Source organism: Lygodium microphyllum, unplaced genomic scaffold (assembly GCF_053477565.2).
Source record: "Lygodium microphyllum isolate KBCC unplaced genomic scaffold, Lygodium_microphyllum_v1.1.10 scaffold_31, whole genome shotgun sequence".
NCBI lineage: Eukaryota > Viridiplantae > Streptophyta > Polypodiopsida > Schizaeales > Lygodiaceae > Lygodium > Lygodium microphyllum.
In genome coordinates this window covers 8,629,191-8,917,548 of record NW_028229514.1, presented here as the reverse complement: position 1 = coordinate 8,917,548, position 288,358 = coordinate 8,629,191, and the positions used below count along the sequence as shown (strand labels likewise).

The 288,358-nt window shown below is 41.4% G+C and overlaps 2 protein-coding genes across 2 annotated transcripts; one reads left to right on the top strand and one right to left on the bottom strand.

The window, feature by feature from the left end:
• Positions 1-102,300: 102,300 nt before the first annotated feature.
• LOC148009297 (uncharacterized) lies at positions 102,301-264,913 on the bottom strand. The gene is made up of 7 exons (XM_087673530.1): positions 264,851-264,913; positions 264,613-264,759; positions 264,392-264,528; positions 167,134-167,355; positions 160,055-160,061; positions 102,634-102,750; positions 102,301-102,555 (listed from the first exon to the last, which is right to left on the bottom strand). Exons 1-7 carry the CDS (start codon positions 264,911-264,913, stop codon positions 102,301-102,303), a joined length of 948 nt encoding a protein of 315 aa, XP_087529656.1.
• Positions 264,914-268,093: 3,180 nt separating this feature from the next.
• On the top strand, positions 268,094-268,689 carry LOC148009296 (uncharacterized). The gene is made up of 2 exons (XM_087673529.1): positions 268,094-268,319; positions 268,415-268,689. The coding sequence occupies exons 1-2, from the start codon at positions 268,094-268,096 to the stop codon at positions 268,687-268,689; spliced, it is 501 nt and encodes a 166-aa protein (XP_087529655.1).
• Positions 268,690-288,358: the final 19,669 nt, after the last annotated feature.

The following is a 288,358-nucleotide window of genomic DNA, read 5'->3' as shown; positions in this document are numbered from 1 at the left end:
ATCATTGGGATTAATTTTTGCCAAGATCGCGTCCCTAGAGAAGCCTTGGCTGGAGGCTCGCATTTGGGGGCATGAGCAGACCTAGCTTGAGGCTCACGTTTGGGGGCATAAGTCTACTCATGACCCTAAATGCGAGCCTCCAGCTAGGGCTTCTCTAAGGGCCCGATCCTGCAGACTCATGCCCCCAGGCGCGAGCCTCCGACCAGGGCTTCTCTAGGAGCCTGATCCCAACAAAAATTAATCCCAATGGTCCCGATGCCCTAGAGGCCCTATTGGTAAATTTGTGAGCAAATCCGATGTATATATCTTTAGCACACTCCTTGCATAGTGAGTCTGACACAGTGAGTCTGACACTGAGCTCGTGTGATGTAGGACATTGTCTATATAGATGAATTTTCATCTAGACAAGATAGCCGATCTAGTAGCCAAGGAAGGGTGCAGGACTCGGTATTGAAGGAGTATATCGGACAGCTTGTGAGTGAAAGTATTGTATTTCATAAGACATGCTCTACGGCTTTTACTGAGAACTTCCTGAAGTTGAGGGCACTAGCGAAGGCCCCAATGTCATTAGGTAGGAACTACTAGGACAAAATGTATTGCTACCTATGATAAAGAATAGCTCTAACCATGGGGAGTGTAGCTCGAAGAAGCCTAGTAGAGAGTAGATGTACTTATCGCCAAATGATATCTCATCACCAATATATTTCACTTTGTAATCTTATCTTGAAGTAATGAAAACCGATATTTGTTGAATTTTCGTGCAATGTAGTTTGTCATACATGTCATTTATTATTGTTTTTTACTTGAATGTTACATTTTTTATCAAATTTATACGTAACAGGATTTGTATCCTAAATTAATACGTAGTGCTTTATTGAGTTTTTGTGCACTATGTATTCGTTTGAATGCATATAACAATAACTCAAAGACATAAATAAAACACATAACAAGGGAATAAACAAAAATAAGATACGCCAAAAAAATTGTATTCATATTCATAATATTTTACATAGGATCCATACAACTAGGGTTTTACAAAATCTATTTGGAACCTACATTCCGTAAATGTTTTAGTAGTACACCCCTAATGTTGTTGATCCCCATGAGGACTATCCTTCCATCGTCGGAAGAACCTCACTATCCACAAATCCCTATCGGTGACAGTGACTCTCCTTGCATGCACTGCTGCATAGACCGAGTCTCCGAACAAGTTGATGAGGTAAGGTTTGATAGCTTCCTATTGTGCAAGGAGGGCATGGGAAATCTAGCGATCAGGTTCTTGCAAGCTGATTCATCCAGGAAGTGCCTCTTGTTGTTCTTAATCATTATGCCATTCATAATCTCCTGCACTAGCTTCTGAAATGGAGCCTTTGGTATCACGAGGTGCATGGTCTTCTGGTAATGGAAAATCTCACAAAGAGCCAATGTGCCTAGCCTCCATCGACGTTTGCGATGCTAGCGTGGTGGTGGTGGTGGTGGTGGTGGTGGTGGAGCTAAGGGATGTGACCTGTGCATGAGATTTCTAGGGGGTGTCTCTGAGCCACTTTCTTGGTGCATGCCATGTCTTCTAGGAAAGAAAACTCAGCTTTGGAAAAATATGACCAGTGATCTGATTGATGTGAAATTTTACACGTGGACTCCTCTATGACACATCAACTACCCAAAAAAAAAAAGGCTTAATCAAAAGTCTTTAGGGCACTTGTCCGGAGACTTGGTGTCTGGGGCCTAAATCCCTAGATTCACGGCCCTAGATGTGAGCCTCTGGATAGTGTCTCCAAAGGCTTCTAATGGACCAATATTTTAATATCCATGAGTTTTTATGATGCCTGGCATGTGGGTCAAGTTTCACTAGATTTTGATTCATAAAATTGATGGTTTAATCACTTTTTGAAAATACATAAACTCGATTATACTTCACTACTGATAACAAAAAAACTCACCATCGGCTATGCGCAACTGCATATTAAATGTGTTGTCAACCAAAGTACGTGAAATATTGGAAACTTTGCAATCTTTTTTCATCCCCCATTGCTCCAATCCGGAACAGCAAGATGCAACTTTTTCCATGCTTCATACCTCTCTGGTTGTTTTCCAAGTATGTTGCCTTCCTCATCTCGAGGTGGAGATATAAACTTCCTAGCCTTGGGTCCACCAAAGCATGGTTTACAAGGGATATTTTCACTCTTTCCCGATTTTTTATCATCCTTTTTTATTTCTACTTGGTCCCTGTGCAATCCAACTTCAGAGAGGACTTGTTCTACCTTCTTGCATGTAGCATCAACTTCTGACATAGGCTACATCTTGTATGCAAAGCATATACATTCATATACTAGCTTCTCAATTATTCTAACCAAACAATGCAATGTGCGAAAGTGAACCCTTGTTAGTGGTATTTCCAAAATAGGGCACCAGTTTGGATCCATTGGAACTAGCATTCCATTTCTCATGATTTTTTGATCACGTGTTGGAGCATCTTGTTTTCTTGCCTTCGCAAGCCATTCTTTCTTTCCATCTTTCCCTTTCTTCCTAGTTTGCATGCAGTATATGCATAGAAATTTTGCATTCGTTGCATTTGATAAACCAAACTTACGCTTCAATGTTTTTAAATCATCTACAAGATTCCATTCAACTTGATAGTCCCCAAACTCCTTGATGTGTAAAATTTCTCCATTATTTTGCTGTTGAATAACACTAGGTACATTAGTGAGGTTTAAAAAAACTTTAAGTACTTCATGGTCCTCCTTTGGTATTTCAAATGCTGCAAGTCATCATATTTCATTCTCTGATTGTACATTGACATATAAACGATGGTTTTCATCAATGTTGGGATCCAATGCTCAATTCATAAGTGTTATACTCACACATTCAAGTTTTTGCTCCTTAATAATCCCACTCTCATCAAGTTTGAGGACTTGCCTCTACATTCTTCCATATACATATTGTAGAACTTAACCATAGCAATCTAAACCCTACATATATCTAATACGATGCATTCAATATAAATTCAACTTCTTTGGAACCATACTTCAATATGTGTGTATTTTCCAAATGCGTTGGCTTACCAATTAGTCCTAAAACTTTCTCATTTAGTTATTTTCGAGCCTTTTCACGTGAAATGGTTTTGGTAGAGGCATTACTCACTTAGTTTTCAAGACTTGATTAAAACCTGTATCCAATTGTTGATAGAGCATACTATATGACTTAGAACTCACTCCCACCTTGTCACATAATCCTTGAGCATCTGCAGAGCAGTAAACAAGTTGCTTACATCCCTAAGGTGTTCACTTGCGACACGACTACAATGTCCCTGAATTTATGATTTTCCAATGCATTTTTGACCATATCGTTGCTTAGGACTTTGGCAATCGTATCATTCTGTGCATGAGGGAACATATTTCTCATTGTAGTAGATTGAGCATATATCCATCTATGATATTGTCCACTTACTTTGGTTAATTGGTGAATTGGTTTAACTAATTAGATGCACCGACGTGCTTCTTTGGTTTTTAAAGTGGGCCCAATCTCCAAAGTTTTTGTGAGCTTGCTCTTTATGTTTCGATTATCCTTCTCCAAGTCCATAACTTTAGACTGTAACTTCATATTCTGCACGTGTGTAGCATGCATAGCATCTTCAATGACAGACATTGCTTGTTGTAGGCTCTGGTTCTCCCAATCTTTCTCAGCCAATAATCTATCATTTTCCATCAAAGAGTACATATTCCCTTCTAATCTTGTGTGCATATTTGTCAAGGCTTGATGAACCCCTACTAATCCTCGTGTGACAAGTCTGCATGTGTATCCATACAATCCTTCATTGCCTTCACAAACAAACTTTACAAATGATGTAAGCCCTTCAAATTGTGGTGCCCTTTGAGTGATTGGATCGGGTGGATAAATGCACCCATCAACCCAAAGATCCACTTTTTTTTCCCTGCATTTCTTTCTTGTTGCATCCTCTATCTTATTGCATCATCCCTTTCCACAGTTATTTTGAATATTGGTGCATATTCATCCTCCAATTGAAAGTGAATATCTCTCTTTCTCTTGGTACATCCTGCATCTATATCTTGTAAAGAAAAATATATGCCAATTTTAACTTGGATAAACATTCAAATCACACAATTATACCCCTTTGATTCACTATATATGTGTTGTTTTTTACCTAGTTGGATCTTATCTCTTTCTCTTGATTTCAGCCACCATGATAGACCCTAATCAACCCTAATCTACCTATAATATTAGGTTTTAATCTACCTCTAATTAGCATCCAATCTTATCTTCTATTCTATCCAAAATATTATCTCTCTCCCTCCCTTCCTCAAGACGAATTGATCAAAGATATTTAAACACATTTATACAGAAGCTTGGCTAGTGGAGAACAATAACATATTCTTATCTTCTACCCTAATTTACTCTCTTCTCACACAGTCCTCTCTCTTCCCCCCCCGCTCTCTCTCTCTCTCTCTCTCAATTGAAACTTAAGGATTAAACAACAACTATGAAGAATAATAACATCACAGAGATTAAAAAATAAAGATACCTCCATTATCACTAGATTTCTTGTAGTATAGAATCTTGAAGAGGAAGATATCTTATAGCATAGTACTGAAGAGGGAGATTGCTTGTAGTAGGGTAGAGAGTATTGTAGATAGAGATTATTTGATTTTAGCAAATGCTATCAAAACCACTCTTGAGATTGCTTGTAACAGGGTAGAGAGTGTTGTAGATAATACTGAGTATTGCTTCAGAAGGATTCATATGCAAGAAAACATATTCTGCAGGGAAGGAGAAGAGTACACAAAATTTCAAACAAAATTAGAGCTTTGAGAGGGAATGAAAAAATGCCCAAAAATAGGCATATACTTGTCCAAAAAAGATAACATTTTACAAGGAAAATCTCAAGTCAAAAATGTCTCTGGGTAAAAAATAATCTTAAAATATGATGTGTACGTCATTTTATATCGTTTTATAGCTTCTGCCCTTTTAAAAAGCAAGAATGAGAATGGTTCTAGCATATTTTCATGTTGAAAAGTCATGAGGGCATTAAGGAGTCATATATTAATGATTGGCTTTGTTTTTTGAGAAAATAGAATTGTATTTTTTTAGTTATGAGGATTTTGAGAAAAAGTAACATTGTCCTACAGTTTGGAAATAAAATAATAGGTGAAATATATTGAAAAGACAAATACGAGATTTGCTTCATTGTAGAAGATCTCTTATTATAACATTATTCTGAAATCTCTTTTTAGAGAGAGAGAGGTGAGAGAAACCCCTTAAGGGGCATAAAAGAGATTCCATATTTCTCCTAATGCTTAACACATTCTCCTAAATTTTCAACTAATCTCTCTTTAGCTTAATCTTCATTTTATGATTTCACCTACCCATCTCTTCATCCTCTTTTACTAGTTCCTATTCCATCTTCTACCACTTCCATTCCCCATCTCCCTTAGTTGGTTAGTAGATATGCAAGGTTTGATCAGAAGATTCTTAGAAAATAGGGGTGGAGCTCAACTAATTCTCTTATTGGACATCATATTAATTGGCCATTGATTCCAGGGGAGTGGCAGTCAAGCATATCAAAATTATCTACATTTTTCTCAATAACATTCTTAGTCTACAAATCCTTCAGTGAGATTGACGACTCACTTTGCTTGGTAACTAGTCTATATGCACAGGCATTCACATAATAACTAACATTCTTAGTCTACAAATCCTTCAGTGAGATTGATGACTCACTTTGCTTGGTAATTAGCATATATGCACAGGCATTCACATAATGATTCAAAGACCATTCCAAAGTTGTGCATGAATGTAAATGTGAACATTGATTCCCAACAACTAGATGTATTGTATTTTCATACTCTTTGTTTACCTAGCAGATACCTTGTCTTGCTAGAGAGGATGTACTGCCTTTAGTTTTTTCAAAATCCTCCAAAAACTTTTGTGGATGAATCCTTATCCATGGACAATTTTCGCAATCACCAAGCCTTTAAGAGGGATCATCTTCATTAATACCTCTAGATGTATCTTTCATGATTCATAATGATATCTCTCTCTTTTGGAGGTGCCATTTAGATGGTTGTTTTGTGTTTAGTGTTTTTTGTGTGTTAATTTATATGTGATGGGTTCGTGATGGTTGGATATTTGATTTGTTCGAGAACTATATTTTTGGAGATTTACAGTGATGGAGATGGTGGATGGATAGCTCTGGATGCAAAGATTCAAAACCTCTTATATCCTTTACAAATTTGTCATGATTTTCTATTGTTCATAAGATGTGTTAATGGATAAAGGGTTTTCCTTTTGTTGTATTCTTTATTAGATGTAGGTTATAAGTTGGGGTCCTAGTTGGATGGTGTTCTTGAAGATGCTAAATAAGATCAAGTTAAGCTATTTGATGAACTTGTCCTCTCTTTTTCCTAGGTCGCAATCGAGGACACTCCCTTATTAAGTGTAGGGATATGTTGAATGCTAAAATGATCTATGTTTTTTTATTGATATTTGTTATTTTTGAGGGTTGAATGGTTGATTTTAAATAATGATTGATTGGTTTGGAAGTGGTTTGAGAGTGTTTTGGATAGGGTGGAATGGTTTTGATAAGCTCATGATTTTTTCAATAGAGATATGAGGTTCTGAGATGTTCTGTTGATGTCCTGATAGTGTCTAATTGGTTCTGATAGCTTCTGTTTAGCTTTTATTTTATTCTATTTTTCTTCTGTATGAAGGATGGAGTAATGAATGGTGAAGTTTGAGGTTGTTTGAAAGCTCATTGAATGGTTTTTGATTATTTTTCTTGGTTTTAGTTGAGCTAGATGATTTTTGTTGACCTTCTGTAACCCTCTGTTGTGAGCTTTTGTAGAGCCTTTTTTCCTGTTTTGTTCTGTTCTATATGCCTCTATATGTGTTCTGGTGGATGAGAATGTAGTATGTGAAAGTTTTCTAGCCTTGGAAAGAGGTGAATATAAGTTCAAAAGATCTTATGGAAGTGGAAGAAGTAGCTACTGAAGACTCAAGAGAAGACTGGAGTGAAGTGATAGTAATGAGCTATGAAGAGTCATTGTAGTGGCTCTGGTGACCTTTCATATCAAACACACCTCTTAGGAGGCATATTCACGACCAAAGAAGGGTTATTGTGAGTGATTATTGAGTATTGTAGTGAGGAGATGATACACTATTGAGAGAGAGTTAAAGATAGCCAAATCTATGAAAGGCAATGTATCTACGTATGAGAGATTGTGAGAGAAAGCTATGGAATCTTTGAAGATGAATAATATGTAATATCTTTCCATTCAAAGTGGAGTATTATTTTGTGTTTTTGTGGTCTTTCAAATAATTCTATGAAGAATATGAAGAGCATAATGGATTTTGTTAAAGTTAAAGCCATGGGAGAATTGTTTCTATGAAGCTGCATGAAGATTTCTTATTTTTGGAGTTGTTTTCTTTGTTGAGATTATATCAAATATGAAAAAGATGGTTGTTGATAGTAGGAGTTAGATTTTATTATAGTAGAAACTTATTTTTCTTGGTGTCTCTTGGGACTCCAAATGGACACCTAGAAGACTATGCCAGTCAACCTCGACACCATCTCACCTTTACTGAAGAGTGATACTTAGATTAGAAAATCTTATGAGCCGCTAACAAAGTATATCCCCTGCCCTGAGGATGAGTGTGATTGGATGCACATGGTAGCCATGATTGATTTGCCATTCTTGGACAATGAGAAATATGAACAAGCTGCTAACGCAATCGGTGAGCCCAAGGACAAACCCTTAGTGCCACTATGTATGATGGCTAGAAGCCCTAATGAACAGCCCACCCCCATCGTGTTCCATATCCCAAACAACAAGCAAGAGCTCCACGATACCTTAGAGCACTTGACAAAAAAGCTAGTTGGCTACCCAGTTGCTAATCTCAAACCCCTCAATCATCTCTTGGATGAACCCAAGTGGAGGTGGACCAAGGTGCACGATCTGAACTTGATGTACAATTGGGCCGTAGTCACCAATGAGAAAGAAATGGAGCATTGAGGTTTAAGAGGTAACAAGAAATTGGATGAGGATAGTTTAGATTATGAGTATGAAGACTACTACTCTACGAACAAGGATGGTGAAGAGGAGATCGACACAATAGAATATGAAACCAATGGTTGAGTAATTAAGTAGATTGGAGTAGACTCAAAGTCGTAGAGCATCAATGAATCTATAATCGAAAGAGGATTTTTCAGAACCAAATGTGAACACACTTGGCTAGACCATGTGGGAGTGATAGATTATGAGCAAGTAGGGTTGATTTAGCCACATGGCATGCCCCTACTGAGAACAGAGTCACTGTCAGAGCTACGACCACTAGGAGACAATTCCTCTTCTAGCGAAGACGAAGGGTTCAATTCTGAGTTGGAAGTAAGCTCAGATAGCAACCTGGAGAGATACCTCAACCTCCTAGTACAAAATGTACCAAGGGAGACCTACCAGTTCACCTGAAGCATCGACGATTGAAGGAAGAAAGGAAGGGATAGAATAGGGATTCAGAAGCTAAAGAATAGAAAAAATTGGAAGACCTATTGAAACATTTCACAAAACTCAAGAAAGACGATAGGATAGTGATCTTGCTAGGAGCTAGATGACAAGGGCAAGCGAGAGAGCCTATAGAAGGACCTACAAAAAAAAAGAGGTTAATTTGGCTAAGGAAGGAGAGATGCCTTAACCGATCTTTATAGCCGACAACTTGAGCTAGAAAGAAGAAGCAAGACTCATTACTGTCCTACGAGAGTACATAGGCATCTTCGCTTGGTCTCTCGATGAGCTGAAGGGAGTGGATCCGAATATAGTGACTCATGACATCCCCATGACACCTCACACAATGTTGGTCAAGCAGCAACCATATCCAATGAATCCCAAGCATGCTCATGCGGTCAAGGAGGAGATAGACAAACTCTTAAGAGTAGGATTCATCTACGAAATTGAGCACATGCATTGGTTTTCGTCCATCGTAATTGTCCTAAAAAAGAATAGAGAAATTAGAGTGTGTGTTAATTATAAGAATGTTGTTATAAACAACTACTGATCCGAGCATTCCATGCTCTAGGTCCCTATTTCAGCCCATATAAGGCATTTTTCATCTTACATACATGTGTAGGAAAGTCTAGGTAAACAAAGCCTTCAGGCTACTCCATATATACTTCCTCAACCAAATCACCATTCAAGAAAGAATTCTTGACATCTAATTGCCATAATTTCCATCTTTTGCATGCTGCGAAAGCAATGATAGTTCTAATTGTTACCATTTTATCCACTGGACTGAAAGTCTCCTCATGGTCAAGGCCATACTGTTGCGCATACCCTTTCGCAACCAATCTGGCCTTATAGCGTTCTAACAAACCATCTGACTTGCACTTAACCTTGTACACCCCTTTGCAGCCAATGGGGACTTTGCCTTTAGGTAACTCAACCAATTCCCATGTCTCATTTTTAGCCAAGGCTACATACTCCTCATCCATGGCAGCACACCAGTTATCATCTATAACTGCATCATCAAACTTTGTAGGTTCTTTGTAACCTGTCACACTAGCCATATATGAATAATTGTGAGCTCAATAACCAATGTATGTAAACCTTTCAATTGGTTTTATAACTCTCTTAGATCTTCGTAACTGTGGCTCACTCTAAGCTTGCCTCTCATGAGGTAGTACATAATGACTCGGCCTTGCTCTAGGTGTCATAATAGACTGAATGCCCAATTCACTATCCAAATTGTCACTGTTAGATGACTCATAACCTGCTATAAGTGGAATTTTCACATCCTCATGCATCTTTTCTTTTTCCTTATCCAATCTTCCCCTCACTCACATATCCATGTCAGTGGATGTAGGAGTATGACTCCGCAAGTATCCTGACCAAGGACTTACTCTAGGTGACCCATCACATGTAGGACCACTCATAGATGTACTCACTATAGGTGTATTTTCAGCATTACTAGAGCTGGCTGATCCATAAGTAGCCACTGCAATAGGATCACCATACCATGATGCCAGCTCATCAAAAACAACATATCAATGTCTCATGTGTAGATGGTGCATAACACTTGTAAGCTTTTCGGTCTTGTGCATAACCAAGGAACACACTCTTTACAGCTTTAAGATCCAATTTCTTCCTCTTTTCATCAAGGATATGCACATATGCAATGCTGCCAAATACCTTCAAGTGTGAAATGTCAAGCTTATGAAGATACAACCTCTCATATGGAGTTACATTATGAATCCCTATTGTAGGGGTTCTATTCAGCACATAGATAGTAGTCACTACTGCTTTAGCCCAATAACCATTTGGTAAACTCTTCTCATTCAGCATAGCTCTTGCCGATTTCATCAGTACCCTATTTTTCCTTTCTGCTATACCATTTTGCTACGGTGTATAGGTGCAAGTGAACTATATTTTGATCCCATATTTAGCAAGGTACCTGTGAAAGTAATTAGAGACATATACTCTACCTCCATTTGATCTAAGATGTGAAATTTTATAGCTCAACTCATTTTCAACATGCTTTTTAAAGTCCTTGAATGCATCAAACACATCATTCTTATGTTTCAGTATGTAAAGCTAAGTGTACCTGCTAAAATCATCAATAAAAGATACATAGTAATGAGCACTACCAAACAAAGCATTATGAGATGGGACCCCATACATCTGAATGTACCAACTGCAAGAGTCATGAGCTACTCTCTACATGTCTCATAAATGGAAATCTTGCCTGTTTTCCAAATTTACATGCATCACATACATGTCCAAAGTCATGATACTTGAACTTAGGCAGTCCAAGCACAATCTCCTTTTGATGCATGGATTTCAGCTTTTGTACATTCACATGGCCAATCCGCTTATGCTATATCTCAACATCCCATATAGCACCACCATCATGTGCAAACATGGTTGCTTTCAATTCTGGAATTGACACATCAAGAGTAAGCATTCTGCCATCTCTTCGGCCTCTAGTAATCAATTTGCAACCATTACCATATTCGTCAACAAAGCATCCATCTCTATTCAATCTCACCTACAGATTCTGTTCTACCATCTATCCACAAAACTGACAAAATATTCTTGGTTATTGTAGGTACATGTAGAACATCATGCAACCTATTTTTATTTCCATCAAGCACATCAACAAATGTACAACTCCTTTATGATGAATAGTATGATGGGTGTCATCCCCAGTACAAACATGTCCATGCAAACTTGCAACCATCTCATCAAACCATTCTCCATGGGGTGTCATATGATTTGAAGCCCTTCAAGCAATGTACCATCTCTCATCTCTGTTCTGCCTAGATGCATTCTTACACACATGTTGCATGGCAAACAACATGTCACCCTAATCATCAGGAACTTTCCTAGAGGAAGCATAATTTCCATGATGTCTACCCTTGGCTTTCATATCAACCTACTTCTTATGACAATCTTTGGCTATATGCCCATATCTACCGCAATAATTACATTCCTTGTCCCTGTTGGATTGATCATTTGACTGCTAGGATCCTTCTCTGCCTCTAGGGAATCTCCCCTTGCCTTGAAAACCACTAGATCCACGTTGGCCCTGTGTATTCATGCCATGCCAAGCATTTTGTTGTTGTTGTCCATAAGTGTTTTAACTCCTCGGCCTCAAAAAGAGCCACGACCTCTGCCGCCTCTACCATGCTAGCTAGAGTAAAGAACAATGTCTCTACTTTGAGACATACTAGAACCTGTATTCAGCCCAAACTCATCCCAATCAGGGGATTCAGCTCTCACAAAAATATATGTATCAAATGCTTTATACTCTTTGCCAAGTCCATTCAATATCGTTGCAATCATATCATCCTCAGACACTGAAGATCAAATGGTGGCAAGTTGTTCTACTATGTTATTAATCTTTGTAGTGTAGGCATGAATGCTTCTGCCATTCCTAGACATGTTATTGAATTGTTACTTCAACTGAATCTTTCTTGCATGTGTTACATTTCCATAATTCTTCATGAGTATGTCCCATGCATCCTTTGGGAAACTGCATCCAATAATCTGTATAACCATAGCATCTAATATACATAAGGAAAACCAATGTAACACCTTGCATGCTCTCAGCCCATAGCTTATGAGCCCTTTTCTGATCATTTGTCGAATTCCTTTCAGGCATTTCAGATTCAGCCTCATCACCTATACATAAGTCCCAATAACCTCTGCCAACCAAAAAAATCTTCATACGGAACTTCCATAAAGCAAAAATTTTTTTGTCCACCTTTTCACCCACAATTTGAGTGATATTGTAACTGCCTTGAGCATTTGCCACAGTTACAGCTTAGGTATTCAGTGATGTATACAAACTGTAAGTATTTGACTCCTTTTCCTATAGTTCAGGACCGGTTTTTTGCTATTCAGGATAATTTTCTGCAGTTCAGGACAGTTTCATGCAATTCATGGCAGTTTTCTACAATTCATGGCAATTTTCTTGCAATTCAGGGAAAATTTCTACAATTCAATATAATTTTCTATAATAATTCAAGATAGTTTCCTGTAATTCAAGACAATTTCTTGCAATAATTTTCTAGACCAAAGAAACAGGGTATTTCAACCCTTTACACTCTCAGAAACATCCACAAGCATGTGGGGTAACCTATAGGTGTTTTAGTCAATACATAGACTCTCCAAGCATTGTATCTTTGTCTTATGTATTCTTACTGTAGTGAAGAGAATATGCAGTCTAAAACCTACAACTTAACATTCAGGCACCTTCCTGACATTTAGGAAATCAACTCCTTTAAAATCCTAAGTGATAAATGATGCTATTTTCTTTAGGAGTGTAGAGAGGCAATGTCATACACTACATTTATTGTAAATGACTAGCCAAGTAGACATCAAGGCATTTGTTTCATCTCCAGATTTCAATCCTCAGTTGCATCCAATGCTCTCTTTGGTCTTCCAAGCATTCAACATACATATGTCAGGTCATACAAACTGTAAGTATTTGACTCCTTTTCCTACAGTTCAGGACCAGTTTTCTGCTATTCAGGACAATTTTCTACAATTCACGACAGTTTCATGCAATTCACGGCATTTTTCTACAATTCATGGCAGTTTTCTTGCAATTAAGGGCAATTTTTTGCAATTCAAGATAACTTTCTGTAATAATTCAAGATAGTTTCCTGCAATTCAAGACAATTTCTTGCAATAGTTTTCTAGACCAAAGAAACAGGGTATTTCAACCCTTTACACTCTCAGAAACATCCACAAGCATGTGGGGTAACCTATAGGTGTTTTAGTCAATACATAGACTCTCCAAGCATTGTATCTTTGTCTTATGTATTCTTACTGTAGTGAAGAGAATATGCAATCTAAAACCTACAACCTAACATTCAGGTACCTTCCTGACATTTAGGAAATCAACTCCTTTAAAATCCTAAGTGATAAATGATGCTATTTTCTTTAGGAGTGTAGAGAGGCAATGTCATACACTACATTTATTGTAAATGACCAGCCAAGTAGACATCAAGGCATTTGTTTCATCTCCAGATTTCAATCCTCAGTTGCATCCAATGCTCTCTTTGGTCTTCCAAGCATTCAACATACATATGTTAGGTCATACAAATGACAGGAGCTCCAAATGACATGTAATGCTTCAGTAAGAGACATGCTTGTTGTCTACATTCAGTGAAAGTTCCAACCATTAAAAATTCCAAATTTGAATATTTTTAAGCATAAAATCCCAGCTCCAATGCATGACATCAAGTCCATATGACTTCCCAGCATATACATGTGCTTCAATGATACTCCTTAACAAGTTTGAGAGCTCAAAGCTCATGTCACAGGTGCATACATGCTATAGGTTGTCTATATATAGTAGATCACTATTATTTTAGATCTATAATTAGTTCTTCAAGCTCCCATATGAGCTCTCAGTCAAGCAATGATGCTATCACTTGTTGTTCATTGCAGCAAATAGCCAGTCTGCACAAGTCTATGCTGAATATCTCAAAATCTGTGAGGAATTTTTAAAAAAATTCTTCTGCAAAGTTGTAGACCACGTCAAAATGGTCAAGAATGTGGGCTATTTCTCCAAAAACTATTTCTGTAGCAAGATATAGCTTCTGCAAAAAAAGGGGTTATAGGCACAGTCTCCTTTGTTGATGTTTTCTTCAGATTTGATGTCTTGATGTCAAATGGCCACTGTTAAGCCTTTAGGCTTCAAGCGTTCAGGATCTCATACCATGTTCGAAGAGAGGGAGAGAGACAAAGTGGAGCAGAAGATAATCCTCAACTCATTGTTGTTGTTCTTCCATTATCCTTCTATCATACTTACTATACACACTAACAGAGACTTACACACATAGGTATGACTAACCAAGACTAACTATGGTTAAATCAATGACTACACCGACTTATTGAATGTCACACACATGTACAATTGTATCCAGCTAAGGTCACACACATAAAGATGGACTAACTGAAAAGTAATGAGAGCTTGATATTCTAATAGTAATGAAACACTAAAAAAAGAAAAAGTGTGCAGAATATCGTGCCAAATAGGCCTGTCAAATGAGAACACAGTTTTGACAGGGATAGGATGTGTTCACATGGAAAAAACCATAAAAACACACTCGAAACAAAAAATAAAAAATAAAATGAAAATATCCAGCAATCGAAACTTGACGAGGTAAACATGAAAAATATCCACAAAAATATGTCAGACATGATAGGTGAGGTCAAACGCAATTCCAGGGATGGTAGAGCACATTCGCTGAATGGTGAGAAGGATTGAGCAAGAGAACACAAAGGTGAGAGCTATGGCAGATAGAGCAAGAGCAACAAAGAGAGAGACACCAAATGTGGGAGCTCTAACAATCATAATGTGTGACGGGCCTTTCGTTTATTCAAATCTCACTGCTTCCTGAAAGAATAAATAATGAAGTGACTGTGATGGGTGCCCGTCGCCTACAATATGCATATGCAAGTACTGTCGGTATAGTAATACACTGGCGGCTAGACAGAGGTGCCTTTACCCCCAACAACCTCCCACTTAAAGGCAAATATACCTTAGTGAGGAGTGAGAAGAAAAAAGAAAAAAGATAGGACAACATATACATAGATACAAGAGGATGAAGAAAGACATCATCTCATCCAACGTCCATCAACTTCCTAAGGAAGGTAAAGCGCTCTGTAGAGAGGCTTTTCGTGAGCAAGTCTGCAAGATTCTGGTCATTTGAGATCTTGATAAGGTCAACATACTTGTCCTCAATGACCCCACTAATGAAGTGATACCTCAGCTCAATGTGTTTTGTCTTTGCATGGAAGACCGGATTCTTAGCTAAACTGGATAGTACTCATAGAATCTGAATGTAGTGTAGGGATAGCATCTACAATACCAAGGTCAGCAACCAAATGACCCAACCAAATGGCCTCATTTTGCAAGCCTCAATGGGCTGCAACATACTCAGCCTCCATAGTAGAAAGGGTCGTGCATTTTTGCACCCTGGACATCCATGAAACAGCACCTCCACCAAAAGTGAACGCGTAGACAAAGGTGGACTTCCTACTATCTGCATGTCCTGTATAGTCAAAGTCAGTGTATCCCATGACTCCCATATCTTGGCTACCAAAACATATGCACATATTAGTAGTGCCCTTCAAGTAACTCATGATACCCTTCACGGCATCCCAATGCCTCTTGCTTGGTGTAGCTATATAATGTGCCACAACACCAATTGCAAAAGCAATATCTAGATGGGTGGCTATTATAGCATACATAAGACTACCCCACTGCAAATGCATAGGGAATCTTGGCCATCTTGGCCCCCTACTCATCTATGTGTGGACAATTGGCCTATGATACCTTCACATGAGAAGGCAATGGACAGTTAATAGGCTTTATGTCCTACATATGGAAGCGCTCAAGGATATTATGAATGTACTCTCTCTGTGATAGATAGAGTAGTCCTTGATGCCTATCATGCATAATGCGCATACCAATAATATGAGAGGCCTATCCTAGATTTTTCATCTCAAAGCTCTTCTTAAGCTGAGCCTTGAGAGCATCTAGCTCATCATGAGCTTTCCATGTCAAAAGCATGTCATCCACATAGAGTACCAAAATCAATAAAGATCCATCACAAGCTTTCTTTGTGTATAATCACAGATCCATAGCATTGCGGTTGTAGCCATGTGACTACATAAATGCATCAAACTTATGATACCATTCCCTAGGTGCCTACTTCAAGCCATAAAGACTTTTCATCAATCTGCACACTAGGCATCAGGGGAGTTTTGAGGTCTCAAAAATGCCCTTTAAGAAATCCTAGAGAGAGAAAATATTTTAGGAAATAAAATCATTTTTTTATTTTTTAAAAAAATTGTATTTTGGTAAGTAAATATATCAAAATTTGTTAATAAGTCATTGTCGCGATATTCTCGTGGTTACATCAAACCTAGAAATCTAGGCCACCATAAAGGTGACAAAGATTGTCATAATCAAGATCTTAATCATCCTCATTAAATTGAAAACTAATATTCAATTTGAATTTTTTTCAAATTTTGATTACTTCCCTCCATTCTCACTCTCTTCTTTCTTTCCCATCCTTCATAGTTTCTTCTTCGTTTTTCTTATTGTTTCTAATTCACATACGTTTTCAATCCAATCTTCTAATCACATCCTTAGCTATGGATCAGTCATCCAATGATCTGTGTAGCTCTAGTAAAAGGCCTCTCTATCATCTTCATATTGAGTTGGATAGTGGATATGAACCAATAAGGAAGAGAACAAAACCCATTACCATTATAGAGTCTACGAAACATATACTCATGTTTGAAGGAAAGAGGAATCTTGATCTTTGGTTAGATGGCAGGCTATATCCCAAAGACCCTAGCAAAAATAGCACTCCGACTTTCTATAATAGCTCTTCATTGTTGAGATTCATTGGTGATGGTTATAATGGGTTTCTAGGCTATACACTTAACTTGGTTGCAAAAAAGGATGTCCTCAAATTTGAGAACCATCTTTTATCAAAACATAACAACGAGTTACTGCAGAAGCTAAAAGGCTATCAACAAAGGATTCATTTGTTGGAGAAATGCATCAAATCTTATCAATGAAAGCAAACTATTTTAGGACTTCGAAATCGACAAAAGGCTCTTAGAAATATTGAGAGTCTCAGATGAGGAGGTGGTGGCTGTAGTAAAAGAATCCAAGCAGCAAGGTACATTTTTGTTCCACTTTAAAAATATGAAATATGACTTTGTTTATAATTAAGTATATTGATTTGTGATGTTGATTTTGTTTAGGTCTCTTCTTCAACCGAATGCAAGTGAAAGAGATTCTTTCAAAGCATCTCAGTTTTGCTATCATCTTCTTCCTTCAATAGTTTCAAAAGATATTTTGGAGAAGAAGAAATTTAAAAAGGCAAAGAAACAATGCTTGGAGTCATTTATAAAGGATCTCTCTTTGGATATTAAGTTAGTGCAGAAGACACTAGAAAATATTGGTATTAGTCGAGATGCTTATATACAACTTTTCTAGCTTTTATAGTCAAATATGAAGCAAGGACAAGTATGTAATTACATACTTCTAAGGCCATCTGATTAGAGCTATTAGACAAAGAGTGAATAATAAGGTAATGGAGATTTTGGGTGAGCCTTTTCATATCAAGGCTAGCTTCAAGGGCAAGAAAAAGAAAGTTGTATTCAATGAATTTAACAATATTTTCCTTGACTTGCCCACCCTACAATGCTTAATGATTAGATTCTATGACTTGTCACTAAAAGAGGTACAAGGAGTGGCTAGATTTGTGATTAAACTTGATGAAAGTGAGATTCTAGAATGTACAAAACTAGAGAGTTTCTCTATTACCTTGATGAATAGAGCACTTTCATCAGATGATTACAATCACTCAATGTCATTCAATGTTCAATCGTCATCGATCTCGTCCTCTAAGATGGACTCAACATCCCTTAAGTGCTCTTGGGCCTCTTTCACCTAGTCCCTCACTTTCTCTATGGCCTCGAGTTGGTGCTTCGGATGTGGGTACTCCCCTACCTTGACACTTTCCTTCTTGGCCGTCTTGGGGGCTGAAGTTTCTGCCTCTGCATCCGTGACCTTCTTTCTAATAGGCAGAGTTGTAGCACTCTCAGTTTTTAGTGTGATCTTAGCCTCTGACCTCTTCTTCCTTTGCCTACGCTGTTCTTCCCTATCGAGGCTACATCGAGGTTGCTAGGTCCCGGTAGTGATATGCTGGCCTGCTTTGTTTGGGCACGGGGCATGACCCACAATGGGATGGGTGTGGCCTCCACATCAAGGTTCTCGATACCAAACAGCCCCAATGGAACAGATGGTACATTGGCTGAACTTGCACAAGGTTTCCGCTTTGGACAATAGACGAAGAGATGGGTGATTCCGCACTCAACGCACCTTAGGTCAGCTTTGTCTCTGTTCTGCTACTCCCTCTTGGGGCAACGTGATGAGACATGACCCGGGTGACCACAAGTCCAACAAGGACTATGTTTCCCTCATCGTCATGAGAGACATAAGGGTATAAGTAAGTCTCATCCTCATTTGGCTCTTCCACGTAGTGGACTAGAGCGTCACTCGGTGGATGGGTCACATAGGGACTAGGTGGTCTAGGTATACCCGTAGGGCTTATGTCCACCCTAAGGACAGCTAGCTTAATGTCGTTAGGCGTAGGAAGGGCCAATGGGACCCCCCTTCTAAAGAATGGTTGTGGTCTGTTCACTAGGTAAGGCTAACCGTATGGTTGGGAGTACGCAAGTCTCTTGGGAAATCTACAAAGCACAATGTCTTGACCGAACCTGCCACAGTTAGCGCAAGGTCTTAACCAAGGGTCTTGACACTCAGCCGAAAAATGGTTTCCACCACATACACACATTGGACGTGTGGCCGCGTTGGTCATCTCCATAGGTCTTGCAGCTTGACTATCTCCATCTTGACATCAGCCACGTCTCGATGGCCTTCCCCTTATCTTGGGATGATGGGGCTGGTCGTTCATTAGAGGCTGATACTCTTTTTGAACTTCGCGAGTTGGCTTCTTCTGAGTTGGAGCTCCTGGAGCTCCGCTCTTTCAGTTGATCATCAACTCTGATGGCTTCCTCAAAAACCCTAGCTAGCGCATCTGACTGCAAGCTCGAGTTAGCTGCCAAAGCCTTATATATTTCCTCGTCTCTAAGTCCGCTAATGAACACAGTTGAAACTACTCTTTCAGTCGGTTGTTTGCTTGTAGGGATTCTCTTGAAGAGGCTCGTCACGTGGGTTACGTAATTGTAAATGTCCTCCTTCTCTTTATGCTTGACATTCATCAGCCGTACTAGTAGATTGTCGGAGTATCGAGGCTCGGAAAATCTCCTAATGAAGAGATTCTTGAGGCTATTTAAATTTTCTCACTCTGCGGCATCTAAGCTTGTATACGAAGTCCTGCCCTTGTCACCTAAGTAGAGCCCAAACACTTGAGAGCACTGAGTCAGGTTGCTGAGATCGTTGGCTTTGCAGACTTGCTCGAACTTCCCTCTCGTTTCCCATTCTCTTTGAACCAAGTGCGGCATGGGTCTGCTTCGGATTGGGTATCTCTGCTTAAAGTAGGATGTCCAAAACTTGACGTTAGAATGCTAATAGGAGACCTTGACAACTAGGAACCCGAATTTCAGGTCGATCCTAGTGGGTTCGATCGTGAACGTTCCGTTGCGAGGTAGATTAAGGAAACCCTAGGCGAAAAAACTCGGAACATTCATTGGGAGTGCCGAGTAGCGACGCTTAGATTTGTTTCTCGATAGACCGCTAAAAGAGTGCCTGGAAAGCCGATGGGCAGGCACCTCACAATTTAGACAACAATATGTTATTGTCACTGAAAGATGACGATAGACTAACTAGAGATGTGGTGTTTGGAAATAGAGTAGAAAAAAGGATGGATGCTACCATGGAGGGGAAAGTGAATTGTTTTTGTATGTTGCATCACGCATCTATAGAGAAGTGGCTTGCTAGGTACAAGCAAGTAAAAAAAGAGTGGGAGGAAGCGTGATCAAAATTTTGACATAGTACACGCTATCGACTGGTTTAATATCCCAAGGGGATGGAGGGGATGTTGCAGTTTATGTCTTTGCGGTGGTTGCATGAAGCTTTGATTATAGCTTCTCACAAAGGGATAGAAGACTCTAGTGACGACGAGGAGTGGGGATTCTTGAGGGGATGTAGTCCGAAGATAATCCCATGCTTTATTTGTTGTCATATTTAGATCTTATGCACAACTAATCTAACCGTTTTGGTGTACAATACAAAATCTATAGTGCAACATGGCCGCATGGGTGACATTTTCATGTTGAGTGCATTGATAAAATGCACTCCACAACGGATTGTGGTGCCATGGAAAAGTTTGAGCAAGAGAGTTGATGATGAGCCATGGATCCGAATACCACATTGGATGAGATGGATTATTTTGGCAACTTGCAAAGTATTATCTCAGTGAATTACTGTAGCTTCTCCATGTTCATATTCAATGTACAGTGGTTTAAAGTGGTATTGAAAGGAGTTGGATGAACCATTTGGTGAGGTCTATTTGGATTTCTAAAATGACAGCAACCCTCCCACGGCAGGAAATAAACATGAAACCAAGGTAGAAGCATGCAAAATCTATGCACATGGCTGAGCCATTAATCTCAAAACTAAAAAGAAACCATAAATCTTTCACTTAATAATGAACAAACTCTTTATCTTCATCATCTTCATCCATAGCTTCAACAATTATACAAGAACAAAAGGGAAAAGAAGAATTTCTGCACAAAAGACAGAGGAGAGAGGAGAGAGAACAACTTTTTGCACCACCAAAAAGGAGAATGTGCGATTGGACAAGAGAGGGAAGGAAAAGAGGCACATAACCACTCGTGCACTCCACCCCACCTCTTCCCCAAAAAGCACACCCCTTCGTATTTTTATTATTTCTTTGAAACTTTGATACATTTGATATTATAAGACCTTTGGCCTTTAATTTTGAGTATTCCTACCCTTTACAAATGCATGCACATAATACTTTTGTTGTATACCATTTATTTATTATGGATGTGGATGTGGATGTGGATGTGGCCCCCTCATATAAGTGTGAATTTTAGTGATTTTGAAACAATGTAAATGTTATTCTCTTGACAAAAAATGAAAATATGATGCATGCTTGGATTCTTTTGTGCCTTGTTTTTATGCTTCTTTTGAGTGCCATCATATTCCTCCCACACTAAAATGTGAAGCGTCCTCGCAAACCTTGTCAAAGAAGAACCACTGTCTAACACAAACAACTTCCAAAATTGTTAGTAAAACAACTTCGATCATAAGGTCTAGCCATGGTAGGGTATGGGACTCCAAACCATGACCACCAGAGTAAGGGAACTCCTGCCTCAAATACTCCCACACTGAAAAACTTGTATAGTCTTCAAAAGATAGGGTTCAATCTTTCACATGGATCATGAGCACAACTCCTCCATCTCAATGGAGAAAGAAGAATGACTCCCTTTAGGAGTGTGATTTAGGAAATGTCAAATACCAAATGAAGGTCTCCTCATAATGGGTAGGATGAAAAAGGATAGCATAAGGGTACACTTGCGTAAAAAGGATTGTTCTTTATGGATTGATGTTCAATGTTATTTTTTTAAATGGTTTTCTTCTTAGGATATTGGGGCTTCTATTGTGTCTCTCTTTGCTTAGAAGACAAAAGGAATGTAATTTTGTCCACTATGTCATGTTAGAATTGGGTAGGAAGTGAGAGGGAATTGTAGGAGTAAGCTTTAACCTTCGAGTATCCATATGAAATGGTTATTTTAAACTAAATCTTCTAAGGTTCCACCTATGTCCCATTTCTATATAGAGGATGAGATAGATAGGAAGATGCATTGGGTGAATGAAGGACCAAATTTGCAAAAGAATGTGAGACATTGTAGAGGACATAGGAAAGCATGGGAACATGGCTGAACTTTAAAGGTCATAATTTTATCTAAATCCTTCAATAATAATTTTTAAATGGTTAATTAAATTTAAAAGTGATTTATGTAAAATGGTTTATTCCTTTCCATTATTGAAATGAAACGCTTAAAGGATCTTGAATTTGCCCTCATAAGTCAAATAGGGCTGTGGGAAGATGACAGTAACCCTCCCACGACAGAAAATGAACATGAAACCAAGGTAGAAGCATGCAAAATCTATGCACATGGCTGAGCCATTAATCTCAAAACTGAAAAGAAACCATAAATCTTCCACTTAATAATGAACAAACTCGTTATCTTCATCATCTTCATCCATAGCTTCAAGCATTATGCAAAAACAAAAGGGAAAAGAGGTATTTCTGCACAAAAGACAAAGGAGAGAGGAGAGAGAACAATTTTTTGCACCACTTTGTTGGGTCCTCTACCCAAGGTCAAAGTTCCTTTGAACCAATCCGTCCTTGCTCTGGCTTCAAAAAGCCATGGTCTGCCCAGTAACAGAGGATAGGATGTACCATAAGAGTTTGGCTTCACCACCAAATAGGTCAGCCAATAATCTTTTCCAGCCACTGTAGTCTTCACATATGGGAGAATGCCCAAAGGCTTGATTCTACTCTGATCCGCCAGTCTGATGAGCCATTGGGTTGGTTGCACACCTTGTAAGCCTAGATCCTTCATTGTAACATCCGTCATAATGTTCACTGATGAACCACCATCAATCAGTGCATTTGCAATGAAGCAGCCTTCTATCCACACGCCAGTCTCTGGAGTACCCGGATCTAGGAAAGCATTAGCCACATCCACTTCTTTTACAGGCTCTGGAGCCTTGTTGGACTTTGTCACTATTGAGGGAGCAATCCTTAAACCACGTCTTTTTGTCAGTATACTTTTGAACCTTTTCCGGCAACTGGGAGACAACATCAATAATTGTCGGAATGTGAGGTTTGGTCTAAAGGTATCTAGATCTCTAACCAGATTGTATTCCTTAATAGGATCCACTGGCTTCTCTAAACGATTAGGGAATGGGGCAACACCCATTTTCATTTTCCCTTTTTCTTCCAACAGAGGAATTACAGGAACTTCTTCTGCCACTTGTGGCACTTCCTCCTCTTCTGTATCCTGGACCTCTGGTCCTGTCTCTGTAACTGTCTCTGTAACTCTCTGTGGCACTGTAGTGCTCTGTACGGCACTGTTAGGCTCTGTTCTGTTCTGTTCTTCTCGTGGAAGATTGAACTTCACTGTTCTGGCAAGAGGGTTATTTTCTTTCTGGATAGGTGGTTCCTTCTGCTTTGCACGCGTGATGGCAGCAACTTCCAATTCCACTAAATTGGAGGTAGGCTCTTGGGCCTTGGACGGACTATCAGTAGCACTGTTTTTCACTGGGGCTGGGCTTGGACAGTCTTTTGCAGTGTGGCCTTCTCCTTTGCAACGACTGCATAAGGGCTTGTAATCCACTGACCTTCGAGGATTTGGACAATTTGGTGAGATGTGTCCCTTTTCTCCGCATCTGTAACACTCCACTTCTGATCTCTGACCACCGCCAGACTGTCTTCCTCTGTAACTTTGAGAGGGAAATCTTCTGGGTCCGAAATTAGGACCAAACTCTCTAGGCTTGGGTCCAATATCTTGTGTTGTCATTTTGGATTCCAGCAAGTTAAATCTTGCGTCTTCTTCCTTCCTTCTCCTATCATGCATCTCCTTCAAAGAGCAAATGTCCTCTGTATGATTCTTCCGCAAACAGTAGGAACAGAAGGCTCCAGGGATGGTTGGTTTTCGTGTACATTCAGTGGCTAAATGGCCTGCTTGATGACACTTACCACACCAAGTATTTGACCGCATCACATCTCTTCCTGCTCCTCCAACATTGGATATGCTTGCTGTGTTCACTTTCAACGTCTGTAATTGTTCCGTAATCACATCCATCAACTCCTTTTTGATGTTTGCAACTGAGTTGGATAAATAATCCTTCAAGCTTTCTCCTCCGGACGTACTGGCAGGAGGGTTTTGAGGAGTCTCTGTAATTACTGCATAAACGGGTTGGGCTGGTACAGAGGGGTCTCTGTTCTGGTTCTGATTCAGAGCTCCTGTTTGAACTGTTGGCTGTTGGCTCCAGTTGGTAGGATTCCACTGTTGCTGCTGATTTGGCATTGAGGAAATTGGTTGAGACCATGTTTGTTGTGGTTGAGCCATCATTTGAGGCACGGACTGTGGCCACTGTGGATTTGGTGCACCGTACTGTGATATCGGGGGCATCTGTTGGTAGGGATAGGGAACAGTCCCTGGGACTGCATTTGGTGGATACATCATTCCTGGCATCAGAGGAGGTAGAACTCCTCTTCCTGTATTCATCGCCAATCTAGCTTCCACTTCATCGTACAGTCTTGCACCTTCTGTTGCAGCTTGCAGTGTGGCTGGTCTTTGTAGCTCCACAAACTTACGGACTTCTGGTTGTAATCCTCTGAGAAACACTCCCTTCTGAATGCCATCATCTAGATTATGGTTAGTCCATCTCTTCAGGATGGATTCCATTCTTGAGACATAAGCTTCTACTCTTTCTCCAAAGGACTGACTTAGGTTCATAAATTCCTCTCTCATCCGCTCTTCAAAACCTTCACGTCTAAATTTAGTGAGGAAGGCCAACTTCAGGTCGTCCCATGTGCCAAAAGTTCCTGCTGCTTGTCTCTCATACCACTGAAATGCCGCGCCCTTGAAAGTGGCAGGGAATATTGCTAACCAATGCTCAGGGGTTCTGGCATTGTTAGCCACACATGCTACCATAAACTCTGCTACATGAAGATCGGGGTCTTCATTGTACTCTCCCTTAAAAACTGGCAATGGGACTACATTCGCTGGTCTGTCATCAATATTTCCAGGACGGATCTGGCTTGGAAGTGGACCTCCAGCAGGAGGAGGAAGGGCTTGATGTGCCATTGGGACTTCTGTAAAGAGTTCCGCAAGGGCGTCAAAGGCGGCTTCTGCTGCGAGCGAGCTCTCGGCTCTGATTCTTGCTTTCTCTCTTCTCACGTACCTCTGGACTCGTTCTAACGCTTGCCTTTTTATTGTGTCATTCATCAGGGGGTTGGCTCCACTATGTTGTTAGTGCTCCACAGAGGGTTAACAGAAGGCTTCAGTCTCTGGAGGACTCTCTTGCCAACATTTCCCCGGCTGCGCACCAAAAACATGGAGCCCCGAGAGGAACACCAAGGAAAAAGGAATTCTCTTGCAAGAAAATCTATCTTGTAACATCAACAAGCTTATTTATCATGTTTCATATGATCACAATGAAGAAAAGAACACCAGGCACAACAAATCTTCATGCAGCATCATGTAGACCTCCCACGGATTTTAATAGAATCAACCATATTCTTCAACATCTTCACAAAATCCATCAATAGAACAAAGAAAGAAAAGAAGTACACCATCTTTGAATGGAAATACATCACATAGTATTCATCTTCAATATCTCCATAATCTTCTCTCTCAATCTCTCATATACAATCACTCTGTTTCAGTAGAATTGGCTATCTCTGACTCTCTTTCACACACTCCATCAATAATACATCATATCCTCACTACAATCTCTCAAAATTACTCTCAATAATCACCCTTAGGTCGTGGATACCCCTCCCAAGAGGTATGTCTGATATGAAGGGTCACCAGAACCACTACAGTGTCTCTTCACAGCTCACTACTGTCACTTCACTCTAGTCTTCTCTTGAGTCTTCAACAGCTACTTCTTCCACTTCTTTCAGCTCTTTTGCACTTGTATTCACCTCTTTCCAAGGCTAGAAAACTTTCCCAAAATCACACATACATTCCACAGAACACTTACAGAACAGTCTACAGAACAGTACCAGAACAGTTATAGTACAGAACAGAACAGAAGCAGAAGCTCTACAGAAGACCTACAGAAGGTTACAGAAGGTCATCAAAACCTCATAACTCATTCTCAAACCATTCAAAACTCTCACAAACCATTCACTAAGCTTTCACAATATCTCATTCTTCATCAATCCATACTCCATCCCTCCTTACAGAAGACAATCAGATAAAAAACAGACCAAAACAGAACAAAACAGAAGGTATACAGAACCAATAAGAACCTATCAGAACATCACAGAAACATCAACAAACATCATAATCTTCCAAAACACAATAATTATCATCCAAAACACTCTCAAACCACTTCCTAATCAATCAATCATCCCTTAAAATCAACCATTCAGCTCTCAAAAACAACAAAAATCAGCCAAAAAACAAGTCATTTCAACACTCAACATATCCCCACACTTAATAAGGAAGCGTCCTCGCGACCCAGGAAAAAGGGAATACAAGTTCATTTCAAAGCTTCACTTTGATCTTCAATATCTTCATACAAAGAATCCATCCACCACGACCCCATCTTATAACCTGTTTCTGATATAAAAATACAAAGAAAGGAAAACTCTTTTGACATTAACACCTCTTATCAAACTAAAAATCATCACAAATTTGTAAAGGATATAAGAGTTTGCTTCTTCTTCTTCTGCATCAGCTTCAACTCTCCAACCACGACCCCAACTCGAAAAATCTCCAAAATATAGCTCGTACACAAGATCCAATACGTTCGTTTGACATAAATGAACTCACAACACTAATACACAACACAACCATCTGAATGACTTCTTCAAAAAGAAGAGTTTGGCATTAAAAAGCTTTCACCATACATTGGAAAGGTATCAATGAAGATGATCCCTCTTAAAAGATTGATGTTGTCTGAATCGATCCATAGATAAGGATTCATCTACAAAGTTTTTAGGAGGATTTTGAAAAAATTGGAGACAGCACATCCTTTCCAACAGGACTAGGTATCTGCTAGGCAAACAGAGGGCATGAAAATACAATATCTCCAACTGTTGAGAATCAATGCTAACATTGACATTCATGCATAGTTTTGGAATAGGCTTTGAATCAGTATGGGAGTGCCTATGCATATACGCCAGATACCAAGCAAAGTGAGTAGTTAATCTCACTGAGGGATCTGCAGACTGTGAATATTGTTGGGCAAAATGAACATAGTTTTGATAAGCTTGACTTGAAACTGTCCATTCCCCTGGAATTACTGGCCAATTAATCTGCGGTCCTGTAAGGCAATCATCTGAACTCCATCCCCTTCTTCTGGAAATCTGAGTATCAAAACCAGCACAGTCACTAACCAACTGAGGTGGTTGAGATATGGAAGTGTTAGGAGAGGGTAATGGAATAAGGGAAAGTGGATGTAGGGAAGGATAGGAAAAATCATAAAAGGAAGAAAAGGTTAAAGAAGGAGTGGCAGAAATTTGTAAGGAATCACTAAGGAACGGTGTTAATTGATAAATAGGAAATGTAGAGGGTACATTTATGAGGGGTGAAGGACAGGGTGGGGAAGGGGAAAATACCCTATCCACAATAAAGGAACAGTAAGTGAAAATAGGAATTTGAGGGAAATTGGAAGGTTGGAAAAGAAGTGGTAAAATTACTGTGGAATTAGTTTGACAAAGGGAAAAATAGATAGCATAGCGGTGAGCCAATTGTTGGTAATAAAGGAGGGTAGGAACAGAAGGTCCTAAGAGAGATCGTCTATGATAGACATCAAAGAAAGTAGCATCAAATGGATTATGTTTGGAAAGATAGGTTAAGAGATCCATCCTTAGTTGGTTAGTACTCTGTACAAAGGTAGGAGCTGTGTTTTGTCTTTGATTGAGGACCACTGAATCAATCATAGGATGCCACGAATTATCCTGACAATCAGCCACTTTGGAGGAATATCTCTGAAACATTTCAGCTATGCGCAACTCCAAATGATTGACATATAGAACAGCCTGTAAGACCACATCCCCCACATACCATGCCATATCTACTTCATCTGGAATTAACAAATCTCCTCGGAGATACATGTATGACATCAGCATGGTGTCTGGCGTGACAGAATCTTCAAAGACCATGCGGACTACCTCTGTCAACAACTCAGCAGACCAAGCCCCACTCCAGCCATCCTCTGGAAAAGGTAAATCCATCGTGGAAAGCTTCATATAGAAGACCAGCTTTTGTAAATGGTAGTGGACAAAGAAAGAATGGTCTGGTAAGACATAGTCCTGAAATTGCTCAAAGGTAGACCATAACAAGTCCATTCTGGACTGCAATCTTTCCACTTTGTCTTGGAATAAAGGGCACAAAGTAGCCTGTCTCTGTAAGGTAGCCAAGTCCTGCTGTGAAAGAGAAGGAATTAATGGAACAGGAGGGCTTGGAGGAACAGAGCGGGACTTTGCAAGCTGATCTTGCAACTGCTGGATGTGGGAGGCTTGGTTGGCCACTGTGTCATTAGCCATTTGTAAAGCTGAAAGCTTGTCATCTAAAAGAACTTGGAATTCTTTCGCTTCGGTGGACATCCTCTCCTTCTCTGCTGAAAGGCTAGTAACCTGTGACTGGGCCTCGAATAACTGGGTTTTCAATGAAGAAATCTCATCACTTTGGGTGGCAACCAGTTGGGTTTGCTGTTCCATTTGCTTGAATAGATCTGCTAGGGTATCCTTAGTAGATGCTAATTCAGATGTTGCCTTATGCAACTGGTCTTTGGACTGCATGAGCTCCTCATAGAAAGATGCGTACAGCTGTTGAACACAGGCTGTCACTGACAACTCAATGGAACTTTGAATATCCTTGCAGAGGAAAGGAATGGCATCTCCTGAAACGAGACTGTTTAGGGAAGGAACGGAGATATCCAAGGATCCTTCTCTATGGGCCCTGAATAGGTTATTGCAAGTGAGAAACCCAGGGAGTTCACTGCCAGAAGTAGCAGGGATAGGCACTGAGGGAAGTACAGCAGGGGCTTTGTCCGCTACCCGCTTCAAGCGTTTGCGCTGTATCACCAGGGGAGGTGGAGAATCATCATCCTCTATGTCAATAGGTGCTGACTCTTCGGAAGGTGGAGGAGGAGGTACTGGATCTGATGGAGGAGGTGGAGGTACAGTCTTCTGTAAACCTGAATAGGTCAAGAAGGCAGACAAGTATGATCCGTAGGTAACATTGGTAACATTACCCCTCGTGACTTTAACAAAATGCTGATCCATCTTAGTAAGGAGGTATGTGCTCCAATCAATGGCAACTCCTTTTAGCACCATCCTGGAAGCTGTGAAAAGCTCTTTGAACAAATAGTGTGACGGCGTTTTGGCAGGCATGAACCTGTCCTGAAGGAACTGGCACATCGTCTTCCAGACAGGATCAGTAATCATAGAAAACGAAACTCCTGAAGAGTTTATCACTTTCTTAACATCAAGGACCTCCCTTGTCTGCTTCTGCAACAGTTTGAGAATCTCTTCATTAGAGAAGAGCTGTCGAGTGGTCACAAAAGGTTCCCCTTTGGAGGGTAAGGACAAAGCCTTCCCTAAGCCTCGAGATGTCAATGTCATAGACATTCCTTGGACTACGCCTGTCTTCTTGCTGTAAGAGGCCAGGAACTCATCACATAAGGACGGATCCTCTGGAAGTAATGGAAAAGGAGTGGCCACAAAAGCAGCAAGTCCTGCCTTCGTGAGAGGCTCAAAAGTAAGTAGGGACGAGTAATCCCTACTAACTAATGGGACGTACTGGATAGGGGGAGGAGCATGAGAAGGCGCCATTCAGATGGTGACACACACACCACAAACACAGACAATCAAGGTGAATGCCTGCAAACCAACAGACAAAAAACGAAGGATAAGAGGATTACCAAATAAAACGTGACCCGACCTACTAACCCCAAGCAAACCACATCCTAGAAAAAATTTGACATGACCTTGAGACAAATGCGACCGAAAGCTTCATGCGATGCATCAGACAAACACCCTGAACCCCGTATCAGGCAATAAAAGAAAAAACTACATACCGTACCCGTAACCGGAACTAAGACATGAAACCAAAACCATACCATATCAATACAACATCTGTGATAGAACCAAGACTGGACCATCGAAAATAACACTAATGACTGCGTATACCCATCCCACGAAACGGTTCATTAAAAAGGGAATTAAGTGCAGTGAGGGGGGATTAATTGAATGAAGGATTGATTTTAATCAATTATTAAAAATGGGTGAATTTTTATTAGGTGATAAATCTTAATAAGAAAACGGCGGTTCCTTGTTACAAATTTAATTACCAATTATTAGGTTAAACGGTGCAGTTATACGAGTCCCGGACTTCGATGCCCGACTGGGTCTCTAAATGCAATTCATTAATTATAAATTAAGTGATGTGGAGCGCTTTGTTGCCAGCGCGTGCTCATGTGACGGCTGGTTGATTTTAATTAAAATTTTAGAGTGCCTCTTTAGCGCACGTAGCGCGTGCTAAGTGAACGGCTGGTTTATTTTAATTAAAAAAAATATGTGTGTTTAGCGCGAATGCGCGTGCCATAGTGGTAGTTAGGTTTGATTGAAGTTAATATTGGTTTGTTTGTTTGTGTGTGTTTTTGGTGGTTTTGTTTTTTTTTTTCTCAATATTAACCGTGGGTTTTGGGGTAGCTTGTGTGTATGTTTTATGTTGGTTTTTATTTTTTAAACAAATAAAAAGGGCAATACCTGGTAGTGGGTGTATGAAAATGCAAAGAATGCGCTTCTCCGCTATCCAAAAATATCTGGATGTTTTTCGCTAGACGGTTAGTTGGTGTGTTGATAAAAAAGGTTTCATTGATGATTGTATTGTATTTTTTAAGGTATTTAAGGGGAAAAATTAAATATTATGATAGCTAAGAAAAAGATACCAAAAATAAATAAAAATGTGAAGGGAAGTGTTAGGAAATTTTCAGAAATTAATTTGAAATTTTGTAGCATATGAAATGAATTTTAGCATATTTTTGGGTATTTTGAAAGATTTTGGAATTTAAAAATAGGCAAAAATATTTTTGTTGAAATTTATAGGTGGAGAAAAAGAGGGCCATGGATTGTAAAAATAAAAGGAAAGGTTTCTAGATTTTCTGTAATTTTTCAGAATATAAAGTGGTGTTTTAATGATTTATTTATATTTTGCAATGTTTTGGTGTGTTTTTTAGTTGTTATTTAAATGGGGAAAAAAAAGGATTTACGGGTGTGTTAATTAAAAATCCGGGAAAAATACCCAGCAACAGACTGTGTGGCAGCTGCGTGGTCAGCAACCAACTGATGATCTTCCGCACTCGATCCCGCACAATCACACGATCAAGCACGAACAATCGAACAATCGCACACTCATGCGTGTGGCGACGTCTCAAGGGAAAACCGGGTTGGGGTAGGGTTGGTTGCTGCGGGTCTGCAAGGTAGGACAGTGGTGAAGAAGGTGGGTTCTTGCTGCAGATCTGCAGTGGAACTGGAGGTTGGGTGGGGTTAGGGTAGGGTTTTGGTGTGCTTGGGTGGGGGTGGGGGTATGTGTGATGGGAAGGGGGCTTAGACGGAGTAAGGGTTTAGTGTGTGTTGATGGGGGGGGGAAGGGGCTAAGAGGGAGGTGTAGGTGGATGTGTGGGAATGGGGGACAGTGGGGGGAAGGGGCTTAGATGGGGTGGGGGGAAAGTGGGTTAGAATGGGTGGGAAGGGGGGTTAGTGGGAGGTGGTTTAGTGGGTTAGAGGGTTTGAACAGGGAGGACGGCGGGAGGCTGACGTGGAGCACGTGGCTGTAGGAGGGCGTGGAACAGGCGGTCGACGACGACGACGAGGGCGATGTGGACGAGGAGGCGGCACTGGCGACGGCAATGTGGACGAGGAGGCGGCGCTGGCGACGGTGCCGCTGGACGAGGAGGCGGCGCTGGCGACGGTGCCGCTGGACGGCCGGGGCAACAGGAGGACGAGACAGCACTGCGGGCAGGGGTGAAGGCTGCGACGACGAGGGGGCAGGGCACGCGGGCCGCAAGGCGAGGAGGTGGCAGCTAGGTAGGGGGCGCAGGCAAGGGGCAGCGGCCAAGAGGACTGCAGGCGGCGACTGCGACGTGGGAGGGCGTGAACGGCGGCCGATGACGACGATGCTACAGGGCAGGAGGGAGAGGAAGGAGGGGTGGGAAAGGAGCAAGACGAGGGGAAGAAGATGGAGGAGGGAAGGCGCGAGAGGAGGGAGGAAGGAGAGGAAGGGAAGGAGGAGGAAGATGGAGGAAAAGGAAAGGGTGAAGGAGATGGAGGTCGAGGTCGAGGTGGAGAGAGAGAGAGGATAGAGGAGGACACGCAGAGCGGGAGGGAAGGGAGAGAGGGAGGGAGAGGCAGTTAGGAGGGGTGGGGGTGGAAAGGGTGGGAGGGTCGGGGAGAAAGAAGGGTGGGGAGGGGTAGGTAGGGGTAGGAGGGGATGGGCAGGGATAGGGGTGGGGGAAAATGGGCAGGGTGGATGGCCAGGGGCCCAAAGGGGGTGCCCAAAGGATGAGGTAGGGGGAGGGGGTGGAAAACATGGAGCCCCGAGAGGAACACCAAGGAAAAGGGAATTCTCTTGCAAGAAAATCTATCTTGTAACATCAACAAGCTTGTTTATCATGTTTCATATGATCACAATGAAGAAAAGAACACCAGGCACAACAAATCTTCATGCAGCATCATGTAGACCTCCCACGGATTTTAATAGAATCAACCATATTCTTCAACATCTTCACAAAATCCATCAATAGAACAAAGAAAGAAAAGAAGTACACCATCTTTGAATGGAAATACATCACATAGTATTCATCTTCAATATCTTCATAATCTTCTCTCTCAATCTCTCATATACAATCACTTTGTTTGAGTAGAATTGGCTATCTCTGACTCTCTTTCACACACTCCATCAATAATACATCATATCCTCACTACAATCTCTCAAAATTACTCTCAATAATCACCCTTAGGTCGTGGATACCCCTCCCAAGAGGTATGTCTGATATGAAAGGTCACCAGAGCCTCTACAGTGTCTCTTCACAGCTCACTACTGTCACTTCACTCTAGTCTTCTCTTGAGTCTTCAACAGCTACTTCTTCCACTTCTTTCAGCTCTTTTGCACTTGTATTCACCTCTTTCCAAGGCTAGAAAACTTTCCCAAAAATCACATACATTCCACAGAACACTTACAGAACAGTCTACAGAACAGTACCAGAACAGCTACAGTACAGAACAGAACAGAAGCAGAAGCTCTACAGAAGACCTACAGAAGGTTACAGAAGGTCATCAAAACCTCATAACTCACTCTCAAACCATTCCAAACTCTCACAAACCATTCACTAAGCTTTCACAATATCTCATTGTTCATCAATCAATACTCCTTCCCTCCTTACAGAAGACAATCAGATAAAAAACAGACCAAAACAGAACAAAACAGAAGGTATACAGAACCATTCAGAACCTATCAGAACATCACAGAACCATCAACAATCATCATGATCTTCCAAAACACAATCAATATCATCCAAAACACTCTCAAACCACTTCCTAATCAATCAATCATCCCATAAAATCAACCATTCAGCTCTCAAAAACAACAAAAATCAGCCAAAAAACAAGTCATTTCAACACTCAACATATCCCCACACTTAATAAGGAAGCGTCCTCGCGACCCAGGAAAAAGGGAATACAAGTTCATTTCAAAGCTTCACTTTGATCTTCAATATCTTCATACAAAGAATCCATCCACCACGACCCCATCTTATAACCTGTTTCTGATATAAAAATACAAAGAAAGGAAAACTCTTTTGACATTAACACCTCTTATCAAACTAAAAATCACCACAAATTTGTAAAGGATATAAGAGTTTGCTTCTTCTTCTTCAGCATCAGCTTCAACTCTCCAACCACGACCCCATCTCGACAAATCTCCAAAACAGAGCTCGTACACAAAATCCAATAGGAAACCACCACGTTCGTAGGACATACATGAACTCACAACACAAACACTAATACACAACCATCTGAATGACTTCTTCAAAAAGAAGAGTTTTGGCATTAAAAAGCTTGCACCATACATTGGAAAGGCATCAATGAAGATGATCCCTCTTAAAAGATTGATGTTGTCGAAATCGATCCATAGATAAGGATTCATCTACAAAGTTTTTAGGAGGATTTTGAAAAAATTGGAGACAACACATCCTTTCCAACAGGACCAAGTATCTGCTAGGCAAACAGAGGGCATGAAAATACAATATCTCCAGTTGTTGAGAATCAATGCTAACATTGACATTCATGCACAACTTTGGAATAGGCTTTGAATCAGTATGAGAGTGCCTATGCATATACGCCAGGTACCAAGCAAAGTGAGCAGTTAATCTCACTGAGGGATCTGCAGACTGTGAATATTGTTGGGCAAAATGAACATAGTTTTGATAAGCTTGACTTGAAGCTGTCCATTCCCCTAGAATTACTGGCCAATTAATCTGCGGTCCTGTAAGGCAATCATCCGAACTCCATCCCCTTCTTCTGGAAATCTGAGTATCAAAACCGTCACAGTCACTAACCAACTGAGGTGGTTGAGATATGGAAGTGTTAGGAGAGGGTAATGGAATAAGGGAAAGTGGATGTAGGGAAGGATAGGAAAAATCATAAAAGGAAGAAAAGGTTAAAGAAGGAGTGGCAGAAATTTGTAAGGAATCACTAAGGAAAGGTGTTAACTGATAAATAGGAAATGTAGAGGGTACATTAATGAGGGGTGAAGGACAGGGTGGAGAAGGGGAAAATACCCTATCCTCAATAAAGGAACAGTAAGTGAAAATAGGAATTTGAGGAAAATTGGAAGGTTGGAAAAGAAGTGGTAAAATTACTGTGGAATTAGTTTGACAAAGGGAAAAATATATAGCATAGCGGTGAGCCAATTGTTGGTAATAAAGGAGGGTAGGAACAGAAGGTCCTAAGAGAGATCGTCTATGATAGACATCAAAGAAAGTAGCATCAAATGGATTATGTTTGGAAAGATAGGTTAAGAGATCCATCCTTAGTTGGTTAGTACTCTGTACAAAGGTAGGAGCTGTGTTTTGTCTTTGATTGAGGACCACTGAATCAATCATGGGATGCCACGAATTATCCTGACAATCAGCTACTTTGGAGGAATAACTCTGAAACATATCAGCTATGCGCAACTCCAAATGATTGACATATAGAACAGCCTATAAGACCACATCCCCCACATACCATGCCATATCCACCTCATCTGGAATTAACAAATCTCCACGGAGATACATGTATGACATCAACATGGTGTCTGGCGTGACAGAATCTTCAAAGACCATGCGGACTACCTCTGTCAACAACTCAGCAGACCAAGCCCCACTCTAGCCATCCTCTGGAAAAGGTAAATCCATCGTGGAAAGCTTCATATAGAAGACCAGCTTCTGTAAATGGTAGTGGACAAAGAAAGAATGGTCTGGTAAGACATAGTCCTGAAATTGCTCAAAGGTAGACCATAACAAGTCCATTCTGGACTGCAATCTTTCCACTTTGTCTTGGAATAAAGGGCACAAAGTAGCCTGTCTTTGTAATGCAGCCAAGTCCTGCTGTGAAAGAGAAGGAATTATTGGAACAGAAGGGCTTGGAGGAACAGAGCGGGACTTTGCAAGCTGATCTTGCAACTGCTGGATTTGGGAAGCTTGGTTGGCCACTGTGTCATTAGCCATTTGTAAAGCTGAAAGCTTGTCATCTAAAAGAACTTGGAATTCTTTCGCTTCGGTGGACATCCTCTCCTTCTCTGCTGAAAGGCTAGTAACCTGTGACTGAGCCTCGAATAACTGGGTTTTCAATGAAGAAATCTCATCACTTTGGGTGGCAACCAGTTGGGTTTGCTGTTCCATTTGCTTGAATAGATCTGCTAGGGTATCCTTAGTAGATGCTAATTCAGATGTTGCCTTATGCAACTGGTCTTTGGACTGCATGAGCTCCTCATAGAAAGATGCGTACAGCTGTTGAACACAGGCTGTCACTGACAACTCAATGGAACTTTGAATATCCTTGCAGAGGAAAGGAATGGCATCTCCTGAAACGAGACTATTCAGGGAAGGAACGGAGATATCCAAGGATCCTTCTCTATGGGCCCTGAATAGGTTATTGCAAGTGAGAAACCCAGGGAGTTCACTGCCAGAAGTAGCAGGGATAGGCACTGAGGGAAGTACAGCAGGGGCTTTGTCCGCTACCCTCTTCAAGCGTTTGCGCTGTATGACCAGGGGAGGCGGAGAATCATCATCCTCAATGTCAATAGGTGCTGACTCTTCTGAAGGTGGAGGAGGAGGTACTGGATCTGATGCTGGAGGTAGAGGCACAGTCTTCTGTAAACCTGAATAGGTCAAGAAGGCAGACAAATATGATCCATAGGTAACATTGGTAACATTACCCCTCGTGACTTTAACAAAATGCTGATCCATCTTAGTAAGGAGGTATGTGCTCCAATCAATGGCAACTCCTTTTAGCACCATCCTGGAAGCTGTGAAAAGCTCTTTGGACAAATAGTGTGACGGCGTTTTGGCAGGCATGAACCTGTCCTGAAGGAACTGGCACATCGTCTTCCAGACAGGATCAGTAATCATAGAAAACGAAACTCCTGAAGAGTTTATCACTTTCTTAACATCAAGGACCTCCCTTGTCTGCTTCTGCAACAGTTTGAGAATCTCTTCATTAGAGAAGAGCTGTCGAGTGGTCACAAAAGGTTCCCCTTTGGAGGGTAAGGACAAAGCCTTCCCTAAGCCTCGAGATGTCAATGTCATAGACATGCCTTGGACTACTCCTGTCTTCTTGCTGTAAGAGGCCAGGAACTCATCACATACGGACGGATCCTCAGGAAGTAATGGAAAAGGAGTGGCCACAAAAGCAGCAAGTCCTGCCTTCGTGAGGGGCTCAAAAGTAAGTAGGGACGAGTAATCCCTACTAACTAGTGGGACGTACTGGATAGGGGGAGGAGCATGAGAAGGCGCCATTCAGATGGTGACACACACACCACAAACACAGACAATCAAGGAGAATGCCTGGAAGGGTGTGTATGTAATGCAGGAATGCGCACGGAAGAGTCCCAGTAAAGGAAAAGCAAAAAGCACTGATGAAACAACAAACAACACCTTAGCAGATGTGTTAATTTGGTTTATGTTGGTTTGTTATTTTTATTTATTTTATTTTATTTTTAGTTGTGATTTTTTTTTAAAATGGTGGAATAAATGGAAAATGAGCAAGGGAGGTGAGGGAAATTTTTTAGAACGTTTTTAGAAGTTTTTAGAAATTTTTACAATTTTTAAAATGATTTTTCTATATTTTTTTGGCAATTTAGGGGTAATTTTAGGAAATATGGATTTTTCAGAAATTATAGGGAAGGCAATTCTTAGCAGACAAAGGTCCAAAAATTGGCAACTGGCACAAGGGATTTTTAGAAATTTTTTTGAAATTTTTTTATGGAAAAATTAATGTAATGATTAATTAAGTCACATTAATCACATTAGTCACATTAGTCAGGTTAGTAGGAGTAAGTCAGGTTAGTCTTCCTAAGTCTAGTCTGGTAAGTTAACCTAAGTCTAGTCTGGTTAGTCTACCTAGGTTAGTTAAGTTAGGTCTAACTAAGTCAAGTTAGTTAGGTTAGGTTAGGGTTAGTGTTAATGATTAATTAATCCTAAGTTAACTAAGGTTAGTAGCTAACCTTAGGAGGAAGTGGGGGTGATGGAGGAGAAGGGAGGTGGGAGTGGTGGAGGATGGAGGTCGGCGGCAGTGGCGGCGTGTCCAGGTGGTGGCGGCGATACTGGCGGCGACGGCAGGGCTGGCGAGGAGGCGCGACGTGGCGCGGCGTCCAGGCGATCCGGGCGGCGACCAGGCAGAGGCTGGCGACGACCAACGGCAGGGGGTGGCGCGGTCGAAGGCGATCCAGGCGCGGTGAGGGCAGCGATCACGGCGACAGGGTCCAGCGCAGGCGGAAGGGGCGGCGACGGCGGGCGTACTGGAGGAGTACGACGGCGGCTGGAGGAGAGGAGGACGACGCTGGGGGGTGGAGGCGAGGGTGGAGGGGAAGAGGAGGAGAAGGGCAGAGAGGAGAAGGAAGGGAGGGAGTGAGAAGAGGGAGAGGGAGAAGAGGAGAAGGAGGAGTAGGAGGAGGGGAGGAGGCGGCAGGAGAAACAGTGGGAGGAGGAAGTCGTGGAGGGGAGGGAGAAGTGGAGGGAAGAGAGGGAGGAGGGAGATGGAGGAGAGCGTGAGGAAGGAGAGAGAAGGCAGCGTGAGGAAGGAGAGAAGGAGGGGAGGAAGAAGTGGAGGGAGGAGAAGGAGGAGGGAGATGGAGGAGAGATGGATACGCACAGAAAGAGAGAGAGAGAGAGAAAGAAAGAGAAAGAGAAAGAAGAGAGAGAGAGAAGGGACGGTTGGCGGGAGGGGGTATCCGTTTGTTGGTTTATTATTATTATTATTTTTTTTGTTTAAATAAAAGGTGGGCGGGCAGGGGTAAGGGAGGATGGGCGGGGTCAAGAGGGGGCGGATCGCCGTCCCGCGCACGTGCGCGGGGCGGGGTAAAAAAATTTGCCGTGACGGGATTGAAACGACGCTGGGATGACGGTACGGGGTACGCGGACACGACCGGGGCGCGTGGAGACGCGTTAAAGCGAAAAAGGGCGCGTTCACGCGCAAAACGAGCGCGAGAAAAAAACGGAAAAATAAAGAAAAATTAATAACTCCCAATCCGGACGTCAAAACGAAATATCGTAAAAACGAAAAGTGGGCAGGACAACAGGGGGAAACAAGAAAAATATGGGACGGGGGTTCCGGGAGGGGTAAAGGGCAGTCACGTGCAAAAAACACAAAAAACGAACCAAAAACCCAATTTAAAAATTAATATCGAAAGATCCGTGCATCGGAATGAGGTACAGAAAAAAGGAAAACCATGCAGAAAGATGTGCCCGACAATCCTATCACATCAAAACATAATTCCGACTGAGAGAAGACGCGTTCACATGGGAAAAACCCAAAAAACAAACCCGAAAATGGGATCGGAAATTAATATCGGACGAACCGTTTACCGGAAGGACATGCAGTAAGAAGGAAAAATGTCCGCAGAAAGGAATGGCACAGGGTTATCACGTTAAACCTCAATTCCGACGGAAGTAGGAAGGGTTCACATGTGAAAAACTCCATAAATACTCCCGAAAACTCATTTAAAATTAATAAGTAAAAATCCGGAAGTCGAAAAAGGGTGGAGGAAAAAGGAAAAAGGTAGGGGAAGGCACAGGGAACACTGCTGTCAAATAAAATTGGAATTCCGATGCAAACAAGGCAGGTTCACATGGAAAAATGTCAAAAATACACACGAAAAAGTCGTGAAAACTCGGAAAATTAATAACGGACAAACCATTCATCGGAATGATGCGGAATAAAAAGAAAAAATGTCAGGGGAGAAGCGTTGGTCAGGGTTATGACGTCAAATCACGGTTTCGAAGCAAGAAAAGCGCGTTCACATGGAAAACCGGCTAAATTGCGTAAAATGGTTCAAAAATTAATAACTCAAAAACCGTGCACCGGAACAGGGGTAGGTAAAAAGGAAAAATGGACCGTTCAATGGGAGGAACAGGGCTATAAGTTTGGATTTGGATTTAAGTAAACGTAGGGTGCATTCACATAGAAAAACCTCAAAATCAGGGAAGGAAGGAGAACTGCAAGGGAACAGCCCCAAGGGTGGATGGAACATGACCGGGTGGGTGGGAAGGGACCCCATTAGGATAAAAGCAAGTCATGGTATACATGCATGAGCAAGATAAGGCATATGCAGATGAGTATGCAATGTAGACGCGCAGGGACGCGTCCCCACACTTAAGACCTTAACGGATAGGGTTAACCGAGCATTAGGGACCCAGGACCATGCCACAGACCATCCACTAACTTCCCCACACTTAAAACATGAACATCACGAAGAAACAGAAGTTGTAGGGTTAGAAAAACTTGGCCCATTTCGTCAAGAATCAAGGTTGAGTGTCAACGGCACGTCCAGTGTGGTTGTCGGCGCTGGAGGGACCAAGGCATCTTCTTGACACACGTTCGTCATGGCAGGGACCACGCGGCAGCACCCAGGGAGGTAGCTAATGGAAGGAATCGCAAGAAATCCGTCGATGATGAGGGATATTGCACTCAACTCACAGTCACTCAATGTGGAATGAAGGAACAGTCACTCGCCCCATGACTAATATCACTCGAGAAAGAATGATTAAAACCCGTAACTCATACCCGGTTGAGGAATCAACAAGGGGCGAATGGTGTAGAAGGAGTATGCCAGGGTGCACAGTGGATGGTGCATTAGTGCGTCCAACCCGTCTGGCATAGGTGCAAGGAGGAAGGCAAGGGAGCCTTATGGTGCAGTGCACAGAACAGGGTGATGTGTCTTGTGTTGATGGTAAAGACCCATCCCGTGGGTGCATAGGGAAACGGGAACATACCTGACTCCAAGTGTCGTAACGTCCCTCAATCTCACCTCTCGGTAAATGATTGAAGAAACTCCAGTCACACTCAACCCACCCTCTGTCTCACTCTCTGTTGATAGATACAGGAGGGCAGCCTTTTCCTGAAACCCATTGATGTAATCCTCACAGTCACTTGTGCAAAAGTGTATGCCTTGTGTGCATTTGATGGTGCAACAGTGCATCCCGCCCTGTGCCGGCATACGGTGCAAGAAGGAAGGCCAGGGAGCCTTATGGTGCAGTGCACAGAAACAAATTGTGCTTTGTGCATTGAGAGGCCCACCCCGTGCGTGCAACACTTCATTCACACTTCTCACCTCTCATTCGATTGGAAGGGAAAAGACTGGTCTCTCGCCCCACCCTCTGTCTCACTCTCTGTTGATAGATACAGGAGGGCAGCCCATACTCACTTCCCCATCCGGTTAGGATGAAAGCTCACATCACTCAATTGTTTGTCGATGAAGATAGCGTCACCAGTTGTTGAAGAGGCAAACCCAGGGAGGTAGCCATCAAATCGAACATTGTGTTGGATAGGAACATGTCGTCTGCTAGAGGACAGGTACTCATTTTTGCAAAGAGACCCATGACACAGCGTACCAAGGGAGGTAGCTTCGGGATTGGATCCGAGGGATATCAATCAATGAATCCACTTTCTGGACTGCTAGGTGTTACCACCTTTTCCACAGCCAGCTTCTCGCCCAAGGGTGTTTACCACCTTTCCTTGAAACGAGGCCCGCTATGACAGGGAATTGCTTCCTTTTCTCTCATAACAGATTTGTTTTGTTTGTTTTTTTTTTCTTCTTTGTTTTTTTTCTTTTTCTTATTTTCCCCTATTCTCGAGGGTGTTTCCACCTTTTCCCAAAGAATAGGTCGTCATGACAGGGACCTAAGTCCTTTTCTCCCATGACCGATATGTTTTGTTTTTTTTTTTCTTTTTCTCTTTTCTTCAAATTGAACAAGGGAATGGTAGAAAGACCATGTGTCAGAACCCACCTCGCCACTGTCGCTGGTGGAAAATAGAGGATAAGAGATCAAGGCTAGAAGGGGGTTTTGAGGGGACAGAGGGTTGCGTCCACTTCATCAGGAGTGATTGAAGAACGACTAACAGAAGTGTCAACATAAGAAGTACAGTGCCGCGCCAACGAGGGAAAAGATCAAGTGGCCGTAATTGTCAAGATCCCCAAGGAGAGAAGTACTTCTTCAGGCGATATCCATTGATCAGAAAGGGATCATCAGAGGCATCCAGGGTCTGTATTTGGACAGAGCCATTAGGGTTGACTGCAAGTACCTTATAGGGGCCCATCCACCGCTGTTGGAGCTTGCCAGGAAACTTGCCAAAGCGTGAATCATAGGCTAGGACCAAATCACCTTCTTTGAACTCCTTGTGCTTGATGAAGCTGTCATGGTAAGCCTTACGTCGAGCTTGCGTGGCTTCCATGCACTGTAGAGCCATCCGACGAATTTCGTCCAAACATTCCAAATGCAGGAGACGGCGTTGCAGTGAATCGTCATCCCCCAAACGCTCTTTGATCGCCACTCTCAAAGAGGGTAGTTCCAGTTCAACAGGAAAAACAGCTTCTGTTCCATACACCAACTGGAAAGGTGTTTGTCCTGTTGCTGCTTTATGGGAGGTTCTGTACGCCCAGAGGGCCTCTGTAAGTCGATCGTCCCAATCACGACGATGTGCGGCAATCGTTCTTGTCAGAATCGAGCAGAGGATGCGATTGGTGACTTCGACTTGGCCATTGGCTCTGGGGTAATAGGGAGTGGACTTGCGATGGCGGATCTTATACAATTCTGTCAACTCTTCCATGACTTTGTTAAGGAAATGAGTGCCTCTGTCACTTACCAGCTCTAAGGGACTGCCAAAACGGGTGATGATATTCTCGTACATGAACAGGGCCACGCTGTTACCATCGTCCCGCTTTAGGGCTTTAGCTTCACACCACTTTGTGACATAATCCGTACATACGAGGATGTATCGGTTCTGTTTCCTTCTGGTAGGAGGGTCGATCGGACCTACAAAGTCGATGCCCCACTTCTCAAATGGCTTTAAAGGAAGGATAGGGTGTAGTGGCATGGCACTTGTCTTGGTGGGTTTCCCCATTCTTTGACAAGCATCACATCTTTTACAGTAATCATAGGAATCTTTGTGAATGGTAGGCCACCAATATCCCGCTAGCAGAGCCTTCCTGGCTGTAGCTTCTCCTGCAAAGTGACCTCCACATGGCTCGTCGTGGCAAGCCTTCAAAACAATCCCAATCTCTTCTCCTGCAACACATCTTCTGAGTACTTCATCTTTGCCCTTCTTGTACAGTGCTCCGCCTAGCAAGGTGTATGGGGCTAATTCTAGCATAAGCTTCTTCATTTCCCGACTAGAGATACCAGGAGGGTACTGTTGGGTTGCCAGCAGATTGGCAATGTCCGCATACCAGGGGGTGACAGTTTCTACCAAGAATAGGGAAGCATCAGGGAGGTCTGGATCATCCTGCTCCTCGTCTGCAGTTTGTGGGATACGCGACAGATGATCAGCCAAGACATGGGAACGACCAGGCTTAGTAATCACCTCAAAATCAAACTCCTGGAATAGAAGGAGCCATCTCATCATTCGTCCTTTCACATCTGCTTTGTTCATCAAGAAGGACAGGGCCTCATGATCCACATAAATTTTAAAGTGGGTAGATAGGAGGTAGTGGCGAAACTTCTCCAGGGCAAACACCATTGCCAAGCACTCCAGCTCTGTCACTGTATAGTTCCGTTCCCTATCAGTGACTTTTCGGCTTGCATAATAGATCGGTTGATCCAACTTCGAGGAGCCCTTTTGGCAGAGGACAGCACCTAAGCCTTCAATTGATGCATCAGTGTGTACGTGGAACTCTTTCGTCCAATCAGGAGGTTGCAGAATGGGTGCCTCTATCAGACACTGCTTCAGAGTGTGGAAGGCTTTGTCACATTCTTCCGTCCAAGTAAACTCTGCATCTTTCCTCAGGAGCTTATGCAAGGAAGTTGCCTTTGTCGCAAAATGGGCTATGAACCTTCTGTAGTAACCCACATGGCCTAGGAATCCCCTCAACTGTTTGAGGTTGGTGGGTGCTGTCAGAGCGGCGATCTTTTCGATCTTTGCAGGGTCTGTTGATATCCCTTGTGCAGAGACAATGTGGCCCAACAGAACTCCAGAAGAGACCCCAAAGATGCATTTGTCGGGGTTGAGGGAAATCCCATACTCCCGGCATCGGTCAAAGCATTGCTCCAGGTGGTCCCAGTGTTCACGGATCAAACTATAGACACAAAAGTCATCCAAATATACCTCAATAAAGTCGTGCAGATGATTTTGAAATGCAGCCATCATGACTCGTTGGAACGTAGCAGGGGCATTGCAGAGCCCAAATGGCATCACTCGGTAAGCGTAGGTCCCCCATTCTGTAGTGAAGGTTGTTTTGGACTGGTCTTCTTCTGCGATTTGGACTTGGTTGTATCCACTGAATCCATCCAGAAGGGAATAAAGCTCATGTCCTGCCACTGTGTCCAACAGTTGGTCTGTGAAAGGGATAGGAAAATTATCCTTCTTCGTCTTGGAATTAAGCTTTCGAAAATCCACACATATTCGCAATTTTCCATTCTTCTTGGGTACAACCACGATGGGTGAAACCCATGCACTGTTTGCCACTGGATAGATGAACTCGGCCTCCAGAAGCTTCAGCAGCTCCGCTTTCACTAATGTGGAATAATTCGGGTTCATTCGCCTCTGTCGTTGCCGTACTGGCTTGGCATCAGGCTCCAAATCAATATGATGTTGACATATTGTGGGATCAATCCCCTTTAGGTCTTTGTAAGACCACGCAAACACGTCCAAATTGTCTTTCAACAAGTTGTACAAAGTTGACAACTCCTCTTCTGGGAGACTGCTACCCACCTTTAAGTGGCGTTCAGTGCCTTCTGAATCCACAAAGGTTAACTGCCTTTCACCTTCTACTTCACGGATGAAGGTCCCGCGGACTGCTTCTGGATACAGATCCGACTCCTTCAAGGGAGTGGTATCCTCTTCGGATGTCCCACTAGAACCAACTTCCTCTTTTGGTGGAGACTTAGGTTGCTCCTTAAGACGTTGGAATGGAATAAGCGCCGTTTCGGGTTTGGTTTCAAAGTTAATTACCTCTTGGCTTGAAGACTCATCTTCTGATGATACATCCAGGAACGTCACATAACAGGGACCTACTAATGCCTGTTGGGTTTGTGGGACTGGTGCTTGTTGGCATGGTGCATCATCATCATCTTTCTTTGGCAAGGATAGGTTAGGACGGCATGAGCCACTGCTAAAAAACGGCTTGCTCTTCTTAATCCATTTCTTATAAAGGTTTTGCATATGAGAAGATCCATTTACCAAACCAAATGGTACCATCGCCATTCTGTCCCATAGCATGAGCTCATCGGCTTCTGATGCTTCTGGAACTTCTTCCCCAAATGTATCCTCTTCAGGTGGGATAGACTCCTCTGGCTCGCTTTCATCATTCTCTTCGTCCATATCATATTCATCCTCTTCTGTCTCTGTCTCTGCTTCTGCTTCTGCTTCTGCTTCTGTTGATGCTTCTGCTTCTGTTGATGCTTCTGCTGATGCTTCTGTAGGAGCTCTGTAACAGAAGAACAGATTCTCTGTTTCCCCTCCTGCCTCTGTCTCTGCTTCTGCTTCTGCCTCTGTTGTGGCCATGTAACAGGGAGAGCAGTACATCCATGCTTCTATCTCACTATCAGAAGTGATTTCAGAAGGCATTCCTGGTTCAGGCAGGAAGTATTCACCCATTGATAATGGCTTTGCATCTTTTGGAAGTCGGCTTACTGTATCCACTGTTAAGGAATGTGCCACTGTTTTCTTAGGAAGGATCTGTTTGACAGCATCTTCGTCTGCTGATGTTCCATCCGTAACCTCATTAGGGGAGTCAGAAGATAATTCCAAGGAGGTGGATCCATGTCCTTTTTGAGAACCATACAGTTTCAGCACCACTTTGTTGGGTCCTCTGCCCAAGGTCAAAGTTCCTTTGAACCAATCCGTCCTTGCTCGGGCTTCAAAAAGCCATGGTCTACCCAGTAACAGAGGATAGGATGTGCCATAAGAGTTTGGCTTCACCACCAAATAGGTCAGCCAATAATCTTTTCCAGCCACTGTAGTCTTCACATATGGAAGAATGCCCAAAGGCTTGATTCTACTCTGATCCGCCAATCTGATGAGCCATTGGGTTGGTTGCACACCTTGTAGACCTAGATCCTTCATTGTCACATCCGTCATAATGTTCACTGATGAACCTCCATCAATCAGTGCATTTGCAATGAAGCAGCCTTCTATCCACACGCCAGTCTCTGGGGTACCCGGATCTAGGAAAGCGTTAGCCACATCCACTTCTTTTACAGGCTCTGGAGCCTTGTTGGACTTTGTTGCTGTTGAGGAAGCAATCCTTAAACCACGTCGTCTTGTTAGTATACTTTTGAACCTTTTCCGGCAACTGGGAGACAACATCAATAATTGTCGAAATGTGAGGTTTGGTTTAAAGGTATCTAGATCTCTAACTAGATCGTATTCCTTAATAGGATCCACTGGCTTCTCTAACCGATTAGGGAATGGGGCAACACCCATTTTCATTTTCCCTCTTTCTTCCAACAGAGGAATTACAGGAACTTCTTCTGTCACTTGTGGCACTTCCTCCTCTTCTGTATCCTAGACCTCTGGTCCTGTCTCTGTAACTGTCTCTGTAACTCTCTGTGGCACTGTAGTGCTCTGTACGGCACTGTTAGGCTCTGTTCTGTTCTGTTCTTCTGGTGAAAGATTGAACTTCACTGCTCTGGCAGGAGGGTTATTTTCTTTCTGGGTAGGTGGTTCCTTCTGCTTTGCACGCGTGATGGCAGCAACTTCCAATTCTACCAAATTGGAGGTAGGCTCTTGGGCCTTGGACGGACTATCATTAACACTGTTTTTCACTGGGGCTGGGCTTGGACAGTCTTTTGCAGTGTGGCCTTCTCCTTTGCATCGACTGCATAAGGGCTTGTAATCCACTGACCTTCGAGGATTTGGACAATTTGGTGAGATGTGGCCCTTTTCTCCGCATCTGTAACACTCCACTTCTGATCTCTGACCACCGCCAGACTGTCTTCCTCTGTAACTTTGAGAAGGAAATCTTCTGGGTCCGAAATTAGGACCAAACTCTCTAGGCTTGGGTCCAATATCTTGTGTTGTCATTTTGGATTCCAGCAAGTTAAATCTTGCGTCTTCTTCCTTCCTTCTCCTATCATGCATCTCCTTCAGGGAGCAAATGTCCTCTGTATGGTTCTTCCGCAAACAGTAGGAACAGAAGGCTCCAGGGATGGTTGGTTTCCGTGTACATTCAGTGGCTAAATGGCCTGCTTGATGACACTTACCACACCAAGTATTTGACCGCATCACATCTCTTCCTGCTCCTGCAACGTTGGATATGCTCGCTGTGTTTACTTTCAACGTCTGTAGTTGCTCTGTAATCACATCCATCAACTCCTTTTTGATGTTTGCAACTGAGTTGGATAAATAATCCTTCAAGCTTTCTCCTCCTGACGTACTGGCAGGAGGGTTTTGAGGAGTTTCTGTAATCACTGCATAAACTGGTTGGGCTGGTACAGAGGGGTCTCTGTTCTGGTTCTGATTCAGAGCTCCTGTTTGAACTGTTGGCTGTTGACCCCAGTTGGTAGGGTTCCACTGTTGCTGCTGATTTTGCATTGAGGAAATTGGTTGAGACCATGGTTGTTGTGGTTGAGCCATCATTTGAGGCATGGATTGTGGCCACTGTGGATTTGGTGCACTGTACTGTGATACCGGGGGCATCTGTTGGTAGGGATAGGGAACAGTCCCTGGGACTGCATTTGGTGGGTACATCATTCCTGGCACTAGAGGAGGTAGGACTCCTCTTCCTATATTCATTGCTAGTCTAGCTTCCACTTCATCGTACAGTCTTGCACCTTCTGTTGCAGCTTGCAGTGTGGCCGGTCTTTGTAGCTCCACAAACTTACGGACTTCTGGTTGTAATCCTCTGAGAAACACTCCCTTCTGAATGCCATCATCTAGATTATGGTTAGTCCATCTCTTCAGGATGGATTCCATTCGTGAGACATAGGCTTCCACTCTTTCTCCAGAGGACTGACTTAGGTTCATAAATTCCTCTCTCATCTGCTCTTCAAAACCTTCACGCCTGAATTTAGTGAGGAAGGCCAACTTCAGGTCGTCCCATGTGCCAAAAGTTCCTGCTGCTTGTCTCTCATACCACTGAAACGCCGCGCCCTTGAAAGTGGCGGGAAATATCGCTAACCAATGCTCAGGGGTTCTGGCATTGTTAGCCACACACGCTACCATAAACTCTGCTACATGAAGATCGGGGTCTTCATTGTACTCTCCCTTAAAAACTGGCAATGGGACTACATTCGCTGGTCTGTCATCAATATTTCCAGGACGGATCTGGCTTGGAAGTGGACCTCCAGCAGGAGGAGGAAGGGCTTGATGTGCCATTGGGACTTCTGTAAAGAGTTCCGCAAGGGCGTCCAAGGCGGCTTCTGCTGCGAGCTCGCTCTCAGCTTTGATTCTTGCTTTCTCTCTTCTCACGTACCTCTGGACTCGTTCTAACGCTTGCCTTTTTATTGCGTCATTCATCAGGGGGTTGACTCCACTATGTTGTTAGTGCTCCACAGAGGGTTAACAGAAGGCTTCAGTCTCTGGAGGACTCTCTTGCCAACATTTCTTCTACTTCTTTCCTCTCAACGTCCCTAAATTCTGCTTTCATGCCACTGCACAGGGGAAGGTATTCGGTTCTGAAGGTGTCAAAATGCATACGTCTGAGCATTGTGGTGGTGCCATCATCATAGTAATGCCAGCTTCTGATGGTTTCAATAGTGTATGTTGTGAAAAACACTCTGTCTACCAACTTCCAGTGGGTTGCTAATTGAACAAACAGAAGATTATCAGTACACCAGGCATCCCATGTATCTTGCTGTTGAGCATCCACGAACAAATTCCAACTCTTTTCCTTCTTGTCCCTGTGAACCTCTACAGACCAAGACTCCTGAAGCTTCTTCACAATCTCCCACTTGATGTTGTCTGGAAACTTCTCAATGAATGCCAAATCTTCCATGGATGTTCATTCTCTCTGTTTCTGTTCTTCAGTTTGTTCCCAAACAGTTTGCCACCAAGATGCAAGTTTCTGCTGCTTCAATAGGAAGAGGAAATTGTTCACCACATAGAGCATGCATCATGATGGTGATGTGTTTCCGCCATTGTGGGATGAACTTCTTGTGGAAAGTGGCTTTTATTATGAGAAATTCCAACTCTTCAGTGGAAGAAGGAATTTTACAAACATCCATTGAATTCTTCTCTTCTTGGCAATGCCAATTCCTTCATTTTCAGCCTCTTTTGGTGCTTGTTGATGGCAAGTTTCCCCGGCTGCGCACCAAAAACATGGAGCCCCGAGAGGAACACCAAGGAAAAGGGAATTCTCTTGCAAGAAAATCTATCTTGTAACATCAACAAGCTTGTTTATCATGTTTCATATGATCACAATGAAGAAAAGAACACCAGGCACAACAAATCTTCATGCAGCATCATGTAGACCTCCCACGGATTTTAATAGAATCAACCATATTCTTCAACATCTTCACAAAATCCATCAATAGAACAAAGAAAGAAAAGAAGTACACCATCTTTGAATGGAAATACATCACATAGTATTCATCTTCAATATCTTCATAATCTTCTCTCTCAATCTCTCATATACAATCACTTTGTTTGAGTAGAATTGGCTATCTCTGACTCTCTTTCACACACTCCATCAATAATACATCATATCCTCACTACAATCTCTCAAAATTACTCTCAATAATCACCCTTAGGTCGTGGATACCCCTCCCAAGAGGTATGTCTGATATGAAAGGTCACCAGAGCCTCTACAGTGTCTCTTCACAGCTCACTACTGTCACTTCACTCTAGTCTTCTCTTGAGTCTTCAACAGCTACTTCTTCCACTTCTTTCAGCTCTTTTGCACTTGTATTCACCTCTTTCCAAGGCTAGAAAAATTTCCCAAAAATCACATACATTCCACAGAACACTTACAGAACAGTCTACAGAACAGTACCAGAACAGCTACAGTACAGAACAGAACAGAAGCAGAAGCTCTACAGAAGACCTACAGAAGGTTACAGAAGGTCATCAAAACCTCATAACTCACTCTCAAACCATTCCAAACTCTCACAAACCATTCACTAAGCTTTCACAATATCTCATTGTTCATCAATCAATACTCCTTCCCTCCTTACAGAAGACAATCAGAACAAAACAGACCAAAACAGAACAAAACAGAAGGTATACAGAACCATTCAGAACCTATCAGAACATCACAGAACCATCAACAATCATCATGATCTTCCAAAACACAATCAATATCATCCAAAACACTGTCAAACCACTTCCTAATCAATCAATCATCCCATAAAATCAACCATTCAGCTCTCAAAAACAACAAAAATCAGCCAAAAAACAAGTCATTTCAACACTCAACATAAAAATAGATTCCAAGAAAATATGAACGGATCTATGAAATATGTTTGTCCTTTGGATCATTGTGAATAGATACATGACCCTTTTTTTTTCTACAACACGAAACGATCACAAGTGTTGATTCACTCTTATATGTGATATTTAATAAGTGATATTTTTTCCAAATCCGCGACAACCTCGATGATGGTATGTTGTGTAGGTCAACAACTCAGAGTGTGTGAGTATATGCTAAAAGAAATGTCCCCAATGGCATAGACAAGGAGAGTATGTAGGTGGAGGGGTTGATGTTGTGGAGGGTGGAGGGTGAAGAGGGGTTGGAGCATGCAAAGGAGAAAAGCATGGGTAGCGTAGAAAAAGAGAGAGGAGGCTCATAAGTTTTTGAGAATAAAGTGGACTGCTCTTTCTTTGGTGACCTATCTATATACCTTCTTCTGTATGCAAGCGATGCCAAAATCTTGGCATGGGGCCATAGGCCATGTTGTATTTACATCCCCTTGCTCAATTCGTTGACAATTCGCTTTTAAGGGTACTTTAGTATATGTGTTTTAATTAACATCCGTTTTTTCTAGAGTCATGTTGTCGTGCTTTACCTAAATTCTTATATTCATTATGCTAACATCATTTTTTGTCAATGGAGATTATCTTTCATGATTCCCAAAGAGTATGATGAGTTAAGGGATGATCGATGAGGAGCTGTAGGTGATATTTACATGTATTTCTCTAAATCAGATGGCCTACTTTCAAGATAGGTATCACAGACATCGTCAGGCTCATTTATGAGGTCTACTTCAGCACATTCCAATTCTTCAATCTCCAATAAGAGAGGTCGATGCTCTAGACTCACCCAAGATAAAGGGACTCATAAGGGAGGTTTTGCGAAGATGTAGATGTTGTGAGCCCACAATCGGTTCCAAAGAGGGTTGCTACTCCTTCTTCTCGTACTAGTTCTAAAGAGGGTGACTCATGTGGATATTATGGAGGCATCCATGCAGTGTCTCTGTCTCATCGGTATGGTAGATACTTGTCACCTCCAGGATTTATCACACCTATAAGGACATTTACTCCCATGACTTTGGGTTTCCCTCACTTGTCTACAGGTGGCACCCTTATGGGCGCTACTCCAAGAGATACTACCCCTGTATGTACACCAAATGTACAGGGGTCTCTTGGTTATGCCCAAGAGCATGGTCATTGTCACAGCATGTGGGAGATGCCACACATTAGATATGTCCCAGTAGGATATGGATACCTCATAGATGATAGGATAAGTGCTATGATTATGAATGATGAGGGGAGGAGGATGATATCTCACATGAGAGAGTTATGCAAACAAGTATTTAGGCACAACGTTATCAACCATTGGAAGAATATACCAGAGGGTAGCAAGGACTATGTAGTCGCATCTTTGCATGAGGAGTTTCCGATACTTACAACGGAAAAGAGGTTTTCAATGGGTGGATGATGGAGTGTATACATGCATACATGTCACATAGATGATCAAACACATATGGAAGGCAATCAAGAGTGGCACCTCAAAGCCCAAGTGGCTAGAAGTAGAGGATTGGTGAAGACTCAGGGAGGAGGCCACAAATTCTCCAAGACAATGGCGGCAGGAGTGGGAGGTAGCGAGGGCATGATTGGAGGCAAGGGTCATGCATCATCTAGGGAGTGGTAGCTAGAGGACTTATTTGGAGGTTTTTGTAAGTTTTCTTTTGGTTCTCCTCACTTTCTTATTTGGAATATCACTTACACTAATAACCTTGTTTCTAACAATGTTATTTTGCTTTCTTTGTAGCAGCACAAACCGCGGTCCCATAGGTTTGGAGACTGTTATCTTGTCTGTAGTCATTAGTTTTTTTTTTGTGATGCATTATGTATGGTGGACTACTATCTGGTTGTTCATTTTGCAGAATCTGTTCAACGCTCCTTTGCATTGGACGAGCTTTTAGATGGCAAGGATCTATAGCACATGCTTGGATTCATTGAGCACATATCATTTTCTTTTGTCATGTGATCCATGCAGACCTCTTCCATGTAGCATTCCTTAGATATACTTATCATTCCTTTGTATGAAATTACACTTGCAATATTTACATATAGATTTTCATGTTTGTTTTGGCTGTCCTCTCCATGATTCCATGTAATTTCATGAGTTGTCATCGCCAATCTTGTATATATTTTATGAGTTATCAGTCTTGTGGTTTTAAGTAGTTTTTGCACTTGTCTTAATGACGATTGCATATCCAATATGTAATTGCTTCGCAGAATATTATCTAGCACATGATGTTGTGAGTGATAGGGCAGTTTACTACCCTACCACCATTTTTTTCTCTGTAACCATCATTATTTGCATCGCTAATTTGCTACATGCATCACTATCTCAGTTGCTATTTTTGTTGCAATGCATCACTATTTGTATCACTATCTATGACGCTATTAGCATCGCAGATAGCAACCCATATATCAATGCTATATGTGATGAATTTGTAGAGACACTTGTATCGATGCTTTTAGCGACAATAGGGACAAATTTTTTTATGAATATATTTGTCACTTTGAATGTTGGTATGTGGCCAGTATCTTGTGGTATATGGGATGAAGAAACCATGGTTCAACATTACCATTATACTAGTCACCAAAGCTCAAATACCAACATTGAGGTCCTTCACCATATAATAACACACATTAATAAGAAATTCATGAAACTAACAAATTCAAGGAAGAAAAGAAAAAGAGAAAAGTATGTACCACACAAGATTGGGCACAATCTCCTTCCCATGCGTAAGTGAACACCTCCTGCATTCATGTACTTATAGATTATATCAAGCTTTTTTTCTTAAAAATAATATTGAAAAGTATCTCATTTTTTGCCTTTACTTTTCTTGCATAAACACTAGGATTTTTATCCAATACTTCTAACTCTATCAAATACACCTAAAGTAAGATTTATAAAAATAATAATCAAGCTTCTAGGCCTTGCACAATAACTCCATGCAATTAATAAATAAAATGTGCATGTACACTTACACAATCATAATCAATTACTGCGTGTCAAAATGTGCTTCCTAAAAATACTTATTGTTAACCGTCAGACGAACAAGGTGTAAAATTTGGAAAAGCTAAAGCAGAAGACAAAGGCCAAGGCAAAGTGAAACAGAAGACGAAGGCGCGCCAAGAAAAATCTAGAAACACAAGAAGCACAGAAAAGTCCTAAATAAGGGAAAAAGGTGCACAAGGAAAAGCGCAAGTCAATACTTTTGTAAAAGAGCGCAAGTGCATCATGATTTAATTTAATGAGCGTCGGGCTCTCACCCGTGCAATTTGTAAATGTAGATAGGCGGTGGAAAGAAAGCTAGGAAGATAGAAGGACAATGGGAAAAAGGGCCTAGGCCATGACCAGCCATGTAAAAAAGGGGATAAGGGAATGATCGCCAAAAAGGGATGTAGGGTTTTGTATATAAAGTTGAAAAGTGAATGAGAAGCTCATTCTTGTGTGTGGCCAAAAGTGGGTCTCCTCTTCCTCTTCTTCTTCTTCTTATTCTTCTTGCTTGCTTGCTTGAGCTTGTGCTTGAGGGAGGGAGTGTGAGAGTGTGAGGGAGTGAGTGTGTGAAGGTGAGGGACCGGGGAGAAGAAGGTCTCCATCTTCTCCTCTCCTCTCCTCTTCTCTTCTCTTCTCTTCTCTTCTCTTCTCTTCTCTTCTCTTCTCTTCTCTTCTCTTCTCTTGCTCATGGCGATGGAGCTTGGAGCATGGAGCTTGAGGATGGAGCTTGCTTGAAGCTTGCATTTGGATCCTGGAGCTACCAGAGTGCGCAGGAGAGGAGGTAACTGGATCGGCATGGAGGTAAGCTCACTACACCTGTAGATATGAATGGCGTGTCGGCTATGTGAGAGGTAGCCATTAGTGCTAGGCTTGGAATGCTTGAAACAATAAGCAGTCCGTGGGTCTTGGCGGTTGAGTGAAGGCTCCCACATTTTGGTTCCATTGTCGGGACCAACGGATTCAAGCCTTGAGCGCTTGCACGCTTCCAATCGAGCATTGAAGTAGAGTTTTTCCCAAACTAGTGCTTGAGGTAGATAGGTAGGAAGCGAGGGAGTTTGAAGAGGTATTGGATCTCCTTAGCAAGTAGGTTTTTGTTGTTTTGGACTTGGGAAAGCATGATGGAGTAGTGCAGGTATTTTTCTCATAGTTTTTTCTTGCATTTAGAAAGGATAGGAGAAAAACGTTGGAGAAAACAGTAGGATTTTCTATTGCTATATAACAGGCTGAAACAAGGAGAAGAATGGCAAGATATGAAATTTTGGGTTAAATGTTAGTAAGGAAAGCAAGATTAAGGTGAGTGCAAGCCTGTACAAGGTGATAAGGAACCAAGAGTGGCAAAAAAGGCCACATTGTGCATTGCAGGGATTCAGGAGAGCAGGAGAAAGGAAGAAAGCTTCGTTGAATGGATTCGCTCTGATCTGGCCATTCGGGAGTTATTTGCCCAGCCCAAGTAATTCCACACCTTCCATTGCATGAGTAGGTTGGATCTGGAGTTGCTCAACCAATAGGATGGCCTCCATTGCTCGACTTGACGAATTGTTTGAAGTCTGGCGAAAAAAATGCATCGCGTTCGGCCCGTCGTCCAAGTGACTACGATTCTGGGCCGAGTCCTAGAATCAGCCCTCGGAACGCTTAGCCATTCGGCCCTTGGACCGTTCGGCCATTCGGCCCTCACCCCTGCCAACTTGGCCCACCTGACTCGGTCCTCAGCCCACTCGGCCACTCGGCCCTCGGACAACCAGACTCGGGCTGGCCAAATTTGACATTCGGACCAATTACATTGAGCCCTTTCTACTCGACCCTCGGACGAGGCCGAATTAGGCACTCGGCCCACCCCTGTAACTCGGACCTATTGGGCCGAATTTAAATTTTTCAAATTTTAACTTGAAGACAGGGAAACTGACAGAGAGACCATATAGAGCCGAAACCATATCATAGATCGATCACTGGGTTGAAACTTAGACCAAGTAGTTCAAAATTTGGCTATAAATAGTCTTTCAAATCACGTATGGCATTTACCGTGTAATATTTTCGCAACAAAAAATGGAAGACCATAAATCTCGTGTAAAAGCGATTCAAAGTAACCTCCGGCAACAAAAAACTTTGGGCTAAAATGCTCCATCTGTGTGCATTAACAAACACCAGTCCCGCGTCATGTATATGAAGCCGTGGCTCAAAATCCGTAGTCCACCGCGGGAACACCCCTTCAAGGAAAAAAGGATAAAGGATTATTTGCAAATTATTTTTAAAAACTCCCTCCCCTTCAGCCGTTGCATGGCAGGGAGAGGGAGTATGAGTGGAGCTTGAGTGGTGGAGGGGCATGGGGAGGAGGGGCATCCACCCTGCCACTTGTGTGGCCACCCCCCCACCTTCCTCCATATAAACCCCCCCTCCCAAGCTTAGGAGGGGATTGATAGATTGATGGTGCTGCTGCCTGCCGTCTTGTGGAGCTGCCCGCCACCTTCTGACTACCGCTGCCGTTCTAGCCACGCCACCAGGCTGCTGCTGCTGCCGTCATCATCGTCATCATCATCATCATTGTCCTCATCGCCATCTTCATCTCCATTGTCATCCTCTCCATCATCATCTCCCTATTTCCAGAAGCTTGGAAGCTTCTATTGAAGCTTCCCTAGGCATAGTTCACCCGTGCCTCTCGACTTTCTTAAAATCGTGTCTTCCAAGGCCGGATTTCTACGAAGGGAAGGAGATCTCGAGCAATAGTAACCTCAAAGTGTGTAAGGGAGCCAAGGAAGATTTGATGAGTCAAAATCTACTGTGTCAATGGCTCCTAATCAAAAGTTAAGAGGAGCGCACGCCGGAGCTTCCACCCAAAGTACGAGAGTGGACAACGCCTGGATATTGAATGCCCAGGTTCCAAAAATTAACCCCACATGGAAAGGATGAATTAACCATGTTTTAATTCTCGTAGGGAAGTTTAAATCCATTGGGAAATTTATACGCTCATTCGATCTACAAATTTTAGTTGCATGTCGAGTATTTGCAATTGCTTGCACTTCCGTGGTCAAGGGTAGTTGCAATTCTGAAAGTATGATGCATAAGTAAAAAGACGAAATTGTGCAAAGGCATCCTTGTTGCATCACGCAAAGGACAGGGCATATAACACATAATGCACTTATGTAATAATTTCCTAGATGTGACTCGTGTATAAGATAATCGTAGACGCCCATTAAATGATGTCCGAATAGTTGCAATGCATAGAAAGGATTTATGTACTTTGCAAATCGCATGTGATGATAGTTACATTCTAGGTTGGGTTAAGTGTTAAAGAAAGGATTAAATCAATGATGGATTCATTGGCATCTGGTCATGAAAGAATGGTGCATCCATGCATGGAGTTCTTTTATTAAATTTTGAATTTGGGAAAGGATGCATCTTCATTAAAATACTAGAGCTTGAATTCGATGAATCAATGTAGGGTTTATGAGAATAGCTGTAATATTTCCGCGTAACCGTACCGTAAATATTAACCTTGCGCACGCCGTGTAACCCTGTGCAAAGGGTATCTCTCGCATTTAGATTATTGGCAGTATAATATGTGACCCGCGCGCGTGAAATAGGGTCCTCTACAATGGTAAATCAAAACCCGGAGTTCAAAAACCGCAAGAACCGCAAAAACACCCTCTTGGGAGGGGCAATTTAATTAAATTAATGCAAATTTTTTTATATTTATCCCTTCCCCCAGCCGATGCATGGCTGGAGGAAAGGGAGTGTGGGGGGAGGGATGGCAAAGAGAGTGTTGCATGGGGAAGATCTCCACGTGGGTGGAGACCCCCTTCCCCACCCCCAAAAGCCTATAAAAACACCCCCCATCAAGGGGGTGTGCTTAGGAAGAGGAGGAGGAGAGGAGACTCTGTGAGGAGGAGAGGCTGTGTGAAGGGAAGGCTGAGAGAGAGAGGGAAGGAAGAGGCTGGGGAGGAGGAACGTGGAGTCGCCTTGCTGCCGTCGTGAAGGGAGGAAGCGCCGCCATCGTCAGGAGCCGCCGTGCAAGAGCCGCCAGCACCTTCCCCAGTCCGCCGCTGCTGTCGCCCAGGCCGCCAGGCCGCTGACGCTGCCACCATTCTGTCCGCCGCGTCGTCCACGACCCCCCCTACCCACGTGGAGCTGAAGAAGCAGAAGCTTCTTTAAAGAAGCTTCTTTAGAAGCTTCCAAAGGGGGCCTCATTAACCCCCTTTCCCACGACACTTTCCCACCCTTTTCCAAAGGCTCTTTCCCACCACCGTCCCGAAATACCCTTCCCACCACAACTCCGAATAGGCCATTAACACCCCTTTCCCGGAATCGAAGAGGGCCATAAGGATCCCACTAGACCGTCGGAAAAGATCCCGCAATAAGTCTTTTAAAGGCTCTTCACCGCAAGCGACCTACCGTTACAGAATCTTCCGCCTACGAGGAGAGGCAAAGGCCGGAAGGTTGCTCGTCAAGGCAAAACAATCCGTAGGCGACGAAAGCGAATTCAGAAACCGAACCTACGTGTATGATGGCCCCGAAAAGATCCCAAGAGGCGACCGCGGGAGGCTCATCTCCGAATATACAAGTGGACATCTCCCCGACTCCACAAGTCCAGGTTCTTCCGTGTTAATTCTACATAAGGAAATGATTAGGCGCGCTTAAAAAAGGAAATTTCATTTTACGCTTAAATTTAAAGCATATGGAAATTGGAAAGAAATACATGTGATAAGGCATTTCTTGAAACATTAAGTAAGATTGAATTATGTCATAAATTTGGACGAGTTATCCACTTTAGAAGGCTAGTTGCATGTAGCTTTTGGTACATCATCAAAGTAAAGGTTCTAAACTTAGGCAAAGAAATGGAATTTATAAATGCATTCTCTTTCGTCCTAGACATGGTAGAAATAAGCATGTGCCGCACATTAGGCAACATACTTCTCGCAATGATTTCATAGGAAAAGGTTAGCACCATAAGGTATCATCCAGAAAGAAATAATAAAGAACGAAGATGATCTTATGAACTTGTAAATAGCATGTAAGAGGGAATAAGTTAGCACTAGCTTTGGATGAGTTCATTGACTACTTCGTAGCTAGGAGAATGTTGTGTATTGCGTAGTCGTCATGTGAAAAATGTCATTCATTAAGAGCCGCAATTAGGAGTCAAAGCATAAGATGCCAAAGTGTAGACAACAAGGTTGTAAGTACGACTATTGATGTAAGACCTAGTAGGTCCTAGGCAAAGTTAATAGCCAGATTATCGTGCACCAAGGAAAAATAAGTTATCATGAACCATGTGACACGTAGAGGAAATTAATCACATGCTTACGCGTAGTGGTGGAATTGTATCTATTGCTCTTCGTTAGATTTAGATTATTATCCTTGAGAAGGATCATCCTTGTCGCGGGACAAGCATAATTGAATTGACTAAGTAATCTAAACCACAAGGATTCGTATAGTCATGACTGAGTCGATATGATAGGAATCCTAAGTGTTGACTAGGGTTTAGTGCAATAATAATTCGACCTAGTTTTAGACAAAAACCGTGAACCTAAAGATCTTACACATCTTCACAAAAATGTCGAAGCAATTGGATGTTCATCCTAAGGATCATTCGTCTTAATGATGGAACTCCGATAGAGTTGCATATTCTAGAACCAGGGCCAACCTAATTAGGAATGGGTTGGGGATACCCTAAAATCCTGTTACTCGATGGAGGTAAACTCCGTGATCGGGAAACGCTAAGCAATGGATAGAAGGATTCCGTGGAATAGATGCAATAATTGTGCACAAAGCCGCAACATTGTATAGTCTTGGAATTTGTCCACAAGAGAGTTTTTGTCATCTCTCGAAAATGAGGTTGGCAAGTTATTGAAAGAATTTAACTTACAAGAGGATGTCTAATCATCCTGTTACTCACTTTTGGAATAATTTGCCAAGGAAAAGGAAAGTTAAGTATTTGCCTTGAAGCAAATGACCAGACTATAAACCAAAGCGACATGGTCGCTGGAACCTACCACAACTAAACACTAAAGTATGGGTAGGGTATGACCCTAACCCAAGAATGATAGGAATCTTGCGAAGTTGCAATTGATTCCGGAACGAATGCGGATTGCATTCGGAGGAAAGGAGTCATTCCTTAACAATTTGCCAGCTAAAAGACCACTGAAATTGATTGTGCTTGTAACAGTTTAGAAAGGACTGTTTGCATTGTTTGCTCAATGAACTAAAGGATGAAAATATATCTAAAGCTTCAGGTTGGTGCCTGAGAGGCAACTTCAGTTACCCTCGGCTGCCTGCCTGACCCTAACCAAGGGGGTTGTGAACCGCGCCGGGAACGTGGACCGAACCCGCCGTGAGAGGTCTCTCCGTTGAGTTCTCCTTGGAGCAGGAGGACGCTTGGGTGCCAGAGGGGGCTCTGGCCGTAAATCCCTCGCCTTCCGGGCCCTGCACAAGAGACTAACGTGACTCGGGATTGGATCTCGAGGCCCGCATACTAGTCTACGGGCGGAAACTTGGATTAGTAATCACTGAAGGATTACTGGATAGCCTTCGGGCGGATTATGAATACGCCTACGGGCGGGAACTCCTTGTATTTCAAAGATAAAAGGATAAAATGATAACAAAGAAGTTGTTTGACATTGTTTTCTTTATGTCCTGTGATAAGATTACGTGAAGGAACCAGTGCATAACAGGGTTAATCAAAGAAGCTGTTTGTATGTGTCAAACTAATGTGGTAGGTAATTACATAACTAAAGCAAACCGAGGAAAGTGCAGAGGATGGACCATGGGTCCGTCCTACGGATGGGTGGTCCCGGTTAGCCGGGAACTTTTCTCAAGATCTTCGATGGACAGAGGATGATCGTCATCACCAAAACAAGCAAGGAGAACAATGACTTGGAAGTACCGATTACCCGATTCAGGCTGTTTTAGGGGAACGGAATGGGACTATGCCTTTTGGCAGAGAGGTCGAGCCTTGCATCCCTCTCGTTTTCCATTCTCCTTGAACCAAGTGCAGCATGAATCCGCTTCAGACGAGGCGTTCTGCGTAAAGTAGTTCGATCAGGTCTGACGCTAGTCACTGTTAGTAAATGACCAACAATTCCAGCCGATCCTAAGTGGGAACGGCCAGGACGCTTCCGTTACGTGGCAGACGCGGAAAGTCCTAGATGACAAAACCCGCAACATTCCATGGGAGTGCCGGGTGGAGTTTTCTAGACAACCTTTCCGATGGACTGCTAAGACGTGTCCTAGAGGGTTCCAGTGGACACGTTACAGTTGGTATCAGAGCCGACTTACAATGGAATTGTTTCCATAAGATTTCATTAGAAGTGAAGTAAAGAAATTGTTTAAAGGCTCTTCACCGCAATAAGTCTTTTAAAGGCTCTTCACCGCAAGTGACCTACCGTTACAGAATCTTCCGCCTACGAGGAGAGGCAAAGGCCGGAAGGTTGCTCGTCAAGGCAAAACAATCCGTAGGCGATGAAAGCGAATTCAGAAACCGAACCTACGTGTACGATGACCCCGAAAAGATCCCAAGAGGCGACCGCGGGAGGCTCATCTCCGAATATACAAGTGGACATCTCCCCGACTCCACAAGTCCAGGTTCTTCCGTGTGAATTCCGCATAAGGAAATGATTAGGCGCGCTTAAAAAAGGAAATTTCATTTTACGCTTAAATTTAAAGCATATGGAAATTGGAAAGAAATACATGTGATAAGGCATTTCTTGAAACATTAAGTAAGATTGAATTATGTCATAAATTTGGACGAGTTATCCACTTTAGAAGGCTAGTTGCATGTAGCTTTTGGTACATCATCAAAGTAAAGGTTCTAAACTTAGGCAAAGAAATGAAATTAATAAATGCATTCTCTTTCGTCCTAGACATGGTAGAAATAAGCATGTGCCGCACATTAGGCAACATACTTCTCGCAATGATTTCATAGGAAAAGGTTAGCACCATAAGGTATCATCCGGAAAGAAATAATAAAGAACGAAGATGATCTTATGAACTTGTAAATAGCATGTAAGAGGGAATAAGTTAGCACTAGCTTTGGATGAGTTCATTGACTACTTCGTAGCTAGGAGAATGTTGTGTATTGCGTAGTCGTCATGTGAAAAATGTCATTCATTAAGAGCCGCAATTAGGAGTCAAAGCATAAGATGCCAAAGTGTAGACAACAAGGTTGTAAGTACAACTATTGATGTAAGACCTAGTAGGTCCTAGGCAAAGTTAATAGCCAGATTATCGTGCACCAAGGAAAAATAAGTTATCATGAACCATGTGACACGTAGAGGAAATTAATCACATGCTTACGCGTAGTGGTGGAATTGTATCTATTGCTCTCCGTTCGATTTAGATTATTACCCTTGAGAAGGATCATCCTTGTCGCGGGACAAGCATAATTGAATTGACTAAGTAATCTAAACCACAAGGATTCGTATAGTCATGATTGAGTCGATATGATAGGAATCCTAAGTGTTGACTAGGGTTTAGTGCAATAATAATTCGACCTAGTTTTAGACAAAAACCGTGAACCTAAAGATCTTACACATCTTCACAAAAATGTCGAAGCAATTGGATGTTCATCCTAAGGATCATTCGTCTTAATGATGGAACTCCGATAGAGTTGCATATTCTAGAACCAGGGCCAACCTAATTAGGAATGGGTTGGGGATACCCTAAAATCCTGTTACTCGATGGAGATAAACTCCGTGATCGGGAAACGCTAAGCAATGGATAGAAGGATTCCGTGGAATAGATGCAATAATTGTGCACAAAGCCGCAACATTGTATAGTCTTGGAATTTGTCCACAAGAGAGTTTTTGTCATCTCTCGAAAATGAGGTTGGCAAGTTATTGAAAGAATTTAACTTACAAGAGGATGTCTAATCATCCTGTTACTCACTTTTGGAATAATTTGCCAAGGAAAAGGAAAGTTAAGTATTTGCCTTGAAGCAAATGACCAGACTATAAACCAAAGCGACATGGTCACTGGAACCTACCACAACTAAACACTAAAGTATGGGTAGGGTATGACCCTAACCCAAGAATGATAGGAATCTTGCCAAGTTGCAATTGATTCCGGAACGAATGCGGATTGCATTCGGAGGAAAGGAGTCATTCCTTAACAGTTTGCCAGCTAAAAGACCACTGAAATTGATTGTGCTTGTAACAATTTAGAAAGGACTGTTTGCATTGTTTGCTCAATGAACTAAAGGATGAAAATATATCTAAAGCTTCAGGTTGGTGCCTGAGAGGCAACTTCAGTTACCCCCGACTGCCTGCCTGACCCTAACCAAGGGGGTTGTGAACCGCGCCAGGAACGTGGACCGAACCCGCCGTGAGAGGTCTCTCCGTTGAGTTCTGCTTGGAGCAGGAGGACGCTTGGGTGCCAGAGGGGGCTCTGGCCGTAAATCCCTCGCCTTTCGGGCCCTGCACAAGAGACTAACGTGACTCGGGATTGGATCTCGAGGCCCGCATACTAGTCTACGGGCAGAAACTTGGATTAGTAATCACTGAAGGATTACTGGATAGCCTTCGGGCGGATTATGAATACGCCTACGGGCGGGAACTCCTTGTATTTCAAAGATAAAAGGATAAAATGATAACAAAGAAGTTGTTTGACATTGTTTTCTTTATGTCCTGTGATAAGGTTACGTGAAGGAACCAGTGCATAACAGGGTTAATCAAAGAAGCTGTTTGTATGTGTCAAACTAATGTGGTAGGTAATTACATAACTAAAGCAAACCGAGGAAAGTGCGGAGGATGGACCATGGGTCCGTCCTACGGATGGGTGGTCCCGGTTAGCCGGGAACTTTTCTCAAGATCTTCGATGGACAGAGGATGATCGTCATCACCAAAACAAGCAAGGAGAACAATGACTTGGAAGTATCGATTACCCGATTCAGGCTGTTTTAGGGGAACGGAATGGGACTATGCCTTTTGGCAGAGAGGTCGAGCCTTGCATCCCTCTCGTTTCCCATTCTCCTTGAACCAAGTGCAGCATGAATCCGCTTCAGACGAGGCGTTCTGCGTAAAGTAGTTCGATCAGGTCTGACGCTAGTCGCTGTTAGTAAATGACCAACAATTCCAGCCGATCCTAAGTGGGAACGGCTAGGACGCTTCCGTTACGTGGCAGACGCGGAAAGTCCTAGATGACAAAACCCGCAACATTCCATGGGAGTGCCGGGTGGAGTTTTCTAGACAACCTTTCCGATGGACTGCTAAGACGTGTCCTAGAGGGTTCCAGTGGACACGTTACAATAGCTCTGAATGTCAATCAACATCGCATAGGGCAAGGAAAGGAAAGATCACTATAGATCCTATAGTTGCATAAAGGCAAAAGGTCTATGGTCTTGAAATTGCCTGGAATGATACATCTCACTCATCTTGCAGTTACTTACATCTTTTAGGGAAAGTCTTTGCAAGTTTAGAAGAAAAGCATTTGTATCTTTAAGGGGAAGATCATCTTTAGTCGTGGGTTAGTTGGATCAATTAAGTAATTTGCGTACAATGAGTAGCCTACATGAAATTCATAAAGGTATGATTAGTTAGCATATGATGGTCACCTCAATGTGTTAGGTAGCGTTGAGCTGGGTTAAAATTCTGCCTAGTATCGTACTTGGAATGTTGATTTAATATTTTCAATCTTCAAGGTCTTACCCACATTCTCGAAATGTTAGGACTAGCTAATCACCCATGCAAGAATGATCTAAGGTTCTTACCCTAAGGATCAATTGACCAAATGCTAGGTCTCCGGAAGGAATTTAGGGACCCTAGGGCCAAAACGACTATCAGCCTAGTAGGGTCAAGGTTTTGGGTTAGGTCAATAGGACTCCCAAGCCCTATATCTTGATCAAAGGTATTCTTGATCAAGGATTACCGTGTGATGAGAAAAATAATCCCACAAGTTGGGTGTTGACACTTATCTCGTGCAACAAGCTTTAAAGTCATATGCTCTTGCGTCTAAATCACAAAATAGAACCCTTACACCTTAGACCAAGTTTGGTAAGTTCTAATTGCAAGTTAAATTTCCTAGGAATTGTGTAGGCGTCCTGCTTCAACACTCTTCCTTGAAGACTGATTTGTCAAGCCAGGGTAGTAATGAATTGCCAAGGAAGCAATTGACCAACCAATTTAGGATGACAAGGTTTCCCAGGATTTATTGTCTATAATTTAAGAAAACCTAAGTTAAAGACAATTTAGGTCAATAGGGTGTAAACCCTAACCCAAGGAAAAAAGGGTAAACAAGCAACGCAACTTACGAAACCCTTGGGATCGTGCCAAGTCACGAATGATCCAGGATCGAATGCTGGAAGCATTCAAGGAGAAGGAATTACACCTTGGTAGTTGGCCGTACGAACGACCACTGGAATGCTCGTGATTGTACACTTAGGTGCACTGTTTGTACTTCTTTGCTGAAGGAACTAATTCAGGAACAACAACTAATGCTTCAAGTTAAAAGCCTGGAGGGAGAGGCAGTTTCAGTTACCTCTGACTGTTTGCCTGACCCTATCCAAGGGGGTTGTTAGCCGCGCTGGGTACGTGGACCGAACCCGCCGCGAGAGATCTCTCCGTGGGTGCTACTTGGAGTAGGAGGACACTTGGGTGCTAAGGGAGGCTCTGGTTGTAAATCCCTTACCTCTGGATCCTGCATAAGAGGCTAACGTGACTCGAGATGGGATCTCGAGGCCCGCATACTAGTCAGCGGGCGGAACTTGGAGTAGCGATCCCTGAGGATTGCTGGAATAGCCTTCAGACAAGTTATTTGATGTATTCTAAAGGTTGATAAATAAAGATCAAATGTTGAAAAAGGAACTTGCTTTAGATTGTCTTTTTGTGCCAGTGCCTAAGTTACGTGAAGAAACCAGTGATTAAATGGTTAATTAAGGAAGCTATTTTTTCTTGTCAAACTAAATATGGTAGATAATTAGATAACTAAAGCAACCCGAGGAAAGTGCGATGGATGTGACTCTGGGTCCGTCCTACAAAAGGGTGGTCCCGATTGGCCGGAAACTTTTCTCAAAGGAAATTGACAGCGAGGTAACAATGACCTAGAATCTATGGAGCTAGAGTCCCAATTTATGCTGTTTTAGGGGAAGACAATGGGACTATGCCTTACGGGCAGAGAGGTCGAGCTTTGCATCCCTCTCGTTTCCCATTCTCCTTAAGCCAAGTGGAGTATAAATCCGCTTCGACCCTGATGTTTCTGCACAAGTAGTTTGTATGGGGCTCAACGCTAGCTACCTCCTAGGAACTTGACTGTTAAGAAAACCCTGACTCAGGTCGGGCCTAAGTGGGTCCTAAGAAAACCCTTCCTAAGTGGGAACGGCCAGGTGCTTCAGCTTCGTGGCAGACCTAGGGAGACCTAGATCACAAACCCTGTGACATTCCTTGTGAGTGTCAGGCGGCGCTTTCTAGACTCTCTTCCCGATGGGCTGCTAAGACGTGTCCTACAAGTGGACAGGGGGACACGTTACAGTTGGTATCAGAGAGAACCAATGGGATTTAATATTTACAAGGAAACTTAATGAGGGGAAGAAGAGCATTGTTGCCATAAAGAACATTTCCTTACTTACTTATCGATGCTGGCCGACAGAGTCGCGAAGCATGGAACAAATTTTTGGCGTTCCAGGTTATGTTTATGACTCCAATGTGTGCTTCGAATTATCATCGGAGGCTAGGCATGAAGAATATTCTAGACCGTATCTACAATCCTTCACCCTTGTACGTGGAACGGAGATGGATAGGTGAATCAGGAATATATTACATAGCGGCCCGCCGACTTGCGTACCTTCAAACCAACTTGAATAGAATGAAGTGGATGGATGATTTAAAGATCGTGAAGCTGTTCATCTTTGTCAAGGCTCATGCAAACGCAACCCTACATGTCGGGGGACGGAAGGTCAATCAGAACAAGTATGTGTACGAGGAAGTGACTCGAATAATCCCTACCGACAGAATCAAGGTGCTGGGACGTTATGAGAAGAATGGGTATCAAAGGAAAGGATAGCCCAAGCTTCCTATGACCTATCGATTCCTAAAAATCCCTGACCCCACTCCATATTATTACTCAATCCCCATAGCCGAATGTAACACAATCCTATTTTCCCCAAACTGATGTATCAGCTTGTTCTACCTTCCCAAAATAAATGTACTCGAAAGGGCTATGCCCACATGAATAAATAAGATTCTTTTTTTTTATAAAATCACTGAGTGTCTTGGCTGTAAGTGTTGGCAAAGGAGTTAAGTGATTAGGTCACTTGGCTAAAAGCTGAACTGGGCATACTAAGGTAATGTGAGAAATGTTTAGCGAGTTTTTACATAAAGAACCTTATTGTCGAGGCACAACCTCAAGTATAGATTCCTAGTCCGACCCCTAACTAAGTAGGACTGTAATTCAAGAGAAGAAGTTCCTTCTCAAACAAATCAAGCCACCTGAATTTGATGGTAAGGAAAGGATTGTCCAAACTGACACCGAGGTCTGGATCGAATCCATGGAGGATTATTTCGAAGCAGCAAGAACTTTACCCACTAACCAAGCTATGCTCGCCAAACTGAAGCTTACCAGCGAAGCAAGACTTTGGTGGAAACAATGGTGCAGAGACCAAGGGATCTTGGAAGGGTCAGTTACAAGGGAGAAGCTTAAAAGAGATGTGCGAGGGAGATATTTGTTCCCTGCCTACCGCACACAGAAGATGAACGAATTCTATGAATTAAAGCAGGTTGGACTATCCCTGGATGCATATTATTCAAAGTTCGTCTCTCTCTTAAAGTACACGTCATAAATGGATATGACACAATAGGTGTCAAAGTTTTGTGCCGTGTTAAATCCACCCATAAACACCTGCTTGGAATCAATGCATCCAACAGATCTACAAGATGCGCTTATTCGACCTGCACTGATATAATACAGGAGGTGTAGACCAAGCCAAGGAATAATGGGACTTGCTCTTACAGGGATCAGAATAAGGGAATGCTTAGGTCTCAGGCCAAGAGAGCGCATGGCCAAAACCAAGGACAAAGGAAGAAAGCTAGGGAGGACACTGTCAACAACTTCGCTCCTACACAAGGTAATGGCCGCAATCTCCGTTGCTTCCATTGCAACGAGCCTGGTCACTTTAAAAGGCAGTGTTCCAAGCTTAGCAGAGGTCAACATCAAGGGCCATTCCAAGGAGCCACCCATGGCCAAGTGCAACCGTCATGGCCAGAGGGAGAACCTCCAGTGTTGCCAATAAGGAACTGGGTCATGAAGAAGATCCATCCATGGAAGCAGACATTGAGAGGGCAACGGTTCATGCCGCTCTTCACAAGAAAGGCCCAAATCGCCAATTCTCGGTGATTCAAACTCCATCGAATTATCAAGGTAAAAGCTTCAAAACCTTGATTGATTGTGGCAGTACACATTCCTTCATTTCACCAGTCTGTGCAAAAAGATTAGGAATACCCACAAAAGATGCACCTACCTTACTTGTGGAATTAGCAAATGGTCGTGAGCTCTCTTGTACTAGGCAAACTGCTAAGGTGAAATTCCTACTAGGTGGAAAGACGACTTCAGTCAGATTCATGGTAATGAACCTAGGTGTCCATGAATGTTTACTCAGTATGGATTGGCTAATACCCAATGATGCCCACATTCACTGTGGAAAGGACCAAGTCTCCTTTCGAAATTTTGAAGGGGAACTAGTTACAACTCAATGAGAGGCTGGTAAGCCATAAATACAGCTGGCAAAAGCAACACGGATAATAAAAGGAGTTAGAAAGGGGCTACCTGTCTATTTGATTAAACTAAATAAGCTAGATCATAATCATGAATCTAGGGAAGGACCTTCATGGTTAAAGGAATATGTAGACGTATTTCCTGAAGAGCTGACAGAACTTTCTCCTCAAAGGGAAGTCGATCACAAAATCAAGCTGGCACCAGGAGCTTCACTAGTCGCAAAGAGACCATATAGGATGTCCATCTCGGAAGCGATTGAGTTGAAGGAGAAAATCAAGCAACTATTAGACCAAGGCTACATCCATCCTAGCAGTCCGCCATGGGGAGCTCTAGTGCTATTCCAGAAGAAGAAAGATGGAGCGCTTCGGCTATGCATTGACTACAGAGGGTTGAATTAATCAACCATTAAAAACAAATACCCCATCCCAAGAATAGATAAACTTCTTGACCGTCTTCAAGGTGTGAAGATCTTCTCTAAAATAGATCTAAGGTTTGGATATTATCAAATAAGGATCAAGAAAGAAGATATCCCAAAGATGGCATTCAGCACAAGGTATGGACACTTTGAATTCCTAGTCATGTCATTCAGGCTGACAAATGCTCCTGCCACCTTCAACAGGTTAATGCAGGATATCTTTAGGCCCTATCTTGATGACTTCATACTCATCTTCTTTGACAATACCCTATTTTACTCCAAGTAGGAAAAAGATCATGAACCCTAGCTTCGCATTGTCCTTGAAACAATGAGGGCACACAAGCTTTATGCCAAGAAGAAGAAGTGTGCATTTTTCAAATGACAGATTGAATATGTGGGATTCATTGTATCAGCGGAAGGAATTTTAGTAGATTCGGCCAAAGTCAGAGACGTTCTAGAGTGGCCAACACCAACTTCTGTCAAAGAAATACATAGTTTTCTTGGATTGACAGGATGGTATAGGGTTTTTATCAAAAACTATGCTTTGATTGCAGCGCCTCTGATGACTGATCTACTAAAGAAGCAAGTATCAATTGTATGGTCACCAGCTGAATAGTCTAGCTTTGACAAACTAAAGCAAAGCTTGGTATCTGCACCCATCCTGAAACTTCTTGATCTTAGTAAGGAGTTTGAAGTGATAACTGATGCTAGCGCACTTGCCTTAGGATGTGTGCTCATGCAATAATGTCATCCCGTAGCATACTCTTCAAGGAAACTGAAGAGCCATGAAAGGAACTATCCTACCCACGATCTGGAGCTCTTGGCTGTCATCCATGCTCTCAAACTTTGGAGACACTACCTGCTAGGTAACAAATTCACCTTAGTGATGGACCACAAAAGTCTTTAATGGATTTTCACCCAGGATGAGCTCAATATGAGGCAACGTCGATGGATTCAAGTACTGGAAGAATATGACTTTGAAATCAAATATTGGCATAGAAAGGAGAATGTAGTTGCCGATGCACTCAGTTGCAAGGCGTTTCTAAATTCTCTAATTTTGCAAGATCCATCATATCTCTAGCCACAAAGGTATCCATGCCAAACAACCCAATTATTGAGCTAGCTAGAGAAGAGGCATGTCATATCCAACCTATCAAAAATTGCTAAGGGATATCCCCATCAAAGATTAAGACTCGAAGCTTTTCACGTGGGAGCTTCCACCCAGAGTACGAGAGTGGACAACACCCCCATATTGAATACCCAGGTTCCGAAAATTAACCCCACATGGAAAGGATGCATTAACCATGTTTTAATTCTCGTAGGGAAGTTTAAATGCATTGGGAAATTTATACACTCATTCGATCTACAAAGTTTAGTTGCATGTCGAGTATTTGCAATTGCTTGCACTTCCATGGTCAAGGGTAGTTGCAATTCTGAACGTATGATGCATAAGTAAAAAGAAGGAATTGTGCAAAGGCATCCTTCTTGCATTGCGCAAAGGACAGGGCATATAACACATAATGCACTTATGTAATAATTTCCTAGATGTGACTCGTGTATAAGATAATCCCAGATGCCCATTAAATGATGTCCGAATAGTTACAATGCATGGAAAGGATTTATGTACTTTGCAAATCGCATGTAATGATAGTTACATTCTAGGTTGGGTTAAGTGTTAAAGGAAGGATTAAATCAATGATGGATTCATTGGCATCTGGTCATGAAAGAATGGTGCATCCATGCATGGAGTTCTTTTATTAAATTTTGAATTTGGGAAAGGATGCATCTTCATTAAAATACTAGAGCTTGAATTCGATGCATCAACATAGGGTTTATAAGAATAGCTCTGAATGTCAATCAACATCGCATAGGGCAAGGAAAGGAAAGATCACTATAGATCCTATAGTTGCATAAAGGCAAAAGGTTTATGGTCTTGAAATTGCATGGAATGATACATCTCACTCATCTTGCAGTTACTTACATCTTTTAGGGAAACTATTTGCAAGTTTAGAAGAAAAGTATTTGTATCTTTAAGGGGAAGATCATCTTTAGTCATGGGTTGGTTAGATCAATTAAGTAATTCGCATACAATGACTAGCCTACATGAAATTCATAAAGGTATGATTAATTAGCATATGATGGTCACCTCAATGTGCTAGGTAGGGTTAAGCTGGGTTAAAATTCTGCGTAGTATCGTACTTGGGATGTCGATTTAATATTTCCAATCTTAAAGGTCTTACCCACATTCTCAAAATGTTAGGACTAGCTAATCACCCATGCAAGAATGATCTAGGGTTCTTACCCTAAGGATCAGTTGACCAAATGCTAGATCTCCGCAAGGAATTTAGGGACACTAGGGCCAAAACGACTATCAGCCTAGTACGGTCAAGGTTTTGGGTTGAGTCAATAGGACTCCCAAGCCCTATATCTTGATCAAAGGTATTCTCGATCAAGGATTACCATGTGATGAGAAAAATAATCCCACAAGTTGGGTGTTGACACCTATCTCGTGCAACAAGCTTTAACGTCATATGCTCTTGCGTCTAAATCACAAAATAGAACCCCTACACCTTAGACCAAGTTTGGCGAGTTCTAATTGCAAGTTAAATTTCCTAGGAATTGTGTAGGCATCCTGCTTCGACACTCTTCCTTGAAGACTGATTTGTCAAACCACAGTAGTAATGAATTTCCAAGGAAGTAATTGACCAACCAAGTTAGGGCAACAAGGATGCCCACCATTTATTGTCTATAATTTAAGAAAACCTAAGGTAAAGACAATTTGGTTCAACAAGGTATAAACCCTAACCCAAGGAAAAAAGGGTAAACAAGCAAGTTATCTTATGAAACCCTTGGGATCTTGCCAAATCACGAACGATCAAGGATCGAATGCTGGAAGCATTCAAGGAGAAGGAATTACACCTTGGCAGTTGGCTATGCGAACGACCACTGGAATGCTCGTGATTGTACACTTAGGTGCACTGTTTGTACTTCTTTGCTCAAGGAACTAATTCAAGAAAAACAACTAATGCTTCAGGTTAAAAGCCTGGAGGGAGAGGCAGTTTCAGTTACCTCCGACTGTTTGCCTGACCCTATCCAAGGGGGTTGTTAGTCGCGCCAGGTACATGGACCGAACCTGCTGCAAGAGATCTCTCCGTGGTGTGCTACTTGGAGCAGGAGGACGCTTGGATGCCAAGGGAGGCTCTAGCCGTAAATCCCTTGCCTCCGGATCCTGCACAAGAGGCCGACGTGACTCGAGATGGGATCTCAAGGCCCGCATACTAGTCAGCGGGCGGAACTTGGAGTAGCGATCCCTGAGGATTGCTGGAATAGCCTTCGGACAAGTTATTTGATGTATTCTAAAGAGTGATAAATAAAGATCAAATGTTGAAAAAGGAACTTGCTTGACATTATTTTTTTGTGTTAGTGCCTAAGTTACGTGAAGGAACCAGTGATTAAATGGTTAATTAAGGAAGCTGTTTTTGCTTGTCAAACTAAATGTGGTAGGTAATTAGATAACTAAAGCAACTCGAGAAAAGTGTGGTGGACGTGACTCTGGGTCCTACAGAAGGGTGGTTGTGATTGGCCGGGAACTTTTCTCGAAGGAAATTGACAGCGAGGTAACAATGACCTAGAATCTGTGGAGCTAGAGTCCTGATTTATGTTGTTTTAGGGAAACGGAATGGGACTATGCCTTACGGGCAGAGAGGTCGAGCTTCACATCCCTCTCGTTTCCCATTCTCCTTGAACCAAGTGTAGTATAAATCTGCTTCGACCCTGATGTTTCTGCACAAGTAGTTCGTCTCGGGCTCGACGCTAGCTATCTCCTAGGAACTTGACTGTTAGGAAAACCCTAACTCAGGTTGGTCCTAAGTGGGAACGGCTAGGTGCTTCTGCTTCATGGCAGACTCTGGGAGACCTAGATCGCAAACCTGGTGACATTTCTTGTGAGTGCCATGCAGCACTTTCTAAACTCTCTTCCCAACGGACTACTAAGACGTATCCTACAACTGGACAGGGGACATGTTACATACTGTAATGGCCCTACGGACTGGGGGGACTACCCCCTGACCCCCGTAGAGGGGGCCTCCGCACCTTCGCCAAGTAGGTTGGAGAGAAAATGCATGTCATGACAGGTCCTCCAAATTAGACCCTAGTGTAGTAATGGCTCTACACGAGCATGGATTCTCACTTGCAAAAGAGCAACCAAAATCCCATACCTGAACTGAGACAAAGAGAGACCCTAGAACTTGAATGGGCTAATCTAACCAACAAGGACAAAAAGGCCACACTGCAAAAACACATATGTGTTGCATTCGATTTCCATCTATTCAAAGGGAAAATCAACAACATCAAGCTACAACTGCAAGGATGACTAGATATGACAGTCCTAACGATAGATGCACCTTGAATAGCATTGCATAAATGATCCAAGACATTAATGGAGAATTCACATCTGGTCCTGCAGTTGGGGACCCAAGTGCATTTGTTAGAAGGCTTAAATTTATAAGCCAAGACCCAGAAGATGAAGACATAGTACCGCCTGCTTATCTTAGGGTCAAACTCACCACAAAAAGAGAGCACACTATCAATGCTCTAATTGATAAAGGAGCAGATTTTAATATCTTGACCTATGAAGCATGGTATTAGGCCAACCAGAGCTCACACCGACTAATCCAACTCTTAGCCCTTATGGGGGATACCCACAAGCACTCATAGGAAAGTGCAAAATCCTTGCGACAATTGAAACTGAAATCTTGCCTATCCTATTTTATGTTCCTCCAAATAATGCTAATTGCAGGAAGGAAACCCTCCTAGGAAGACCCTTCAAAAGGGCAACTAAGTGTGAGGCCGACTATGTAGCATAGAGGATACACTTGACACTACCGGGTGTGAGGATAGTCACTACAAGGATTTGAGCTAGTAGCGACACCGATTAGCGACAGCGGATAGCGGCGTCGTTATTGGCGTCGCTAATAGCATCGCTATTTGTGACGCAAATAGCGACGCTCCACAGGGAAAAAAAAGTGGCCAAAATCAAGCGCGGTTTTCATTTCGCGTTTGCGGCTTGTGAGTTTTGAGAGCGAGAGCAAGGGAGAGAGCGACCGTCGTGAGAGAAGGAGAGGAAGAAGACTTGGTGCCGCCACCACCATTGTTTGCGAACGAGAGGAGGAGCCTTCATCGCAAAGAGGAGCCGCCCCACGCTCGCCATATCTCATCTATGAGTCTCCCTCTCTCTTTCTTTTGCTTGTTTAAGGTTTAAATCACTTTCTCTTTTGCTTGTTTAGGAGAGGAAGTGAGAGAGAAAGAGAGGGAGAGAGAGAGAGAGGGAGAGAAAGAGAAAGAGAGGGAGAGGGAGAGGGAGGGGGAGGAAAATGAGAGAGGGAGAGAAAGAGAAAGAGAGGGAGAGGGAGAGGGAGGGAGAGTGCATTCTCTCTCTCCCTCTCCCTTTTGCTTGTTTAATGTTTAAATCACTTTCTTTTTTTCTTGTTTAGGAGAGGAAATGAGAGAGTAAGAGAGAAAGAGAGGGAGAGAGAGGGAGAGAAAGAGAAAGAGAAAGAGAGGGAGAGGGAGAGGGAGAGGGAGGGGGAGGAAATGAGAGAGGGAGAGAAAGAGAAAGAGAGGGAGAGGGAGAGGGAGGGAGAGTGCATTCTCTCTCTCCCTCTCCCTTTTGCTTGTTTAATGTTTAAATCACTTTATTTTTTGCTTGTTTAGGAGAGGAAATGAGAGAGAAAGAGAGGGAGAGAAAGAGAGGGAGAGGGAGAGGGAGAGAGAGGGGGAGAGGGAGGGAGAGTGCATTCTCTCTCTCCCTCTCCCTTTTGCTTGTTTAATGTTTAAATCACTTCATTTTTTGCTTGTTTAGGAAATAAGAGAGAAAGAGAGAAAGAGAGGGAGAGAAAGAGAGGGAGAGGGATAGGGAGGGGAAGGAAATGAGAGAGGGAGAGAAAGAGAAAGAGAGGGAGAGGGAGAGGGAGAGGGAGGGAGAGTGCACTTGCTTCACAATGCGCTCTTCTTTGGTGGACAAAACCCAAGGAGCGCGAGGAAGCTGCAGTCCCCCTTCAGCACTCGACTGCGGCCAAAGCGCCTCCATCTTACCTACCTCCTTCAAATCCATTCGTGACCCTATAGTGTCTCTCTTTCCTGTGATGTGGTCCCATAGCAAGCTGCCCACATTCTTGAAAATATGCATGGGATCCAATAAGTGGTTGACCTGTAAGTGGGTCCAATATGGCAACTCGTAGAAAACTGAGAACCGTCGCATTCCATTTGGATGTGATTCTAGGTTTACCATTTTCAGCTCGTACCAGCTTGCGACGTTCATATGTGTTGGAGGTCGTCCAAGAAAACCTTCCCTGAGTTCATGATCCTCCGGCAAGAAAGTGGCGTGTCCTTGATATACCATCTTCTTCATGGTTCGTGACCTTCGGGAGTCTAACTGTGGCCCACACAATGGACATGCATGATAACCTGAGGTAATCAGACCTGTAAGGTGAGCCACGACCTAGTGAATACTTGATTGAATGAGATAAAATATAGATATTACCAGCGAGAACGGAGGTCTGCTCACCTGAGCACTCTCCCAATCCTGGAAAGTCATGCATCGTCCACATGAGAATGGCTCGAATGTTGGCTGACCGTCTCCGACCATCGCGCCTGCTCATATCTTGCACAGTGACCCCCTCCTCCCACAAAATCTTAAGCTCATCGACTAATGGACAAAGATACACATCCATATTTTTTACTTTGTACCGGCCTGGGACGAGCAAGCTAAGGATGAGATGTCCTTTCTTCGTAGAAAGCCATGAAGGGATGTTATAGTTGACAAGCACTATAGGCTACACACTGTAAGAAGTCGAGCGTAGACCGAAGGGGTTCACACCATCCATGGCGAGACGGAGCCGAAGATTCCTTGGATCTCGCACAAAGCCTGGGAAGGTAGAGTCAATGTGGCTCCATGCGCGCGAATCCGCTGATATTCATTGAACTCCATCCGTGGACCTATTCTGCACATGCCATGTTGTCAAGCTTGCCATGCCGGACATGCGAAACATGTGGCTTATGCGGGGGATGAGCGGAAAGTGTCTCAGAACTTTTTGAGGGATGGTTTGCCCTTGCAAGTCCTGTTGATACCTGTGAGCACCACACTTTGTACATGTCTCCATAGTCTCGTATTCATGTCAAAACAGTATGCAGTCGTTGATGCATGCATGGATGTTATTGTAGTCCATGCCAAGCTTCCGTAAAACATGTCGTGCATCATCACGAGACTCAGGCATGGTATTTGCAGGTGGTAATATATGATATTTCAATAACCTGAAAAAAAATCATAAAACACCTTGAAAAATCACAAATGTTTGCAATAATACTGTTAAAAAAAATAATCATATAATGGTATGGATGCTTCCTCTCTAAGCGGGTCAGATGTCTCAACATCCATGGGAATCAATGCATCGATCATTGCCTCCATCTCAGGCTCCAAGATTGTAGGTAGGTCGGGAAGGTTGTCTGTCTCCTCTATCATTGACAGTATAGATGGGCCTTGCGAGTGGTAGATTGGCTCCTGCAATCCATCCATCGAACGTCCACGAACTCTTCTAATTGGCTGCAAAGGGTGCACTCCCCCTTGGGTCGAGACATCACCCCCCTGGATAGAAAATTTGCAACAAGACCCAATCTTATTGTGTATGGTTTTCAATTAGCTTACGAGTACAATGCATGATTAATATTAACTTCAAATTACCGTTTGCTGAAAATCCGCAATCGCCTGATCAATGATCTTAGATTGAAACTCGCCAAATCGTCGTACGTGTTCTATAGACAATCGGCGTTTTCGTCTAATTGCCAACTTGCATTGAGAGCAAGGACATGGGACACGCTGATTAAGATACGTCTCGCAATCTTGAACAATAAGACCTTCTTTGTTTTCCATCTTATCTACATTACAACAAATGAGGCTTAAATAGATAGCTTTATGGAGATGTACGTCAAGTTGCAAGTTGACCATAAATCTTGCATTGTACATAGTAGTTGACAGATTTATTGATGTTATATCTCGGCCTTGTATCATGCTCAAGGATTTGTTTATCCCGGTAGATAATTATTCGTTATTGTAAAAAAATGCACTAGAGGGCTTTGAGTATAAGTAATCCATTTATGAGCATCATTGAGAATCTCTTAGTCTAATAATAAATCAGTCTCAACAAAAAGCATCTTAGAAATGTGGTTTTTTAATCCTAGGATCGCGTATTAAAATTAATGCCATCTATGAAATTTATCAACTATAGTAATAATATTTATTTCAATCAATTCTACTCATAGTCATAAGACCTGAGAGAAAATATCCTATACTCAATTTAAGGGATTCTTATTCTATAACAATACTTTTGGGTTCATTTTGATGAAGTACTGTAATGACCATTAGCTAGGGTATCATTTTCTTTTAGTCCTTCCGTTGACTAGTTGGCATGATTTCTAATTTTTTATGCCTATAAAGTTAATACAAAAACAATGAATTATGCATATCACAATTAGATCCCCTACTTGGACATTATGAAGGACATGACCAATTTTAAGCCATCTTAAAGAGTCACCAATGTACGTGGCCCATGGCAAAGCACATTCAATACCACTATCAATAAGTCTATTATCGTGCATCTTAAATCTCCTAATTAGACTTTATAAACAGTATGACTAATTTTTTGCCCCCTTAAGGAGTCGATGTAATGGTACCCATAAAAAAAGTAAAGTGGATACCATTACCATAATCATGGATATGCTATCATTCCAATATATGTTATCTTTCTCTTTCTCTCCCTCTCCCTCCCTCTCTTTCTCTTTCTCTCGTATTTCCTCTCCCTCTCACAATATATCTTAACACTCTCCAAAAGCAAAAGGGAGAGGGAGAGAGAGAATGCACTCTCCCTCCCTCTCCCTCTCCCTCTCCCTCTCGCTCTCTTTCTCTTTCTCTCCCTCTCTCATTTCCTTCCCCTCCCTCTCCCTCTCTTTCTCTCCCTCTCTCTCTCTCTCCCTCTCTTTCTCTCTTTCTCTCTCATTTCCTCTCCTAAACAAGCAAAAAAGAAAGTGATTCAAACATTAAACAAGCAAAAGGGAGAGGGAGTCAAGTCTATCCGCACTCCGACAGGTATGATGTGTCCTCTCAGGTCTGCATTTTCTAAAGATGACCAATTGTTGGGGCTAAAATCCCATGATTGGCATAAGATATGTCAGGTTTGTGAACAAAATGGATTGTAATTAGCGTGGGCATTTTGCAATTTGAAAAGTGGCCATTATTCATAATGCTTTCTCATTTGTGGCAGTTTGTCCTACCGATCGCGATCGTAGGATGCCTTACTCCAGAAATTCGCGAGGCCATTTACAAGTTGTCGACTTTGGTGCAATGGATCTCACAGAAAGAGATTAAGACATCCTCTATTGAATCCGCAAGGCGGGGAGCAGTGGAGATGCTCTGTCTCTTTGAGAAATACCTGCCCATTAGCATGCTCACGATACAAGTCCACCTTCTTGTGCATCTTGTGGACGAAGTGGAGATTGCTGGACCTGTCCATACGCGATGGATGTTCTTCCTGGAGCGCTTCATGAAAACCCTAAAAGGCTTTGTGTGACAACAAGCTCGGCCAGAAGGTAGCATGGCGGAAGGTTGGTTGGTGTCAGAGGCGTTAGTGCATATCTCATAATGGCTACCAACGGTGGAACCAGACAATGAAATGCTATGGACGCTGAAGGACGATGATAGACTGACTGGAGATGTGGTGGTTGGAAATGGGGTAGAAAAAATAATGGATGCGTCAATGGAAGAGAAGGTGAATCGCTTTTGTATGTTGCACCATGCCTCCATGGAGACGTGGCTCGCCAAGTACCAGATTGCAAGGCAAGATCAAGAGGAAGCGCGAGCTGAATTCCAACGCACTACGTGTCATCGACCGATTCGATGTCTCGAAGGCATGGAGGAGATGCCACGGTTTATGTCAACACAATGGTTGCATGGAGCCTTGACCGCAGCATCCAGCGAAGGGACAGAGGTCTCAATGGAGGAGTGGGAGTTCTCGAGGGGATGTAGTCCAAAGGTGATGAGGGGTTTAGAATATGTCGTATCTAAATTTTATATGCAACATCTAATTTGAGTGTTTCAATGTACAGTACAAAATATATAGTGCAGCGTGGTCGCGCGGACGGCATTTTCACGTGGAGCGTATTGACAAAATGCGCTCCACAATGGACTATGGTGTCATGGCAAGGTTTGAGCAAGAGAGCCAGCGACGAGCAATGGATCCGAACATGGTTGTGGATGAGATGGAGTATTTTGGAAACTTGCAAAGTATTATTATGGTGGATTACCGTAGCTTCTCCATGATACTATTCGATGTGCAGTGGTTCAAAGTGGTACTTGGAGGAGCTGGAGCAACAGTTCGATGAGGTCCATCTGGATTTCTCGAAATAGATTCCGAAAAAAATTGGACGGATTTGCGCGACAGCTTTGTGTTGCTGGCCCATTGTGAACAGGTGCATAGAGTCATTTGCTTGCTAATTATAATACGACATGGTTTATGTCACAATGGTTTGAACTCGCTTTGTACGTGTTTGTGAACAGGTAATCTTCTATCCAAACCCCTGACAACCTCGATGGTGGTATGCTGTACCTTCAACTCCTCGAAGTGCGAGAGTATATTATCAAAGCGATGTTCCGGGCATAGATGAAGATAATATGCAAATAGAGGGGTCGATATTACAAGGGGTGGAGGCCACCGCAAGCTTGGAGCCCGCATCGGCTAACAATGATGGAAATACAGGAATCCAAGAATTTTTTGAGAACGAGGCAAACTCATTCTTTTGTGGTGACATGTCTATCGACCTTCCAGTGTATGCAGAGTTGTGTCAGGAGATTAACATGGGACCATAGGATACTTCATTCTTGGAGAATTGTATTACTCAATTCGTTGTTTAGATCTTCCATAAAGGTACATAAGATATGCATTTTAAGAGGGATTTTTTAAAAATGATTTATATTACTGTGCTTTGTATAGTTTAAATTGATTATTCTAACACCATTTTTTATCTGTGCAGGTGACATTTTCAGGATGAGTCGAGGGATGAGCGATGAGGAGTTTCAGGACATGATGGCGCGTATATCTCCAGACCAGCTCGCGAGATTCAAAGAGATGGCAGACTAGGAGCTGTCTTGTTCTTCGTCAGGGCGCTCTGCTAGATCTGCTTCAGCGCGATCAGATGCTTCAGATTCGAGTAGACGATCTCGACGCTTACGCCTTGGGCCAGAGGGAGGGACTGCATCGGGATCAGGGGGCTGCTGCTGTGGAGACACAGATGTGGTGTCTCGGTCTCGTCGTTCAGTTGGAGCTGCGTCACCTCCAGGATTTGTCACACCTGTGGAGACGTCTACTCCAGTTACTCTGGCTTTTGCGCAGCCATCAGTAGGTGGCACCCCTTTTGGTGGCACCTCTTTGAGTGCCACTCCGAGAGAGGTTACCCCCGTTGGTACACCGGATGTAGAGGGGTCTCCTGGATATGCCCAGGAGCGTGGATGGAGATGGGAGAGGACCCATCTTAGGCAGACTCCTAGGGGTTATGGATACCTGGTAGATAGTAGGTCAGGAGCCATAATCATGAATGATGAGGGGAGGAGGGTGATGGCTCCATGAGAGAGTTGTGCCAACAAGTTTTTCGGCACAATGTCCTAGATCATTGGAAGAACATACCAGAGGGGAGCAAGGACTACATAGTAGAATCCTTGCACGAGGAGTTTCCGGTGCCAGCGGCAATAGATAGATTCTCTACGGGCTGGATGATGGATTGCATGTGTGCATACATGTCACATAGACGATCCGACGCACGCAAGGCAATCAAGAGTGGGATTGCAAAGCCCGAGTGGTTAGATGCAGATGACTGGCGCCGACTGAGGGAGGAGGCTACAGATTCTCCAGGACATATTTGGAGGACTTTGTAAGTTTCTCTTTTGTTTTGCTTGTTTGTTTTTTTGAAATATTCTTTGTACAGACAATCATGTTTCTAACAGTTAGCATTTTGTTTTCTTTGCAGCACTCCATTACAAATCGCAATCCGCAAGACCTTGAGACTCGATATGCAGAGAGGCACGGTATCAATGCATTGATCGACCAATTGTATAGACGCGGCGGCCCTGTAAGTTACTCCTCTTTCTTGTCTGTAGTTACCATGAGATATTTGAATGCATTATTGTATGGTGGATTGATGTGTTGTTTCTTTTTCTGCAGAATCCATTCGATGCTCCTTTACGGGAGGACGAGCTTTCGGGGGATGAGGATTTGTAGCTCGCCCTTGGATCCTTGGAGCTCACACACCTTTAGTTTTTAGTCGCCTGATCTATGTAGACATTTTCTATGTATTAGTGATATCCTTTCATGATTGTACCAATCGCATTTTATGCAATCATGCATTTATTTCATGTATTTATTTCATGCATCAGTTTTATGATTTTAGTATACATTCTTTTTGTTTACAAGCGCTTTATATGCAATAGTGCAGAAACTATTTTGTATGGCTCTCATACACCACACAGTGCTATATGTGGCAGGGCAGCTTGCTGCCCTGCCCCAAATTTTTTTTTCCCTGTTATCGTCGCTATTTGCATCGCAAATTTACTGCTTGCGTCGCTATTGGTGTCGCTATGTGCGTCGCAAATTTACTGGTTGCCTCGCTATATGCGAAGCATATAGCGACGCCAATAGCGACGTTTCTATGGTGTCGTCAATAACGACGCTTTTTGCGACGACGGGGGCAAATTTTGTTGTTTGTATTTTCGTCGCTTTAAACGTTGGTATAAGGTCTATATCTTGTAGTGAGTCACAACCTTTAGCAAGGGTGACCTCATCGAACCTCGATGGAAAGGCAAGGAAGGTGCTGACATAACAATCAAGCCTGCTAATAAGAGTAAGGACTTGTTGGAAGAGTTGATACAAGCACGAATCGAACAACAAGAACAAGTGAGTGAGGCCATGCCTGAAACAAGAAGGTCAGGAAACAATGCCAAGGACAGCCTTTGGACTTAAAAATATGGTAGAAGACCCCAAAAGAAGCCGAAGCCTTATAGACGAAGGCATCGATGGAGGGTCAGCACAACACAACGATGGATATCCGAAGCGTTGCTACATGCTCAAGGGTATTACACAAGTAACCGATGGATTTGGGTGCCAAAACCCCTTGCTAAACCTCCTTTGTTGATTGAAGGCCAGATCTTATCAAGACCAAAGAAGCGTAGGAGGAGATCTAAACAAAAGACCAAGTCTCGAGTCAAAAACATTAGAGTGACCGAGCCCCTCACGGTCAAAATCAAGAAACCAAACGGGACTAAATCGGAGGGTAGATCCTCAGCCTAGCATGCTTGACAGACAGATATCAGATGTAATCATTTACGATACACAAAATCCACTAGTGCCCAAGGAGCCTTTGATTCCCTAAGAGGATAATGAGTACCAGAGGCACAACGCTGCTCATGAGAAGGCTGATTGCTCAACAAAGCAAATGGCACAATCGTCTAATAGCCTCGAGAAAATCATTCAGCCAATGCCAAGTCCACCTAAGAGTCCTAGATCTCCTACACCCTCTTTTCCCAAACGAACATAGGAAACACAACAACAGCATCAAGGGCGGCTGCTCAATCCCAATCTCTATCTCCATCTAAGCTTCCAAATGTCCAAGAGGTGAGGAATGACACCATCCATAGCTCTCGGCCCAAAGATATGCTTGTGCAATCTAATGTGACTAGATCAACTCATGCTTGATCTACACAGGTGAGTGCTCAAAGGGCAACAAAAGACAAAACCACTTTCGATCGCCCTAGGGACTTGACACCGCAATCCACCAAGAGTAGCAAGCCCACTAGACACTTCCAATCACACCAGTCACAGCCCTTGCCTGTGACAATGCCCCTTGCGAAACGTGTCCTTAGCAGTTCACCTGGGGAGGAGGTGTCGCAACCAGTATCCTTGACAACTCCAGCACTTCCAAAGCACCTAAAGCCTAGGCTTGAGGAGAAACCTCTCAAAGATGTGGCCAAGGAGATGGCGCATCTGACCAATCAACCTAGCAAGGCTGTCCAGTAGGGTGCAGCTACATCCCATGAGGACACACCAGAGAAGGGGAAAGGTGAGCCCCAACCAAGCACATCAACGGCTGACATAGTTCAGGGTCCTGAGTCGTTAAGCTATACACCTTCATTGACCAAGAAAAAGAGGAGAAAATAGCAAAAACAACAGCAGTTACAGGTGGTTCTGGACCCCAAGAACATTGAGACCAAGAGCGCTAGAGAGCTGAGGAATAAAGCATCGAGTTCATCCACCAATGAACCCATTGATGTCTCTCCTAATAGCAGTGAAACCTCAGACACATCCGTGTGCTCTGAAAATTCAAAGCAACCATTACCATCAACGGTTGCTTTCAACACTCAATCCATCGACAACAAAACTCACATTGACCAATCAAGAGTGGATACAATTCTATCACAACAGGGAGACAAATTTATACTAGTCACATCCATGGAGAACCATGATGCAATAACAAGGCCTCAGGAGAAACATGGAAACCCCGAGAGCATAAGCAATCCTAGAGTTGACCAATCTTGCTCATCTAGGCCTGAGCCCCCAGCTATGCTAAAGCCTAGGAAAACTCCTAGAACCTTGCATGAGATAGCAACCAAGCAAGCCCTCATTGAACATAGAAGTGTTGCAGAATGCTTAACTAGGTTGGATGCTAAACTCAAAGTATTTGCACGTGTCTACATCCTTGCAGACATGGGTGCATTTCCCAGGAACCAACTCGGGGAATACTTACCATTTCCCCTATCTTGGAAAGAGCAAGAACATCTTGACAAGCACTATGACAAGCTCCTGCATGAATGCATGAGACTCATCTCTGACGAGGAAGCTGACGAACTACGCTTAACTGTGACATTCAATGATGTGCTCTGCCAACCAAATCTCTTAAAGAAAGAACAACTAAAGTGACAATTAGAGAGTCAAGCCACTTTGAAAAACGTTGATCTGAAAATCGTGTTGCAATGGCTGAACTAGGAGCCCAAATTATGACAGTCTCAGAGAAGCGATTGGCCAAATGATGGTCTCAAAGAGACCCAACCTATGTGGCACCAACTTCCTTTCGAGTGCTAACTGCCATTTGGGATATGGACTTAGCTGAAACTAGCCAAGAGAGCTCTCTGTCTGATAAGGTTCTCACTGAGGAGGAATTACATGTTGCCAGTAGACTCGGACAGGGTTCCATGCTACTTGATGTTGCAAAATATCTATCATTATTGAGTAAGCTACCACAAGTAATAGATGTGTGTGCCACACTCCAGTACAATCCGGAGTTCTACAATTGGCTTTTATCCTCGTGAAGTGACATGGATTTGTAAATATGTATATAAATAAACAATGAATTTGTGACCATGTATAGACAATATCAACACACACAAGCAATGACAGTCAAGCGCAGGGAGAAGAGTTGGGTTTGACAGGGTAAGCTCCTTAGGTCCTCCTCTCACCACACATTTAGAAGTCATGTGACCATTTCCGCCTCCTAGGTCGAGGGTATGCAACCCTCATTACCGCCATAGGAAGCCTTGACCAACATCTCTGATGGTGTAGACGGGGTACCGTCTCTTTCTATACACCTTTCCCCCTTTCTGGTCTATCCTTCCGAGGATGAGCCCTGCCCCACTCCATGACAACTAATCCACACAACTTAGCATAACCCAAGATGTGCTAATGGTTGGAGGCAAAACAAACATCATCATGGGGGCCATTTCTCTACAATAAACACTGCATGCCTCACCTCTCCCCTCCTCGCCATATGCACTTGTAACCCACTGTATAATCCCTTTCATGCTAATAGTTTTATCCTACCTCAAGGCCTAATCCTTGGTTCTTATTTTGTAGGTTCCCCCTACAGTAGCAATCATGGACCACATAGAGTAGCTGGCATGTAAGGAAGCTCTCTGCCATCGGAAAGAGCATAAGACACTAGCACCCCCACTAGAATGCTACGTGCCTACTCTAAAGAGATATGCATTGAAAGAGGCCCTAAATGACATTGCCCAGAGGATACATGCCAAAAACCCCCCAAGCCAAGAGGACGAGGGCTCAAGGAAGCACAGGGGTTGTGGCAACACCAGCCGTGTAAGCTCCCACCAGACGCTCGGGCACCAGGTGCTTGAAAGAGGAGAGGGCAGCTCGAGGCAAGCAGGAATTTGATGCATTGTTTAAAAAAATTCTGAAAATAGTTGCGGCTAGGGACTACACCATCCGGGTCCCAGCTGACATCTTCCTTGCCTAGCCTCACAAGAGCCCCTCACCGGCACAGCCTCAGTCGCCCGACAACCAAATTCGCCCTACCTCTGCAAATAGAGTAGCCCCTATGATATATAAACAGCTTAACAAAGGCCATCTTGCCATAACTTTTTGTCTTTAAATGGTTAAAGGGGCAGGCTCCCCACCTGTATACACTTTTCTTACCTATTGCTAATATATGCCACATCTTTAACAAGCACCAGAATATGCATCGCAATCAGCATCATAGGATTTTGATAAAGTAATATCTTGACATGATTACATCTGTTCATTGTACTTGATGCATATGACTTGCATATACTCTCATGAAGTGACAAGTGGATGCAGGATGATGCACGTCTTCATGCAAACGTGTTCAATGCCCAAGTCACTACAAGACCACCAACCTCACAAAGAGCCGCGACAAAGCCATGCTACTAAAAGCGAAAATGACCATTGCGAGTGCCCACGTCACATGGCCCAAAGCATGATCTTGACCGCTTCCTCTTTCTGGGTTACACTCTTCACCAGGCACTCACGACAGCAGCTGTTACCTCAATTGTACCAACATCGCACGTTCCAAAGAGGGTTGCAAAATCTCAAGTGTATCTCCACATCTCAACAACTGCGTCTCTAACAATGAGGCAAGGGCACAATCATCACTGTAATATCCATTTCCTGAGCCTTCGAAGCTTGACATTTCCCAACCCATTGAAAGGCTGATAGCCTCAACATATTGCAATGGTTGTACTCAGGCAAGTCCAAAAAGAAAGAAAGAAAGAAAGAAAGAAAGAAAGAAAGAAACAAAAAAGAACAAGAAAAAAAAAGGAAAAAGAAAATCAAAAAGGAAAAAAGAAAAGAAAAGAAGGAAATGATACGAAGCACCCACGATCACATCACATCACCTAGGGGTCCTCAAATTAGGTATGCCCAGTGACCTTGGTTAGCTGGCTCCGGCCCTAGTCCCTAGCCCTTTAGCATCACCCTCAATTGTTTAGGGCACATCAAGGGCAGGACATACCTAGGGAACTTGTCTCACCTATGGTTAGACCTGTCACCCTGACCCATTTGTACGATTCCCTCTTGCACTCTGGCTTAATACCATTGCAATCAATTGTGGTAAGCACTGCAGGAATGGCCATGAACAGTACACCGTCCTCATCAAGCAAGTCCAATAGCTCCCAGCCTACCGAAAGTGCGGTGTCCTTGTGTTCAATTATGCTATGTCATGCAGTCACAACACAAAGGATGTCTCATACACCTCCACATTTACTTCTCAACATGGACAACTTTGCTTCATCCACACATTGTTATGAGAAACGAGCCCGCGGTCTTCTATCTACGTAATATCTAAGTATGCACGAGCACTCACATAATATCTACACCAAAATATATACACAGTTTGGGTCCTCAAGTGCAGGACAATACTCTCAGCTTGCTTAGAGTTTGACCTATCTCCCAAACTAATTGAACTACGTCTTGTGCACGATAAAGAAAACTAGCATTGCCCCTAGGGAGACACCACCTATGACAGATTTTCAATTGTAGGTATTGAAGACTCCAACGAAAGTGTCGTTCGCTCTTCATCCACACTCAACTCTGAATTCTTATCCTTTATCATCTTGCAAGCCCGCCAAGAATAGTCATGTGCAATCCCTAACAAACCAACACTTGTGCTAGCCATTAGTGCAATCCCCAACAAAGAACAACCCTACCATCAACTCCAACAACCCTACCACCAACCACCTAGGCCACCAACGTGCCCCCAACGGCCTTCCTCCATACCACCACCAACACTCCTCCACGGCAACCACAGATGTCCCTTCCACCCACATCTTTAGTGCATGCCAAAGCTTGCTACCTACGATGGTGAGTGCCATGGTACTGGCACTCATCTAGGAGGGGGTAATGTTAACCGTCAGATGAACAAGGTGAAAAATCTAGAAAAGCTAAAGTAGAAGACAAAGGCCAAGGCCAAGGCAAAGTGAAACCTAAGACAAAGGCACACTAAGAAAAATCTAGAAACACAAGAAGCACAAAAAAGTCCTAAATAAGAGAAAAAAGTGCACAAGGAAAAGTGCAAGTCAATACTTTTGTAAAAGAGTATAAGTTCATCATGATTTAATTCAATGAGTGCCGGGCTCTCACCCGTGCAATTTGTAAGTGTAGACGGGAGGTGGAAAGAAAGCTAGGAAGATAGAACGACAATGGGAAAAAGGGCCTAGCCCCGGCCATGTAAAAAAGGGGATAAGGGAATGACCGCCCAAAAGGGATTTAAGGTTTTGTATATAAAGTTGAAAAGTGAATGAGAAGCTCATTCTTGTGTGTAGCCAAAAGTGGGTCTCCTCTTCCTCTTCTTCTTCTTCTTCTTCTTCTTCTTCTTCTTCTTTTTCTTCTTGCTTGCTTGAGCTTGTTCTTGAGGGAGGGAGTGTGAGAGTGTGAGAGAGTGAGTGTGAGGGAGTGTGAGAGGGTGAGGGAGTGAGTGTGTGAGGGTGAGGGATCGGGGAGGAGAAGCTCTCCATCTTCTCCTCTCTTCTTCTCTTCTCTTCTCTTCTCTTCTCTTGTCTTGCCCATGGCGATGGAGCTTGGAGCGTGGAGCTTGAGGATGGATCTTGCTTGAAGCTTGCACTTGGATCGTGGAGCTACTGGAGTGCATGGGAGAGGAGGTAACTGGATCAGCATGGAGGTAAGATCACTACACCTGTAGATATGAATGGCGTGTCGGCTATGTGAGAGGTAGCCATTAGTGCTCGGCTTGGAACGCTTGAAACAATAAGCGCTCCGTCGGTCTTGGCGGTTGAGTGAAGGCTCCCACACTTATTCCACATAAGTCCATGTAATAATTTCCTCTTCACAACACAAAGACACATTAGTGTCCTTCCATTGATCTATCAAGTATAACATGACTATTGTCACACACGAACTTCTAGCATCACCCCATGAAAATAAAATATTTGGTGATGTTTGTTTGTGCCATTAGTTGAGGGTATTGCAAGATTGAAATTCAAGCCATGTGTTGAGGTAACCTAAGGCCAAGAAGTCTAATGAAACTTAACATGGAAATAATCAAATATAAAAAGTTCTACTTACCGGATGGTTTACTAGGGGTTTTTAGTTTACACAAAGATGTGTGACAATGTTGTGATGTTTGTTTAGAAAAACCTAAAAATACCTAAGCTTACAATGGAGTGCTAGGTTTTGAGACCTTGTATATGACCATGTTTTTTCCTGTTGAGAAGACCAATAAAACTTGAGCTTCTATCCATCGAGGAGTTTTTTAATTTGGATTTTATTGTGCATGTAGCATTTTCTTGTTGTGTTTTTATAGGATGGAAAGAAGCTTTGGGGGTCAATGCACACGTGCAACAAGTCACAAATCATATGGTAAATTGATCAAATCTACAAAAATAAGTTAAGTAGAATTCATCTTATTTTCATAATGAATTTTGATAAGTGCCATAATTCCATAATAGGTATCATATGGTGGCTTTTTCCAAAGTTATAGTAGAATTCTCTTGCTAGTTCACCCCCTAAACACTCTTCAACGTCAGAAATGAATCCATGTCAATATAAGATAGTTGATTCTTTAATTTAGGCCTCACCAGAGCTTCGTGAAGCTTGATGTCCTATCTTTTAACTATTTGAGAAAGGAGGCTATACACAATAGTCAAAGTTAAGCACGCTTGTCTAGAGCTAATCTCATTTTTTCAATAACAAAAAGGAAAAGACCTATGTTGCGTAGATGGAGCCCATAGAAAAACTTGGTGGTGTTGGAGATTACTTGTTTGTGTGCTCACTCATACACAAGCTACACCATAAAGGAGAGGTATCTGCTTTCAAGTGGCAAAAAGGGATCTGAATGGTTGCCCTTTTATAGGATCAAAGCAAGATGCTTGAGATAGCGTAATATATACTACATTTTTCCTTACACCAAGGAAATGGATAAGGACATCAATTATGATTGAGGTCTATTAAGTTAGATATTTGAAAGAGCCAAGGCAAGAAAGGCAACTTAGCAACAACAAGACATTTGAATGAGTAACATGGACTTATTCCAGTAATTCAAGGAAGAACGGTGAGGACCATGTGTTTTCCTAAGGGCCAGAAACACATAAACATCGATGCTAGATCTTAAATTTGAAGAGTAAATGCAGGCTTCTTATGCACTCAAGGAGACGACGACAGAGAATGATGGTTCGAAAGGACAAAACCGTGAAAAGATGATAAAGCTAACAAAGAATTCCAAATGTAGGAAAGGAACAAGTGAATGAAAAAGGGAAGGGAATGATAAGGCATGGGCGGGGGGGAGAGAGAGACCCTGCAAAGGCTCTCCTACATTTATAGATCTTTCACTTCGAAGCGCATTTTCTACAAACACCAATTAGAGATTTTGGGAATCTCTCAAGTCCCACTTTCAAATAAGGGGTAAATATTTGGCCATGTGACCAAATCTTAACCCATGCTTCAAAGTTGGAATTGGAAAGACATTCTATAAAGTAAATAGGGTAGAGTCTACTTTCAAGTAAGGGGACAAGATTTGATTATGTGGCCAAATATTGACTATATTGGAAATTTCCAAACTATATGAGAATTCCGAAATTCCCTAATATAGTTTTTAAATTAGATGGGGCTTGAACGTGCACAACATCTTGTATCATACAACATGTTTCTTTACAGATGACCATGCTACATACTTAACAAACTCAATTTATTCAATGTTCGTCAGCCCTATTGATGCCAATACACCATTTGTAGTAGACCTACAAAGCCACTTTGGGAGGTGACAAAATAGTATTGCCCTTTCTTAGCTAAGAGGTTGTGAGCATTGGATCGTGAACTTAGAGGTAGTATTACCATTATTTCAATGTATAATCAAAGTGGCATAGCCTTTTAAAGGTAAATTGACATTGTTAGGAGCTTCAAGTGGTTTGAGGTGATTAAATGATGTGAATTTCAATGTGATTTGTTAAGCGAATTTACATGTGGAAATCTCATGATGAAGTAAGGAAGTGGTGAAGCTCATTGGCATTTTCCACGTTAAAATGATGTTCCATGATTGACTAGAGACAAAGTTGATACTTTTGTAACTATTCAACATTAGAAAATTTGTCGAGACTATTGCCACTTTTCTATACTAGGCTTGTCAATTTTATGTGCATAATGTGTAAGCTTGCCAAATTTGTTGACTATGGCCACTTTTATATACCAAGCTTGTCAAATTTAAGTGCATAATATGTAAGCTTGCCAAATTTTATATCTTAACTATGTAGAAATAATATGCCCAATTATAATGTCTTTTTAGTTGCAACAAGGTTCATGATGCATTAACAAAGGATGCATGAAGAAGTGTTTGAAATTGTGTTGTTTTTGTAGGTTTGACATAGGAAGACATAAGCTTACAGGTGCTCCTTTTGGAAATGTGTTTCAAATTAGTGGTGTGCACATCGCTGAGCTAGAAAGGACTAGAGACTATATGATTGAGCATATTACTGAGAGGCCTTGAGGTAGCTTTCTTCACCAATTCCAACCCCCCAAACAACATTCTTCTAGACAGAATCATAACCCAAGGTGAAGACAGTTTTGTGGCCATCACAATAGCAAAAAGGAAATCCATCATTAGGTAAATCCCCATAATGAGTAGGTACTAAGAAAGTGTAATGTCTCTTTTGCATGAGCTCGTAAAGAAGCCTTCATGCAAGATGGTCATGGCCTATCTAGACTAATTTGAATGTCTCAAGGCTTCATAAGCACCCTATCTAATATACCATTACGAGTATATCCCCTCTCCACACACATAAAAAACAAAAACTTTTGAGACTTGTTATCTAGTAAGAGTCACACACACACACACACACACACACATTTTGCTTCTTGAAAGAGGTTGATGTAGTAGTCAAATTCCAATTTACGTCATGAATAAGAGGTTTATATGATCTTGCAAGTAATGAGACATTTTTCTTTTATGCTAATAACACAATATTAGTGAGTTTGGGAATCTCCCAATTCCCATTTTTTGAATGCTAAAAAGGTGGCACCCGGATAACATGCTCATATGTTTCTAAAAACCATATGATGTGACCTATCATTGGAAAGCACTTGAAAAATGCAATCTATTGAGCTATAGAGCGCTTGATTTGGAGTTATAGTGTTCAAGTTATGACAAATCCAAAGATTTGACCACGTGTCCCAAACTTATGGGAAATTCCCATATTTCCCAATATGGTGTTTAATACACAATTATCCATAAATTGATACTTGGGCTCTTAAAAATGGTTGTTTTTCTTGTCCTTTTGATGATTCAATGAGTTTTGTGCAAATTATACACAAACACAACACAAGCAATGAATGATGCATGATTTATTATCTAACTATGATACCCATTGTATATCTCCCTAGCTCCACCCTAATATCCGGAACTTGTGGTGGATAGTTGTAATAACCTTTATTGGAGCCGCACACCAACTAAGAGACATCATCCATGCATAGTGGTTAGTTACTATGGAAACATTGAATTCCTATGATATAAGAAAATTGTGAGTTGCTGCAGAAAATGTGTTGAATCCTAGGATGATATGAAAATGCATTGAATATAAGATCTTGTTAGAGTGATGAAACTATTTTTTTTCTAAACAATAAGTTGATAAATCAAGTTGAAAAATTGATGTATTGCAAAATACTTTTAAAAATGTATTGGTCTAAGTAAAAGGTCAAATTGTCCTCAAGTTCACTTGACTAGTACACCTCCAAATCATGCTGCTATTGACTTGATTGGAAAGGAGAGGAAGTTTTTTCTCAAACAAGTTAAGCTATCTAAATTTAACGGAGAAGAAATAAAGGTTGCAGTTAATGCCAAAACCTGGATTGAGCACATGGAAGGCTACTTCTCTATTGCAAGAACAAATATGAAAAATCAAGCAAATGATTGTATGATTAAGGTTGTTAAGTGAAGCATATTTCTGGTGGAATTAGTGGCAGCATGATAAAGCTATTTTTGAAGCCACGATGACTTCGAGTTAAATCAAGAAAGCAGTTCAAGACCAATACATGTCACTTGCCTATCAGATCGTAAACATGAATAAGCTCTTTAGCTTGAAGTAGCTAGGGTTTATTGTAATGGGCCATAGGAACCTTCCCCTGAAATTTTAAAAGAAAAAGAAATTTTTTTTATCATTGGTTCAAATTTTTCTACTCCCCCCTCTCTCCTCACTGACAACACGTCGGGGAGAGAGAGAGATGGAGTGATGGTATAAGAGAGAAGGAGAGAGAGAGAGAGTAGGAGAGTAAGAGAAAAGAAGAAGAAGAGATAGAGAGAGAAAGAAGGAGAAGAGGAGAAAAAGAAGAAGAAGAGAGAGAGAGAAAGAAAGAAGGAGAGGGAGTGGGAGTTGGTAAGTAACTGCAACAAGTCACGCAAACCACGCCCTCGGCGAAGGACCCCATCTCGCGGTCTTTCCTACTGAACCAATCAACCCGAAACCCGTTAAGTTCCGGACTGCCCAATCTCTGCGAGGCGAATGGCTCCCAAGAAGAAAGTCGCGGGAAGCGTAGGTGCCCAAGCTATCGGTAATGCTGGAGAGGCAAGTGGAGCGTCCAACGCAACAAAAACGAATCACCCAGGTTCTAAGCTTTAAAATTAATTAGGTATTATTTCTCATGGAAGGGATGAAAGGATTGATGAAGTGCATGGAACAAGAATGAGTCTTAGGATTCCGTTTACTCTAAGTACTAAGATGCATGCGCAAAAGGTAGAGTTTGGAATTCGCATAAGATTTTAAGCATGAAATGATAGCTTTTACACACATAATATGATAAGGTTATCGCCTTACTTTACATAAAATGATAGCTTTTTAACTAGTTCGGTGCATGAATAGTCACTTAGAAATCACGTTTCGCAATTATGGTTAAAAGAAACACATGAAATGTTAATTTCTATTCATGAGATACACTTGCATCGTTAGACAAAACCCTAGACTTTCATAGATGCAAGTCACATGTGATCCGACGCATTAGAAATAAGTACTCGTTGCCAGGAATAAAGAGAGATAAAAGTCGTTTAGGAGGTACAACTATACTAAACGCACAATGTGCACGATGGTTAAGGTTGATTGGGAAATCTTGCATAGAACCGCACTGAGAGAATTGGAAGGATCGCATGAATCTAGACTGCATCTTGAAAGTCTAAATGAAGAATCATGTGTTGCCATGTATGTTAACTGAGCTTGGTTGGAATTAGAGATTAAAAGAACCTTGGTTGAGTTGCGAATAAGGCATGTCCATTGCCTTGACTGACCAACTAATGTTTGAGTTAGGGACTAAGATACCCTAAGGTAAAACCCAAGGGAAAAAGGGTAAGTATAAGTCAACTTACCAAGACCATTTGCTTGTGTAATCTTGTTTGAAATTATTGTGTTCTTGCGAAGTCGCGAAAAGACCCAAGATCGGATGCTGGGAGCATCCGGGGAAACAAGGAGTCACACCTTAGCAGTTGGTTGTGCAAACGACCTCCGAAATGTTCATGCTTGTACTTAGGTACATTATTTGATCTCTTTGCTCAAGGAACTAATTCAAGGAAAACACTAAATGCTTCAAGTTGAAAGCCTGGAGGGAGAGGCAGGAACTGTTACCTCCGACTATCTGCGTGGCCCTATCCAAGGGGGTTGTTAGCCGCGCCAGGAATATAGACCTAACCTACCACGAGAGGTCTCTCCATGGGTGCTGCTTGGAGTGGGAGGATGCTTGGGTGCCAAGGGAGGCTTTGGTTGTAAATCCCTTGCCTTTGGATCTCACACAAGGGACCGACCTGACTCAAGATGGGATCTCGAGGCCCGTGTACTAGTCAATAGGCAGAACTTGGAGCAGCAATCCTATAGATTGCTAGGATAGCCTTCGGGTGTGATATTGGATGTACTCCAGGATTTTGATAAATAAAGAGCAGTTATTTGAGAAAAAGGAAAACTTGCTTGGTATTGTTTTTGTGTCAATGCCTAAGTTACGTGAAGGAACCCGTGATTAATTTGTTTAATTAAGGAAGCTGATTCTGCATATGTCAAAATGTAATGTGTTAGGTAATTAGATAATTAAAGCAAACTGAGGAAAGTACGATGGACGTGACTTAGGTCCATCTTACAGAAGGGTGGTCCCGGTTAGCTCGGAACTTTTATCAAATGATGAGATAATAAGACGGTAGATGTAGAATTTTCAGTTTATTCTATTTTAGGGGAAAGAAATGAGACTATGCCGTATGGCAGAGAGGTTGACCTTCGCATCCCTCTCGTTTCCCATTCTCCATGAACCAAGTGCTGCATAAATCCGCTTCGACTCTGTTGTTACGCAAAGTGGTTCATCTAGAAATCGATGTTAGTTTCTCCTTAAAGACTTTGCTAATAGGAAAGGGACCCTGACCTCAGGTCGACGATCCCAAGTGGGAACGACTGGACACTTCCGCTCGGGGCAGGCTCGGAAAGACCTAGATTGCAAACCCTGTGTCATTCCCTGCGAGTGCCAGGCCGAGCCTTCTAGATCCTCCTCCTGATGGGCTACTAAGACGTGTCCCACAAACGGACAAGCAGGGCATGTTACATTTATTGTGGAAGGATACCATTCTCATTTTGTGACCTTAGAAAATACTCTCCCCGCATATCCATGAGCAAACAAGCGTGTGCTTCTGTCAAGGTTTAGTTTTTGTCAAGGTTTAAATCCTCTCCTCAATGGCTAACTAGAGATGATGAGGTTTGTTGATGGAAGATGCCTTTATGAGAGTGCAGCCCCATTAGTAACCATCCTACTCAAGCAAAATAACAAATTCAACCAATATAACAACATTTTTTCCTATCTAAAAAGGGCTCAAGTGAATTATTAGCAAAGCAATTATAGTCAAGGCCATGCTCAAAAATAAGAATAATGGGAATAAAGACAATAGACCACATTTTTTTAAGTGCAATTAGTCAACTTAGTATCCCAATAGGGTAATGAGCACTAATCTCAACGTTCCTCATAATCCTCGAAGAGGAAAAAGCTTCAATAATAGAGGATGAGGGTAATGGGCAAGGCATGTAGCTAGGTGTCATGTAAGACATACAGCTAGTACCTATGCATGTGTTGTTTTCATAAATGAAGTGGTTCCTTCCCTTGAAGTGTTAGATTGATTATGTTTTTGGAGGGGTCTTTCTTTAATAGCCCTAGAAGGTAGTTTAGTCATCCTCTCCGACCATATTATGAACCTCTCTTAGTCAACCAATGAATATTCTCTTTATAGTTGAGGTCAAGGGAATTGTCTCTAGACCCTTGCTAGGGTGGCTTCTAGCTTCCTAATGCACCTCCAACCAAGGGCCACTTCTGTGGCCTAAGGACCCTAAAATAGGATTTCGTGATAACTCTCATACCCCCAACTTGATACATTCTATCTCACATTTCTAACCACATAATAACTCTATCTAATCCAAATTTTAGATCCACAAAAGATCATATTTTTGCCATCCACTCACATAGATCTCATATGGCATACAAATCAAGACCTGTACTGGGAGCTCACACTCAACTGCCACCCAAGACCCACGGACTGCTTATTGTTCAAGCGTTTCAAGCAAGCTCTAATGGCTATTTCTCACCTAGGTGATGCACCTTTGATCCTAGGAGTGTAGTGAGATTACCTTGATGCTCGAATGAGTGGCCTCCTCCTACAAGCACTTCGGTAGCTCCACGATCCTAGTTGCAAGCTCAAGCAACCTCATGCCTCCTCCTTCAAGCTCCATCCTCCATAGCCATGTGGGCGTGGGTCAAGAGAAGAGAAGAGAAAAGAAGAGAAGAAGAGAGGAGAAGATTGAGAGCTTCTCTACCACGGTCCTCCTTCAACCTCCATCCTCCATAGCCATGCATGGGTCAAGAGAAGAGAAGAGAAGAGAAGAAGAGAGGAGAAGATTGAGAGCTTCTCTATCATGGTTCCTCACCCTCACACACTCACTCCATCACACTCTCACAGTCTCTTTCTCAAGCACAAGCACACACAAGCAAGAAGGAGAGAAGAAGAGAAGAAGAAGAAGCCACTTTAGCCACACACCAAAGAATGAGCTTCTCATTCACTTTTTGAGTTTATATACAAGCCCTACATCCCTTGGGCACCCATTCCCTTTTTTACATGATTGGGCTTCTTGCCAAGGTCCTCTTTCCCTATTCCCTTGTTGTTGCCTTATTATTTCACCGATGCCCGTCTAGATTTTACAATTTGCATAGGAGGGAGCTTGGTGCTCTTTTATAAAATCTCCCATGTTAGAGTCCCCTATGAAAGTCCAAGTTGCTACAATTACAAAATTTGAATATGAGGATAAATTAGTGGAACCTGCTTACCTCCGTATTATAATCACTGCCTAATGAGCACATATCTTAATTCATGATAATTGGGCTCAAATCAGCCGACCATAAGTACAGCCCACAAGTGCTAAACTTAGCCCTTTTAGGGGCCAATCATATACACTTTTGGAAAAGTACAAAGTCGCAGCCTCTATCAAGTCTCAAAGCATACCCATAATATTTTGTGTGTTTCCAAACACAAAAGGTGTTGGTAAGGAATCACAGTTAGGACGCGCCTAAAAATAGATGCATTGCAATGTCGAATACAAGTTACACCTGATTCACCTTGCCATCAACAATGTACATATCGTGACAACTTTCAATAAGGGTGGCACAACTTCATCAAAGCCTGTGAAGCCTCCAATAGAGGGATCCACTACCAAGTCTAAGGAGGGGGTCATGACTTGTCACAACTCACCAAGCCTCAACATCAGCAAACCGTTGAGATGAAAGCCAAAGCCCATGAACTCAAGTTCTAATGGGTGTAAAGAATGTCAGATCTAGAGCATGGCTATGGAGGTTGAAAGAGGAAGAGTGAGCTCATGAGGTAATAGACATCAAGACCAAATGTCACACAAGTGAATTAGGTTCCAAGATTTGGGCTCATAAACACAATCTTGTGTGTTGACAATGACACATACATTTTATTGGAAGTACAAATGTACTATGACATTGCATTCAAAATGAGAGCAAGTACAATGCTTTATAGGAATAGACTAGGCTACACTTTCCTCCCCTGTGCATATGGGATTCTACATCCTAAGCCCACATTACCCCATACAAAGAGGCTAAGCTAGGTGTGATTGCCAATATCTCAACACTCCTCCTCAATCACAACCAAAGAAGTACAAAGTGTGTAGAGACTTAAGTGAGTAATCACCTGCAAAGTGTGGACACACCACAAATTTGGTAAACACCAGAGAATTGTCGCAGAAAAGGCTAAGTATGGGTAGCAAAGACATGGTGGACATCCAAAAACTGTAAGAGGGGCCTCATAAAGTGTACAGAGGCTATAGTACAAGGTTACATGGTGAGTTTACAAGCTTATGTCAGAATAATTAGGGCTAGGCAGTACAAGGCTTAAAAAATCTATCAAAATAGAAGGACTGATGAGGTTTGTCCTTCTCCTGGTGGTCTTTCTCTTCTTTAACATCAACTAGATAGGCCTTTTGGGACCTCTTCCTAGCATGACATAATCTCTCCGTATGCTCGATCATTTTGCAGAAGTTACATACCAGTTGATCTTTCTTGCCCTTGTACATATAACATTTGTTCATCTTTAGAGGTGCTTGGTTCTTCTTTGGATTTTATCTTTTTTTCTTCTTCCAGCAGGGGAGGCCTTAATGTCAACCAATTTAGGACTAGGCATGTTGATCAATGTAGTTGACACATTATTATAGTTAGGAGGCACACTTTTTAGCAACACACCAATAAAAATATATTTATCCATCTCGAGATTGATTCCTGCAAGCTAAGTTAAGGTACTTTCCATGAAGCTTACGTGAGTTGCACGAGATGTGTTTGATTTCATATTATCTAGCCTAAAAAATTCAATCAGTAATACTTACTTGGATGACTTTGATTGCACACCAAACAAAGTATCTAATCTCTTCCATATATCATTAGAGGTTTCACAGGTATCCACGTAGTGGATGTAGCTCTCATCCAATTCTAGCTTAATGATGGCCTATGCTTTGTCATCATTATTTTTCCAAGTAACTGCAAGGCTTGCATCCCAAGGCTTCTTCTCCTTACCGTTGGTAATGGCCCAAAGACCCTTCTTCATCAGGATGAGCTTGATGCGGGTTTGCCAGTTATGGAACCTAACCCCTTTGAACCGAACAGTTGGAGAGTTTTTGCCCATGCTAGAGCAAAAAATCAACACCAAAACTCTGAGATTTGAGAAACAAAATATTTAATTATGTCAAGAGATATAAGGAATGTAGTGTCAAATAATACTTGATAAGTATCAATAGATACTATGCTTTCAAGCACTTGAGTTTGATGCTTTGATGCTTGGATTTCTCCCCTCCTTACTGATTTGATGGGAAATGCTTGCTAGAAACTTCAATTTTTAGTGGATTATAATGGAAAAGGTTTGGTTTGAGTGGGAGGAGAGAGAAAATTAAGAAAATATGAAGTTTCAAGTAAGTTGGCTATGGAGTTTTAGGGTTTGCAGGACAAGGACTTGGTTTTTCTCTTTGTGTGGCTCACATAGTGAAAATTTTTGGACAAGATTTGAACTATGGGTACCTTAAGTGATGGGGTTTCATTTCCTTATGATCATGCCAACAGTGTAATGCCTCGCGAAGGAGGAGATTTGTTAGTATGACCAGGCACAGGTGCAAATAGGGCAGTGATCATGTTTTTCAACAATGTGTACGAGCATATACTCCACCAATATTTGCAACGAATTGAAGTGCCATAGAGAAGCTTTGGAATAAGAGGAAAAAATCTCGAGAAGGAAGCTCAGTGAGATATGGCATGTAGAGTGAGATATGAAATATCCAAGCAAGGTAGGTACAGGTTGGGGCTATGGCTACCCCACAAGGTAGAAGTTGAAGATGAATTCATGAGCTACCACATTGATTTGAATTCAAGTTGAGAGAGACTGAGAGAGTAAAGAGAGGATTTGAGTTGAGCTTAGGCCATGCTCGAGTGGGCTTTGATACCATGTAAATAATGTTGGATCTAGGGCATGGCTATGGAGGCTAAAAGAGGAAGAGTGAGCTCATGAGGTAACAAACATCAAGACCAAATGTCACACAAGTGAATTAGGTTCCAAGATGGAAGCTTGGACTCATAAACACAATCTTGTGTGTTGACCATGACACAAACACTTTGCTGGAAGTACAAATGCACTATGGCATTGCATTCAAAATGAGAGCAAGTATAATGCTTTATAGGAATAGACTAGGCTGCACTTTCCTCCACTGTGCATATGGGAATTTGCATCCTGAGCCCACACTGCTCCATACAAAGAGGCTAAGCTAGGTGTGATTGTGAATATCTCAACAATGGGTACCTAAACATCAAGGACTGCCACCAAGAAATAAGCAAGAACGACATTGCAAGGCTAGAAATTCACCCTCAAAACCTAGGAGGTAGAAAAGAAACTATAGGCATCAATGAATGGTCAAGCTGCATTGGGTCCCCAATAATTTATTGCACACGCAAGGCTATTAAGAGGGAAATACCTGGATATGGATACCCAAAGCCACAAATTCCAAGTACACTATTCAAGTGCAACCCTCAAGTGTTCCCACACAAGCTGGCATGATAGATTAGAAATTTAAATCCCGAACAATACAACCTTTAGAGCCCATAGAGTCCAAACACTACACCTGCAGAGCCTCAACGAGTCTATAACTGAAATTGCAGCTTGATGCATCCAAACCACCTCAACCTAGCAGTGTTAGTGTGCCCCAAGTCCTCCCAAGTATCTAGCAGAACAACATCTACATTGTAACCCTCGCCTAGTGTGCAAGTGATAGTGTCACTTTGTCAAAAGTAGCCAAAATCACCAACCTCAGTTGTGGACCTGTCTAGCCCAGCCAAGTCGCCTCGACCTCTAGTAGGCCAAAAACCTTCTTTTGATCAATAATAGATTCTTACCTTGGCCTTGGACTTGGCTAAAAATATGGGTGATGATGTGGTTACTTGCCTTGGATGCTTGGATGCTACATTCATTTACTACACTTTCTAAAAGCTATGACTGACTAGACCTAGGCCTTTTGGACAAGCCCTTGGCCATGGAGGTACATACGATGCCTTCCTCTTGGGAAGAATCAGAATTCATATTTGTTAAGGCTTCCCAAGCAATTGAAGAGGTAATTGCCATCGAGATTTCCCATGACCAAGCACACAAATGATGACTCATCACCTCATATAACAAGAGTACAACCCCTACCACCATTGACCAAAAAATTGAAGAGTTGAAACAACTTTCTGAAAATGACTACTCTTTCTTGCAAAAATGATATGCTCTCTGACTTCAATGGAAGCTAGAGGGTTGCCAAATCATGACCAATGTTGAGTAGAGACGTGCCATCAAAACCTTGGAGTACTATCCAACTCAGTATGTAGCTCCAACCTACTATAGGGTTTTGACCACCATATTTGCAATCGACCCCTAGAAGAGCACATCATGACCCACCCCTATTTAGGTAGCATGATGTTGATCTAGAAGGAGCTACACATTGCCAACCAAATAGACTCTAGTGACTTCCTAATGGATGTCCTCACTTACCTCACCCACGTAAGTATCTGACTTGTCGACATGGACCACTATGCTCAAATGGAGTACAAACCCACCTTCTATGCTTGGCTCATGTGAAATTGAAACACCGTGAGCTTGTGTTGCAAAGCCTTAACCCTTCAATATTTAATCCTTGTAAGGATACTTCTCATCTCCAAGGGGAAGGGGGTAAGGTGTGGAACATAAAAACAAACCCTAAACCTCAATCAACATCCAAAAGCAGAAAAGGATGGATAGACTATTTGAAGGAAAATTTTCTTTATGTATATTTGTCTATGTTTAAGCATTTCAGCTTCCATAAGCATTTTTTCCATTTACTACGTGTCTTTTCGCAAAAAATATCCAAAGAATACTGATGGTGAGTTTATGGCTTCATGATAGGCACCTACAATGGCAGGATATGAGAAAACCAATAGGTTGCCATTTTTAGAGAAAGAGCAAGCAAAGTATAGCCTCTCAATGGATATGAGGGCCAACAACTAATTCAAGTTCAGGTACATCATCTTGAATTTGGAAGACGTAGTCATGGAGGACTAGACCATAAGGCTAATTGTGAATCAATGCAAGCTATAGAAGTATGTGGAGAAGGTTGGCAACGCTGTGGATTACAAAAAGCCCTTCACAGAGAGATGGCAATTGTCATTATTGTGGGCAATTTGGTCATTTTGAGAAGGATTGTTATCATAAATAGAATGCCATGTCTAGGGGTTATGGAAGGACCCAATATGGCCACTATGCAGGCACTTATGGTTGTACAGGTTATGGATCTAGAGGTGGATTGCCTAGAGGTCACCTATTTGCTATGGAGCATGTGCTTGGGAGCATGACTCACCCTCTTCGTGAGAATGAGTGGTTTTTGGATTCAGTAGCTACAAACCATATGATTCATCATGCTGAGTGGTTTGATAGCAAGAAGCAAACTCCCTCTGCCTCTATGCATGAAGTCACCATGACCAAAGTTACCTCTTCCACGAGAAAAACCATAATTACTACGACCAAGTGAAGAACCTCTAGCTCTAGATGAGCTACCACGACCTCTCTGGTGATAGAAAACACTATCTCCACTTGCATTTTTGCCACTAATAGATGCATTCAATCTCGACTTGATTTCTTCTGTAAGTAGCAATCTGATACGCTCCTCAAAGTCAGGCATAAAGCCTCCTCTAATTGAAATAGAGGTATCCAAAGATTTGAAAGCTGGTCCAAGTCCATTTAGTGTCACTAACACTAAATGATCATCATCAACAGGTGCATTAATGGATACAAGGTCTTCTGCAATTTGCTTGATTTCTGCCGCATAGTCACTGATACTGTGATTGCCTTTCCATGCACCATGTAATCTCTGCTTGAGTTGTATCTTACGAGCCTTTGTACATGTTTCATACATTTTTTCTATGATTTCCCATGCCGCCTTACAAGTTCTTGCCTTTTTTATATGAGGAATCAATGTTTCTGAAATACATATGGAGATCCATTGTAAAACCTTCCTATTCTTCCCTGTCCAATCCTTGTACGCTTTCTTTTTCTCTTTAGTTGGACATTCAGGAACTTCTAGACATTCATCATCACCTGTTATGAGGTCCCATAGACCTCTACCCATCAAAAATTTCTCCATCCTGTAAGACCAAACACTATAATTGTCTTTGGTCAATTTGTCTCCCACAATCTGAGTGATCTGTGCTGTGTCAGACATTATGGCTGCTACAAATTCAAAAAAAAACAACAATACAAACTGTCCACAAATGATATTCAATAGTATGCCCCAATTCGGAACATCAATGGTCCAATCCGAGACCAAAAAGCGTCAAAAATAGTCCAAAAATGCATGTAAAAATAGCTTTCAGCAATATGATTGTCATACATGTGTCCAAAATCTATCATATACATCCATCCATGATGCCAACATGTCATACATTTAGTTCCCAACAAGAAACATCCAATTCAAATCCCAAACGATGTCCAATTCGGAAGTACATATCAAGCAGAAGACACATAAATTTTCCCAGAATTTTTTGAGCAAAAATTGGCCTCCAAATAAATAGTTCAACTCTGCAAGACAATAATGCAGTACAACTTTCCCTTGAGCAAAACAGAACCCTGTACAATGCTGCAAACACCCAAGAACACTGAAGGCCCTTCCATAGTCCCGTTGTTGAGGTCTACTCCAAGTTTACTTTAGTACCTCTTAAAAGACATGTGCTCATTTTTTTTAAAACTCCCTCGCACTACTCCAGGCTTTCCTTTGCTCCAATATAGTAATACAACTCTATGCTCACATGCACTTGCCCCATGCATGAGCAATCCTAGGTCAATACCGTGTAATCAATTTCACACTGGCCAATCAGCACCTTTTGAAAGAGTTTTCTTGCACTTGTCTTTGGACAGTCCCTCTTGGAGGATCTTCTCAATTGTCTTGTTAGGACATTCCAAAAACTCAAACAGTCTTGTAACAACATCTTTCTTCCTGGTGGTCATTTTTGGTATGTTCAAGTCTAAAAGGTCATTGATCTGTAAAATACTTTCTTTCACACATTTATCAAGATTTTCTTTGACTTTAGTTTTCTCCTTCTCCTCATTACCACTCTAGACAAATCCTAAAAAGTTTTGAAAACTTGAACACCACATTTGGAATGTCTTTCAGGCAGCACTAGAGCCCTGAACTATCTTGAAACCTCTAGCTTTGCCTTTCTCAACAGACTCTACGGAATCAACAAAACGGTTGATAGACTTCTTCTCACGAGCAGGCATGTTCCCCGAGAGAGGTGTGACGGGCTCATTCTTGATCAAGGAGTTGTCCTACTGGTCTTCTGATTTGCGGCTCTTTCTTCTCCCGCGGCCCCCTTTTCCCTTGCACTCATTAATCACAACGCTACCATCTAGAAAATTCTTAGCTTCTGTTGCCTACTTCTAATCCTCTTCACTGCCACCGTTTTCTCTAATACCAAATGATAAACTAAAGTGGAGGGAGTCTAAGAGATGGAGCAAATCAGAGGTCAGGAGCTACATGTTATCTTCTCCTCCATTATACTTCTTTATTCTCATAGTCAACTACAACAAGTGGTATCCTCCAAAGATAGATATCCCCAACCTAAGGACACTTTACATATGCTTCTATTTTAAATACATACATCCATAGGGTATGTCTTAGGATGATATATCATATTTATCAACACAAAGACCATCGAGAATTCAGCTAAGGGACTGGATATAGATGGAAGACCAGCGAGTGGAGAGTCCCTGGGAATCGTGTTCAAGATATACATGGCTATCATAACAGTCTCAACCCAATAATAGAGTGGCATATTTTTCTCATTCATCATTGCACACACAGCTTCCATTAAGACCTTGTTCTTCCATTTAACTACCCCATTCTACTATGGAGTGTAGCTGCATGTAAGTTGCCTATGTATGCCATGTTTGGCCAGAAAACTAACAAACTCATTTGACACATACTCCCCACTGCTGTCAGATCTCAAAAAAGAGATATAGCAATCAAATTTCTTTTCAACCTGTTGCTTAAATTGTTGAAAAATAGTAAACACCTTATCCTTTGTTTTCAGTATATAAACCCAAGTATAGCGGAGTAAAGTCATCAATGAATGTTATATAATACTTAGAGCCTCCCATGAATGCATTATGGGCTAGCCCTCGCACATCAGAGTAAACCAACTACAATGGTCACTTACTATTTCTTACATGCTGGAAAAATGGCAACTTTGACTATTTACCAAACTGACAAGCATCACAAACATGACCAATATTTGTGTAGGCAAACTTGGGTAGACTTGTAACAAGTTATTTCTTCTGTATCATTTGTAGCCATTGAAGATTAACATGCCCACTCTCTTATGCCATATTTCTAAATCTCTAACTGTGCCAGAGCCATGGGCAAACATGGCTAATTTCAACTATGGAAAAGTGGCATCAAGAGTAAACATCTTGTCATTCCTATGACCACGAGTGATCAATTTGTGGGGAGGAGGATTTCGTGCAACAATTTGAGGGCTGAAATAAATCAATTTCTGATTGTTTTTTCTATGCATAGCATTTAGGAAATGGCCTATTTGGAAATAAGGGATCTATTAGGACAAGATTCGCCTTGGTGCTAGATTCTTGCAACGAAGCATATACGTATGAGTTGGAATTCATGAAAAGACTGTTTGCATATCAGCACATAGGTTGATTTCGAAACATAACTATTTGTGCACAATGAGACATCCACTATTACATTGATCATATATATGGTATCAACTCCTCGAAATGCATATCAATTGTTTAAATTATAGTTGATCCACGCTTAAGAGGGTGAGATTTCCCTTGCCATAGGCTAGCTGTTCATTTGTTGGGGGAAATTATTGGTGAGGAAACATGGTATCTCCTGAATCTCACTGAAAAAAAAGGAGTCTTATGCAAATGTGTTTATATGTAAAAGCAGCGCATTGAGGGGCCAATCCCCAAGATGTAGGAGAGTTGTAGTGGGGCCATGGCAATTAGCCGATGGGGTGCCTCCTATGTCTGTGATACATGGCACTTATTGCCAATATGTGTGGGATACCCCCTTTGAGGGGTGTTGGGAAAGATACCGTTGGACTCTTATATCCAGCTAAAAACACAATATTAGATGTATCTAGTGTGCATTTAGTTATTATAGACACTCCTGGTCCATGAGGCCGTGTTGTGGTGGAGTTGTCTGTTGTGTGCATGAGGTCCGACTAGTGCCATAGCCACTGCCAGCCCATTATTGGTCCCATCACAATGTAACTGTCATTTTGCTTTTCTGTTTAGTGTACCTGCTACTTGGTTTGTGTCCTTCAGTCAAGTCACTTTGTCTTTGTCATGTCCAAGTACATATGAGTTTGATCTATGTCTATGAGCCTCTATAACTACCATGCTCTAGATCACGTGTTTTCACAAGAGAAAGATTAATTTTTGAACTTTTTAATCATTGCATCATTCTTTCCATGGTTTCTTGTGATTGAAGGCAAAGAATATAGATATCTCACACCTATAGGATACCTCTTAATTATAATGGGTACAAAATGCATTTTTAAATGGAAAATTGGGGCCGTCAAATTCTATTTTCATAGGCTTAAGTCCTTTTAAGCTTCGTTTAAGCTTAATCTTTAAAATAATTGGTTCCATTTTGAGTATTTAAACTTGATCGCAAATGAGTTTTGACCAAATGAAGGGGCAAAATTTTTTGCTTCTAGATCTAGTCGTTGCTTTAGAACACCAAACCTTGCAACCATTAAATGGGGGGCCAAACAAACTCTGATTGATGAACAAATGCTTGCGTTGGATTCCCTATATCAAAATGTATCTAAGAAAACTCAAGCTCCTTGATCTACAACCATTTCATTTTCCATGAAAATTTACTCTTTTGTGCCTCCCTGAGTCTTTTTGTGCATTAAATCAGCTCCAAAAATCCTACTCTCGTTGGCAACCACAAGATAGGGAGACTTAGCCCGTCGGATCTTCAAACTGATCTACACATTCAAAAACCATAAAAAGCATTAAGTTGCTACAAGGAAAATACACAACAAAACACAAACAGTCTCACCCTATCCCTTGACAAAATAAAAGCATATAAATCCATTAGGGATAGGCTAAGCATAATCTAACAAAGATCAGAGCTAGTTGCCAACCACCTACTCCATATACAAACTGGCTAAAAGGAACTATCAAAGGAATCATCCTAAGTGGTGATCTGACCTGCCTACTTGACCTAGGATAGCTAGACCAATAACTCCTACTAGGCAAGGACTCCTATAGCCTGGTCTTTTTTTTTTAAATACCTTTTTTAGTAAATTTTTATACTTTAGGACTTAATACTCGGGCATGTAAAAAGGAGGGAGCTAAGCATATTGTGATCCAATGAGAATAGGGCATCGGTTTCAGATCCTATCTCAATACCCAAGAACCTATCAAGCTCGTGCTAGGCAATACTAAATCTTTTTCTTTCTTTGTTCACTTTTATTTTTTCTCCAACTATCCTTATTTAACTTTTTGGCTAAATGTCACCCTCGAGAAGACAAGGCATTGGCCCCAAGTAAACTCGTCCCCAAGAACCTACCAAGGCTTTGCAAGGCAACAATCATTAGCACTTGGAATTTTTATTTGCATATTCTTTTTTTAAAAAAGGGGTTTAGAATCCCTTTTTACACACCTCCATATTTTATAAAAGGGTTTTCCATATATTTTAAGTTTTTCTTCTCTTTCTTTTACTTGGCAAGCTTCTATATCTACCTCACAACTAGCAGAGACTCCTAAAAACACCTGCATCACAAAGGCTAGCAAAATAGGGTCACTAAGGAATACTTCAAAATAGATCCTTAAATGCCTAACAATGCCTCTATAGGAGGCACACAACTACTCAAACCTCCCCAAACACACCTAATCTAATCTTGGGACTTCATGATTTGACTTGCTAGCTCCCAAAAGAAGACTCAATTTGCACATACACATATCCATATATAGCACAAAGGGAAATAATTAATAAAGGAAGGACATCAATTAGACATAGCCACAAGAAGCTTTTTTGCATCAAGAGGCTTGCTCTGGTACTCCATCAAATCTGTTTAGTATAGCCACAACCCCTTAGGACCACAATTGAGAAATACATCCTCAATAAAGGCATAATTTTCCAACGAATCTGCAAAGCAGTTCCACCTGGAAGAGAAATTAGTTGACAAGTCACTATCTTAAAAATCTAAAGAATATCCAAGGCTACACAATGATACATCCACTATAGAATGGGATCCCTCACAATAGAAGTCCCATTCGATTGGTTGATCACTAACTATGAGTTACCTTTCACCAATAAACGGTGGATACCATCATATTGGGCTATATTTAGCCCCATGATTAAGGCATTTGATTCTACATGTTATTAGTCAAAGAGATACCTAAATAAGCTCCCATTTTCATAACAACTTTACGTCGCGGGTCTTTAATAGCGATACCAACACTCACATGCTTAGTGGGCCCTTGGGATGCCCCATTAAAATATAAATCAGAGATCCATGAATTATTGATAGGTGTCACACCATATCAATGAGTCTACTAGTTATGGTAGTCAAAGTTGAGTTGAGAGAGAGAATGTACGTACAATCCCTCCTTCCTCACTAAACTCAATAGGAATGATAATAAGAACCCTATGAAAATGGTAGCAGTAGACCTTAATATCCCAAGTAAAAGATCCATCTTGCTACTCAGTAATATGATAACCCTTACTTCACGAGATCACTCGACCTTGGTGGTAACACTACTCTAAATACGGTTTCTCAAGTTAAGATATGATTCTACCCAACATATGGCCTTGGCATCTACTATACACTTAAGCTTGATTCTGGAAGACTTGTAAAGATACCAAGTCCAATGTCAGCCCCTACACATAATAGGGCTTTAACTTATTAAACCTTACTTTATTTTTAAACTCTACCCCCCACAAATCTGCTAAAAGGATTGTAGAGCCATTCTTTCGTATATGAATGATCTTATCAGGGCCATCCCACTTAGGTTCCAACTTGCCACAAAATAACTTGTGATGTGCATCGTAATATAGGACCAACTAACCCTTCACAATATCTTTTAGTACAAAGGTCATGTAATGCTTTCATCATCTTCTTCCCTACCTCTTGATGTAACAAAGATTGCAATCAAATCTTAGCAAGATGTGCTAGGGAGGTCAACCTTTCTTGCAATGCTTTCTCTTCTCCCAAAGAATAGTCCAATGCAAACCTCACAATGGGTAACTCAATCTCCAAGGGCAAGACAAACTCTTCCCCATATACCAACTTAAATGCGGTATGGTATGTTTCTTTCTTGGACATAGTATTATAACCCTAGATAGCCACATGAAGTTTCTTGTCTCAATCACACTTATCCTTAAATATAGTCTTGGATAAAATCCCTACAAGCTACTTGTTGGTACTCTCTACTTGTCCATTCACTTGGGGATTATATGGAGTGGTTTTATTATGTTTAATTTTTATAGCCTCAGTCAAGGCTTCTATGACCTTATTCAAAATGTGTGTCCCATGGTTGGATACCAATTCCTTAGTTGGACCGAAATGGCAGATAATTTATTCCATAATGAAACTAGCTATCTCCTTGGCATTGTCCTTCATCGTAGCTTGGAGCTTCAAAGCATTTTGTAAAAGTAGTCCAACGCCACAATGATATAGTGCTTCTGCATAGCAGAGGAAGGATACATAGGTCCAACAAAATTGATGACCCACTACTCAAAGGGAAAAGTCACAAGAATAGGATAAAGTGGCCACTTACAATCTTCCCTAGCGTTGTCTCTCTAGTGAACATCATAATGCTTAATATATGCAAAAGCATCTTGGAAAACCGACAGCCATCAATAACTAGTGCATAAAGCTTTGTGGGAAATAAGCCATCCAACAAAATGGCCTCCACATGCTGAATCATGACATTCCTCTAGAATAAAGGGTACCTCATCAAGCATCACATAACGATGACGAATCTCATCCACACCTTTCCTATATAAGATACCCGCTATTATTGAAAAGTGAAGTGCTTGCTACTTCATCTTCCTCTTTTTGGATTTAGAAATAGTTTTCGTCGAGTTTCCGGTTGATAGATAATGTGATATAGATGCATACCATGATGGAATAGAGGCTACATCAATCTCACATAGATCCTCATAGTGCCCACTCTTCCTTAGGCTCACCAAAATCTACTAGGCACTCTACAATACCCTCCTACAGCTTTGGTGGCTTGCTTCTAATCTCATAATCAAACGTTTTCAAAGAGATCAAGCACTTAACTAGGTAATCAAGGGATTAAAGCTTATTTAGTAAAAGCACAATCCCTTTGCCTTGTTGAAGAACACCACCTTCTCATAAAGAATATAGTGTTTGAACTTCTTGGTAGTGAACACTATAGCCAAGCAAAAATCTTCTTCAAATGGTTGTAACAAAGCTCTCAAATTCTGAGCTTTCAGCTTTTGCGAATGCAATAGGATGATAAACTTGTGCCTCCCAAATTTGGGAGAGATAGCAACTAATAGTACACCTTATCGCCATCGTGAATATATAAAAACCCTCACCCCTTTTTAGAGCTTTTAAAACTAGTGCTTTGGATAATTCCATTTTAACATCTTTAAATGCCACTTTGCATGCTTCTATCCATTCAAAAACATGGTTGTGAAATAAAAGATTCATCGAGGGTAATGACCATTCATCCAATGTATTGATGAATCGATGATAGTATCCCATGGATGAAACAAAACTATGAATTTCCCTAGGGCAAGTGGGTGGACTTAGGGTTGGAATAACAACCACTTTTTCAAGGTCAGTGGCAAAATACTAGTTCCACTCACAACATGATCCAATAGTAAACTATAAGGCACCCTGAATACACACTTTCGAGGACTCAATGCTATGCAATACTCATGACAACACTCAAATAATGTACGTAGAACAATCAATTATATGAAATGTCGTGGTAGCTGGCCCCAAATCATCCATGAAGACCTTGAGCTCTTCAAGGAATATATTAGCAAATGTCTTATTAGCCATTCTTTGCCAAGATCCAAGAGTATTACATAGGCCAAAAGCCATTATATGGTATGAAAAAGTACCAAAAATTGTAATGAACATCATCTTTAACTTATCCTCTTCAGGTATGGACATCTAATTATAACCCGTGAAATAATCCATAAAAGAGTATATCTCTTGCTCTACTAGCTGATGATCTAAAATTTGATCGATAAAGGGTAGAGGATAATAGTTCTTCACCATCTGCCTGTTCCTTTCCTTAAAATCAATTGATAGGCTGATTTGATTGTTCTTTTTCTCTCTTATTACCATTGGTGAGTACCATTCTATGTGTTCAATGGAAAAGATCAAATCAGCCTTCCTTAAATGGATAAATTTCTCAAAAAGAGACTCTCTCAGCTCAAAAGGCATACGTTTAACCTTTTGCCTCATTGGCTTACTATCTTCTTTCAATGGGATCGTATGCATGGAAATAGAGGGGGGGGACCCTTTAGTTCATTATAACTCCATGCAAATATATCCTTGAACTCCTATAGGAGTGCCAAAAAATCTACAGACTCTTCAATAGATAACATAGTGCCGAGTTTAATGTGGTGGGCATCATGGGGAAGAGAGTAGTGGCAAACTTCCATGAGTTTCACTTAGCGAACATGCTATGTGAAGTCAAACCGAATGTGGATCTACTACAACTAATCCAAATGTCACCGAACCTTCGTATAAGGAGTTCAAGAAAATCTAAAAAATGGGTTATGCCATAGATACTTTTAGTGTCCATTGAGCGGGTACTGAATGGTGGGATCATGTAGAGAAGAACTACCCTAAGGTGCAGAGATATGTCGATGGAATCTTGATAGACAATGCAGTGGTGGAACCTAGCTCCATCCATAACATTATGAGTATGGATTTATTGGAGAGGTTGTGCCTACCAATCCAAAAGGATATCATGATGGTTTTAAAAATGGTTAATGATAGCCTAAGACAATCAGATTGAATGGTAACACAAGTGCATGTGACAGCTGCTAATATTGAGTGCATCCTTGACTTCCATGTTATTCAACTTACTGTGAGTCCAAGCTATTAGTTGTTGCTTGGATGTCCATGGATATTAGATTCCGATTGTTTGGTGGATATCCCAACTGGTTGATCAATTTTTGAATGTGGATTAAAAAGAATAATTCTAGATGCATACCTTGAGCACCCATTGGTGGATGAAAGGGCATTACCTCCTACTACAGAATGGAGGGCACTCAAAGGAACCTCAACTATTGGAACCTCAAGTTCTAGTGATTCTGAAGGGAATTTTACTACTAAGGAGGTTTCTACGTATGTTTGGATGAGCCAATAGAGACAAAGGATAGGATTCATGATGCTAATGTGATACAGCTAGATCTAGGGTTGTGTTTCGCATTGTCTTTTAGTTTCTGACCCCTAGCTACTACCTTAACATTGTTAGGAGATAAACTCTCATTGATTAGCAAAGTTTCAACTAGGCTTACCCAATTGGGCATTTCCTCGAGTGTGGCTTTTTCCCTTTGCAAAATTTGCTTAGGGCCCCCTCGTTTAGTATTCTCATTATCCACATGATGGTTCATAGGCCTAGGCTACTGACTACCTTGCTCCAGAGAACTAACCCTACTCCAACAAGTAGTGGCTAAATGACCAGGCTTCCCCCATATATCGCATTTGATATTAGGATAATTACAAGGGGAATGCTACCCACCACACCACTTACAGCTGAATTGCGATGGGCCCCCATCATTGAGCTTTCTAATACCCATCATATTTTGATAGTGCTTCAAAAAATTAACATCTACAACTATCTGGTGAAATTTATCAGTGATTATATTTATATAATGTTTCATTATATCTTTTACTTCCTCTACAATGTTTGATGCAAAGGGCTCATAACTAATGGCTTCAAGAGCTACATCTCACTAGGTTGCACAACTTGTAAAGGGGTTGCTACCTGGACTAACCCTTGGTTTACAAAAGGATCTCTTTGTCTCGCTGCTAGCTTAAGTGCATTTGGAGAAGCTAACAACAAAAGGAAACATTTTGCAACATAGGCGTATTGATCGCACCTTCATCTCCACTAACCAATCCCAAATTATTTCCAAGATTAAGGCTCAAATTTTAATTTACCCTCAATGTGTATGCCGCTTTGTAAGTGAGGCTCTACCTTCTCTACTCAGGTTATAATAGTATCTATATCTGCTAGAGGGACACTACTCAATTGCACTTGAATATTGAAGTCCAATCCATGCAATAAATATTGCGGTTAGGCAGTAGGTGGCTTGCAATTTGCGTAAGACCTCCTTCATATTCTTGGCATATGCTCATGTATTTTCATGGGACTCTTGATGTGTCACATTCGGCACACGTAGCCAATATTAACCACCTCTCTCAGGGGTAAATTTCCCTTCAAAAGGCTACAAAGAATAAATTGATAATGGTTATGGTACTAGCTTCTAAGCCGTGATACCACATTGTAGTCTTCCCTTTTAGGGTCATGTTAAAGAACATCATGAGATATTCTTCATCTTGAATTCAATAATTAAACATGAGTTTCTAAAACTCACTCATATGAAGCTTTGCATCCTCCTCCACTAACCCTTTAAAGATGAGTAGAGGGAGCCCTAAGGCTAGAAAATCCGGCATTCTTGCAGGAATTGCAATAGGTTGTGCCATAATGATAACCAGATTTGCTATAGGAGTTTGTAATAGTGTGACTATAACCCCACTTGAAGTGGATTGACTTACTGGGAGAAGGGGAGAACTAGAGCTTCCTCCTCCTCCTAATGAACTCTTTGTGGTACTAGGGCTCGAGGGCGGGGGGAGGGGGGGTCACTCATAAATATATGTATATATAACGTGAGTTCAAAATAATGGGTTTTTAAAATACCATTTTTATAATTTTTTTACATATACAGAAGGGTGTCATAGAAAGGGGTTACTTACAGATTGAATAGAAAAGGGTTGTTTTTTATTCAAGAAAAATTCACAAATTAGGATATTTATATATAGGCCATGAACGCACATTATATAGAGAATATATATATAGTGAACCCCCCGAGCACTAGGGTTACTATAACCTCTTCCTCATAGGGGTATTGGACCCCTACGTTGAGGGGAATACCTCCTAAGATTTTCTACCTGCTATCTAGCCCTTTTGGCTCTTTTCTATTTTTGGATCTCATCTTGATAGTGTTTATTGGAAAATAATGGGTCAATCTTGATGCTCTTTGGCATAAACCAACTAACTAGTCCCTAATTAACCAAGATTCGAAAACCGTTACTTATTAGCAGCTCTCACAGTAACAATGGAGCCCCGAGAGGAACACCAAGGAAAAGGGAATTCTCTTGCAAGAAAATCTATCTTGTAACATCAACAAGCTTGTTTATCATGTTTCATATGATCACAATGAAGAAAAGAACACCAGGCACAACAAATCTTCATGCAGCATCATGTAAATCTCCCACGGTTTTTAATAGAATCAACCATATTCTTCAACATCTTCACAAAATCCATCAATAGAACAAAGAAAGCAAAGAAATACACCATCTTTGAATGGAAATACATCACATAGTATTCATCTTCAATATCTTCATAGTCTTCTCTCTCAATCTCTCATATACAATCACTTTGTTTAAGTAGAATTGGCTATCTCTGACTCTCTCTCTCTCACTCCATCAATAATACATCATATCCTCTCTACAATATCTCAAAATTACTCTCAATAATCACTCTTAGGTCGTGGATACCCCTCCCAAGAGGTATGTCTGATATGAAGGGTCACCAGAGCCACTACAGTGTCTCTTCACAGCTCACTACTGTCACTTCATTCTAGTCTTCTCTTGAGTCTTTAACAGCTACTTCTTCCACTTTCTCCAGCTCTTTTGCATTTGTATTCACCTCTTTCCAAGGCTAGAAAACTTTTCCCAAAATCACACATATATTCCACAGAACACTTACAGAACAGTCTACAGAACAGTTACAGTACAGAACCAGAACAGAAACAGAACAGAAACAGAACAGAAGCAGAACAGAAACAGAAGCTCTACAGAAGACCTACAGAAGGTTACAGAAGATCATCAAAACTTCATAACTCATTCTCAAACCATTTCAAACTCTCACAACCCATTCACTAAGCTTTCACAATATCTCATTCTTCATCAATCAATACTCCATCCCTCCTTACAGAAGATAATCAGATCAAAACAGACCAAAACAGAACAAAACAGAAGGTATACAGAACCTATCAAAACCTATCAGAACATCACAGAACCATCAACAAACATCATGATCTTCCAAAACACAATCATTATCATCTAAAACACTCTCAATCCATTTCCAAATCAATCAATCATCCCTTAAAATCAACCATTCAGCTCTCAAAAACAACAAAAATCAGCCAAAAAACAAGTCATTTCAACACTCAACATATCCCCACACTTAATAAGGAAGCGTCCTCATGACCCAGGAAAAAGGGAATACAAGTTCATTTAAAAGATTCACTTGGATCTTCAATATCTTCTTTTAAAAAGAATCCATCCACCACGACCCCATCTTATAATTTGTTTCTGATATAAAAATACAAAGAAAGGAAAACCTTTTATACATTAACACCTCTTATCAAACTAAAAATCACCACAAATTTGTAAAGGATATAAGAGTTTGCTTCTTCTTCATCATCTTCATCTGCTTCAACTCTCCATTCACGACCCCATCTCTACAAATCTCCAAAACATAGCTCGTACACAAAATCCAATAGGAAACCACCACGTTCGTTTGACATACATGAACTCACAACACAAACACTAATACACAACACAACCATCTGAATGACTTCGTCAAAAAGAAGAGTTTGGCATTAAAAAGCTTGCACCATACATTGGAAAGGCATCAATGAAGATGATCCCTCTTAAAAGATTGATGTTGTCGGAATCGATCCATAGATAAGGATTCATCTACAAAGTTTTTAGGAGGATTTTGAAAAAATTGGAGACAGCACATCCTTTCCAATAGGACTAAGTATCTGCTAGGCAAACAGAGGGCATGAAAATACAGTATCTCCAGCTGTTGAGAATCAATGCTAACATTGACATTCATGCACAACTTTGGGATAGGCCTTGAATCAGTATGAGAGTGCCTATGCATATACGCCAGGTACCAAGCAAAGTGAGCAGTTAATCTCACTGAGGGATCTGCAGACTGTGAATATTGTTGGGCAAAATGAACATAGTTTTGATAAGCTTGACTAGAAACTGTCCATTCCCCTGGAATTACTGGCCAATTAATTTGCGGTCCTGTAAGGCAATCATCCGAACTCCATCCCCTTCTTCTGGAAATCTGAGTATCAAAACCGTCACAGTCACTAACCAACTGAGGTGGTTGAGATATGGAAGTGTTAGGAGAGGGTAGTGAAATAAGGGAAAGTGGATGTAGGGAAGGATAGGAAAAATCATAAAAGGAAGAAAAGGTTAAAGAAGGAGTGGCAGAAATTTGGAAGGAATCACTAAGGAAAGGCGTTAACTGATAAATAGGAAATGTGGAGGGTACATTAATGAGGGGTGAAGGACAAGGTGGAGAAGGGGAAAATACCCTATCCTCAATAAAGGAACAGTAAGTGAAAATAGGAATTTGAGGGAAATTGGAAGGTTGGAAAAGAAGTGGTAAAATTACTGTGGAATTAGTTTGACAAAGTGAAATATATATAGTATAGCGGTGAGCCAATTGTTGGTAATAGAGGAGAGTAGGAACAGAAGGTCCCAAGAGAGATCGTCTATGATAGGCATCAAAGAAGATAGCATCAAATGGATTATGTTTGGAAAGATAGGTTAAGAGATCCATCCTCAGTTGGTTAGTACTCTGGTTAAAGGTAGGAGCTGTGTTTTGTCTTTGATTGAGGACCACCGAATCAATCATGGGATGCCACGAACTATCCTGACAATCAGCCACTTTGGAGGAATAACTCTGAAACATATCAGCTATGCGCAACTCCAAATGATTGACATATAGAACAGCCTGTAAGACCACATCCCCCACATACCATGCCAAATCTACCTCATCTGGAATTAACAAATCTCCACGGAGATACATGTATGACATCAGCATGGTGTTTGGCGTGACAGAATCTTCAAAGAGCATTCTGACTACCTCTGTCAACAACTCAGCAGACCAAGCCCCACTCCAGCCATCCTCTGGAAAAGGTAAATCCATCGTGGAAAGCTTCATATAGAAGACCAACTTCTGTAAATGGTAGTGGACAAAGAAAGAATGGTCTGGTAAGACATATTCCTGAAACTGTTCAAAGGTAGACCATAACAAGTCCATTCTGGACTGCAATCTTTCCACTTTGTCTTGGAATAGAGGGCACAAAGTAGCCTGTCTCTGTAAGGCAGCCAAGTCCTGCTGTGAAAGAGAGGGAATTAATGAAACAGGAGGGCTTGGAGGAACAGAGCGGGACTTTGCAAGCTGATCTTGCAACTGCTGGATTTGGGAGGCTTGGTCGGCCACTGTGTCATTAGCCATCTGTAAAGCGGAAAGCTTGTCATCTAAAAGAACTTGGAATTCTTTCGCTTCACTGGACATCCTCTCCTTCTCTGCTAAAAGGTTAGTAACCTGTGACTGAGCCTCGAATAACTGGGTCTTCAATGAAGAAATCTCATCGCTTTGAGTGGCAACCAGTTGGGTTTGCTGTTCCATTTGCTTAAATAGATCTGCTAGGGTATCCTTAGCAGAAGCTAACTCAGATGTTGCCTTATGCAACTGGTCTTTGGACTGCATGAGCTCCTCATAGAAAGATGCATACAGCTGCTGAACACAGGCTGTCACTGACAACTCAATGGAACTTTGAATATCCTTGCAGAGGAAAGGAATGGCATCTCCTGAGATGAGACTGGTCAGGGAAGGAACTGAGATCTCCAAGGATCCTTCTCTATGTGCCCTGAATAGGTTATTGCAAGTGAGAAACCCAGGGAGTTCACTGCCAGAAGTAGCAGGGATAGACACTGAGGAAAGTACAGCAGGGGCTTTGTCCGCTACCCTCTTCAAGCGTTTACGTTGTATGACCAGGGGAGGCGGAGAATCATCATCCTCAATGTCAATAGGTGCTGACTCTTCTGAAGGTGGAGGAGGAGGTACTGGATCTGATGGAGGAGGTGGAGGCACAGTCTTCTGTAAACCTGAATAGGTCAAGAAGGCAGACAAATAGGATCCATAGGTAACATTGGTAACATTACCCCTCGTGACTTTAACAAAATGCTGATCCATCTTAGTAAGGAGGTATGTGCTCCAATCAATGGCAACTCCTTTTAGCACCATCCTGGAAGCTGTGAAAAGCTCTTTGGACAAATAGTGGGACGGTGTTTTGGCAGGCATGAACCTGTCCTGAAGGAACTGGCACATCGTCTTCCAGACGGGATCAGTAATCATAGAAAACGAAACTCCTGAAGAGTTTATCACTTTCTTAACATCAAGGACTTCCCTTGTCTACTTCTGCAACAGTTTGAGAATCTCTTCATTAGAGAAGAGCTGTCGAGTGGTCACAAAAGGTTCTCCTTTGAAGGGTAAGGACAGAGCCTTCCCTAAGCCGCGAGACGTCAATGTCATAGACATGCCTTGGACTACTCCTGTCTTCTTGCTGTAAGAGGCCAGGAACTCATCACATACGGACGGATCCTCTGGAAGTAATGGAAAAGGAGTGGCCACAAAAGCAGCAAGTCCTGCCTTCGTGAGGGGCTCAAAAGTAAGTAGGGACGAGTAATCCCTACTAACTAGTGGGACGTACTGGATAGGGGGAGGAGCATGAGAAGGCGCCATTCAGATGGTTACACACACACCACAAACACAGACAATCAAAGAGAATGCCTGCAAACCAACAGACAAAAAACCAAGGATAAGAGAATTACCAATCAAAACGTGACTCGACCTACTAACCCCAAGCAAACCACATCCTAGAAAAAATTTGACATGACCTCGAGACAAATGCGACCGAAAGCTTCATGCGATGCATCAGACAAAACACCCTGAACCCCGTATCAGGCAATAAAAGAAAAAACTGCATACCGTACCCGTAACCGTAACTAAGACAGTAAACCAAAATAAGACCACATCCGACACATATCAAAACTATATCTGTGATAGAACCAAGACTGGACCATGGAAAACAACATGAAGAACTGCGTATACCCATCCCACGAAACGCTTCATTAAAAAGGGGATTAAGTGCAGTGAGGGGGGATTTAAGTTAATGAAGGGTTGATTTTAATCAATTATTAAAAATGGGTGAATTTTTATTAGGTGATAAACCTTAATAAGAAAACGGCGGTTCCTTATTATAAATTTATTTACCAATTATTAGGTTAAACGGTGCTTTTATTCGATTCCCGGACTTCGATTCCCGACTCGGTCTCTAAATGCAATTCATTGATTATAATTAAGGTGATGTGGAGCACTTTTTTGCCAGCGCGTGCTCAAGTGATGGCTGGTTGATTTTAATTTAAAATTTTAGAGTGCCTCTGTAGCGCACGTAGCGCGTGCTAAGTGAACGGCTGGTTGATTTTAAGTTTAAAAAAAAATGTATGTTTAGCGCGAATGCGCGTGCCATGGTGGGTGAAGTAAAGGGTTTATTTTAACAATTAATTTGTGATTAAGGGGAAAAAAATAAATAAATAAATAACAGAAAATAAATACCTGGAAGGGTGTGTATGAAATGCAGGAATGCGCACGGAAGAGTCCCAGGAAAGGAAAAGCAAAAAGCACTGATGAAACAACAAACACACCTTAGCAGATGTGTTAATTTGGTTTATGTTGGTTTTTTATTTTTATTTATTATTATTTTATTTTTAGTTGTGATGTTTTTTATGTTTGAATAAATGGAAAATGAGCAAGGGAGGTGAGGGAAATTTTTTAGAAATTTTTTAGAATTTTTTACAATTTTTAAAATGATTTTTCCATATTTTTTTGACAATTTATGGGTAATTTTAGGAAAGATGGATTTGTCTAAAATTATAGGAAAGGCAATTCCTAGCAGAAAAAGTTCCAAAAATTGGCAACTGGCAAAAGGATTTTTTAGAAATTTTTTTAAAATTTTTTTATGGAAAAATTAATGTTGTGATTAATTAAGTCACATTAATCACATTAGTCACAAGTCACTTAAGTCATAGTAGTCCCATTAGTCATAAGTCAGGTTAGTCAGGTAAGTTAAAACAACTAAGTTAGGTTAGGTAACCTAAGTTAGTTGAGTAAGTCGACCTAAGTTAATTAAGTAAGGTTAAGTAGGTTAGGTCTGGTAAGTTAAATTAGGTTAGGTTAGTTAACCTAAGTTAAAGTAACTAAGTTAGGGTTAGTTAATTAAATTAGGTTAATGGTTAATGAGACTAAGGTTAGTGCCTAACCTTAGGTGGTGGAGGAGAAGGAGAAGAGGGAGTGGTGGCGGCAAGGGGAGGCAGCGAACGCGGCGGGCGAGGTGGCGCTGCGGCGACGACGGCGGGGAGGCGCGGCGAGGTGGCGATGCGGCGACGACGGCGGGGAGGCGCGGCGGCCAGTCGAGCCGGGCGGCGACAGGGCGATCGTGGGAGGGAGGTCGCGGGCGGCCACGGCGCGGCTACAGGTGGCGACCTGCACGGGAGGGAGAGGAAGGAGGGGAAGGAGAGGGGAGGAAGGAGAGGAGGGGAGAGGGAGGAGAGAAGGAGGTGGCGATGGAGAATGAGGGAGAGGGAGGAGAGAAGGAGATGGCGATGGAGAATAAAGGAGAAAGAAGGAGGGGGGTGGTCGCAGAGAGAAAGGAGAAGTGGTGAGGAGGAGGAATGGGAGGAGAGAAGGGAGAGGAGGTGGAAATGGAGGGAGATGATGGAGGAGGGAGAGAGAGAGAGAGAGAAAGAAAGAGAAAGAGAGAGAAGAGAGAGAAAGAGAAGGTGGTTGAGAGTCGGGGGGGGGGGGGGGGGAAGGGTGTCCGTTGGGTAGGTTTTTTTTGGTTTTTTGTTTTTAATTAATTAATTATGATTTTTTTTTAAAAAAATAAAAGGTGGGCAGGGGTAAGGGAGGATGGGCGGGGTCAAGAGGGGGCGGATCCCCGTCCCGCGCTCGTGCGCGGGGCGGGGTAAAAAAATTTGCCGTGACGGGATTGAAACGACGCTGGGATGACGGTACGGGGTACGCGGACACGACCGGGGCGTGTGGAGACGCGTTAAATCGAAAAAGGGCGCGTTCACGCGCAAAACGGGCGCGCGAATACACGTAAAAATAAAGAAAAATTAATAATTCCCAATCCGGATGTCAAACCAAAATACCGTAAAAACGAAAAGTGGGCAGGACGACAGGGGGGAAACAAGAAAAATATGGGACGGGTGTTCCGGGAGGGGTAAAGGGCGTTCACGTGCAAAAAACACAAAAAACAAACCAAAAACGCAATTTAAAAATTAATATCGAAAGATCCGTGCATCGGAAGGAAGTGCAGAAAAAAGGAAAACGGTGCAGAAAGTTGTGCCCGACAATCCTATCATGTCAAAACATAATTCCGACTGAGGGAAGATGCGTTCACATGGAAAAAACCCAAAAAAACAAACCCGAAAATGGGATCAGAAATTAATATCGGACGAACCGTTCACCGGAATGACATGCAGTAAGAAGAAAAAATGTCCGCAGGAAGGAGTGGCACAGGGTTATCACGTCAAACCGCAGTTCCGACGGAAGTAGGAGGGGTTCACATGTGAAAAACTCCAAAAATACTCTCGAAAAGTCATTTAAAAATTAATAAGTAAAAATCCGAAAGTCGAAAAAGGGTGGAGGAAAAAGGAAAAAGGTAGGGGAAGACACAGCGGACACGGCTGGCAAATCAAATTGGAATTCCGATACAAATAGGGCAGGTTCACATGGAAAAATGTCAAAAATACACACGAAAAAGTCTTAAAAACCCGAAAAATTAATAACGGACAAACCATTTATCGGAATGATGCGGAATAAAAAGGAAAAATGTCAAGGGAGAAGTGGTTGGTAGGGCTATGACGTCAGATTACGGTTTTGAAGCAAGAAAAGCGCGTTCACATGGAAAATCGTCTGAATTGTGTAAAATACTTCAAAATTTAATAACTCAAAAACCGTGCACCGGAACAGGGGTAGGTAAAAGGGAAAAATGGTCAGGTCAAAGGGAGGAACAGGGCTATGAGGTTGGATTTGGATGTTAGTGAACGTAGGATGCATTCACATGGCAAAACCTCAAAATCAGGGAATGAAGGAAAACTGCAAGGGAACAGCCCCAAGGGTGGGTGGAACATAACCGGGCGGGTGGGAAGGGTCCCCAGGAGGGTAAAAGCAAGTCATGGTATACATGCATGAGCAAGATAAGGCATATGCAGAGGGGTAAGCAATGTAGACGCGCAGGGACGCGTCCCCACACTTAAGACCTTAACGGATAGGGTTAACCGAGCAACAGGGACCTAGGACCACGCCACAGACCATCCACTAACTTCCCCACACTTAAAACATGACCGGCACGAAGAAACAGAAGTTGTAGAGTTAGAAGAACTTGGCCCATTTCGTCAAGAATCAAGGTTGAGTGTCAACGACACGTCCAGTGTTGTTGTCGGCGCTAGAGGGACCAAGGCATCTTCTTGGCACACATTCGTCATGGAAGGGACCATGCGGCAGCACCCAGGGAGGTAGCTGATGGAAGGAATCGTAGGAAATTCGTCGATGATGAGGGATACTACACTCAACTCACAGTCACTCAATTGGAATGAAAGATCAGTCACTCGCCCCATGACTGATATCACTTGAGGAAAAAGGATTGAAACCCGTATCTCATACCCGGTTGAGAAATCGACAAGGGGGGAATGGTGTAAAAAGAGTATGCCAGGGTGCACAGTTGATGGTGCATTAGTGCGTCCAACCCTGCTGGCATAGGTGCAAGGAGGAAGGCAAGGGAGCCTTACAGTGCAGTGTACAGAACAGGGTGATGTGTCTTGTGATGACGGTAAAAACCCATCCCGTGGGTGCACAGGGAAACAGAAACATACCTGACTCCAAGTGTCGTAACGTCCCTCAATCTCACCTCTCGGTAATTGATTGAAGAAACTCCAGTCACACTCAACCCACCCTCTGTCTCACTCTATGTTGATAGATACAGGAGGGCAGCCTTTTCCTGAAACCCATTGATGTAATCCTCACAATCACTTGTGCAAAGGGTGTATGCCTTGTGCGCATTTGATTGGTGCAACTGTGCATCCCGCCCTGTGCCGGCATACGGTGCGAGAAGGAAGGCCAGGGAGCCTTATGGTGCAGTGCACAGAAACAAATTGTGCTTTGTGCTTTGAGAGGCCCATCCCGTGGGTGCAACACTTCATTCACACTTCTCACCTCTCATTTGATTTGAAGGGAAAAGACTGGTCTCTCGCCCCACCCCCTGTCTCACTCTCTGTTGATAGTTACAAAGGGCAACCATACTCACTTCCCCATCCGGTTAGGATGAAAGCTCACATCACTCAAGGGGTTGTCGATGAAGATCGCGTCATCAGTTGTTGAAGAGGCGTACCCAGGGAGGTAGCCATCAAATCGAACATTGTATTGGATAGGAATATGTCGTCTGCTAGAGGACAGTTAGTCACTTTGCAAAGAGACTCATGACACAGCGTACCAAGGGAGGCAGCGTCGGAATTGGATCCGAGGGATATCAATTAATGAATCCACTTTCTGGACTACTGGGTATTACCACCTTTTCCACAGCCAGCTTCTCGCCCAAGGGTATTTATCACCTTTTCTTGGAACGAGGCCTGCTATGACAGGGAATTGCTTCCTTTTCTCTCATAACAGATGTGTTTATTTGTTTTTTTTTCTTTGGTTTTTTCTTTTTCTTTTTCTTCTTTTCTTTTTTCCCTATTCCCGAGGGTGTTTCCACCTTTTCTCAAAGGATAGGTCGGCATGACAGGGACCTAAGTCCTTTTCTCCCATGACCGATATGTTTTGTTTTTTTTTTTGTTTTTTTTTTCTTTTCTTTTTTTTTGTCAATATTGAGCAAGGGAATGATAGAACTACCATCTGTCAGAACCCACCTCGCCACTGTCGCTGGTGGAAAATAGAGGATAAGAGATCAAGGCTAGAAGGGGGTTTTGAGGGGACAGAGGGTTGCGTCCATTTCATCAGGAGTGATTGAAGAACGGCTAACAGAAGTAGCATCATAAGAAGTACAATACCGCGCCAACGAGGGAAAAGATCAAGTGACCGTAATTGTCAAGATCCCCAAGGAGGGAAGTACTTCTTCAGGCGATATCCATTGATCAGAAAGGGATCATCAGAGGCATCAACGGTCTGTACTTGGACAGAGCCATTAGGGTTGACTGCAAGTACCTTATAGGGGCCCATCCACCACTGTTGGAGCTTGCCAGGAAACTTGCCAAAGCGTGAATCATAGGCTAAGACCAAATCACCTTCTTTGAACTCCTTGTGCTTGATGAAACTATCATGGTAAGCCTTACGTCGGGCTTGCGTGGCTTCCATGCACTGTAGAGCCATCCGACGAATTTCGTCCAAACATTCCAAGTGCAGGAGACGGCATTGCAGTGAATCGTCATCCCCCAAATGCTCTTTGATCGCCACTCTCAAAGAGGGTAATTCCAGTTCAACAGGAAAAACAGCTTCTGCTCCATACACCAACTGGAAAGGTGTCTGTCCCGTTGCTGCTTTATGAGAGGTTCTGTACGCCCAGAGGGCCTCTGTAAGTCGATCGTCCCAATCACGACGATGTGCGGCAATCGTTCTTGTCAGAATTGAGCAGAGGATGCGATTGGTGACTTCAACTTGGCCGTTGGCTCTGGGGTAATAAGGAGTGGACTTGCGATGGCGGATCTTATACAACTCTGTCAACTCTTCCATGACTTTGTTAAGGAAATGAGTGCCTCTATCACTTACCAGCTCTAAGGAACTACCAAAACGGGTGATGATATTCTCGTACATGAACAGGGCCACGCTGTTACCATCGTCCCGCTTGAGGGCTTTAGCTTCACACCACTTTGTGACATAATCCGTACATACGAGGATGTATCGGTTCTGTTTCCTTCTGGTAGGAGGGTCGATCGGACCTACGAAGTCAATGCCCCACTTCTCAAACGGCTTTAAGGGAAGGATAGGTTGCAGTGGCATGGCACTTGTCTTGGTGGGTTTCCCCATTCTTTGACAAGCATCACATCTTTTACAGTAATCATAGGAATCTTTGTGAATGGTAGGCCACCAATATCCTGCTAGTAGAGCCTTCTTGGCTGTAGCTTCTCCTCAAAGTGACCTCCACATGGCTCGTCGTGGCAAGCCTTCAAAACAATCCCAATCTCATCTCCTGCAACACATCTTCTGAGCACTTCATCTTTGCCTTTCTTGTACAGTGCACCGCCTAGCAGGGTATAGGGGGCTGATTCTAGCATGAGCTTCTTCCTTTCGCGACTAGAAATACCAGGAGGGTACTGTTGGGTTGCCAGCAGATTGGCAATGTCCGCATACCAAGGAGTGACAGTTTCTACCAAGAATAGGGAAGCATCAGGGAGGTCTGGATCATCCTGCTCCTCGTCTGCAGTTTGTGGGATACGCGACAGATGATCAGCTAGAACATGGGAACGACCAGGCTTAGTAATCACCTCAAAGTCGAACTCCTGGAATAAAAGGAGCCATCTCATCATTCGTCCTTTCACATCTGCTTTGTTCATCAAGAAGGACAGGGCCTCATGATCCACATAAAATTTAAAGTGGGTAGATAGGAGGTAATGGCGAAACTTCTCCAGGGCAAACACCATTGCCAAGCACTCCAGCTCGGTCACTGTATAGTTCCGTTCTCTATCAGTGACTTTTCGGCTTGCATAATAGATCGGTTGATCCAGCTTCCAGGAGCCCTTTTAGCAGAGGACTACGCCTAAGCCTTCAATTGATGCATCAGTGTGTACATGGAACTCTTTCGTCCAATCAGGAGGTTGCAGAATGGGTGCCTCTATCAGACACTGCTTCAGAGTGTGAAAGGCTTTGTCACATTCTTCCGTCCAAGTAAACTCTGCATCTTTCCTCAGGAGCTTGTGCAAGGAGGTTGCCTTTGTCGCAAAATGGGCTATGAACCTTCTGTAGTAACCCACATGGCCTAGGAATCCCCTCAACTGTTTGAGGTTGGTGGGTGCTTGCAGAGCTGCGATCTTTTTAATCTTTGCTGGGTCTGTTGATATCCCTTGTGCAGAGACAATGTGGCCCAACAGAACTCCAGAAGAGACCCCAAAGATGCATTTGTCGGGGTTGAGGGAAATCCCATACTCCCGGCATCGGTCAAAGCATTGTTCCAGGTGGTCCCAGTGTTCACTTATCAAACTATCGACGCAGAAGTCATCCAAATATACTTCAATAAAGTCGTGCAGATGATTTTGAAAGGCAGCCATCATGACTCGTTGGAAAGTAGCAGGGGCATTGCAGAGCCCAAATGGCATCACTCGGTAAGCGTAGGTCCCCCATTCTGTGGTGAAGGTTTTTTTGGACTGGTCTTCTTCTGCGATTTGGACTTGGTTGTATCCACTAAATCCATCCAGAAGAGAATAAAGTTCATGTCCTGCCACTGTGTCCAACAGTTGGTCTATGAAAGGGATAGGAAAATGATCCTTCTTTGTCTTGGAATTAAGCTTTCGAAAATCCACACATATTCGCAATTTGCCATTCTTCTTAGGTACAACCACGATGGGTGAAACCCATTCACTGTTTGCCACTGGATAGATGAACTCGGCCTCCAGAAGCTTCAGCAGCTCCGCTTTCACCAATGTGGAATAATTCGGGTTCATTCGCCTCTGTCGTTGCCGTACTGGCTTGGCATCAGGCTCCAAGTCAATATGATGTTGACATATTGTGGGATCAATCCCCTTTAGGTCTTTGTAAGACCATGCAAACACGTCCAAATTTTCTTTCAACAAGTTGTACAAAGTTGACAACTCCTCTTCTGGGAGACTGCTACCCACCTTCAAGTGGCGTTCAGTGCCTTCTGCATCCACAAAGGTTAACTGCCTTTCACCTTCTACTTCACAAATGAAGGTCCCACGGACTGCTTCTGGATACAGATCCAACTCCTTCAAGGGAGTGGTGTCCTCTTCTGATGTCCCACTAGAACCAACTTCTTCTTTTGGTGGAGACTTAGGTTGCTCCTTAAGACGTTAGAATGGGATAAGAGCTGTTTCGGGTTTGGTTTCAAGATTAATTACCTCGTGGCTTGAAGACTCATCTTCTGATGATGACACATCCAGGAACGTCACATAACAGGGACCCTCTGATGCTTGTTGGGTTGGTGGGATTGGTGCTTGTTGGCACGGTGCATCATCATCATCTTCCTTCGGCAAGGATGGGTTAGGACGGCATGAGCCACTGCTAAAAGACGGCTTGTTCTTCTTAATCCATTTCTTATAAAGGTTTTGTATATGAGAAGATCCATTTACCAAACCAAATGGTACCATTGCCATTCTGTCCCATAGCATGAGCTCGTCGGCTTCTGATGCTTCTGGAACTTCTTCCTCAAATGTATCCTCTTCAAGTGGGATAGATTCTTCTGGCTCACTTTCATAATCTTCTTCGTTCATATCATATCCATCCTCTTCTGTCTCTGTCTCTGCTTCTGCTTCTGTTCCTGTCTCTGTTTCTGTAGGAGCTCTGTAACAGAAGAATAGATTCTCTGTTTCCCCTCCTGCCTCTGTCTCTGGCTCTGCTTCTGTCTCTGCTTCTGCTGTGGCCATGTAACAGGGAGAGCAGTACATCCATGCTTCTATCTCACTATCAGAAGTGATTTCAGAAGTCATGCCTGGTTCAGGCAGGAAGTATTCACCCATTGATAATGGCTTTGCATCCTTTGGAAGTCGGCTTACTGTATCCACTGTTAAGGAATGTGCCACTGTTTTCTTAGGAAGGATTTGTTTGACAGCATCTTCGTCTGCTGATGTTCCATCCGTAACCTCATTAGGAGAATCAGAAGATAATTCCAAGGAGGTGGATCCATGTCCTTTTTGAGAACCATACAGTTTCAGCACCACTTTGTTGGGTCCTCTGCCCAAGGTCAAGGTTCCTTTAAACCAATCCGTCCTTGCTCGGGCTTCAAAAAGCCATGGTCTACCCAGTAACAGAGGGTAGGATGTACCATAAGAGTTTGGCTTCACCACCAGATAGGTTAGCCAATAATCTTTTCCAGCCACAGTAGTCTTCACATATGGAAGAATGCCCAAAGGCTTGATTCTACTCTGATCCGCCAGTCTGATGAGCCATTGGGTTGGTTGCACACCTTGTAAGGCTAGATCCTTCATTGTCACATCCGTCATAATGTTCACTGATGAACCTCCATCAATCAGTGCATTTGAAATAAAGCAACCTTCTATCCACACGCCAGTCTCTGGAGTACCCGGATCTAGGAAAGCATTAGCCACATCCACTTCTTTTACAGGCTCTGGAGCCTTGTTGGGCTTTGTTGCTGTTGAGGGAGCAATCCTTAAGCCACGCCTTCTTGTCAGTATACTTTTGAATCTTTTCCGGCAACTGGGAGACAACATCAATAATTGTCGGAATGTGAGGTTTGGTTTAAAGGTATTTAGATCTCTAACTAGATCGTATTCCTTAATAGGATCCACTGGCTTTTCTAACCGATTAGGGAATGGGGCAACACCCATTTTCATTTTCCCTCTTTCTTCCAACAGAGGGATTACAGGAACTTCTTCTGCCAATTGGGGCACTTCCTCCTCTTCTGTATCTTGGACCTCTGGTCCTGTCTCTGCAACTGTCTCTGTAACTCTCTGTGGCTCTGTAGGACTCTGTACGGCACTGTTAGGCTATGTTCTGTTCTGTTCTTCTGGTGGAAGATTGAACTTCACTGTTCTGGCAGGAGGGTTATTTTCTTTCTGGAAAGGTGGTTCCTTCTGCTTTGCACGCGTGATGGCAGCAACTTCCAATTCTACCAAATTGGAGGTAGGCTCTTGGGCCTTGGACGGACTATCAGTAGCACTGTTTTTCACTGGGGCTGGGCTTGGACAAACTTTTGCAGTGTGGCCTTCTCCTTTGCATCGACTGCATAAGGGCTTGTAATCCACTGACCTTCGAGGATTTGGACAATTTGGTGAGATGTGTCCCTTTTCTCCGCATCTGTAACACTCCACTTCTGATCTCTGACCACCGCCAGACTGTCTTCCTCTGTAACTTTGAGAAGGAAATCTTCTGGGTCCGAAATTAGGACCAAACTCTCTAGGCTTGGGTCCAATATCTTGTGTTGTCATTTTGGATTCTAGCAAGTTAAATCTTGCGTCTTCTTCCTTCCTTCTCCTATCATGCATCTCCTTTAGAGAGCAAATGTCCTCTGTATGGTTCTTCCGCAAACAGTAGGAACAGAAGGCTCCAGGGATTGTTGGTTTTCGTGTACATTCAGTGGCTAAATGACCTGCTTGATGACACTTACCACACCAAGTATTTGACCGCATCACATCCCTTCCTGCTCCTGCAACGTTGGATATGCTAGCGGTATTCACTTTCAACGTCTGTAGTTGCTCTGTAATCACATCCATCAACTCCTTTTTTATGTTTGCAACTGAGTTGGATAAATAATCCTTCAAGCTTTCTCCTCCGGACGTACTGGCAGGAGGGTTTTGAGGAGTTTCTGTAATCACTGCATAAACTGGTTGGGTTGGTACAGAGGGGTCTCTGTTCTGGTTCTGATTCGGTGCTCCTGTTTGAACTGTTGGCTGTTGACTCCAGTTGGTAGGGTTCCACTGTTGCTGTTGATTTGGCATTGAGGAAATTGGTTGAGACCATTGTTGTGGTGGTTGGGCCATCATTTGAGGCATGGATTGTGGCCACTGTGGATTTGGTATACTGTACTGTGATACTGGGGGCATCTGTTGGTAGGGGTAGGGAACAGTCCCTGGGACTGCATTTGGTGGATACATCATTCCTGGCATCAGAGGAGGTAGGACTCCTCTTCCTGTATTCATTGCCAATCTAGCTTCCACTTCATCGTACAGTCTGGCACCTTCTGTTGCAGCTTGCAGGGTGGCTGGTCTTTGCAGCTCCACAAACTTACGGACTTCTGGTTGTAATCCTCTGAGAAACACTCCCTTCTGAATGCCATCATCTAGATTATGGTTAGTCCATCTCTTCAGGATGGATTCCATTCGTGAGACATAGGCTTCTACTCTTTCTCCAGAGGACTGACTTAGGTTCATAAATTCCTCTCTCATCCACTCTTCAAAACCTTCATGCCTGAATTTAGTGAGGAAGGCCAACTTCAGGTCGTCCCATGTGCCAAAAGTTCCTGCTGCTTCTCTCTCATACCACTGAAACGCCGCGCCCTTGAAAGTGGTGGGGAATATTGCTAACCAATGCTCAGGGGTTCTGGCATTGTTAGCCACACATGCTACCATAAACTCTGCTACATGAAGATCGGGGTCTTCATTGTACTCTCCCTTAAAAACTGGCAATGGGACTACATTCGCTGGTCTGTCATCAATATTTCCAGGACGGATCTGGCTTGGAAGTGGACCTCCAGCAGGAGGAGGAAGGGCTTGATGTGCCATTGGGACTTCTGTAAAGAGTTCCGCAAGGGCGTCAAAGGCGGCTTCTGCTACGAGCTCGTTCTCAGCCTTGATTTTTGCTTTCTCTCTTCTCACGTACCTCTGGACTCGTTCCAATGCTTACCTTTTTATTGCGTCATTCATCAGGGGGTTGGCTCCACTATGTTGTTAGTGCTCCACAGAGGGTTAACAGAAGGCTTCAGTCTTTGGAGGACTCTCTTGCCAACATTTCTTCTACTTCTTTCTTTTCAACGTCCCTGAATTCTGCTTTCATGCCACTGCACAGAGGAAGGTATTCGGTTCTGAAGGTGTCAAAATGCATACGTCTGAGCATGGTGGTGGTGCCATCATCATAGTAATGCCAGCTTCTGATGGTTTCAATAGTGTATGTTGTGAAAAACACTCTGTCTACCAACTTCCAGTGGGTTGCTAATTGAACAAATAGAAGATTATCAGTACACCAAGCATCCCATGTATCTTGCTGTTGAGCATCCACGAACAAATTCCAACTCTTTTCCTTCTTATCTTTGTGAACCTCTACAGACCAAGACTCCTGAAGCTTCTTCACAATCTCCCACTTGATGTTGTCTGGAAACTTTTCAATGAATACCAAATCTTCCATGGATGGTCATTCTCTCTGTTTCTACTCTTCAATTTGTTCCCAAACAGTTTTCCACCAAGATGCAAGTTTCTGCTGCTTCAATAGGAAGAGGAAACTGTCCACCACATAGAGCATGCATCATGATGGTGATGTGTTTCCGCCATTGTGGGATGAACTTCTTGTGAAAAGTAGCTTTGATTATGAGAAATTCCAATTCTTCAGTAGAAGAAGGAATTTTACAAACATCCATTGAATTCTTCTCTTCTTGGCAGTGCCAATTCCTTCATTTTCAGCCTCTTTTGGTGCTTGTTGATGGCAAGTTTCCCCAGCTGCGCACCAAAAACATGGAGCCCCGAGAGGAACACCAAGGAAAAGGGAATTCTCTTGCAAGAAAATCTATCTTGTAACATCAACAAGCTTGTTTATCATGTTTCATATGATCACAATGAAGAAAAGAACACCAGGCACAACAAATCTTCATGCAGCATCATGTAAATCTCCCACGGTTTTTAATAGAATCAACCATATTCTTCAACATCTTCACAAAATCCATCAATAGAACAAAGAAAGCAAAGAAATACACCATCTTTGAATGGAAATACATCACATAGTATTCATCTTCAATATCTTCATAGTCTTCTCTCTCAATCTCTCATATACAATCACTTTGTTTAAGTAGAATTGGCTATCTCTGACTCTCTCTCTCTCTCACTCCATCAATAATACATCATATCCTCTCTACAATCTCTCAAAATTACTCTCAATAATCACTCTTAGGTCGTGGATACCCCTCCCAAGAGGTATGTCTGATATGAAGGGTCACCAGAGCCACTACAGTGTCTCTTCACAGCTCACTACTGTCACTTCATTCTAGTCTTCTCTTGAGTCTTTAACAACTACTTCTTCCACTTTCTCCAGCTCTTTTGCACTTGTATTCACCTCTTTCCAAGGCTAGAAAACTTTTCCCAAAATCACACATATATTCCACAGAACACTTACAGAACAGTCTACAGAACAGAAACAGAAGCTCTACAGAAGACCTACAGAAGGTTACAGAAGATCATCAAAACTTCATAACTCATTCTCAAACCATTTCAAACTCTCACAACCCATTCACTAAGCTTTCACAATATCTCATTCTTCATCAATCAATACTCCATCCCTCCTTACAGAAGATAATCAGATCAAAACAGACCAAAACAGAACAAAACAGAAGGTATACAGAACCTATCAAAACCTATCAGAACATCACAGAACCATCAACAAACATCATGATCTTCCAAAACACAATCATTATCATCTAAAACACTCTCAATCCATTTCCAAATCAATCAATCATCCCTTAAAATCAACCATTCAGCTCTCAAAAACAACAAAAATCAGCCAAAAAACAAGTCATTTCAACACTCAACAAACAAATGCACCAGCTGTCGGGACAAAAAATGGGCATGATACTGGCTTTAGGACTTTAGCCAAATGAGCCTTTTATACACACCTAAAGAACCCCACGGCCTCATGGCTAGGAGTGTATAGACACTATGAACTAATTTATCAAAGAACTCGCATTTGTAGATACTATCTCTAGATTGTAGTCCAATGTAATATCCTTCTCGGTGACTCTAAGAAAAGGAATATCCAAACATATCGGTGACTAGCACCTCATAGCACAAACAAAGGGAGCATCCCTAGCTTATCCCTGTGGCTTCACTATGGCTCTCTTACACCATAGGATTAGCTCCACTATGTACCATTTCAACATATAGCACATGCGCAACATAGTCCTCTCTTTTGATAAAATGTTCTAAGAGATAAGATAATCCTTACCACATCAATCCCCAAAGAAAATAATAACACTTAGACCTATAGCTCAAGGGGTCGTCACACTCAATGTGGTTCAATCATTTGAAATGAAGTGCTATGCATTCACGAGATAATTCTCTTGATACCATGTAGATACAAAGTGAATAACATATGTGCTCAAACATGTTAATAATTGCCAAAAAAATTTAACAAAAGTGTACACATCTGAGATACTATTACCATCTTTTTACATTAATTTAATGTAGATGTGGTGTTCGTAGTTGTTGTATTTGGAGGATGGTCTTCGTAGTCTGGCGAGGAAAGTAGGATAGTACAATGACCCTAATGATATAGGAAGATTCAATGATATAACCTTAGGAGTATTGGGGATAGTCTTGGTCCTTCTAGTCATTTTATACTTGCCGCCAATCACTGACACTGAAGAATGGACAATTGGGTAGATTGACAATTATGCTTTCGACTTCCGCACCTAATAAGTATAAGATTGCAAGGTAATTGGGGTAGATAAGAGCAATAATAGTTTGAATCTTGCATGTCATGCTTGAGAGAATCTTAAAGTTAATGGAAAATTGTAGATAATATAGGGAGCGGATCTATACGAGGTAGTTGCAATCTAGATTTTGAGCTCTGAAACTAAGATGGAGAAGTAAAGAGTTTATTATTGTTGCCAATACATGAAATGAAAAAGATTCTTCAAACCAGCAATCTATACAAGCCCAATTGTGGCGTTGTAGTCTTAGATTTCCTCTTCCGGCATGGGTACATAAGTCCAGATCAGGATGATTATCTTTATCTTCTCTAGAGTTTGTAGGGGGGGAATGTCTGTGATGCAGAAAGTTATAGTAGGAGCACCCTTAGGATATATCTCATAAACATTAGATATTCGAAAGAAGGATTTTAATGGTTCAAAAAAGGGTATAATTTTAGAGGGAAAATTTGAAAGTTTAATGAGATTACACGTCAGGAGGCTGATGGTTATTAGGAGTTTAATTTTAATTAAAATTGAAGGTGGTCGTTGAAAAAACATGACGCAAGAAGGCGTCATGATCTTGGCCATGAGGATGATGGGGGCCGCCATTTTTTTTGTGGGAGAGAGGAGGAGAGGAGGCATGATTTTGAGCATACCGGCCGCCGTGGAAGAGGAGGGGCACCATCTTTAGCATGCTTGCTAGAGAATGAGGAGAGAGAGAGCATCACTCGTCATCAATGGGATCGCCATTTTGATAAATCATATGGTTTTATCGATCCTTGAGTAAGCATGGCATCTAAGTTGGGGCCGTGAGAATTCAGGACCTGATGGGCGGTGGAGAGAGGGGGGTGCTCCTATCTACGGATGAAGGGAGAGGAAGATTTCGAGATGCCAGGGGAAGTAAAATGGAAAGGCTGATCCATTGTGGGAATTAATCAGTTTTTGTTTCTTCTTTGCTTCTCAAATCCTCATAATCATCATGCTTCAAGTCGCCATCTTCATCGTTAATGCCTTTCCCACCCAAAAAACATCATCATCCTCTTCATTAATATCCCTATAAATTTGATCTGGCCATCATCTCGATTAGAATCATCATCGCTCTATTCTCTTATTCCAAGACTCTCATTTTGTTCCATCAAAATATTCTTATGTGGCAATGGAAATACAATAACAAAGAAGGAGACTATTTAAGTCAACCTTCTTTAGCGTTTAGTAGGAAAGGTTAATTAAAATATACGAATAAAGCCAAGCTTATTTAAGCATTGGATGCAATGGTTCGAGTGGGAATATGAGCATCACACAATTGAAAGAAATTGATTTTAATGCTAATTCAAAGTGAGGATAGTTAGATTTTCTTTGTTGGACAGCGAAGACACAAACCCCAAATACATGATTACAATTTGGATATTACCAAGTAAGTGTCTCATTTCATTTAACAAAAATAAATAGCATAACATTCAAATTTTCTCAGTTTAAAATTTTCACACAATGCTTTAGAGCTTGATTTCTCACTTTGGATGGGTGTTGATATTTACTGATCTTTGATTTAATTTACAAAAATAGAAAGTTTTTAAAAATATTTGAAACTTATTTTCAAACTGCGTATCAGAATTATTATAAACCTTATGAGTAAATATTTATCAAATTTGATATTTTTATAATAAATTTCATACCATGAAAAGTAAGTTGATTTTTTTGAGAATTCTCAAACAAGGCCTATTTTTTAAAAATTCAACAAATGTTTATGTTAAGTAAAAATAAGAGTTTGTATTGATAGAAATTTTTATTTTTACATTGGAAACTTATGATAGTTCATGGAGAAGTTAAGAATGTCATTTCTGCTTTTTAATGAGTTTTCTAAACTTTAGAGAAAGAAAATTTACACCTAATACATTTTCTTGGGAAATATTAACATGATAACATTGCATTTAATGATTTTATACAAAATAAGAATATATGCACTACGATGAATTTGTGTCATATAGGGATAAGGGAAGTGTATGAGCATTCTCTATTCAATACTAATATTGACAAAATTGTTATGATTTATCAAACATAATCAATATGAAACAAATTACAACAATGAAAAGATTAGATATAAAAATTCATAAATAAAACTAAAATCTACAATTGGTTAACATGATGGCATGAGGGAAAGCCTCAGCATCTATGCTAGAATTTTACATGTTATTTATATAAATATAAGAGTGGAGGGCCACTTGAGCAAATTATTAATTAAGGGGGAATATTCGATTTAAAATGAATTGTATATGTGCACGTGCAAGAGGATGGAAGGAACTTGTTTTGATCCTGTTTGTGGTTTAGTTTAAAGAGAAGAAGGAAGGACCCTACTATCCAAAAATGAAAATAAACTAATTACTTAAATATTTAAGAGCAATGACAAATTGCATAATGTGGAGAGGGGTTGCATTTTAAAAAGGAGAAATAAGAATTATAGATTTTCGAAATGTTAGTTGATTTCTTTGAATGTTTGCTACTAAATAAAATGAACTAATTACATTAAAGGTGGGTAATGAGAACAATTAAAAAGGAACTTAAAGGGAGATATACCCATATATCCATTGGATCTAATTCTGAAATCGGTCTTCCTAAAGTCAAACAAATTCCTGGTGGATAAACCGCCACAAGTATAGCCGGAGTAACTTATGAGGAGCCCCTCCTAAAAGATGGGGGGAAACCATAGTTATCCTATGATTAGAATTTTAGTGCTTAATCTAGAGACCTAGCCGTGAGTCATAATTAAAAGGAAAATAAAAAGAATTGAGTGGCCCTACTTAGTTCTTGGATGTTGTATGTTATTAGTTGACTACTAACAATAAAAAAAGTATTAGAAATACCTGGAAGGCTAGACAAAGTTATGGAAGTTAGTGACAAATATCACCTATCTATTGCAACAAATTTTAGGAGTTGGCTTGGAAACCAGGCTGAAAGTGGCTTGCTCTTTGGCTAGTCACACACAAATAGTCTTTTCATGATTTCACTATAACGTACTGCTTCATTGCTAAGGTATCACCGGAATAACCCGTACTACTACCCTTTTTAAGACTCAAATCAAATGAATCCAATATGCTAAAATATGCAAAAAATCAAAATTCAATTGATACTTAACTCCCACGATCCCCTTCCCCCTAATCGTTCATGATTTTACATTCGATGTGGGTATGTTAAAAGGATATTTCATGTAAATTTTCTTTATGTATAAAGTGATAAACAAGCACTATGACATACAAACAGGGGCAATCCTCATGCTTTACCTTCGTTATACTTGCACAAACATAATTGTAATTTTTCATAATTTTTTGGATGCAAAAATTATTTTTCTCTATTTTTCTTGTTCCAAAACATATTTTTGGGTTTTTTCTTTATATTAAATGCTATATTTTTTATTTTTCTAATTCAAAAATTTAATTCACACTCTACTCCATCAACACATCTGATTTGATCCCATATGAACATGCTTTGATCACCCTCTGAAACCAAGAAAACATCATTTTTCCACTTAAAACATGCATTTTGAGGTTTCAAAAATTAATAACTCACACACATGGACATGCGTTCTACATTTTATGCTTCTTTTAGAGCCCTCAAATACATCACAACCAAGCTTTAAACAAATATTCATCACAAATGAATAAGATTTGCACCATTAAGTGAAAAAAAGGTTCAATTTTCTATTTAAAAGAGGCTTACTACCATTTTTCAGGTTTCAGGTCTCAAGAATTGATTTTATGGATAGTGATCAAACTCACCATTGGTCTACAAATAGAGTTGTTCATTACTCCTCAACTTCAGCATGCTCTCATATCAATCTCGTTCAACTAAGATCTTCATTCCGATCTTCTCTAAATAATTTGTGCATGAACAATCCATTGGAGGAGAGAGAGGGAGGAGAGAGAAAGTCTGATTTTTAAACTTTTTAAGTACTCCATCATTCTTTGCATGGTTTCTTGTGATTGAAGGGGAAGAAAAGAGAGATCTCACCCCCTAGAGGATGTCTCTTGATTCCAAAGGGTACAAAATGCATTTTTTTAAATTGGGGCCACCAAAAAATTGAGACGACCCCTCCCCCCCCCCCCCCCCCCAAATTTAAGCATGTGCATTTTCATGGGTTTAAGCCCTTTTAAGCTTATCTTCAAACAATTGGATCATTTTGAGTGTTCACACTGAGGTGACGCCCCCCTCGCCCTCCACTAAGGTTATTCCAAAAGGAAAGATCAACTCTCTTTTGGCTTACCACTACACCTAGCATGTGCATTTTCCTCAACTAGAGTATACATGATAGAATATTTTTAATTAAGTAACTAGCATGAAATGCATTTGATACGAAATAAACTTTGGACTTTTTGTGAGATGCATGGAATAAACAATTGAGTGGTTTGGATAGGGATTACCTTGTTAGTCTCGAGTGACTCACTGAATGTCAACTTACCCTTTTTACAACTTTTTGGGTACTCTTACTCTATGAGCACATCAAGTTAGAGGATCTATGGTTAGAGGTTTATAATGACTCAAGGTGATCAGGGATAATCAATAAACACATGGTTGCATAAATTTTCTCAATACAATTTGATCCTCCTTAATGCATGGATGTAATTAGATAGTGGGCTCATCTAATGGATAATGCAACCTTTACAATCCAATGAATTAAGAAAGCTTAATCATGTTAAAAGCTGAGAAGGAAGACTCCATTATGCTTCAAACTTACCGTTAATGGCTAAGAATGGTCCTAGGAAGGAGGAAAGCATTGGGGGTAGAGCTAGAAGAGGCCATGAGCAGTAGTGCAAAATGCACCATAAATTTTGAGGGGCTATTTGGAGGCTATAGCTCATCGAACTTGGTCAATCTTATGTGCTCAATATGAATACCTTTGATATCTTGGAGGAGAAGGATAAGATATATGAAGAGATTCTTGGCTAAGAATCCATGGCAACTTGAGAAGAAGAAGATAGAAAAATTCTTCTTGCAAAAAGTGGCTCAGGTTTAGGCTTCCTCTAACTCCTGAAACTCTAAATTTAACTTGATCCTCTAAAATTTGCATAGAAATGTGTGATTGGTAGGCTAAACGCACAATAGTTAGGACATGGTATGGACTTCTATTGTTTCGAAAGTTGCAACTTGCTCCAGCAACAATCTGTCAACACTTTACTCTAACTACCTATGTATCCCTCTCTCTATCCCAAGAAAGAAAGAAAACAAGACTAGCTTTGAGGTGTAGTAAACTCCCCTATCTTACCTTTCCAGATTATAGTTTGAAAGCTTGAAGGCTTGGCAATAGTTTCACAACCTAAGAAACATGATCCAATGCCATCGCTCCTTCACATCCACTCTTGAGCACACCAATAATAAGTGAAAAAGATGGAGAAGAAGAAGGAGAAACAAAAGATGAAGAATAAATTCACCTCACCAGATCCCTCACTCTCTCACAATCTTACAACCTTATATATAACTCCAAACTCAACCCTCTTACTATGAGTGGGAAGAAGAAGAAGAAAATCAAGATGAAGATGTAGAGCTTCGATTTTTCTTAGTCCCTCCATCAACACACCTCTCACTCACTCTTACTCTCTCTCTCTCACTCTCAACAATGAAAGCAAGATGATAGAATAGAAGTATTGAGTAATTGCACTAACAAACCTTCCACAACATCGATGCACCAAAATGGTAAATATAAGTGAGACCTCCCACCCTTATGTACATGAAGAGTAGGTTTACGATCACTCCACTTCTCTAGGGTGCCCTCCCATTAGCATATTACAATTTGCTTCCCTTTTGCATTTTAGAATTTTCAACCCTCTGAATTCTAGTTTGTGTCTCTTTTTGAGTTTTAGGGTTTCCACAACTATGAAATAGGGTTTACACCCTCCTGTGGGCATCTTACCCACTTTGTGAGCTCTAGGCCATTCCTTGAAACATGATTTATCATTAATAGACCTAGCCTATGGTATTTTAGTAACAAATCTATATATGCAACCCACACAGTAGTTATAGGTGTGACAAATATGATGCGGGAGATACATGCAATGTACATGGGAGTGAGCCCGACTTTCATAAAATAATACAACTTAATAACATGTCTGTGAAGTACCACAAATAACAGAAGTGTCCAAAAATAATACAATGAAGGTTTGAAAAATAATATCCTTCCAAAAAAAATGTATGGAACTTGTGCTTCAATCTTCTCTAACTTTATCCTCCTTCAAAAAATACTATTAACATTATTGCCCTCTGAGACAAGTACCAGTCGCATAGCACTTGCATATAAGATAGACATGAAATGTTGAAATAGTCTTGATGGAGGAAAAAAGAATGTTGTTGTTGAAGAATCATCAACGATAAGAGTGATATGTCTATGGATAAAGAATTAGTACTAGAGGAGATGATACTCTTGTTGATGTTATAGATTACGTCCAAAAATATGTGAGAGATGGTGAATGGTGACAATGTTGTGAACGACAGAGCGAATAGAAGATGGGATTGTAAAAAATAAACTTGAGTACTAATACTTCAAATGGGGAGAACTTGAATGGTCATTAGGAATGAGTTGGTATTGAAAAAACACAAGAGATTCAACGTTGAAGTAGAGGTGAGGGTGATTGATTATCCATGACTTTGGAACTTGCAAAGTAAACCCTCACATGCATTCACTACTTACGGGAGAGTACTACTTTTCAATTTGTGCACATGACATATGATATTGTTGGCTTCGATGGAGATGGGCTAGCAAGCCTAAAGTATTGACCCACATTGAGGATGCAAATTCCTAAATAGAATATGGTGGAAATATTATGTGAGTGCACATGCTTACATAGTCAAATACTTAGTTACAATACTACTCAATGGGTTCTTCTATTGATCATGGCTGATGAAGCATGGGAGCTTAAACTCATGATGAAGGTGGGACAAATTGTAATTTTTTCTAAGGGAAAAGGAAGTTGTTGATGGTGGGTGAAGATATGGAAAACACTAATATGGGATGGATAGGTGCTAAAGTCCAATCTACTAAGCTCTTGAAGAACATGTGGCTCCATTGAATCAACCACATATAGTAGCACATGCAATTTTGATATTGTTGCATGAAGCATTGTTTCCAACTAGCTTTAGTGACTTTCTTGCATTGAGGTGAATGAAGTGAAAAGGGAAAATTTGCAATTGACTCAGGGAGATAGGTCAAACCTAGGTAAGCTAAGACTCTGTAGGTATGTCTTGATCATGATGTGTCCTAAGAAAATGTGAGGAAAAATAGGAAAAGGGCTAGGGGATTAGAGATGGAGCCAACCAACTAGGTTCACAACGCATGCATCCAACTTGAGGACCCCTAGGTATAGTGGAGTGCATATGTGAGTGCATACCTCTTCCTTTTTTTTCTCTCTTGTTATCCTTCTCTTTTTTTCATTGTTTGTTTTGTTCTCTTTTTTTCTTTAACTCTTCTTTTCTGGCATAGTAGTAGTCTTTTTACAACTTGGTAGGTAGTTTTTCAAAGTTAAAATGGAAGAAGAAGAGATTAAAAGGTTGATTGAGAATAGAAAACTTCACTCACAAGAGGGATAATGCAGTGAGGTGCATACAATGAAGTTGAGAGACTGAGCCTAGACATTGGAAGCACATTGCCACATTGTTGATGATATTGTTGTTGAAGAAGAACTTATTCTTATTGATAAATATTTGAATGTAGGTGGATGAAGAAATTTGCAAATTCCTCCTGTAGAAGTAGATGACCAATAGATGTTTGTAGTGAAAGTATGCACTAGTGGACAAAGAATTTGGGAGGTTGGTATCAATGGATATTTGATGTATTTGTCTTTTGTTACAGTCTCTTTGATGATCTTCTTATTATGATGTTTCCATATCTTTGAATCTTCAAATAAAGACTCTATTATTGATGATGTTGAATTGAAAAATGAAGTGCATTGCATTGTTGTGTTAAATATTATTTGCCTCCATTCACTTGGTGAGACTTTGACAGGATCCATGCAATGGGATCAAAGGCAAAAGATACTAGAAAGATTTAATGACAATTTTGTTACTTTGTGTGCCATTATACCTAAAACAAAAGCTAGATTTTGTACCTTGGATCTTTCCCTCACATAAGATGTAGCATTGTTTCAAAATTTGAAGGGCTTTGACTATTGTCAATGCAACGAAACATATAACTATATACAAGAAAAGTAAGATAAGTTATATACAAGGGTTAGTATTTTGTAGTTTTTGGGATCCACAAATCATAGAAATTTAGATTGTATTCCAAGTAAGTAAAAGCATCCAGTTTAGTTGGTTTTGTAGCAAGTCCATAAATGTAAGTAATCAAATCATTAAGCAAGGATGAGCCTACAAAGGGATTGGCAATGTGTAACTCCTCCACAATCAAAATATTATGAAGCAATGGGTGGTATTTCCACTTTTGTGGCAATGATGAATTCTGAGATCAGAGGATGATAGAATGAAAGAAATTCTCATAATAAGTTAGATCAAATCGATGCAGTGTATAGACTATATATTGTAGCTCTACCATTGTCATAAGAAAATTACCATCATGAGCAAGCTCAAGGTGATGAGAAAACTACTCTAAGAATGGACTCGAGGAATTGCAATTCTACTCAAGCTCATCAAGTATTGATTGATCTTTGATTTTTTTGTCATAAAAGTGTAAGAGAGAATAAGTCAACATGATTACAATTTCTTGTGAGGAAGGGTATTTGTATATTCTTCTTAAACCAATAGGCTTTTGCAATAGAGGTGTTCATTGTGTTTCTAAGTGGGATGCCATTTAAGAGAGAATAAGTCAACATGATTACAATTGCTTGTGAGGAAGGGTATTTGTATATTCTTAAACCAATAGGCTTTTGCAATAGAGGTGTTCATTGTGTTTCTAATAAGTGGGATGCCATTTAGAAGCAACTTATATCTTACCCAAACAATTATTGCCTTTATGTGAAGCCTCACCTATCTCATAGGTGGTATGGAGAATCTTTCCTAGGATACTCAAGGGATTAGGATTTTCATTTGACTAATCACCCTAGCACTTTAGCTAAAATAATTTGTGGCTCCTTTTCCTTCTACTTTTCTTTCATTTGGGATTCCATGTATTTTGTAATTTGAGCAGCAAGTTTGTCATATAGAGAACTAAGTTTGTTGAGCATGCTCCTTCTCTTTCTCTTTATCTTGTTGCCCTTTCTCATTCTCTTACATTTGGAAGGCCATCTGCCTTGTGATTTGAGTAGTGATCTTATCAAGAGAAGATTGAGTTTGATTCCCAAACTCATTCATAGCATCCAATAATTTACCATGTTTGATTGAATCTCTTGTTTCATGCTAACATAAGGTATTGTTCAAGGAACTATAGACTCCCATTTCATATGAATCCTCTTCATAATCATCACCACAAGTATCTTCAACCCTAGGGTCCCTATTGTAAACCCTCATTGGCTTTGTTTTACCCTTGTTCCATTCCATTTTAGAGTGTACCCTACAATACCAAGTGTCACTAAATCTGTATAACTTTGCTAGAGAGCTCCAAATAACAAACTTCAAGGTGTAGACTAACATTGAACAAGCATTGATGCCTTGTAATGCTCCAAAACTTGAGAAAGATGAAGACCTTTGTTGTTGCCCTATTTATTCCAGTAGTAGGAATTCAATATTGCTTCAATGGACGATGAAGAGACTTCCTTATGATCAAGAGAAGCTTGCCATGGCCTTTGAGTAGCTTAGAGATCATTTGCCCCATCAATCGTCAAGGAATCACTATGCACGATACCTCTAGGAAAGTTTGAAAAATAGCATAAATTGCACTGACTTGGGCTGTTGCTTACATTGATGTCACTAGATCTAGATTGAATGGTTATGAAAATGCTTCCAATTATGTCAAGAATCAAGGTAGAGAAGCCTTTTAACTAGCTAAAGCCATGAGAAAGAGATAAGAGCATAAATCCTCCATGAGAGCTTGAGCAACATCTTGGAGAAGAAAGGGAAAAATCTCTCTTACAAAAAGCAATGTAGACTTTAACATTCCCTAACTCTCATAGCCCTACTTTAACCCAAGGTAGCTCTAGAATGGCTTGAAATTGAAAACATCCTGTTGTCTTTGGTGATTTTCCTCCAAATTTTGTCAAAATCTCCATTAATTCTTCCAAATCTATTGTCTTCTTTTCTTGTGAAACCACTCATCACCCAAATGCTCCTTGTCATGTATATACTTGATGTCCCTGAAGATCCATAGATTTACTAACTAGAAAATAGAGAAATAACACTTGAGAAAGAATATTTAGAAATGGATCAAAGATATAGCTATAATACCACTTGTAATGGAGTCAGGAAGGAGAGAGAAAATAAGGAGAGAGAAGACTAGGAGAGAGAAAGGAAGAGTGCAAAGGAGAGAGAAAGATCAGAAAAAGGTGAGAGAAGCCATAGAACGTGAGAGAAAGAAGATGCAAAATTAAAAAACTTTGTATTAACTTAATAGTGAAAAATAAAGGTCGCATCATATATATTAGCCAATGTAGCTAGTATTTCCCATATTATTATTTCTAGCCTCTTACATTTGGATTGAAAATGCATCATGCTTATCATACTTGTTTGGTGTTGTGTACATTAAAGTGAAAACAACACAAAAACACAAAACACAAATCACAAAATTCAAAAAGTAAAATGGAAAAACACAAAACTCAAAACTTATTGCTTAAGTAATCCATGCCTCAATATTTAGATGCATCTTACTTGTTATGGGTGATTGATTATGAATGAATTGAAGGAAGGAAGTTGAGAAAGACTTACAAAAACAAAAAACTCCCAATGCAATAATAAAATACATGGTCATTGTTGTCGTTGTTTGGTTTGGTGTTGCTTATTGCCATAAGTTAAGTTAGTTGATTGCTTTTGGCCCTCGTAATTTTATTTAATCTCAATTAAGACCCCCCTTATCGCACATTATACCTACTCTCATAATCAACTTAGGACCCACCATCTCACTCTCACACTAGGCACTCAACTAAAACCAAGTTTACTTTCACCAGATTCCCTTCCACAAATATCACTTCCACCAAGTCCCCATTGTATCACTTTCTCACCAAATTCACTTACACCAAGGAATTCACTTCAACCAACTTTCCTTCCACTAAATTCACTTGCATCACAAGTTCATTTCCACCATAAGATTATTTCCACAAAATTTACTTCTACCAAAGAATTCACTTCCATCAACTTCACTTCCGCTAAATTCACTTCCACCACAAGTTCGTTTTTGCCAAATTTACTTCCACCAAGGAATTCTATTTCACTAACTTTACTTCCACTAAATTCACTTTCACCACATGTTCACTTCTACTACAAGATCACTTCCACCCTAGAATTCATCTCCACCAAGTTTACTTCCCCCAAAAATTAATCCACTTCCACCACAAATTCACTTCCACTTCCACCAAGGAAGTCACTTCCACATCCGCAAAGTTTAGTTCCACAAAGAAATTCTCTTTCACATTAGATTACTTTCACCTAAAAGTTTACTTCTACTAAGATCATTTCCACCGATAAATTTACTTCCACCCTAGAAGTTCACTTTCACTAGACCAAGATCAAATCCACCAAACTAGGGCCGAAATAATTTCCACAACCACACCTACTTCGCTTCCACCACGTGCACTTTTCCTAACTTCACTTCCACTACATTCACTTTCGACACAAGATCAATTCCACTCTATAATTCATTTCCACTAAGGTCACTTTTGCCAAGTTCATTTCAACTAAAGTCAATTTTACCAAAGGCATCTACCAATTCACTTCCACTAAGGTCAATTTTGCCAAGTTCATTCTCACCTAGGCACTCACTTCTAGCTATTCGCTTCCACTTACCCAATACTACTTATCCACTTCTATTTAAGTACTTCTTCACACCCTCTTCTATGCACTTACTTCTACACCTTGCTCACTTCTACATTATCCTAGGATTTCTACCTTAGCCTAATCCTTCCCTCACCTTGGACTTCTACATTAGCGTTGTGCTTTTACCCAAGCCTTTGCACTCACTTTCACCTTAGGCACTTCCACAATACACCAACTCTGCACACACACTATCCCCATACACACCCAATTCCATGCATGCACTTGTCCATCCTTGCCCAACATCTATCACATCTCATTACATCTAGGCATCTTGTCCTTGCATTGTGACAAACTAATAGCTTGTTGACTATGATACATGTGGTATTGCTTGCACAAGTGTACCTTGCTTTTGAAAAGAAGGAAAGCCTAGTTTTGCACAACTCACTGTTATGAATTTTTGAAATCAAAGTGTTGGAAAGTGCCTTGAGAGCTTGTATGTTTTGAAATCAAGCATTTGAAGTATATACCATTGAGATACATTTGAAGGATAGGCACCCCAAGAAACAAGTTGAGAGACCCTAGAAGAGTTGATAATTCTAGAGATTGAAAATAGTAAAAGCACATGCAATGCCATAAAAGACCTTAGCTTAGCAAGAAGAGTCACAAAGATTTTGATGTCGCTATTAAGAGCCTTATACTTGGTTGGTGTGCTTAACAATGGATCGCCTATAGGAGTCAATTAAGAGGGTACATTCCCATCCAACTACCTATTGACAAGATGATTGAGCTAACAACTCTAGAGTTGAGGCCATAGAGCTAGCAAATTGGATGGGGATAGACACATTCACAAAGACTAATCTAAGATGCATTGAGTGCAGCATCACTCACATGTATCATGATTGTCCAACATGCAAGGTGTCTTGTTGTACCCTAGCCACGTATACATAGCCTCATATTCAAAATGTCCAAGCCTCAAACAACATTGACCCAAAAGAAGAAGAGCCAACATCTCTTGCATACCTTAGGGTCAAACTAATTTCCAAGTGAGAGTTCATCATTGATGCTCTCATAGGATGAATATTCATCTTAGAACATCCCAACCTATGATGTATGGACTAAGATTGATGGATAGCCTAAACTCATTTCAACCGATACAGCCATCCAACCATATGGAGGACTGTATCTCCTCCTAGAACAATGCAACATACTTCTAAATATAGAGACCAAGAGCATACCCATCATTTTCTATGTGCTTCCAAACCAAGAAGATATGGGCAATGAAGTCCTACTGAGAAAACCTTTCAAGTGTGCAACCAAATGTGATGTGGACTATGACGCATATCGAATAGAGCTAAGCTTACTAGAAGTTGAGATTGTCACTACTTTCTGCAAAGTAAATCTTGTCTCTTCTCCATGGAAAGGCAAACAACTTGTCTTAGAGTTAGATAAAAAATCTAACGAGGATAGCCAAAGAGGTCTAAGGGAATAGCTCATTGTACGTGAGGACAAGAAGAAACCAATTAGTAAGAATCCTTCTGGAATCCAAGGAAAGACCAAAGTTGTTAGAAACCCTGCAATAGATTCTCAAGCTATTAGAAAGAGCACCATCCAAAAAAAGACAAGATCTAAGGCATATCCTTGCATGTATTGATGGAGAATTAGCACAATGTTGTGCTCATGCCATGATGGCTTCCTAAATCTTTGCTACCTCTGTAAGGGTTTTATGTAGGAAATTATTGGATTTGGTGGTCTAAACTACCCGCAAATCCATATCCATTGACCATAGCTCAAGTTCCATCAAAATCTAATTGAAAGAGAAAGAAGCCCAAACATAGATCTATGTCAAGGAACCAAATACTCAAGGAGATAAAAAGGATAAGTCAAAAACTAAAAAGTATTTCTTGTGATACCTTCTAAAGTGCAATTGCTTGAGGCAATTGTTTAGTCACAAGAGGAACCCACACTATTTCAGAACTTTGTGAGTCAAGTAAAAGAGACTAAGTAGCCACTTCCTCATAATACTACTCATGTTGACATGGAAATTCCAAAGAAGGAGAAGATAGAATCATCAAGTGTTGACTGTAGCCAACATATCCCAAACTAAAAGAATTGTTGTCACCTAAGCCCAAGCATAAAATCCAATAACAATAGCCTAGTTTAGTTTCTCAATCAAATAAAAAGGATCCACAAGGGATAGCTAAGTAAACATCAAAGGATCAACTATCTCCCTCTAAGAGTATTGTCAAGCACATAGTTGGAAATTTCCACACCAAGATTACTTCCCATCAATCCAAGGATCCTAATGCACAGTCATCTCTGATAAACAAGATTCAAAAATCCATTGCATTGGAAACTATTACTTCCAATTCTAAGGTAGAACCCAAAGAGTCATAGTATTTAGCTGGTGTGACCGAGCAGCCTATCACTTCAACTAAGGAACAAGTCTCTAGTACTTCAACCTCACAACCAAATACTAAATCTAGCCCAAATAGCACAGCGAATCCAATTATTTGTAAGTCTTGTTCTTCTCATCTAGAAACTCCAATAAATTTAAAGCTAATTAAGAGATCTCTCATGCATGCTTTACAATTTATGGGATAACAAAAGAATCAATCCAAGGTTATGAGCTCCATGAGACTAGATGAAACCCTATTAACTTCGTTCATTGGTAGACATGTTTATACTAACATTGGAATTTAGAGCATTGATAATGAGAAGCTTGTAGAAAGGCATTTGACATGGTTAGAGCAATCACAAATCTATTGGTGTTGTCCCAGTAGTCCTAGAAGAAGTCATGAAGAAACTAACCAAGGTAGAGCAAGAGAAGCATTGCTTAATTCTTGTGTTTCACCCAGTTTGTGTCAAGTAAGCAAGAAGGAAGTTGTAGCATTAGCTAAGAAAGATAAAGGATGAAGTGATTTTGAAAGAAAATAGTATTCAAGTCAAGGTTTAGCTACATGGTATGGAAGCCATCTAATGATTATTGGTGAAAGAAAGACACTTTGGACTTTAATGAATGATGTAACATATGTAGGCCCTATATATCTCAAAGTACTTAGGATTGTCCATGGTTTCAACATTTCCAAATTTGTTGAAATAGATTCCTTGCGCGAGTGAACTACCCCAAGGCTGAGTGACATCAAGCCTCATCGTTCCTGTGCTTCTACTACCACCTAGAATGTTTTTGAATTACTTGATGTGAAGTAAAGTGATGCACATACAATTTCAACTAACAAGATGACAATAGCAAAGAGAAACATGCTTGAGACTCTACATCCTAAGACCAAAGCTATTAATGTCCCTAGTAACCCATCCCATCATTTAGACCTAGCTGAGCAACTTGAATCACCTAATCCTCTAGAGGACATTGCTTAGACTAACCTCTAAATCAACCTTACTCAACATGACCCTCCTTTTAGCCTCCAACCTTTACTAGTATGTTGACCATTAAATAGCATGGTTACTCAACTGAAAAAGAAAATTAATTTCGTTAAAATACAATGGCTACTCCAAAGTGATGCCATGTTAGCCACATATGCCAAGATCTTTGCAATGACTAGTTTAGGCCTTGTTGAGTGGGGGTTGTTACACAAGTGGATGTGGTTTCTTTGCCACTAGAGTACATATTCTAGGTGTTAGACTGTAGGCCTCATTTGGTAGCAACAACTCTAACAATGGTAGCTATGGTGGTACAAATAATGATCAACCTCATGGTGGATAGCCAATCATGATGATAGAAGAATGAGAGATAAGATCATATTATCTAAGTATAATGGCCAATCATCTCAGACCTTGAAGAGCGGATTTCCAAATTAGAAGAGTACTTTGATGTATTTCAAAGGGTTGATGATCAAGAGATCCACTTTGCTACCTTACACCTAGAGGCTTTGGCCCACACTAGCAATACGTGAAGAAGGAAAATCATCAAGTGAATACTTGGGAGGCCTAGAATAGAGGGGTCTTTTGTGCAAGAATATACCAATCAAGGTGTACTAAGAAATATAAAAGAGATGTTCCTTTGCACTCATGTTTTGAGCTATAAATACCTTGATACAAGGCTACTCAAGGACACATTATGGAGGATACCTACCTATCCACCTTTTGATGCTTCAAGGTAGTAAGGTAATTTTACGCTAGTAAATAGTTCAAGAATGGATCATAAACAAGGGGGGGAAAGTCTAAAAATACTTTAGCATTTGGCAAACAAAAATCTATTCCCATGGAGTCAAATAAGAGATTTGTTTTAAATGTGGAGAGAAATACACAATTGATCATGCAACCAAGTGTGCCTACAAGAGTGCTCAAGCCAAGATTCATAACATACTAGAGTTGAGGATTCAAAGCATGATAATGATGAGTCAAATGCACTTAGGGTTGCTATTGCAAATGAGGATATTGATGAGGACCTTGGGCAAGAACAATTTTATGATCCTAGTGATACTTTCCCTTTTGATCTTGGTAGTAGGATTCTCTTTGATCCAAGAGGGAATGATGAGTCATATACTACCATTAGTTGCTCTATTTCAATGTATGCATGGATAGGATCAAGAAGCCCAAACACGCTCTGCATTAGGAAACATATGAACTCAAAAAGGGTCTTGTAAGAAATTGATTAGATGAATTCTTAACCTTGGATTAGTGTCTCTTCCATGGTCATCATTTCATATTCTTTTGTCCCCTAGATTCCCAACATTCTTAGGCTTCATCCAACTTTTTGTTGTAGGATCCACCTAGAAATAAGGGGTTCTCCTTTTCTTTTCATCCTAGTAACTAGCATTTTTCATCCTCAAAAGGTACCCAATCTTCCAAAAGTGCCATGTTAGCAACTTAGATTTGTTTTTTGCCCAAAAAATGAAAAATTTAAATATCCCATAGAAAATATAATTTTTTTCCTCAAAAGGTACCCAATCTTGTTGCAAGTTAAAATACTAATTTTAATGTCCTTTTTGTATTAATAGCCTCCAAATTAGTTTATAATTTTCTATACCCTCATAAGTGGTTCTTAGAACCTTGCACAAGCATACCTTCCTTATGCCCCACTACTCCTCCTAAGTGACTTTTTTCCTTTAAAAAGTGAAATTTTTCTTAAAAATTTGGTATTTTTTGCCTCTAATGGTGCTTGAACACATTATATACACATTTAAACATTTTTTTGCATTATTTTGCTCTTAATCTTTCTAAATCATTATTATTATGACAAACTTACTCTACTCCATTCTCTCACCTATATTGTATTTCCTAATGGAACTACTTAGGGACATAAATAATCATAAGAGGAAAGTGGGTTTTCATATTCAAGTGGATAAGAGTATGCTCTTACAACAATGAACACTTATAAAAAGCATGGCCTAGATGCAATAATCACTTTCTAATATCATTTAGAGAGAGAAAAATATCAATATTTGGGTAGATAGTTCTTTGTATCCTATAATGATCCTAGTGTCAAGATTGTGGGAGAGAAGGAAGGAGTCTCGCTTGAAGCTTTCTTGCTTGCACAATGGGGGAAGACACACAAGGGTGGAGGCTGAAAACAGTTTTCCTCTTCTTAGTTGTGTAAGCCAAAAGAACTCAAGTACAAAGAAATAGAAGAACCCTATATATGGGTCTCAAACCAAACTCAACTAACTAAGGTGGCATACTAACTGAGCCACGAACTAGAGTAGATAAGGATAGCTATCATGTAGCTATTATTCATGGGCGGTGTACCAACCGTGTCTGACTGACAAGTCGGTGACATAAATACACAACGGTCACCCTGGCGTATCACGAGTGGAGCTCGATATCTCAACACTCCACCTCGAGCTCAATCCCAATTCCTGCACACCAAGCAGGTCTCTGAACTTGCACAGCTTCTCTGCGCCCAATGCCTTCGTGAATATGTCAGCTACCTGATCCTCTGTGCTGACATAAACTAGATCAATAAGACCTAGTAAAACCCTCTCTCGCACATAGTGATAATGCACCTCAATGTGCTTTGTTCTAGCATGATAGATTAGGTTATTTGCCAAGTGTATACTACTCATGTTGTCACAATAAATGACAACTGGTCCATCTGTAGACTGATGCATATCATAAAGTAGCTTATGCAACCAAGCTACCTCACATGCAGCCATTGCTGCACCCCTGTACTCAGCCTCTGTATTCAGCCTCTGTGCTCGACAAGGCAACTGTAGGCTGTTTCTTGCTGCTCCAAGTGACTGCAGCACTCCCAAAAGAGAACACATATCCACTGGTAGATCGTCTATCAGAAATACTACCAGCCCAATCAGCATCAGTGTATCCATGCAACTGTATCTGAACCCCAGTCTCATAAAATAGTCCATACTGCAATGTGGACTTCACATACCTGAGTATGCATCTAGCCGCATCCAAATGTGGTTTCCTTGGAGCCTGCATAAATTGACTTACCAATCCAATAGCATAGCTCAAATCTGGCCTGGTAATAGTCATATAAATCAAACTTCCTACTATGCGTCTGTACATAGTAGGGTCTTCTAGAAGCTCACCTGCATCTGTGCTCAGCTTCACATTTTGCTCCAAAGGAACTGAAATAGGCTTACAGCCTGTCATCCCATATTTGGACAGCATGTCCAATCCATACTGCCTCTGCAAGAGCTGTATCCCACTTGGTGATCTAATCACCTCAATGCCCAAGAAATAACGCAGCTCTTCCAAATCCTTCATCTCAAACTTCTGCTTCAATAGCATTTTCACATGAAGGATATCTTCATCACTGTCACTTGTCATAATCAAATCATCAACATAAATGACAAGTAGCATAATACCTTTCTCTGTTTTTCTCACATAAAGTGAGAAATCTGCCTTGGAAATCTGAAAGTCAATAGTGACAAGATACTGTCCTATCTTGTCAGACCATGCTCTAGGTGCTTGCTTCAAGCCATACAAGGCTTTCTTCAATCTACAAACAAACTCAGGATGAACAGCATGCACATAACCTGGTGGCTGCTCCATATAGACCTCTTCTTGCAAATCACCATGCAAGAAGGCATTCTTTACATCCATCTGATGTAAAGACCATCCCTTTGATGCAGCCATAGCAATGACTGCTCTTACAGTTGCCATCCTTGCAACTGGACTGAATGTTTCTTCATAGTCAATGCCATATGTTTGTGCATACCCCTTGACTACTAATCTTGCCTTATATCTGTTCACAGAACCATCTGCATTGTGCTTCACCTTATAAACCCACTTATAGCCAATTGCATTCTTACCTTTAGGCAAAGGTACTAACTCCCATGTACCATTTGCTTCCAAGGCATCCATTTCTTCATCCATGGCTTTCTCCCATTTTTCTTTTCCCATGGCTTGCTCAAAAGATGTGGGTTCTGGTTCCTGTATCACTTTGACCATATATGCATAGTGAATGGCTGTAAATCCATCATATTTCAGCCTATCCACAGGATACCTAGCTCTCATAGACCTGCACAAAGTAGGTTCACTCCCAGGTGCTCTCAAAACATCCCTGGTCTTCCTTACTCCAGGTGTAACAATAGAAGGAATACCCAACTCATCATCAATGCTCTGTTCTGAGCCACTGGATTCACCATCCACATAAGAGTGACCTGGATTCACATCAAACATGGGCTGATCAACCTTCTCTTTTCCTTTTCGTGATACCTGCATACCACTATCTGCATTACTTTGAGAAGATTCTCCTGATCTCAATCTACCTGTCCATGGCGAAGAATGCGAACCACTACTAGAGGACGCTCCAGGTCCACTAATATTTTGTGACTGCTACTGTGAATTTTGTGCAGCATTACCATTTTGTGCATCTACATCATCAATCACATTTACTGGTTTATACCAGCTACTCATCTCATCAAAAACAACATCTCTGCTCACTGTAAACTTACGAGTAGAAGGGTTATAGCATCTATACCCTTTTTGCTGCAGAGAGTAACCAATAAAGATGCACTTCTCAGCTTTTAGATCCAACTTGGATCTCAACTCATCTGGCACATGTACATAGGCAATGCAACAAAAAATTTTCAAATGAGAAATATATGGTTTCCTACCAGTATACCTCTCCTCTGGAGTCATTCCATGTATTGCTGCAGTGGGAGTCCTGTTCATTATGTAGACTGCTGTAGCAACTGCTTCAGCCCAATAAAAATCTGGCAAGTCTTTTTCATTGAGCATGGCACGAGATATCTCTCCAATATGCATGCTTTTTCTTTCTGCAATTCCATTTTGTTGTGGGGTATGACTGCATAAATATTGCTGCTTTATGCCATGCTCCTGCAGGAACCTTGCAAACTCATTTGAGAGGTACTCTCCCCCTCCATCTGACCTTAGGCATTTTATCTGCAGGCCTATTTCTTTTTCAACCATAGCTTTAAGAGTTTTGAAATGCCCAAAAACTTCACTTTTCTTTTTCATAAAATACACCCAAACTTTTCTGCTATAGTCATCAATAAAACTGACAAAATAATGATAGCCTCCAAGAGATGCAGCTTTAGTTGTCCACACATCAGAGTGGATTAATTCCAATGGCTTCTTACTCTCTTGAATATGTCTAGGAAATGGTTTCCTTGCCTGTTTTCCAAACTGACAGGCTTCACATACCTTATGCATTTCTGCAACCTTGAATTTCGGTAAACCTGCAACAATATTTTGGGCCTGCATTGATTTAAGTCACTGTACATTAACATGACCAATGCGTTTATGCCAGATATCAATATCTGCAACTACACCGGTCCCATGTGCAAACATTGCTGCACTCAATTCAGACATGTCTGCATCCAATGTAAACATTCTGCCCTTCTTCTTTCCTTTTGCTATCAAGCGACCTTTATTTTTCATATCCTCAACAAAGCATCCATGAGGATTAAATCTGACCTGCAAGCCCTGCTCAACCATTTGACCAACAGAAACCAGATTCTTGGTGATATTCAGGACATGAAATACATCGAACAGGTATTTCTTTTTCCCATCCTGCATAGTCAAAGGAATTTTTCCAATCTGCACAATAGGATGTGCAGTATCATCACCAGTCTCCACAAATCCTGGTTTTTCCATTTTCCTTGCATCCTCCATCCATTCTGCATGACCCGTCATATGATTTGATGCACCTGAGTCAACATACCATACATCGTTGTTTTCTTCTGCACTTGTCACAGAATTGTTCATGTGCTGCACCATAAACAGATGCTCATTTCTGTCATCACCCTGTCTACTAGAGGATCCATAATTTCCTTGTTGCAGTTTTCCATTCATGATGTCATTCTGCTTTTTATAACAGTCTTTAGCCATATGACCCATTTTACCACAATAGTAGCATTCAACATTATTGTTTGCATTTTGGCCTCTTTGCCATCCACCACGACCTCTTTGGTTGCCCCTGCCTCTAGAGTTACCACGTCCTCCTCCATAGGACTGGTTTTCTTGAGTTTGCTGCATATTCTGATTTCTACCACGGCCTCCATATCGGCCTCCTCTACCTCTGCCTCTACCTCTTCCAGCATTTGAGTAGAAGACAGCTTCTTTTGAAGTTCCTCCTGAAGAAGATGCACCACCATTTCTTTGCTCCTCAGAAATTAGAAGAGCAATCAGCTCCTCAAAATCAGGAAATCTTTCACGAACTGAAGTGGATGTTCGAAACTGTGCATAATGCTTTCCTAGACCATTCAAGGTCACAGAAACTAAATCATCATCTTCCACTGGTGACCCAATGGAAGCAAGTGCATCTGCAATCTTCTTCACCTTCATGTGGTAGTCGTTGATGCTCATATTTTCTCTTTGCACATTGTGCAACTCTTGCTTGAGCTGCATTTTCCTAGCTTGTGTATTTGTGCTATACATTTTTGACAAAGTATCCCATGCCTCCTTTGGCGTACTTGCATCCTGAATATGCACAATCATAGAGTCTGAAATGCTGATAGACAGCCAGTACATAACTTTCCTGGCTCTCTCATGCCATGTTTTAAATGCCTGCATTTGCTGTTGATTGGGAACATGAGGAAGAACTGGTTCTTCTTCATTTCCTGCAACAAATTCCCAATATCCTTTTCCCATAAGGAAATTCGTCATTCTAAACTTCCATGCTTGGAAGTTGTTCTTGTCAAGCTTTTCAGTGACAATCTGTGAAAGAGAATCAGATGCCATTACAGAACACAGCAAAAAATTCTGTCACTGCAAAAAACACAGCTTCACCCTCACAAGGGAAAATCTGCAAAACTGGCGAAAGTGGTATTTGACCACACAGTCACTTCCTAGTGACGATTTTGCATCAACAGGCAACAGGGATGATTCTGTAACTCCCAATGTCTCTGCGCACAAGCATACGATGCAATTTCTGCAGTAACTTTTCACCAACCTGTAGAACAGTGGCTGCACAGCATAAAACTGGGCCTTTTCCTGAGTGCGTGTAGAAAACTTCCGCCTCCAAAACAGGCCCCAAAATGGCCTCAAATCGAAAAAACAAGGTCGCCGAGGGCTATCATGTAGCTATTATTCATGGGCGGTGTACCAACCGCGTCTGCAACTGACAAGTCGGTGACATAAATACACAATGGTCACCCTGGCGTATCATGAGTGGAGCTCGATATCTCAACACCTAGCACTAGGTTAGATCCACCTTTTAATTCCACTTCTTTGTTGCTCACTTTTGTTAGTTGGTGAACAAGGTCTACTAGATTATTACAAATGCTTAGGTGGCAATCTTCAGTTGCATCAATATTATCAATCATTGTTATATAACACTCACCAATCTTGGATACAATTCGAAGGTTCTCTAAATGTATTGCAAGAAGCCCATTAAGATCACGAAAACAAAGTGCAAAAACATGAAGAAGAATTGAAGCAATGCAAATACAAGGCACAAAGAGACGGCAGAGGACACACAATAAACTTTGACCTTGGAGGAGGGTAATGCTTCATTGAAATTACATTTGGAGAAAATGGAGAAGGATAAGAAGCGAAGTTCCAAAGGTGCAAGAAAACCTCCATGGGTTACAAGGAAAGAAAATGTTGTTAAAGGTGGCAGCAACTAGCAGCTTTTAAAGCCAAGAGCTACCAGCAGGGTATCAAGGAGCCAACAAGTGTAGAAGCAATAAAAACTACCTAGTATGGTACATGGACAGAGGGAACATTGCTACAAGCAATGGCCTATATAAAGGAAGGGAGTGAATCATTGTTGTTGTTGTTTGAACAATCCTAGAGATCAAGTTTCAAAGGGTTCTCTTGCTTTACTGCCATATCCTTTCTGAGTTTCTTCTACCAGTCTCTCTTGATTGGCATCTTGAGTGCTCTCTTTCAATAAGCAAAGCCTATGTGGTATTGTCTATTGTCACTACATCTGATAGTAGTACTGTCTTTGTCTTATATCTCATAGTTGTTCAATACTTGTGGTCATGCACTAGTTGTTGCCAAAGTCTTGTGTTGAGACTATATCAGCCTATAGTTGTATTATCCTTAGTTTAGCAATACATTTTGCATTGATCTTTGAGTAGATTTGGTGTTTGATCTCTTTGCTATGATTATGCCTTGCTTTGTAACCCAATTGTTGATTTTCAAAAGTGATGTAAGTGTTTGTATCTTCTATGATTGCCTCTTTGTTGAAACGAAATACCTAGCCCATTGGCCACCTAGCACCAAAACCATGAAGGTGATGTGTGGACAACACTTTCTTTACTCTATTGTTCCCCTCCACCTGCTCTCCTTATCCCACCATATCAACTCTTGATACCTATGATGAATGTCACCCACAAGTCTTAACCTAAGGCTAGACCCTTGCACGAGCCTACTCACTGGACCTAATGGAACAACACTCTAAAGACCAAGTCCTCAAAAAGAAGGACCAAATAGAGAAAGACACTAACAACCTAGTCATCAAGCAAGACTAGCCACCCTAGGAGTGCTAACCCCCCAAATTTCTATGCTAAACTTGTATTTTTCAAGTCTAAGGGCCAAAAGAACCAATGGGATAAGGAGCCTCAAGAGGACAACACTCCACTTTGATGATCCTCACAAACTCAAAAGTAGCTGCTGAAGACTCAAGTGAAGACTAGAGTGAAGTGACAGTAGTGAGCTATGAAAAGACACTGTAGTGGCTCTGGTGACTCTTCATATCAGACATACCTCTTGGGAGGGGTATCCATGACCTAAGAGGGATTATTGAGAGTGATTTTGAGAGATTGTAGTGAGGATATGATGTATTATTGATGGAGAGAGAGAGAGAGAGAGTCAGAGATAGCCAATTCTACTGAACAGAGTGATTGTATATGAGAGATTGAGAGAGAAGACTATGAAGATATTGAAGATGAATACTATGTGATGTATTTCCATTCAAAGATGGTGTATTCCTTTGCTTTCTTTGTTATATTGATGGATTTTGTGAAGATATTGAAGAATATGGTTGATTCTATCAAATCCGTGGGAGATCTACATGATGTTGTATGAAGATTTGTTGTGCCTAGTGTTCTTTTCTTCATTGTGATCATATGAAACATGATAAACAAGCTTGTTCATGTTACAAGATAGATTTTCTTGCAAGAGAGTTCCCTTTTCCTTGGTGTTCCTCTTGGGGCTCCATGTTTTTGGTGTGCAGCCGGGGAAACTTCTTCCACTGAAGAGTTGGAATTTCTCATAATCAAAGCCACTTTCCACAAGAAGTTCATCCCACAATGGCGGAAACACATCACTATCATGATGCGTGCTCTATGTGGTGGACAGTTTCCTCTTCCTGTTGAAGCAGCAAAAACTTGCATCTTGGTGGCAAACTGTTTGGGAATAAACTGAAGAGTAGAAACAGAGAGAATGACCATCCATGGAAGATTTGGCATTCATTGAGAAGTTTCCAAACATCATCAAGTGGGAGATTGTGAAGAAGCTTCAGGAGTCTTGGTCTGTAGAGGTTCACAAAGACAAGAAGGAAAAGAGTTGGAATTTGTTTGTGGATGCTCAATAGCAAGATACGTGGGATGCTTGGTGCACTGATGATCTTTTGTTTGTTCAGTTGGCAACCCACTAGAAGTTGGTAGACCGAGTGTTTTTCACAACATACACTGTTGAAACCATCAGAAGCTGGCATTACTATGATGATGGCACCACCACAATGCTCAGACGTATGCATTTTGACACCTTCAAAACCGAATACCTTCCTCTGTGCAGTGGAATGAAAGCAGAATTCAGGGACGTTGAAAAGAAAGAAGTAGAAGAAATGTTGGCAAGAGAGTCCTCCAGAGACTGAAGCCTTCTGTTAACCCTCTGTGGAGCACTAACAACATAGTGGAGCCAACCCCCTAATGAATGATGCAATAAAGAGGCAAGCGTTAGAACGAGTCCAGAGGTACGTGAGAAGAGAGAAAGAAAAATCAAGGCTGAGAACGAGCTTGCAGCAGAAGCCGCCTTTGACACCCTTGCGGAACTCTTTACAGAAGTCCCCATGGCACATCAAGCCCTTCCTCCTCCTGCTGGAGGTCCACTTCCAAGCCAGATCCGTCCTGGAAATATTGATGACAGGCTAGCGAATGTAGTTCCATTGCCAGTTTTTAAGGGAGAGTACAATGAAGACCCCGATCTTCATGTAGCAGAGTCTATGGTAGCATGTGTGGCGAACAATGCCAGAACCCCTGAGCATTGGTTGGCAATATTCCCCGCCAATTTTAAGGGTGCGGCGTTTCAGTGGTATGAGAGACAAGCAGCAAGAACTTTTGGCACATGGGACGACCTGAAGTTGGCCTTCCTCACTAAATTCAGGTGTGAAGGTTTTAAGAGCGGATGCGAGAGGAATTTATGAACCTAAGTCAGTCTTCTGGAGAAAGAGTAGAAGCGTATGTCTCACGAATGGAATCCATCCTGAAGAGATGGACTAACCATAATTTAGATGATGGTATTCAAAAGGGGGTGTTTCTCAGAGGATTACAACCAGAAGTCCGTAAGTTTGTGGAGCTGCAAAGACCAGCCACACTGCAAGCTACAACAGAAGGTGCAAGACTGTACGATGAAGTGGAAGCTAGATTGGCGATGAATCCAGGAAGAGGAGTCCTACCTCCTCTGATGCCAGTAATGATGTACCCACCAAATGCAGTCCCAGGGACTGTCCCCTACCCCTACCAACAGATGCCCCCAGTATCACAGTACAGTGCACCAAATCCACAGTGGCCACAATCCATGCCTCAAATGATGGTTCAACCACAACAACAATGGTCCCAACCAATTTCCTCAATGCCAAATCAGCAGCAACAGTGGAATCCTACCAACTGGAGTCAACAGCCAACAGTTCAAATAGGAGCTCTGAATCAAAACCAGAACAGAGATTCCTCTGCACCAGCCCAACCTGTTTATGCAGTGATTACAAAGACTCCTCAAAACCCTCCTGCCAGTGCCTCAGGAGGAGAAAGTTTGAAGGACTACTTATCCAACTCAGTTGCAAACATCAAAAAGGAGTTGATGGATGTGATTACAGAGCAGCTACAGACGCTGAAAGTGAACACCGTTAGCATATCCAACGCTGCAGGAGCAGGAAGAGATGTGATGCGGTCAAATACTTGGTGTGGTAAGTGTCATCAAGCAGGCCATTTAGCCATTGAATGTACACGAAAACCAACCATTCCTGGAGCCTTCTATTCCTACTGTTTGCGGAAGAACCATACAAAGGACATTTGCTCTCTGAAGAAGATGCATGATAGGAGAAGGAAGGAAGAAGACGCAAGATTTAACTTGTTGGAATCCAAAATGACAACACAGGATATTGGACCCAAGCCTAGAGAGTTTGGTCCTAATTTTGGACCCAGAAGATTTCCCTCTCAAAGTTAGAGAGGAAGACAGTCTGGTGGTGGTCAGAGATCAGAAGTGGAGTGTTACAGATGTGGAGAAAAAGGACACATCTCACCAAATTGTCCAAATCCCAGAAGGTCAGTGGATTACAAGCCCTTATGCAGTCGATGCAAAGGAGAAGGCCACACTGCAAAATACTGTCCAAGCCCAGCCCCAGTGAAAAATAGTGCTACTGATAGTCCGGCCAAGGCCCAAGAGCCTACCTCCAATTTAGTGGAATTGGAAGTTGTTGCCATCACACGTGCAAAGAAGAAGGAACCACCTATCCAGAAAGAAAATAATCCTCCTACCAGAACAATGAAGTTCAATCTTCCCCCAGAAGAACAGAACAGAACAGAGCCTGACAGTGCCGTACAGAGTCCTACAGTGCCACAGAGAGTTACAGAGACAGTTCCAGAGACAGGGCCAGAGGTCCAGGAGATAGAAGAGGAGGAAGTGCCACAAGTGGCAGAAGAAGTTCCCATGATACATCTGTTGGAATAATGAAGGAATATGAAAATGGGTGTTGCCCCATTTCCTAACCGGTTAGAGAAGCCAGTGGATCCTATTAAGGAATACAATCTGGTCAGAGATCTAGATACCTTTAAACCAAACCTTACATTCCGACAATTATTGATGTTGTCTCCCAGTTACCGGAAAAGGTTCAAAAGTATACTGACAAGAAGACGTGGTTTAAGGATTGCTCCCTCAACAGCGACAAAGTCCAACAAAGCTCCAGAGCCTGTCAAAGAAGTGGACGTGGCTAACGCCTTCCTAGATCCGGGTACTCCAGAGACTGGCATGTGGATAGACAACTGCTTCATTGCAAATGCAGTGATTGATGGAGGATCATCAGTAAACATTATGACGGATGTAACAATGAAGGATCTAGGCCTACAAGGTGTGCAACCCACCCAATGGCTCATCAGACTAGCGGATCAGAGCAGAATTAAGCCTTTGGGCATTCTCCCATATGTGAAGACTACAGTGGCTGGAAAAGATTATTGGCTAACCTATCTGGTGGTGAAGCCAAACTCTTATGGTACATCCTATCCTCTGTTACTGGGCAGACCATGGCTTTTTAAAGCCCGAGCAAGGACGGATTGGTTCAAAGGAACCTTGACCTTGGGTAGAGGACCCAACAAAGTGGTGCTGAAACTGTATGGTTCTCAAAAAGGACATGGATCCACCTCCTTGGAATTATCTTCTGACTCCCCTAATGAGGCTACAGATGGAACATCAGCAGATGAAGATGCTGTCAAACAGATCCTTCCCAAGAAAACAGTGGCACGTTCCTTGACAGTGGATACTGTAAGCCGACTTCCGAAAGATGCACAGCCATTATCAATGGGTGAATACTTCCTGCCTGAACCAGGAATGTCTTCTGAAATCACTTCTGATAGTGAGATAGAAGCATGGATGTACTGCTCTCCCTGTTACATGGCCATAGCAGAGCTAGAGACAGAGGCAGAAGATGAAATAGAGAACATATTCTTCTCTTACAGAGCTCCTACAGAAACATAAGCAGAAACGGAAACCGAGACAAAAACAGAGACAGAGACAGAAACAGAGACAGAGACAGAGACAGAAGCAGAAGCAGAAGCAGAGACAGAAATAGAGACAGAAGAGGATGGATATGATATGGAAGAAGAAGGTTATGAAAGTGAACCAGAAGAATCTATCCCACCCGAAGAGGATACATTTGAAGAAGAAGGTCCAAAAGCATCAGAAGCAGACGAGCTCATGCTATGGGACAGAATGGTGATGGTACCATTTGGTCTGGTAAATGGATCTTCTCATATGCAAAATCTTTATAAGAAATGGGTTAAGAAGAACAAGCCATCTTTCAGCAGTGTCTCATGCCATCCTAACCCATCTTTGCCAAGAAAAGATGATGATGATGCACCATGCCAACAAGCACCAGTCCCACAAACCCAACAGAAATCAGAGGGTCCCTGTTATGTGACGTTCCTGGATGCGTCACCAGAAGATGAGTCTTCAAGCCAAGAGGTAATTAATTTTGAAACCAAATCCGAAATGGCTCTAATCCCATTTCAACATCTTAAGGAACAACCTAAGTCTCCACCAAAAGAAGAAGTTGGTTCTAGTGGGACATCAGAAGAGGACATCACTCCCTTGAAGGAGTCGAATCTGTATCTAGAGGCACTCCGCGGGACCTTCATCCGTGAAGTAGAAGGTGAAAGGCAGTTAACCTTTGTGGATTCAGATGGCATTGAACGCCACTTGAAGGTGGATAGCAGCCTCCCAGAAGAGGAGTTGTCAACCTTGTACAACTTGTTGAAAGAGAATTTTGACGTGTTTGCGTGGTCCTACAAAGACCTAAAGGGGATCGATCCCACAATATGTCAGCATCATATTGACTTGGAGCCTGATGCCAAGCCAGTATGGCAACGATAGAGGCGAATGAACCCGAATTATTCCACATTGGTGAAAGCAGAGCTGCTGAAGCTTCTGGAAGCGGAGTTCATCTATCCAGTGGAAAATAGTGAATGGGTTTCACCCATCGTGGTTGTACCCAAGAAGAATGGCAAGCTTCGTATATGTGTGGATTTCCGCAAGCTCAATTTCAAGACAAAGAAGGATCACTTTCCTATCCCTTTCACAGACCAACTGTTGGACACAGTGGCAAGACATGAGCTTTATTCCCTTCTAGATGGATTCAGCGGATACAACCAAGTGCAGATAGCAGAAGAGGACCAATCCAAAACAACCTTCACCACAGAATGGGGGACCTATGCTTACCGAGTGATACCGTTTGGACTCTACAATGCCCCTGCTACTTTCCAGCGAGTCATGATGGCCGCATTTCAAAATCATTTGCACGACTTTATTGAGGTATATTTGGATGACTTCTGTGTCTATAGTTTGATCCGTGAACACTAGGGAAATTTGGAACAATGCTTTGACCGATGCCGGGAGTATGGGATTTCCCTCAACCCCGACAAATGCATATTTGGGGTCTCTTCTGGAGTTCTGTTGGGCCACATTGTCTCTGCACAAGGGATATCAATAAACCCTGCAAAGATTGAAAAGATCGTAGCTCTAACAGCACCCACCAACCTCAAACAGTTGAGGGGATTCTTAGGCCATGTGGGTTACTACAGAAGGTTCATAGCCCATTTTGCAACAAAGGCAACCTCCTTGCACAAGCTTCTGAGGAAAGATGCAGAGTTTACTTGGACAGAAGAATGTGACAAATCCTTCCACACTCTGAAGCAGTGTTTGATTGAGGCACCCATTCTGCAGCCTCCTGATTGGACGAAGGAGTTCCATGTACATACTGATGCATCTATTGAAGGCTTAGGCGCAGTCCTATGCCAAAAGGGCTCCTCAAAGCTGGATCAACCAAACTATTACGCAAGCCAAAAAGTCACTGATAGGGAACGGAACTATACAGTGACAGGGCTGGAGTGCTTGGCAATGGTGTTTGCCCTAGAGAAGTTTCGCCACTACCTCCTATCCACCCACTTTAAATTTTATGTGGATCATGAGGCCCTGTCCTTCCTGATGAACAAAGCAGATGTGAAAGGACGAATGATGAGATGGCTCCTTCTATTCCAGGAGTTCGACTTTGAGGTGATTACTAAGCCTGGTCTTTCCCATGTTTTGGCTGATCATCTGTCGCGTATCCCACAAACTGCAAACGAGGAGTAGGATGATCCAGACCTCCCTCATGCTTCCCTATTCCTGGTAGAAACTATAACTCCCTCGTATGCAGACATTGCCAATCTCCTGGAAACCCAACAGTATCCTCCTGGTATCTCTAGTCGGGAAAGGAAGAAGCTTATGCTAGAATCAGCCCCCTACACCCTGCTAGAGGTGGTGCATTGTACAAGAAAGGCAAAGATGAAGTGCTCCGAAGATGTGTTGCAGGAGATGAGATTGGGATTGTTCTGAAGGCTTTCCATGACGAGCCATGTGGAGGTCACTTTGCAGGAGAAGCTACAGCTAGGAAGGCTCTGCTAGCAAGATACTGGTGGCCTACCCTTCATAAGGATGCCTATGATTACTGTAAAAGATATGATGCTTGTCAGCGTATGGAGAAACCCACCAAGACAAATGCCATGCCACTACAACCTGTCCTTCCCCTGAAGCCGTTTGAGAAGTGGGGCATTGACTTCGTAGGCCCAATCGACCCTCTCACCAGAAGGAAACAAAATAGATACATCCTTGTATGTACGGATTATGTTACAAAGTGGTGTGAAGCTAAAGCCCTAAAGCGGGACGATGGTAACAGCGTGGCCTTGTTCATATACGAGAATATCATCACCCATTTTGGCAGTCCTTTGGAGCTGGTAAGTGACAGAGGCACTCATTTCCTTAACAAAGTCATGGAAGAGTTGACAGAGCTGTATAAGATCCGCCATCGCAAGTCCACTCCTTATTACCCTAGAGCCAACGGCAGAGTCGAAGTCACCAATCACATCCTCTGCTCGATTCTGACAAGAACAATTGCCGCACATCGTCGTGATTGGGATGATCGACTTATAGAGGCCCTCTGGGCGTACAGAACCTCTCATAAAGCAGCAACAGGACAGACACCCTTCTAGCTGGTGTATGGTACAGAAGCTATTTTCCCTGTTGAACTGGAATTACCCTCTTTGAGAGTGGCTATCAAAGAGCGTTTGGGGGACGATGATTCACTGTAACGCCGTCTCCTGCACCTGGAATGTTTGGATGAAATTTGCAGGATGGCTCTACAGTGCATGGAAGCCACGCAAGCTCGACGTAAGGCTTACCATGATAGCTTCATCAAGCACAAGGAGTTCAAAGAAGGTGATTTGGTCCTAGCCTATGATTCACGATTTGGCAAGTTTCCTGGCAAGCTTCAACAGTGGTGGATGGGCCCATATAAGGTACTTGCCGTCAACCCTAATGGCTCTGTCCAAGTGCAGACCGTTGATGCCTCTGATGATCCCTTCCTGATTAATGGATATCGCCTGAAGAAGTACTTCCCTCCTTGGGGATCTTGACAATTACGGTCACTTGATCCTTTCCCTCATTGGCGCAGCACTCTACTTCTTATGATGCTACTTCTGATAGCCGTGCTTCAGTCACTCCTGATGAGATGGACGCAACCCTCTGTCCCCTCAACCCTACCTTCCAGCCTTGATTTCTTATCCTCTATTTTCCACCAGCGACAGTGGCGAGGTGGGTTCTGACAAATGGTATTTCTACCATTCCCTTGTTTAATTTGAAGAGAAAAAAAAGAAAAAAAGAAAGAAAAAAAAAACATATCGGTCATGGGAGAAAAGGACTTAGGTCCCTGTCATGACGACCTATTCTTCGAGAAAAGGTGGAAACACCCTCGGGAATAGGGGAAAACAAACAAAAAATCTATTTTAAAAAAAGAAGAAAAAAAAGGAAAAAATAAGAAAAAAAAAACTGTTATGAGAGAAAAGGAAGTAATTCCCTGTCATAGCAGGCCTCGTTCCAAGAAAAGGTGGCACACACCCTTGGGCGAGAAGCTGGCTGTGGAAAACGTGGTAACACCCAGCAGTCCAGAAAGTGGATTCATCACTTGAAATTTCTAGGATCCAATTCCGAAGCTACCTCCCTTGGTATGCTGTATCCTGGGTCTCTCTGCAGAGTGTCTAACTGTCCTCTAGTAGACGACATGTTCCTATCCAACACAATGTTCGATTTGATGGCTATCTCCCTGGGTACGCCTCTTCAACAACTGATGACGCGATCTTCATCGACAAACAATTGAGTGAGGTGAGCTTTCATCCTAACCGGATGGGGACGTGAGTATGGGTTGCCCTCTATAACTATCCACAGAGTGTGAGACAGAGGGTGGGCCGAGTGACCAGTCTTTTCCCTTCAAATCAAATGAGAGGTGAGAAGTGTGAATGAAGTGTTGTACGCACAGGATGGGCCTCTCAATGCACAAAGCACAATTTGTTTCTGTGCACTGCACCATAAGGCTCCATGGCCTTCCTTCTTGCACCGTATGCCGGCACAGGGCGGGATGCATAGTTGCACCATTAAATGCGCACAAGGCATACAACCTTTGCATAAGTGACTGTGAGGATTACATCAATGGGTTTCAGGAAAAGGCTGCCCTCCTGTATTTTTCAACAGAGCGTGAGACAGAGGGTGGGCTGAGTGTGACTGGAGTGTCCTCAATCAATTACCGAGAGGTGAGATTGACGGACGTTACGACACTTGGAGTTAGGTATGTTCCCGTTTCCCTATGCACCCACGGGATGGGTCTTTACCATCATCACAGGACATGTCACCCTGTTCTGCACACTGCCTTGTAAGGCTCCCTTGCCTTCCTCCTTGCACTTATGCCAGACGGGTTGGACGCACTAATGCACCATCAACTGTGCACCCTGGCATACTCCCTTTGCACCATCCCCTTGTCGATTCCTAAACCGGGTATGAGATATGGGTTTCAATCATTATTCCTCGAGTGATATTAGTCATGGGGTGAGTGACTGTTCTTTCATTCCCTATGAGTGATTGTGCGTTGAGCGCAATATCCCTCATCATCAATGAATTTCCTGCGATTCTTTCCATCAGCTACCTACTTGGGTGCTGCCACATGTTTCCTGCCATGATGGATGTGTGTCGAGAAGATGCCTTGATACCTCTAGCAGCCGACAACAATACAGGACGTGCCATCGACACTCAACCTTGCTTCTTGACAAAATGGGCCAAGTTTTTCTAACCCTACAACTTTTGTTTCTCAGTGACGTTCATGTTTTAAGTGTGGGGACGTTGGTGGATGGTCTGTGGCGTGGTCCTAGGTCCCTGTTGTTCGGTTAACCCTATTCATTAAGGTCTTAAGTGTGGGGATGCGTCCCTGCGCGTCTACATTGCATACCCTTCTGCATATGCCTCAGCCTGCTCATGCATGTATGCCATGACTTGCTGTTACCCTGATGGGGGCCCTTCCCACCCATTCGTTCATTTTCCACCCACCCTTGGGGCTGTTCCCTTGCAGTTTTCCTTCATTCCCTGATTTTGTTGTCCTGCCATGTGAACGCACCCTACGTTCACCGACATCCAAATCCAACCTTATAGCCCTGTTCCTCTCTTTGAACTTACCATTTTTCCTATTTACCTACCCCTGTTCCGGTGCATGATTTTTGAGTTATTAATTTTTGAAGCATTTTCTATAAATTAGCCGATTTTTCATATGAACGCGCTTTTCTTGCTTTGGAACCGTGATCTGATGTCATAGCCCTGACAATCACTTTTCCCCTGACATTTTTCCTTTTTACTCCGAGTCATTCTGATACACGGTTTGTCCAATATTAATTTTTCAGTTTTTTAAGACTTTTTCGTGCGTCTTTTTGACATTTTTCCATGTGAACTTGCCCTGTTTGCATCGGAATTCCAATTTGATTTAACAGCCGTGTCCTCCGTTCTTTCTCCCACCTTTTTCCTTTTTCCTCCCCCCTCTTTCGCCTTCTGGATTTTTTATTATTAACTTTTCAATGAGTTTTCGGGTGTATTTTTGGTGTCTTTCGCATGTGAACCCCTCCTAACTTCCACCGGAACTGCAGTTTAACATGACATCCTTGTGCCACCCCTTCCTGCGGACATTTTTTCTTTTTACTACGTGTCATTCCGGTGAACGGTTCGTCCCATATTAATTTCCGATCCCATTTTCGGGTTTGTTTTTTGGGTTTTTCCCATGTGAATGCATCTTATCTCAGTCGGAACTATATTTGGATGTGATAGGATTGTCGGGCACGTCTTTCTGCACATTTTTCCTTTTTGCTACACCTCGTTCTGATGCACGGATCTCTCGATATTAATTTTTAATTGTGTTTGTTGGTTCGTTTTTTGTGTTTTTTACATGTGACCGCCCTTTACCCCTCCCGGAACCTCCGTCGCATATTTTTCCCGTCTTCCTCTTGTCGTCTTGCCCACTTTTTGTTTTTCCGTCATTTCGTTTTGACGTCCGGATTGGGAGTTATTAAATTTTCTTTATTTTTATGAGTTTGTACGTGCTATATCCCGCGCGTGAACGCGCCCTTTTTCAATTTTACGCGTTTTAATGCGCCCCGGTCATGTCCGCGTGCTCCGTCCCCACATCCAGGCACCCTTTCACTTCTGTCACGGCAAATTTTTTTACCCCCACCCCGTGCACATGCGCGGGACCGGGGGGGTGCACCTCTCCTTTATGGGACCCCCCGCCCATTTTCCCCGTTTGGGCCCTTGCCCATCTTCCTCCCCTACCCCCCTTTCCGCCCCTTGGGCACCCCGCCCATGGACCCCACCCCTCCCCCCAATGGACACCCTCTCCCCCCCCCCCCCCCCTTCCCCCTGAATCTCAACCACCCTCCCCCTCTCTCTCTTTTCTCTCTCTCTCTTCTTCTTCCTCTCCCCTCTTTCTCTCTCCTACCCCTCTTTCTCTCTCCCCGACCCTTCCCCCCATCTCCCCCACCTGCTGTGCCTCCCTTCTTCCTCCATCCCCTCCCTTCTTCCTCCCTCTCTTCCTCCTTCCTCCTCCCTCTACCTTCTTCCCCCTCCCTTCCATTCCTCCCTCCTCCCTCCATCGCGGCTCCTTCCCTCCATTGCCTCTTCTGCCCCCTCGCGTCCACCCTCCAGCGCCGCCGTTGAACCCTCCAGCAGCCGCCGTCGTAGATGCCGACGCCTCCAGCCCTTCGCCGCCGCCCTGTCGCACACGCCTCCAGCCGTTGCCGTCCCCGCCCTTCTCCGCCCCGGCCACCACTCGTCGTCTTGCAGCAGCAGCAGCCGCCGCCGACGAAGCCGCCGCCGCCGTCCTTTCATCCACCACCTCCTCCTCCCCCTCCTTCTCCTCCCTAATTGCAATCAGAGGTTAGTTCAACTAACCTTACATTAGTTCAACTAACCTTTCATTAGTTCAACTAACCTTACATTAGTTCAACTAACCTTCACTTAGTTAATTTAACCTTACGATGGTTAATCTAACTTTAGTTTGGCTAACCTAACTGGACTTAGCCTAACCCTAACCCTAACACTAACCCTTAGCCTAACCTAACTAGACTTGGGTCTCCTAACCTAACTCTAGTTAGTTCACTAACCTATCTTAGGTTAGTTTCCACCCTCCTAACTAACCCTAGGTTAGTTAGCCTAACCTAGGTTAGTTAGATTTGCCTTAGCCTAACCTAACTAACCTAGACTAACCCAGACTAACCTAACTTGCACTTACTTAGCCTAACTTACCTAACCCAGACTACCCTAATCAACCCTGACTAACCTGACTAGACCAGACTTGACTTACTCTGACTTACCTGACTTATTAGGACTAACTTGACTTAGTTAATTTTTAAGAAATTCATTTAAATTCCAAAAAAAAATACAAAAAAAATTCTAAAAATTTCCCCATATTTCTGCCATAGTTTGGAATATTTGTCAGGTGAAAATTTGCCAAAAAAAACTAAAGAAAAAACTTAAAAAAAAACAAAAGAAAATTCACAAGTCATTCACAATGACCTACCAAATGCATAAAATTCATTTAAAATTAATAAAAATATAAAAAAAATCCAAAAAAATCTACAAAATTCCACCCACCCCTGAAATTTTTCCATTAATTTCTCACTTCAAAATATTGTCATACACGGGCCAAATATTCTTTAAAAAAATTAAAAATTAAAATAATAATACCCTAATTTTATTAACCTAAGTTGTGGATATTTCCTCCATGGATGAATTTTCATTTTTTCCCTTCATTACATATTCATGTGCTATATATCTTGATTTCATTATTATTATTATTATTAAAAAATATAAAAAAAACAAAAAAAAACACAAAACAACCACAAAAACAAAAAGCAACCATAAATAATCACAAATTACAAATTTTTTTAAAAAAAATCAACACACCCACTAAGGTGTTTTCTTTGTTGTTTCGTCAGTGGTCTTTACTTTTCTTTTCCTGGATTCACTCCTTTTGGGGGACTATTCCGTGCGCATTTAGGCATTACATACACACCCCTTCCAGGTATTTATTTTATGTGCTTTATTTATTTTCATTTCTCCCTTAATCACAACTTAATTGTTAAAATGACCTATTTATTCACCCATAGTTTCCACACACATTCGCGCTACACACACATATTTTTTAAATTAAAATAAACCCACCGTTCACTTAGCACGCGCTACGTGCGCTAAAGAGGCACTTTAATTTTTAATTAAAATGAACCAGCCGTCACAAGAGCACGCGTTGGCAAAAAAGCGCTCCACATCACCTTAATTTGTAATCAATGAACTTGCATTTAGAGACCCAGTCTGGGTATCGAAGTCCAGGATTCGAATTAATGCATCGTTTTCACTTAATAATTGGTAATTAAATTTATAAGAAGGAACCGCCCTTTTCTTGCTAAGGTTTATCACTTAATAAAAATTCACCCATTCTTAATAATTTCTTAAAATAAACCCTTCATTAAATTAATCCCCCCTCACTGCACTTCATTCCCCTTTTTAATGAACCCGGTTTCGTGGGATGGGTATGCGCAGGCATTAGCGTTATTTCCATGGTCAAACACTGGTCTATCAAAGTTGTGGTCTTGATGTGTGTAGGTTGTGGTAATATTTTGGTTTAGTGTCTTTGTTACGGTTAAGGGTACGGTGTGTAGTTTTTTCTTTTCTTGCCTGATACGGGGCTCTGGGTGTTTGTTTGATGCATAGCATGAAGCTTTCGGTCGCATATGTCTAAAGGTCAAGTCGAATTTTTTTCTAGGCTGTGGTTTGCTTGGGGTTAGTTGGTTGAGTTACGTTTTATTGTTTTGGTTGTTCTCTTATCCTTGGTTTTTTTTGTCTGTTGCTTTGCAGGCATTCTCCTTGATTGTCTGTGTTTGTGCTGTGTGTGTAACCATCTGAATGGCGCCTTCTCACGCTCCTCCCCCTATCCAGTACGTCCCACTAGTTAGTAGGGATTACTCTTCCCTACTCATTTTTTAGCCTTTCATGAAGGCGGGACTCGCTGCTTTTGTGGCTACTTCTTTTCCATTGCTTCCAAAGGATCCGTCATTATGTGATGAGTTTCTGGCCTCCTACAGCAAGAAGACAGGACTAGTCCAGGGAATTTCTATGACTTTGACCCCTCGAGGCTTAGGGAAGGCTCTGTCTCTTCCCTCCAAAGGTGAACCTTTTGTTACCACTCGTCAGCTTTTCTCTAATGAAGAGATTTTGAAGCTGTTGCAAAAGCAGACAAGGGAAATACTGGATGTTAAGAAGGTGATCAACTCTTCAGGAGTTTCCTTTTCCATGATCACTGATCCCGTATGGAAGATGGTCTGTCAGTTTCTCGAGGACAGGTTTATGCCTGCCAAAATGCCATCCCAGTATTTGTCCAAAGAGCTTTTCACAGCTTCCAGGATGGTGTTGAAAGGAGTTGCTATTGATTGGAGCACTTACCTCCTCACTAAAATGGATCAACATTTCGTCAAAGTCACCAGGGGTAATGTTACCAATGTCACATATGGATCATATTTGTCTGCCTTCTTGACCTATTCAGGTTTACAGAGGACTGTGCCTCCACCTCCTCCATCAGATCCAGTACCTCCTCCTCCACCTTCAGATGAGTCAAAACCTATTGACATAGAGGATGATGATTCTCTGCCTCCCCTAGTCATACAGCGCAAACACTTGAAGCGGGTAACGGATAAAGCTCCTTCAGTACTTCCTTCAATGCCCATTCCTGCTACGTCTAGCAGTGATCTCCCTGGGTATCTCACTTGTAATAACCTGTTCCGAGCACATCGAGAAGGATCATTGGACATCTCAGTTCCCTCCCTCAACAGTTTAGTCTCAGGAGATGCAATTCCTTTCCTCTGTAAAGATATTCAAAGTTCCATTGAATTGTCAGTGAGACAGCCTGTGTTCAACAGCTGTACGCGTCTTTTTATGAAGAACTCATGCAGTCTAAGGACCAGTTGCATAAGGCAACATCTGAGTTAGCCTCTGCTAAGGATACCCTAGCAGATTTGTTTAAGAAAATGGAACAACAAACCCAATTGGTTGCCACCCAAATCGATGAGATCTCTTCTTTGAAGCTATAGTTACTAGAGGCTCTCTCCCAGGTTACTAGCCTTTCAGCGGAAGGAGAGGATGTCCAGAGACATCCAGGAGTTCCAAACTCTCTTAGATGACAAACTTTCAGCTTTATAGATTGCTAATGCCACAGTGGCATCCCAAGCCTCCCAAATCAAGCAGTTGCAAGATCAACTGGCAAAATCCTGGTCTGTTCCTCCAAGCCCTAATGTTCCCTTGATTCCTTCTCTTTCACAGCAGGACTTGGCTGCTCTTCAGAGACAGGCTACTTTGTGCCCTCTATTCCAAGATAAAGTGGAAAGATTGCAGTCCAGAATGGACTTGTTATGGTCTACATTTGAGTAGTTTCAGGAATATGTTCCACCAGACCATTCTTTCTTTGTCCACTACCACTTACAGAAGCTGGTCTTCTACATGAAGCTTTCCACGATGGATTTACCTCTTCCAGAGGATGGATGGAGTGGGGCTTGGTAACTGCTGAGTTGTTGACAGAGGTTGTAAGGATGGTGTTTGAAGATTCTGTCATGCCAGATACCATGTTGATGTCATACATGTATCTACGAGGAGACTTGTTAATTCCAGATGAGGTGGACATGGCATGGTATATGGGGGATGTGGTTCTACAAGCTGTTTTGTATGTCAACCATTTGGAGTTGCGCATAGCTGACATGTTCCAGGGTTACTCCTCCAAAGTGGCTGATTGTCATAATAATTCCTAGCATCCCATGATTGATTCTGTGGTCTTGAATCAACGACAAAACACAGCCCCTACTTATGCCCAGAGTACTAATCAACTGAGGATGGATCTCTTAGCCTATCTTTCAAAACATAATCCATTTGATGCTACCTTCTTTGATGCCTATCATAGACGATCTCTCTTAGGACCTTCTGTTCCTACCCTCCTCTATTACCAACAAATGGCTCACCGATATGCTCTATATCTTTCCCTTTGTCAATCTAATTCCATCACTATTTTACCCCTTCTTTTCCAACCTTCATCTTTCCCTCAAACTCCCATTTTTACATACTGTTCCTTTATTGAGGATAGGGTATTTTCCCCTTCTCCACCCTGTCCTTCTCCATCCATTCATGTACCCTCCACATTTCCTATTTATCAATTAACACCCTTCCTTAGTGATTCCCTACAAATTTCTGCCACTCCTTCTTTAACATTTTCTTCCTTTTATGATTTTGCCTATCCCTCACTTCATCCACTTTTTCTTATTCCACTTCCCTCACCTAACACTTCTATATCTCAACCACCTCAGTTGGTTAGTGACTGTGATGGGTTTGATAATCAGATTTCCAGAAGAAGGGGATGGAGTTCGAATGATTCCCTTACAGGCCCTCAGATTAATTGGCCAGTAATTCTAGGAGAATGGACAGCTGCCAGTCAAGCTTATCAGAACTATGTTCAGCAGTATTCACAGTCTGCAGATCCTTCACTGAGATTAACTGCTCACTTTGCTTGGTACATGGCGTATATGCATAGGCACTCTCATAATGATTCCAAGCCTATTCCAAAGTTGTGCATGAATGTCAATGTGAGCATTGATTCCCAGCAGCTGGATATATTGTATTTTCATGCCCTTTGTTTGCCTAGCAGATACCTGGTCTAGTTGGAAAGGATGTGCTGTCTTCAGTTTTTTCAAAATCCTCCCAAAACCTTTGTAGATGAATCCTTGTCTATGGATCGTTTCCGACAACATCAATCTTTCAAGAGGGATCATCTTCATTGATACCTTTCCAATGTATGATGGATGCTTTTTAATAAAAATCTCTCTTTTTGGAGGAGTCATTCACATGGTTGTGTTGTGTGTAGTGTTTGTGTTGTGAGTTCATTTATGTAAAATGAACGTGGTGGTTTTCTATTGGATTGGCTTTTGTGCGAGCTACATTTTGGAGAATTGTGGTGTTGGGGTCGTGGTTGCAGAGTTGACGCTGATGCTGATGAAGAAGAAGAAAACTCTTATATCCTTTATAAATTTGTTGTGATTTTTTAGTTTGATAAGTGGTGTTAATGTATAAAGGGTTTTCTTTTCTTTGTATTTTTATATCAAAAACAGGCTATAAGTTGAGGTCGTGGTGGATGGATTCTTTTTGAAGACATATTGAAGATTAAAGTTGAGCTTTTACCTGAACTTGTATTCCCTTTTTCCTGGGTCGCGAGGACGCTTCCTTATTAAGTGTGGGGATATGTTGAGTGTTGAAATGACTTGTTTTTTGTTGTTTTTGAGAGCTGAATGGTTGATTTTATGAGATGATTGATTGGTTTAGAAGTGGTTTGAGAGTGTTTTGGATGATATTGATTGTGTTTTGGAAGTTCATGATGTTTATCAGTGGAGATATGTGGTTCTGTGATGCTCTGATAGGTTCTGATTGGTCTTGTATACCTTTTGTTTTGTTCTGTTTTGGTTTGTTTTGTTCTGATTGTCTTCTGTAAGGAGGGATGGAGTATTGATTGATGAAGATTGAGATCTTGTGAAAGCTTATTGAGTGGTTTGTGAGAGTTTGGAATGGTTTGAGTATGAGTTATGTGGTTTTGATGACCTTCTGTAACCTTCTGTAGGTCTTCTTTAGAGCCTCTATTTTTGTTCTGTTTTGTTATGTACTATAGCTGTTCTGGTACTGTTTTGTGACTGTTCTATATGCTTCTGTATGTGTTCTGATGGATGAGAGTGTAGCTTGGGAAAGTTTTCTAGCTTTGGAAAGAGGCGAATACAAGTGCAAAAGAGCTGAAAGAAGTGAAAGAAGTAGCTGCTGAAGACTCAAGTGAAGACTAGAGTGAAGTGACAGTAGTGAGCTATGAAAAGACACTGTAGTGGCTCTGGTGATTCTTCATATTAGACATACCTCTTGGGAGGGGTATCCACGACCTAAGACGGATTATTGAGAGTGATTTTGAGAGATTGTAGTGAGGATATGATGTATTATTGATGGAGAGAGAGAGAGAGAGAGAGTCAGAGATAGCCAATTCTACTGAACAGAGTGATTGTATATAAGAGATTGAGAGAGAAGACTTTGAAGATGAATACTATGTGATGTATTTCCATTCAAAGATGGTGTATTCCTTTGCTTTCTTTGTTATATTGATGGATTTTGTGAAGATATTGAAGAATATGGTTGATTTTATCAAATCCGTGGGAGATCTACATGATGCTGTATGAAGATTTGTTGTGCCTAGTGTTCTTCTCTTCATTGTGATCATATGAAACATGATAAACAAGCTTGTTGATGTTACAAGATAGATTTTCTTACAAGAGAGTTCCCTTTTCCTTGGTGTTCCTCTTGGGGCTCCACTAGCACTACTCAAAAGCAATCTCCGAGCATTAGATCTCATGGAGCTCCCTTGTAGACCAAAAATGTGAATCAAAATAGTAGCTTATTCTATGCTAGTTATGTTGAGAGAGAGAGAGAGTACGAGAGAGATACACAAGACATGCTTCCAAAGAATGATTCATATTGATGTAGAGTTAGTATATATAGGTGAGACCCAAGTCAAGTGAGAGATGATATATACCATGTTGAGAGAGAGAGAGAGTACGAGAGAGATACACAAGACATGCTCCCAAAGAATGATTCATATTGATGTAGAGTTAGTATATATAGGTAAGACCCAAGTCAAGTGAGAGATGATATACATAGTTGTAACAAGTTAGACCACAAATCTTATGGTTCCATTGGCTACAAAAAGGGGGGTAAAACTCCAAGACACTTGGTCAGGATTGTTCCTGGTCACTCCTTCTTCTTCTCCCAGTTTGGAGTGTTGTTTTCTACATGTAAACTATGATTACATTATTGGAGGGGTTTTAGTCAAAATTTAGTGGATCATATATAGAAGGAAATAGAGAATAGGAGATAGAAGAGAAGAAACAGAATAGACAAGAGGTACACAAGATAAAGACAAAGCACAATGAATCAAAGCATTATGTATTGATAGAACCTAAAATTCCTTGTTTGGCACTACTCAGAAGCAATCTCCAAGCATTAGATCTCCTGGAGCTCCCTTGTAGCCCAAAAACGTGCATCAAAATAGTAGTTTCTTCTTTGCTGCTTAGACCACAAATCTGATGGTTCTATTGGTTCCAAAAGGGGGATAAAACCCTAGGACACATGACGAAAATTCTTCCAAATAACTCCTTCTTCTTTTAGTTTGGAGTGATGTTTGCTGCCTGTAAACTATAATCACACCACACATGATTTTGCAAGTCCTTCCTTTCTGCATGAAATCTACCCAAACTAGTTGAAAAAGAAACTTGCTTTTTGCATGCCACCCTACTCTAGAAGTTTCCATAGCTTTTTAGGATATTTATAAGAAATAACATCCAAAATATCAAAAATAGGCTAAACTTGCCCAAAAATCCAATATTCACGGACACTAGCACTAATGACTAAGATGACATTGACTCTCTAGATCAATAAAAGTGAGATGATGATGCATTCCATGTTTTTCACACTATGTCTGCATAGTGGTACTACACCGAGACATGAAGAAGGTGGGTATTCCCCATCCCAGTCAACCCTTGCCCTCCACTAAAATGTCGTGAGAGTGCTTGCCTCCATCACAAAGCTAGAGTCAAGAAGGAACTTATCCTAGATCAAGGATGAGAGTCCCAAAATCCTAATTATCCAAGAAAGGATCAAGGAGAAAGAGATCCTATTTCGGATGATCTAATATTTGAAAACCCCTCTACTCCCATCCTAGATATCATGAAGTTGGCCACTATTAACTAGCTCCAGGTCCCCTACATGTTGCTTGAACAAATCTAAATCCCTCTCCCTCAAGTGATGGTATTGCATCCATACCCTCTTGACTGTCGGGTCCATGCATAAACTCAAGCTTGAAGGATTAGAGGCCCACCTTGTGAGGATTATATTTGAGTGTGACTAGCTCTAGCAACAAATCTGGCTTGGAGCCATCAACTTGGAAAAGCTCACAATCGAGCTCATCTTCCACAATGTCTCACAGTCTCCCCTTTAGATTTGGATGGATCTTTGGTTGTAGTAGCACCGCCTCCAATACAACCCATCTCCCCCATTGCGACCCCAACCTCCTTGCCCAACAACACCTTGCCTCTAGCCTCCCCCAACCCCAACCCACCTCACCCCTTACTACCTCCCATCCCTCCTTTAGCCCTCCTTATCCCACCTCTGCACAAAGACCAAATCTAGCACGACGATGTGCATGACATAGAGGATCATGGCAACATCAATGAGTAATTCTATGGGTTTGAGTTCACTATGTGTGCTTGTGTTAAAGGTGGCGATAGTAGTGGCATTTAAAGTAAGGGCCACTAGTTGTACATTTACGAGTCTACTAGTGTAGGAGTAGTTAAAGATCATTGACATGGCACATGGATGGAGGGAATATTGTAGTAGGTAATAGGCTATATAAAGAAGAGACCTGCCCAAGAAAAAGGTTTATGAGAGGATCGAGGGATCAAAGCATTGCTAGATTTTCTATGTGTCCCTTTGACCAGTCCTTGCACTAGCATCTTGAGTGCTACAACAATATTAGAGGGATCGAAGCTCAACTGCTAGATTTTTTGTGTGTCCCCTTGCATCTTGAGTGCTGTAACAGTAGTAGAGTTGTCTCTTTTGTATGCCTTGAGTCACGATTTATGGCATTAGTACTACCCTTGTCTATGTATCACTCCTTGTCTTGAGTTTATGAGATTTTGTTATTCCTCCATTGATTGTTCTTGAGTATTTTGCAACTATTACTTCCATCTATGTTGAGATTGTTATAATAGATTCATCTAGCAATACACATTTGGGTATTTTCTTGATTAATTATGTTGGTGTCTATTTTTATGGCTTTGACTATAACAAACTCTATACATTAGACACTGACTGTAGAATAGGATGTCAATGTCCACTTGTGTCAACTCTATGTATGGCTGCCCTCTACTCTATGGTGGTAGTGGTGCTTGGACCCGATTACACTTGGATTAGAAGGATTCATCAACAACCTTACAAATGTCTCATTAGTGAAGGCTTAAGGTAGCTGAATGCATTCTAAATTTGAGAATTTTTCATAAAAAATTATCTCTTACTGCCCTATAGTCTTCTCTTAGCTTACATAGTGAATTTATATGACTAAACATGGTTAAAATTTAATGAACAAGTTTCCCACAAGGTCATTCAAATAGGGATAGGTCCTAGACAATTTCTATCAGACAACTTTAGATTGCAGTAAATTTTTCTCTCTTAAAAAAATTTGCAAAATGAAGTGCCTCATTTGAAGAGGAAAAGTAAGCTTCAATTTGAACAAAAAAGTTTATCAATTGAAGCTCTCTAGAAAAAGTTATATCAATTGAAGCTCTCTAGCAAAAGTTATATCAATTGAAGCTTCAATTTGAATAAAAAAGATTATCAATTGAAGCTCTCTAGCAAAAGTTATATCAGGTTTATTGTGAGGTGCCTCCTCCAACAGACCTAGAGGAGTCCTCTAGTAGTCGACTGAAATTCACATCCATGCACATCACCATCCCGTCTCCCCATGAAAAACCTTGGACTTAGTTGAACATGGGAATCTCAGTTCTACTTCATAGGGGAAGCATGGAAAAGTTGCCCCTAACATAAATCTAACGCCCACCTAAGAAAGACCACTTTGTAATCAATCAAAGGTAGGAGTGAGGTTAACACTGCACTTCGTTCAAAGAGAGTGAGAGACAAGGGAGAGTGTAACTCGATCCCCCTACCCATAACATAAAATCTCAGCTCCGCCCCTAAAATGGTGTTAAACCTGGTAACTAATCCTACCAGTATTGGGAGGGTCACGTTTTAATCAACTCTATCTAATGACTTATCGAGTCCACCTAGCCACAAGCATCCAATTGTCAGGGTCGAAGCCTTCCACTTTCCTTAATGGGTTTGCTTAGTTTTCGAATTAGCAAAGCATACTACCACACTGTTTGGACATATAAAACCAGCTTCCTTTTATTACCCCGTTAAATTGGGTCATTAAAATCGATCTTTAGCACATAACCAAAAATTCAAAAATCAGATACTTTATTTCACCATCACTCTGCAGAGTGATACAAAACCCTTTGCACAGAAAGACACGGTTCAACCTAGGATAGGACCTTCCAATCCCTCGGGATTGGACTGTATGTGATCACACTCCATCCACGGTCAACAGGGAATTTACTGGCTCAGAGTCCCTCTAAGCTTTCGTGAGCCTCAGGCGTCATCCTACATAATAGGGGCACTTACCACTTGACCCTTTACCCTCTCAAGTGCTCGAGTGATCAAAAACCAAAAACACCTACCTCCCTGGGGAGGGTAGGACCCCCACCCACAAGTGAGTCTTTCCACGCTCCAAAAGTGTAAGGGAGTATTGGGTTAGGGACCCCAATGTCCCAAATTACCACAATCCACAATTCATTTGGCTTTGCAAGCCTGGAATCATAAGAGCCATAATTCATCATTCACAAATTCAAAAGCAGTCATAACCATACGACATTTTAACACAGTTGTCAATGCGATGCATAGAATTTATCCCCTTCATCAATTTCGTATTCCTTTCTAAAAAGCATTCAATAATGCTAACGTGCTTTTACAACTCTAAGTAAGTTCTAACTAATCGTGACCCTTTTCTTAAGTAATCTGATTATCTTCATTTGACCATCCATCGTGAATATAGTTTATCGCCGCAACCTCGATTTATTGTAGGATGGCTGGTTCTTCAATTTGAATGGGTTCGGGGTTAATTTTTTCTTGTGCTTCAGTATCGTGTTGAGTTCCATCAATAGCAGCAGTGACCACTCCCTCGTGTTGGGGAGCTCTCTGAGCATGACCTCACTCAGCATCTCGATGTCTCTTGGGAGCCATGGAAGAAGCTTTGATGGGTTCAGGCAACAGCACTTTTGTGTAGGGTTGGAGAGAGAGAGAGAGAGAGAGAGAGAAAGAGAGGCTCGGTTGATTGCAACAAAGCTTCGTCACATCAATAGCAGTAGAGAGACTTTTGCATGGGTCATTGTATGTTTGTGTGTCTTTGACGTGACACTCTACCCCTATTTATATAGTAGTGAGAGGGGGGGCAAAGAGAGAACGATAACATCATTGATTATAAAGAGATAACACTTTCTTTTAGCACTTAGCTTTAAAGCTTATGCTTATTTTTACTATTTTCATTTTTTTTCTACCCTGCAACTTGATTGGATCATAACTTCGTCATATGAACTTCAAATATAGTCATTTAGATACTTAAAATGATTTGAACACATCTGGTCAATAAGCCAACGCGGGAAAAATTGTGATAAAAAATAGAAGAAAGTAAGAGTTTTCATAAATCACATTATTTTTATCGATCTTTTGTCTTGGACGACTTATTCCTTTCAAAATAATTCACCGTATATATTTGGATCCATCTAAAGTGGGAATCAAGTCATCTAAACATGATATTAGAGATTTCAAACTATTCTAGCAAACCAATCGTGCTACCTGTAAATCCTGTAGAGATTCTGTAATTTTTTTCCATGTGTGGACATTAAACATAAATCAATTTTCTTTGGAATGTATATGCACATGGTTTATTAAAATAAACTAAGTAATGGGTACATTACATTCTCCCCTCCTTAGAGAAATCAAGATATCCTCATCTCAAGAGAAACTGGACATATTCACAAGGGTTGCCTCATTGATCCATGTAGCATCTTCTTCAAGATAATCCTTCCATTGTACTAGGTTTTCTCTTAGAATTCTACTTCTTAGAGGTTCTTTCCTTGTTCTCGGGTTGCATTTCCAAAATTCCTTGGGTAGGCATAACTATTTGTTTGTCATTTAGCACATGATCGAGGTTTGATACATAAGGTTTCAATAGGCTTACATGAAATACATTGTGAATCTTGAGATGGGGTGGCAATTTAAGCTTGTAGGCTTGCCTTCCCATTATTTTGGTTACTTCATATGGTCCACAGTACCTCAAACTAAGCTTTTTGTATTTCCCTAATGATAATGAGCTCTTTTCGAGTCATACCCTTAGAAACACCATATCACCTTCCTTGAATGTTCTTATGGATCTTTCAAGATCTTCATAGGATTTTTTTCAATCTTGAGCAGCTTGGATGTCATGTTAGATCAATTGGATTTGTTGGTCCATCTCTTCAAGAATAGCCTTAGAAGCCTCTACTTTCAGAGTGGGATCTGAGAAGTTTAGAGGTGTATGACATTCTTACCCATACAAGGCTTGGAATGGTGACATCTTGATTGTTTGTTGAAAGGTAGTGTTATAAGTAAACTCCATCAAAGGTAAATTTTCAATCCACCATTTCAGTTCTTTGCCACAACAAGATCTTAGAATATCTTCATGACTGGTCTAGTTCACCCTCTCAGTTTGGCCATCAGTTTGAGGACGATAAGCAATACTGAAGCATAACTACGTTTCAATTGCTTGGAATAGGAAGTCCAAAACTTAAGGGTAAATCTAGAGTCTCGGTCACTAATTATGCTCTTTGGAAATCCATGTAGCCTAAATACTTCTTTGATAAAGAGTTGAGCAATGTTAGATGACTTATAGGTTGTTTTGACTGGGATCAAGTGTGCAACTTTTGTCAATCTATCAACTATTGAGATGGCAAGCTCAACACATGCGGACAGTGATGATGGACCGCCTGGCTAGATGAGTCTACATGTCTACACTTAGCATGTTGGTGGTCATTATGATACTCACATGGTTACTGACTCGTCACTTATTATATTTAGTTTGTTACACCTACCTACAACTGGCAAAAGATATAGCACCAATCAGTTAGTGTAGTCGGTTATGCACTGTTTGACTTAGAAGGCCACTTTCCTTTATGTTGTATCTTATCTATACTTTGTGTACATTGTATAGCGTGTGGAAGAAGAAGAAGAAATCAGCAAGAAAACGTTTTGGCCTTCATCTCTCTTCTTGTGTTCTTGAGTGAGCTTCCTCTTGTGTATACAGCGTTTGTGTGTTTGGCACAACAGCTCAAGCACATCTCCCCATCACACGATTATTGACATGGTATTAGAGCCTCGCCACTGAGAGAGGATGATTTTGAAGGCTAAAGTGAAGGAGAAGAAGCAAGGTTCGAGCAAGCAAGCAATGGGTAAGAAGCTCTCCCATTCTTCCACTCTCTCTCTTGGATAGTGCCTGTGGAGGCATTGGAAGTAGGGTCAAGCAAAAATCTTAGAATGTTGTTTCAGGCCATTATTTTTGGCATCTGAGGCTGTTTCAGGCCCCGTTTTAGAGCCGCAAGGTTGCAAACAACAGTTTCAGGGTACACTATGATTTTGGCTACATTGACCAAAAGTGGGTGTGTAGGTTACAGATTGCGAATCTGTAATTTTTGAGGTGTTTGCAGGAAGCAAGCATAAGGTTTATCTACAAACACATTGCAGATTACATGTACTATTGAGCAATCAGTGAAAAAGGTTGCTTGATGTATTGTTGTGCACGTGTTGTGAAAGATTGCAGAAGACTAGCTTGTTGTATTGTATCCTTGTTTGTGATAATGGCAAAGAACAGTGGAAATCCCATTATTGAGAAGCTCGATAAGAACAACTACCCTTTATGGAAGTTTTGTGTGATGAACTTCCTCATTGGAAAGAGACTTTATGAGTTTGTTTCAGGTGAAGAAAAGGAGCCAGAGCTGGGTATCCCTCCGCTTGCAAATGAGTTAAAAGCATGGAAAGAGTGAAATGCGAAAGACAAAAAGGTGATGTACTGGCTATCTATAGTCATTGATAATACTATGCTGGGACATATCAGGAATGCAGAAACTTCACATACAGCTTGGACAAATTTTGAGAGAATGTTTTCAGTAAATACAAAGGAATGAAAGATTCAAGTCAAGCAAGAGTTGAATGCCTTGAAAAAAGGGAAAATGTCTATCAATGAGTATGTGTTGAAGGTGAGGAGCATTGCAAATGCTTTAGCAATGATTCATGCAATTCCGGATGATGATGATTTGGTTTCATCCACTCTGAGTGGCCTTAACAATGAGAAGGCATGGAATCATTTGTTACTTTAGTATATGTATGAAAGCTATTTCCAGATTTTGATGAGCTGATCTCTCTCATGATTACTAAAGGGATCAATATGCAGGGTGATTCATCTGAAAGAAATGGTGAACAGGTCCAAGCATTTTACTCAAGTTCAGGAAGGGGATGTGGTAGATCCTCTTCGAGAGGTCATGGTATGGGACATGCTAGTGATAACCAGCAAAATAGGTTCAATTAGCAATTTGGTGAAATGCGGGTTTCAGGAGGCTGAGGAAACTTTAGAGGTAGGGGGAGCTCTAGAGGAAGAGGTGGATGGCAGAATAGAGGTTCTGGAAATTCTGCTATTATTTGCCACTATTGTGGCAAAATAGGCCATATTCTAGCCCATTGCTATGCTAAGAAAGATGACAATCATAGTGGTAAATTGCAGCAAGGAAACTATGCATCGTCTTCACGACAAAATGAAGACAAAAATGAGCGATTGTTTGTTATGCAACATATGATGAATGCAGTTACAGGAAAGGGGACACATGATGATGTATGGTATGTCAATTCAGGTGCATCTAATCATATGACCAGTCATGTTGAATGGTTTGGAGAGATCCAGGACTTACAAAATCTAGGTTATGTCCAGATAGGTGATGATTTATGCCACCCAATTTCACACATTGGAAAGGTTCCCTTGTCCTTGTATGATCGTCATTGTATAATGGCCAGACAAAGATTCTGACAGATGTATTACATGTGCCATCAATCACAAAGAATCTAGTGTGTCTGTTGGCCAAATGGTAGAGCAGGGGTTGCAGGTCTGATTCAATGCAAAAGGTTGTTTTGTACAAGACTTTAATGATAAGTGCAGGTTGGTCGCAAAAGGAAGTAGAGTTGACCGAATGTTCACTTTAGATGCTGGAATTCTTGCAATGGATGCTGCTATGTATGCTAAAGGAAAAGGAGTAGTTATAGATATTGAAATATGGCATAAACGTATTGGACATGCAAATGTGCAAAGGCTGAAATTAATGCAGTCCAGAGGATTAGTTATAGCGTTGCCTTCTTTTAGAGTTATAGAATTGCATAAAGTCTGTGAAGCATGCTAGTTTGGTAAGTAGGCAAGACAACCCTTCTGGCATGACAGAGAAGTGAGTAGAAAAATACTTGATGTAGTGCATACAGATGTTTAGGGGCCTACACAGAATGTATTTCTTGGTGGCAGCAAATACTTTGTCACATTTATTGATGATTGTTCAAGGAAGTTATGGGTATAGTTCATGAAGGAAAAGAGTGATGTGTTTGAGCACTTCAAATATTTTAAGGTAGCTATTGAAACAGAAACATGCTTAAAAGTGAAGTGCTTGAGATCAAATGGAGGGGGAGAGTACCTCTCCAATGAGTTTACTGGCTTCTTGAGGACTCATGGGATAAAGAGTCAATTTATTTGTAGGTATACTCCACAGCAAATTGGGGTTGCAGAAAGAAAAAATAGGCATATTGCAGAAGTCGCACGAGCATTAATGGCTAAAAAGAATATGCCTAAATATTTTTTGCCTGAGGCTGTCCATACTGTTGTCTACATTATGAATAGAACTCCCACAGCTGTAGTTCATGGGATGAATCCTGAAGAGTGCTTTACTAGCAAGAAGCCTGATGTATCGCACTTGAAGGTATTTGGATGTGTTGCATATGTTCATGTACCAAACGAGCTACAAAAAAATCTTGATCCAAAGGCTGAAAAATGTATTTTTATTAGATATTCTTTAGAGAAAAAAGGGTATCGCTGTTATAACCCTGTCACAGGTGAGTTCAGAGTGAGCAGGGATGTTATCTTCGATGAGATGGGCAGCTGGTATGCACCTACTGGTGATGTATTATTAGATGATGATGATAATGATCAGGACAGCTATGTGCAGAAAGAAAAAAAAGAATCACAGAGTCTTAGTGGACCAGAAACATCATCTGGATATCTACAGTGAGCCCTTGGTCTGGGAGACTTAGGAGTAGCCTCACATCTTCAGGTGAATCTATAAGTGTTGTAGGAAAGAAGAAAGTGCTAGATGGTAATGATGTATCTATCAGTCATTTGGGATTTGACGGAGATTCCAGTGGTTCAGAGAGTTTGGATGATGAGCTTGGTATTCCTTTAGTCAAGACACCACGTGTACAGAGCGCTCATAGTAATGTAAAGGCTCCATTGAGTGATCTGGTGGTACGTAGATCTAGCAGGGCCAGATACCCTGTTAAAAGATTTGGTTTTGAAGGTTATGCAACTCACCATTATGCTTACATGGTGAAACTAGTTGAGAATGTTGAGCCCACTTGTTTTGAGGATGATGTTGGTCATGCTCATTAGGATACAACAATAGATGAGGAAATGGCTGCATTAGAAGCCAATAAGACTTGGGACTTGGTACCCCTACCTAAGGGTAAAAAAGTTATTAGCTATAAGTGGGTTTACAAAGTCAAGAATAATGTAGATGGTTCAATTAGCAAGTATAAAGCTAGGCTAGTTGCAAAGGGCTATGCTCAAACATATGGCATAGATTATGAAGAAACATTCAGTCCAATTGCTATGATGGCAACTGTTAGATGTTTGATTGCCTTGGCAACAGCCAAGGAGCTTGCAGCAAATGGATGTTAAGAATGCGTTCTTGCATGATGAATTGCAAGAAGAAGTGTATATGGCGCAACCAGTAGGTTATGAGGATTTAGAGCATCCCACATATGTGTGCAGGTTAAAGAAGGCGCTCTATGGGCTGAAGCAAGCACCTAGAGCATGGTCTGACAAGATTGGAGAGTATCTTGTCAATATTGGATTTTGTATTTTTGATGTTGATCGCTCACTTTATGTGAGAAAGGGAGATGCAGGTTTGGTCATCATAGTCATCTATGTGGATGACTTAATTATTACAGGTGACACTGACAATGGGATTGCTGAAGTTAAGGACTTCTTGAAGAAGAAGTTTGAGATGAAAGATTTGGGTGAGTTGAGATACTTTCTTGGTATTGAGGTGATCAGATGTGATGATGATATATGGCTATCCCAAAGGCAGTATGGATTGGATATGTTATTCAAGTATGGTATGACATCATGTAAGCCTCTTTCAGTACCATTGGAGCAAAATGTGAAGTTGAGTGCTGATGTTGGAGATGAGATAGAAGACTCTACTATGTTCAGGAGGATAGTAGGGAGTTTGATTTACACAACTATCACAAGGACAAACTTGAGCTATGCTGTTGGCCTTGTCAGTTAGTTTATGCAAATGCCTAGAAAGCATCATTTGGATGCAGTTAGACGTATATTGAGGTATGTGAAGTCCACTTTATATTATGGATTTTTTAATGAGGTAGGTAATGATGTACATGTCCTTGGATACACAGATGCAGATTGGCCTGGTAGCATGTTAGATAGAAGATCTACTAGTGGATTCATGTTTTCCCTTGGTAGTGCAGCAGTTACATGGAGCAGCAAAAAACAACCAATAGCTGCTTTATTGAGTACAGAGGCTGAGTATAGAAGTGCTGCTATGGCAGCATGTGAGATGGTATGGTTGCAAAAGTTATTAGGTGATTTGGACATGTAGGGAGATGGTCCAATTTGTCATTCATTATGACAACATGAGCAGCATACAGTTAGCTAGGAATCCAGTGTTCCATGCTAGGACAAAACACATTGAGATGCACTATTACTTTGTGAGAGAGAATGTACTTGTAAGAGAGATTGACTTGGTATACACAAACAGGATTAGATAGCTAACATTTTCACAAAGGCATTGGGTGCAGAGAAGCTTCGAAAGTTCTAGAGCTTACTTGGAGTTGCAGAGATAGAGTTGAGCTTGAGGGAGAGTGTTGAGATGGCAAGCTCAACACGTGCAGACATTGATGATGGACTGCCTAGCTAGATGAGTCTGCACATCTACACTTAGCATGTTGGTGGTCATTATGATACTCACATGGCCACTGACTCATCACTTATTATATTTAGTTTGTTACACCTATCTAGAGCTGGCAAAGATATAGTGCCAATCAATTAGTGTAGTCCATTATGCAATGTAACTTAGAAGGTCACTTTCCTTTATGTTGTATCTTATCTATAATTTGTGTACATTTTATAGCATGTGGAAGAAGAAGAAATCAGCAAGAAAACGTTTTGGTCTCCATCTCTCTTCTTGTGTTCTTGAGTGAGCTTCCTCTTGTGTATACAGAGTGTGTTTGGTGCAACAGCTTAAGCACATCTCCCCATCACGCGATTCTTGACATCAACCACTACCATGATGCAATCATATCCACCAGCAGCAATAGGTAATCCAACAACAAAGTCCATACTTATTGACTCCCATTTCATTTGTGGAATATCCAAGGTTTGTAACTCTCTAGGCATCTTGATCCTTTCTGCCTTAACTTTTTGACAAGTCAAGCACTGAGTTATATACTTTAATACATCCCTTTTTAATCTTGGCCATTGATAGCTCTTACGAACTCTGTTGAGTGTCTTGGCATACCCCAGATGTCCTACAATGGGGATGTCATTTTCTTTCCATAAGATGGCCTTCACTTCTTGTATTTTTGGGATACAAAGGCAGTCATGGTAATATAGACAACCAATGCTAGCATGATAATCCTTAATCTTAGACATTTCTTTATTAGAGCTTTCTCCTTGAAGTACCTTAGCCATGAGTCCTTCATATTCCTTATCCTGAGAAATAGCTTGGCATATAAGCTCAAGTACAGGGTTATCAGGTATGGATACGGTTCTTAAGCTTCGAACTTCTAGAATGCTATTAAGAAAGGTTTTTTGACTTAATGCATCTGCAACAACATTGTTCTTCCCTGGATGATATTTGATTTTAAAATCAAATTCTTGCAGTATCTCTATCCATCTTCTTTGCCTCATGTTTAGGTCAGCTTGGGTGAAAATCCACTTAAGAATTTTATGATCTTCACTAAAGTGAATTCCCTTCCCAAGAGATAGTATCTCCATAATTTCAAGGCATGGATTACTGCGAGTAACTCAAGGTCATGAGTAGCATAGTTGGACTCATAGGGTTTCAATTTTCTGGAAGTATAAACCATTGGTCTTCCTTCTTGTACTAGCACCTCATCGATTGCAAGTCCACTTGCATCAATAATCACTTCAAATGGTTGATTGAAGTCAGGGAGTTTTAATACAGGTGCAATGGTTACAAACTCTTTAGTCTTATCAAAGCTTTCTTGATGCTCATTGGTCCAAATGATTACTGTATCTTTCTTCAAAAGATTTGTCAAGGGTGCAACAATGAGGGAATAATCCTTAATGAAGATTCGGTACCATCCTGTCAGTCCCAAAAATCCTTGGATTTCTTTTATTTTCTTAGGTATTGGCCATTCTAGGATATCTTTCACTTTGGTAGAGTCTACATAGATTCCATCAGCGAAAACAATGTATCCAAGATATTCAATTCTGTTAGTGAGAAATATGCATTTACTCATCTCGGCATAGAGTTGATTTTCATAGAGTGTTACTAGGGCGATCTTTAAGTGACCTTCATGTTCCTCTATTGATTTGGAGTATACTAGTATATCATCAAAGAATACTAGCACAAAATCATCTAGATATGGTTGAAAGATGTCATGCATTAGACAATTGAATGTAGCTGGGGCATTAGTCAATCTGAATGGCATGACTAAAAATTCATAATGACCATACCTAGTGTTGAAGGCAATCTTTGGGATATCTTGTTCCTGGTTTCGAATTTGATAGTATCCTGACCTTAGATCAATATTGGAAAAAACCTTGGCTCTGTGTAGGTGGTCTAAAAGTTTGTCTATCCTGGGTATGGGGTACCTGTTTTTTATCGTAACCTGGTTTAGTCCTCTAAATTCAATACAAAGTCTAAGTGTTCCATCATTATTTTTCTGGAAGAGGACAGCCGCTCCTCAAGGTGAGTTACTAGGGAGGATAAATTCTTGCTCTATTAGTTGTCTCAGTTGTTCCTTAAGCTCAATAGCTTTAGGAATAGACATTTTGTACGGTCATCTTGACACTGGATGGACTCCAAGAATCAATTTTATTTCATGATCAACCTCACGCTTTGGAGGCAGTTGAGCAATTCTTGTAGGAAGACATCCTTGAAGTCATTGATCCATGAAGATAGAGTGTCTTCATTAGTCTTTTTAACCTTATTCAACTGGATCATGTAGATTGGTTGTCATTTCTTCAATCCCTTCCTGAGTTGACTTGCCTTGATTAGTTAGACACTAATTATTCCAGCTTTTCCATATGCCTTTACGATTTCTCCTTCCAAGTCTTGAAATGTTATTTTCTCTTCAGCACATAGAATCGGGGCTTTGTTCCTCTTGAGCCAATCCATTCCTAGAATGCAATCGTAGCATCCTAGTGGTAGGATTCAAAATTATGTTTCAGCTGTATGGCTATCTAACTCAAATTGAAGTTTCCCTACAGTTCCGGTTGCGGCGATTTTTTTCCCACTAGCCAATTGTACTATTATTTTCCTTGTCCCCCTGGATTCTAGATGCAATCTTTTAACTATCTTGGCTGCAAGAAATGAATGTGTGCTACCACAATGAATTAAGATCATAAACGATATAGCCTTGTATGTAGCTGGAGATTGAATTACTGAACATTGGTGGTCCTCTCCTTTCTTTTTTATGGTAGCATGAATGGATCCTCTTTTAAATTCTTCACCTAACGTGCATTCCTCGGATTGTCCAATCATGGTATTTACCAGGCCATCAGCTATTCTTCCACGTCCACGGCTTGGGTTATTGTTGCCATTCCCTCGGCCTCTTCCACCAATCGGGTTTGGGCTAGGATTTTGAGGACAATTAGGAAAACTTTTCCTTAGGCATCTAGTCCTTCCGCACTACTAGCATTGCCTGATTCCTATCCCATTTGGCCCTTGGGTGATTGCATTAGCTCTACCATTCTCTCTTGCATTGGTCATGTCAATACCATAGTTTGGGTAGCCCCTTCCATAGTTGTTTATTGGACGGTTCCTTCGGCCAATTTTGAGCAATTTTTTTGGCCATAGGTTTTGCTTGCATAAGAGAATCTTTGAGAGTCGTTGGTCTCATTGATTCAAGGCGAGTGTCCAAAGGTGGATCTAGTCCTTGGCAAAACCTTGCAATCTACTGAGACATTGTCATTGGGGGTGCATATTTGCACAGACTCACAAAATTAGAATAGTATCCTTCCAAGGTCAGGCTTAGTTGTCATAAGTTGTAGAATTCATTCGTCTTGATTGATTCAAAAGATGGGGGAAGATAACGTCCTTTCACAGCTTCTTTGATCTCCTCCCAACTTTGGGAAGCTTCTATTATCCTTTTATCTTGGAAAAACTGTTTCCACCAAAGCTTAGCTTTGCCCATAAGAGGAAGACGAGTAGTCATGGATTGATTTGCAGCACTAGTTTCAGCGGCTAGGAAAAAATTGTCCAAACCCTCAATCCATGCTTCTACATCTTGCTTCACCGTGGTTCCTTCACCGCTAAACCTAGGTGTTGGTGTCTTCTCGAGAAGCAACTTCTTCTCTTGGAGTTCCTTGTATGTTTCATCAATTCGCACTATTGGCGATTCTGATTATTTTCATAACTTCTTTGTTACAAAACGAGGTGGTTTGGCCTTCGTTTCTATGAATTGATAAGATTTTGGGAGATTGGGATACTTTGGAAGCTCATAAAATTTTTTGACTTTACACTCCCAATATAAGGGTTATTCTATTGGGAGAGATAACCTTTGTATGCATATTGGACGATGTAGGGTCATTGGCTCCCCATTAATTGGCATAGTATAAGAACATCGATTAGTTTTAGTTTTTCAAGCCATTTCAATAACTTGTGATGGACTTTCACATCTTCATATAGAGTTGAGTCGAAGTTTAGGTAAGGGTCCTCCCTTCCCCAGATTTGGGCTCCAGTTTTAGCTCCTTCATAATCTTAAAAAACTCCATAAACGAGTCTTCTCTAACTCGGCTTTGATACCACGTGTGAGGTGCCTTCTCTAACAAACCCGGAGGAGTCCTCTAGTAGTCGACTGAAATTCATATCCATGCACATCACCATCCCATCTCCCCATGAAAAACCTTGGACTTAGTTAAACATGGGAATCTCTGTTCTACTTCACAGGGGAAGCATGGACAAGTCACCCCTAATAGCAATCTAACGCCCACCTCAGAAAGACCACTTTGTAATCAATCAAAGGCAGGAGTGAGGTTAACACTGCACTTCCTTCAAAGAGAGTGAGAGATGGGGGAGAGTGTAACTCGATCCCCCTACCCATAAGGTAAAATCTTAGCTCTCGCCTCCTAAAATGGTGTTAAATCTGGTAACTAATCCTACCGGTATTGGGAGGGTCACGATTTAATCAGCTCTATCTAGTGACTTATTGGGTCCATCCAGCCACATGTGTCTAATCATTAGGATCGAAGCCTCCCACTTTCCTCGATGGGTTTACTTAGTTTTCTAATTAGTAAATCATACTACCACAATGTTTGGATATATAAAATTTGCTTCCTTTTATTATCTCGTTAAATTGGGTTTGCTAAACTTGATCTTTAGCACATAACAAACAATCAAAAATCAGATACTTTATTTCATCATCACTCCGTAGAGTGATACAAAACCATCTTTCCGTCGAAAGACATCATCCAACCTAGGATAGAACCTTCAAATCCCTCGAGATTGGGCTGTATGTGATTGCACTCCATTCGCAGTGGTCAGTAGGGAATTTACTGGCTCAGAGACCCTCGAAGCTTTCCTGAGTCTCCGGAACCATCCTACATAATAGGGAAACTTACCACTTGGCCATTTTCCCTATCACGTGCTTGAGTAATCAAAAACCAAAAATACCTACCTCCCTTGGGAGCATAGGACCCCCACCCTCGCATGTGAGTTTTTCAACACTCCGTAGAGTGTAAGGGAGCATTGGGTTGGGGATCTCAATGTTCCAAACCACCACAATCCACAACTCATCCGGCTATGCAAGCCTAGAATCATGAGAGCCATAATTCATCATTTACTACAAATTCAAAAGCAATCATAACCATAAGACATTTTAACACAGTTGTCAATGCAATGCATAGAATTTATCCCCTTCATCAATTTCCATGTCCCTTTCTAAAAATCATTCGATAATGCTAACGTGTTTTAATAATTCTAAGTAAGTTCTAACTAATCATGATCCTTTTCTTAGGTAGTACTAACCTGATTCTCTCCGTTTGGCCATCCATCGTGAATACGGTTTATAGCCGCAACATCGATTTATTATGGGATGGTTGGTTCTTCGGTTTGAATGGGTTTGAGGCTAACTTTTTATTGTGCTTTAGCATCATGTTGAGTTCAGTCAACAATGGTGGCGACCACTTCCTCGTGTTGAGGAGCTCTCTAAGCATGACCTCGCTCAGCATCTCGACGTCTCTTGGGAGCCATAGAAGAAGCTTTGATGGGTTCAAGCAGCGCTTCTGCATAGGGTTGGAGAGAGAGAGAGAGAGAGAGAGAGAGAGAGAGAGAGAGAGAGAGAGAGAGAGAGAGAGAGAGAGAGAGAGAGAGAGAGAGAGAGAGAGAGAGAGAGAGAGAGAGAGAAAGAGAGGCTCGGCTGATTGCAGCAGAGCTAGATCTCATCAATAGTAGTAGAGAGACTTTTGCATGGGTCGTTGTGTGTCAGTGTATCTTTGACGTGACACCCTACTCGTGTTTATATAGTAGTGAGAGGGGGGGGGCAAAGAGAGGACGATGACATCATTGATGACAAAGAGAGAACACTTTCTTTTAGTGCTTAGCTTTAAAGCTTATGCTTTTTTTTACGATTTTCATTTTTTTCTACCCTACAACTTGATTGGATCATAACTTCGTCGTATGAACTCCAAATATAGTTGTTTGGGAACTTAAAACAATCGGAACATATTTGGTCGACAAGCTAGGGTTGGCAAAATTATGAGAATCTATCAAAAATAGGAGAAAATAATGATTTTGGTAAATCATGTTATTTTTAATTGATGTTTTGTCTTGGATGACTTATTTCTTTCAAAATAAGTCACATTATATATTTGGATCAATCTAAAGTGGGAAATAAGTCATCTAAACATGATACTAGAGATTTCAAACTATTCTAGTAAACCGGTCGTGCTTCTTGTAAATCCTATAGAGATTATGTAGTTTTTTTCCATGTGTGAAGGTGCAACATAAATCAATTTTCTTTGGAATATATATGCACATTGTTTATTAAAATAAACTAAGTAATGGGAACATTACATTTATTGAGAGTAGGTATTGCAGAACTGCACTTTCAAATGGTAGGGAAGAAGAGAAAAGGCAAGCAAATCAGAGATTCCAAGGACCCTAATGATGGAGATATTCATGGGGATGATTATAAAGAACCATTTTATGTAATGGGATCATATAGTACCTTGAACAATACCTTATGTCAACATGAGATAAGGCATTCAATTAGACACGGTGAATACTGGATACTTGGGAATCAAACTCAATCCTCTCTTGAAAAGTTCATTGCTCAAATTACAAGATGAATGGACTTTCAAATGCAAGAGAAGGAAAAAGATGTTATAAGCTTCGTAAGAGAGATTGAATTCAACAAGTTAGATGTTCACATGGCTAACATGATTGGTATTTTGGCACATACACTTATGAGTTTTGATGATGTTGTTACGCGAGCGGTGATCAAGAGCAAGCCTCACTCACAACCCGATAACGAGATGTTAAGGAGTGTTGGTTGGGGTAATTGACTTTGTCGAATGCACAACACAACTTGAAAAATTCAAATATTCGATAATACACCACAAGCCACATATAAAAACAAGACAAAACACAATGCCTCTTGAAGCTCAAAACAACTAAAAATCCGAATGTGGGTAGAATGTCACACAACCACAACACAACGAAAATACCAACAATTCGAAAACAAACCAAGTGAGATATATTTTCATACCTTAACAACCTTGAGCCGATGCTCGACGCTTTGACACCCAAAAGCTCCAACTTCCAAATTGGCATGACAAGAGCTCACTCTAGCATGCGACCCTCCACTCTCCTCTCTCACAAAATACAATTGTAATCAAGGGGAAAGGCCCTTAACTCTCCATTCTCATCTCCTTATATAGTTTTCTATCCACACTCACACACATTAGGCTTTTTGCTTTCAGCTTTTGGCTTTTCCTTTTCTACTGCTTTTCACTATTTTCGTTTTTTCTGCCCTATGCCTGTTTGCAACTTGTTGGATCATAACTTCGTCATTTGAACTCCGAATATAGTTGTTCGGATACTCAAAACGATTGAAATGCATCTGGTCGACAAGCTTACAGGAGCAGAATTACGAAAATCTATCAAAAATGGGCAAAAATATTGATTTTTGTAAATTGCATCATTTTTCTCCATCTTTTATCTTGGACGACTTATTCCCTTCCTTGGCCTATTGTTCTTGTAATTGCACACACTTTCAGCACACATGTCCTCTTTTTCTTCAAGAAATACTCGCTGACAATGTAAAACGTACGACCTTTTCCTTTGATCCTTGAGTCTTCAAAATAAACATTCTCTGGATATGAACCTGTTTTTTATGCAGTGTGCCCTAGCATGAATATGGTTTTTTGAAATGAACTCCGTACCCAATCATTCATGATTTGAAAAAATATGTAATGTTTGATCCATGATATGCAACCAATCAATCAATGCTCACACGAAAAAAATATGGATACACTGAAGAATTGTGCCTAGCCTATCTAGATGTGATCGTGTGTCATACAAAATGCAAACATAGTTCCTTGTTAATTTAAATCCTTATCTTCACCTCTCAACACTCTTCAAAAAAATATAACATACTCCGCTCCTCCCACCCATAATCTCACCAACACTTTAGAAAAGATGGTCCTCAAGATGTTGACCAGATAAGAACAACCCATCTCACAATTGGCGGCGTCCTTCACGACCTTCTAACTCACCTAACCTCCTTACACACTCAACCAGAGGTTCCTAACTTTGTGATAAGTATCCCAAATATCGTGTGTGCAAACAATATGCGTGCTCAATGACAGGTGCTCTCTCATGTGCGCGTGCATCTAAGATTTACTGCATATAGCTGTAGCAGACCTCATGTCGTGCTAGTGCTCAGTGATGGTGTAAAACGTGCATAATCCCAACCCATGGCATGGAAGTATTTGATAAAAATAGGAGATGACCCCCAAGTGTAGTATATCAACAAGTGCAATATGAAGTGCTCGTGAACCGATTATCCCCGTGATGTGCAAAAGTCTCGACAAGAAAACATACCTAGCTCCTCAATGTTCAGTAAAATACAAGCTTCATCCTGTTCAAAAAAATACCAAGCTCGACCAAGGCTATCAAGTTTCACACTCAACAAATCAAACAAAATGACAGAAGCAAATCCTAAGCTATACAAACACAAGAAATCCAACTACGAAATAACAAAACAAACTGTCACGCAAACAACTAAGCTAGCAAAAATCAGACTTAACTATAGTTTAACTAGGGCTTTTCAGTTTTCAAAAAAACACTTGACAACGTCATGATGGCAATAGAGGTGGTAGATGTAATTTTGTTAGAAAAAATACTTACCCATCAACTAATCCCTCATGCCTCTTAATTAGTACAACAAAGCATTATGCAAGTACTCATAAGTCTTTATGATAATATTATTTTATGAGAATACATAGGTGATGGGGAATCTAAGAGAATGTTGGTTGGATTGATAACCATGGTCAAATCCAGAGGTTCAATTCAACCTAATAGAATCATTGGGGTATTTTTTCAACAATAATATCACTCTTTTCCAATATTTTCAAGGTAGACATGTATTCACAATTGCTTGTATCACTACGTATATGGTCATTTCGATAGTGACAAGAATATATAATGGTACTACTTTCCATTCTTATTAGAGAGATTGTTGTTAATGAGTGGACCATGGTAACTCACACACCTTCATTAGTCATGTAGTGATTGTGGGCTTCATTGGATGGGAAATCGGTATGGGAAACCACAGAAGAGATTACTTCATTGGTTAGGCTACTTGAGATAGGCTCCACTAAGAGGACCAAAGAACATAGTGACTCTATACTACTTTATCTTTGTATTTATAATGAGAATCTTGGTGCTTGTGTGGAGATGGTAGAAATCGTGTTGAGATGGCAAGATCAAGGCATGCAAACATTGATAATGGACCACCTACCTAGATTGGTCCACATGTTTATACTTAGCATGTCAGTGATCATTATGATTCTCATATGGCTACTAACTTATCACTTATTATATTTAGTTTGTTGTACCTACCTATAACTTGCATAGTTATAATGCCAGTTGATTAGTATAGTAGTTATGTATTGTTTGACTTAGTATACCACTTCCTTTATATTGTATCTTCTCTATATTTTGTGTACATTGTATTATGTAAGAAAGAAGAAGAAGAAACCAGCAAGAAAATGTTTTTGGCCTCTATCTCTTTTCTTGTGTTCTTAGGTGAGCTTTCTCTTGTGAGTATGGTGTGTGTTTGGCACAAGAGCTCAAGAAAATCCCCCCATCACATGATTCTTGACATGGTATTAGAGTGGTGCCACCAAGAGAGGTTGGTTTTGAAGACTAAAGTGAAGGAGAAGAAGTAAGGATTTGAGCAAGAAAGCAACGGATAAAAAGCTCTCTCATTTGTCTACTCTTTCTCTTGGATAGTGTCCATGGAGGCACCAAAAGTAGAGTAGAGTGAAAATATTTTATTACTATGAGATATGGTGTGCAAGCAAAGAATTGTAAATTTTGGACAACAATCCTTTTGGGGTATTCCACTTGAGTCCATGTCGAAGGGTTTTCGAAAGCAAAGTCGTGACCACAGAGGACCTTGACTAATTTCAGGATAGAAAATCAATCAGGCGAATAAGCAAGATGAGAAAATGATGCCAAGACTCTGTTTTATTTCTACCAATAACAAATACAAGGTTCAAGAAGAAGAAATCCGAATAGCCTCTGGGCATAGATCACCAACATGGCAGCTGACATAAAGTCAAGTAGAAAGTATGTCAATTCTACTATCCATGCAGTATAGCAGAGTCTGAAGCAGAGTTGTTAGAGCTGCCATGTATTGACTTGCATGGGCCATTCTAAAACCCAGAAAATCTTTGCGTTTCTTCTTGATTGTAACCTTCAGATCTGTCTTTTACATCTCTCATACATATAACATTTGTCCTTGTATCAACCAGCAGATGGTATGTATTCACTTGACATTGTATAAATATTAACCCTTTCTAGCAGCAGTAAGCATCCATAGAAACATCTCTCTAATGCATGTATCTGTCAACATATCTTTCCCATGATCATAAAATCAGTTGCAGCCAGCTGGAGACAGATAGATTTTGAAGGGAGGGGCAAAGAGCTGAGTTTCATAAAGTATGTAGAGCACATAGAGACCCCCTAGTCTTCTTAGCCATGGCATATCACTTCGTAAATGACCTTACCAAGAGTAGAAGAATACAAAGCCTGCATAAAAGAGGCAGAATTTACGTTCTCTAGCCTAGCCTCGTGGATGAATGTGAAACCTATAGATATCCAAATTTCTTTTATCTGAGAAAGCTCTGCACAGGCCTTGTCTGGAGCTGTTATGATGATGCATCGAGTCTAGCATTTGTTGAATCCAGCGAGTGTTAATGCACGTTGCTTGTATCGGTTTCAGTCTGCAGAAACTGTTATTAATGTTTCCCCAAAACATCTCGATCGAGAGTCAGTGCCATCCTTAAGCGAGGTGCAACTCCCAAGCTTTCATAACAACCTTCATAGTTTGCTTTTGTATTGCTGCCTCCTGTGAATAGCATGATCCATCACCGCCAACTTGTAAGGTTTGTGCGTCATCACCCAATCTGAAAGCTCTAATGCTGCATTGTACTGCCTTCGTCTGCGCACGATGGTAAAAGTGAAGATTATCAGTTCCCTAGTTAATGGATTCCCTTCATGCACCCTTTCTAGCCGTGATCCATTGTCCACTAGCATCCCTCCTTGTCAGAGCTGTTCTTCCGCAAACCATCATGCTTGATAACCCGGATGGTGGCTGAGGAACTTGTGCTGTCAAGAAAATCTGTCATGCAGGCCGCAATGCACGTGACGGCCAGGCCTGTGATACCAAACACGACGACATCATTCAGCTTTCTACAGGCACCAAAAGACCTTCCACACGCCATTCAATTTTTCAGTCACTGAGTTCCAATCCTTCCGCTCCATAAGTAGTAAGCCCCTAAAGCTCAGATTCCAGGTTGGATACATAATTGAGCAACATACTGCGGTCTTTGCTCTCTTCCCGTTTCATCCAGAACATCCGCCTTCTTCAGCTCAATCATCGTCCTTTTGTCTTCCTTCAGCACCATCCTCCATCACTTCTAATTGTTAAAATTGAACCTGGAATGCTCAATGGAGAGGGTGAAACAGCTGATGGCGAGCAGAAAGAACAAGAGAACCATACAGGAGACCGTTTTCCAGAGAGGTCAATGCCTTCCTGCGATTGCACTCCTTGCTAATATTTATCTCAGAGCTCTGAAAAGCTTTCGCCACCTCCCAACCATTATCTCCCTTTCTCTCCTGTTTATTCCTTCTTTCAAAAATAGTCTTCGTTTTTTTTGTTTCTCACGCCCCCTTTGTCCTCTTCTCCAGCCGGACAGCTTTTTTTTTTACTGCACGGTGGTCAAATTTTCTCCATGTCATCCCAGTTGGTAACAATACCATACTCAATGGGATACTTTAAAGTCAATATTCCTTTTTTAGATTGAGCTTCATCACTAACATAAGCGTCCCATACCAACCATAACACTAGTGTGCCATGGTCGGCCTACAATACTTGGAAATATAGCTTGAGGAGCATCATCTACTTTATTGGCTTTGCATAGTATAAGAGTAACTATACCGTCAGTGAGATTATCTGGAAGCATTTCTACTTTCTGCATTCTGTTATTCATTTCTAATGCATCATCAAATCTTTGTGCCTTAATGAGAAAGTCTATATCACGATTGTACGTGAAGCTAGCAGGCTCACAACCTAGATCACTCATGCGATCAAACAGTTGCAAAGCCTCCTGAATGTGTTCTTGTTGGGTATATCCTCCAATCAAAGAGCTCCATGTCACAACATCTCAATTGAATAATGTATCAAAATAACATGCGCATCCGGTAGATTTCTATACTTGGCATACATGCCAACTAGAGCATTATTGATAAGTTCCTCTTACTCCAAACCCTCTTCCACGCAGAACAAAAGTATAAACACAACAACTAGATATGTACAAAGTATCCGATCCCACACACACAACTTTGGGTGAATTTCACACCTCGAATGCGCAACAATACGACATCCACCGCCTCTAATCCTGCGCATCCTCCTGATGGGCCAACTACCCATGATCGTTATCATCAAGATCCACAAACAGATCAATCTCTTCATTATGCATTTCCGGTATATCAACAAGATTATCTGTCATATCATCTGTCTCTTCCATTGGAGTTTCTTCTCGTTGCTCTTCTCTTGCAAATTCTTCCAATGCATAATCTTCATCATCTCTTTTCTTGAAAATCTTGATTCTTTTTCCAGCAATAGGCACTCTAAGCACTGTCCCATCCAATTCTGTCAGCTCATATGTTGCATTATCAAAGACATGTCTGACTATGTACGGCCCAAACCATCTTTTCTCCATCTTCCGAAGTGCAATATGCTGATTTTCAAGGCTGCTATCAAAGACTAATACCCAGTCTCCCTCTTCTATTGCTCTAGGCCGCAAGCGATGCCTGTTGTCAAACCTGTCCTTATTTCTTAGTCTAGCAAACTTCAACCTGTCAATAGCTAGCTGGATATCCTCTGGTCTTCTCTCCAATTGTCGAATCCGAAGAGCTAAGATCTCCTCTCGACAAATCCTCCTACCAAGGTAAAACTGACCAAGTCAAAGCACAAGTCTCAGTCGCCGACATAACAGGTTTCTGACCATACATCAACTCTGCGGGCATATATCATGTGGTAACACTATGAGTCGTACGATCAGCCCACAAAGCAAATGGTAGAAGACTCGGCCATTCTCCAATCCATCCTCTGCATGCTTTGGCTAATGCTTTCACTATCGGCGCATGCCCTCTTTCACTCTTCCCATTTCCCTCTGGATTGTATGCTATGGTTAGAGCCAACTTGATTCCTAGTTGAGAGAAAAACTCCCTAGCTTCATCTGCATCCAATTGACCGCGATCTGCAGTGATCTTACCCACACAGCCATACATGTAGAAAATTTCTTTCAATAAGAACTTACACACTGCACTAGTGGTCTTCATTCTCTCAAAGATCTGCCCTCAACATGATTGGTAAGATCCTCTCTAGCCAAAAAAATATATCTCATCTGCCATAGACCCATAGGCATAGTAACCAAGTCAACTACCCACTTATAATGAATGCATAGCAGATAGGTCGGATGAAGCTCATCTCGATGATGCACTACCGAATACATCTGGCAGTCTCTGCAAGTCTCTACAAAGTGAGAAACATATCTATACATGCCTTTCGACCAATATTTCTCCTTGATTTTCTCATAAGTAGCCCACACTCCTCTATGACCAGCCCAAGGACTCTCATGAAACTCCCTCATCACCTGTAACTGTGTCTCTCTATCGCAGACAACCCGCAAAGGTAATCCGCGTCTTTTCTTCGGATGCTTCCAAAGAAATTCGTCCTTGAGAAAATAACCATAGGCTTTCCTTCTGATCTTCTTGAACTCTTCATCTGTCCATTCATCTCTTTTTCTTAGTGTACTAAGGTACTTGCCAATCTGCAACCAATCTCCAACATAGAGTTCTTCTATGAAAGCCACAATATCATAGACATGGCAAACATGATCAACCATAGTGGCTGAAATTTCTGCATCATCCTCTTCTGCAAGTAGAGTCTCCTCATCATCATATCTGGCTCTAGACAGCATATCTGCCACTGGATTATCCTTCCTTGCTATGTGTTTAAATTCCGGATTTAATGACTTGATGTATGCAATCCATCTCAGCATAGCTATATCCGGAGTAGAGCAACTCGTAATCATGCCAATCAATGGCAAACAATCTGTCTCTACCACAACTGAAGCTCCAATAAAGTACTCCTTGTCACATTTGAGAGCCGTAACAATCCCCAGTAACTCCCTCTTGATTTGCGGATATCTCCTCTGTCTCTCGTTTAGGACTTTCGCCCCAAACCGAATAGCATACCTATTTCCATCTGCATCATCTTGACCCACAGCCCAACCTATGCCAATTGGACTAGTGTCATGTAACGTGTCCACTAGAATCATCCAGGACACGTCTTAGCAGTCCATCGGAAAGGATGTCTAGAAAACTCCACCCGGCACTCCTACGGAATGTTACGGGTTTTGCAATCTAGGTCTTTCCGTGTCTGCCACGTAGCGGAAGTATCCTGGCCGTTCCCACTTAGGATCGATCGGAATTTGGGTTTTCCTGTTTGGTCATTAACTAGCAGCAACTAGCGTCAGACCCGAGCGAACTACTTTACGCAGAAACGCCAGGTCCAAAGCGGATTCACGCTGCACTTGGTTCAAGGAGAATGGGAAACGAGAGGGATGCAATGCTCAACCTCTCTGCCATAAGGCATAGTCCCATTCCGTTCCCCTAAAATAGCGTAAATTGGGTAAGATATATCTCTAGGTCATCGTTCTCGTTATTTGTTTTGATGATGATGATCATCCTGTTGTTTTTCGAGATTTTTGAGACAAGTTCCCGGCTAACCGGGACCACCCATCCATAGGACGGACCCATGGTCTATCCTCCGCACTTTCCTCGGTTTGTTTTAGTTATGTAATTACCTAACACATTAATTTGACATATAACAAACAGCTCCCTTGATTAATCCCGTTAAGCACTAGTTCCTTCACGTAATCTTATCACATGACATAGAAAAACAATATCAAACAACTTCTTTATTATCATATCATCATTTATCTTTGAAATACAAGGAGTTCCGCCCGTAGGCTTGTCTATAATCCGCTCGAAGGCTTATCCAGTAATCCGCTAGGGATCACTATTCCAAGCTTCTGCCCGTAGACTAGTATGCGGGCCTCGAGATCCAATCCCGAGTCACGTTAGCCTCTTGTGCAGGACCCGGAAGGCGAGGGATTTACGGCCAGAGCCCCCCCTGGCACCCAAGCGTCCTCCTGCTCCAAGTAGAGCTCAACGGAAAGACCTCTCGTGGCGGGTTCGGTCCACGTTCCCGGCACGGTCAACAACCCCCTTGGTTAGGGTCAGGCAGGCAGTCGGGGGTAACTGAAGCTGCCCCTCCCTTCAGGCCTTCAACCTGAAGCATTTATATACCTTTTCATCCTTTAGTTCCTTGAACAAACAATGCAAACAGTGCTTTCTAAACTGTTACAAGCACAATCAATTCCAGTGGTCGTTTAGTTGGCAAACTGTTAAGGAGTGACTCATTCTCTCCGAATGCATCCCGCATTCGATCCGGAATCAATTGCAACTTGGCAAGATTCCTATCGTCCTTGGGATAGGGTCATACCCTGTTAACCCAACTTAACCAATACCTTAGGTTTTATTAATAGTAAATCCCAGCGGGCATGACGCTTTAATTTATTGATTAATCATTTGCGTCCAAGCAAATACCTAACTTCCCTTAACTTGGCAAATTTTCCCTAACGAGGGCGAAGTAACAGGATGACTACACATCCCCCTTGCAAGTTAAACTTGCGCAAGAACCTGCCAACCTCATTCCAAGGAATGGCAAAACTTCCTTGTGATCAAACCACAAGGCTATGCGACGTTGCAACTGGTTACACAAGTGTCGCCTCCATTCCAAGAGATCATTTCACTTTTGAATGGTGTTTTCTGGTCAATAATTATAATTAGACTCGAAGTAGGGTTTAGGGCGTCTTCTCACTCACCCCAATCCTAATTGCACTAGACCGACAACGTTCGGTCCTAGGGATTCCAACTCAAACCAAGTTCTAGCACTAGGTCGAATGATCCTTAGGGTAGAAACCCTAGATCATTATTTGCGTGCGTGTCCCATTGGCTCAACTTTTCCGGGAAGGTGGGTAGGACCTTTGGGTTTGAGGACTTCGACTTGGTGTCCAATTACGTTACTTGGCCACATCTCTAACGTGCCAAGCCCTAGCTAGTACTTGAGGTTTTTATTGAATCGGCTAGCTATGCCTAAACGAAACCCTAGCAGTCATGATACTACAAATGACTTGGGTGAATTGACCTATTTGTCTTTTGACAAGGACAATTCTTTCCTAGAGATGATATACTTTATCTAAAGTAGGAAAATAGTTGCAAAATGCTACCATACATGTAAACCTGTAATACATTACTTTCACATGCCATAAGATCCGCAGTAGTCCTATCCCTTCCTTTTAGTTAAAATCAAAAGACAAGATAATTTGAAGAGTAATCTACATAGGGCTTACTAGGATTTAGGTCAAGGGATAACACCTACAACCTTGTGTCTAAGTATTTGCATTTTCTGCTTTTTTAAGCCATGCAATCATTCCTAAATGTTACATGATGAAATGAAGTTTGCGAAAGTAAAAGTGCGACCCTTAGATACAACAACATCGTGAGTGAAGTTCATGCAATACTAAGGCAAGAGTCGATTTAATCTATTTGCAAGCATCATTTTCCATGCAACTTATAAGATCGGGGTTCTTTATCGTGCCGTGAAACAGAAGTTAATAAATCCCTCACGCGAATCATAACGAAGGGAGTTATTGACTAAATGCAAAATACTCCTTTCCTACATGACCAATGCACTTTAACAATTTTCCCTTTTACCCTAGGCCATATGTGGCTTTCACTTTGAAAATGCATGACAAGACAGTTTGCAACTAAGTTCATAGGGAGAATAAGTGCTTTTCATTCATAACTTTGTAGATGCATGATATGCACGAATCCTTTATCTATAATTATCGAATGTACTATTATCACTACCCATGAATTAATGATAACGTAGTATGAATTTCCCTATGGAGTTAAGCGTATTTAAAACATCTCTTCATGTGGAAATATATTTACGGAACCTGGATTTGTGGATCCGCGGTGATATCCACGTGTAAGTCCGGGGAAGAACCTCCCGCAGGTGCACCTTGCGTCTTCTTGGGAGCCATCGTTAGCGTGCTTACGGGCTTCCGGTTTGCCTTTACCCTTACTCGTTCGGTGAGTCTTCTCCAACTGTTGCGAGCGCTTCAAAATTGTACGCCGAAGATCCCTTCCAAAGTGCGGATCCTTGAGAGTACCGGCCTCACGGGTTTTTGGGTTTATGGAAGGCCCGGTTTTAAGACTGAGAAGCCCGCATAGGATCAAGGCCTATGGCCTTAACCTTAGAAGCTTCTAAGAAGCTTCTGGGAATTAGCAGCGACGTCGGGGCAGGGGGGGCGTGTGGTTACGATCGTGGTCCAGGGCCCGTTCAGCAGCACAGGGGGGAAGGTAGGCTGAGATGTTCTCCTGGGTGGCGGCGCAGTAAGTCAGCCCACGACTATCATTGCAGCAGAACGCAGGGGGGGGGACAGCGCCGATTGGAGAGCCCAGACAGCGTCTGGCGACTATGGACGAAGGCCCAAGGGAGGGGTGTGCAGCGTCATCGAGCGTGGAGGGAGGGAGCCTTCAGTTGACGGCCTGAAGGGCCCTGCAGAAGCTAACGAGGGGCGGTGACGTGAGTAGAAGGGGGGCGTCGCCTCTTATCTCCTCGCCCTTCCTTCCACAGCACAACGAATCATCCTCCACACAGCAGCAGTTGACGCAGTCGTCTCCCTCACGGACTATGAGTATCACTCTCTTCCTTCCCCAACAATGGCGTCGTAGCAGCATCCGATTTTCCTCATCCCCTCCTTCTCTCCTTAGAGGGAGTATATATAGGTAAGGGGGGAAGAGAAGGGCTCCACCACGTGGCCCCTTGCATGGGTTCCCCCCCTCCCATGCAGGCTACGACTCTTCCATGTCCCATCCCCCCACACTCCCTCTTCTCCAGCCATGCATCGGCTGGGGAAAAGGGATAAAAGTAAAAAAATTTGCCTTGATAATATTCAATTTGCCCCTCCGAAGAGTGTGTTTACGCGTGAATTTCGGTTTTGAACCCTCGGCTTGCTTTGCCAATGCGGATGGTCCCGATTTCTTGCGTGTAGGTCACACATTATACTACCGGTAAATCCAATATGTGGGATAACCTTTGCACAAGGTTTACGCAGTGTGCGGGAAGTCAATATTCACGGGTGGGAATATTACATTCTCTCCCCCTTAGAAGAATCGAGATGTCCTCATCTTGAGATAAACTGGGGATATTGAAGATTGAGAGAGCTTTCATCCATCCAGGTAGCATCCTCTTCGGGATAATCTTTCCACTGGACGAGGCATTCTTTCAAGGTTCTAGATCTCAACTGTCTCTCCCTAACATCTAAAATCTTTTCCGGTCTTAGTTCAAGGACTCCTTGACTAGGCATTACAATTTGTTGGTCATCAAGTACATGATTAGGGTTGGGTACATACTTCATTCTTGAATAGACTGATATGGATACATTATGAATCTTTAGGTTTTCAGGGAGTTGCAGTCTATAAGCATTAGGTCTTAAGCACTTGAGGATCTTGAATGGTCCACAATACCTTGGACTTAGCTTCCTGCAATCTCCTAAGGATAGAGAACTCTTCTTTGGGCATACGTGAATGAAGACCATGTCTCATTCCTCAAATATTCTATCTTGACACTTCAAATCCGTGTATGCCTTCTGTCTATCCTTCGCAGCTTTGATGTCCCGAGAAAGTGAAATCATGAGCTTCACACAATATCTTCTATTTAAGTAACTGGCTTGCTGGTATACATACTTTCGTCCTATAGTAGACAAGTCCACTATTGACAGAGAATTCATGATACTTAGCCTCTAGCTTTTGTTCCCGGTCCTCGATAGAGACTTCCCTTAGCATCCTTTGATAGGCTAGATCATGGCATCCTTCCTCTCTAGCTAGCTCAAGTATGGGGTTGTTCGGCATTGACACCTTTGTGGCTAGAGATCTAGCTATTCATGGATTTTGCAAGATTAAGGAATGCCTTGCGACTGAGTGCATCAGCAACTACATACTCCTTTCCAGTTCGGTACTTGATCTTAAGGTCACACTCCTCCAGCACTTTAATCCACTAACATTGCCTCGTTGAGCTTGTTCTAGGTAAAGTTCCACTTGAGACTTTTATGATCAGTCACTAGTGTAAACTTATTACCCAGCAGGTGGTGTCTCCAAAGCTAAAAGTTCAAGATCATGGGTAGCATAATTCTCCTCATGGCTCTTCAGTTTCTTGAAGATTATGCTATAGGATGATTTTCCTACATGAGCACATATCCTAAGGCAAGCATGCTAGTATCAGTTACTACCTCAACTCCTTATAGTGGTCTAGAAGTTTTAGGATCGGTGCTGATACCAAACTTTGCTTCAACCTATCAGAGCTAGTTTGTTCGGCAGTTGACCAAGCAATGTTTGCTTCTTCAGTAAGTCTGTCAAAGGTGCTGCAATCAAAGCATAGTTTTTTTTTTTAAATGAAGACCCTATACCATCTTGTCAATCCAAGAAAGCTACGTATTTCATTAACGGATATTGGAATTGGCCATTCAAGCACATCCCTGACTTTGGCTGGGTCTACTGATATTCCCTCCTAGATATTTAATCTGACGTTTGAAGAATGCACACTTCTTCATTTTTGCATACAACTTATGAGACCTCATTGTCTCAAGGACAAATCCGTAGTTGAGGTTCATGATCTTCTTCTTGTTTAGAATGGACTAAAGTGTCATCAAAGAAGACGAGCACGAAGTTATCAAGATATGATATAAGAAATATCCTGCATTAACCTATTGAATGTGGCAGGCATATTCGTAAGCCCTAATGACATAACTAGAACTCAAAGTGTCCATATCTAGTGTTGAAGGTCGTCTTTGGGATATCTTCTTCCTTGATTCCTATCTGATAGTAACCAGACCTAAGATAATCTTGGAGAAGATCTTGGCATCCTGAAGACTATCAAGAAGCTCATCTATTCTGGGAATATGATATTTGTTCTTGACTATTGATTGATTCAACCCTCTGTAATCAATACATAGCCGAAGTGTTCCATCTTTCTTTTTCTGGATCAGTATTGGTGCTTCCCATGGTGAACTGCTAGGACGGATGTAGCCCTAATCTAGTAGTTGCTTGAGTTGTTCCTTCAACCTAATTGCTTCCGATATAGACATTCTATAGGGTCTCTTCGCAATTGGCACAGCTCCTATTACTAGCTTGATCTCATGATCTACTTCTCTTTGAAGCGGGAGTTCTGTTAACTCTTCAAAAACTACGTCCACGTATTCCTTCAGCCAAGTGACCAAATCACTTTACTTCTTTATCAATATTCATAGTCAAGACAATCGGAAAAAAAAGTTTTATTCCATTCATATCAACATAGCCCTTTCGAGGTACAATTATTTCTTGGGGCCATGGAACAAGTTGATACATTAATTCGAGGAGAATAAGATATTGTTGCATTCAGCTATAGGAACTGAGTAGTAGTACGGATTGGGGTCATTGATTTTTAGGAATCGATAGTTCATTGGAAGATTAGGGTATCTCTTCCTTCGATATCCATTCTTCTCATGACGCCCCAAAACCTTGATTCGGTCGGCAGGGATTCTTTGAATCACTTCCCCGTACACATACTTATTCTGGTTAACCCTTCGACCTTCAACCTGTAGGGTCGCGTTTGCGTGAGCCTCAACAAAGATGAACAGCTTCACGATCTTCAAATCCTCCATCCACTTGATTCTCTTCAAGTTAATTTGAAGGTACGCAGGTTGATGGGCAGCTATGTAATAGATCCCTGAAACACCCATCCATCTCCGTTCCATGTATACAGGCGATGGATTGTAAATGCGATCTAGGATGTTCATCATCTCAACCCTTTGTCGATAATCCATGGAATGCATCGCGGTCATAAACATGACTCGGAACACTAAGAACTTGTTCCACGCTTCATAGTTCTGCAAGACAGTATTGAAGATGAGGAAATGTTTGGACAGCAACAATTTCTTTACTTCATTTTATTGAGATCTCACGAAAACAATTCCGTTGTTGGTCGGCTCTGATACCAACTGTAACGTGTCCACTAGAATCATCCACGACACGTCTTAGCAGTCCATCGGAAAGGATGTCTAGAAAACTCCGCCCGGCACTCCTACGGAATGTTACGGGTTTTGCAATCTAGGTCTTTCCGTGTCTGCCACGTAGCGGAAGTATCCTGGCCGTTCCCACTTAGGATCGACCGGAATTTGGGTTTTCCTGTTTGGTCATTAACTAGCAGCAACTAGCGTCAGACCCGAGCGAACTACTTTACGTAGAAATGCCAGGTCCGAAGCGGATTCACGCTGCACTTGGTTCAAGGAGAATGGGAAACGAGAGGGATGCAATGCTCAACCTCTCTGCCATAAGGCATAGTCCCATTCCGTTCCCCTAAAACAGCGTAAATTTGGTAAGATATATCTCTAGGTCATCGTTCTCGTTATTTGTTTTGATGATGATGATCATCCTGTTGTTTTTCGAGATTTTTGAGAAAAGTTCCCGGCTAACCGGGACCACCCATCCATAGGACGGACCCATGGTCCATCCTCCGCACTTTCCTCGGTTTGTTTTAGTTATGTAATTACCTAACACATTAATTTGACATATAACAAACAGCTCCCTTGATTAATCCCGTTAAGCACTGGTTCCTTCACGTAATCTTATCACGTGACATAGAAAAACAATATCAAACAACTTCTTTATTATCATATCATCATTTATCTTTGAAATACAAGGAGTTCCGCCCGTAGGCTTGTCTATAATCCGCCCGAAGGCTTATCCAGTAATCCGCTAGGGATCACTATTCCAAGCTTCTGCCCGTAGACTAGTATGCGGGCCTCGAGATCCAATCCCGAGTCACGTTAGCCTCTTGTGCAGGACCCGGAAGGCGAGGGATTTACGGCCAGAGCCCCCCCTGGCACCCAAGCGTCCTCCTGCTCCAAGTAGAGCTCAACGGAAAGACCTCTCGTGGCGGGTTCGGTCCACGTTCCCGGCACGGTCAACAACCCCCTTGGTTAGGGTCAGGCAGGCAGTCGGGGGTAACTGAAGCTGCCCCTCCCTTCAGGCCTTCAACCTGAAGCATTTATATACCTTTTCATCCTTTAGTTCCTTGAACAAACAATGCAAACAGTGCTTTCTAAACTGTTACAAGCACAATCAATTCCAGTGGTCATTTAGTTGGCAAACTATTAAGGAGTGACTCATTCTCTCCGAATGCATCCCGCATTCGATTCGGAATCAATTGCAACTTGGCAAGATTCCTATCGTCCTTGGGATAGGGTCATACCTTGTTAACCCAACTTAACCAATACCTTAGGTTTTATTAATAGTAAATCCCAGCGGGCATGACGCTTTAATTTATTGATTAATCATTTGCGTCCAAGCAAATACCTAACTTCCCTTAACTTGGCAAATTTTCCCTAACGAGGGCGAAGTAACAGGATGACTACACATCCCCCTTGCAAGTTAAACTTGTGCAAGAACCTGCCAACCTCATTCCAAGGAATGGCAAAACTTCCTTGTGATCAAACCACAAGGCTATGCGACGTTGCAACTGGTTGCACAAGTGTCGCCTCCATTCCAAGAGATCATTTCACTTTTGAATGGTGTTTTCTGGTCAAGAATTATGATTAGACTCGAAGTAGGGTTTAGGGCGTCTTCTCACTCACCCCAATCCTAATTGCACTAGACCGACAACGTTCGGTCCTAGGGATTCCAACTCAAACCAAGTTCTAGCACTAGGTCGAATGATCCTTAGGGTAGAAACCCTAGATCATTATTTGCGTGCGTGTCCCATTGGCTCAACTTTTCCGGGAAGGTGGGTAGGACCTTTGGGTTTGAGGACTTCGACTTGGTGTCCAATTACGTTACTTGGCCACATCTCTAACGTGCCAAGCCCTAGCTAGTACTTGAGGTTTTTATTGAATCGGCTAGCTATGCCTAAACGAAACCCTAGCAGTCATGATACTACAAATGACTTGGGTGAATTGACCTATTTGTCTTTTGACAAGGACAATTCTTTCCTAGAGATGATATACTTTATCTAAAGTAGGAAAATAGTTGCAAAATGCTACCATACATGTAAACCTGTAATACATTACTTTCACATGCCATAAGATCCGCAGTAGTCCTATCCCTTCCTTTTAGTTAAAATCAAAAGACAAGATAATTTAAAGAGTAATCTACATAGGGCTTACTAGGATTTAGGTCAAGGGATAACACCTACAACCTTGTGTCTAAGTATTTGCATTTCCTGCTTTTTTAAGCCATGCAATCATTCCTAAATGTTACATGATGAAATGAAGTTTGCGAAAGTAAAAGTGCGACCCTTAGATACAACAACATCGTGAGTGAAGTTCATGCAATACTAAGGCAAGAGTCGATTTAATCTATTTGCAAGCATCATTTTCCATGCAACTTATAAGATCGGGGTTCTTTATCGTGCCGTGAAACAGAAGTTAATAAATCCCTCACGCGAATCATAACGAAGGGAGTTATTGACTAAATGCAAAATACTCCTTTCCTACATGACCAATGCACTTTAACAATTTTCCCTTTTACCCTAGGCCATATGTGGCTTTCACTTTGAAAATGCACGACAAGACAGTTTGCAACTAAGTTCATAGGGAGAATAAGTGCTTTTCATTCATAACTTTGTAGATGCATGATATGCACGGATCCTTTATCTATAATTATCGAATGTACTATTATCACTACCCATGAATTAATGATAACGTAGTATGAATTTCCCTATGGAGTTAAGCGTATTTAAAACATCTCTTCATGTGGAAATATATTTACGGAACCTGGATTTGTGGATCTGCGGTGATATCCACGTGTAAGTTCGGGGAAGAACCTCCCGCAGGTGCGCCTTGCGTCTTCTTGGGAGCCATCGTTAGCGTGCTTACGGGCTTCCGGTTTGCCTTTACCCTTACTCGTTCGGTGAGTCTTCTCCAACTGTTGCGAGGGCTTCAAAATTGTACGCCGGAGATCCCTTCCAAAGTGCGGATCCTTGAGAGTACCGGCCTCACGGGTTTTTGGGTTTATGGAAGGCCCGGTTTTAAGACTGAGAAGCCCGCATAGGATCAAGGCCTATGGCCTTAACCTTAGAAGCTTCTTAAAGAAGCTTCTGGGAATTAGCAGTGACGTCGGGGCAGGGGGGCGTGTGGTTACGATCGTGGTCTAGGGCCCGTTCAGCAGCACAGGGGGGAAGGTAGGCTGAGATGTTCTCCTGGGTGGCAGCGCAGTAAGTCAGCCCACGGCTATCATTGTAGCAGAACGCAGGGGGGGGACAGCGCCGATTGGAGAGCCCAGACAGCGTCTCGCGACTATGGACGAAGGCCCAGGGGAGGGGTGTGCAGCGTCATCGAGCGTGGAGGGAGGGAGCCTTCAGTTGACGGCCTGAAGGGCCCTGCAGAAGCTAACGAGGGGCGGTGACGTGAGTAGAAGGGGGGCGTCGCCTCTTATCTCCTCGCCCTTCCTTCCACAGCACAACGAATCATCCTCCACATGGCAGCAGTTGACGCAGTCGTCTCCCTCACGGACTATGAGTATCACTCTCTTCCTTTCCCAACAATGGCGTCGTAGCAGCATCCGATTTTCCTCATCCCCTCCTTCTCTCCTTAGAGGGAGTATATATAGGTAAGGGGGGAAGAGAAGGGCTCCACCACGTGGCCCCTTGCATGGGTTCCCCCCCTCCCATGCAGGCCACGACTCTTCCATGTCCCATCCCCCCACACTCCCTCTTCTCCAGCCATGCATCGGTTGGGGAAAAGGGATAAAAGTAAAAAAATTTGCCTTGATAATATTCAATTTGCCCCTCCCAAGAGTGTGTTTACGCGTGAGTTTTGGTTTTGAACCCTCGGCTTGCTTTGCCAATGCGGATGGTTCCGATTTCTTGCGTGTAGGTCACACATTATACTGCCGGTAAATCCAATATGTGGGATAACCTTTGCACAAGGTTTACGTAGTGTGCGGGAAGTCAATATTCACGGGTGGGAATATTACATGTCAACTGTCAATACAATAGGTCTTCCGGAATTATAATCCGCTTTCCTGAGAGTAGGAGAAATCTGCAATAACTTCTTCAATTTCCGCATGGCTTTAGTGTGGCTCTCATCCCAATAGAATTTCTGCCCCTTTCGAAGCAGCTGATATAAACAATCTACTATGTGTGCAAAATGAGGTATCCAAATCATATAAAACACACAAGCTCCAATGAATCTCCGTACCTCTGAAGTGGTAGAACAATATTCCGCAATCTTGCCTATAGCATCCACCTTATCAGGTGAGGGTTTCTTGACATAATACCCACACATATGTCCAACAATGATAACCTCATTCACTCCAAAAACAAAATTTTGCCCTAATAGTGTCAAGTTCACTTCTTCTAACCTGGCCAAAATATTCTCACAAGCTGAAATATGATTAGCCACAAAGTATCTGCATCCCTACTCATTTAGACTCTCATTCTTCTCTTCTTCTGCACACCCCTTAATGGGCACATCATCCAAGAAAGGCATGGTAAGCTGAGGTATGTAATCACGAAGGACCTTATGCATGGCATTCATCATATGCGCAACAGAATTAGTGGCACCTTGAGGCAAGGTACACATCCTGACAAGCCCAATAGGAGTTCTCATGGTGGTTATGTCCCTGCTTTCCAGAGTCAGCTGAAACTGATCATATCCTGAATACAAATCACCTAAAGAATAGATGGCACGTCCAGCAAATGCTTCTGCAAACTCATCCATGACAGGACCCATACCAACATTCCTGATAGTAACTCTATTTACTGGCTGCATGTCCTGTATAAATCGGAGAGTACCATTCTTCTTTGGAACTGTAAACCACCTATTTGAGTATGATGCAGATGAAGGCTCAAGAATTCCCATCCTGATTTTCTCATTCAATAAATCAATCAGCTTTGGCAGGTGTGCCTTAGGCACTGGAATAGGTCGGAGGTTCCATGGAATATGAGGAATAGTAAAGATCACCATAGGAGCAACAATATCTAGATTCACACATCCAATCTCATTCGGGAAAAAAGCAAACCCCCTTCCATGTCACTCAAGCATCTCTTGAAAACATTGCTTCTCTGTGGGTAGCAAGAAATCACCATTTCCAATTTTCAATTCAGCAAGAGTCTCTACTGAAAATTTATGGCCAATATGCTCCGGATTCCTCAAAATTGGCTGTTTGGCAGCCCTCTCTATTTGCTGATCACTGTCAGGTGGAAGTGGTACAGCTACCGGCTTCACCTTCTTATCCACAGTCTTGTATTTCGTGTCAACCCTGGCTTCATTATGATCCTCTGCATTACTCAAATCTTGCTGTAAATCAGCAATTCTATACTCCAATGGCTGAATATCCTCAGCCCTCTGCTCTATGGACTGCATAGGAACAGCCCTAAACTCTGGATGCTGAAATATTTCAGCAGTAAACTCTGTTGGCTGAAAGTTTTCATCCCTCTGTGTCTCTGTAAGCTGATCATAATCAGTCGGAAACTCTGTTTGCTGAATTTCATCAGCAATCAACACTTTTTGCTGAGTCACCTCAGCCTCTGACTCAATCTGTGACACAAAATCTGCAATTTCATGAAACATGTCCAGGGATTGCACTAGTACATTACTGTGACAACTCTGCATATCAATTTTCAGCATATTTTCCATCTCTGTCATCGTATATGCACAAATCATACTGTCATACATCCCATCTATATGCTCATCATCCTCTAAAATTCCTGCATTTTTCAAATTTTTCTCCTTCCTGCATATGTACTGTCTGGCAGCTCTAGGCAACTTAGAAGTCTTCTAATAGATCATTGAACTGTTTGCTGAAATCCCAACAAAATCGGAGGGGAAAACACTGCTGCCAGGAGGCGAGAACTCCAATCTCCTCTGCTCCATACCACCGTCGTCTCGCGAAACGACGGTACCTAATGAAAACCCGAATCCCTCATAGTGGGCAAAGGTGCATCTCTGAGAGTATCCTTGTTTCTAACATGGTTCACACACACAGTCATAAACTGAACTCCTCTCATGCCATCTTTACTGCGAATCCGTGCATAAGCAGATCCATCATCCATTATCTTTGTTTCCATACGCATCTCTGTGATGAATGGCTATCCAATAATTATGGGATAAGAGCATGAATCCTACACAAAGAAATTGAAATCCTCCTCTACATCTCCAATAGAAACCCTAACACTGGGACAGGCAACATACAAATCACCTGCAGTGTTGTTGGTGGCTCTCATACGCCACCCATGCTCTACATCCATAGGCCATCTGTTACTTTCATAAACTCCACGAACTATGAGATTAATCTCTGAACCATGATCCACCAAAGCAACATAAGGCACTTGTTTCTCTCCAATTTTTACCATCGTCTCTATAGTTGCCCTAGCCCAATGACTCCGCGAAAAGTGACTACGCGGTATCAAGACAGGCTCATCAGTTTCAGCATAATGCAAAGGCTGAACCCTCTTCTCCATCTGCGGAAAAACAGAAGCAATCTCAACCATAACCTCATCCTCATCCTCATCCAACTCCCCAATCAAAACTCCCTGTGTATCAGTAGTAGGAAATGCATGTCTTTTCCTCTTCAGGACCTCTTGGAACTGATCTTGAAACTCTCTTTTCGAGATGCCCAAAACCTCAGAAATAGTGAAAGTCACCTCACTACCAAGTATCTTGTCATTAAAGATTTTCTTCATGTCTGTAGATGTCTCAATATCAGACATCAATCTAAACCCTGGCTGCTTTCTCTCTTTAGGCTCTTGCCTCTTTTCTCTCTTTTGAGCATCTTCCATCTGTCGTTCTGGCCCTGGTCTCAAAGACGGTCCTGCAGTAGGTGGAGTAACAAACTCACCCCCTCTAGTCTTTTTAGCTGCACTTGGATTTTCTTCATCCCTCTTATGCTTCTCCTCAACAAGTACATCTGCTCCCTGAGGCTTAGCCAAGTAGGCATAAATAGAGTACCTGTCAACAGGCAAATCCCAACCTATCTCAGATGTGATGCTAGAGCCTACACTAGTCCAAACAGTTTGCTGAATTTTTCCCTTGTTTGTAGTCTCCATAGCATAAGTCCATAGTGCTGACTGATTCTCTGATCCCTTCTCAATCTGGACTCCATATGAAGAAGCATCTCCTCTAGCTGTCACATAAGAAGTACGCGCAGCCATGTCATCCACTAACTTCTTCATTCCGCCTTTCCCAAAGTTGGTAGCAAGCAGAGCTCCTGTTTCAATCAACCAAATCTTACCATCTTGTCCCCAAAATACCAAATTATTCCTCCTTGCATCCTGAAAAGATTCACAATCCCTGCAATGCTGATGGTCCGTACTATCGCACCAAATACATCTCCGATCTCTCCTAGGTGCACTAGGAGCACTCCTAGGTGCAGTAGGAGCACTAGAAGAAATAGTAGGCGTAGTCGAAGCAAACTGCTCTTTCAATTTTCCCACCAACTCCGCTTTAACTGACTCCAGTGTCAAATCTATTATGCCTTTGATTATGGCATTAAGAGAGGTAGGCACTGACGGAGAGGATGGTTTTGGAGCAGAAGGTGCTGGCATCGGTCGTGGAACAGGAGGAATAGGAGGAGTAGAAACAGTAGGCACTGGCATAGGCCAAGAAACTGACTGAGGAGGAGAAGAAATAACAGGGATAGAAGCAAGCATAGGAGCATAAGAAGGTGTCAGTGTCATAGAACCATTTTGTAATCGTGTCTTCCATATCCTCCTCTTGGTCAAAGTCGAGACTACATCCTGGGCATCTTGCCAATTTGTTTTAAGACCCATAGGCTTCGTGCGATCTTCAAGAAGATCTCCCAATTCTTCCTGAAGAGCAGGATCTGCAGCTTGTAAGAAAAGCTCAACTTTCTCAACATCCAATGCTCTTTGTTCAATGGCATCAAGCTGACTATATATTTCTTCAAATTCTCGAATCAACTCTGAAGTAGCTAAACCTTTGTTTGGCATGTAGACCCACTCTCGGAATGACCGCCGTGTAGCCATACCAAAGTCCTCAAGGAAATACTTTTCTTTCAAGGCCTTCTTAAAATCTTGCCAATGTGAATTTTGAATAAAAAGATCAGTCACTTTCGCCCTCAAGGCGGGTGTGACAAGACGAAGGAAATACTTACTCATAAGTCCAGCTGGAACTCCAAAAAACCCCATCTTGATCTCATATGTCTTCAAATATACTGAAACATTACGGCCATCAAATAGCTTCTTCTCATTCTCAAGTGCTTCAATCGCCTTAGTCATGCTGATTGCATTCTCCTACTTCGAATATAGTTGCCTTTGCTGAGACAACTGTTGTTGATGCAATTGCTGTTGCTGCTGCATATACAATTGTGTCTGTTGATTTTGAAGCTGCATATACATGGATATATTCTTCAAAATCTGCTTTAGATCATCTGTTGAAGTACTTGACGCAGCAGTCATTGATAGAGCTGAAGTAGAGGATGCAACTGGAATTGTAGAAGAGGCTGAAATAGATGCTGAAGTATCTCCCATCCTGAAATTTCTACGACGCTTTCACGTCGGGTTCACCAAAGATGTCGAAGGGTTTTCGAAAGTAAAGTCGCGACCACAGAGGACCTTGACTAATTTTAGGATAGAAAATCAATCAGGCGAATAAGCAAGATGAGAAAATGATGCCAAGACTCTGTTTTATTTCTACCAATAACAAATACAAGGTTCAAGAAGAAGAAATCCAAATAGCCTCTGGGCATAGATCACCAACATGGCAGCTGACATAAAGTCAAGTAGAAAGTATGTCAATTCTACTATCCATATAGTACAGCAGAGTCTGAAGCAGAGTTGTTAGAGCTGCCATGTATTGACTTGCATGGACCATTCTAAAACCCAGAAAATCTTTGCGTTTCTTCTTGATTGTAACCTTCAGATCTGTCTTTTACATCTCTCATACATATAACCTTTGTCCTTGTATCAACCGGCAGATGGTATGTATTCACTTGACATTGTATAAATATTAACCCTTTCTAGCAGTAGTAAGCATCCATAGAAACATCTCTCTAATGCATGTATCTGTCAACATATCTTTCCCATGATCATACAATTAGTTGCAGCCAGCTGGAGACAGATAGATTTTGAAGGGAGGGGCAAAGAGCTGAGTTTCATAAAGTATGTAGAGCACATAGAGACCCCCTAGTCTTCTTAGCCATGGCATATCACTTCGTAAATGACCTTACCAAGAGTAGAAGAATACAAAGCCTGCATAAAAGAGGCAGAATTTACGTTCTCTAGCCTAGCCTCGTGGATGAATGTGAAACCTATAGATATCCAAATTTCTTTTATCTGAGAAAGCTCTGCACAGGCCTTGTCTGGAGCTGTTATGATGATGCATCAAGTCTAGCATTTGTTGAATCCAGCGAGTGTTAATGCATGTTGCTTGTATCGGTTTCAGTCTGCAGAAACTGTTATTAATGTTTCCCCAAAACATCTCGGTCGAGAGTCAGTGCCATCCTTAAGCGAGGTGCAGCTCCCAAGCTTTCATAACAGCCTTCATAGTTTGCTTTTGTATTGCTGCCTCCTGTGAATAGCATGATCCATCATCGCTAACTTGTAAGGTTTGTGCGTCATCACCCAATCTGAAAGCTCTAATGCTGCATTGTACTACCTTCGTCTGCGCAGGATGGTAAAAGTGAAGATTATCAGTTCCCTAGTTAATGGATTCCCTTCATGCACCCTTTCTAGCCTTGATCCATTGTCCACCAGCATCCCTCCTTGTCAGAGCTGTTCTTTTGCAAACCATCATGCTTGATAACGTGGATGCTGGCTGAGGAACTTGCGCTATGAAGCAAATCTATCATGCAGGCCGCAATTCAGATCACGGCCATGCCTGTGATACCAAACACGACGACATCATTCAGCTTTCTATAAGCACCAAAATACCTTCAACACGCCATTCAATTTTTCAGTACACTGAGTTCCAATCCTTCCGCTCCATAAGTAGTAAGCCCCTAAAGCTCAGATTCTAGGTTGGATACATAATTCAGCAACATATTGCGGTCTTTGCTCTCTTCCCGTTTCATCCAGAACGTCCGCCTTCTTCAGCTCAATCATCGTCGTTTTGTCTTCCTTCAGCACCATCGTCCATCACTTCTAATTGTTAAAATTGAACTTGGAATGCTCAATGGAGAGGGTGAAAGAGCCGATGGCGAGCAGAAATAACAAGAGAACCATACAGGAGACCGTTTTCTAGAGAGGTCAATGCCTTCCTGCGATTGCACTCCTTGCTAATATTTATCTCAGAGCTCTGAAAAGCTTTCGCCACCTCCCAACCATTATCTCCCTTTCTCTCCTGTTTTCTTTTTCCATTCCTCCCTTCATTGTCCTGCTCCTCTCGTGCTCCTCCTTCTTTGCCGCCTTTTTCCCTCCAAAAAAAACTCATTCTTTCAAAAATAGTCTTCTTTTTTTTTGTTTCTCACGCCCCCTTTGTCCTCTTCTCCAGCCGGACACCTTTTTTTTTTTAAACTGCATGGTGGTCAAATTTTCTCCATGTCAACCCAGTTGGTAACAATACCATACTCAATGGGATACTTTAAAGTCAATATTCCTTGTTTAGATTGAGCTTCATCACTAACATAAGCATCCCATACCAACCATAACACCAGTGTGCCATGGTCGGCCTACAATACTTGGAAATATAGCTTGAGGAGCATCATCTACTTTATTGGCTTTGCATAGTATAAGAGTAATATACCCTCAGTGAGATTATCTGGAAGCATTTCTACTTTCTGCATTCTGTTATTCATTTCTAATGCATCATCCAATCTTTGTTCCTTAAGGAGAAAGTCTATATCACGATTGTACGTGAAGCTAGCAGGCTCACAACCTAGATCACTCATGCGATCAAACAGTTGCAAAGCCTCCTGAATGTGTTCTTGTTGGGTATATCCTCCAATCAAAGAGCTCCATGTCACAACATCTCAATTGGATAATGTATCAAAATAACATGCACATCCGGTAGATTTCTATACTTGGCATACATGCCAACTAGAGCATTATTGATAAGTTCCTCTTACTCCAAACCCTCTTCCACGCAGAACAAAAGTATAAACACAACAACTAGATATGTACAAAGTATCCGATCCCACACACACAACTTTGGGTGAATTTCACACCTCGAATGTGCAGCAATACGACACCGTTTTTAAGCCCCGTTTTAGATATGCAAGGTTGTGGACGATAATTTCAGGGCCTATTGCATTTTTGGCTGTGTTAATTGAAAGTGGATGCCTACAAATTTCAAAATTTCAAATCTGTAAGTTTTGAGGAGTTTGTGGGGAACTAAACATAAGTTTTATATGCAAACATGTTATAGATTACATGTATTGTTGTACACTTATTGTGGAAGATTGTACAAGACTTGCTTGTTGTTTTATATTATTTTTGTGATAATGGTAGAAAATAGTGGAAACCCCATCATTGAGAATCTAGACAAGAACAACTAACCATCATGGAAGTTCCATGTGACAAACTTCCTTATTGAAAAATGCCTTTACGAGTTTGTTTCAAGTGAAGAGATAGAGCCAGAGCTAAGTAAACATACGACTGTGGATGAATTAAAAGCATGGAAAGAATTGAATACAAATGACAAAAAGGTGATGTATTGTCTATTTGTAATCATTGATAATACTATGTTGGGGCATATTAAAAATTCAAAAACTTAAAAACAGCTTGGATAATTTTTTAGAACATTTTTCAGTGAAAGACATGAAAGATTCAACTCAAGCAAGAGTTGAATACTTTGAAGAAAGAAAAACGCATGTCAATGAGTGTAGTTTCGAAGGTGAGGAGCATTGCAAATACTTTGGTAGCAATTGATGCAATGCGTGATGATAATGATTTGGTTTCATCTACTTTGGATGGCCGTAATAATGAGAAGACCTAGAAATCATTTGTCACTTGATGATCACCGAAGAGATCAACATGCAAGGTAAATCATCTAAAAGAAGTGGTGAACAGATCTAGCTTTTTACTCAAGTTCAAGAATGAGACATGTCAGATTATCTTCAAGAGGCTGCGGTATGGGACCTGCTGGTGATAATCAGCAAAACAAGTGAAATCAACAATTTGGTAAAATGTAGGTTTTAAGAGGCCATGGAAACTTTAGAGGCAGAAGGAGCTCTAAAGGAAGAGGCAGACGGTAGAATAGAGACTCTAGAAATTCCAATATTATTTTCCATTATTGTGGTAAAATAGGTTATATTGCAGTCCATTGTTATGCTAAGAAGAATGATATGGATAGTGGTAAATTATAGCAAGGAAACTATACATCATTTTCATAATACAATGAAGATTAAAAATACCATATTAGAGAATTTGGGAATCTCCCAAGTTCCACTTTTAAATAAGGAGTAAAGATTTGACCAAATGGCTAAATTTTAAATCCATATTTGAGAGTGGGACTTGGGGGGTTGTTTATATAATATCTAAGGAAATTTTTACATTTAAGTAAGGGGATAAGATTTGACCATGTGCCCAAATATTAGTCAGATTAGAAATTTCCAAACTTTATAAAAATTTCCAAAATTCTTGAATATGTGGTTAAAATGAGTGTGTATTTTTTATGTAGCATATGATGGATGTCGTTATATAGGAAAGAGGACACATGATCATTTATGGCATGTCAATTTAAGTGCATCCAATCATATGACCAATTATGCTAAATGGTTTGGAGAGATGTAGGATTTGCAAAATCCAAGTTATGTGCAAACGGGTGATGATTCATGTCACCCAATTTCACACATTTGAAGGTTCCCTTGTCCTGTATAATGTCCAGACAAAGAGTTTGTCAAATGTATTACATGTGCCATCAATTACAAAGAACCTAGTGTTTGTTGGCCAAATGGTAGAGCAAGAGTTACAGATTCGATTTAATACAAAATGTTTTTTTGTAGAAGTTTTAGTGATAAGTGTAAATTGGTTGCAAAAGAAAGTAGAGTTAGTCACCTTAGATACTAGAATTCCTACTATGAATGATGTTTTGTATGCTAAAGAAAAAGGAGTGGTTTCACAAACATTGAAATATGGTATAAATATATTGGACATACAAATGTGCAAAGGATGAAATTATTATAGTCCAAAGGATTAGTTAGATAGCTGTCTACTTTTAGAGTTGTAGAATTTCATAAGTGTAGAAAGCATATCACTTTGGTAAGTAGACAAGACAACCTTTTTTGCATGACAAAGATGTGAGCATAAATATACTTGATATTGTACATACAAATGTTTAGGGCCCTACATAGAACATCTCTTAGTGGTAGCAAATACTTTGTCAAGTTTATTGATGATGTATTGAAGGTTGGCTAAAAACAATATAAAAAAAAAACTTGGTCTAAAGTTGCTCATACTACTATCTATATTACGAATAGAACTCTCACATCTGCACGTCATGGGATGATCCCCGAAGAATTCTTTGCAAGCAAGAAGCTCAATGTGTCACACTTAAAAGAGTTTTGCTATATTGCATATGTTCATGTGCCGCATAAGCTACAAAAGAAGCTTGATCCAAATGCCAAACAATGTATTTTTATTAGATACTTTTTAGAAGTAGAAAATACTATATTAGAGAATTTGGAAATCTCTCAAGTTTCACTTTTAAATAAGGAGTAAAGATTTGACCAAGTGGCTAAATCTTAACCCCATATTTGAGAGTGGGACTTGGAGAGATTGCTTATATAGTATCTAGGAAAAATTTTGCTTTCAAGTAAGAGGATAAGATTTGGCCATGTGTCCAAATATTAATCACATTAGAAATTTTCAAAATTTATGAAAATTCCCAAAATCTTGAATATGTGGTTAAAAAGGGTATTATTGTTATAACCCTATCATCATAGATGAGTTCAGAGTGAGTAGGGATGTTATTTTCGATGAGATGAGTAGTTGGTATGGATCTAGTGGTGATGCATTGGATGATCATGATAATTATATGCAGAATGAAAAGCAAGAATCATGGAGTCTTAGTGGACCAAAAACATCATTGAGTACTACATCTAGGGTTAGCCCTTGGTCTAGGAGACTAAGGAGTATCCCCACATCTTCAATAGGATCTACAAGTGTCACATGTAAAGGCAAAGGGAAGAAAAAAGTATTGGATGGTAATGATGCATCTACTAGTCATATGGGACTTGATGGGGATTCTAGTGGTTTAGAGAGTTTGAATTATGAACTTTGTATTCTTTCAATGAGGACACCAGGTGTACAAAGAGCACATGATAATGTAAAGGCTCCACTAAGTGATCTGAAGGTACATAGGTCTAGTAGGGCCAAATACCTTGTTAAAAGATTTGGTTTTGAAAGTTATGCAACTCACCATTTTTCTTATATGGTAAAGGTAGTTGAGGATGTTGGGCCTACTTGTTTTGAGGATGCTATTGATCATGCTCATCGGGATGCAGCAATGGATGAGGAGATGGATGCATTAAAATCCAATAAGACTTGAAATTTCGTACCATGTTTTAAGGGAAAAAAACTATTGGATGTAAGTGGGTTTACAAAATCAAGAATAATATAAATGGTTCGGCTAGTAGGTATAAGGCTAGGATGATTGCAAAAGGCTATATATTAGGAAGAGACATTTAGTCCAATTGCTAGGATGGAAACTCTTAGATGTGTGATTGCTTTGATAGTAGCAAAAGGTTGGAATTTACAGTAAATGGATGTCAAGAATGCCTTCTTGTATGGTGAATTGCAAGAAGAGGTGTATATGGAGCAGCCAACATGTTATGAGGATTTAGGGCATCCCACATATATAAGCAAGTTAAAGAAAGTGCTCTATGGGTTGAAGTAAGCACCTAAAGCATGGTCTAATAAGATCATAGAGTGCCTTGTCAACATTGACTTTTATGTTTTTGAATGCTGACCACTCACTTTATGGGAGAAAGGGGGATGCATGCTTGGTTATCATAGTCATCTATGTCGATGACTTGATTATTATGGGTGATAAAGTAAATGGATTTTTAAAGGAGTTTGAGATGAAGGATTTGGGTGAGCTAAGCTACTTTCTTGGTATTGAGATGATCAAATGTGATGATAATTTATGGATGTCCCAAAGGCAATATGGATTGGATATGCTATCCAAGTATGGTATCATAGTGTGTAAACCTCTTTTAGTGCCATTGGACCAAAATGTAAAGTTGAGTGGTGCTGATATTGGGGATGGGATAGAGGACCCTATTGTGTTCAAGAGGATAGTATGGAGTTTTATTTACATGACTATCACAAGTCCAAACTTGAGCTATGTTGTCAGCCTTGTTAGTTTGTTTATGCAAATGCCTAGAAAGTATCATTTAGATGCAATTAGATGCATATTGAGGTATGTGAAGTCCACTTTACATTATGGACTTTTTAATGATGCATGTAAGGATGTACATGCATTTGGATACACAGATGTAGATCGGGCCGGTAGCATGTTAGAGAGAAGATCTACCGACAAATTTATATTTTCCCTTAACATTGTAGTAGTTACATGGAGCAACAAGAGGCAACCTAAAATTACTTTATCGAGTACAGAGGATGAGTATAGAGATGCTGCTACTTGGAGTTGTAAAGATATAGTTGTATTGAGATGGCAAGCTCATCACATGCAAACATTGATGATGGAGTACTTGGCTAGATGGGTCCGCATGCCTATACTTAGCATGTCTGTAGTCATTATGATTCTCACATGGTCACTAACTTATCACTTATTATATTTAGTTTGTTGCACCTACCTACAACTGGCTTAGTTATAGCACCAATTGTGTAGGTCACTTTCCTTTATGTTTAATTTTATCTATACTTTGTGTACATTGTATTGTGTGAGGAAGAAGAAGAAGAAACCAGTAAGAAAACGTTTTTAGCCTCCATCACTCTTCTTGTATTCTTGAGTGAGCTTTCTCTTATGTGTGGTGTATGTTTGACATAGCAACTCAAGAAAGTCCCCCCACCATACAAATTTTGACACTTTTACTAAAAAATGCTAATTTCAAAAGGAAAATGCGTGTATTAAATGCTACTTGGTGAGGTCACAAGGGTCGAATGTAACCATCAGTATACAAGATATGAGCATTTCATTGGAGCATTATGATGATAGTCACATGTCCAAAATGTGAAGAGGCTATTAGATATGCTCAGTGCCCCATCCTCATTAGGTGCCACCAATTATCCAAGGTGCTCTAAGTTATAAAGAAAAAATTATAAGGAGAAGTCATGTGTAAGCATGAACATTGGTTGGATCCTAGTTTGTATGGTAGATGAGATCTATGGAGATTGGATGGCAAAAAGATAATCTTTTGTGCATCTAAGCTTTGGATTAGATAGAATAGGTATGTTGGTAGTAATGCAAGATGCAATGCACTGAGTTGGGGGGAGTTATCACAAGCACTCCTATTTTGGGGTCCATAGGCAACAGAAATGGCCGCTAGCTAGAGCCTGGGTCTTAGGGGGCTAGTAGCCACCTTGGTAAGGATTTGGGGACAATGCCCTCGTGCTCGATGATAAAGAGAATATTCCTTGAAATATTCCTTGGCTCATAACATGGTCAAACATGCTGACTAGATGCTGACTAACATGTTGACTAGATGTTGACTAGACTATCTTCCAATGCTACACAAGGAAGACTTGTTCAAAACCATCAATAATCTATCACTTCCATGGAAATGTCTACTTCATCTATGGAAACAACACATGCACATGCATTGGTTCCACATCTTACTCCACACCTAGCTCCATGCCTTGCCCCATACGCTCATCCTCTATTATTGAGGTTTTTTCCTCTTGGAGGATTATGAGAAACATTGACATTAGTGTTTGTTCCCCTATTGGGTCACTAAGCTCAAAAGTGGCATGGCTGATTTCATTTAAAAAAATTTGGTCTATTGTATTTATTCCTATTATTCTTATTTTTGTAGGTGCCTTCGAGAGGAGTGTCGGCAAGTAGGACCTTAATTATAATTGTTTTGCTAATAACTCACTTGAGCCCTTTTGGATAGGAAAGCATGTTGTTATATTGGTCGAATTTGTTATTTTTCTTGAGTAGAATGGCTATTAATGGTTAAATTCTCATTAAGTCATCTTCTAGATCAGTAGACTTCATCATCTCTAGTAGGTCATTAACGAGCACATTTAAACCCTGACAGAAGCACACCATTTTTTTGCTCATGGATATGTGGGAAGAGCTTCACTTAACAACCTTAATCATACAATCATTGCTTGATTTGCCATACTGGTTCCTACAACAGAGAAGTAGTCTTCCATCTTCTCAATTTAGGTTTTGGCATTAACTTCAACCTTCATTCCTTCTCCATTAAATTTAGATGGCTTAACCTGCTTAAGAAAAGTTTTTCTCCTTTTCAATCAAATCAATAGCAGCATAAGTTGAAGGTGTACTAGTCAAGTGAACTTGAGGACACTTTCATATTTTAATTAAACCAATATTTTTTTTTCATACTTTGTAATACATCAAATTTTCCACTTGATTTATCAGATTATTGTTTAGAAAACAAAATAGTTTCATCAATCTAACAAGATCTCATACTCAATGTGTTTTCATATCATCTTGGGACTTAACGCATTTAATGCTTAAGTTTATAACATTGGATCCAAAAGTGACAATATATTTCCAAGCTTAGCAAGATTCATATCCAAAAAAGAGAGTTGTATTTTCATACTATTCTTGCACCACATGTTATATAGATTTTATATAAAGCTTTCCATAGAAGGCCAAAAATTTTTACATATGGGAGTTTTTGGAGGATATTTTGGCTAATTATATAACCTCAACAATGGACCTCAGATAGAGGTATGGTGGAGTAAGTAAGACTCTCCTTGCAAATATCCAGTGCTAGATATTTGTTGGATAGATTGGGAAACTCCTCAATCTTATTATTTTCAATAGATTGGCTAGTTATACTTACTTGATTTAGTTTGATATTAATCTTGGTGACACTGCGATAAACCCATTAGTTGAAGGTCATTGTCTCGCCTTCTTTGCGGACCATAGAATTATTAGAGCTTCTATGAAACATGAAGAGATGAACTAATTAAAGTCTTTCAACCCAACATAGCCTCCATAAGCCAAATTCTAGACCAATCATATGGTCAACATAAACGAATAAATATATGGGCATCTAGCACCAGCCTTGATATAGGGTCCATTGATTCAAATTGAATTGGTAATCTCAAAGGATAAAAACATGCTCCATGGTATGGAAAATTTCTTCACTCAAGGTGAAGCTTACTATTCAATGGTAGTAGGGTGGACCCTATGAGTCGAGGAAAACTAGCGTAAGAGCTATCAGTTGACTTTCTTAGGGTTTGGTCTTAGAACCCAGCCAAGACTCATTTTAGGGGAATGGAGACGATAATTCACCTTATGGGCAAAGGGGTTCAGTCTATCTATCCCTCATCTTTGAGTCACTATGAAGTAACTGTAGCGAACATGCTACTTCGATCTCCATTGATTACAAAGTGATTGCTTTGATTGAGTGCTAGCTATTCTATTAGCAATTGTTAGATTTGTAGGGTCCCATAGGTTGATCCTCATGGATTGAGGCCAAATGCTTCACTACAAGGTGTACCCAAGGCTACCTAGTCATATCAAAGTCAGATTATTCATGTGGAGTACCGATGGCGTGAGATTGGGACAAGGCCTTGAGCAAATTCTATGTGTTACCTTTCGTATCGAGAAGTGGGTACATTACATACATGTGCTTGTGTATATGCATGCATGTGTGTGTGTGAGCACATGCATATGCATATGCATGTGCATGTGCACATGTGTTCATGTGTATATGTGTGTGCATGCATGTGGGAGTGTATGAGTATGCACATGTGTGTGTGTGTGTGTGTGTGTGTGCATGTATGCATTTGAGTGCATGTATGTATGTGCATGTGTGTGTGCATGTGCAAGTGTGCATGCATTTGTGTTTTTGTGTATTGCATCTCCTTCATTTTGTATGCAGCAATAATCTACACGAACCATCTTTTCTTTAATAAAGATCACCAAAGAGATTAGTATATGGGCAACTCACAATTTTTATATATAAAAGGAATTCAATAACTCTATGTTTTTGTGGTTGTTTTGGACATTCTAGGTTGTTTCCATACTATGCATGGATGATGTCTCTTAGTTGGCGTTGGCTCCATGGATATTACAACTATCCACTACAAGTTCATCATGTTAGGGAGGAGCTATGGAGATATACAATGGGTGTCATCTTAGTTAGATAATAAATCATGCATCATTCATTGCTTGTGTTGTGTTTATGTATTATTGCACATAACTCATTGAATCATTGAAAGGACAAGCAAAACAATCTATTTTAAGAGCCCAAGTATCAAATTATGGATAATTGTGTATTAGCACACAAGAAAAATGTCTCATTACTTGCAAGATTGTATAAACCTCTTATTCATGAAGCAATTTGGAATTCATCAACCTCTTTCACGAAGCAAAATGAGAGAAAGACTCTTATAGATAATGTGACACCTGTCAAGTCTCAAGAGTCTTTGTTTTTTCTATGTTTGGGGGGGAGAGGGGGGATATGCTTGCAATGATATATTAGGTAGGATGCTTATGAAGCCTTGAAACGTTCAAATTAGTCTAGATAGGCCATGCCCATCTTGCATGAAGGCTTCTTTATGAGGTAATACAAAAGAGAGATCTTAGTACTTGCTCACTATGGGGATTTGCCTAATGATGGATTTCCTTTTTGGTATTGTGATGGTCATAACACCGTCCTAATCTTAGGCTATGATTCTATCTAGAAGAATGTTGTCGGGGAGTTGGAGTTGGAGTTGAATATACCGCGTGCGCGCACAGACACAGAGAAAGAGAGAGGGAGTGAGAGAGAGAGAGAGAGAGAGAGTACTAAGCCAACGAATGGGGACGGATGAGCCAGCACCTATCCCTTGGCTCTTTCAAATATCTAACTTAATAGTCCTCCATTATGATTCATGTCCTTGTACATATCATTGGTATAAGGGGGGATGTAGCATATATTACGCTACCTCAAACATGGTGAATTGTTCCTATAAAAGGGCAGCCATTTAAATCCCTTTTTTGCCACTTGGAAGCAAACACCCCTCCTTTTGGAATCATTCACCAAGCACATACCCCTTCTTTCGGAAGCATTCACAAAGTAGTTATATCGTGTAGCTTCTTTGTGAGTGAACACACAAAGAACTAATCTCCAACACCACCAAGTCTTTTGATGGGTTCCATCTATACTCCACAAGTCTTGTTCTTCTTGTTATAGACAAAATGAAATTATGCACAAGGACTGCACTCAAGTTCTATTGGAAGAATATTCAAATCCTTCAAAAGTAAACAAAGTTTATCTTTTCCACCTCTTTTCATTTATGAGCATCTTATCATGTACCATCTACCAAGTGGAATCTACCATCATATTGGGGAATATGGGAATTTCCCATAAGTTTGGAACACGTGGTCAAATCTTTGGATTTGTCATAACTTGAACACTATAACTCCAAATTGAGCGCTCTATAGCTCAATAGATTCCAATTTTCAAGCTCTTTCCAATGATAGGTCACATCATATGGTTTTGAGAAACTTATGGGTATGCTATTCGAGTGCCACCTTTTTAGTATTCAAAAAATGAGAATTGGGAGATTCCCAAACTCACTAATATTGTGCATTGACCTACCATATTGACCTGTTTATGATGCATCCTTATAACATTACTTGTATAACAATTAATAAATCAAGCCTTCAAATAAGTTTTTTACTTTTTTACACTCTTGCATTCCTTCACAGAGACCTCTTTGAGGAAGTCTATATGGCTGAACCACCATATTTTTCCAATGCCTAGAGACCTACTTAATATGTATGCACATTAAGGAAAGCCATATATAGCTTAAAGTAGAGTGCTTGGCAATGGCACCACAGAAAACATGCTTATCTCTTGTAGAATAGGGTTTTTGATGCATCAAAGCTGACCGCAACTTATTCACCTTCAACGTTGATTATTTCTTCCTCATCTTGGGTCTCTATGGCAAAACGACATCCTTATTGCAACATCTTCTCTTGATGCTCTTCATTTGCAAAAGAGCTAATTGGTACCCACTTCCCCTTTAACGAGAATATGAATATTTCTTAGGCATCGAAGTTAAAAGAGATCAACACTCCATTCGGCTCCATCAATAAATGTATATCAATCAACTCCTTCATCTATAATTTTAATCTAGCTTCCTTTCTTTCACTCCTCTTTTTGTTACTCCCAAACTTGAGCATTTTGATGTTTCTCCATTATCCCAAGAATCAGATGCCCAAATCCTCGATCATATTCACTACCTCATAACTTCTACACATCCTGACCTTTGTTATGTAGAAAATACTCTATGAAAATACATCCAAAGACACACCAAGATTATTGGAAAGCTATACAATAGCTAATATGATACATCAAAGCTAGTAGCTGCTTCAACCTCAAGTACCACCTTCGATTATAGGAGATGCCCTTTCTACCTATTGTGATGCTGATTGGGAGGTGATATTCTCACCAATAGATCAACTACCATCTATTTACTCCTTTTGGGTGGATCTCCTATCTATTGGAGTACCAAAAAGCAACACTCTATGACAATGTCTACCACAAAAAGTTGATATATGTAGCTACCTCTCTTGCAATCAAAGATTGTTTATGGATCACACAAATGATGTAGGAACTCGACTTGTACAACAAATATGATTTCTTTACCATTTATTGTGACAATCGATTATGTGTCACACTAACCACTTCAAGTAATCTCATCTTTGACAAACTAAAACACATTCATTTATGCTACCATTTTGCAAAAGAACTATACTAGGAGGACTATCTTAACATTGAGCATGTGCTTAGACTGGGAAAATTTTCTTACAAAAGTGAGCACGTGATAGTGGCTTGTATGAGACTTTTATATATGTAGTATGAGAATGAGAAGAGGTGGTTTCACATTTTATATGTGTGGTAATGAGAATGAGAAGGGGTGGTTTCACATTGGGGATTTGGTAAAGAGGGCATAATGGATGTAGGAGTATATGCGGGAGAAGAGGTTGATGGAAATGGTGGATTGGAAAAGGTGGCGTTTGGAAGGTAAGGAGATGGGGAGTTCATTTGGACTAGCATGTTGCCACTTGAATCTTGGGATTGGGAAGGGTATAAGAAGAATGTCTTGACTATGGTGTGCAGTTTGGCACACCATGTTTGAGATTATGAGTCTCCCATGGAGCACACCAAAAGGTGTGCAATGGAGGAGATAGCACGGCTTGGATTGGGGAGGCTAATTTTCAGGGAAGTTACTATATGTATATCCTCTACATCACATGTGTTCAAGGCCAATTTATAAATATCCTTATCTGTGAATTTTTCTTGAATAAAACATAACCCTTTTCTATTCAATCTGTAAATAACCCATTTATATTACCCCCTTCTGTATGTTAAAAATGTATAAAATGGTATTTAAAAAACACCTTATTTTGAACCCACGTGATGCACACATATATTCATGAGTAACTTACCCGAGGGCTAATTGGTTAGCTACATGGCATGTGGTGGCAGGGAAAATTCTCATAGGGACAAGGAAGGAGGTGGTCATCAGTGAAAGGAGGTTTGGTGCTCCTAGATGTGAATGGTGCACTATGGTGTTGTGAAGGTTACACGTGGATATGGAAAAAAAGAAGGCAGAGAATGAGGGTGGGAAATATTAACAATGTTATGGAGGGGTCATTTGAGTGTGGTGGGCATGTTTGAACACTGAAAAGGAGGGAGGGTGCTCCTGATGGCATGCTCCACTACATGTAGAGTAGGCAACAATGAAGCTTGTGGGTAGCAGGAGTCAACGATTATGGGGGGTCCTCTACATGTGTGGTAGATGCATTTGAAGACCCAAAGAAGGAGGTGGGGTGCTCCTAATAGTGCACTACATGACATGTAAAGAAGGGGAAGATAGTGGGAGACAGGTCAATGGGATGGTAAGGAGTGTTGTAAGTGGGTGCATCATTAGGTGGGGTGGGACCAAAAATGGGATCATATGGAGACGTTGTTGCATGGTAGCTTTGAAGTGATTGTCAGGTTGGTGGCCATGTGGAGTGGGATTCATGGGTTGGGGAAGGTAGTCGATTGATTGGAGTTGGATAGGGGGTGGGTCATATGAAAGAGACCCACCCTATAATATTCCCACTCGTGAATATTGACTTCCCGCACACTGCGTAAACCTCGTGCAAGGGTTATCTTTCATATTGGAATTGCCGGCAGTGTAATCTGTGACCTGCACGTGAGAAATCGAGACCTCCGCATTGGCAAAGCAAGCCCGAGGGCTCAAATCCACAAATCACACGTAAACACCCTCTTGGGAGGGGCAAAATGGATATTATTAAAGCAATTTTTTTTATATTTATCCCTTTCCCCCAGCCGATGCACGGCTAGAGGAGAGGGAGTGTGGGGGGATGGGCTTAGTGGAGTTGTGGGCTGCATGAGGAGGGGGGAAGCCATGCAGTGGCCACGTGGTGGAGCTCTCCTCTCCCCCCCTTGGACTATAAAAACCCCCCCAGGGGGTAAGAGAGAGGGGGGGGAAGCAGAGGACGCCGTGCTGAGGAGGGAGGAGAGGCCAGACGTTCTCAGAGATACTGCCGTGCTTCACGACTTGAAGGAGACGAATGGAGAGAGAAGAGGGAAACGGCTGCTGCCATCGCCGTGCTGAGGAGGAGGAGAGGCGTGGGAGTAGAGGGGCCATGAGGCTACTCTGCCGAGGACGTGCTGGAGAAGGCTGCGTGGAGGAAAGGAGGATAGGTTGCCATAGCTGCTGCTGTGCTACATGAGGGCTGCCACCTATCGTGGAGGAGCAACGTGATGTCGTGCTACAGCCGTTAGAAGACACTACCTTGCCGCATCCCACCACGCCTAGACCTGTCGGCCGCTACTGCCATTGCAACTCTGCTATCGCCATTGCAGCATTGCTGACGCTGGGCTCCACGTTGCCCCTATCAAGACAAGTATCATCTCCTCGTCATCTTTCCACCTTATTATTACTCCCGCTCCCTCTTCCACATTGACTTTGATTATAATCAGAAGCTTCTTAAGAAGCTTCTTAGAAGCTTCTTAGGATAAGGGATATAATCCTTGTTCCTGCGTGCCTTCTCGGGTTAACAATCGAGCTCATAAAGGCTCCTTCTCACAAGCCTATTCGTAATAAGCCAAATCCTACAAGCCTTCTCGTAAAGCTCCATTCCCACAAGCCCTCCCGTAAGCCCAAATCCCACAAGCCCCGGTATTTTGAAAGATCCACATTCGATGAAGGAATCTCCGACGTACGAGGGGGAAGGCACATCTTGAGGCTGTTTAGAGAACGCGTAGAAGCGAGGGAATCCGCGGAGATCAAGTCTTGAATGATGGCTCCAAGGAAGTCGCAAGGCATGCCTGCGGAAGATTCTTCTCCTAACATTCACGTGGACATCTCCCCGAGCCCACAGGCCCAGGTTTTATGATTTTGATTCTACGCAAAAGCAATGCATTAGGTATGATAACTTTCATGGAATAGAAAGCACCTATGCATGTTCAAATTCACCAAGCCTAATTAAAATGCAATTGAGGAAAATTTGCCTATTTGATCGATTACTAGAATTATTTCATGACATGCAATTGAGTTATTAACATTTTCAATGTGATGAACGCAAATTGTCTATCCATTTTACGACCTTAGTAGTATGTTGCCTTGTCATGCATTTCAAAGTGATGAGCCTAGAACACCTATTGCCTATCATTATAAGGTTGAAGTTATTAAGTGCACTTTTGACTAGACATGGAAAGAATAAGCATATGTCGCATTTTTAGGAAAAATCTTTATTGTAATGGTTCATGGGAAAAAGTCGTTAACACCCGTAGGAGGTTATCCGAAAAGTAATCGTAGAATATCAAAAATGAATCTATGGATTGGCATGTGGCATGTGCTTGCAAGAAAGAATATACCAACACTAATCCTACAATATTCACTTTGCATGAACCTCATTTAACTACGTTGTAGTTACGAAAGGGTTGCATGTTGCACTTTCATCGTGCATAAAATTCATTCATCAAGAGTTGCATTTGGGAAAGGTTGCATGGTTTATTAAAGCGTGAAATCCTAAAGCTTAGAAAAAGGTTATAGGCATGATTCTTGAATGTAAGTCCTAGTAGGCTCTATGAAAGTTATTCTGCAAATTATCATGCCTTTGTTTTTAACAAGAAATGTTAGGGTTATTGCGAATCTAGTGGTACATATAGAAGTAATTAATCGCGTTTTTACGTGTATTGTGACATGTTGCAACTAGTTATCTCCTTTAGATCAAGTTTATCATCTCTAGGAATGGCTCGTCCTTGTCGCGAGACAACCATATTGAATTATCTAAATCACCTAACCCGCAAGGGATTCGTATAGGCATGGTTCAGTCGATACGATAAATACCCCAAGCACTAACTAGGGCTTAGCACGTTAAGGATTCGGCCAAGTTTTCCACTTGTTGCTAAGTCGAAACCCTGATACCCAATGGTCCTACCCACATTCCCGGAATGTTGAGTCAATTGGATGCTCATGCAAATAATGATCTAGGGTTTCTACCCTAAGGATCATTCGACCTAATGCTAGAACTTGGATTGAGTTGGAATCCCTAGGACCGAACGTTGTCGGCCTAGTGCAATTAGGATTGGGTTGGGTAAGAAGACACCCTAAACCCTACTTCTTGTCTAATCATAATTCCTTGACCAGAAAACACCGTTCAATGGGTGAAATGATCCCTTGGAATAGAGGCGACACTTGTGCAACAAGTTGCAACGTCGCATAGCCTTGTGGTTTGATCACAAGAGAGTTTTGCCATTCCTTGGAATGAGGTTGGCAGGTTCTTGCGCAAGTTTAACTTGCAAGAGGATGAGTAGTCATCCTGTTACATCACCCTTATTGGGAAAAATTGCCAAGTTAAGGAAAGTTAGGTACTTTCTTGGAAGCAAATGATCAATCAATAAATTGGTGTGACATGGTCGCCAGGATTTACTATTAATAAAACCTAAGGTATTGGTTAAGTTGGGTTAACAGGGTATGGCCCTAACTCAAGGACAAAAGGGTGAACGAACAAACCCTTGGGGATCTTGCCAAGTCGCAATTGATCCCAGATCGAATGCTGGATGCATTCGGAGAGAAGTATTCACTCCTTAACAGTTGGCCAAATAAATGACCACTGGAATTGATTGTGCTTGTAATAGTTTAGAAAGCACTGTTTGCATTGTTTTCTCAAGGAACTAAAGGATGAAAAGATATCTAAATGCTTCAGGTTGAAGGCCTGAAGGGAGAGGCAGCTTCAGTTACCCCCGACTGTTTGCCTGACCCTAACCAAGGGGGTTGTTGACCGCACCGGGAACGTGGACCGAACCCGCCGCGAGAGGTCTTTCCGTTGAGCTCTACTTGGAGCAGGAGGACGTTTGGGTGCCAGGGGGGGCTCTGGCCGTAAATCCCTCGCCTTCCGGGTCCTGCACAAGAGGCTAACGTGACTCGGGATTGGATCTCGAGGCCCGCATACTAGTCTACGGGCAGAAGCTTGGAATAGTGATCCCTGGCGGATTACTGGATAGCCTTCGGGCGGATTATGGACAAGCCTACGGGCGGAACTCCTTGTATTTCAAAGATAATATGATGAAATGATAATAAAGAAGTTGTTTGATATTGTTTTTCTATGTCACGTGATAAGATTACGTGAAGGAACCAGTGCTTAACAGGGTTAATTAAAGAAGCTGATTGTTATATGTCAAATTAATGTGTTAGATAATTACATAACTAAAACAAACCGAGGAAAGTGCGGAGGATGGACCATGGGTCCGTCCTACGGATGGGTGGTCCCGGTTAGCCGGGAACCTTTCTCAAAAATCTCGAGGAATAGCGGGATGATCATCATCATCAAAACGAATAACGAGAACGATGACCTAGAGTTACATCTTACCCAATTTACGTTGTTTTAGGGGAATGGAATGGGACTATGCCTTATGGCAGAGAGGTTGAGCCTTGCATCCCTCTCGTTTCCCATTCTCCTTGAACCAAGTGCAGCGTGAATCCGCTTCGGACCTGGCATTTCTGCGTAAAGTAGTTCGCTCGGGTCTGACGCTAGTTGCTGCTAGCTAATGACCAAACAGAAAAACCCAAATTCAGGCCAATCCTAAGTGGGAACGGCCAGGATACTTCCGCTACGTGGCAGACGCGGGAAGACCTAGATCGCAAGTCCCGTAACATTCCATGGGAGTGTCGGGTGGAGCTTTCTAGACATCCTTTCCGATGGACTGCTAAGACGTGTCCGGGATGACTCTAGTGGATACGTTACAGTTGGTATCAGAGAAAACCAAAAAAGGACTTGTTTTTAAGAAATTTTAATAAGAAGAATTAAAGCAAATGTTACTGTCCCAAACATTTCCTTACTTTCAATGGTGTCTTGCAGAATTATGAAGCATGGGACAGGTTCTTAGTATTCCGAGTCATGTTTATGACCGCGATGCATTCCACGGATTATCGACAAAGGGTTGAGATGATGAACATCCTAGAACGCATTTACAATCCATCGCCTATGTACGTGGAATGGAGATGGATGGGTGTTTCAGGGATCTATTACATAACTGCCTATTGACCTACGTATCTTCAAATTAACTTGAAGAGAATCAAGTGGATGGAGGATTTGAAGATCATGAAGCTATTCGTCTTTGTTGAGGCTCATGCAAACGCGACCCTACAGGTCGGAGGTCGAAGGGTTAACCAGAATAAGTATGTGTACAGGGAAGTGATTCAAAGAATCCCTACCGATCGAATCAAGGTTTTGGGACGTCATGAGAAGAATGGATATCAAAGGAAAAGATACCCTAATCTTCCAATGAACTATCGATTCCTGGAAATCGATGACCCCAATCCGTATTACTACTCAGTTCTTGTAGCTGAATGCAACAACATCTTATTCTCCTCGAATTAAGTATTAACTTGTTCCATCGCCCCAAGAAATAATTGTACCTCGAAAAAGTGCTATGCTGATATGAATGGAATAAAACTTTTTTCAAAAAAAATCAACGATTGTCTTGATTGTGAATATTGATAGAGTAGTAAAGTGATTTGGTCACTTGGCTAAAGGAATACGCGGATGTAGTTCCTGAAGAGTTAACAGAACTCCCGCTTCAAAGGGAAGTAGATCATGAGATCAAGCTAGTAATAGGAGCTGCGCCAATTGCGAAGAGACCCTATAGAATGTCTATACCGGAAGCAATTGAGCTGTAAGAAACAACTCAAGCAAGTGCTAGATCAGTGGGCTACATCCGTCCTAGCAGTTCACCTTGGGAAGCACCAGTACTGTTCCAGAATAGAAAAGATGGAACACTTCAACTATGTATTGATTACAGTGGGTTGAATCAATCAACAATCAAGAACAAATATCACATTCCTAGAATAGATGAGCTTCTTGATAGTCTTCAAGGTGCCAAGAACTTCTCCAAGATTATCTTAGGTCTGGTTACTATCAGATAAGAATCAAGGAAGAAGATACCCCAAAGACGACCTTCAACACAAGATATGGATACTTTGAGTTCCTAGTTATGTCATTCGAGTTCACGAATGCACCTGCCACCTTCAACAGGTTAATGCAGGATATCTTTTAGGCCATATCTTGATGACTTCGTACTCGTCTTCTTCGATGACACCTTAGTCTATTCCAAACAAGAAGAAGCTCATGAACCCCAACTTCGCATTGTCCTTGAGACAATGAGGGCACACAAGCTCTATGAAGAAGTGTCTGTTCTTCAAGCATCAGATTGAATATCTGGGATTCATCGTATCAGCGGAAGGAATCTCAGTGGATACAACCAACGTCAGAAATGTTATAGAATGGCCAAATACCAACAACTGTCAAAGAAATACACAGTTTTCTTGGATTGATAGGATGGTATAGGGTCTTCATCAAAAACTATACTTTGATTGCAGCACCTCTGACAGACTTACTGAAGAAGCAAACATCCATTGCATGGTCAGCTGCCGAACAATCTAGCTTTTATAGATTAAAGCAAAGTTTGGTATCAGCACCTATTCTAAAAGTTCCAGACCTTAATAAGAAGTTCGAGGTAGTAACTGATGCCAGCACGCTTGCCTTAGGATATGTGCTCATGCAAGAAGGACATCCAGTAGCATACTCTTCAAGGATATTGAAAAGCCATGAGAAGAATTATGCTACCCATGATCTTAACTTTTAGTTGTCAAGCTTTGGAGACACTACCTGCTGGGTAACAAGTCTACACTAGTGACTGATCATAAAAAGTCTCAAGTGGAACTTTACCTAGAACAAACTCAACATGAGGCAATGTCAGTGAATTGAAGTGCTGGAGGAGTGTGACCTTAAGATCAAGTATCGTCCAGGGAAAGGGAATGTAGTTGCCGATGCACTCAGTCGCAAGGCATTCCTAAATTCCCTAATCTTGCAGAATCCATCAACGGCCAGATCTCTGGCTACAAAGGTATCTATGCCAAGCAACCCTATTCTTGAACTAGCAAGAGAGGAAGCATGCCATGATCTAGCCTATCAAAAGATGCTAAGGGAAATCTCTATCAAGGACCAGGAACAAAAGCTATAGGCCAAAGGTCATGAATCCTCTGTCAATAATAGACATATCTACTATAGAATGAGAGCATGTATACCGGCAAGCTAGTTACTTAAACAGAAGATATTGTGCGAAGCTCATGATTTCACTTTCTCGGGACATCCAAGCTGCGAAGGATAGACAGAAGGCATACACGGATTTGAAGTGTCAAGATAGAATATTTGAGGAAGAAGACATGGTCTTCATTCACGTATGCCCAAAGAGGAGTTCTCTATCCTTAGGAGATTGCAAGAAGCTAAGTCCAAGGTATTGTGGACCATACAAAATCCTCAAGTGCCTAGGACCTAATGCCTATAGACTACAACTCCGTGAGAACCTAAAGGTTCATAATGTATTCCATATTAGCCTACTGAAAAAGTATGTACCTAATCCTAATCATGTACTTGATGACCAACAAAATGTAATGCCTAGTCAAGGAGTCCTTGAACTAAGACCGAATAAGATTTTAGATGTTAGGGAGAGACAGTTAAGATCTAGAACCTTGAAAGAATGCCTCGTCCAGTGGAAAGATTATCCCGAAGAGGATGCTACCTGGTTAGATGAAAGCTCTCTCAACCATCAATATCCCAAGTTTATCTCGAGATGAGGACATCTCGATTCTTCTAAGGGGGAGAGAATGTAATATTCCCACTCGTGAATATTGACTTCCCGCACACTGCGTAAACCTCGTGCAAGGGTTATCTTTCATATTGGAATTGCCGGCAGTGTAATATGTGACCTGCACGCGAGAAATCGAGACCTCCGCATTGGCAAAGCAAGCCCGAGGGCTCAAATCCACAAATCACACGTAAACACCCTCTTGGGAGGGGCAAAATGGATATTATTAAAGCAAATTTTTTATATTTATCCCTTTCCCCCAGCCGATGCACGGCTAGAGGAGAGGGAGTGTGGGGGGATGGGCTTAGTGGAGTTGTGGGCTGCATGAGGAGGGGGGAAGCCATGCAGTGGCCACGTGGTGGAGCTCTCCTCTCCCCCCCTTGGACTATAAAACCCCCCCCAGGGGGTAAGAGAGAGGGGGGGGAAGCAGAGGACGCCGTGCTGAGGAGGGAGGAGAGGCCAGACGTGCTCGGAGATACTGCCGTGCTTCACGACTTGAAGGAGACGAACGGAGAGAGAAGAGGGAAACGACTGCTGCCATCGCCGTGCTGAGGAGGAGGAGAGACGTGGGAGTAGAGGGGCCATGAGGCTGCTCTGCCGAGGACGTGCTGGAGAAGGCTGCGTGGAGGAAAGGAGGATAGGCTACCATAGCTGCTGCTGTGCTACATGAGGGCTGCCACCTATCGTGGAGGAGTAACGTGATGCCGTGCTACAACCGTTAGAAGACGCTACCTTGCCGCATCCCACCACGCCTAGACCTATCAGCCGCTACTGCCATTGCAACTCTGCTACCGCCGTTGCAGCATTGCTGACGCTGGGCTCCACGTTGCCCCTATCAAGACAAGTATCATCTCCTCGTCATCTCTCCACCTTATTATTACTCCCGCTCCCTCTTCCACATTGACTTTGATTATAGTCAGAAGCTTCTTAAGAAGCTTCTTAGAAGCTTCTTAGGATAAGGGATATAGGCCTTGTTCCTGCGTGCCTTCTCGGGTTAACAATCGAGCTCATAAAGGCTCCTTCTCACAAGCCTATTCGTAATAAGCCAAATCCTACAAGCCTTCTCGTAAAGCTCCATTCCCACAAGCCCTCCCGTAAGCCCAAATCCCACAAGCCCCGGTATTTTGAAAGATCCACATTCGGTGAAGGAATCTCCGACGTACGAGGGGGAAGGCACATCTTGAGGCTGTTTAGAGAACGCGTAGAAGCGAGGGAATCCGCGGAGATCAAGTCCTGAATGATGGCTCCGAGGAAGTCGCAAGACATGCCTGCGAGAGATTCTTCTCCTAACATTCACGTGGACATCTCCCCGAGCCCACAGGCCCAGGTTTTATGATTTTGATTCTACGCAAAAGTAATGCATTAGGTATGATAACTTTCATGGAATAGAAAGCACCTATGCATGTTCAAATTCACCAAGCCTAATTAAAATGCAATTGAGGAAAATTTGCCTATTTGATCGATTACTAGAATTATTTCATGACATGCAATTGAGTTATTAACATTTTCAATGTGATGAACGCAAATTGTCTATCCATTTTACGACCTTAGTAGTATGTTGCCTTGTCATGCATTTCAAAGTGATGAGCCTAGAACACCTATTGCCTATCATTATAAGGTTGAAGTTATTAAGTGCACTTTTGACTAGACATGGAAAGAATAAGCATATGTCGCATTTTTAGGAAAAATCTTTATTGTAATGGTTCATGGGAAAAAGTCGTTAACACCCGTAGGAGGTTATCCGAAAAGTAATCGTAGAGTATCAAAAATGAATCTATGGATTGGCATGTGGCATGTGCTTGCAAGAAAGAATATACCAACACTAATCCTACAATATTCACTTTGCATGAACCTCATTTAACTACGTTGTAGTTACGAAAGGGTTGCATGTTGCACTTTCATCGTGCATAAAATTCATTCATCAAGAGTTGCATTTGGGAAAGGTTGCATGGTTTATTAAAGCGTGAAATCCTAAAGCTTAGAAAAAGGTTATAGGCATGATTCGTGAATGTAAGTCCTAGTAGGCTCTATGAAAGTTATTCTGCAAATTATCATGCCTTTGTTTTTAACAAGAAATGTTAGGGTTATTGCGAATCTAGTGGTACATATAGAAGTAATTAATCGCGTTTTTACGTGTATTGTGACATGTTGCAACTAGTTATCTCCTTTAGATCAAGTTTATCATCTCTAGGAATGGCTCGTCCTTGTCGCGAGACAACCATATTGAATTATCTAAATCACCTAACCCGCAAGGGATTCGTATAGGCATGGTTCAGTTGATACGATAAATACCCCAAGCACTAACTAGGGCTTAGCACGTTAAGGATTCGGCCAAGTTTTCCACTTGTTGCTAAGTCGAAACCCTGATACCCAATGGTCCTACCCACATTCCCGGAATGTTGAGTCAATTGGATGCTCATGCAAATAATGATCTAGGGTTTCTACCCTAAGGATCATTCGACCTAATGCTAGAACTTGGATTGAGTTGGAATCCCTAGGACCGAACGTTGTCGGCCTAGTGCAATTAGGATTGGGTTGGGTAAGAAGACACCCTAAACCCTACTTCTTGTCTAATCATAATTCCTTGACCAGAAAACACTGTTCAATGGGTGAAATGATCCCTTGGAATAGAGGCGACACTTGTGCAACAAGTTGCAACCTCGCATAGCCTTGTGGTTTGATCACAAGAGAGTTTTGTCATTCCTTGGAATGAGGTTGGCAGGTTCTTGGGCAAGTTTAACTTGCAAGAGGATGAGTAGTCATCCTGTTACATCACCCTTATTGGGAAAAATTGCCAAGTTAAGGAAAGTTAGGTACTTTCTTGGAAGCAAATGATCAATCAATAAATTGGTGTGACATGGTCGCCAGGATTTACTATTAATAAAACCTAAGGTATTGGTTAAGTTGGGTTAACAGGGTATGGCCCTAACTCAAGGACAAAAGGGTGAACGAACAAACCCTTGGGGATCTTGCCAAGTCGCAATTGATCCCAGATCGAATGCTGGATGCATTCGGAGAGAAGTATTCACTCCTTAACAGTTGGCCAAATAAATGACCACTGGAATTGATTGTGCTTGTAATAGTTTAGAAAGCACTGTTTGCATTGTTTGCTCAAGGAACTAAAGGATGAAAAGATATCTAAATGCTTCAGGTTGAAGGCCTGAAGGGAGAGGCAGCTTCAGTTACCCCCGACTGTCTGCTTGACCCTAACCAAGGGGGTTGTTGACCGCGCCGGGAACGTGGACCGAACCCGCCGCGAGAGGTCTTTCCGTTGAGCTCTACTTGGAGCAGGAGGACGCTTGGGTGCCAGGGGGGCCTCTGGCCGTAAATCCCTCGCCTTCCGGGTCCTGCACAAGAGGCTAACGTGACTCGGGATTGGATCTCTAGGCCCGCATACTAGTCTACGGGCAGAAGCTTGGAATAGTGATCCCTGGCGGATTACTGGATAGCCTTCGGGCGGATTATGGACAAGCCTACGGGCGGAACTCCTTGTATTTCAAAGATAAAATGATGAAATGATAATAAAGAAGTTGTTTGATATTTTTTTCTATGTCACGTGATAAGATTACGTGAAGGAACCAGTGCTTAACAGGGTTAATTAAAGAAGCTGATTGTTATATGTCAAATTAATGTGTTAGATAATTACATAACTAAAACAAACCGAGGAAAGTGCGGAGGATGGACCATGGGTCCGTCCTACGGATGGGTGGTCCCGGTTAGCTGGGAACTTTTCTCAAAAATCTCGAGGAACAGCGGGATGATCATCATCATCAAAACGAATAACGAGAACGATGACCTAGAGTTACATCTTACCCAATTTACGTTGTTTTAGGGGAACGGAATGGGACTATGCCTTATGGCAGAGAGGTTGAGCCTTGCATCCCTCTCATTTCCCATTCTCCTTGAACCAAGTGCAGCGTGAATCCGCTTCGGACCTGGCGTTTCTGCGTAAAGTAGTTCACTCGGGTCTGACGCTAGTTGCTGCTAGCTAATGACCAAACAGGAAAACCCAAATTCAGGCCGATCCTAAGTGGGAACGGCCAAGATACTTCCGCTACGTGGCAGACGCGGGAAGACCTAGATCGCAAGTCCCGTAACATTCCATGGGAGTGCCGGGTGGAGCTTTCTAGACATCCTTTCCGATGGACTGCTAAGACGTGTCGGGGATGACTCTAGTGGACACGTTACACACCCCTTGTGTAATGAGCAAGACATACAGGAATTATGAGAAAAATACCAATCACATCGGCGGTATTTGAGGTGTAAGAGGGTTACGTCAATCATCATTAAATAACCAAGAAACTCTCTCTTCATCTTCATAGCATCCATGGCTTCCTTCTACTTATTCAACCTGTGGATGGAAGAAGGTATTCAATCCCATGAAATCTTCAAGGGGAAGGGACTTGAGTTGTTGCCAATAGCTCATGGGGTAAGAAATTGAATATTCTTCAAGAAAGCTTGAGCTATAGGGAAGGTGCCATGGCTACCATTGATGTTGTCCACTCTAGGACTTTAGGAGAGTGCCAAGATCAGAGATCTAAGTCAAGAGGTTTGAATCTTGCTCAAATGAGTGCCAAAAATTGGGAGATGAAGCTGGAGGTCAATACCATGTGCTTGAGCAGGAGGAGAGAGACGAGATGCATTAGCGTAAAATATGACAAAAAAGGCAGAGCTGACCTTGGAGGCTGGAGTTGGGTGAGATGAGGCTTATGGGTGCTCTACAAGCTATCCAAGGTGTCAGAAAAGTAGTGGAAGATGGCACTTAAGCCCAAGAAGAGAGAGGAGAAAGATTTTGGTAGTTCTTGGATTGGAGATTCCATGGCTACCTCAAGAAATTGTGAGGAAGAAAAGAAAAACTCACGTTTGGGAAAAGTAGTCACATTTAAGCCATCCTCTAAGTCTTGAGAGTCCTCCTTGGGTAAAACACCTCTGAAATTGAGTTGTAGAGTAAAAACGAGTTGCCATATTTGTTTGCTTGCATCCAATTTTGGTCAAAGCTCTAGTTAAAACTCCAAGAAAGGATGCCATGGTCTTCAAGAAAGCTCCTTGCCTACCTAGGATACTCCGTGTGTACCTGAGTAACTAGGGTTTTCTAAGACTGAAAAGAAACTATATCTAAAGGGGGAGAGAGAAGAAGGATCAAAGACCAATGATCTGATACCAATTGTAATGAAGTGAACCTAACATGACCTAAGAGAGAGAGAAGGAGTGCAAAAGAGAGAGAAAGATAGAAAGAGAGAGAAAAAGACAAAAAGAAGAGGAAGGAAGCCATGCAAGTTGTGAAGGCGAAGAGAGGGTTTCTTGATTAATTCATTATGAGATTGACCTAACCCTCTTACACCTTAAATACTATCAATGTGATTGCTATCTTCACTATAGTTTCTATAGATCTTACTCATTAACAAGTCTCTCTCGTTCTACACTCCTCTCTCTCTTAGGTCCTATTAGGTTCACTTCATTTCAAGGGAATTGCTTCCTTTTCTCCTATAATAGTGTATTTTTTCCTTTTTTTCATTTTATGTTTTCTCTCTCTTTTTTTCACTCTTTTTCTTATCCATGTTCCTAAGTGTGGTTCCACTTTTTGTTAAAGAGTAGGTTGGCATGGTAGGAACCCAAGTTCTTTTCTATCATAATCTATTTATTTTTTTTCCTTTTTTTAATTTGTTTTTTCTTTGGTTTGACAAGAATACCATTTTTCAAAACCATCTATGCCATCTTTGATAGATTAAAAGGGAAGGTAACAAAGAAGGGGTGAAAGCTGGAATTGAGGGGATAGAAGAATGAGACCACCTTCTCAAAATGAGAGTGATCACTACTAGTAGCAATAAGAAAAGTAGTAATGAGTGATGTCCCAAGGGAAAAAGGTACTATCAACTATGATTATTAGGATCTCAAGGGAGGGACATACATCTTTTTAGCCAATAGATATTGTTTAGGAAAGGATCATTTGAGGCATCTATGACTTGTATTTGAACAAAGCCATTAGAGTGCGTTACAAGGGGGAGGTCACCTTCCTTGAAATCTTGTGCTTGATAAAGCTATCATAGTAGACTTTGTGTTGAGCTTCTATGGCTTCCATGCACTATAAGGTTAATCTTTGGATCTCATCCGAAGTATCGTAGATAGCATTGCAGGGACTCATAGTCTTCTAGCCACTCTCTTATGTCCACTCGCAAAGAGGGAAATTCCAACTTAATAGGCAAAATATCTTTTGTGTCATATACCAACTGAAAGGGTGTTTTATAGCGGTCTTATGGAAGGTTTTATATGCCCAAAGGACCTATGTAAGTCCAATGTTCCAATCATGAGATGATGAATAGCAATTTCCCTTATTAAGATTAAATAAAGGATACGATTTGTGACTTTGACTTGAATGTTGGATTTGGGGTGGTAGAATGTTGACTTGCAATAATAGATATTGTAGATCTCTATTAGCTCTTCCATAATCTCCTTAAGAAAGTGAGTGTCTCTATCATTTACCACCTCCAAGGACTGCCAAAAGTGGGTGATAATATTCTAATATAGAATAGAGCCATGTTATGACCATTATCTCACTTCAGAGCTTTGGCTTCACACCATGTCATTACACAATCTATATAGAACAGGGTCTATTTGTTCTACTTTCTTTTGGTTGGAGGATCGATTGGCCCCACAAAAGTGATGTCCCAGTTTCAAATGAAGGATCCTTTGGTTGTAGTGGCATGGTACTAGTTTTGGTGGCCTTTCCATTCATTGATAGGTGTCATGGTGCTTAAGTAATCATAGGCATCTTTATAGAGGGTTGGTCATCATCTTTTTATGAGAGGGGTAGATTAAGGCAGCAAGAACCACTGTTGAAGCAAGGCTTATTCTTCTTAATCCATTTCTTATAGAGATTTTGCATATAACGTGACTCATTAATCAATACAAAGGGTATCAGAGTCATTCTATTGAACAACAAGGGATCTTCGGCTTCTGAGGATTCTAAAAATTTTGGAACTTCTTCCTCATCTCTACTTCTGCGAGGATGATAGATTCTTCTAGCTCCCTTTCATAGTCTTTCTTTGCATTATCATTTTCATCCTCTTCAAATTATATTTCAACCTCTGTGGGGGCACAATAAGAGAAGAACAAATTCTTCATTATGTCCTCTGCTTCTGCTTCTATCTTTGTCTCTACTTTTTATTCTGGCTCTGCTTGTATCTATGGCTCTGCTACGACCATGTAACAGGGAGAATAGTACATCCATGCTTCTATCTTGCTATATTCACCCATTAACAAAGACTTTGCTTCTTTCAGTAGTTGGCTTACAGTGCCCACTCTTAGGGACTCTGCCTCTCTTTTCTTGGGAAACATATGTGCTCTTGGGTTTGCCCTCCTAGGCCTCTACCTCTACCTCTGCCCAACACCATCACTGACACTAGTCAATAGTTCATAAAGATTGGATTGTCCTCTTCATCATATGAGACGTAAGGTGTCAGGACCTAAAACGGGCCCCTCTCTAACACTGACAAGACAACCCCACACAGTCTCGTGACTAAGAGCGTCAAAGGGACACACTACCCTAATTGCTACTATAGATACTGCGTTTGTAGTGGAACGTAGTCCAAGGATTGCCCTTTCCTACTCCTCAGAAAGAGATCCCACACATCTTGGTGTTGTATACCAATGTGATACAACAAAAGGAGACACCCCTCTAGCTAAATATTGTGGTCCCACTACAGCTCTCCACCTTGGGGATTGGGCCCAAGATGCATTGTTCTAACATAAAGCACATACCAATACACTCCACTCTTATATATTTCAAATGTTCAAGGATATTTTGTGTTCCCTTACCAATCTCAACCCCAAAGATTCAATTTTCTAGCCTAGAGCTTGGGTTTCCTCACAACTCAACATAGGTCATGTGTTTGACAATCAATTGCTATGCATCCAAGAGTTAGCATGTGATATATACAATGCAATTGTGAATGATACACCTCATGCTCAAACATTTTATGATAAGAAAACTAGCAACGTGAGGTGCAACGACAATCCTTTAATGATTTCCAATCTACTCGTAGTTGTGACGTTGCTAGAGACTAGCATAGAGTTTCCTCATGCTACTTGTCTCTCTTAAATTTAAACGTTGATCGGTGTGTATGCTATGCATAATCAAGTACATTAGAATTAAAAACATTCTCAGCGACCACTCACTTTTACAACCCCTCTTCCCTCCTGCCGTTTAAGTTTTGCATTCGTTGGATAGGTGTAGCGTTCATTTTTGTGTAGTATTTCATGTAAAAACTACTAAAAACATACTCTAACATAGAAACAAGGCTTAACTCAGTCTTAACCCTCATGCTCCAGCCTTGTTATATGTTCACGAATATAAAATATATATTTTTTAATTTTTGGGTGAAAAAACTATTTTTCCCTTATGTTTTCTATTTTTTCTCATTTATTTGTTCATTAAAATGTGGCACTTTCCAATTTATGTCTCTTGATTGATTATATTGATTGAACACTAGTTTTATTTAGTTTTTTATCCCATATGAACTTCATTCCCTAACCCGAAACGGAAGAAACAACATTTTTCCTTTATTAAGACGCATTTTGGGTTTTAAATTATTAATTACGTGTAATGAAGGAGACCTAATTGTCCTAACTAAGGGGAAGGAGAGAGAAGGACTGCAGAAGAAGAGGAAGAGGAGAGAGAAAGGCAAGAAGAAGAGAGAGAAAGAGGGAAAGATGAAGAAGAAGAGTGTAACGTGTCCACTAGAGTCATCTAGGACACGTCTTAGCAGTCCATCGGGAAGAATGTTTAGAAAACTCCGCCCGACACTCCCATGGAATGTTACGGGTTTTGCAATCTAGGTCTTTCCGCGTCTGCCACGTAGCGGAAGTATCCTAGCCGTTTCCCACTTAGGATCGACCGGAATTAGTGTTTTCCTGTTTGGTCATTAGCTAACAGCAACTAGCGTCAGACCCGAGCGAACTACTTTACGCAGAAGCGACAAGTCCGAAGCGGATTCACGCTACACTTGGTTCAAGGAGAATGGGAAACGAGAGGGATGCAAGACTCAACCTCTCTGCCATAAGGCATAGTCCCATTCCGTTCCCCTAAAACAACATAAATCGGGTAAGATGTACCTCTAGGTCATCGTTCTCGTTATTTGTTTTGATGATGATGATCATCCTGTTGTTTTTCAAGATTTTTGAGAAAAGTTCCCGGCTAACCGGGACCACCCATCCATAGGACGGACCCATGGTCCATCCTCCGCACTTTCCTCGGTTTGTTTTAGTTATGTAATTACCTAATACATTAATTTGACATATAACAAACAACTCCCTTGATTAATCCCGTTAAGCATTGGTTCCTTCACGTAATCTTATCACGTGACATAGAAAAACAATATCAAACAACTTCTTTATTATCATAGCATCATTTGTCTTTGAAATACAAGGAGTTCCGCTCGTAGGCTTGTCTATAATCCGCCCGAAGGCTTATCCAGTAATCCGCTAGGGATCACTATTCCAAGCTTCTGCCCGTAGACTAGTATGCGGGCCTCGAGATCCAATCCCGAGTCACGTTAGTCTCTTGTGCAGGACCCGGAAGGCGAGGGATTTACGGCCAAAGCCCCCCCTGGCACCCAAGCGTCCTCCTGCTCCAAGTAGAGCTCAACGGAAAGACCTCTCGCGGCGGGTTCGGTCCACGTTCCCGGCGCGGTCAACAACCCCCTTGGTTAGGGTCAGGCAGGCAGTCAGGGGTAACTGAAGCTGCCCCTCCCTTCAGGCCTTCAACCTGAAGCATTTATATATCCTTTCATCCTTTAGTTCCTTGTACAAACAATGCAAACATCGCTTTCTAAACTGTTACAAGCACAATCAATTCCAGTGGTCGTTTATTTGGCAAACTGTTAAGGAGTGACTCCTTCTCTCCGAATGCATCCAGCATTCGATCCGGAATCAATTTCAACTTGGCAAGATTCCTATTGTCCTTGGGTTAGGGTCATACTCTGTTAACCCAACTTAACCAATACCTTAGGTTTTATTAATAGTAAATACCGGCGGCCATGTCGCTTTAATTTATTGATTAATCATTTGCGTCCAAGCAAATACCTAACTTCCCTTAACTTGGCAAATTTCCCCTAATGAGGGCGATGTAACAGGATGACTACCCATCCCCTTGCAAGTTAAACTTGCGCAAGAACCTGCCAACCTCATTCCAAGGAATGGCAAAACTTTCTTGTGATCAAACCACAAGGCTATGCGACGTTGCACTTGTTGTACAAGTGTCGCTTCCATTCCAAGAGATCATTTCACCCGTTGAGTGGTGTTTTCTGGTCAAAGAATTATGATTAGACTCGAAGTAGGGTTTAGGGTATCTTCTTACTCACCCCAATCCTAATTGCACTAGACCGTCAACGTTCGGTCCTAGGGATTCCAACTCAATCCAAGTTCTAGCACTAGGTCGAATGATCCTTAGGGTAGAAACCCTAGATCATTATTTGCGTGCGCGTCCCATTGGCTCAACTTTTCCGGGAAGGTGGGTAGGACCTTTAGGTTTGAGGACTTCGACTTGGTGTCCAATTACGTTACTTGGCCACATCTCTAACGTGCCAAGCCCTAACTAGTACTTGAGGTTTTTATCGAATCGGCTAGTTATGCTTTTACGAAACCCTAGCAGTCGTGATACCACAAATGACTTGGGTAAATTGACCTACTTGTCTTATGACAAGGATAATTCTTTCCTAGAGATGATATACTTGATCTAAGTAGAAAAATAGTTGCAAAATGTTACAATACATGTAAACATGTAATTCATTACTTCCACGCACCATAAGATCCGCAATAGCCCTATTCCTTTTTTTTTTGTTAAAGTCAAAAGGCAAGATAATTTGAAGGATACTTAAAAAGGGTTTACTAGGGTTTACATTGATGAAATAACACCTACAACCTTGTGTCTAAGTATTTGCATTTCATGCTTTTATAAGCCATGCAATCATTCCTAAATGTTACATGATGAAATGAAGTTTGCGAAAGTAAAAGTGCGACCCTTAGATACAACAACATCGTGAATGAAATTCATGCAATACTAAGGCAAGTGTCGATTTAATCTAATTGCAAGCATCTTTTTCCATGCAACTTATAAGATCGGGGTTCTTTATCATGCCGTGCAAAAGAATCTAACAATTTCCTAATTAAACCTAGGCAATATGTGGCTTTCCTTTGAAAATGCACGACGAGGCAATTAAGGTCGTAAGATAGATGGACAATTTGCGTTTATATTGAAACTACCAATTTCTCCCTATTGTATTTAACTAGGTTAGGTGAATTTAAACATGCACGGGTACTTCCTAATCCTTGGAGTTGTCATGCTTAATGCATTACTTTAGTATGAATTCACAATAGTAAAAACCTGAGTCTGTGGGCTCGGGGAGATGTCCACGTGAATGCTAGGAGAAGAACCTCCCGCAGGCGCGCCTTGCAACTTCTTGGGAGCCATCGATAGCGTGCTTACAGATTTCCGGTTTTGCCTTTACCCTTACGCGATCGATGAGTCTTCTCCAACCGTTGCAAGTCCCTTCAAGATCTTTTCCCTTTTTCCCTCGTACGCCGGAGATTCCTTCCAAAGCGCGGATCCTTGAGAGTACCGGCTTGCGGTTTTCAAGGCTTATTGGCGGCCTTGTGGGGTTGGAGCTTTGATTGTGGAGATGGCCCTTTTACGAGAGAGCTATGGGAATGGAGGCTTCCTAAGCTTCTTCTCCTTCTAAAATTCCCGTGGTGGCCACGCGAAAATAGGTCTTAAGGAAGCTGGGACTTCTTCCCCTCGTGCGCAAGAATTTCTTCAAAAAAATGGGTTCCCCTGAAAACCCGTGGTGGCTAGTGGGAAGGGACTTATAGATGGCTTATGTGAATGGGCTTATGAATGCCCCCTTAGAGCTTCTTTAAAAAAAAAAAAAAACTCCTGGCTATGACCAGAATCCACGTGGAAGAGGGAGGGGGTGGTAACGTGGCGAAAAATGACGTCGCTTAGGGAGGGGGTTGATTGTCCTTCTGTGGCGACATGGAGCCACAGCGCCGCTAGCACGCTGCAATGGCAGCAACAGCAGCGCTGCAAGCGGTGGCGTTCTCAGCCCGGCAGCGTCCCTTCCCCTCGATCCTCCAACTCGGGCCCCTCCTTCCCCTCTTGTCTCCTCTCGCCGTTAGCACGGTGACTGTTGGCTTGAGCAGGCGGCGACCTCAGCCCCTTTTCGCAATCCTTCTCATCCTCCTCAGCACGGCGACGAATATCAGAGCCTTCTCCCCTCAGCACGGCGATGAGTATCAGAGCCTTTCCTCCTCCTTAGCACGTAGCGGGTGTTTATATAGGCATGGGGGGGGGAGAGAAGGGCTCCACCACGTGGCCCCTTGCATGGGTTCCCCCCTCCCCATGCAGCCCACGACTCCATCACGTCCCATCCCCCCACACTCCCTCTTCTCCAGCTGTGCATCGGCTGGAGAAAAAGGGATAAAAATAAAAAAATTTGCCTTGATAATATTCACTTTGCCCCTCCCAAGAGGGTGTTTACGTGTGATGTGCGGGTTTGAACTCTCGGGTTTTCCTTGCCAATGCGGAGGTCCCGATTTCTTGCGTGTAGGTCACAGATCACACTGCCGGTAATTCCAACAAGAAGGATAACCTTTGCACGAGGTTTACGCGGTGTGTGGGAAGTCAATATTCACGGGTGGGAATATTACAAAGAGGAGGAAGAAGGAGAAGCCATGGAAGCTTGAGAAGGTGAAAATAGAGTTTCTTGATAATTTCTGTGATGCCTCAAAATACCCTCTTACACCTTATATACCGTCAGTGTGACTGGCATGTTCCCATGCCATGCTCCCATGATCCTCATTCATTACAAACCATGCTGTCTCATAAAGTTTTTGTCCTAAAAAATAAGGGGTGTAGTCATGGACTGTAAGGGTGTGCTGTAGGAAATCAACCATAACTTTGTGTGGGAAACTCCAAGTGGGATAGTTGAGGTGTCATTACGGAGCCCATGAGATGTACTTTCAGCCCATGTGGGTGGGGCGGGGATGCCCAATGACCGCTTCAGGAATGTACTGAATAAGGCCCAATGACCGCTTCAGGAATGTACTGAATAAGGCCCTCCTGATCTATGGGTGGTAGCTCCTCTACATGATCTTTGGGGGCGCCAAGGGTCATTCCTAAGCATGTCATCAATGGGGCAGCCACCGGGGTCAAAAGGGAACCCATTCGGTGAGTCATGAAACTGATCGGTATCAAGATCCTCTTCATATTCAGCATTTTCAGCAAGTGTCATCATGGGGGAGTTGTCATGCAAGTCCTCTTCTAACTTGTCACTATCTTCTAGCACATACATGCTATTAAACTTGACAATGGCATTCTTAAAGGGGCATTTGGATGCATGATCAATCATGTACTTATCCCCACTTTTAAAGCACAAGCATTTAGCTTTTCTATCCTTGAAAACTTCAAGAGAAATGAATTTTTGATCCTTAGGACTGAAGCCATTCCGTGTCTTATTTTTAGCATACTTTGGGTCACTTTTGGAGGGTGGTGTTGTCCCAAAATTGTCATATTTCCTTTCAGCATTAAAAGTGGGGTAAGTAGGAATTTTGGGACTGCCATTCCCTGCATTGTTGTGCAATAATTATTAGCATATGAGGGTTGCCTGATAGGGTATCTCTGTTGTCCTGCAATGGACTGCATGCCCTCATTGCAGCGGTATTTTCGACTATAGTGTTCCGCCAATTCTATGGCTACAAATAGGGTGGCTGGCTTTTGAGCCATTACATCAGCTCAAAGATGCCCATCTAGCCCATAAATGTATTTATGCAATTTGGCCTCATCACTGGCTGCCTCAACATACATGGATAGGTTCATAAATTGGTTTGTGTACTCCCTCACGATGAGATTTCGCTGATCAAACCGATACCATTGCCTAGCCAAGTGTTCTTTTTCCACCGAGGAGACAAAAACTTGGATCATATGCATCTTGAACTCTTCCCAATCAAGAAACTGCTAATTTTCTCTTTGAACAAATCTCCACCATGTGTGGGCAAAACCTTCTAAATGAAGGGAGGAAAAAATGATATTTGCCTCATCGGGACGGGGGTAGATGAGAAAATAGGCTTCCAATTTAGAGGTCCATTCCTCTAGTTCAACTGGGGATGAGGACTGCCCATTGAATTTAGTAAACACAATCTTGTCACGCAGCTCATTTGGGCCTGGCTACCCATAATTGCCATGTGCTACATGCTGCCCATACATGCCTTGCTGCCCAAAATTCCCATGGGGGCCATCCTACCCGTGCTTACATGAGGACCAAATTGCCCATTAGAGCTGAGGGTAAAGCCTTGGGACAAGCCATTCTTGTTAAGGAAGAAGGGGGGAGCAAGATTTCTGAGTTTCTTGGGCTGGAGCTTCCATGGAAGCTTGGGGAAAAGAGGAAAGAGAAGTTCTTCTTGAAAAGTAACTGAGTTTTTAGCCTTCTCTAACTCTGCTACCCTCCTTTTTGCCCAAAACCCTAAAAAACTTGCATGAAAATTAGTGACGAACTATCAAATTTGTCTGTCCGCCTCCAGATTTGTCCATGATTCTTGGGAAAGCTCCAAGAAAGGCTGCCAGAGTCTTCAAGAGGGCTGGCAGCCTGCCTGAGTACTCCTGTGTACTTGTGAAAGAGATGTAAATGGATTTTTCTAACTGTGGGAAACTGTGAGAGCCCTAAATCTATGGGGAAAGAGAAGGATCAAGGACAAAGCTCTGATACTACTTGTAATGAAGGAGACCTAACTGTCCTAACTAAGGGGAAGGAGAGAGAGAAGGACTACAGAAGAAGAGGAAGAGGAGAGAGAAATGAAAGAAGAAGAGAGAGAAAGATGGAGAGAGGAAGAAGAAGAAGAAGCCATGGAAGCTTGAGAAGGTGAAAAGAGAGCTTCTTGATAATTTCTGTGATGCCTCAAAATACCCTCTTGCACCTTATATACCGTCAGTGTGACTGGTATGTTCCCATGCCATACTCCCATGATCCCCATTCATTACATTATGACTATGTATGACTATGGGTTTTGCATTTTATCATGTACAACCCTCAAACATACTTCAAACATGATTCATATAAATTTTCTTTCCATGAGTACATCATTAAAGCCATCAAACATCAAAACAATAAAATTTTCTTTGTAAAAATTAAGCATACTGCTTATTTGTATTGTGTGTTTTAATAAATGGTTCCAGGCAGCCAACAAACCCATCATCAATTCCCCAATAATTATGGACATTGCCTCTCTCCTCCTTTCGATCTTGGAGCAATTCGAACAAGCATCCTTCATCCCTTTTCCTTCTTGATTTTCTGCATGTGATCAATCCCTTAGAGGAGAGAGGAGAGAGGAGAGAGAAATACTAAAAAGCAAAAATTTGATTGCTTCCATGAAAATCAACATACTTATGACCAAAGCGAAGCCCTTAGGGAGTAGATTGGGAATGTGCAGTTGGTTCTTGTTCAATCCCAACATTGGAGAGGCACGGATCTCCCAAAAAATGGGCACAAATTTTTTTTGCACCCCCTCGCTCCTTAGGACTGAAATTTTGAGTTTTCTTTCATTAATTAAGGGTAAGGTTTTAATGTTTAAAATATATACTTTGTCTCTTTGTGTTCACACTACAACCGAAGTGGATCTTTCACTTTTGGAGGGAAAAACGAGCTTCGATTTGAGATATGTCTGGTCGGATGACTTCGTGATGTCGAGATCTATAAACTTTGGACCTACCATGCACTTTTCGGCTTCCAAATCATGTAGCTGCTTCAAAACCTGAAACCTTGCGAGGATTAAATGGGGGGTCAAATGGACTCCGATCGATGAACCGAGACTTGCATTGGGTTCCTGGCATTGAACTCCATCTAGAAAAAATCTAGCTCATCAATCCAAAACCATTTCATTTTGCATGAAATTTTGGTCTTTTATAGCCTCCAGGCTCTATTTTCACTTCAAAAAGGATCTTTAAAATCCGCGAACATTGGTTCCTTTGAGTTTTTATCCCATATGAACTTCATTCCCCAATCCAAAACGGGAGAAATCCTCATTTTTCCTTTATTAAGATGAATTTTGAGTTTTAAATTATTAATTACAACTATGTACGACTACGAGTTCTACATTTTATCATGTACAACCCTCAAACATACTTCAAACATGATTCATACAATTTTTTTTTCCATGTGCACATCATTAAATCCATCAAACATCAAAACAATGAAATTTTCTTTGTAAAAATTGAGCATACCACTTATTTGCATATTGTGTGTTTTAATAAATGGTTTCTGGTAGGCCAACAGACCCATCATTAGTTCCCAAAGAATGCTGGACATTGCCTCTCATCCTCCTTTCACTCTTGGAGCAATCTAGACAAGCATCCTTCATCCCTCTTCCTTCTTGATTTTTTGCATGTGATCAATCTTTTAGAGGAGAGAGGAGAAAGAAAGACTAAAAATAAGAAAATCTGAATCCCTCCATGAAAATCGGTGTGCTTATGACCAAAACAAAGCCCTCAGGGAGTAGATTGGAAATGTGTAGTCAGTTCTTGATCAATTACAACATCAGAGAGGCAGAGATCTCCTAAAAAATGGGTGCAAAATAAAATTGCGCCCCCTCCCTCCTCACAACTAAAATTTTAATTTTTCTTTCATTAATTAAGGTTAAGGTTTTAATGTTTAAAATATCTAGTTCATCTCTTTGTGTTCACACTGCAACCTAAGTGGATTTTTCACTTTTGGAGGGGCAAACGAGCTCAGACTTAGCCGGATGGCTTTGAGACATCGAAATCTAAAAACTTGGGCAAATGGACTTTGATTCGATGAATCAAGACTTGCATTGGGTTCATGGCATTGAACTCCATATAGGAAAACTCTAGCTCATCAATCCAAAAATGTTTCATTTTGCATGAAAATTTGGTCTTTTAAGGCCTCTTGGGCTCTTTTCCACTTCAAAAAGGGTCTTTAATATCCGCTCTCATAAGGGTTCACATATGCCTCTTCGTCATTTAGCTCCTCCATGTAGTGAACTAGAGCATCACACGATGGGTGGGTTGCAAAAGGTCTGAGCAGCCTAGGTATGCTTGTGGGGTTAATTTCCATCCTAGGAATGGTTGGTTTTGCATGATTAGGTGTTGGAAGTGCCAATGGGGCTCCCCTCCCAAAGAATTTTGATGGCCTAATCCCTAGGTATGGCTGGTTGTAAGGTTGTGAGTACAGAAGTCTACAATGCATGGCATCATGATTGAACCTACTACAATTGGTGCAAGGATGAGATCAAGGGTATTGACAATCTACTCGGAGGTTGCCGCAATGCACACATTGGACATGTGGGCACGTAGGTCTCCTTACTATCTCTTGCATTCTGCTAGCTCCATCTTCATTTCTGTTAGCTCTTGACTTTGGTCGATGCTTTTCCCTTTATCTTGGGTGCTTGGGATTGCTGACCGTTCGCTAGATGTTGTGACCCTTTTTGGGGTTCTAGAATTAGCTTCGTCTCGATTAGAGCTCCGAGAGCTTCTCTCCTTGAGTTGGTGTCCACTCGTATGGTCTCTTCAAAGACCCTAGCTAGTGCGTCTCTTTGCAAGCTTGATTTTCCTACCAAGGCCTTGTAGAGTTCCTCATTGTGTATTCCTTGTGTATTCTGCTTATAAAGATTGTGGAGAATGCTCTCTCAGTGGGTCATTCATTTGTTGGGATTCTCTTATAGAGACTCGCCACAAGAGTAACATAGTCCCTAATGTTCTCTTTGTCCTTTTTCTTGACATTCATCAGCCAAACTATGAGATTGTTAGAGTACCCAGCCTAAGAGAATCTCTTAATGAAGAGATTCTTGAGGTTGTTGAAGTTGTTGTGTTCCACCATATTCAAGCTCCTTTACCATGTCCTACCCTTATCACATAGGCATGGGCTTAAATCTTCTGAGTGCTAAGCAAGATCAGTGAGGCTGTTAGCCTCACAAATGTGCTCAAATTGCTCTATGAAACTATACAGGTTGTTTTCCAATTGATATTTGTTGAGTTGCTTTGTGACTGCAGGGATCTTTGATTGGGAACTTGGAGACTTGGGTGACTCCTAATCCTACAAGCAATGAGGTTGCTAAGACTGTTGTGCTCTGCTTTGCTAACATATTGTCAATGAGCCACTTTGTAAGAAGCTCGCTTAGAGTTAAGTCTCCCTCTAGTTCTCTCTCTCTCTCTCTCTCTACGTAAGGTCATGTTCAATTCCTATTTGCTAGAGTTAATACTCGTTGGACTTCTTGCATCTCTATGCCCTATTGCAATTTCAAATTTTAGTCAGCCATCTCCATGACTTATACACAAGGACTTACAATCTAAGGCAAAGCTACTTTTTTTTAGTAGGAACATCCCTTCTAGGAGGTCTTTTGCCTATCTTTGATGCTTTTCTTATTGAAGGGATAGCTTCATGCACCTCCTCTCCTTCAATGTCCAAGCCCCACTTCTTGTCGGTTGTATACAATTGGTCATTATGTACTTCAAGAGCTTTGCTCTTATATACCAAACGTGCTCACTTGTATAGAAATCCCTTGTAAACTGTCATATATTTGTAAGAAAATATTTTTAGTTCATTGTTATTTTTTATAATGGACTATTTTGCAATAAAACTCTCTCTTAAAGTTTAGTATGTTCCACATTACCTTTATAAGTTTATCATCATTGAGATAAATAAACTGAACCAATCTTATAGCATTTACAATTACCCTCCAACCACAATAGTAACTATCATCCTGATGAGGACACTGCAATCAACTTTTTTAGTATGTTCTAACCATATTAATCAAGAACTTACTGCAACTTGTCTATATTGCACTGTTGTAAGCAAGTCAGAAGGCATGGGAGACCTTTTCTCTAGCACTTCAATCAATCTTTTGCAAACTCTGTACTGAAAAGGCAATAAAATTTAGAATTGTTACAAAAGAAAGATCAAAATATTTAGATTACCTGCTATAGCCAAAATATCAAAATATCAAGGAGACCCTAGATTATATAATTTACAACTTGGCATTTCCATGGATTCCTTTTATAGAATTGATGAGGAAACATTGCCTCTCCTCACGGTCTATTCCAATTAGGCTCCAATGAGAACTGAAAACAAAAATATTTCAATAATCTAGCAAAACAAGATCTCATAAAATCTAAAAAAATATCAAATTACTTACTTTTCATTGTATGGAATTAGAAGAAGCTCCAAAGATTCAAAGTATATTGAATTGAACCAATGGTCAAAGGCACTTGCATCAAGCTCACTCCTCATATAGTATGAGATGGATGGATCAAGAACCTCAATATTTTGTTGTATATTGAAGGGGAGCTCATGTATTACACACCTAGCAAAGGAATGGAGATAGTAAGCATCAACATGAAAGTCTATTTGCTAGAAAAATTTGGTGAGTTTAAACAAATTTTGGTAAACTATACCTCATCCCAACAAGAAGAATCGAGTCATTAACTTCTCTCACTTTATTTTGGAGAATTTGAACACAATCATGGTCCACAAATACCATATCAGATCTCTTGGTGATATCAGCAAGTAAAAATGTGCATGAGCAACACAGAAATAAGAATCTTGAAAAAATCAATCAAAAAATCCTTTGTAGCCTCTTGAATATAGTTGAGACATGCCCTAGTCTATCTAAAACTCTATTGATTATGCTTGTGACATGTAACATGTCCACCTGTTCACTTGTAGGACACGTCTTAGTAACCCATCGGGAAGAGAGTCCAGAAAGCGCTGCCCAACGCTCCCACGGAATGTCATGAGGTTTGCAATCTAGGTCTTCCCGAGTCTACCATGAAGTAGAAGCATTCCAGCCGTTCCCATTTAGGACCGATCTGAATCAGGGTTTCCCTAGTGGTCAAATTTCTAGAAGGGTAGCTAGCGTGGAACCCCAGGTGAACTACTTTACGGAGAAAGGTCAGGGTCGAAGCGGATTCATGCTACACTTGGTTCAAAGAGAATGGAAAACGAGAGGGATGCAAAGCTTGACCTCTCTTCCCATAAGGCATAGTCCCATTCCTTTCCCCTAAAATAGCACAAATCAGGTCTCTAGCTTCCTAGATTCTAAGTCATCATTACCTTGCTGTCAACTTCTTTGAGAAAAGTTCTCGGTCAACCGGGAGCACCCTTCCGTAGGACGGACCCATGGCCACATCCACCACACTTTCCTTAGGGTTGCTTTAGTTTTCTAATTACCTACCACATTTAGTTTGAGAAGCAAAAACAGCTTCCTTAATTAGCTAATTAATCACCGGTTCCTTCACGTAATTTAAGCACTGACATAGAAAAACAATGTCAAATAAGTTCCTTTTCAACAATTGATCTTATTTATCAGTCTTTGGAATATCCGCCCAAATCCTCAGGGATCACTAATCCAAGTTTCCGCCTGTAGACTAGTATGCGGGCCTCGAGATCCAATCCCGAGTCACGACGGCCTCTTGTGCAGGACTCGGAGGCAAGGGATTTACGGCCAGAGCCCCCCTAGCACCCAAGCGTCCTCCCGCTCCAAGTAGCACCCACGAAGAGACCTCTCGCAGTGGGTTCGGTCCACATACCCAGTGTGGCTAACAACCCCCTTGGTTAGGGTCAGGCAGACAGTCAGGGGTAACTGATGCTGCCTCTCCCTCTAGGCCTTCAACCTAATGCATTAATTATCTTTCCATCTTTAGTTCCTTGGGCAAAGAAGTACAAACAGTGCTCCTAACTGTATAAGCATAATCACTCCAGTGGTCATTTTTTTGGCCAACTGCTAAGGTATAATTCCTTCTCTCCGAATGCATCCAACAACTGATCCGGGGTCAATTGTGACTTGGCAAGATCCCCAAGGGTTTCGTTGCTCGTTTACCCTTTTATCCTTGGGTTAGGGTTTGTACCCTCTTAACCCAAATTAACAAACACCTTAGGCTCCTTAAACTAAGACAATAAATCCTAGGCAACCTTGTCGCACTAACTTGATTTGTCAATTGCTTGCTAGGCAATTCATAGTTACCCTATCTTGGCAACTCAGCCTCACAAAGGGGTGATGTAGCAGGATGACTACTCATCCTCGAGTTAGTTTGACTTGAACTTAGGACATTCCAACCCCGTTCTAAGGAGTGGCTACTCTATTTTGTGATTTAACACAAAACCATGCGACTGTTAAGATTGTGGGAGAGAAGGAAGGAGTCTCGCTTGAAGCTTTCTTGCTTGCACAATGGGGGAAGACACACAAGGGTGGAGGCTGAAAATAGTATTCCTCTTCTTAGTTGTGTAAGCCAAAAGAACTCTAGTACAAAGAAATAGAAGAACCCTCTATATGGGTCTCAAACCAAACTCAACTAACTAAGGTGGCATACTAACTGAGCCACAAACTAGAGTAGATAAGGATAGCTATCATGTAGCTATTATTCATGGGCGATGTACCAACCGCATCTGCAACTGACAAGTCGGTGACATAAATACACAATGGTCACCCTGGCGTATCACGAGTGGAGCTCGATATCTCAACACTCCCCCTCGAGCTCAATCCCAATTCCTGCACACCAAGCAGGTCTCTGAACTTGCGCAGCTTCTCTGCGCCCAATGCCTTCGTGAATATGTCAGCTACCTGATCCTCTGTGCTGACATAAACTAGATCAATAAGACCTAGTAAAACCCTCTCTCACACATAGTGATAATGCACCTCAATGTGCTTTGTTCTAGCTTGATAGACTAGGTTATTTGCCAAGTGTATACTACTCATGTTGTCACAATAAATGACAACTGGTCCATCTGTAGACTGATGCATATCATAAAGTAGCTTATGCAACCAAGCTACCTCACATGCAGCCATTGCTGCACCCTTGTACTCAGCCTCTGTGCTCGACAAGGAAACTGTAGGCTGTTTCTTGCTACTCCAAGTGACTGCAGCACTCCCAAAAGAGAACACATATCCACTGGTAGATCGTCTATTAGAAATACTACCAGCCCAATCAGCATCAGTGTATCCATGCAACTGTATCTGAACCCTAGTCTCATAAAATAGTCCATACTGCAATGTGGACTTCACATACCTGAGTATGCGTCTAGCCGCATCCAAATGTGGTTTCCTTGGAGTCTGCATAAACTGACTTACCAATCCAACATCATAGCTCAAATCTGGCCTGGTAATAGTCATATAAATCAAACTTCCTACTATGCGTCTGTACATACTAGGGTCTTCTAGAAGCTCACCTGCATCTGTGCTCAGCTTCACATTTTGCTCCAAAGGAACTGAAATAGGCTTACAGCCTGTCATCCCATATTTGGACAGCATGTCCAATCCATACTGCCTCTGCAAGAGCTGTATCCCACTTGGTGATCTAATCACCTCAATGCCCAAGAAATAACGTAGCTCTCCCAAATCCTTCATCTCAATCTGCTTCAATAGCATTTTCACATGAAGGATATCTTCATCACTGTCACCTGTCATAATCAAATCATCAACATAAATGACAAGTAGCATAATGCCTTTCTCTGTTTTTCTCACATAAAGTGAGAAATCTGCCTTGGAAATCTGAAAGCCAATAGTGACAAGATACTGTCCTATCTTGTCAGACCATGCTCTAGGTGCTTGCTTCAAGCCATACAAGGCTTTCTTCAACCTGCAAACAAACTCAGGATGAACAACATGCACATAACCTGGTGGCTGCTCCATATAGACCTCTTCTTGCAAATCACCATGCAAGAAGGCATTCTTTACATCCATCTGATGTAAAGACCATCCCTTTGATGTAGCCATAGCAATGACCGCTCTTACGGTTGCCATCCTTTCAACCGGACTGAATGTTTCTTCATAGTCAATACCATATGTTTGTACATACCCCTTGACTACTAATCTTGCCTTGTACCTATTCACAGAACCATATGCATTGTACTTCACCTTATAAACCCACTTACAGCCAATTGCATTTTTACCTTTAGGCAAAGGTACCAATTCCCATGTAGCATTAGCTTCCAAGGCATCCATTTCTTCATCCATGGCTTTCTCCCATTTTTCTTTTCCCATGGCTTCCTCAAAAGAAGTGGGTTCTGGTTCCTGTATCACTTTGACCATATATGCATAGTGAATGGCTGTAAATCCATCATATTTCAGCCTATCCACAGGATACCTAGCTCTCGTAGACCTCCGCAAAGTAGGTTCACTCCCAGGTGCTCTCAAAACATCCCTAGTCTTCCTTACTCCAGGTGTAACAATAGAAGGAATACCCAACTCATCATCAATGCTCTGTTTTGAGCCACTGGATTCACCATCCACATAAGAGTGACCTACATTCACATCAAACATGGGCTGATCAACCTTCTCTTTTCCTTTTCGTGATACATGCATACCACTATCTGCATTACTTTGAGAAGATTCTCTTGATCTCAATCTACCTGTCCATGGCGAAGAATGTGAACCACTGCTAGAGGACACTCCAAGTCCACTAATATTTTGTGACTGCTGCTGTGAATTCTGTGCAGCATTACCATTTTGTGCATCTACATCATCAATCACATTTATGGTTTATACCAGCTACTCATCTCATAAAAAACAACATCTCTGCTCACTGTAAACTTACGAGTAGAAGGGTTATAGCATCTATACCCTTTTTGCTGCAGAGAGTAACCAATAAAGATGCACTTCTCAGTTTTTGGATCCAACTTGGATCTCAACTCATCTGGCACATGTACATAGGCAATGCAACCAAAAATTTTCAAATGAGAAATATCTGGTTTCCTACCAGTATACCTCTCCTCTGGAGTCATTCCATGTATTGCTGCAGTGGGAGTCCTGTTCATTATGTAGACTGCTGTAGCAACTGCTTCAGCCCAATAAAAATCTGGCAAGTCGTTTTCATTGAGCATGGCACGAGATACCTCTCCAATATGCCTGTTTTTCATTTCTGCAATTCCATTTTGTTGTGGGGTATGACTGCATGAATATTGCTGCTTTATGCCATGCTCTTGCAGGAACCTTGCAAACTCATTTGAGAGGTACTCTCCCCTCCATCTGACCTTAAGCATTTTATCTGCAAGCCTGTTTCGTTTTCAACCATAGCTTTAAGAGTTTTGAAATGCCCAAAAACTTCACTTTTCTTTTTCATAAAATACACCCAAACTTTTATGCTATAGTCATCAATAAAACTGACAAAATAATGACAGCCTCCAAGAGATGCAGCTTTAGTTGTCCACACATCAGAGTGGATTAATTCCAATGGCTTCTTACTCTCTTGAACATGTCTAGGAAATGGTTTCCTTGCCTGTTTTCCAAATTGACAGGCTTCACATACCTTATGCATTTCTGCAACCTTGAATTTCGGCAAACTTGCAACAATATTTTGGGCCTGCATTGATTTAAGTCGCTGTACATTAACATGACCAATGCGTTTATGCCAGATATCAATATCTGCAACTACACCGGTCCCATGTGCAAACATTGCTGCACTCAATTCAGACATGTTTGCATCCAATGCAAACATTCTGCCCTTCTTCTTTCCTTTTGCTATCAAGCGACCTTTATTTTTCATATCCTCAACAAAGCATCCATGAGGATTAAATCTGACCTGCAAGCCCTGTTCAACCATTTGACCAACAGAAACCAAATTCTTGGTGATATTCGGGACATGAAATACATCGGACAGGTATTTCTTTTTCCCATCCTGCATAGACAAGGGAATTTTTCCAATCTGCACAATAGGATGTGCAGTATCATCACCAGTCTCCACAAATCCTGGTTTTTCCATTTTTCTTGCATCCTCCATCCATTCTGCATGACCTGTCATGTGGTTTGATGCACCTGAGTCAACATACCATACATCATTGCTTTCTTCTGCATTTGTCACAGAGTTATTCATGTGCTGCACCATAAACAGATTCTCATTTCTGTCATCACCCTGTCTACTAGAGGATGCATAATTTCCTTGTTGCAATTTTCCATTCATGATGTCATTCTGCTTTTTATAGCAGTCTTTAGCCATATGACCCATTTTACCACAATAGTAGCATTCAACATTACTGTTTGCATTTTGGCCTCTTTGCCATCCACCACGACCTCTTTCGCTCCCCCTGCCTCTAGAGTTACCACATCCTCCTCCATAGGACTGGTTTTCTTGAGTTTGCTGCATATTCTGATTTCTACCACGGCCTCCATATCGGCCTCCTCTACCTCTGCCTCTACCTCTTCCAGCATTTGAGTAGAAGACAGCTTCTTTTGAAGTTCCTCCTGAAGAAGATGCACCACCATTTCTTTGCTCCTCAGAAATTAGAAGAGCAATCAGCTCCTCAAAATCAGGAAATCTTTCACGAACTGAAATGGATGTTCGGAACTGTGCATAATCCTTTCCTAGACCATTCAAGGTCACAGAAACTAAATCATCATCTTCCACTGGTGACCCAATGGAAGCAAGTGCATCTGCAATCTTCTTGACCTTCATGTGGTAGTCGTTGATGCTCATATTTTCTCTTTGCACATTGTGCAACTCTTGCTTGAGCTGCATTTTCGTGGCTTGCGTATTTGTGCTATACATTTTTGACAAAGTATCCCATGCCTCCTTTGGCGTACTTGCATCTTGAATATGCACAATCATAGAGTCTGAAATGCTGATAGAGAGCCAATACATAACTTTCCTGGCTCTCTCATGCCATGCTTTAAATGCCTGCATTTGCGGTTGATTGGGAACATCAGGAAGAACTGGTTCTTCTTCATTTCCTGCAACAAATTCCCAATATCCTTTTCCCATAAGGAAATTCGTCATTCTAAACTTCCATGCTTGGAAGTTGTTCTTGTCAAGCTTTTCAGTGACAATCTGTGAAAGAGAATCAGATGCCATTACAGAAGACTGCAAAAAATTCTGTCACTGCAAAAAAACCACAGCTTCACCCTCACAAGGGAAAATCTGCAAAACTGGCGAAAGTGGTATTTGACCACACAGTCACTTCCTAGTGACGATTTTGCATCAATAGGCAACAAGGATGATTCTGTAACTCCCAATGTCTCTGTGCACAAGCATACAATGCAATTTTTACAGTAACTATTCACCGACCTGTAGAACAATGGCTGCATAGCATAAAACTGGGCCTTTTCCTGAGTGCGTGCAGAAAACTTCCGCCTCCAAAACAGGCCCCGAAATGGCCTCAAATAAAAAAAAAAGGTCGCCAAGGGCTAAAGGCCTTTTCCCGCAGCATATACTGCCCTCTTGCTTCACCGCGAAGGGCGTCTCAACCTGAGACAATGCACTCCTGCACTTTCCGGCTGTGCTACCTGCAGAGATCTGCTCCCAAAACAGAAAATGAAAGCAACACTGCTCCTCTTACCAGAACACCGCGAGCTTGGCTTGCTTTCTTGAGCTCCTTACCACGAACAAGGCTCTAATACCATGTTAAGATTGTGGGAGAGAAGGAAGGAGTCTCGCTTGAAGCTTTCTTGCTTGCACAATGGGGAAAGACACACAAGGGTGGAGGCTGAAAACAGTTTTCCTCTTCTTAGTTGTGTAAGCCAAAAGAACTCTAGTACAAAGAAATAGAAGAACCCTCTATATGGGTCTCAAACCAAACTCAACTAACTAAGGTGGCATACTAACTGAGCCACGAACCAGAGTAGATAAGGATAGCTATCATGTAGCTATTATTCATGGGCGGTGTACCAACCGCGTCTGCAACTGACAAGTCGGTGACATAAATACACAACGGTCACCCTGGCGTATCACGAGTGGAGCTCGATATCTCAACAGCGACGTTGCAACTTGTTGCATAGGGGTCGCATTTGACTTACGGGATCATCTCTCCCATCAAACGGTGTTCCTTCACTACAAGGGATCGGGCTCATACCCGCGCTCCTAGCCGCACAAAATGACTTGGGAAAAAAAGTGTCAGGCCCGTGTAATAGCGCGTGTATCATCGCGGCCAGAGACATGCGTGTAAAAGCGCGTGTACAGTGACAGCCAGTCGCGCGAATACACGACCCCATACACGCGTTCTGCGCAGTTTTGCTGCAAATTTACACGCGAATCTAACAGACTATCCGCGCAAATATACGCGATTTTGACAGATGACACGCGCTTATACACGCGATCGCAAAGGGAAAAAAAAATCCAGAGAGTGCTTTTGGGTGCCTGGATGCTGTTCCAGCATCCAGCCACCCAAAGGCACTCTCTGGATTTTTTTTTGGTGCATTGCACCATAAAAAAAGAGCGATTTAGATTTCAAGACTCACTCTCTATGAATACACGATTCAATATTACTATCTAAAACTTAATACACGACTCAAGACTCACGATTCAATACATTGTCAATACATGATACATTTGTGTACAAGGGAGTCCATATGTCAAAATAGCCCATGGCTTTAATTAGGAACAAATATATACAAAGTCAAATAGGGAGCTAGGTGCAAAAAAGCCCATGGCTTCAGTTACAAAAATTTTTTGTACAACCACATCCTACAGTATTCTGAAAGCTAATCAGAGGATGATGAGGACCCTGTGCTCTCTCCATGATCAGAGGAGCTCGCATCGGTATGCTCCGATGAGTGGTGCTCGCCTCCACCAGGAGCAGTGGCACGAACATCAGCAGTGGCGGCTGGATCATCAGGGGCAGGAGCATCAGCAGCTTGTGCCTGTTCAAGAAATATACCGTATGTAAGTATACATATATATGCAATTAAATAAACCGAAATCATTCATTTAGAGTTTTCAAGTACCTGTCGACCGTATGGTCTCATGGCCGCGTCAAACTGCGCATCCGTAATACGTCCCTCGTTTCTGAAGATGGCCCACGTGTCACGTCTGCTATTGCGGCGAGCATACCCAGTCTCGTGGGCTGTGGGCCCTCTCCCCATAACCCGTCGCTGTAACATAATGAAGATAGTTTGTAAGATCAAAACAATCATAGAATCAATGAATTTGGCAAACAATCAAATAAAGAGGCAAGTTACTTACGAACTCTGCCTCCCACGACTCGACGCCGCCAGATCCGAAATGCGACGATCCAATGGTCTCCATCTGGATTCGTCGTGCCTCCACATGCTGCCTGCTCTTCACGCCTCCCTCTGCGCGCTTCTTTGCCTCCTTCCACTCGCGTTTGTGTGCAGTGGCAGGTTTCTCACAAGGATAGCCACCCGCAGCTACATTCACCCCATCATCGTACGCGAGTTTCTTAAGGTGAGATCTTTTATTACTTAAGATCTCCCTTATTCGCGTCCTTCCCCATACATCCGAGAATGTCGCTCGTGGGGGATTGGGGTACCGACTATGTACACTATCTAGGACCTCCCTAACTAACCGGCTATCCTGATCTTTAAATTTTACAAAACAGTTTCTATACATGTTTGAAACTACCCCCCGCATATACTCCATCACCTCTTTCCCTCTCGCATCCATGACTACCACGCCCCTATCCGTAACATCGTAGAAAATCTCTCCCTCCACCTCTCTCGCCTCCTCCGACTCCTCACTATCTCCTCGTACATGCCTCCCTCCATGCCCTCTCTCACCGCGTGCCCTACTACCCCCCCCACCAAAGCACCCGCCGCATAATCCTCCACTCCCGCTCTCCCTACTACGGCGTCGGCTCTCATCTGTACTGCGGGAGTAGCCATGACTAGGGGTGGCTGTACGTGACTGTGTACGTGACTGTGGCTGTGAGGGAGCACGTGATGGTGGCCGTGAGCCCTCACGTGACGGTACAGAGGAGGGTGTGCGTGAGTGTGTCCGTGCAGGGGTGTGTCTCCTCGGTGAGCGTGTATGCGCAGGGGTACGTCTCGCCGGACTCGCAGGCGTAGACGGCAGTGGAGAGGCTTGTGTACTTGGGGGCGCGGTGTGACCTGGGAGTCTAGGAGGAGGATGGGCATACATATACTCTGTCAGCTCCACTGGATTAGGATGGCGCCCAAAATGGTTTATCATCTCCATCATCCAAGTGGCGTATGCCCACGGATCGGAGGAAGAGCCTGGATCCATGAAGAATCTGCAAAGAGTCGAAATTCCGCCTCAATGAACCAAGCAAAACATGCATATAAAAAATAAACATATCTCCTACAATATATCTCCTCAATATATCTCCTACAATATATAACCTACAACATATATCTACCATTCTAGAAAATAAACATATCTCTTACAATACCAAACATCGAATTAGTAGAAGATCATAAGCCAAAAGAAGAAGTTCATTTCGAATTAGTGACGAAATTCATGAAAAACAAAAACTCTTTCCTCTATCTTGACGGACATTGTCCATCAAGGGAGAAATGACTAAACACATACACAAAGGTTCCTTCTTCTCTCTTTCCTCTATCTTGACGGATGTCGTTTGTCAAGAAATAAATAGTTAAGTACATATACAATGTGTGTGAATTCTATCCTCTGTCGCTTTCAAGTACACATAGCACGCGTGGAAAGAAAGAAAGCGACAGATTTGCCAAAACAAACAAACGACAACCAACCTCTTTGAAAAGTCTTTGAAAAGTGAGTTCGTTGATTCTTGCTTCTCTCTCCCTTTCTGTGTTGTCTGCACCCTTTGCTTCTTTTGGGTAGTCCAAGAGGGAGAAGGCTGGTTCAAAGAGGTAGGTTCGGGGGTTTGGAAGAGCTGGAGGCAGAGGTACTGTAGCGACAAAGAAAGAAGAAGAAGAAGTGTTTTGAAAGAGGGCTTTTGAAAGAAAGAAAGCGACGCAGAAAGAAGAAGAAGAAGTGTTTTGAAAGAGGGCTTTTGAAAGAAAGAAAGCGGCGCGCGCGGTAGGTAAACGCGAAAAGCACGCGTGTAAAAGCGCGTGTAAAAGCGCAGCAGAATACATTGTAGACGCGCCTGTACACGCGACACAGAGACTGTTTATACTTTTTTTAAAAACTGATTGTTCTTGTGTATCCATTGTTTTGTGCATAGGATGTGTATGATTTCACTAAAAACTGATCCTACTTCTGTATTGGTTATTTTGGACATAGCATGTCATCATCCTCTTCAAGCAGTTCTGGTGAGGATGAGACAATGCGTCATCGTGATCACGACGTGTGGCTGGCACAAAGGATCAAGTGTACGTGTAATCTATGTCAAGGGTGCATTGTACGAGCGCGTCGAATTACATTGAATCACATCTCGATGTATGGAGAATGGATTCAAACAGGTTTAGAGGTGAGAAGATGTGAATTGAAAGTATTAAAATAACTCATGGTGTGCAAATTAATGGAGCGCGTTGTAATATATATACTGTGATTGAAGCAGGATGCAGTACCACACCCTAACATAGTGCCATACGCACGGCGAGAGCATGCAAAGCGTCGACGAGATGATGCTGGAGCTTCGGGATCTGTTGTCGGAGATGAGTGGGAAAGGGATGACAATAGCCCTGCACCCCACGAAGTTGTGGAAGAGGAAGTGTTTGATGACATGGTGCGGAATCCTTTTAGGGATGATCACAAAGGTGTGGACGACAATGATATGGAACAAGAGCATCTCTACAACGCTTCATCGACACCGGTTTTTGAAGGGTGCACATTCTCTATTTTACATGCTTCACTTGAACTGCTCAATATACAAACAGTTTATGGATGGAGCAATGCAAGTCTTGACGCATTATTGAAGTAAGCATTGTAACTTGCAAATTTCAGTTAGTGGTTTTTGGTTTACAGTATAGGGTTTAGGGTTATGGGCTAATTGATGATATTGGATGCAGGCTATTATCAAACATGCTTCCAAAGGGGAATAGACTACCCACCTCAAGAGACAAAGCGAGGCGCTATGTGACATCTCTTGGAGGATTGGATTATGATCGCATACATGCATGCGTCAATGATTGCATTCTCTTTCGTGGGACGCATAAGGAGGCTCGACAGTGTCCCACTTGTGGTGAAGCAATGTATAGAACAGATGTGAAGAGTTTTGATGTACCTCGTAAAGTCTTGCGACACTTTCCTATAATTCCTCGCATCAAACACATGTTCAAGTGCAAATCCATAGCAGAGCTCATGTCATGGCATTCCTCGCATCGATCGGATGATGGCATGTGGAGAATTCCTGCAGACACTCCTGCTTGGAAGCATATTGAAGATGAGTGGCCCAGCTTTAAAACAGAGCCCATAAACTTGAGACTTGGCCTAGGTATGGATGGAGTGAATCCGTTTGGTTTCAAGAGCACCGCATACAGCGTGTGGCCGGTTGTGTTGGTGAATTACAACCTTCCACCATCAATGGCAATCAAGAAGGGACATCTTATGTTATCCCTTCTGATTCCAGGGAAACATAAAGTCAAGCATATGGATGTTTATCTTGAACCGTTGATTGATGAGTTGGAGGAACTATGGAGAGGTGTTGCGGTAGTGGACATTAGTAGGCCTCCCTCTTCTCGACACTTCGACTTAAAAGCAGTGTTGATGTGGACAATGCATGACTTTCCAGGATACAGCGATTGTTCTGGTAAGAATTCTAACTACCTCCCGACTCTAATACTACTAGCTATATCAATTATAACTATTGACTTTATTATTCTAACTTTTTTTTTATTTTAACAGGTTTGAGGACATTGGGTAAACATGCATGTCCTATATGTGGCCCTTCATTGGTACATGAGTATGCTGATGGTTTGTGTAAGACCATATTTGATAATCATCATCGATTTCTCCCATCAGATCACCCTAAATATGCTCCTAGTAAGAGGAACATTCATCCACAGACACTTCGTGCAAAAGATTGGAAGCGTATTTGGGAGTCTTCAAATGTTCTTCCTCCAGATGGCATGAACAGGTACATCTCCATTGTTTTCAATCTTGTTTTGTGTAGTCTCTAAAGTTGGAATAAAGATGACAGTCTGCAATCCCTTGTGTAGGTACTCCATTTTTTTCCGGCTACCATATTGGACCCATCTCAAGATCAACCATCTTCTTGATCCCATGCACATCTTCAAGAATGTGGGATCTAGTATTTGGGAACATGTTATTGGTAAAAGAGACAATGTTAGCGTACGGGAGGACTTGCAGGTCGCAGGACGTATGCGTCAAGCTTGGCCACGAGAGGAGGGTGGGCACGTTCGTCTTCCACCTGCTCCCTAGATTATATCAAAGAAGGAGGAGAAGCAGGTAAAGCAAGCCATCACCACTTTGCGTACTCCCACTGGATGCATGAGATCGTTGAAGGGAGCGTTTACAACCACTAAGAAAAGAGGGGTTGAGCAACTACATGGGTTGAAGTCCCACGATTGGCACAAGATGCTCCAAGTGTTTTCCAATTATTGTAGGTTGAAATTAAATTTTGTAATGCCCTAACCCAAATATACATGTGCTCTTATGTGCGCAGTTCATACTACCTACTAGCATCGACCATTGTGCAGACATGAGTTTGAAAAGATGTATTTATAAGATGGGCGAGCTTGTGAGGTATGTAAATCCCATGTAAGATCACCCTTCATTATACCTTGCAAAATGAATGTGCATGAGGTATAACGTATTGTGCATTTATTTTTCAGATATGTTAGTTCCAAAGCAATTGATCCAGCCACATTGGATGATGCGCGTGTTATGGCAGTGGAGGTGGTTTGTATGGTAGAGGAGACTTTTCCGTGAACCATTCTCACAAGTCAACTACATCTCATTGTGCATTTAGTGGATGAAATTGCTTTATGTGGCACTGTGCATGCCCGTTGGATGTTCTTCCTAGAGCGCTTCATGAAGACCTTAAAAGACTTTGTGAGGCAAAGTGCAAGGCCCGAAGGAAGCATGGCTGAGGGTTGGTTGATACAAGAGTCTCTTATATATATATCAGAATTTCTTGATCAGGTGGATAGCTCTTTGCCGCGACTATGGAGCAATGAAGAGGACTTGAGGATGACGTCTATTGTGCCTCAAGGAAAAGGACAGAGCAAAGTAATTGAGAGAACATTGATTGATGATCTTAATTTCACTTGCATCCTTAATAGTGATGTGATGAGCAGATGGGTTACAAGATACGAGGATGCAAAGACAAAAAGGCAAGCAGACAGAGCTCTCTTTCGGAGGCAACATGGCTCTCGTAAGGCGTACCCTAAGCATCTAGCAACACTTCCGAATGATATTCATGTTGATTGGTTGCATGAGGAAATGGAGAGAGCAGAGAGAGATGAGGGGCTGCATATCACGGCGGAAGAATGGGAGTATGCACGAGGATGCATGTTAAAGGTACATAGAACAAATGTAAATTTGCATTCTTTGTAAGTGATTGGCTTTTCATATTTATTCACATTAATTGCTTACCTAGATATTGCTTATATTTTGGTCCAGTGCACTATGTTCAATGCTATATGGTGTGAAGGCAAGCATTTTCGAACACAAAGAATAGATGAAAAGAGGAATACACAAGATTGCGGTGTCATTAGTAGCTTTGAGGGAGCCAATGGAAAAATTGATGATTATTGTGGCACAATCCAAGACATATACAGACTTGACTTTCGCCGCTTCTTTGTGTATGTTTTGGATGTCAAATGGCAAATGAACGTGGTGGAAAAAGGGCCTAACGCAACGATAAAACGCCATGCAAGTGGCTATGTAACTATTGACTCTACAAAGTTTTGGCAAACAAAGAAAGATAGGCTCGTATTGCCACAACAATGTGAGCAGGTATGCATTTTTTTACAAATGTGTTTCATGTACATATATATCTAAGCTTGCGCACCCCTTGACTTTTGATATGCTAATTAATTAATGAATTATGTGTATTTGAGCAGGTTATCTATCTGCCAATGGTGCATGACAGTAAATGGTGGTATGTCATCCCTATTGCACCACGTTCCAAAGTAATGTATAATACATTCACTGATATGGAGCATATGGAGGATGTTGCAAGCCGCAAAGAAGATGATGTCGAACATGCCAATGTAGATGATCATGATAATGAGGATGAGCGTGCCATTTCTCATGATCATGAGGATGACCCTTCCATTGAGGATGATGGTGATGATGATGAGAATGATCAAGGCATCGGTACCATTATCAATGGGCAAAATAGCGATAGTAGAATAAATTTAATCGTAGCCTTACAAATTGATCAAATGGATATTGATGTTGATCGTTTGGCAAGGATGGATCTTATTGAAGATGAGATCGAACCCTAACCAATCCATCACTGTATTGTTCCAAATTCATGACATTTCTATTGTATACTTTGTCTTTCAATAACCATATGAAGATATATTTTTCAATATATTACGTTGTTGTAAGTGCATGTAGTGGGATTTTGTAATGGTTTGTAAACACTGCAATGCACAATGACATTTTTAAAACTTAATGGTTTTCTGTTTTGAAAAGAAATGGATTTCTGTAGTTAGGCTCTGTGTCGCGTGTAACAGAGCGTGTATTATGACAGACTTAACGCGCAAATACACGCGCCCACACATGCAATTATACACGCGTTGTTACATGCATGTATACATGCGCCCGATATTGCTGTAAGTATAAACGACCATACACGCGCCCGTAACTTTTCGCGTGTAATGGATGCGTGTATGGCGGCATTGTGTTGTAGTGCTTGGTCAAGAAATACGTTTGGTCAAGATGAAGGGTTTGTGAGTCCTCTTGACCCAACCCAACCCTAACCTTGCTAGGTCGATAACGTTGGCCCTAGGGTTTCTACTTTTCAATCGAAAGTCTAGTATTAGGCCAATTTACCCTAGGGTAAAAACCCTAGATCGTTATTATATGGGTGTTTAACTAACCCTAACATTCCGTGAATGTGGGTAGGACCTTTGAGGTTGGAATTATCAATTTGGTTTTTTCGAGTGCGATACTAAGTAGAATTTTAACATGGCTTAGCTCTACCTAGCGCATTGAAGTGGTGATCATTTGAGTTACATCCTTACAATGAATTACCTAGCTGTTCCAATTGTCTTATGACAAGAGGTGATCTTTCCTTAGAAGAGATGCCTATGCAGTTAAAAGATTTCAATGATCATTTCTTTTCCCTTGCGCTAAAACCATAATGATGCAATGAAACCAAGCTCTAATGATTGACAATTTAAAGATTAACTCATATAGAAACCTACGTTGAGTTTCAGCAAGAACTATATCTATAAACCCTTTGTTCAATGCATTGAATTCATGATTTAATATGAAATGCATCTTTTTCTAAAACAACTTCGATAAAGAAGTTCATGCATGACGAATATCATAAGACTATTGTTGACTTAATCCGTTCAGCAGCACTTAACCCAACTTAAAAATGCAAGCATCCTCGCATGCAACAGGTAAGGTCATGGTTTCCTTTTCATGCAATGCAATTCTTTGGACAATATTCAATGGCATCTAAGATTAACCTTTATACAAATCATGTCCATGGATTGAAACTGCAAGTGCAATATGCGACAAGCTCTATCCTTCTTAGCATGATCCCTCTTCTAATTTATGCATTATACATTCAAGGAGATTGCAACTTGGAAGTGCAAGCATTTTTCAAAGGCATGACATGCACTAACTTCGTAAACAAATGGATAATTGCGTTTAAAATTTCCAAATATATTTAACTCGACTACGTATATTAAAGACATGCTTAAATGCATTCTTCCCAAGAAAATTAAACGTGCCTGATGCATTCCTTTTATGCGGAATTAATCTTCTAAGAACCTGGGCATTGGGGTTCGAGGTATTGTCCACACGTGTACTCGGGGTAGAAACTCCCCCGTGAGCACCTCTCGCCATTTTCTTGGGAGCCATTGACGTGTCAAATTCTGGTTCAGCAACTCCTCTTTGGCTCTTTACGCGTTACGAATCCCTTTCTGCCGGATGTCTTCTCCTTCGTGCAGGACACGGTCTTATAATCGCGGTTCTTAAAGAAACCTGAGATGGTGTAGATGAACAAGGCTTATGGAGGCCTTGTTTTAGAAGCTTCTAAAGAAGCTTCCTATCTTCTGTGATAGCAACGTGACGTGGAGAGAGAAAGTAAGGTGATGATGAGGATAAGGATGAAGGTGATGATAATAATGATGATGATGGCGATGGGGGTAGGGTAGGCGGCAGCAGCACTGCAGCATGCAACAACTTGGCGGACTTCATGGTGGCAATGGCGGCAGCACGACTGCTCACGATCCTCCCTTTCTTTTTCCCCCCTCAAGCCTAAGGGGGGTTCATATAGTGTGTAGGGGGGGAGATAGCCTCCCATGTGGCTGGCTTGCATGCCTCCCCTCCCTCATGCTTATTCACACCACACTCCTCTCTCTTCCACTTAGCTCCACTCCCTCTCCCCTGCCATGCATCGGCTGAGGGGAGGGGGTAAATAATAAAAAAATTTGCACCAAAATTACCCATTATCCATTTGCCTTTCCCGTAAAGGGTATTCTCGTGCGGCTTGCGAGTTTTAGCCTCGGCCTTATTTGCACAACGCGGTTGGGATTTATTATTGCACGTGCAGGGTAAGGACTTAGTCACTAACATTATTTCGTTGCGGGAGATGACTTAGCACTGCTTTTGCACAGGGCGTCTAGTGGTCAAAATTCTTTAATATTTCCTGCGTAAATATTACATCACAAATTTCTCTAACAAGCCTTTGAAAAGACAACTTTGAAATTGCACTATTCAGAGCCTTTATTGCACTTCTAACCTCCTTAAGGCACCTCGCATGCTTTGAGAACCTTCTTCTTGGCTTTGATTTCCTTGAAAGTTTGAAAGGCTTGGAGGACTGATGTATCTTTGAAGCAAGACCTTTGGGATCAACTTTTTGTTCCCTTGCAGTGGACTTAGTTCTAACCATTTGAAACATCCAAAAAAAAAAACTAACAAATTAGGAAAGATCTCCTAATCTCTCATATCAATATATCTACAATCACGAAGGAGCAGGCAAACACTAATCACAAAGTCTAAATCCAATTTGAATAAAACAGTATGAAGACGTATGAAACACAAGTAGGCCTTGAAGACAGAGGGAACTCAACACCATATCATGATTCATACGGCACGACGGGAACAATGCAAGATCAAGTAGGATGAAATGTGATATGGCCTTACTGAGAAAAAATAACATAACAACTTTCACGTTTCATACGTTCTAGGAGAATAAAATCATATTTTAGACTACTTTTTGGACAAAATTATTTACCTTAAACATCCTTATCCTTCTTGATTGATAATTTTTTTAAATTTCGACTTTGTAGTATATGTTTTTCCAACAGACATAAATGCATTTGAAAGATTAAAAGAGATTCTTTCATTTCAACTTAGTCATTTACTTGAATCTTGAAGTTCTATAATTTATGAAACTTAAAATAGATTCAAAGTTCTATAACCTAGCACCCACATTACAACATAAACTTAGAGGCCTTAGTCATATAAAACGCGAGGAGGCCTCATGTGGACACAAGAGAAACCTAGCACCCATAACGTTTCATACGTTTGGCATTTTTGGGGATGATTTAGTAGGAGTGTTGAAGTGATTGAGAACTTACTCATATTTTAGAAAAAAACTTACATTCTTGAGTGTTGAGTGCATATGTTGTAGATGAAACCTTCTTTAGTACCCTTGCGTGGAAGAATAATTTTGTACTGCAATCAAATTAGTGTTATATATATATATATATATATGTTGGTATGGATGAGCATAGAGATGGTTTTGTCTTTGAAAAAACTCTTTTTCAGTTTAGAAATCGAGTTTATAACAATGTTGGTTTACATGTGTGACTGCTATAATGCGTAGTTAATTTCACACATGCGACTAAAGACTGTTTTGCATGGGAAGTTGTGCCATGTGTCCCTTACTTTTTCGGTATGATAGCACTTTTATGGTTCTGATTTTCAAGTTTATTCATTTTTCTTTTTCATTTTAAGCACACGTCCTTTGAATTAGTGTAGCATACTTTTTGATCAAACGTGCAGCGATCGTTGGCATATATATATATATATATATATATATGAACACTCAGGTTCGTGCCTTGGTTACTATTTCTTTCACGTATCTTGTCTTGTCTTTGACCATCTTTTTATCTTGTAAGCATCACAAGCCAAACTAAGCATATGCTTACAAGAAATCATTTATTCTCAAGAGCAAGGCCTGCAAATATCAGGTATCACACTTTTTTAAATATTTTTCTTTGCAATCGTGAATTTTGAGGCATTGAAGATGTTAGTAGGTTTAAAAGGAGAAAGATACATCAAGGACTTAGAAATTCTGTAATGGTTTTTTTTTATTTTTCTTGCAATATTGGTTTGGTAAACATGTAAAACGATGGGATTTTGATGTTCTTGAGGCATTGTTTTGTTCAAGTTTTTTGTATGTTTAAAATGCAAATTCCTCAAGTTTTTTTAATAAGTGACGTGTGAAACACAATTTTATGAACTGTGAGGCAGTCTGAATCATTGTTTTTATGTTTCATGAGTTGAAAATGTTAAACAAAGTTTGATCGATGAGACTTGGAATTTCATGCTTTCTCTACTGCATAAAGTTTTTATTCATTTCTTTCATCTTGTATTTCCTAAATTTTCTTAGCAATCTTTCTTTAGTCTACTGCATATGAGAAAATGTGGATTTGTATATTATGAGGCTTATTTTTGTTTTTTGGATTTTTTTTGTGAGTAATTAGGATGACTAAAAGGAAGTTTTCATTAGAGGGAATGGAGGAGGAGGATCAAGAGATCACATATGATGATGAAAAGCTATTTGATTTTCTTCATGCAACTAGAAATTCATCTAGATTTATTTATATCAGAGATATGCTCAATATTCCCTTTGATTTGCAAGAGCTTTTGAAGGATCTTGAAGATAAAATGAAGGGGTTTAAGGTGTTTTATGATATAAATGTGGAAGGCCTAGAGATTGAGAGATTTGTCCATTATAGTGATGCAATGAAAGCCTCTAATGCTACTAGAACAACTTTGCAAATAAGGTTTAGCCTTATTGATGAAGAATTCAAGAAGTGGAAAGCAGATTGCCCTTTTCATTAGAACCAGCAACAATGTCTTCTTGTACAGAAGGATGTTGGATTTCTCGTATATCTTCAATATATGGATAGTTGTTCTTCAGACACAACACAAAAGAAGAAGATGGAGGATATTGCATGCAAAGACAAAGAAGTTGAAGAGAAGGGTGAAATTTTTCAAGAGGATATTGAGAACCAATTAGTGTAGGGATTTGATGTTGCTTTGTTTAAAAGTGAGAACATTACAAAAGTGGAGGAAAAAGAGATAGAGTTGAGTGCAGAGATTGAAACATGTCCTCTTGAATGTGTCCCAACATTTCCCAATTATCTCATCAACAAAAAGAGATATGTATTGCTAAATGATATTCAACATCTTTTTTATCTTAGAGAAGATTACTGCTTGGTAATCCTTGCTGAATGGGGACAAAATAATAATAATTTTATAAGTTATGAAGAGGAACTGCTAGCAACTCTTGATGTAGAGGGAGAGAATTTTCAAGACAATTCTGTAGCCTTGCATTCTTGTATTAATCACATCATGGAATATGAAAACGGAGGGATACCTTCAGAGAAAGAGTACTTACAAATTCAACAGAGACTTGGTATTGATAACATGGGGTATGAATAGAAACTGAAGTCTCCATTAGAGGAGAAACCAAAAAGTTCACCAAATCTATATGATGATAGTCTTCTTGAAGAAGATGAAAATCCTAAGGAATGAAAGATAACTCTAAGATATCCATTGTGATTTATAATAGAGTATGTTATGCATTATACACAAATATTTTTGGATATTTATCTACTGACATCTTATGCTATTGTGGTTTATTGTGCAGATAGAAATTGAAGATGGAGACAACTTTCTTGGAAGAGCCAAGGGCTCAAGGCCATTGAATCTTGGCAAAAGAGGCCTTGGTCATTATATTGGAAGCTTAAATAATCAAACAATTGCAATTTATCATAGCAGGTTGTTAAGCTCTCCAAGCTTACCAATAATGACTTTGAAAGCTATCTCCAAGGTGATTGGATCCCAAGCTTTCAATAGAGGTTGAGACAAGATAATTTTGGCAGAGAAGGAAGAAGTTGTAAGAGTTTTTGGCATCATGCCTGGATACAATGGATCTAGGGTAGGATACTTTAGAGTTCTTGCATCTTATTTTCTCTCCCATGTAGGAGATGCCAATAATTTGAAGCTCCTTCTATGCTATAGGAAATAAGAGTTCCTAAAATGTAATGGTCTCATTGAGTGGGATGAAACAAAAGATTCCCTTAGAGGACCGAATGAATTCACTGAAAGTAAAGACTCTTTTGCAACAAAGTCAGTCTAAAAGATATTAAGGATTTCTTGAAACCCATCTTTTTCCATCTCTTTGTCTAGTTTGTAACCATTCAGAATATCTTTGCTTTGCCCAAGAGTTTAAATATTCCTCTTTTCTTCTTTGGGTAATAGTCAATATAGTCCTTGCCAAAGATGATGTATTACATGATGCGATTGTGTCTTTGAGCTTGAGTTTGTGCCAAATTTGTCTGTAGAACCATTGAAAGACCTCTAATAAACTGTTTACTTTGTATCTTCCACCTCCATGTATTGTGTGTCTAAAGTATTTTTTTCTTGCTTGATAATGTGATTTTTCTATACCTTGGGTTGACCAAATAGATAGAGATCCATATTTCTTGATAAAATATGGAGCATGATTGTATAAAATATGCTGCATAGTTAACAAATAAAGAAATTCAATTAGAAAACCCTATATGAGTCAAACAATAAAGAGACATACATATGCAAACTTCTTACCATATAGTGAGTGAAGTATTGATTACTCCAAGCTTTTATCATTACCTTTTTAAAAAGGTTCAATTGGTTTTTGAAGTCTTTGAGATCATTATCATTTCACTTTGTTTTATCACAATCAAAGTATAATTTGTCTAGTATTTCTCAAACATTGGCTTTTCTATTCTGAGCTTGTCCATTATCAGCATGATCCTTAACTGCATTATGTAGGCACTTCCATTGATTGTATCTAATAGTTGAGCCACCATTCCTAGATTTTATCTTACCAAGTCTGCCATGAAAGTCTAGGAACCTTCTAGCCTTCACTCCACCAATAGATGGCTTTTTGGGGACACAATTGCCATCCTTAGAGTTTTCAAGATCTGGTTAGCTGATAATGGCTTCAGCTTCCATGCAAATCCTATATAAAGATGAACAAGCTTTTCAATTATCCTAAAAAGCGTATGAAGTGTACAGATATGGGCATTCACTAAAGGAATATCTAGGACTGGCTTAAAATATGGATCCTTGTTGTTCCTAGAGGGAGCTCTATTCCAATTGCTTGAGTTCAACTCTCCAACTAGGGACATGCAATATAGGCAAGGAGAACTAGATTTGGCCCCCTTTGATACATTGTATATACATTAAAGTGTCTTTAAGTCACCAGCTATGTGCCACTCAATCTTATAGTTCCTAAATCCTTCAACAAATATCTCTTCTTCTGCTTGTTGTCTCTTAATAACATCATGTATTGGTGTTCGATGAAAAACCCAATACAATATATCAAAATCCTTTGTATCTACTTCAAATGCTCTTAGCCACTAGATATTGTGTTCTGATTGAACACTAAATGACATTGAGTGATTGTAATCATCTGATGAAAGTGCTCTATTCATCAAGGTAATAGAGACCCTCTCTAGTTTTGTACATTTTAGAATCTCACTTTCATCAAGTTTGACCACAAATCTAGCCACTCCTTGTGCCTCTTCTAGTGACAAGTCATAGAATCTAATCATTAAGCATTGTAGGGTGGGAAAGTCAAGGAAAATATTGTTAAATTCATTGAATACAACTTCCTTTTTCTTTCCCCTGAAGCTAATCTTGATATGGAAATGCTCACCCAGAATCTTCATTACCTTGTTATTTACTCTTTGTCTAATAGTTCTAATCACAAATGGCCTTGGAAGTATGCAATTACGTACTTGTCCTTGCTTCATATTTGGCTGTAAAAGTTGGAAAAGTTGTATATAAGCATCTCGAATGATACCAATATTATCTAGTGTCTTCTACACTAACTTAGTATCCAAAGAGAGATCCTTTATAAATGACTCCAAGTATTGTTTCTTTGCCTTTTTAAATTTCTTCTTCTCCAAAATATCTTTTGAAGCAACTGAAGAAAGAAGATGATGATAAAGTGAGATGCTTTGAAAGAATCTCTTTCACTTGCATTCGGTTGAAAAAGAGACCTAAACAAAATCAACATCATAAATCAATACAGTTAATTATAAACAAAGTCATATTTCATATTTTTAAAGTGGAACAAAAATGTACCTTGTTACTTGGGTTCTTTTACTACAACCACCTCCTCCTCGTCTGAGACTCTCAAATTAATTTCTAACAGCCTTTTGTCGATTGCAAAGTCCTAAAATAGTTTGCCTTCATTGATAAGATTTGATGTGTTTCTCCAACAAATGAATCCTTTGCTGCTAGCCTTCTAGCTTCTGCAGTAACTCATTGTTATGTTTTGATAAAAGATGGTTCTCCAATTTGAGGACATCCTTTTCTGCAACCAAGTTAAGTGTATAGCTTAGAAATGCATTCTAACCATCACCAATGAATCTCAACAATGAAGAGCTATTATAGAAAGATGAAGTGCTATTTTTGCTAGGATCTTTGGGATATAGCCTGCCATCTAACCAGAGATCAAGATTCTTCTTTCCTTCAAACCCGAGTATATGTTTCATAAACTCTGTAATGGTAATGGTTTTTGTTCTCTTCCTTATTGGTTCATACTCACTATCCAACTCAATATAAAGATGATAGAGATGCCTTTTACTAGAGCTATTGAGATCATTGGATGACTAATCCTTAGCTAAGGATGTGATTAGAATATTGGATTGAAAAAGTATGCGAATTAGAAACAAGAAGGAAAACGAAGAAGAAACTAGTCAAGATGGGAAAGAAAGAAGAGAGTGATAATGGAGGGAAGTAATCAAATGTTGAAAAAAATTCAAATTGAATATTAGTTTTCACTTTAATGAGGGTTGATTATGACAATATTTGTCACCTTTATGGTAGCCTACATTTCTAGGTTTGATGTGACCATGAGAATATCATGACACTGACTTATTAACCATTTTTTATATATTTACTTATCAAAATATTAAAAAAATTAAAATAAAAAATGATTTTATTTCCTAAAATATTTTCTCTCTCTAGGATCACTTACATGGCATTTTTGAGACCTCAAATCTCCCCTAATGCCATAAGGTTGCTACAAGGACAAACCCCTTTCCAACAAGTGTATGGAATAGAAAGCGTTATTTCTTGTTGAACTTGAGCTACCCTCTTTGCGCGTGGCTATCAAAGAATGCTTGGGAGATGAGGAGTCCCTACAATGCCATCTCTTGCATCCAAAATGTCTAGATGAGACTCGCAGGAGGCTCTACAATGCATGGAAGCCATGCAAGCTCGTAGAAAGGCCTATCATGACAGCTTCATCAAGTAGAAGGATCAGTTCAAAGAAGGCGACTTATTTCTAGCCTATGATTCACAATTTGATAAATTTCAAGGCAAGCTTCAACAACGATGGATGGGTCGTTATAAGGTACTTTTCATCACCCTAATGCCTCTATCCAAGTCTGGATAGTCAATGCTTCGGATGATTCCTTCTTGATGATTAACGGCTATCACCTCAAGATGTATTACCCTCCCCGGGGATCTTGGCAATCACAATCGATAGCTTCCTCATTCCTTGCATGACAGTTGATACGACTTTACCTAATGCTCCTGATAACCATCTTGTTGATCCTGATGATGTGGCTTTGTTTCTGTTGACCCCTCACAGCAACCTTCCAATCCTTCTTGGCTTCCTTTTCTTCTGATCTAGGAGAGGTGGCGAGGATGGTTTTGATGCATGGTACTATTGCCATTATCCTCTTTCCAAAGAAAAGAAAGAAAGAAAAATTAATATATATCGATTATGGGAGAAAAGGACTTACATCCTTGTCGTGCCGACCTATACTTCCAAAAAAGGTAAAAACACCCTTCAGAGTAGAGCAATAAAAATAAAAATAAAAATAAAAATAAAAATATGAAAACAAAATTATTATGGGAGAAAATGAAGAAATTCCATATCATAATAGGCTTCATTCTTAGAAAAGGTGGCACACACCCTTGGACAGGAAGTATGCTGTGGAAAAGGTGGTAACACCCCATAGTCTAGGACAACTAAATCTCTGGTAGAAATCTTGCAGCAAAAGTTCCAAAGCTGCCTCCCTTGGTGAGCTAACTCCTCCAACAAAGGACAATATTTCTCATATGCAATCAAAGTACCAGACTTGTTGGCTACCTCCTTGGGTATGCCTCTTCATCAACCGATTCGCATTGACATCATCAACTAGATGAAGCTAATCTTCATCAACAAACCTTGAGAAATGTGAGCTTTCATCCTAACCAGATGGGGATGCGAGTATGGGTTGCCCTCTATATTCATCGACAGAGCATGAGATAGAGGGTGGGGTGAGTGACCAGTCCTTGCCTTTATATCCAATAGAGAGCTGAGATGTGTGAATGGAGAGTTTCATGCACAGGATGGGCCTCTCAATGCACAAAGCACAAAATTGTTCCTGTGCACGGCACTATCAGGTTCCCTGGCCTTCCTTCTTGCATTGTATGCTGGCACAACAAGGTGGGATACACCATTGCACTATCAATTGTGCATAAGTCATACAACCTTTGCACAAGTGTTAATAAGGATTCAATCAATGGGATATGAGGAACTCTTGATGCCCTCCTGTCATCATCAACAGAGCACAAGACAGACAAGGATTGTGAGTGTGATTGATTTCCCTTCATCAAGTGAGAGGTGAGGATTGAGGGATGCTTCGAAACTTGCAGACATGTACGTTCTCATTTTTTGATGCACACAAGGGATAAACCTTCTCTGCCATCACTCTACACCTCCTTCTCTTTGACGCATTGCACAATAAGCCTCCTTGTCCTTTCTTCTTGCATATATGCCACATGGGTTGGGAGACACGGATGCACCATCAACTCTGCACATTGGCATACTTCCTTTGAACTATCCCCTTTGTCGATTCTGAAATCATATGTGAGCTACGGGTTTCAATAATTATTCTCTGAGTGACATGCGCCATGGGTTGAGCAATTGATCTATCATTTCAACATGAGTGACAATCAAGATTGAGTGCTGTATAGAAAAACTAACCAACATTTCAACAATAAAGCTACCTCCCTGGGTGCTATTGCATGGTCCCTGCCATGCTGGATGAGTGTGTTGTGGCAAGCCCTAGTACCTCCTACCAAATGACGACCACAATCCTTCATGCGACAGTGATGCTCTCCCTCGATCATTTGCAAATTGGGCCAAGTTTTTCTAACCCTATCCCTTTTGATTTCAAGAGTCAGTCATTCTTTAAGTGTGGGGATGTATGTATATGGGCTATGATCATGTGTTAGGCCCTTGTTGCATCAATAATCTAAGCTATTAAGGTCTTAAGTGTGGGGAGGTGTCCTTGGGTGTCGACTATGCATATCCTCATGGAAACATCCCTCTCAGGCTATTTGAGCATACCAAGTCTTGGTCCTACCCTAATGGGGTCCCTTCCCCTCCCACCCATCCTCTTTTCAACCCGTCTTGGGGTTGTTCCTTGTTTGTTTGCCTTTTTTCTTTGTTTTGCCACTTTTTCATGTGAACGCACCCTACGTTCACCAAACTTCCAATCTGACCTTCCAGCTCTGTTTGTCTCTTTGAATTGGGTGGTTTTTCTTTTTACAGTACCCTGTTGTTTCGAGATACGGAGCATAAGTTATTAATTTTTGAGCAAAATTTTCTCCATTTAACATGTTTCCATGAGAAGATGTCTTATTTGCTTTGGAACAACAATCTAATGTGCGAGCCCTAACCTACACCTTCTCATGATATTTTATCTTTTTACTTCCCATCATTCTGATGTCCAGTTTTTCCAATATTAAATTTTTCATAATTTTGAGAATTCTCATGTGCATTTTTTACTGTTTTTTCATGTGAACTTGCCTTTACCACCTCAGAATTCAGTTTTGATTTGACAACCCTATCCGACTTGGTTCCTGGCATGAATTTCCTTTTTTCCCACCTTGATTTGGCCTATCGATTTTCTTTTATTAAATTTCTCGTGAATTTTTATGCTTATTTTTCTTCTTTTTTTTCCATATGAGCACACTCTAACACCATCGAAACTGCATTTTGACCTTAAAAACTGTCCCACTAATTCTCTTGACATCTTTTCTTTTCATTTCCCTCCATTCCGATACATGGATTTTTTCATATTAATTTTTGATTTTGATTTTGTCGGTATTTTTGCTACTTTTTTCCTTGTGAATGTTGGGTAAAGGCGCATGCACCTAACTGCCCATGTATTACTACACTGACAATACTCGCACCTACACACTACAGGTGGCGGATGCCTATCACTGTTAGTTCATTATTTATTCTTTTAGTGACATTTGAATAAAGGGAAGTCCGGTCACACATTGTGACTGTTGGAGTTCCCACATTTAGAGTCTCTCTCTTTCTTGCTCTTGCTCCATTCGCCATAACTCTCACCTCCATGTTCTCTTCCTCGATCCTTCTCACCTTTCAACTGGTATCGTAGCTTGGCTCTTTGAGGTCTTGAACATGGTCGGGCACTCCCTCATCAGCATTCATTCGAATACCTACACTCTTGTCTTCACTCTTGGCAGCCATACCCACACCTTTCAAGCTTCCAGTCAGTTTGAGCCTTCTCAACCAAGCATTGGCCCTTCTTGGGCGACCTCAGGGCATTCATCAACAAGTACTGGAGCTCTCATTCCACTCTTTATTTCAGTCCACAGGGTTTGAAGAATAGGGCAACCATGGCTCAGTCCATGAAGGTTTAGAACCGAGCTCTCTCTCTTCTATGCCTATTGAGGCCTCTTGGAAAGCTTCTTTGGGAGCCATAAAAGCTCCCTAACTATCAAGTAGTGCCCAACTCCCTTAGCAACATCAAAAATGTGATTTTAGCAAGTTGCCCTATTTTCTCAGCCTGTCAAAAATGTGGCCTTCATCTCCAACACCTCTTTAGACCATTGGCACTACACAAAGGTCTTATTTAAGGCATAGGAGCATGCTCCAACCATGGCATTGAAGGATTCAGCTTGGCATTGACATTTGGTTTGATGTACTTTAGTCCAAGACTCTCATAACAGCACAGGCAGCCCCAAATAGTGCTGCATTAGCATTTGATGTTTATGCTTTCTTGGTACTAGCTATTGATGCCATTTGGTACCCGAGTCATGACCGGATTTTATGGGAAGCTATGCATATGATATGACATTTGATATTTACGCTTGCTTGGTACTAGCTATTGATGCCATTTGGTACCCGAATCATGACCACATTTTATGGGAAGCTATGCATATGATATGCCATTGATTTGGTGCTGATTTTGGCCATGTTTATGCTTAGTTTGATAGTGAATTTATTGCTGTAATAGAGTAGGGCTGAAGCTATTTAACTCAGGTTATGTTATGCCTATTGGTCTCGGGTGCTTCCCAGATTCTTCTTATGATTATTTGGATCCAAATGGAGGTTGTCAAATGTCTTGGTTGGTTCTCAAATGTATTTTGAGCCTTTTTTGAGCACGGTATTGGTTGGCACTTGCTTGACATTGGTCTACATTGGCATGCTTTGTGACAGAGGTTATATCTATGGTCTATGCATGACCCATTGATACATGCTTTGAAGCATATGTTAGTTATGCATGCTACCTACATTGTTTGAGCTTCTTTGCCACTTGAAGATTCAATTGGGCTTGTACTTGGATACTGTGGAACCTCTTTTGGATGTTTCTTGGCTTGTTAGAGATTGACTTGGGTTTGTACATGATGTTCTTGGATGTTATTAGATGCTTGACTGCTTACATGCTCTTTGTTCTCTCAAGATCTGCGGTCTTGGCTATGAGATGTCTTATGCATTTAGATGCTATCTCTAAGCTTGGTTGCTCATTTTCCATTTACTTTTGTGCCAGTGGGAGCTTTATGCTTATGGTCTTAGATTTACCCACAGCTTGCGGGTTATGCATTTGAGCTATTACTTGAGATTTGACACCGAAATCTCTTACACATCCTTGACTATGATATTTGCTTGGTAGATGCTTTCATGTCTACTCTTGGATGCTTATGAGTTGATTTGATCCATCTTCATTGAGCATACAGTGACCTTTGTCAAGTCTTTCCACTAGTGTGTACATCTTGCTTATTACTCAAGGGATATATTAGTTGTACTGATTGACTCTCTTGCCATATTTGGGTGTTTGGTTCATGTTCATTGGCTATCATAGTGCTTCTATTATGCCCACTTGATGCAGGATTGGAATTGGCAATCTTTGTTGTCATTGGATCTCTATTAGCTCACTACTTGCTCTCATTTACTTACTACTGCCATTTATTATAGCAAGTTGTTTTATGCAGACTATGATGTATTTACTGAGCTTAATCATGTCCTTTTGATGTAATTTTGGTACTATTTGGTGGATAGCTAGTCATTCTATCGATTTCTCTTATTTTCAGCTTCTTTTGATAATGGTTTTGGCCTATTTACTACTAATTACAACAGGGTGTTTTCTACATAGTCTGCCTTTGTTTGACTCATTATTGCTAGTCATCTCAAAGATACGGTTTTGTTTAATATTGCCAAGTTGGATGGCACCAACTAAGGCTACTAGAAATCTCAAATATGGCAGGTTTTGGTATATAAATTGCAGATTAAGCCACCAAGAAACAAAGGTATTAAACTTGAGAATATGGATGATGGTGACTGCATTGATTTAGATGCACTATGCAAGTCCACTATCATTTATCACTCTTTGAAGAGGTCCATCATAATGTTGTTGAAGATGAAGATCAAAATGCATGGAATCTATGGGAAAAGATTCAGGAACTTTATGCAAAGCAGAGCTCTACTTCACAAATATATTAGCTTAAACAATTGATGGATCTCTGCATTAAGGAGGGGACCCCATTGTCTGTGCTCACTTTAGCTAGTTTCATTCTATCATGATGAATCTCCTTCAATAGGGTATTGAGCTTCAAGATAATCTACATCCTTTGTTTTTTCTTGGCTCTTTACTTGAGTCTTGGGATGTATTTTGCACTACGATCTGTACCAACAAACTTGATGGGCTGAAATTGCAAGATGTAGAGAGTGCTCTTTTGACTAAAGAAATTAACAGGAAAAGCAATGATACCTCTTGTAGTTCACATGCTTTATCTGTTAGAGGTGGTGGAAATGGCAATAAAAATATTGATTGTCTCATGGGAAGGACTCTTAGAAGTCCTGGTCTAAGTCACATGGGCGCAACAAGTCCCGTAGACATAAGTCTGATATTACATGCCATTATTGTGGAAAAATAGGACTCATACGGCCATAGTGCCATAAGATGCGCGATGACAAGCACAAAGAAAAGGGGAAAGAAAAACTGCAGGAGAAATCCAATGATCGCAACATTATACCTGCAAAGTCTAGCATGAAGATTGAGGAGATAAATGTCATGTAGCTTGAGGAGTCCGATGGTGACTACATCTTAGCAGCTTCTTCATGTGATGCCTCTGAGCTGGATAGAGGCTCATCAATCTATTCATGCACAGTGTTGGCTCTTAGATTTGGGTGCGTCATTTCATGTGACCCCCTAATGTGAGTGGTTTCATACTTATCGACATGTATGTAGTACTATGCACTTAGGTGATGATTGATCTCTTGCTATTGTTGGTGTGGGAGCTTTTACTCAACCGCCATGACCCACAGACTACTTATTGTTTCAAGCATTCCAAGCTGAGCACTAATGTCTACCTCTCACATAGCCAACGTGCCATCCATATCTACGGGTGTAGTGAGTTTACCTCCATGCCAATCGAGTTACCTCCTCTCTCGCGCACTCTAGTAGCTCCATGATCCAACTGCAAGCTTCAAGCAAGCTCCATCCTCAAGCTCCACGCTCCAAGATCCATCACCGCAAGCAAGATAAGAGAAGAGAAGAAGAGAGGAGAAGATGGAGAGCTTCTCCTCCCCGGTCCCTCACCCTCACACACTCACTCCCTCACACTCTCACACTACCTCTCTCAAGCACAAGCTCAAGAAAGCAAGAACAAGACGAAGAAGAAGAAGAAGAGGAGAGCCACTTTTGGCCACACACAAAAATGAGCTTCTCCTTCACTTTTCAACTTTATATACAAAACCCTAAATCCCTTTTGGGCGGTCATCCCCTTATCCCTTTTTTTACATGGCCGGCCATGGCCTAGGCCCTTTTTCCCATTGTCCTTCTATCTTCTTAGCTTCCATTCCACCGCCCATCTACCTTCACGGGTGAGAGCTTGGCGCTCCTTAAATTAAATCATGATGCGCTTGCATGCTTTTACAAAAGTATTGACTTGTGCTTTTTCTTGTGAGCCTTTGTCTTTGTGGGGGTGTGGAGGAAGGTCATTGGGGGCATGTTGGTGGCCTAGGTGACTGGTGGTAGGGGTGTTGGAGTTGGTGGTAGGGATGTTCTTTGTTGGGGATTGTACTGATGGCCAGCACAAGTGTTGGTTTGTTGGGGATTCTGCACATGATAATTTTTGGCGAGCTTGAAGGATGATAAAGGATAAGAATTCAGAATTGGGTGTCAATGAAGAGTGAATGATACTTTTGTTGGAGTCTTCAATACTTGCAATTAAAAATCTCTCATAGGTGGTCTCTCCCTAGGGGTAGTGCTAGTCTTCTCTATCGTGCACAAGACATAGTTCAATTAGTTTGGGAGATAGGTTGAACTCTAAGCAAGCTGAGATTATTGTCCTGCACTTGAGAACCCAAATTATGTATATATTTTAGTGCAGATATTACGTGAGTGCTTGTTCATACTTAGATATTACGTAGTTAGAAGACCGTGGGTTGGTTTCTTGTAACAATGTGTCGATAAAGCAAAATTGTCCATGTTGAGAAGAAGTACACGTGAAGGTGTATGAGACATCCTTTGCGTTGTGACTGCACGACATAGCATAATTGAACACAAGGACACCGCAATTTTGGTAGTTGGGAGCTATTGGACTTGCTTGATGAGGATGGTGTAATTTTCATGGCATTCGTGCGGTGCTTACCACAATTGATTGCGATGGTATTAAGGCAAAGAGTGCAAGAGGGAATTGTGCGAATGGGTCAGGGTGACAAGTCTAACCATAGACGAGACAAGCTCCCTAGGTATGTTCAGCCCTTGATGTGCCCTGAACAATTGTGGGTGATGCTAAAGGGCTAGGGGACTAGGGACGGAGCCAGCCAACCAAGGTTACTGGACGTACCTAATTTGAGGACCCCTAGGTGTTGTGCTGTAATCATGGGTGCTTCGTATCTTTTCATTCTTTTCTTTTTTTTTTCTTTTTCATTTCTTTTTTTGTGCTTTTTTCTTTCTTTCTTTCTTTCTTTCTTTTTTTTTGTGGACTTGCCTGAGTACAATCATTGCAATATGTTGAGGCTATTAGCCTTTCAATGGGTTGGGAAATGTCAAGCTTCGAAGGCTCAAGAAATGGGTATTACAGTGATGATTG

Excerpts from the sequence above, each read along its gene's own strand:
- LOC148009297 (XM_087673530.1), bottom strand. The coding sequence starts at position 264,913 with ATGGAGACCATTGGATCGTCGCATTTCGGATCTGGCGGCGTCGAGTCG. Across the intron at positions 264,760-264,850 it reads AGTCGTGGGAGGCAGAGTTC|CGACGGGTTATGGGGAGAGG; the intron begins GTAAGTAACTTG and ends ATTATGTTACAG. Across the intron at positions 264,529-264,612 it reads TGAGACCATACGGTCGACAG|GCACAAGCTGCTGATGCTCC; the intron begins GTACTTGAAAAC and ends TTTCTTGAACAG.
- LOC148009296 (XM_087673529.1), top strand. The coding sequence starts at position 268,094 with ATGGCAATCAAGAAGGGACATCTTATGTTATCCCTTCTGATTCCAGGG. Across the intron at positions 268,320-268,414 it reads AGGATACAGCGATTGTTCTG|GTTTGAGGACATTGGGTAAA; the intron begins GTAAGAATTCTA and ends TTATTTTAACAG.